A 288,358-nucleotide genomic window follows, 5' to 3' on the forward strand; every position below is an offset into this window, starting at 1 on the left:
CATTCATTCATTCATTCATATCATACTTAAATATTTACACTATAAAATTGGACATACATGATTTAAAATTATTAATAGAATTAAATTAAAAATAATTATAGCAAGGACTCTTTTTTTCTTGTGTTAGTTTGCGCACGATTTTGCCGCTAGGGTTTGTAACTAGACGCACTAGCAGATCTAGTTAAAATATAAAAATAATTGGCACAAATAATCGGTCCATATCATTTTCATAAACTAAAAACCCTCAATTATTATGTTCCAATATTAATCAAAATACGAGTAAATAGTATGTATATATCTAATAAATTAATTCATAAGTTTAATGGAATAGAAGCAAAATATTCCCACGAGAAATCCTAAACAACAAACAAAAACTTTTAAGCCAGAACCGGCATTATATTTTTGACCGTCGGATTGTCACTTTCTCTGGCTTATTCGTACACGTAAAAACAAAGGTTGTTATTTTGACGATTCAATGTTTGACATTGCGTTGCTACTATGCTGCTCTTTGTCAAACTGTTCAATTGTTATTTTAGTGTCAATACTTACTTTTTTTTGTGGATTTTTGTATTTTAGAGCCAGATTAGTGTAGGGTTACATGGTCAACCTACCGAGTACACCTAACCTAACGGTGATAAGCAGGTTTACTCGGGAATCCAGTAGAGAGTTAGGTCCAGGTCGCGAGAGGGGCCTGGCGTCAGCCTTTTTGCCAACATAGGTGACGATTATACCTCTTACGTTCGCTTCAAGGTCTGACAGAGGGATATGAGGGTCTCACGTGTGGACCATTAGAAGTAATCCTTGCTCATTGAAATCTGTTGGTAATTGAAGAAGCGTTGTCTTGTTAAATATATTTATTTATACTCATTATATACATGGTTAGGGCGCCTTATTCGTCTGTACCCAGGCTTCGTCCAAAACAGACGGGGGAATCAATCACACAGACACTAGGGTTTGCTATACCTCGGTTTTGTCGGCCGAACTTTTAGAGCTTAAATTAGGGTCCCTCTCACACACACACTCCTCCCTGTAAAAATAGAGGTTCACCTCTAGTTTTACACACATTAGAATAGGTGAATTTGAGATAGAGTTAGGGTAGAGTCATTATTTGGGTGTTAGGTTTATTTATTTTCTTTCACATTTAGTTTGGTTGTATACAATACTAAAATCATTAGAGCTTTGGCTGTTTTTAATTACAAAATAAGTTAAAATCTATTTTCAGTAGCATATGGATGGGTTACTGGGTCTCGTACATTAAATATGATTGAAGGTTTATACATTTTTACATTGGGTGAGATAGGGGAACAAAGTTATTTGAGGACATACTAAATAATTTTGTTATAGGGAGCTAGTGACAGGCGGAGCAGTTCACTAGTGACAATTGAGCTTTACTATAACTGGGGTATTAAAGGGTAAATAAAGTCATATTTAATAGACGATTGTTACCAGTATTCCATACATCAATAGTACATTCAGATGAGTTTCTTGGCGTTTCTTCTCGTCTGAAATTAGGTTACGAAACGTTGGTAGAGTAATATTACATAGTGCTTAGGAATACCTATTAAAAATAAAATACAATAAAATGGGTATTATTTAGCTTAGAGACCCGTCTTCATCCGGGCGTGACAGTAGATAAAGTATGTTTGTATAGTCGAGGAAATTGATTCTTTAGCAGTTAACGTGTCACGTTACAATGGACAGTTCTGACCATAAGTGTGTACAGCCAAATTTACTTGAACCGCAAGTTGCTAAAGAATAAATTTCCGCGACCGTACGTACTGTTCTTTACAATATTATGATTACAATGTTTACATATACATATTTTCCTTTAGCTAGCTAGGTTATAGAAGGGATATGTTAAAGGGAAAATATAAGATTTAAATTACAAACAAAAGGGCTTACTACTGTTCACGGTAACTGGTCACGGTAGGGCCCGGTAGGAGATAAATTCTAAAAAATATATATTATTTACTGTTTTTTTTTAATTGTCAAACAATAGTGTTAAAAATATATACAGTAGGAATATTTACAAATACATAGGATATTTAGGGATAGTTTTGAAAAATCCAGATCGTATCAGTTTTCACATAAAAGACGAAGGGTACTAAGGTTCACAACGTAAATACACTAGACGATCACATGGCCAAATTTATTTATTTTCCTATTTACATTTCTTCTGGTTGAATTTTAGTTAATTAGTTTAGTAGTAGTTAGAGTTAGGTACAGGTTCTTGGGGATATCCAGCACAAATCGTACCCCGCCTCGCAGGTTTCGAGAGCTGGAAACAAACGCACAATTATTGATAGCCAGCTTCTAGGATTTGCCACACTGGATGCGTGGAACTCTGTGATAAATCAACGGAAACTAATTGTGTCTGGGGTTTTTAGAATTGTCTCGATGAGTATTAGTTGCCCGTGGAAAGAAAAGTACAGTCAGCGATAAAAGCTTGTGCCAAAAATGTTTTTTGCCAAACACTTATTTAAACTTTTTTAAGAGTAAAAGTTTCTTCACTGGGAACTGTACTGAACTGGGAAAATCCCAACTCAGACGGGATTAATCCCGTTGCCTCTCGATATTTTTTGCTCAAACGAACAGCGATTGGTGCATCTACATGTCAAATGTCAACTGATATTTCGTATTCAAGCCGAGATTCGAAACCGCGGCCTCCGATTTGGAAGCGCACGTCTTACCTTATTGCGTTCTAATGCAATCCCTACATTGCAACCTAATAAGCCTGTGAGTGAATAATGCAGACAAAACTCGGGCATTGTAAAAACCCTACACTCGCGCTGAATAAACGACTATTGTTAATATTTTAAAGTTCGTTATATTTTACGGCGGCATAAAAACAAATGAAAGCCAGGCCAAGGGAAATACGAGCGGTCATCAGGGCGCACAAATACTGGCTGAAAATATTATTAACATGGCACTCCATTGGACCGTTATGAAAGGTTACATTATTTATTCCCAAGAGTTATACAGCTTTTCGGTCTGTACGCGGTGATGTCACTTATTACTAGTGTTGTTCAAGCTAGTGTTGTTTTTATATAATTAAAAAACGTTATTTGACAGCAAAATCTCATTACTACTAACCTAGAAGGCTGATAAATGTACCTAATTAATTTACTATTATTAATTAATAATAATTCGTCGTATATAAGTAACAAATTAAGTAAATTCTTAAAAAAAGGGTCGGCAACGCGCATGTAATACCTCTGGTGTTGCAGGCGTCCACAGGCTACGGTGACTGCTTACCATCAGGCGGGCCGTATGCTTGTTTGCCACCGTCGTGGTATATATATATAAAAAAATTGAGCTAGAAGTTGTAAATTGATACTCGGCAGAGGTGATTTTCAATATCTCTAATCTTTATACATACTTAAAACAGCACACCTTATAAAACCAAGTCTCCCGTAGCTTCTGTCTGTCAGTATGTTCGCGATAAACTCACTTCTGAATGGATTTTCATGCGGTTTTTACCTATGAATAGAGACTCTTGAGGAAGGTTAAATTGTACATATGATTTGTTAAGGTTTCGTGTAACCCGTAAGAAGCCAGGGCGGGTCGCAAGTAAAATATAATTTGCCACTAGGTAGTGAAAAGGCTTAAAGAACTCGCATCCAGGCCATAATTGTTTAAAAAAGATAAAATACGTAACAAACGGCGCAAAACATCAATCACAAGATATTCTCATAATCCAAAATCACAAAACGATATTAACTGCGCGCCACCTCCGCTCCGTCGGGCCGAATTCATCATTCGTATTAAATTAGACATTTCCTTATAAATTACCAGAATTTTAAGTACATCAAAAAACGAAGATAATCTTGACAAAATGAAAAGGGAAGGAAATTCAATTTATAATAGGAATACCTACTTAGTACTTATTTTTGTCGAAATACGGCCCGATTCGAAGAATGATGACACGTTTAAGATTTTGGAAAGATCTTTAAAAGATCGATAACTAAACGACATGTCAACTTTGACGTTTATTTCGAGTCCGCTGTTATCCCAATAAAATCTATCTACGATATTTCTATCGTCCAAGTGACATTGGTTGCTTGAATCGAATCGAGCTGCTTCTGTGAATTATACGACATACAAACGATATCTAAATGAGAACCTATCTAAACCAGAACTTATAGTTATCGTATCTCATTCTTCGAATCGGGCCGTAAGTTTTATTTACCTCCTGTCGCGAGATTGCAAGTCCACTCTAGATGAGAGAAGCGGCAAAACGAACTGCTTTGAGGAGGATTTGAGTTGTATGTCCAACAGTGGGCGCAGACTCGAAGAAGAAGAAAAAGTGTTATTTGCAAAAAACTCTATTAATTATAAATTATAATATACAAATTAGTTATTTTCATAAATGATATGATACATGTACTCATTTGTTATCAGGTTATCACAAATGTAATATTTGACCAAACGGATTTTGAAGCGTTAAATTTCATGTTTAATATAATTAACAACTCAATAGTACCTAGTGTATCGAATACACTGTAATTACGAGAGACATTTAACGACAGATACAGTGTCTTGGATTCACAGGGTAAAACAATATAGATATATGGTCAAACCATTAAGCACAGTCCTACAAGAAATTGTAGAAACTAAATAACATGGAGCTAAAGGCGAAATATGACAACATCAGTTAACTAGTCACACGTTTATTTATGGTAAAGGTTTTGAGTCAAAATATATCTAAAATCTCAAACAATTATGTGGTAGAAGGAGATAGATGTATGGATTTTTGCATAATGTATTTCTGTTCTTAATCTCAGTGTCGCCCTCAATAATGTCCTACTATTTCTTTTCTTACTGTAACTACAGTTCAGAAATTAGATTCCTGAGTTGTAGTATTTATTTAGAAACGTCTTTAAATTCAATATTTTTTTAAAGTATTTTTTTTTTAATATTAAACCCATTAGTGATTACGATGCAGATTTTTCGAGCTTATTTCATGATCATACATTTTTTGCTAGTGTATATTGTTATATTATTGTGGTAATCTCAGAATATTTTATTAATAAAGTGTGGTTTACAACTTTCTATTACAGTTATATGTATTGACGAGAACTGTAAAGCAGCGTTTTGTAGTCTAAAAGCGGTGTATTATTGTCTATTTATATCAACACCGTTTTCCCACGGTGCAAAATATAATATGTGTGTCATTCTTAATTAAAAGGTACCACATTGTCGCTTATGGATTCCGAGATATAGATGATTTTATAAATCAAGTCAAAATTGACTGAAAATTTTGTTTAGTAAGAAACAAAAACAGTATCTAGACACTTAAAATAATCATATGTATTGTACAAAAGTTGCAATTTTCAGCGGTAATTTGGAAAAAACACGTTTAAAGTTTAATTACTAGGGTACCTCGTTGTCGATCATCCGTATGATCGATAATCAAGTACCCTAGTCGTTAAACTTCTTATTTAGAAGGTACAACATAAATAAATGTGACGATACAAATTGATACTGCATGAGTATTACTGCTGCTGTTTTGCAGCGCGACATTACTGACGACTGCGTTACTGACGCAAATGTCAAAAACTCGTTTTGTCTCTTTGAATAGTTAATATCTCTTTGAATATTGACCCTAGTGAAAAAGTGTATAGAGACCCTTTTTGTAGAACATTTTATGTAAATTATTTATGTATAAAAATTGCAATGGGCCACCGTTTACGACTTATTTACGAAAAACTAAAAAAGGGACATGTGAGTTGATTGTAATGTAATTAACTTTTCCCCTTTAATATAGTTTTAAATATTGATCCTAGAGAAAATTAATAAAATGTTGTTTGTAGAAAATTTTATGTAAATTATTAATGTATTTTATAATTTTGTGCTATGGACCACTTTATATGAGTTATTTAAGAAAAAACTAAAAAGGGACTTCAAAAAATGATTAGATTAAACTTTATCGCTTTTATATCTTTTGAAATGTTTCTTGCAGAAAATTGTATGTAAATTATTTAAGGACAGATTATTTTTGCTATGGATTATACTTTTTATTTACGAAAAACAAAAGGAAAATAGAATTGATAAAAATTGAATCCTTGCGAAAAATGAACTTAAATCTTTTTTGTAAAAAAAATATGTTTAACAACATTTTTTGCTATTGTCCACCGTTTACGAGGTATTTCCGAAAACAATACCATGTAATTGATTTTAAATAAATTTCACGCTTTAATATGTTTTTGAATATTGATGATAGCGATAAAGTGTACGAAATCTTTCATGTAGGCAATTTTATGTAGATTATTTATGTGTAAGAATATTGCCTTAAGATTTAGTTAAACCACGTTAAATTTAACTCAAAATTATTAGTTAGTAACTGGCGAAGAGAATCGTTTCTTCTATTCAATTTGAATGTTTTTAGACACATTATGATATTTATAGCAGAAATAAGCAATTATAGCTTTCGGTTTGAGAAAAATATTCATGTGGAATTGTTATTTCTCTAAAGTTACGAATAGCGACAATGTGGTACCCTTAATCGCTTTTCATACAAAAATCGTATTCAAGGTACTAAACTTCAAAGCCACGTACGTTTTTAATACAAAACAACATTATTTTGTATTCTTTTTTCACTTTTTGGTAAATTTATGCATAAACTAACATGTACAATGCTTGTTAACAACTGAAATACGTTGATTTTATGTAAGATTTATAAGAACGATGTTGGTTTTTGTTTTGTTTAAAAAAATGTCTATTTGACATTGTAGCTGTGTTACTTTTTTATTAGTATCCTACATTATAGACGCGTAAGAGCAATATAAGTTAGCCGAGAAATTGTCCATTTTAAGTCATAAAAGTATTTTATTTATATTTCAAGTTTCGATACCCTACGTATAAAAAACAAAAACTACTACTACTACTACTACTACTAGAACTTGGTCTTTTAAACGTTCCAACTTTAAAATATAGTATCTCAAAACTACATTTCAGTGGTAAATTTTCAAAAAATCATAGAAAAATTAGTTCTAAACTTAGAGGCCTGATTCTTTTTGCATATAAAAGAACATGTTTGAAATATATGGTGGTAGTTATATACCGACAATAAGTTACCTTTTGATCGAGAATGACACATATAATACTTCAACCAAGCTTACGTTTAGGCATTATTACGGGCAGGTAGTATAGTCGTTGCAAGTTGAGTAGATATTTTTACCTTTTGATTGAGCATGACAAATATAATACTTCAACCAAGTTTATGTGTAGGTGTAGGCATTATTACGGGCAGGTATCCTAGTCGTTGCAAGTTTAGTATATATTTTTAGTTTGTATCATTAGGTAAATCTTTCACACGAATCTATTTGTTTTCTATTTATACTTTTATAATTAGGAATACAGCAAGCGTTGACATTGGAAATGGTATACAGTTTTAGAAGAGCGTTTTTCCGTGTATCTTGTAGGTATCCGACGGTGACGACGAATAATTTATTTCGCCGCGAGTGTTAATTTAATACTAACTTTAGAACACATTTTAGTATTTAAGTATTTAGCAGCGGAAAATATCTAGAGGATGCAAATACCTATCACTTTGCTCTGACAATCAACACTTACCTATCTATCTATAATACTTACATACCAAGTTGAATGTACACAAATCAATAATTCAAGAGTTCTTCTTGGCTCAAAATAAAATACCGATTTTCTACTTATCTAAACAATTATTTGTGTTTGATTAAATACATCGTACACTTGCGGTACCATTAGGACATCGTATTGCTAATCATAGGTACAACCATATTTTATGTTGATATTAATAATATTTTTATATAAATATTTTTATTTATTATTTATAAATATATATTTTTGCTTTGTCTGGTGAACTATTTTTATACGACTGCTCAGAAAGGAGTGTATTATTTTATTCAAATTGCGATCCTAGCGAAATAACGGGACTTTACTATGAAATTCCATTTCGAGAGAAAACGTACCCGGGTACGTCCTTAAACTACGTCCACAAGAGAGGTATGGGCATTGTGAATGTCATCTCGCTCTGTATGGTAGAGCACAGCACGGCGGATGTCATTCCAGATCTATAGCAGAGCCCAACTGGGGAAGTACCTCCACCTTACAGAAAATCGCAGCCAAATAACACTAGACCCTACTCATAGTGTTGTGTTCCTGCCGGTGAGTAAAGTTGCCAGAGCTCAACGAGGGGCGGGAGGGGGTTCGGGTCGGTAAGTCGCATGTAACTCCTCTGGAGTTTCAGGCGTACATAGGCTACGGATACTGCTTACCACGTAGTATAAAAAAAAAACTTTTTTCACGAACTAAATCTTAAGAGGCTGTCAACTGTCTATTTGTATCGGAGTAAATGAGATAGCACTGTCGCATGTTACTGGGCCTGGGCAAGGGAATAGTAAGAAAAATATTTAAATAAAAAAAAGTGGATTATTAGTGTAATATTTTACTCAACAGCGGTTTAGATATAAATGTTTTGAAATTGTGATTTTAATTGCAGACCCATATAAGTCAAAACAATAAAGACATAAAACCGTTTAAGTGTGATTTTAAGACCAATCTTTGCAATTATTTTCTATCGAGCCGATTTCGTTTAATCATGTATCGAGTACAACCACGGTCTTTGAAATATAATTAATATGAACATATATTTTTCTTAGTTGACTAAAACAAATAGTCTTTCTTAAAAAACTGTTTAAGTAACATCAATTTCAAGGACATTCGGTGTTGACAGCCTCTTAACAAATCACTTTGATTTTAAAATCGATCGCTTCAGCGTAATATATTCTGTTTATAGTTTTCGATTTTTTTTTGTATTACAAATTTTGAAAAAAGGAAAATCTATAAACCTAGTTTTTTATTGTGTCAATAACATACTAAAAAATCATGGAGAATGGAAATTATTTAGAAGTGGAAAAACGTTTTATATATATTATATATATTTATATATATTATATTATATATATTATACGATAACCAAATTAAAGCTTTACTACTCACATTACATACACAATACAATTACCATTTCTTATATATTATTCAACGAGTATTTTGTATGTTTTGTATTCAGTTCGCAAATTACACTTCTGTGCTGGAAGAACACAAACATAACAATACTAACGTTAAAGCTTGAGGATCTGAGACTGACCTTCGTTATAAATATTGTAATGTGTCCCGGTAATCCATACCAGAAATAATCTTGTTCGAAAGGTCGTCTATGCTTTTCCTTTACGAACAAACATACTACCCTTTTAACTTAAAGAATCCAGGTTTCTTTTTCACAAAGAGTACAGAACAGCTGCCTCAGGAGAAATGATGTATGTATTTTCCGCTGTACTCGTAGTTTCTATGGATGTTGAGGTCATATTTTGCTGTTTTGTTTTGACATCAGAACAAATGCTCAGTTGGTGTTGTTTTCACTCGAACTTTACCCGTGTTTGCTGACTTGCTAAAAGTTGAATTATTAATACCTACTGTGAAGGTTCTGCGATATTGTGACACAGATTTCAAACTTTTGATCTCAGAAGTAAAAACATTCTGCGGCAATGAATAATAAAATAACATTGTATTCATGACAACCAAGTAATTTCTTTACGAAATTTAGGGAGGTATCCTCACAAAGTTATTTTACCAATATTTAGATAAGTACCTATTAATCTATACCTTGTCAACAAATTCAGCCCCTAAGGAGGTAATTTTCTGTATAAAAAGTACATGTTGTACATAACACCTTTGGAGTTATAGGCGTCCATAGCCTACATTTATTGCTTACCATCAGGCGGGCCGCATGCTTGTTTGCCACCGACGTGGTATCATTTTTTTTTGTATTTGCCTAATTCCAACTACTTCAAAATGTCAGCTAATTCCGAAAATCACACAAAATGGTTGAAACTCCGAAGCTCACTCCTGCTTTAAGGGCCAGTAAGTTCATGTTCTTTTCTCACTCTTACTGAGTGTAAGCGTGTGCAAGAGCGTGCCCGGAGCCGCGATATCATGTTTTTTTTATTTTAATTTTTAGTAAGTTAAATAAAAAAAGTAATCAATGCGTTCCCTCAAACATGTGATTTTTTTTTGTATAAAACTAAAGTAAAAAACTCAGGATTCGAATTGATACTTCGAGAAAGGGTTAAAGATTGCTTTATTAAATTTGAGGCATTCGTATTTACTTGTACTTTTTTAAATTCCGTTTCTGAACCTACTGTACCTTAATTATAAAACAATATAAATCGTCCTGTGAACAGAGTTAGAGGATAAATATTTACTAAAATCAGCTCAACTGGGGGGGCGGGTTTAGGGTCGGCAACGCGCATGTAACTCCTCTGGAGTTGCAGGCGTACATGGGCTACGGAGACTGCTTACCATCAGGCGGGCCGTATGCTTGTTTGCCACCGACGTAGTATATATATATAAAATATGTAATAAAGCATCGAAACTTTTCATAATTCATACTTATAAATATTTTCGTCACAGTAAGAAAATATTAGAAAAATACAATGGCCATTCACGTATTTTATACTTGACAAATGCGTCGGATTTATTGATAGCCTAGCGGTAAGGGCGTGCGACTTTGAATCGGGAGGTCGCGGGTTCTAACCCCGGCTCGTTATACCAATGAGTGTTTTGAACTTATGTACGAAATCAGTTGATAATGACCAGTTGCTTTTCGGTGAAGGAAAACATTGTGCGGAAACCGGACTAATTCCAATAAGGCTTCCCCTTTTGGGTTGGAAGATCATATGGCAGTCGCTTTGGTAAAACCTAGTGCCTACATCAATTCTTGAGATTAGTTGCCAAGCGGACCATAAAGTCCTATGAGCCATGGCAAAAAGTCAAACAACGCCAGGAAGATTTTGAGAGGCGTCAAATCAAAGTTTTAGAACTAGGTACTTGCTGTAATTATGGACCAAATTGGCCTAAGTGGTTACTTGCGACTTGCTTATTAGGTATGTTCAGCGGTAGCAGCATGGTTCCATTTTTATCACCTTCACTATGCCTGTCACTTTCGCACTTAAATACTCGTTAGAACGTTAGACAGGCATGGTGACAAATGATAAAGAGCCGACCATCTTCGGCCTATAATAGTTCTAGTAAATAAATAACAACGGTTCACTCACGTGTTTTAAGTCGAAAATTGCGTCAATTGCGTTACGTGAGTGACCGAGTGTCTCACAGAATTCTGGCTATTAAAAATATTCAGTTGTGTTGCCATAAAGTACCTGTAGCTACATAACATATGAGCAGTTACATCTTTTGACTTTGTTAGGTAAAAATTAACTTCTATTAAGAAGTTTTTTCCCTCATGGTTACTAAAATATTTTTTGCTGATGGTGGCAATATACATAACCCAATTAGTGAAAAATTATTAGTTGCACCTTGCTTCCTAATGACGTCACACGTGAAGCATTAACATCTATAATTATATTGTATACAATAATTATCTCAGCAACAGTTACAATAATCAATTCCTACTGCTTGCCTTTTCTAAAACTCAATCAATTCAATATCAAAACCGTTAAATCCGTGCATGTTTTAGCCAGTTCACCTTATTAAAAACCTCAGCAGCTACAGACGGAATTAACCATCACTATTTAAAGGAGTACGCTCCAAGAAAACATTAGCCCTTATCGTCTCCCAGCCCACGTAGGGAACACCGTACCAAATTCTTAAAGCAGTTTATTCAGACGATTTTAGTGGTTCTATCAACTTTCCACCCCATAAACGTCTTTGGGGAGACATTGATTGCCGTCGCAGATTCAGGAGAATTTGCATTTTATAATTAAAGAATTAGATCCGGTCCTTAAGGTTCTAGAGTGGGGAAAGTTCGTCGAGATCGAGCTTAGTTTGGCAAGTTTGGTAAGAGCAGAGTGGTTATATTCCGAGTCAGTTTAGTAGTGAAATCAGTAGGTTTGGTTAATATTAAGGAGAAAGTGATTATACTTGGTTAGGAACTAAGTACTCAAATCACTAAAACGCTTTAGCCACATACCTAAATCAAGAATAACAGCTAAGTAAGAGTGTAACCTAATACCGGTTGATTGCAAAATAAATATTTTTGTCAGTCGAAAAGTTGGTTAAAACAATAATTATAAGAAAACGTCACACGGATAAGACGCCATTGCGACGCAGAATTTTACTATATTGCAAGCAGTGAACGTAAATAAAAAATGCAAGAGACGCCAAAGACGGAAGTTGATGGAGACAAATTATACAAACCTACAATCCGACAATTATTTAAAAAAATATTGAGGGTGCCATTGAGCTTCAACAGGCAACACATGATGCAAATATCCATACATCCATATCCTTCTGCCGCATAAGTGCGTCCTTTACCATTGTTGTTTGACCATTGACGTTTGCTGTTGACATTTAATTAGGTATAACGAATATTTTCAAGTACTCTCAAAACTTTACAATAGATAAATTAGACGAAATTACTACATATTTCATCAATAATTGTACGCGGTTGCTTTGATTTATCAATATATTAGTTATGTATTAAGTAGGTATTAGTAGTTATGTATTAAGAGATACATACCCGTTCTTTCAGCAGATAGTATTTTATACAATCGCGATTTAATAGAGAGCTTTTCAGTCGAGTACCGTGTTTCTCAGCAAGCTTCGTTGCCTAAGTAAGGTACGAGATTGAAAAGCTTGATTATATTACTATTGTATACAATACTTTCTCAAAGAGTCATCTAAAATAATGCCTTTTTTACTATAAAACCTAAATAATTAATGAAAATTGGTATCTCAGTAAGTAGGTAGACAAAAATGTAGTACAAAAGCCATAAACGCGGGATTAGTTTTACAATAATAGTACTTACTATCTACCTACTTACTTGTATGTGTACATATCTTGGAAGTGACGACGCCGACGACACTGCAAAGTATTTTTTAACTTCTAAACATGAAGTATATAATACTCTAAAAATACTAATTGGATACTTTGGTTGGTTACGCGCTACAAAAGCCCATTCAAAGGGCAGCATTTATTTACTTCGCGACAGTTTTACATTTTAATGACGCTCGGATCTAGTGCCACGATCATTCCGGCGATAATAGCATGATCGAGTCTCATTTCGAGAGTTCACTACATCATAAAGTAGGTATCTATAGTAGTTTATGTGACTGCTACCTAATGAAAAGCATAATCAAAATATGCCAAATGTTGGTTAGGTTGCCAAAATAAATCATTTTCAATAAAATTTCGGTGATAAGGTAGAACACCCAACCAAACAATTGAAAACGATGACATATCAATGTGATGTCGAACATCATTAGCTCGAGATTGTACTTGCGTTTAGTAGCAAATGTATGAACTCGTACTAAACACAAATAAATATGTATTCAGGCCCTAAAGGCAAGAGTAGGTACCCGCTCGTAAGGGCCTTATTAGATAAAATAATAAATTATTGATTATCTTCAAAGTGGTGTTAGTTAGAATACCGGTTTTTTGAGAAATTAACTTAATTTCAGCTTAGAATTGCACCCTTGAAATTAACTGAGTTTAATAGACTATGTATTAGAATTTTTTATTTTGCCCTTCTACATACAAAAATAAGAATAAGGGTGACTCTTTCATACTATGTAAAGTATGAACGATAATTAAAATTTCACCCTATATTATTCATATTAGTCCTAATTGAATATAGCACTAGCAAATTTCCATATGGGAATGCGCCGTGCGTGCACTTTAACCCCATTATTCATAAACGCGCAACGTCATATGTCAAAATATACAGAGACAAAGAAATGACATTACATTGGTTAAACGAAATATTGTATGGGAAGGGTCAGTCTACTGTCACTGGTATAAAAATACTAGAAGACTTCATAAACTTATTAAACTGTAAAAGTATGCTACAGTTGTAATATGAATATAAAAATAAGACTACCTTAAAATATATCTTAATCAAAACTACATAAAGCTAAAAAGTAAAGTTATAAATAAAAAACTGGCTCTAACTCGGTACCTTGTAGCAAGATGCCTAGAAGGCTGAATGCTCCATAAACTGTATTATTACAACGAAATATTTAACGAAACAGAAAAAATTGATTTTACAATAAAATAAAGAAATTTGGCAAGGTATCTATACTTGTCTAGACTTCATATATTTATACATCTTCTTATGCTTATAGTAAACTTTTCGTCAAACAACATAGAACACGCACAATTTATTGCAAAAATAAATCTAAGGAAAATATTTGTCTATTGAACTAAATCGTCCTTACTTCCGTCATTTTATTCACGGGCAATAAAACTCCCGCTCAGTTCCTTAAGGTTACATTCGGATGGTGACTGCAGCAGCGTTAACGAAGGTGATGTAACTGTCAATTTTCTATATAAAATGGTTGACGGATTGAACGTTTTGTATCGCGACAGCCATGCGACTACGATAAAAACGCAAGCTATCGAGGAATCATTTCCTGTAAGGCTGATAAAACTAAACGAATTTGACAGCCGGTCAACTGTAGACGATGATGGATCCATTATTTTGTTCGGAACTCAACAAACAAGTTAACAGTTGCCTTCGACATTAACTGAATAGTGACCATGCAAAATAGCTGGTTTGCTGTTGCACTACACCTTGCTCTTTATGACTATGCGCTGACACTTGGCATAGTTGATTATAAGGTGGTCTTGAGTGGATTAAGATCGAGAGCCAACGACAGCCAACTTGCATTTAGTGAAGGAGAAGGGAAATATCGACTCCGCCGCGCTTGCTTTGAAGATACACATATATTTTTAAAACCAAACATAATAAGGTCATGTTACTCAACCGACGACGTATATATTTTTCGGCTAAAAAGAATGCACTTTAGAACAAAAAACCCACCAAGCCCGAGTCGGAGTTGTGTTTCTTGGAAACTGAAATTAATTTTGAACAATTAGTCAAAACTATTTTTCACATAGACACTTTGCGAAAACTGCTATTAACCACAAAATAAAAAATAAACAGAAGGTCCGTTCTCGCCGTTCTTGATAATACATACCTAAACTTGCACGACTCAGTAGGGTTGCTTCTGTATTAATTTCGAATTTTAAAAAGGAGTAGGTAATACAAGTTTACAGACATATATACATCGATTCGTTTATACATACATCTTATCATGTTTACATTCCTTAGAGACTGCATTTTGACGTACATGACAGTAGGTACCTACGTAGCGGCGAGGACGTCAAGTGAGCAACGCGCGCACAGCCCGACTAAGCTCTGCCCGAGAGTGCCCGAGAACGCCTGTAAATGTAACGTCTGTGTGCGTAAATGTCACGTCTATGTGCGTGCGGCGAAAATGGCACTTTGTACTGAGCGGACTCTCTGAGTCTCTGCTCCGGCGCGCGCCGCCGCTGTTTACTTTGTGTATCAACTGAAAAATACCAGTTTTCACCTACGGTTAACTAGTTTTAACTAGTGAAACGCGTTTTTACCAAGTTATTACGGAAAAGTATGTAGTTTTAACGAGAGAAAACGCGTTTTCACTTAAAATGGGTTTATACGGTAGCATAAAAAAGACGCAGTAATTTTCCAGGAGCCCTTTTTGTCGTCAAGCCTGTCTTCAGGACCAGGTGTTCCGACTATATCGTTTTTCATTATATCGAGTTTTTGTATTTCCCACAGAAAAGGAAATTTGACGTCATTGTGTTCGGCAGATAATCACAGTGAAAAGTGATAAGTAAGCCATTTTTATTGAAAAACATAGTTTATAAAGCCTTGAGAATACTTAATTATGCTATGGAAATTACTTCGATGCTCTGTTTATTACACATACCGTGTTTTTTTTTTCGTTAATTTCAAGGGTGCATTTTTGAGCTTAAATTAAGTAACTTTCTCAAAGGTACCGGTATTCTAATTAACTCCATTTCGGAGATAATCAATAATTTATTTTTATCTAATAAGGCCCTCACGAGCGTATACACTTGCCTTAAGGCCTGTTTAATATTGATTAGTGTTTAGCACGAGTGTGTAGGTACATTTGCTACTAAACATAAATAATATCTCGGACGATTGATGTTCGGAATGACATTGATATATGCAATATTTAATTCCTTTTAATAAAAAAATATATAGAAACAAAATAATTTTTTTTTGAAAATTAGCTATGCCATATAGTTTCCTTAAAGGTAGAGAGGGATTTCCGCAAAGTAACGCCTGATTCTATTCGTTAGTTGTTAATACTCGTATTTATATCGAGTTCTCAAAAATGGGCTACTTTTCTAGCTAGCTCAACATGCAACAGATTCCAGAGAAACGCTATACAGAAAATACTTTTAAAAATACCCAGTATTTTCAAATGATATTCATATAGCTTTGGAGGTTTATTGCTTTGTAAAAGGTATTTTTTCCAGAATACTTGACGGGTTTCTGTTGAAATAATTGTAATGCGTGTTTATTGTTACTTTATTGATTTAGCAAGAGGTTGCTTAGAAAGTAAAAAATAGATTCGCATAAAATGATTAAAAATATACCTAAGCATAGATGTTTTATCTCATATCGACATTACTTTGGAAATAAAACTCGTAATTTGTTCTGGCAATCAAAACTATGTATAGGGTAGCAGTTCGAGATACGGATTTTTTTCAAAGTAGTGACGAAATGTTTTTTATCATTTTGTGCAAGTAATGCCATTATAAACCCCCGCAACGTCGTTTAGATAATAAAATTCAATATAATAATTTATTCATGCTATGGCTTGAAATTTGAATTGAATAATGCTGGCGCCACATTAACAACATATTGTGCTTTAGTCCATAACAAAGAATAATAAGAAAATGCGTTTATTTTATGTATTTTTATGTTTTAATACTAAATAAAAAATACGTTTGTTACGTTTCAGTAATGATAATAAGGTACAAAAAATAGGTTTTCAAACTGTTAACCGTTTGCCCAGGTTAAATCGAACGGACGCTCTTGTTGTTATTTCTTGTTTTCTTATCTTCAGCTTACCGTAGTGTAGGATATACATATACAAGTATTTTGTTGCATCGTTTGATGGTTTATTACACACTTTTATTTAGCTTCACCGCGTATATTTGTTTCTGTTTCTACATATTGTTGATTGTTCGTGTGTTGAATCTCCCTTCCCGATATCCGATCAAGCTAATATTTGGAGTATTTCCTTAATACGGAACTGATGTGATGATGCAGTCGGAAGGTACCAAAAAAATAGAGTTTATATACAATATATATATATCATTAGATAGGTCTCAAGAAGTACTTGATAGACCTAAAAGAAGATAATTTGTAATTTTTGGTGGTTTGTACACACAAATTCTTCAACTGACATTTCTTGATCTCACAAACTAAAAATATACTTACTAGAACTATGATTTCTTGATTTCACAAACTAAAAATATACTTACTAGAACTATGATTTAAACTAAAAATATACTTACTAGAACTATGATTTGAGTTTTGAATACTAACTATAGTTGACAGAAAACTCACGGTATCTTCATCTGTAATGAGTTTTTTCGTTGCTAACAATGGCGGTGCGTCATAAATATTCGTAGGGAACCCGGAGCTAATTTTGCTTTCCTTTTCTCCATGAATCGATCGTGAAAGTACTCAACGGGCTGAAGTTAGACAAGCCAGTGGGAATCGAGTTCTTTGAACGATCCGCCACTGGTTGCTAAGTATAATATAGTCACCAACTTGTATTTATTATAATTTATCATATCAAAATCTGAAATTAATTCAAATAAATGCCAAAGAAAACGGGATGTCATTAAGCCAAACATAGGAGCGGAAAATTGTTCTTTGGCAATGCGCGAGTGTGTATTCACCATTACGGCGCGATGCAAGGGCGTCAGCTTAGGGCGATAAACGCCGTGGGGGATCTTTAGATCATGGACTGCTATGATTTGACGTGGGGTGCGATGCGAGTCATAACTGCATAGAAATAAATTGGCACTCACTTACTTGTATTTTTACGGCACTTTATGCAAAGATTTATTGTTATTTGTATTTTGGTCAAACAAGCATATTGCCATCCTAACGAAATAACGGTACTTTTTCTATGAAATTTCCATTTCGGGACAAAAATGGTTTCCACTAACTAAATCATAACAAATCACTTTGATTTTGTTAATAGCTTCAGCACATACATTCAAGGATGATAGGTTTCGCTTAAAAAAAATGTATTGCAAATATTGGAAAAAAGGGAAAGCATTTTCTTTTTTTGTATGGACGAGTACGTGGTAAGTATACTTCCCACTTAAAATTTGAAACATTTGTCATCAGAATGTTGTATGGCCCCATTATAGTCCGAGCTTTGTAAGAATTGACTTTTGACAGTATGACCCTTATATATATGAAGCTAAGGCTATCTGTTAAACGGTATATAGTTCTTAGCTTTAAAACTGTCAAAAGTTAATTCTTGCAGAACTCCGAACACCAGACAGGATTCTTTGAAATAATACCCCAAGAGGGTTAATATTGGGTTAAAGTTTTAAGCGACTTCTTCGATATTCTACAACAGTAACGCGGTCTCTTTTAATAAATGTTCAGTGAATATTATACTCGTAGAAGAAAAGGAAATATTATATTACACATAGGTGTTAGTTATAGAACTAAGCTGTCACGCTTCCTTTCAACATTTATCACAATGGCATAGCATATGACCGCGACATCTTTGACCATGTATCTATTAGTTTAAAGAACTTTTATATCTTCCAGTAGGGCTAAGATGGTGGGCTCTTTATTGCTTGTCACCATGCCTGTCACGTTCTAACAAATATGTAAGTGCGAAAGTGACAGGCATGGTGACAAGCGATAAAAATGGAACCATGCTGCCACTGCAGAACGCACTGCGATTAATTTCTTGCAGTTTCAGAACCGTAAAAAGTGTAACGTACGGTACGCTTCATAAGTGCACCAAATACGTGAAAAACTGAAACCGCAAGAAATGACACTGAAACCGCAAGAAATTAATCACATTGCGTTCTTATCCATTAAAAGTACCTACAGTCAACGGCACAAGTGGCTAAGCGTTGTATTGATATGCACACGCCCTTATTTCCGGTTTACGTTTCCGAGTATCTAAATTGTAAAAAAATGCAATGTATAGTAAACAAATTAGGTATGTACAAAATAAGTATAAGTATAATTTAGTGATAAACATTATATTTCAGAGTGTGTAATAAATGTAATAACTAATATGAACAACTAGTATAATGAAGTAAATATTACCTTCTTTTTTTCACCCTCTTTTCATATTCTTTCACTGACTTCGGTCCAGCGGGTTAAGCGCGGTCACATTTTTATCGCTTGTCATCATGCCTGTCACGTTCTAACGAGTACGTAAGTGCGAAAGTGACATGCATAGTGACAGGTGATAAAAAGGCAACCACGCTGCCACCGCTAGGCAGCCTCTTCCCACCTCATCCCCAATGCACCCGACTCTTGGTCCACAGAACGGCGCCAAGTAAATACATAAATGTTATATTTAAGAAAAATGTGCCCATAATTTATTTTATCTTAACAACTTATGCAAACCGGCTATAACAGTTTCGCGTTTTAGACAGTTTTTGAGAAATGTATACAATAACTCTATAATATCATTATTTACACACACGCAATAGTTATTTGTACAACAATTCACGAGCGTAGCGAGTGAACTAATTTAGAATCTTGAGCATAGTAAGGGGCTCAAAAACGCACGAGATGTAAATAACTTTGATCTCGTGTAGTACACAAAAATTTTCACGTCGGCAGTGGGAGCATATTTGGAAGGTAAAAATACAACCTGAAAAAATTTAATCCGTCTTCATCACTATTCCACTCATGTTTTTGAAGGTATTCTAACAATTAATTTAATTACCGCAATAAAACAAAACGAAAGAAATTTCAATAAAATAATACGAAAATAATGAAATAACAAACATCAATTGACAGTTCAATTGACAACTTTTTTTTGTAAAAAAAAAACTTTGTAAGATACGGTACGAATTGCGGATACTACTTTTGTCAACTATAGGAGTGATCGTTAAAAGTAAAATTATTTATTACTTTGCGTAACAATTGCGTAAATTATTATAAGTTCAAGTTCATTGTTTTGATTGTTTAATAAAATACATAAAATATGGTGTTTTTATTTAATTTTTAACTTTTATTTCATTAATTAATTATTACGAATGTAGGGTGTCTTGGAACAATGCGGTCTGACTTATTTCGGGGGCCTATTATTAACCGTCAATATACCGTTGAATTACGTGTGAACTTTTTTGTCTCTCTCTTTTTGCTAATGACGTGAAAGGGACAAAGACAATAGAATCCAAATATTTCGAACTTGTATTAGGCCCCGAACGTTGAAATGACATTCGAATATAAAGGTCACTTGAATGTTATTTTGTCTCACTCAGTGAGCAAAGTGCGATTTTGCTCACTGTTTTTAAGCAGCAAATTACCCTTGTTCGTGCTGCTGACGTGAAAATATCATTGTGAGTAGAACCCATTTTTTCCGTATCATATTTGAAGTCAAACATTACAAGTAAATTTTCATGCCTACCCAAGATGAGATAACGTGAAATATTGGTTACATGTCATTTTCCATTTTTCATCGAACTTTCTAGAAATATGAGGGAGTTAGCACCACAGGCACGTTCGCCTGAGTCTAGCAATGTAGGATAGTTACTGGATCAGTGGTGAAATATATTTTATCTCAAAAGTTTCATACATAAAGCAAAAGCAAGCCTGCTTTAAAATAAAATCAGGCCATGGCCAAGGGAAAAATTGCCGCCGCAAACATAAAATACATATTAAAAAACCTTTATTAGTAGTAATTACAAATGTTATTTGAGTTTATGTTCCCTTTATCTTACATAATATCGGTAGTCCGAGTCGCAAATGGCATAATATGTTAATATGTATCGCAGAAACATTTCTATCCAAACAATACTGTATGAACATCATTTTTACCTGGGTAGGTTCTTAAGTTACCGTTTGTGCCTTAGAGCGGAAAATTAATACCTCTTACAAACAATAATAAATCTTACAAACTCTAATAATTTCAATCAATACTATGCTACAGTATTATTAACGAGATATGCGAAAACTAACTAGGTATCACGAAAGTATTATATAATACAACAGTTGTATACCTATACACTACGTGTATACTTTTACCTAAAAGAGGCAATAAAGGCGAGTAGCATGAGTAACGATTTGAGCCGTAGACAAAGTCGAAGACAAAAATGGTTAAGAAAAACGCCACGAAGGCAGCTCTCGATCATTATTAACCGACTTCAAAAAAAGGAATACGTTATCAATTCAACCGTATTTTAAAAAAATCAAGTATTTGCATTAAAGAACGTGCCATTTGGCGGATCTGTTGATGTAGACCAAAACGGAACTCTCCTACGACGCGTATTTCACGTTTGGCGATTTGTTTTCTTCGCTAAGTTTGGTACGCAAGTAAGTTCTGAGGATAATTTTTGTCAAGTTCTAGTTCTGATGATGAGTTTCATAAGTTTATTGAGGGAACTTCTCAAATCTTGACAGGTCCAGACGTGGAAATTTGAAATTTGCTCGAAGTGCGAAACTTTTAAGTAACAGTGAAAGGAACAAGTCCTGTAGAAGTCATAACAAAAACTTAAAGCTAACAATGAAAAAATAAAATTAACCTAAAAATACGAAAAACCGACTACAACGAAAGAAAAATATTATGTATACCTTATACATGCTAGCAGCTAATAGTTATACTTGTAATTACTGATTAATAAATAATAATATCTCCAAATAACTAACGGACAGCTTTCTTTTCTTTTTATCGAATCGTACCAAGGTCGGCATTCGGTTCGATAGTGTGTTGTCCTTTTCAAGATTTGGCTTGGTACCGGCTTGAAACATATCATACGCTAGCGCAATTAAAAGGGTGTTATTTTATCAATTAGAAGTCATATAATATCTGTTTTAATTTTTGTTAATTCACAAAATAGTATTATGAAATAAGGATTCCCTAACAAAGGACACAACGTGACAGGTTTTTTTATAATTCGCCTTTAGTTCATTTATATGCAATGAAGTCCTTAACTGCATTTCAGTGGCGCACGTCTTCAAGTCCACAATAATACTCATTGATAACACGAGCACGCCGCGAACTTCAACATGTGACAAACTTACTTCCTCAAATAAAAAGCGAATAAAAAAAACACTTATCCCAATCGCGTAAAATTCAAATTAGCGTAATTCTACAGTACTCAAAAGTTGATTGCAAGATGTTACGAGATCGTTCTCGGCAATGCTACGAAAGGGCTTGTGCGTGGTGAGGACGATAATGTAGTTATGCCTTTTGGGTTGTAGGACGGAGCTGATGCAGGGCGCATGCGCTGTTGATACTGCAGTTGGTCTGCTAACCTGAAGCAGGCTGTTCCGGCTGGCAGTCGATAGCCAGTTCCCGAACGGGGTTGTCGCGCCTCCCTTCTATCCCCTGTCGCGTAGTACGAGTACGATTTCGATTTGTTTGGACAATATTTCCTAGGCTATTATAGTTTCGTGGTACGAAGTGAAATCAGTCATCTCAAGCAGTTGAATGCAGAATGCAGGTAAGTTAATACCTAATGAACTCTTAGGTATTTAAAAGTTTCAGCTAGTTTTTAATCTGACTTCTGAAACTTCTCCATATTTTTTATATAATGGTTTTTGAAGTTTTGCGGTCAAGTCTGTAAGTTTATGAAAATTGTATTGAACCTTTGTTTGTTTACGTTTAGAGTAAAAACAAACTTGTTATTAAATATTTTACATTTATTTGCTGAAATTTATAGTACCTACATCCTTGCATCTCTCATGTTTATATCCTTGCAACTCTCATGTTTTAGGTATTTCGTGGAAATATTGATCAATTTGGATTCACATTTCTTTTTGCGTCTAGTCATGAAATTTATTCGGTAACTTTTAAGTATTTCATTATTTTACTATTTTTGTAAAATCATGCCTTGAAGTATAAAATAATATAAACTGAAAATAGTAATTAAATGAAATATGTACTGTTTATCAACCATTAATATAAAATATTGTAACTCATATAATAATTAAGTTGATAGATTTAAATAATTATTATGTAGTTACCAATTAGTGAGTTATTCATTTACAAACCATAATATACTTACCTAAACCCTAATACGCGCGTTTTTGGTATACGATTCATAAATTATAAAATTAAATTCTTCAAAAATCTTTGACCTAATTTTTACTACACATCGGTCATAATTAAACTATCGAAGTTCAGTCGATTTTATATAAATATCATTTTCGGAGTAACGTTTAAATATTTAAACAAACTTTCTTTAGCTTATTGTGGGACCTAGTCAATTTGGTTAATATGTCCTATAACTATTATTGTATATTTATTTATTTAATTAAAACATTACGCACGCACGACGCACTCAATTATGATATGTTAAATAAAATTTTCCTAAGCTACGAACTTTTGCACTAAACAGAAATGTTAGATATTTTTTTGTATATTAAAGAATATTCTAACACAGATTGCCCTGGTCACTCTACAAACTGAAAACGATGAAAAATAGAAATACTACTCCTAAAAATACGTGTACCTCATTGGATTTGGAATGATCTATAAAAAACGTTTTTGAAGCGTTTATTAGCACACAAAAAATTTCAAAAGTTGTAGAAGTAAAAAGGCGGAAGAAAGAAAACATTTCCTTTTTCGCCAATACCTCAAAAAGTATTTATACTTAAAAAATAAAACAAAAAATATTACTCTGCTAATCCGCGAAAAGTCTATCAATCTAATCAATCACTGCCAATTCGTATTAAATATTAATATCATTTGTTTTATTAAGTATGAATTTCCGCAAAGTAACGCCTGATTATATTCATTATTTGAATAAAATATTGTAAAAAAGGAGGAAATTGTCAATAAAAAAGTCTCCACTTGCAGAACTGTATCTCCATTATTTATACTTTTTATTCATCGCTGAACCTAGCCCTCCGCGTCTCATTTTCAGGATATGTGCGCAGCGTGAAAAAGCGAGTACGTAACATAAATATTATTTAAAAGTTATTAAATTTATTTAATGACGCGATGTGTACATTAACTCCGGAACAAATATTTGTACACACAAATAAACGCCCTGACCAGGGCTCGAACTCGGAACCACCTGCTTCGTAGGCGGTGTCACTAGCGACTAGGCTAAATAGCCGTTAAAATTAAATATTGAAACAGGAAGTGATGGAAAAAAAATCGTCAATTAGCTTAGCTGGTCAGAGCAATTTGTAGTTGTTCTAAAAAGTCGCAAGTTCGAATCTTGTTTGACGCGGTGAATTTTTAATTTCTCTTTTAATAATAAAAAAAAAATCTTCAGCCGTGAATGTTACATAAACACTATATTACATATATAAAACATGGTGCTACTAGTGGTGATCTGTACTAGAAGACGATAAATATTATAGATAGATATTGATAAACACTTAAATACATAGAAAATATCCATAACACGGGAACAAATATTTGTGATAAACACACAAATGCCCTGACCAGGATTCGAACCCGGGACCTCCTGCTTCTTAGGTAGGCTAACTGACTAGGCTAAGAAGCCGTTACAATATGTTAGAGGATTAAAATATGTTGTAACAAAAACCGTGATAAATACGTGTGAGGTAAATTTTAAGCAACCAAACCAACAAGTACACGGTACTGAAAATATATGAGGAATTATCGGAATAATTGTTAAATAAAAAAATTGAAAACCACCCCTACGCAAAAAACCTAATAATTCACCCCCCCCCCCATCCTTAAAAAGTAAAAAATATTCCTTATAAATTTTTAACCTTAGAAGTCTGGACGGGTTTAAGATCAGAATGGATATTTATTTTTGTTTGTTACTTAGCGATACTCCGCCGCGTATTTAAATCTCAACAAAAAATCTATACAATTAATTTTTTACTTTTATAGAGTTGTTTTTTCAAGCTTTTTTTATTAAAAAATCCATTTCATGCCAAAAATGCCTTACATCATTTTAGAAAAGAGCTGATAGTCTTCAAATTGCTGGACCGATTTTCTTCAAACATAGATAAAAATCACCACAAGGAATCTTGCTTTCACGAAAAAAAATCTGCATCGAAGTCGGTTAATCCGTTTAAGAGTTACAATATCAAAGACAGACAGACACTTTGGCATCAAACTCATAATACCCCTCTTTTTGCGTCGAGGGTTAAAAACAGCGGTACAGCGTGTTCTGTGTTTAATATGTTAAATGTTTAAAATTCAGGATACCTGAAATATTTTGTTAAATATTTCAAGGCAGAAAAAATAAAACAATAAACATGAAATAATTTTCTTGATGATAAATATTAACTACGTGATTTATGCTGTGTATATTCAATTGACCTGTTAAGGAATTCCTAAGGATCGTTACCTTGCAGAAATGCAGAAAGAAACTCGTTAACCTTACCTTAGACTGCCCTGAAATTTTATCTGGCTTATCGTTTCGAGTTCCATCCAAGACGTCGAACTCGACACACAACTCTGTTTCAACTTTCTATGGTTCTAACGCCGTCTTATCACGGATCCCTCACTTGTATAACACCGAATTCTGCTCTGCCGATCCTTTTGTAGGGTAGTATAAATTTAAAAAGATATATATGCCGTTTTGCTCAGGGATAACGAAAATTAATATAAAATCCGTTTTATATTATTTTTGCCACTTGTTCTAATTCGTTCGTAAAATAAGAAAATAAGTACTTATATATTATAATAATAATATCTAAGTAGGCATATTATCACTTCTTCAAGCTATGTCACAGAATAACTAATAGTACTACCGTACAGAAAGTTCACTCCTTCACAAAAGTCAGATTTAGGTATAAAATTATACCTATACTCGCCGCCTGCAAGCAAAATCGAAACTTATAACCGCGCACAAACCGTGAATCTTCTTTGCGCACCGCAGTTTTATGACCCAGCTGTGAGTGCCGGCACAGGGTTGTCACTTGACAAGTTTTTGTACCTATACCTACTAATTATTTTCAAGGTAAATAATTATGTAGGAATTACAAACGTTGATTCTGTAAACATAAAATTTTTATCCGGAGATAGTATGTCTGATTCTCATCTCACGGAAATATATGTCGGTCAGTTCCTAATATTGTTTCTGGGCAACCAATATTCAATAAATTTAGGATGTCTATTTTAACTTTTACTAAGTAAGGACTCCGGGAACTAAATTAGGAAATGCGAACCGATCGGGCGCCGCCGCATTTACGCTTGCTTCCAAGACGACGCGCCATAATCATAGTCTAAGAGCTGGCAACTTAATTATGTTAATTGTTAAGTTAGTTTATTGGACCGATGGGCGTTTAACTGAGTATTTGTAACGAAATAAAATACAAATAGGTACAAAAATCTAATGTGTTTATTACAACATTATCTTTGAATTGTTTTACTTTTAAGTATTATTTAATTGATTTATCCCAAATTTAAAAGTTCGATTATTACATCTCAGAGTTGTAAATATACAATCTTAATAAATAGTCTGCAGGGAAACACGAATATGGCAATTACCTACGTAAATGAATCTCTTGCAGTAATTGAAATATTTCACTTCGAGGATTTCCGTGTAAATAGTGCTTAACATTGTGTGTAAATGCAATCCCTAATTTTTGAACGTACTCATTTATTTCCTGAGAAGGCACTCGGCGGCAAAATTTGTTCAACCTCTCGTGCTTCGAGGCCCTCACACGCTCAAAATTCCACTATTGGAACCACTCGCTACGCTCGTGGATCAATTTTGAAATCTTTCGCTGCCTCGGGTCTGAATATAATAACAAGAAGTTAAACAACAACTTTGCCCCCTTGTATAATAAATAACTATTTAACCACACCTATGCGAGGAAACTACAATTTGTTTTAATTGCAACAATTTTTATTACATGTAATAAATATTAATTATATGTAATATTTATTATTCAAAATAATCGTTTAAGTATTATTAGTCTATCCAACAAGCTAATCAACGCGTGAACAACAAATCAAAATCTAATTACGTTAACTCTCTAGATGATAAAATGCAACTTTACTCACTGTTTTTAAAGGGTAAAATCAGCCTATACGAGCGGGTGTGGTGAAAAATATGTTTTGTTGTGTGAATGTCGAAATTGTTGAAAAGAAAGTACGATTCGCGAAAAGGTCACTAGCTCTTAGACTATATCAATCATCAACCTACTTGACGACGTAATTATAGGTACCTTCTTGTTTAACATTTTGTGATACATTGTTGTTGATATATGTGTGTACGAGTACCTATAAGTTATTCATAAGGAATAATTTAGTAGGTGCTTAATAGACCTTACCCCTATTGAAAAATTCTTAGAAGTAGGTATTTACCTAGTCTAAGCTTAGGAATGCATAATTCATTTTAATTTGGTCTAAAGCGCTTTAGTTTTATGCAAACAAAACAAATCAAAATGTTATCGAATTTGATTAATGAGTATTTATGTCATGGTTTAAAGTTTAAATTCATCAAAATGACTTAACTTTCAATATCGTCCAGAATTTAATAAAATGTTATACCTGCTTCCTTGTTCTTCCGTTTATTCAGACATCAGTAAACAGAACAATATCTTTTATACGAATTAGATCGAGATTTAGGTTTCAAATCCATTGCGTATTTTCAAATTTGCGCGTGCGCCACGTGACACGACTATCGTGATCGTGCGAGCCGAGCGGCAGCCCACTGCTATACGCCTGCCCGGGAGGCGCGCCGGCCAAATATACCTAAACTGCGTAGTGACACCCCCGTGGCTATGTGTTGATGGGTACTAGGGAAATGCAATGCAATTTGTTATAGCTTTTTTTAAGGAGGTTCTTTGTAAATGTTAAAGTTTTTATTTCTTACTAATTCTATTATTAATAAGACTTCAGTTCAAATACTATGTTCAGGTATTTATTTGGATATATTTTGTGAAATTCTTGTTGATGACTGACTTGTAACTAATGCAAATAATGGTCTTTTGCCAAAAGTAAATCAAACTCGATTATTAATTAAGTACATATTTTACGACAGGTATGTATTTTTAAGGTTTCGAGCATTTGTGTGTTGTATATTGCACATTTTCGTTGTTTTTAAATTTTTTGTTATTTTACTTTGTTACATATTTCAATTTAATGGATGACTGGCATTGGCCTTCTTTTATGTAAGCATTTATATGTTTAGTTATATTTACGGCTGTTGTTATCCTGAATACCAATAAAACCTTTCATTATGCACCGACCACGTGGCACGCGACGCTGCCCCTGCTCGCCTTGTGGAATTTTTTCGCACCTTACTAAGACGATGTGGAATCAAACCCAATGGAATGAACTTCGGAGATTTTTTTTGACAGCGGTTATACAACTCCAACAAAATATACTGAAATCGAATTATAATATACACCATGGGTCCATATAACCAGACAGATTTTAAAGGTGGATTCTTGACCGCATTTAGAGACCAAAATATCATGGAAAGTTTTCTGAAAGTGGTCTTGTTTTAGAGATAATGACAAATCTTGAAATCAACTTGAAGGATAAGTAAATCGAAAATCCCCTGAAGGAGTTCGTCGATTAAACAGTATTCTGTCGGTTATTTAGTTAGTCAAGGAGAGAGAATCCGACTATTCAATTTCCATCATTTGTGCAGTAGTACCATTAACAAGTATCTTATCTTACCGCCTACACCTGACTATTGAAAAAAAAACAGTGGCACTCCGGGAATGCCGACAGAAGTGAAAACTGGAACAATTACGTGTGTATTTTTTGAATCATTTCTTAGCTTTAGCTTCAGCTTTAATATTTGGCAGACCGAGCTTTGCTCGAAAAAATATTAAAACTCAAAAATGCGTGTGTTCCCAGAGATACGATCTGGCTAGATTGATTTTTCGCCCCCGAAAACCCCCATATAGCAAATTTAAATATATATACAAGAAGTGCTCGTTTAAAGGTACACAACACACAAATCTCAACGGAATACTCACATCGTTTACGAGTCTATGGAAGGCGGTCAGTAAGAGCTCCAAATTAACTATGTTGCATAAGAACACAGAATACGTATTTCATACAGAGCGGACACGCTCCACCCCGCTCTGAATGGTATTACTCGTACCTCACCCCGCGAAGGCAGATACCTACTTTATATTATAAATCGTCGGCTGGGAATGTGAGAATACGTTTGTCATAACGATTTTTGAGAAATGATTTACTCATCGATTTTTGAGAAAAATCGATGAGTAAATGATTTCTAAAGTAAAAAAAAATAGGTATGCTAAAATTGACACTAAGTAATCGGTCTATTTTCTTTCTAAAATGTTGTGCCATATCCGGATTAAGGATAATTACACTTTGTTAAAAAAAAAATATCACAAGAATTGTGACATATCCAAAATTTTGTGCTATACATTGTACGTCTAACATTTACTCATCAAAAACTGATACTCGCATGGCAATATTTGATGATGCTTTTATTTCATGATTACAACTATATTAAAAATATTCGTATGGTACTATAAATAGTAAATGTATGTGCCTAAATGATAAACGAGTTCAATATTTCCTAAATATAAAACTTTTCGAAAAAAAATTTTTTTTTGCTCTCCTGCAAACCAATGTAAGTGGCGTATGGCACTAAACGTATTCTCACCCGACGAAATGAGAAAGTAACTCTGTCTCTCTGTTACCTACCTCTTCGCGTTTACACTGCCGAATATGCCGAACAGATTAAATACTAAATCTTCTCTCCCTCTGATTTTTTTTAAATACAGTTGCTGAAAAAGTGCTACTGTACGTAGCTGTTAAGCGTGCGGAAAGTTGAATTTCGCGAACTAGTGCTTTTTACTTTTCCACTTGTTCCAATTCATTACTATTTATTGATGAGTGTTAATGTTAGTTTCCTTTAAAAGTCGTAATCAACATAAAAACCTACTGTTAATGTAAAAATAATAAATATAAGCATATTTCATATTTTATTACTTACCACTTCATCATTATAACACGTTTATTTTTTAATTTACAATTGTTTCTGTCTTAAGGTGGTTCGACTAGGTTACCCAAAGCTTAAACCTCAGTAGATGGCGCCACAATTGCAAATTTTGAGTTTTAATTTTTTTGTGGAGTAGTCTTTGGTATTTCTATACTGTAAATTATGTTTAGCGCACTCTTTAAATAAATATTGAACTATTAAAACAAACATTGAACACTTCATTGTACAAAAACTACCCCTTAATGTCGACGGAATGTTTATTGACTCTATTTCTAACTATCACTCACACATTCAAACAGTCGTACTGGGATCCTTGTAGTAGACAATTTGGCACAGCGTGAGTAGGCTTCAATAGCGTTGCGGTATGTACGTGGAAATACATGCAAGAGGATGTGGGTTCGAGACTCATTAATTTTTTTTTTATTATCAGTATTATCAAGTACCTATTATTAATAAATTATTTTATGAGAAATATGAGCGTTTTTCCATAAAAATATTAAAAATCTGATTCTCACACATCATGATATTTTTGGGTTCTTCCAACTCATAATCACTAGCATAATCAATCCTCGTGCTATAAAAACCCGAAAATTTGTATTGAAATTTTGGTTTTACACTGAAATTTCTTTCACACTAAAATGTGACGTAATGATATGGATATTTTAGGATATCTTTTTTTAATGCTAGGGTGGAGAAGATTCTAAGTAGAATGAACCTAAGAAAGTCCAAATTTGTAAGTCAGATTTTCCGGTATTTTTTTCAAAAAAAACGCTGTTTTCCCTTACTGCCCAGCCTTTAAAAAAGTAGGTACTATTTTACAGTAGAATTAAAACCTTTTTTTACGATACATTTAATTAAATTACAGTGAGTTACAAAATTGCATGGCCTTCTTTTTATAACTATTATAAAAAGAAATGAGATATTTACCATGTTTGTTTATATTATTGATTTCCCGATATTTTGACACAACTAGAAGTTTCACACAATGCCTAGGGATAGAAAATTATTTATTTATTTTATTTATTGTCAATTTCATTCAACGGATCACATCATATCCAATTTATGTGTTTATGTATTGCATTGTTTTCTACCTAGTTGGTTATTAAATTCTGTTACTGCAATAATCTTTATCTACATAAAATATACCAACGAAAGTTTAATAAAGTATATATTATAAAATAATAAGTAAAATGAATTACACAAAATCAGGAATCACATATGACAATATCATTCAAAATCGCCTCCTCTGGCTTTGACACAGGCCCTGAAACGACGAGGCCAGTCATCAATAGCGGCACGCACGATTGTCATGTCTAATTCCGTCACTGTCTTAACTATGGCCCGCTTGAGGGAGTTAAGATTTGTGTGGGGTTTAGCACAGGCTTTCTCCTCAATAACCTGCTATATGGCATAATCCAGGGGGTTAAGGTCCGGGCTGGAGGACGGCCAGTCTTCGTGGGCAATAAAGTCAATTTTGTTCCTTCGAAACCAGGCTTGAGTTGTTTTTGCCTTATGTGCAGGAGCTGAGTCTTGTTCAAAGATCCATGGCTGGTTTTGAAATAGGGTGTGGCTTAAGGGCTTCACTATTGGTTCGAGAACGGTTTCCAGTTTCCGGTTTTCACACCTTTTTCACAGAAATGAATCTGTGTTAGCCCTGAGTATGACACACCCAAAATCATGTTTGACGGGTGCCCACATTTGTGCAACGCAATAGGGTTGTTTCCATCTACAAATCTTAGGGCATAATTGTATCCCAATAAATTCTTTTGGATTATAAGAACACGTTAAACTACTTTTAGGGGACCTGTAATGACCATATTTTTGTAAATATTAAATTTAAAATATCTTTTGGCACACGTCACGTGACCAAACTCGAAACGTCATTGAAGATTCTGATGACGTCACAACTCTCGGATTGACACTGTTGACAGTTAGGCGATTAACAACAAATGACAAATATCAGTTGACAGTTCGTATCTTCTACGTGTGTATGTAGTTATGTGTCAAACCATAAACTGTGACGTCACACAATTTTCAAAGAGCGTTTTGGGCGTGAAAGCATATGTCAAAATATATTTTGTTAATTTAACATATTTAAAGCCGTTTTTAGTATAATAGCTGAATTTTAAGGCAACTTTTGGTTAATATAGAAAGTAATACAAGCGTTTCAAAAAATTGGATTACGATTCTCTTTTAGGCCCCAATTCATTATAGATACGACGAGATAAGCGTTATGTGTGGTATATAATTATAGCTCACAAATCCACCACATTATGCCATTTTTTTTATTTTTTCGGTAGCATTTGTTTTAACGGGAATAAAGAGGTTGCAAATCGAGTAACAGAACTTCAGAACAGATATCATTTGATATTTACCAGTCGCTTTTCGGTGAAGGAAAACATCGTGAGGAAACTGGACTAATCCCAACAAGGCTTAGTTTTACCCTCTGGGTTGGAAGGTCAGATGGCAGTGGCTTTCGTAAAAACTAGTGCCTACGCCAAATCTTGGGATTAGTTGTCAAAGCGGACCCCAGGCTCCATTCAGCCGTGGCAATATGCTGGGACAACGCTAGGAAGAAAGAAAGAAATCGAGTAACAGAACTTAGTAACCAACTAGGTATAATAGTTATGATGTAAATGTCCATATCATGTTGGAGTCATATATTAGCCAACTAATTATTCAAGATCAATACACTTAGCTCCCTTAGGTATTCGCCTAAGTACAATCTCGGGCAAAATTGAGTTTTATAAAAATGAACTAGTGTCTAGGTCATATTTTCTATGAATTGGTCATTTTTGTAGACTCCAATTACAGTTACACTTTTCCTGGTTTTTCGCGGACCAGAATATCGATGATTTTTGTAACTTGATTTAGACGTCGCTATCATTTTCAATCCAAAAACACATAAAATCACAATTCAGAACATGCGGCAGCGTTGTTTTCTATCAAGTACGTCAAGCACCAGCCCCGGCTACCGGGAAAATCGAAATTCGTCAATTTCGGGCATTTTTCTCTGTCACTCTAATTACGTCTTAGTGAGAGTAAAAGAAAAAGATTCCCGCAATTTGCGAATTTAGGTTTTCGCGGTAGGCCCCCAGGTCCTGTCAAGTTTCAGCAGTGTTACCAGGCGAGCGGAAGAGAATTATCGTACTTGAGTGTCAATATTATTGTACCGTTGAAAAAAATATCGTACGCCAATCAAAAAGGCAGCCCCTAAAAATGTCTAGCAAAATAAGCTTAAATTTCCAATTAATAATAAAAAAAAGACAATTTTCGTCTAAATTGCGCAAAAAATCTGTTTATGTTTGTGTATTTTTGGGATAGACTCAAACGGTATACAGGAAATTGAGACATTTTAAACTTTAAACTTACACCAAGGAGCCGAACACCCAAAATATACTAATTTTAGCCTATTTCTGAGAGAAAGTGTCATATTTTGCTTCAAATTACTAGACTTTTAAGGTGGCATCATCCAAGGGCTGAAATTATAGTACTTTAGTGTACGATAATGCTCTTTGGAACATTATGTCATACCGGGGCCCAAATTATCGTACATGTACGACAATTATCGTACGCCTGGTCACACTGAGTGTCAGTGTCGACAGAGTCAGCTAAAAACGCGTCAAACATCGCAACGTCGCGCCGATGGCCGTCCGAAGCATGGAGTGGCAATGCCGCAATGTATTTGTACACGACATTTGTCACACACACATGAGTAAAATTTATAAAAATATAACGTTGATTATTGCATGATTTCTGTATGAAACAAAGTTTTTCTATTAATTTAGCGCAAATGAATATTCGAAAGTAGATAGATGCGCAACTATTTATGTAATAATATTGTGTAATTAATTAATAAATAGCGATTGTTTTTTGTATGAAAATCGAACCACCTTAAAGAACATGTATTTTTTCGCAACTGTATTAAAAAACGTCGTTCGATACACGTGCGGAAATGACATTCTTCTGCAGAAGTAATGACATACTTTTCGCACTAGCATCGAAATGTACTATTTGTTACCTTACATAAACAGATAATACATAGGTATTGTGATTCCAAAGGTATTAGTGTGAGCATCGTACGGTAAGACGCCACGACCATTACGTTACGTACTTAGATATAAAAATAACATGTATAAATAAATATAATGGGGACATTCTTACACAAATTGACTAACAATAAGTCTAGAGATGGGTACTGAGTACTTACTCAATATACCCTTTTATTTTTTAGAATGCTGGAAGGGGTATATAAACTTATAAATTTTAACTTATAAATTTGAAATATAGGTGTGTAAGATAACACTACTTCCAATACGGAATGATTACCCGATTGCTCGCTAGATGGCGCTAGCGTCGAGTTAGATCGCGCTGGCGTTAGTCTTTCAGAGTTTCATGGCATGTATTTGACATTAGTATGCAAACCGTTCGCTAGATGGCGGTGGCGTCGAGATAAAACGCGCAAGCGTTTGTTTTTCATAGAATAGTTAAATTCCAAGTTATTTTTTCTAATGATACATTTAATAGATGACACGGTTATGTTATGCGAAGTATTCCCTTACTTTGTACTTTCTTATTGGAGACGCTTGGAGATTTGATCGTACTGAAGTTGTTTGCTCCTAAATACTCTTTGTATACCGCTAGCGGTATTTTGAGTACTTTCGCAAAATTGTAAGAAATATAATATATATTTAAGGGGGGCACTCTATACGTGTAACTAATTGTCACAAAAAAGGAATTCAGAAACCATCGACTTGTTTCCAGGGACCGGAAAACCCGTTCATTTGCCTTACCCGTTCGAATGGGTAACCCCTTCATATGATAAGCTAATCGTTTGGGTAACCCGTTCAACCGGTTACCCAACAATAATGATAACCCGTATTATTCAGATTAACCTAATCGTAACAAGTGGTTACCGCTTACAGGAGCTGATTCGGTTTGTGTTTTGCGTGTACTAACCGGTAACCTTTCGGTTTAGGGTAAGCCTTACCCCTCTCCCGCGCCTTTCCCCCACCGCTGCGGCATCGCGGCAGAGATGGGCATTACGTAATTGATTCGATAGCTATATTGTAACTACCGACGTAAAAGTACTTTTCGTTAATGTTGACTTACTATATAGATGCTTATTTGTATCCGGTTTATAACAGGTTTTAGTAAGATGGCGGCCACACACTTTGTCATAAAAATCATCATTTTTAGGTTTTAGGGAGTTTCGAAAATGATGACAATTTTGGAATCCAAGATGGCGGCCATGCAGTCAGTCATAAAAGTCGTCATGTAAATCGGTTTTTAGGTTTATGGGAGTGCAGATTTCGAAAAAGATGACCATTTTGGAGTCCAAGATGGTGACCATGTACTATGTCATAAAAATCGTCATGGATGTCGTTTTATAGGTTTTAGGGAGTGCGGATTTCGAAAATCATGACTATTTTGGAATCCAAGATGGCGGCCATGCAATTTGTCATAAAAGTCGTCATGGATGTCGTTTTATACGTTTTTGGGAGTGCGGATTTCGAAAATGTTGACCATTTTGGAGTCCAAGATGGCGGCCATGCAATTTGTCATAAAATTCTTCATGGATGTCGTTTTATAGGTTTTAGGGAGTGCGGATTTCGAAAATTATGACTATTTTGGAATCCAAGATGGCGGCCATGCAGTTTGTCATAAAAGTCGTCATGGATGTCGTTTTATACGTTTTAGGGAGTGCAGAATTCGAAAAAGATGACCATTTTGGAGTCCAAGATGGCGACCATGTACAATGTCATAAAAATCGTCATGGATGTCGATATGTAGGTTTTAGGGAGTGCAGATTTCGAAAATCATGATTATTTTGGAATCCAAGATGGCGGCCATGCAATTTGTCATAAAAGTCGTCATGGATGGAGTCCAAGATGGTGACTATGTACTATGTCATAAAAATCGTCATGGATGTCGTTTTATAGGTTTTAGGGAGTGCGGATTTCGAAAATGATGACTATTTTGGACTCCAAGATGGCGGCCATGCAATTTGTCATAAAAGTCTTCATGGATGTCGTTTTATAGGTTTTAGGGAGTGCGGATTTCGAAAATCATGGCTATTTTGGAATCCAAGATGGCGGCCATGAAATTTGTCATAAAAGTCGTCATGGATGTCGTTTTATACGTTTTAGGGAGTACAGATTTCGAAAAAGATGACCATTTTGGAGTCCAAGATGGGGACCATGAAATATGTCATAAAAATCGTCATGGATGGCGTTATATAGGTTTTGGTGAGTGCGGATTTCGAAATTCATGACTATTTTGGAATCCAAGATGGCGGCCATGCAATTTGTCATAAAAGTCGTCATGGATGGAGTCCAAGATGGTGACCATGTACTATGTCATAAAAATCGTCATGGATGTCGTTTTATAGGTTTTAGGGAGTGCGGATTTCGAAAATGATGACCATTTTGGAGTCCAAGATGGCGGCCATGCAATTTGTCATAAAAGTCTTCATGGATGTCGTTTTATAGGTTTTAGGGAGTGCGGATTTCGAAAATCATGGCTATTTTGGAATCCAAGATGGCGGCCATGAAATTTGTCATAAAAGTCGTCATGGATGTCGTTTTATACGTTTTAGGGAGTACAGATTTCGAAAAAGATGACCATTTTGGAGTCCAAGATGGGGACCATGAAATATGTCATAAAAATCGTCATGGATGGCGTTATATAGGTTTTAGTGAGTGCGGATTTCAAAATTCATGACTATTTTGGAATCCAAGATGGCGGCCATGCAATTTGTCATGAAAGTCGTCATGGATGGAGTCCAAGATGGTGACCATGTACTATGTCATAAAAATCGTCATGGATGTCGTTTTATAGGTTTTAGGGAGTGCGGATTTCGAAAATGATGACCATTTTGGAGTCCAAGATGGCGGCCATGCAATTTGTCATAAAAGTCTTCATGGATGTCGTTTTATAGGTTTTAGGGAGTGCGCATTTCGAAAATCATGACTATTTTGGAATCTAAGATGGCGGCCATGCAATTTGTCATAAAAGTCGTCATGGATGTCGTTTTATACGTTTTAGGGACTACAGATTTCAAAAATGATGACCATTTTGGAGTCCAAGATGGTGACCATGTACTATGTCATAAAAATCGTCATGGATGTCGTTATATAGGTTTTAGGGAGTGCAGATTTCAAAAATCATGACCATTTTGGAGTCCAAGATGGCGGCCATGCAATTTGTCATAAAATTCTTCATGGATGTCGTTTTATAGGTTTTAGGGAGTGCGGATTTCGAAAATCATGGCTATTTTGGAATCCAAGATGGCGGCCATGAAATTTGTCATAAAAGTCGTCATGGATGTCGTTTTATACGTTTTAGGGAGTACAGATTTCGAAAAAGATGACCAAGATGGGGACCATGAAATATGTCATAAAAATCGTCATGGATGGCGTTATATAGGTTTTAGGGAGTGCGGATTTCGAAATTCATGACTATTTTGGAATCCAAGATGGCGGCCATGCAATTTGTCATAAAAGTCGTCATGGATGGAGTCCAAGATGGTGACCATGTACTATGTCGTAAAAATCGTCATGGATGTCGTTTTATAGGTTTTAGGGAGTGCGGATTTCGAAAATGATGACCATTTTGGAGTCCAAGATGGCGGCCATGCAATTTGTCATAAAAGTCTTCATGGATGTCGTTTTATAGGTTTTAGGGAGTGCGGATTTCGAAAATCAGGACTATTTTGGAATCTAAGATGGCGGCCATGCAATTTGTCATAAAAGTCGTCATGGATGTCGTTTTATACGTTTTAGGGAGTACAGATTTCAAAAATGATGACCATTTTGGAGTCCAAGATGGTGACCATGTACAATGTCATAAAAATCGTCATGGATGTCGTTATATAGGTTTTAGGGAGTGCAGATTTCGAAAATCATGACTATTTTGGAATCCCAGATGGCGGCCATGCAATTTGTCATAAAAGTCGTCATGGATGTCGTTTTATACGTTTTAGGGAGTGCGGATTTCGAAAATGATGACCATTTTTGGAGTCAGAGATGGCGGCCATGCAATTTGTCATAAAAGTCTTCATGGATGTCGTTTTATAGGTTTTATAGTGCAGAGTTCGAAAATGATGATCATTTTGGATTTCATGATGCCGACCATGAAATATGTCATAAAAATCGTCATAAATGTCGTTTTATAGGTTTTAGGGAGTGCCAATTTCATAAATGATGACCATTTTGAAATCCAAGGTGGCGGCCACACACTTTGTCATATAAGTCATCATGGATATCGTTTTTAGGTTTTACCGAATGCGTATTACGAAAGTCATGACTATTTTGGAATCCAAGATGGCGGTTATGCAACTTGTCATAAAAGTTGTCATGGATGTCGTTTTATAGGTTTTAGGGAATGTGGTTTTCAAAAATGATGAACCTCAACCATATGTATCGTAAAGAACTCGTCAAGACATTTAAAATGAGCCTAAACTCGATAGCATTATCGGAAGTCATCGATGAGTTCCACTGACACCTTCCGATTCCACCATCAGACCCTCGCCACCATGTGTATCGTAAAGAACTCGTCAAGACCTATAAAATATGCCCTAATTCGATAGCATTATTGTGAGCCATCTATGAGTTCCGCTGACACCTTCCGATTCCACCATCAGACCCTCGTCATCATGTGTATCGTAAAGAACTCTTCAAGACATTTAAAATGAGCCCAAACTCGATAGCATTTCTAGTAGTTATCGATGAGTTCCATTAACACCTTCCGATTCCACCATCAGACCCTCGCCACCATGTGTATCGTAAAGAACTCGTCAAGACATTTAAAATGAGTCCAAACTCGATAGCATTACTAGTAGGTATCGATGAGTTTTATCGACACCTCCCCATTCCACCATCAGACCCTCGCCACCATGTGTATCGTAAAGAACTCGTCAAGACCTATAAAATGAGCCCAAACTCGATAGCATTACTAGTAGTTATCGATGAGTTCCATCAACACCTTCCGATTCTACCATCAGACCCTCGCCACCATGTGTATCGTAAAGAACTCGTCAAGACATTTAAAATGAGCCCAAACTCGATACCATTACTAGTAGGTATCGATGAGTTTTATCGACACATCCCCATTCCACCATCAGACCCTCGCCACCATGTGTATCGTAAAGAACTCGTCAAGACCTTTAAAATGAGCCCAAACTCGATAGCATTACTAGTAGTTATCAATGAGTTCCACTGACACCTTCCGATTCCACCATCAGACCCTCGCCACCATGTGTATCGTAAAGAACTCGTCAAGACCTTTAAAATGAGCCCAAACTCGATAGCATTACTAGTAGTTATCGATGAGTTCCATCGACACCTTCCGATTCCACCATCAGACCCTCGCCACTATGTGTATCATAAAGAACTCGTCAAGACATTTAAAATGAGACCAAACTCGATAGCATTACTAGTAGTTATCGATGAGTTCCATCGACACCTTCCGATTCCACCATCAGACCCTCTCCACCATGTGTATCGTAAAGAACTCGTCAAGACCTTTAAAATGAGCCCTAACTCGATAAAATTATTAGAAGCCATTGATGAGTTTCACTGACACAGGAGATGTGCACAGACAGCAAACGATAAAGAAAGTGACAATCATAGGAGTAATAGGTACTAAACAAAAATATACCAAAATCAATGCAACGCCTTCCCATATTAGGTAATAGCATGTGTTTTGAAATCTACGTTGTGCGCTACTTGACTTAACGTACATTTTTGTTTGAATTAGCAATATTAGGTCGGCAAATTACAAAGCCTTTGACAAATACCGACTGCCGCCGCGCACTCGCACGTGCACGTAGGGAATGGAACCGCTGTGTTTCGCGTCGAGCGCTACGTTAATAGACCATATGCTGTTTACGTAAAAGCTAAAACAGCTTGTTCGTATTTAATCAGCGCTTGAAGCGATAACCCTTTCCCGGGTTTTTAATATCGGTAAGCGCTAACCTGAATTAATTCAAATAAAAGGATTAGTTTCTTAACCGGTAAGCCAATCAAAAGCTTACCGAAATGAAGCGGTTTTTGGAACACAGCTTTACAATAACCCGGGTTTTTGAACGGGTTAGGGTAAGCGGGTCCGGTCCCTGCTTGTTTCACATCATTAAATTAGTCTTTAAAAATAACTTGAATGTTTAAATAAAAACCCTTTTCTAAAGACCGAAGTAATGTTTATCCCTCTTTAACTTTCGAAACAAAGTAAAATATATATATCAGGAGATTAGCCGTAGAATAGAGTAAAAAAAAATACTTTGAACATGATCAGTTAAGCCATTTGTGAGTTTTATTTAAAAAAAACCCTTAATAAGATCGTAAAGATCGTAAGTGCAGCGTAAAGAGGCACATTTGCGCGACATGCAGTTATCTAGAACATCGATAGAACTGTCCCTAAAGTAAGCAAAAGTAAATACCTTTAACAAAATTTCTTACTACACATTATCATAAACGTGTTAATGCTTTTTATGTATATATAGATTATAATAATTTTTCTCATGTTGGTAACAATTATCTAAGTTAAGAATCATTTTTTGAATAAAAATTGTAAAAATCTGTGGTGTTGACCGTAAATTATTGCTATGTCGCCAAATCGATACGATATGGTCATGAGTAACAGGAAGCATTTTCTAATAGGTTGATAAATTTTATTTTATGAAATTGTGCCTGATAAAAGTGCAAGATTATAAAAACATAATTCTAATCTATTCAAAACACAAAGCAGACCCTTACACGTAACTTCATAAATCAGACGAGAAAATATTATAAAGTGGAAAATTTCCAGGCATTATATAGAAAGTAAACAATTGTTCAGGTCGGGCATCTCCTTTGTGATGCGTGCTAATGCTTGTTATTGTTAGAGATTCCATTAAGTTAATCTACTTCTATCCGAGACATTGTGCTAGTTTCATAACAAACTGCCCTTGGAAATTTAAACATAGCCTATCCTATCATAACATAGATAGGGTACAGTCAGCATTAAATAGATGGTGGCCAAAGTGGCCAAATATATAGTAACACACTGATATATTTGTTGTTGTTCATACAAAAGAATATAATAGGTACAATACAAATATTATTTATTACTTAATAATTGCACAGTACCTAAATACATACTATTATTAAGGATATAACTATAGTAGACGACAGGCGGTCTTATCGCTAATGAGCGATGTCAAGAGATCTAAAGAGAGACAGTTGTGTAGAATAACTCTGTACATGAACATTTTTGAAAAGTTCCTCATCGTACGATACGGACTTTGCGGATGGGGGCTAGGCGAAAAAAACTGTAAGAGTTTTCCGTCACGACCCTTTCTTAACTTCATTCCAACTGAGTGTTCCATGAACATGAACATGAAAACAATTCCCTCATAATGTAATTGTGAAATGCAGTACCTACGTGCCAACTTCCTTTCTTAACTTCGTTCCAACCGAGTGTGAAGTTTTTTCATCTTGATTAGGTAATGCTATTATACCTAATAAATTAATAACGTTAAAAAATGTTTAGAGTAGATGGTATTCGGAGCAAGTATTTTCATATAAACTGTACGTTAATCATGTTTTTTCCACACTTTATCATTGAAAATTATGTGCATAGTTATCTTGTTCTCACTCTACTACTACTACAAAAAATAATAATGGACCAGAAAAAATTGCAGTTTCACAAATATAGCGTAAGATAAAAAAAAAAGCTCGGCACCTGTTGACATTTAGCTAGAACCTACAAAAGTATACTACTTTAAGGTAGGTGGGTAGTGCAATAAAGATATAGTATTGTATTGTATTCGGACCAAGTGTTCTGTAAAAAAACATCATATTTTCATAAAAATTTGACGTTAATCTTGATTTTTGCTGCTTGTTATCACTCTACGTACTACTTAATCTAAAAAAATAAGAATTAGACCAGAAAATTGTAGTTTCACAAATCTAGTTCCGATCAAAGCACAAAGGTCTATGCTGAGAGTGCTTCGTGCGCAATCCAGTTCAATAGAAGCGAAGTGGTATGAAAGAGCTGGGCTTTAAAAATCTACTAGCATGTTTTCGGATGATTTTCTAAACGGATTATAGGAGAATGCTATTTCTACTATAAACTTTATTTTCTAATATCCTAAAAGGAAAAGTTCAAACCAATACTTATTTTTCACAAAAAACCTTATCTATCTAATTTCGATTTCTGCTCAAATATAGCTTAAGCTTATACGCTTCGGTAGTGGTGGTATAGTTCGTGTCATCCACGATGACGCGCAGATTAGTCAAATCTAACCTATAATAAAATAACAATACGAGTCAAAACAGGCATCGTCATGAATTACACGATCTATATGTATACGATACAAACATACTGACACGACATATAATAACTTTAGTATTTTATATTAAGTTTAGTATTATTTATTTTTAGATTTAGGTTTTAAGTTTTATAGTTTAATTATGTTTTATCTGATGTAATCAATATTTATTTTTTCTCACACAATAAAGGGTGAAATTATAACTTATATGTACATACGTATACACATAAGTCATTGCATGTCGTGCGTTATTACACTGCTAAAATTTTAAATTCCTACTTGTACCTAATTGTGTACAATGACCTACAGGCCAATTCTATTATATTGGAAACATATATTATAGCTAAAACTTGAATTGGCTTGTAATTTCATACATAGACGGCCAAAATCATAACCCTTCATGTATTTGGATAAAAATAGCGTGAACGAATTGAATAATTTGATGCTCATAACACAGCTTTATTTTTAAATCGCTTTTAATATATTTTTACCCATTCACAGCATAAACTCCAAAAATAACTGAAATTGCCGTTCGGCTGTTTAGGTAATTGTTAGGGTTCCCTAACAATTACCTAAACGAGGGCAGGGTTGTCTCAGCCTTGTACGAATTACATGTTTACTTACCTTCGAATGGGGTCTGCTTTATCTTGTTGACTCAGTCAGTGCCAGCCCTGGGGTGGCTTACAATTGAAGCTGAAGTAAGCTCTGCTAGGGTTGAACATTTTGATAAACCCAGTCTTAGTTCAATGTACCCGGCCCTTCATTTACATTTCACGCGGTGAATGTTTGAAAAGTGCCCTCAATATTTTAACTACCTACATATTTGGTAACTCAGCTTTTCACGAATTGGAAAGCCAGATTAATAGAAGTTAGAAAAGTTTTGAAAGTTATCAATAGGCATATGATTTTTATATGTTTAATAAATTAATGTGTTACATTCAAAATAAATAAAGTTCTTATTCATAAAGCCTTCTTTCTCTTCTTCTTGTCCATATAAAGTAAGTAAACAATTATAACTGATTCGTAAAAAATGGAAAATTATAACGAGGCAGCAATAAAGCAACATGAAACGCACAATTTATTCTGTCAGAAATATCACAAAGAAGAAATTGAGAACCTCCATTTGTGAGCACGATAAAATAAACAAAAAAATCCACAAAGGGCCGAAGGTTCCCCAAAAAGCGTTTTGATCCAATTAAAAAAAGCTCTTAATTCATTTCCATTGCATTTCGTTGACAAAAGAACATGAATAACAATCGTGCCCTTATCGCTAATAAGACATCGTTAACCTTAAATGGACTCTTTCAGCACCCGAAACCGGGCCTGCAAAGAAAAAACAACCTAATTTTACGGACTAGGGGACTAAAGTCGGGCTTATTGTGTGGGTTCGTAAATAGTAATTGGAAAACGATTTAGAGCAGGGATTTTTTCTTCACTCTGTCTTCCATCTATTATATTATATTGTTTGCGGGTACATTCTTGAAGAATGTATATTAAAAAAGATACTAGCCAGTATTATTATTTTACAGTTTGCCACAAACACCAGTGTACAAAATTCATTATTTTCGTTAGTAAATAAATCACTCGTTACTTAATCTTAAGATTCATCCACTGCCCTAATTAATTCATGGACCTAACCGAGCGGGACAATTTATTTGCCCTGTATCCCTCGCTCATCAAACAAATCAGTAATCCAGTACATCTGAGATCTCCAGGACCGTAACAACTATGGGTGATTGGGGATCATACTTGCACTGGTTCTCGTGTGCTATGAGAATGTAAAGTACTTAAGCTTAAAGGGAGGCATTATCGTCATAAAGTCAGGTATTGTCGCCTTCATATTTGGCCATTTTAAATTGTCGTGGCGGAGATTACTAGGGTATCACACAATTTAAAGGCTTAAATATATTCAGGGATTAGAGCATTGTGGCTTGAAAAAACAGGTATCTTTCTAATCGTGATGAGAGGTAGTCTTTACGCCAGAGAACATTTTTAGGGCTGGTGTCCTAAAAACGTCTTTTACGGTAAATTATGAAAGCCCGGTTAACTCTACTAGGGCCACGAAAACATAATTATATATCAATTTGTTAGCCATTGTGTGGTACAAAGAGACATTAAGTGTGTCGCCGCGCCCCGACGTTATCGCCACGCCTGGCAAGATTGATTGATACAATATGTTACAAGTTCAGGCTATATCCCTGCCTTGGCGTTTCTTAAGCATGTCTACTCGATGTGATCTACTTATTATAAGACTGATCCCTAAATATACGTAGATGGCAATAATAATAAGTGCATATTTATTATGAATACCTAATCTGAAGCGGACTTTATTCTAGAACGTGCATTTGTTGATTAAAAGTTATGTACATTGCACCTATATGTACAATTGCCATGAATCGAGAAGACACGATAAGGAAATTATTGATACAAAGTTAAATAAATATTACATTCTATTGTCTCAACAGTCAATTAATTAGTTTATTTACTTATTTAAACTTTATTTTGTTATGCCTGACCATACTCTCTGAGTGGTGAATATGTAGGTCATATTGAACAACTTTTTTTCTATGGAACCAACCTTGAAAATGCGAAAAAATATCTAAAGTCTTATAAATTTCGGCGAATCATGTGTCAATATTTTTTATGGAAGAGCCGATTTTTTTCATGATTTCGGGTTTATGGTAATAAAGTACGAATTGGTGGGTTTAATGACTATAGGCAATCTAAATTGCTTCCTAAGACAGGACTGTACGAGAATGAAATGATCCGTGTCAAATTTATTTGTTATATTTATGGTTTTTCTACTATTGTGTACTTTTTATTTAAACAATGGTGCTAATTAACGTATCCTAACCTTAGTTACAGAACCTTATATTATCTACGCAAAGAGCACGCACGCAGCAACAAAACGTGACAAATTGCAGCGCTCCCTTGGCGAAACTATTCTATATAAATGTAGATAAAGTTTTCGTGCTGTTAAGTTAATTTATAGCCCGAGGCGGAGGGACCTTTCAGAGATCCCTGTCTGTGAATTGTTTTGTACTACTTTTTAGCAGTCACAACATACCGGGTGGGCTTTGTAACACGAGCAAATAATTAAAACATATATTGTACTCCTTTGTACGTTTATTTACTAACTTATAAAAATGATGAAGTCTTGACTTCCTATTATACACATGAATTATTATCTTCATTGTACGCATTCATCATTATAATTGACGTTGCTTATCTTATCACCCTTCAAACATAATTCGCAATACATCGCGTCTTAGAATAAACATTAAAGTGTAGGTACTAAAAATCAAAACCATAAGTTATTTTAAAAAGTCGCTGAACATAATGTTGGTGCGCTGGTGGTCTAACGGTAAGAAAATGCGACTTGCAATCCGGAGGTCGTGGGCTCGTGCCAATGAGTTTTTCGGAACTTATGTACGAAATATTATTTGATATTTACCAGTTGTTTTCCGGTGAAGGAAAACATCGTGAGGAAACCGGACTAATTCCAATAAGGCCTAGTTTACCCTCTGGGTTGGAAGGTCAGATGGTAGTCGCTTTCGTAAAAACTAGTGCCTACGCCAATGCCAATTTTTGGGATTAGTTACCAAGTGGACCCCAGGCTTCCATGAGCCGTGGCAAAATACAGGGAAAACGCGAGGAAGATGATAAAACAATTAAAAGCAATTCCTAGCTGAGCAACTTTTCAAATCTCGAATTTTTGAAGCTATGTTTCTGTCGCGCTGCGGTGGGCGGGAGCGGGAGCTATCTAAGTGTGAGTGCGCACACACAGACGCGAGACGTGAGCGCTCACTCATTGCGCGCCGTTGCGTCGACATGTCGACGTCGCCCGCGAGCCGGACGGAATTCATCCTGCGCTGCCCGAAGCAAGTTGTTTTTGGTCTCATATCACAGATCTCATATTTTGATCACATAATATTGTTTTTCATTTTTATATTATACTGTATCTATTAATTACCATATAGGTAAAAACTGCAAAAAAGAATGATGTCCCTGCTTCGGTCGTCGTCGTACAGTCAAGTGCAAAAATATGTATCGAAAGAATCTTCTCATAAATATGGTACTACGCTCTTATTACACTGGTATAAGATGCTATGAGACATATTTTTGAGTAAGATGTGTACACCCATATTTTTACACTTGACTGTACCTATCCGTGACAGTAAGTTGGGTGTGATCATGGTGTGTTGTGAAATTTTGTAAGTAGGTATAAATATATGGTTAAACTACAATCTATTTAACTTGTAGTACGATGGGGCTAAACTTGGGTCGCCTTATTGAAGAACGTATCGCAATGACAATCTGAGTAAAGTATGTTGGGGTAATGCCGGACAATTTTGGGACCAATTGAGAGAACTCGTGAAAAAACGTTTTTTCAAGATCTCAGCACATGATAAGATTCTTGAAGTACGGAGCAAATCGTTAAATAATAACCGTAGATTCGGCCTGAATTTTGGTAATCTTCAATATAGAACGGTTTCAGTTTTGTACCTGTGTAAAGATGAGACATACTTTTTTTAGGGTAACGAGTGTTTTGCCATCAAGGGAGAACATAGGATGGTGAAAAAAAGTTGCTTCTAATGGAAAGAGAATAAGATATCACAAAAAAATAGGTCCGGTTTCTACCCTTCTCGAATGTATATAAATTGCAGCCACCAATTACAAACTTAAAAGTTGTCATCGAAAGTTTTTAATTGGTATTTTTGAATCCGATCTTAACCCTGATACAAAAATTGGTAAAATTGTGGCTCTCAAACTTTGATACCTATGTCAGAAGGAAATTGTGGCTCTAAAACTTTGATACCTAATATAAGGCAATTAGATATGTAAGCAATGTGCTAAGAAACCTCTTATTGTAAGGTTTACCCGAAGTAATAAAATAAGAAAAACGACTAAAATAATAGATAGGTTTCGAAGTTTTGACAATTTAAGATCTCGTGAACTGTACAGGTTTAGTGAAAGTGTAAATGTATTGTTTATTGAAAGGAATGTACTGGAAGATATTACGTGCTTAAGTAGGAGGGAAAAAAATCGAAATAAAAAAATAATCGTGCCCAGTCATTTTTAATGAAGGTCGCCAAAAAAATAAGAATCAAACTTAGAAATCAAAAAGACTAAGTAGTTCTTTAAAAAGGTCAAAGTCACTGAGAGCCTAAAAAAAATAAAAAAAATAAGTAAAATTGCGATTTTATTGGTATAATTTTGAAATTATATATATTGTTGATATACAATCTTTTTTTTTATAAAATGTAAGGGTCGTATGTAAAGAGTAAAGTAAATATATAGGAAAAGGGAGCCCTCTTGAAGCATTTTAAGGAAACTAATTTCGAAGCCCTATCTCTATTTTGTATCCGAAACTAGTTATGTATGTATGCGTGCACATCTACATATGCATCTGTATGTGTAGGTACTTTATTGCAAAAAATTGCTCATTTGCTATCTATCATATTTTACTCGATTTTGTTATAAAATTCAACATGTATCATCATCCCTATACAATATAAATACTGTAAAGGGAAACATAAACAAACGACGAACAGTTGCGCCCCAACCACCACTACTAACGCCATCTAGCAGGGAGTAGCAGAAACAACCCTCCGACGAGGACCTAATACTGGCAGCCTCCAACGACGAATAGTGAACCTAGTAGTAACCGAATATCCCGGTAGATGTCGCTTATACGGCTCCGCGCTATTCGTAGATCGCGGTGTTAAGATTTTTCCTGATTTGGTTAGGTCCGCCGACCGAAAATAATTTTGTATCGAATCGTAGGCAAAGATTATTGCTACCTATAGCCCCCTGCTTCCCCGGTGGAACTACGCGCTATAGCTAGTTATCGTCTTTGATAAACGTGCTTCCGTTCCGGCCTCTTACTCCTTGCCGGTTGGGGAACGCGTCGTGTTCGTCATCGTTGTACTACGCTGAATATAAGTCTATTCATTACGACGCATCTGGTGTCCCTTCTCTCCCCGCATGCACCCCCGCTACATCTGGCGCCCAACGTTAGGCGTAGCGAGCTCACGCACTCATTGCTGGAGGTGCCGTCGTAACCTATGAAGGAAGAAGGAAATCCGGAGGTGTCCACACCGCCATCCAAGTCTGTCTCACCGAAGCGCAGATCTTCAGGGCCCAGACTAGTAACCAAACCAGCGCGGGCAGTACGGAAACCGAGGAAGCCCGCGAATATGGCAGTGTCACTGACGGAGGAACAGTTTGAACGTATGATGGCAGCCATGGCACCGAAGCCTGGGTCCCTGACACGCTGCACACTCACATACGACGGAACGAAGGAAACCGACGTCGTGGAGGCATTTTTGGCTGCCGTCAACACGTATAAACGAGCTGAGCGCATATCGGATGAAGACGCGCTCACAGGTCTTCCACTCCTCCTTAAGGGTGCCGCAGCGACATGGTGGCAGGGTATGCGAGACAAGATCGTCACATGGGACGACTTCCAAGAGCGCCTGCGTAGGACCTTCGCACCTAAGAAGCCGGCGTACCTCATATGCATGGAGATTACGAGCGTCAAACAAAAAACCGATGAGACAACAGAGGCTTTCGTGTCTAAAAAGCGGATGCTGTTTTCACTACTACCGCGTCCAGAATTACTAGAGACCCAGCAGCTGGACCTCATTTACGGTCTCCTAATGCCGTATATTCAAGAGAAGGTCCCGAGAACGTCGTTCACTACGTATGACAAGTTCCTGGAGGACGCGGTAGCTGCGGAGCGACTGCGGGACACTTGGAAAAATGCCAACCCCACCTCTGCCTCGACTGCTGCCTCGACTGCTGCTTCAGCATCATCTGCGTTGCCGGAGGCTGCGCACGTTCCAGTCTCTTCGCAAAGAAAACCCAGACAACGCTGCCGGTACTGCAAGCTACCCGGCCATTCACTGGAAGAATGCCGGAGGAAGCAAAAGGCGGATGAACATGCCAAGGCCACGTCCAACGCACCTGCTGGCACCGATAAGCAGACATCAGCACCACCGAGTTCCTCTTCCGCCGCTCTCGTAGCACCCAAGTTTTCTTGCTATGGGTGTGGCGCTCCCGGAGTCGTCCGAAGCAACTGCTCTACATGTCACAAGACGAGGGGAAGCGCCTCTATTGGAACCAGCTTTAGTGCACTCGGTGTGCAACTGGATACCCGTGAGAGGCCGCTAGTTTTCATCTCGACCAAAGGGAAAACAGAGGGAGCCCTAGTGGACACAGGTGCCAAGTCGAGCCTCGCGTCGCCAGAATTGTTCCGCCACCTACGGCAGGCAGGGTGTACCTTCGCTTCGCAACGAGCCATCGTCACACTGGGTGATGGGATACCCCAGTCGCGACCCGTCCTGACGACTGTCGTCGACGTCGAGCTGGGGGGCCGAACAATCCCGACTATGTTCCTAGCCCTACCAGAATCCAGATCACACCGAACACTCTTAGGAGTAGGCTTCATCCAGGATGGACTCATAGTCCTGGATCTGCCTCAATTCACCTGGCATTTTAAGGGTGAGGAAATGAATCCGAACGAACTGTACAGCGAAGACTTTGCTACTTTTGGACCAGCACCTGCATATCAACCTACCGTATGGGAGATTCCGGCAAAGCCCGAAGCAAGCCGAACGGGTCAAGACAACCAGATCTATGGACCTCTATACAGGATTGATCTTGCGCCAACTAAAAGGAAAACTTATGACGAAAGAAACGTCATAACCTTCGACGGGCATCGCCTGGTAGAAGAAACTCTCTTTGAGGATGCGTGCCGTCAAATAGAAGAACAAACAGTTACGTTGTCGCCTGATTCCGCGAACTTATTCCCAGACTCGTCGATCTGCGCATTCGACGCTGCTCCGGATTCCGCCTCCGAGGAGAAGGTGCAAGCACTCATCGAGGCCAATGCAAGCGTTTTTGTGCCAAACGGAAAACCGACGACTCAGACGGAACACATTATAGACACTGGCACCCATGGTCCCGTTGCGGTACCCCCGTATCGTCTTTCACCTACTAAGACTCAAGTCCTGCGGGAAGAGGTTACCAAGATGCTGGCCGAAGGAATAATATCGCCATGTACCTCACCCTGGTCGGCCCCGGTAGTACTTGTCCCCAAAAAAGATGGCACCACCAGAGTTTGTGTGGACTACCGACAGCTGAACTCCATTACCACTCCGGACAACTACCCTCTGCCACGCATTGACGACCTACTACACAATGCCAAGCGAACTCCGTTTATGTCCACACTCGACCTCAAGTCCGGCTACTGGCAGATCAAAGTAAGGGAAGAGGACCAGCCTAAAACTTGCTTCATCACTCCGTTCGGGACATACGCCTTCAATCGCATGCCATTCGGGTTACGAAACGCCCCGGCGACATTTCAGCGCCTCATGGACCGATTCCGCATCCAGCTAAGCAACATCAAGCTGATAGTTTATCTGGATGATCTCATCGTCTTGTCCCCGACCTTAGAGGCTCACTTATCTGACCTGCAGGAGGTTTTCTCCCTGCTAAAAGAATACAACCTTACAGTCAATAAAGAGAAGTGCCGGTTCTGCTGCGCCAAGGTCAAGTATCTAGGCCACTACATAACGCCCTCAGGTCTGGAAACTGACCCCGACAAAGTAAGCGCCATTACCAGCTTACCGCCACCACGCAGCATGAAGCACTTGCTCTCGTTCCTCCAAATGTGCTCCTGGTACAGGAGATTCATCCCGAACTTTGCCAAAATAGCCGAGCCACTAACTCGACTCACGAAGAAAAACATGAAGTGGGACTGGAAGGAAGCGCAAGACCACGCCTTCAATAAGCTACGGGAGCTCCTGGCGACAAGTCCTGTGCTCGCCCAAGCCGACGAAACCAGACCGTACCTAATCAAAACAGACGCCAGTAGCTATGCTATCGGAGCCGTCCTGGTGCAGGGGGAGCAAGAGGACGAGCACCCGGTGGAATACGCCAGCCGCCTATTGAAATCTGCAGAGCGAAACTACACCACCACAGAGCGGGAAGCCTTGGCGGTAGTATGGGCCGTGGGCAAATTCCGAGGGTACATAGACGGGTGCCATACCACCGTACTGACAGACCACCAAGCTCTTAGGTGGTTGATGTCCTTGAAATCCCCCACTGGTCGACTAGCAAGATGGGCTCTGCAGTTACAGGCTCAAGACCTCACTATTAAATATATAAAGGGAAGAACTCACGTAGTTGCAGACGCTTTGTCACGACCACACTGCGACCCGGGAGCCGCAGAAGAATGCGGAATATGCGCAGTGGCGGTCGACATACCAACAGTGCCCGCAGAGGAGATTCGGAGCAAGCAGGGGCATGACGAATCGCTTGCCAAAATAACCTCAGCGTTAGAGAGTGGTAACGAGGAAGATGCCAAGTATTGGTCTAAGAAGGGGTATTACCTAAGCAATGGGCTGCTATATCGTTACAACCCCTTTGCTGATAACGAAGATGGACAACTGGTCGTACCCGTAGCGGAACAGAAGAATATCATCGTTGTCTATCATGATCAGCCCACGGCCGGCCATTACGGGGCACAGAAAACGATTGACCGCATAACCAGACGTTATTACTGGAAAGGGATGCGTACGCAAATCGAAGCCTATGTCAAGAATTGCATACAATGCCAGCGATATAAACCCTCTAATGCTAAGCCTGCCGGTCTAGTCCAGACAACGGCGATCAATCAGCGCTTTGAGGTCATCGCCTTTGACCTCTTCGGACCATTACCAGAAACCAAGGAGGGCTACCACTGGATCCTTATAGTGGAAGACGTCGCAACCCGTTGGGTAGAGCTGTTCCCCCTAAAGCAAGCCAGCGCGGAAGAGTGCACGAATACCTTGCTAAACGAGGTAATTCTGAGATACGGCACGCCGCGCCGATTCATAAGCGACAACGGAACCCAGTTCGTTAGCCATGTCATGCAGTTAATGACTCACTGCCTGAAGATCCACCATGGTTTCACGCCGCTCTACCACCCAGAAGCCAATCCTGTGGAGAGAAGGAACAGGGATCTAAAGGTACAGCTAGCGATCCTAGTGGAAAACGATCATACCACCTGGGCAGCCATGCTTCCAAGCGTGAGGTTCGCTATGAACACCGCCACCTGCAATGCTACGGGTCATACACCTGCGTACCTGACGTTTGCGAGGGAACTACGTACGCCTGACGATGTGCAGCACGATTTTAAGCACATCATACAGAACGAAAGCTTTTTACCGGAAATAACCCCTAGACTGCTACTAATAGCTGACACTCTTGAAAAGGCTAGGGAAGTGCAGGAGATGACCGAGGAAAGGCGCAAAGAGCACTTGGACCAGAAACGGAGAGCGTGCCCAAAGTACCAGCCAGGCGATTTGGTGATGGTTGAACTACATCCGTTAAGCAAAGCTAGCTTAGGTTATAGCGCCAAGTTCGCTCCTCGACGAGATGGACCGTACGTGGTCAAACAGCGACACGGACCAAGTTCATTCCAGCTTACAAGCCCTAGGGACCAGAACCGCATCATCGGGGTATACCACGCCTCCGCCCTCCAACCCTATAAAGGAACTGACCCTGCGGAGCTACCAGAGCCGGTACGGCCGATTCGCAAAAGAGGAAGACCACGCAAAGAAAACGGAACGCGGTTCTCTTCGTCGGGTCGCCTTCAGGAACCGAGGGGGAGTCTGTAAAGGGAAACATAAACAAACGACGAACAGTTGCGCCCCAACCACCACTACTAACGCCATCTAGCAGGGAGTAGCAGAAACAACCCTCCGACGAGGACCTAATACTGGCAGCCTCCAACGACGAATAGTGAACCTAGTAGTAACCGAATATCCCGGTAGATGTCGCTTATACGGCTCCGCGCTATTCGTAGATCGCGGTGTTAAGATTTTTCCTGATTTGGTTAGGTCCGCCGACCGAAAATAATTTTGTATCGAATCGTAGGCAAAGATTATTGCTACCTATAGCCCCCTGCTTCCCCGGTGGAACTACGCGCTATAGCTAGTTATCGTCTTTGATAAACGTGCTTCCGTTCCGGCCTCTTACTCCTTGCCGGTTGGGGAACGCGTCGTGTTCGTCATCGTTGTACTACGCTGAATATAAGTCTATTCATTACGACGCATCTGGTGTCCCTTCTCTCCCCGCATGCACCCCCGCTACAATACTCTTTAATGCACACCTCAATAAAAGAAAACAATACAAAAGAAAACAGAAACATAAGCACAGGTAAACAACATGCGGTCTTATTGCTAAAAAGCGATCTCTTCCAGGCTACCTTTGAGTTGCGGAAATTAAAAAAATGACATTGTCCGTAAGTAGGTGTACATACACATACAATATACATACATACAAAATAGACTCCCAAAATCTCTTCCTTTTGATTTACCGTCGCGTTGGTAGTGGTACTGGATAAAAATAATGGTACGAAAGTGTGATCAAGAAAACAATAAATGTGATAATTAAGTAGGTCAGTAGGTAAATTGAAGAAAATTTAAAGTTTGACAATCACTGCTGTTTTTTAAATAGGTAAAGATCGGGTTGTTTCTCTCGGATCTTTACCTGGAAGGGTCAAGATCGGATATCGGTCTGCAGCAGTCCTAGATCTGTTTTGATTGGATAGTTATATAAAAAATATCGAAAAAGAAATTATACATTAAAACAAAAACAGTTTCGTCACAATACGCAAAATAAATTACAGGGCGAAGATCGGATAGAAGAAAAAAATTGCGAAAATATCTTGCTCCCTGTGATTGCGCATAGCACAAGCCCGACGCCCTGAGCGACGCGGGGACACTGGCAGTCGAGGCGCAATGAAATGGCATCTTATACAATGTTGCCAACATTAAAAAAATAAAGCCAAATTAGGGAGACATGAATGTCCTACGTTCTTCACCCGCATCCGGTATTTACCCAACACCTACCTTAATCGTTGAACCGCCGCATTTCAAAATGGCCCTTATTTTGATATCGGCTAGCCGTATTGTAATACGGTGGATTATACAATACGACTGCGATACTTATATATAAATCCCCTCGTTAATGTAATTTCATTTTTGCTATCTAGTGGCAAACATCAAAGTAGTTATCTTTTACTTGTGACGCACAAGTGTGAGCAATGTAAAATACTATAAGTATTTCTAAAAAAAATTGCCTTGTTTATTGTGATTATACGTAGTAAAAGAAATTGTGATTAATTGATTATTAAATTCGCAAAATGCTGTCGTTTTATTTAAAATAATGAAATAATTAGACCAGTTCCGAAAGTACCGGGAAATCCCTGTTCCTATTTCCACCAGTACCGAAAATCCCGGTTCTTTAAAACAGTACCGGTTCTGCAATCCCTAATAAGGATGTTATGCCCATCACTAATCCTTCTGTGTACGTATATTTATAAACTGTCTCCGCCTCCAATTCGTGCGATAAGGACAACTGCAGCTCGGACTAAAATTCACTCGCAAAAAACTCAAAAATCGAGGTTTCGCTCTCGACTGTGTCCTCCTCCAAAACGCAACCAATCATTATGAAATTTTGGAAATTGCAAGAGGAAGAAATAATCTATGCCGCTATGTTTTGATTTTTTGGATATTTATTGTCATATTTGTATACTGTGCCTTTTTTTACAGCCAATTCAATTGAGCCGTTTTTGCGATTTTTGAGGCGCTGTAAGTTTCTTCAAAATAAAATAATCCAAAAAAGCAAAACATAGCGGCACAGATATTGATGATATTGATCTTATTTGAAAAAATCATTGCTCTAGGTTCAAAATCCAGGGAGGAAATAGTCGAGAGCGTTTGTATGGAAAAATCACCACTAGGAATTCCTCTTAATTATATTATATTATTATTAGATTCTAAACAAATTAAAATACTCCTATCTTGGTTTAGGTGTGATAACTGATGACACATGTTGAATTTAATAACAGAAGGTGGTAAAATAGATAGCAAATGAGCAATTTATCAAAATAATGTAAATATGAAAATAATATATAGAAATGATAAAGAAAAGGACGTAAAAGTTGAAAGAATGTTATATTTAATAATTCAGTGTCAATTTGTCATATTTTTATAATGCGAATCATGTTTTTAAATGATACTTAATATTATTCTGAATAATGTTACTTTAACTTATAAATTTAAGTTGGCGAACAAGGAGTTAGTTAACATGCCATCCTGTTTGGTGTGGCACCTACCTTACGTCTGTAAATGGGTAATTAAAACGCTAAAATGACCATGCTTCTTATTGTGTGACGGAACCTTCAATTGCATCTCGACTCAAGTATCGGAAAATCGGATGAAAATCGCGTTACCGGAGGAAGGAATCGGTTCAGTCTCCGGCGCAACTGCTTTGAAATGAACCTTCCTCCGCAAAAACAGCACCTTTCCTAGATAAGTCGATAAGTATTATTTCGGTAAAAATTAAACTAAGGTAAAAAAAGGACTGTGGTAAAAAGTGTGCCTCCCTCCTAAAATAAATAGTGTTTCATACAAAATATACACGGTGCCCGCGAGGAAGTGGAAAGATTTTAACAGTATATTCCGGATCGTATTTACAGACAAAAATGTCATATAAACTTTTTTCAATTCGCCTAGTTTCAAAGTTAATATCAATTTAAAAAAAAGTTTTTTTTTTATTTCAATCCACAACGCCTTTTTGATGGCGATATCACCACTATGGGACGTCTAGTTTAGACGTCCGTATTGACAGATATCAAAGTGACAAGGAACACTTTGAATAGACTAGTTTTTACGAAAGAAAGTACGAATTTATATTAATCCATAAATTTTCCAAGAGCATGTACTTATTATGCATAAAAACGTACATAAAGTAAAAAAAATCAAAATTTTTTTTTGGGCGGAATTCACTTAAATTTGTATTATATATTTTCCTTCTTATGACCTCAGGAATTTTTTCCGTTTCCTCGCGGGCACCTTGTACATATATGAGGATAGAAATTGTAAAACAAGGCTAAACTAGGTAGGTAGGCTAGGTAGGTTGTAAACTAGGTAGTTGCTTTGTGACGTTGTAGAGTATATCTATATAGAACAACTGAAAAACCACCAGTTTTTACGAAAGCGACTGCCATTCAACTCAGAGGGGATACAAGGCCTTATTGGGATTAGTGCGGTTTCCTCACGATATGTTCCTTCATCGAAAAGCGACTGGTAAATGATATATCGTACATAGGTCGAAAAACTCATTGGTATGAGCCGGGGTTTGAACCCGCGACCTCCGGATTGAAAGTCGCACCGCTAAATAAAAAAAAAAATGCATACTACCTTTATCATAATAATATCATACACAGTCAAAGAGAATTGAGTATAGGGGCCTATTGACAAAGTAAATTTTGTAGTATTTACTGTCATCTTTCGTCACAGGAATAAAACTCTTAGAAGGACATACGGCTATTTGAACCATGTTCTTTCACTGATATGTGTTAAAAAAATATCAAACGGTGTCGCCATCTACTCGAGTATAGGCCAGAGTATATCGTCATCTATTCGAGTATAATTTTTTCTCGATTTTTCGTGGCACGTTTTATTCTTAGACTTTATTTGTCTTATACAAAGCTATACATATATTTGCTTTAGTGTATGACAGTTTTTTTTGTAATTACGTAAATCAAACATATACAAACTTAAAAAAAGAATAATATGTTTCTACAAGACTGGCAACAGCAAACCAGTTTTATTATTTGATATACGGTTATCGTAAAAAAGTCCTAACACCCGACCGCGACCCCGTTACGGGAACCTTGTCACAGTAAGGTATGCCACATTTTATTTCAGTTATATGGACCTCGTAATGGGTACCACATTGTAAGGGGTTCAGTGTTATCAGTTGTAAAAAAAGTTTGAAAGTTCTAGAAGTTGTAGAAGCTCTTTTTGTGACTTACAATGTAAGGGGAGTTAACTACATACGAGTAAAGGTTTTTAAATTCAATTGAATATTGTGCTACTGAAGAACCTCATCTTCTTCACTTACCTCTGCGAAGATCTATCGAATCTTAAAAAAACGTACTATATGAATAGTACCTGCACCCTGGAGGTGAGGCAAAATTATATAAACTTAGTCTCTATGTCCTAAAAACTAAGCAGTGACCCAGGGTTCGAGCTGCCCACCATGAGCCCCGTTAGGGCTGCAATAAAATGCTAAGGGATTTTATGTCTTATTATTAACCGTGTTATGATACAAACATCAGAAGATTATTTAAAATAATATGTATGTTTAAGGCCAATAAAACGTTAAACGAAAAGCGTTGTACGGCCACAGTTAATTGTCGAGCCATGTAGGGTTTAAAAACCAAATTAGCTTGAACTCTAAATGGCCCAACCATTAAAGTCCGCGACTGTCCTTACCCAGGTATACGCTCACCTATTGTTACGGGTAATACATATAAGTAGATATGTATGCAATCTAAAAACAAATCCAACATAAGAGCAGCCGATTTAAAGGAGCCACGCCGCTTTATCGCTTAAATAGTGTTTAGTTGTAATTTTATATAAAATGAATATTACCTGAATCAAATTTTAAATAATATAATAATAAATATGACTGAAAAACAAAGTGAACGTAAACATCACTCACTTGTCTGTCCGTCTGTTCCCTCGTCTTTCGTCTGTCACAATTCACAGTCCTATTTCTCAAACTCCGTTTGATGTACAGGTTTCATTCGTGTTGTACAAAATGTTACTGGCTCCGTAACCGTAAATAATGTTAGTACACTTATGTACATACATACATCTTATGTATTGGCGAACCTTTAATAAATTATGGCATTATGATTTGGTCAAATTATGTTTCTTGAAAAAATGAATTATATCCAAATTGAAACTTATGCAGAAGGATACCTTTGGGTATGGTGCTTTATGCATACTAGCAACCCCCCCCCCCCCCCCCCCTTTTCACATAAAAGATGTCTCGGTTGACAGATTTATTTTTTATTTTTAGGGTAATATATACATTTTATGAATAAAGTGTCAATAAAAGAAAAAATCCTTATTAAATTCGTAACAAAAAAGGTTATATTTTTTTTTATATGATGCCCCATTTTCATGTTACAGCTAGACGAACTAGAATATAACATAGTACTGAAAGAAATGGTATATGGAGAACCAGCTTGTTCAACGGCTAAATTTTGTCGAAGTATGGTGCATCATATCAAAAACATGAGAATAACCTTAATGGTATTTTTTTTATTAAGGATGATTTCTTACATTGACACTTATTCTTAACTCCAATGCTTTTCTCAAAAATGAAAATACACCTTCAGCCGCGACATATTTAATGCTAAAAGGGGGGAGGTTGCGTCAGGACAATTTAGCTAAAACTTAAATTCAGCTGACAGTAATCTCTGCCGTGCACTGAAAGAAATGTTTGCATAACTGTAACAAAATTTTGGTTACTGTTTACACAAAAATTGGGACTTGCGAACTATGTGTTATATGTTACAAAACCGATTTGGCTATCAGTGTTCAGGTACTGGGTATACACTACAAAATAAGTTTGTAAATTTATGCAAAGTTTATTTTCTTATAACCGTAGTTTAGTTATTTAGTAAAGTTACAAAACCAGTTCGGCTATCCATTTTTTTCAGTGTGTGGTGGAAGCATTGCCTAATACACTAGGAATATACTAGGAATACATTGCCTAATACACTCAAAAATGGAATCATCAAGGTTACATTACTGGAATTAATATGACTTTGTACACTTTATAATTATACTTTGTTGAATAAACTGCCTCTTATGTGCCGCTCTCATTCAACGGTTCCCGCGATCCTGATCAGCAGAGTATAAATAAATTCTTTTCCACTCTGCCTCTGCTGGTGGTCACCACTATTAAATATTACTTTCAAAATTAACAGCAGGAACGACCGTAGTTGATCATTCGCAAGGATGCTCAGTAGAATCTCTTTTGACTTTAATTCGTCTTATCGTAAGTAGATACATCTATAGTTATGTACAGCATCAACGTAGAATGATTTATCAAATGCCAACTTTTTAATTCCATAACCTATAAAACTTAGTAACAAATAATAGGGAGCGATACGTCAGAGCCGAATTAGTTCATTAGTTCTAACAATGGGAATGCTATTTCTGTTACAAGGGCCTAACAAGCCGAAAACATAATTGTACAGTAACAAACCTTTTTTTTAAAACTTAAAGTGAACTTTTATAAAAAACCAAAAACATATTGTTCTGTTATTATTTTGTATTTATGATCATAATCCCTTGTTGTTCGTAGATAACCACAAACCTTACCTCTCTACTCTATGGCTTTTGGAAAAAAATGAAAAAATAATCCTTTTCAATTGTTTTGTATACTTAAAACAAGGTTCCATTTTACCCACAGGATACCAGGCAGTTTTTTAATGAATATATCTTTTAACGCATTTACTACCCACGTTTTCGTAGCTTTCCAAAGCAGTTTCCAGCTTTGTGGAGGAAAGCGAATACGAACAGAGAACCCGCCGAGCGGGTTCCCGGTACTCAATCTGTCGTGTCACGCGCAACTCATGTAACTTTAAAACATGAGTTTCGAGATAATTATGTTTAATGTTTTAACGATTCAAATACTGTTATCGTTGACGATTCATTGTAATTAATTTTTATTTTAAGAATGTAGATAACAATATGGTTATAGAATAGGGGCTTTAATTTTTTTTCTCGTATACTTAATTGAATAGTTTTCGTTTTATTCGAGTTAAGGAGTTCCGCATGACCAAGTCTTCAACCAATATAGTATTATTCGTCACACAATGACATGTAAGTTAAGTTACATGACATACGCGTGACTTACGGCCCGATTCGAAGAATGATTAACATACGTTTAAGATCATGGAAAGAACTTTAAAAGATCGATAACTAAACGACATGTCATGTCATTTTGACTTCGAATAAAATATTATAACATAATGGCGACTCCGTGGAATCTAGAACCACCGCGAGCATCCAAAAGTCCCAAGTCTAATCATGCAACTCAGGTTAAGTAAGAGGCTGTCAACACCCAATGTCCTTGAAATTGATGTTACTTAAACAGTTTTTTAAGAAAGACTATTTGTTTTAGTCAAGTAAGAATAATATATGTTCATATTAATTATATTTCAAAGACCGTGGTTGTACTCGCTACATGACTGAACGAAATCGGCTCGATAGAATATAATTGCAAAGATTGGTCTTAAAATAAAATCACAATTGAACGGTTTTATGTCTTCATTGTTTTGACTTATGGGTCTGCAATTTAAATCACAATTTCAAAACATTTATATCTAAACCGCTGTTGAGTAAAATATTACACTAATAATCCACTTTTTTTTATTTATATATTTTTCTTATTATTCCCTTGCCCAGGCCCAGTAACATGCGACAGTGCTATCTCATTTACTCCGATACAAATAGACAGTGTGCGCGCTTTAGGTATTGACAGCCTCTTAAGGAGTTATGCTTGACGCCATCGGCTAAAAATGAAGTAATATGACTAAGTCATATAGTTTTCTCAGTAGTTTGTTTTCATAGTTAAGATTTTCAAAATTTTCTTTTAGTAGATACATTTTTAACCATTTTAAAGACGATTTAGACTGGTTATCCGTAACTCATGTAACTCAAGTTAACGGAGTTGTGCAAGACACGGAAGCAATGTGTTAATCCGCTTTTCGCTGTTTACTTTTAGCCATCGGTGTCGAGCGATGGCGGGGCATTAAGCGCAATGCAGTTGTTAATTTTTGCAGTGGCAATTTTAATTGCCTCTGCCCGCAATGCTATTTGGCCTGATTAGGTTTTTAATTATGAATCACTCATTCGTGTAAGCTTCGATTTCATTTTTGAGCGATGGGTTGGTTATTTTTCCATTAGGCTCTTTGTTTAACACATAGAGTGCCGGGAACCCGCTAGGCAGGCGCTCTGCTAGTCGCTTTCCTCTACAAAGCGGGAAAACCTTACAATCGGCTACGCGTGTAGCGCTACGAAAACGTAGGCAGTGAAAAGTTAAAGGTTTTTGGGGTTTGCTTCAGTATTTGTCGTTAGTTTTAAATTTCTGTGCGATGCGTCCAAAGGTAAATATTCGGTTTATTGTCTTTGTCCTATTTTTTCATTACTACGTCGGTGGCAAACAAACATACGGCCCGCCTAATGGTAAGCAGTCTCCGTAGCCTACGTACGCCTGCAACTCGAGAGGAGTTACATGCGCGTTGCAGACCCTATTCCAACGCTATTGGAATTTTCGCGTTCTTTCTGTGTATGTGTGTAAGCTATGATGATGAGAAACAAGAAGATCAAACGATATTTGACCTAAATCCACTTAAGAGCAATGATGGGAAGTTACTTTGTATGAAAATACCATAAAAAGTAACCTAATGTTGTTGACACCCCATTAACCAGAAAAGTTGACATCAGACGAGAATGAATGTTGCTATTGAATATATAATTCATTGTAACCTATTTTTACATCCCCAAAACGTATTATTTCATTGATTTGAAGCCCTCGTGAGTCATATTAACCCTTTACCAGGCCCCGAAGAACCAGCGTGTCTTAATACGTACTTTATATGCTGTTGCAACCGTATTAAACGCCTTGTAAAAAATGTATTTATAAACGTCGGAGATCTTCCTTTAAACCAGAAATAAAAATGTGGGTTAAGGTTATCCCATCGCCTGTCTAAGTAATGAACTGTCATACTAGATTTTGTCTTATTATATTCTTGATCAGGCCAAGGGATATATTCCACCCACATCTTATATCGGTTATAATAGTCAAGGTTTAACTCCAAATCTCCTACGAAACATTATATCAATCACTGAAAAAAAATCACTTACTTACGTGAGTTTTTATGACATGACAAGACAATTTACCGGGCCATGGGAAATATAGCTCCCACACAGTTAAACTCTAATAAGGCCATGGGATAATGTCAACCCACATCCTAATTCTGGTCATACACAATAATGCATGAATATTTAGCAATGTTTCCGATTACATTAGCTTTCAACACTCAGTATCTACAAAATATCAAAAAATTGTTCGACCTATGTACTTCTGTTTCATAGAAATTATGAAAAGTGTTCGAATTTCTCCGTAGTTTACTGAAATTAGCGTTCAAGTGAATTTAAACGGCTGCCAAAGATATATTACGCAATTTAGAAGCGTGTTGTGAATGAAGATCATAAAATAATATTTTCATGGATTGACAAAATATTTTGTAGGTGGTTTGGAGTTAAAACCTGACTACGGTAACCGATATAAGATGTGGGTGAAATATATCCCTTGGCCTGGTAAAGGGTTAATATTAAACTAATTTTGTGGTTTGACTCACGTGTTTTTAGTAATCGCGACATGTTTCGGAGACCCATAGAGAGACCCGCAGAGAGAGGGTCTCCATTATACAGTCCTAGAAACCCACAAGGTGTGTTTAATGTTCGAAAACGGAGACCTATTCGGCTACCACCAGTTTGACACTGACATATTCGCTAGCGTGTGCATAACTTAGGTACTTTACATGCATCTTGTTCGTACTTGTATATTTGTGCGAGCGAGATTTATAGAAAGACACTTCTAAGGCAGCCGTGGTAATTAAGGTTACTAGGCTATCCGAAGCATGTCGCGCGAGTGACTAAAACACGTGATTTTTTTACCCTTAAAATTAGTATAGTCTTTTTTCTTATTTAAAATAATAATATTTTGAGTGTCTTTTTTAGATTACTTTGTGGTTTGATGTTATTACATTTTATATTATAATCAATCTCCGAAACCCAAACACGTGTCAGGCAAATTACCACTCACAAAAGAAAGAATTATTTACTTATTTTTCAAGAAACTTCATTTGAAAGGTTTCTATTATTACTCAGACGACGCCATAACAACTGGCCTGGAGTTGGGCTTCTTTTGTTTTGTCTTTGCCAAAATAAACAGTCTTTTATTTCAAAGACTAAATTTATTAACGCCTACAGATTTTATAAGTATAGGGTAGGTATTTGACTGGCGAGTCAAATCGGTATCCTTTTTCAATTATAGAGTATATAATGAATCACAGCTGAATATGTCACGGTCAGGTTACCGACTTTGTAATCGTTCTTTCCAAATTATTCAATAGAGACTGAAGTCAATTGGGATCATGACACGTGTTGAATTTCATAAGAAATTCTAGTTAAATATAAAAAAAAATAACAATATATCACATTAAAAATGTGGAAATAAAAATAATACAAAACCTGAAAGTTCCAAATTTTTGGTGTTTTTTTCTCCAACATGAAATAGAAGGTTCCATTCGATTTCTTACATTTTATTGCAAAACAACTATATATATATTTTATTTCCATCCGTCGTCCCTATATTAAAGATACGGTCTGATTTGTCGAGTAAATCATGTTCAGTCATGAACTCAGGACTTAAAGGAAGAGCTCAAACATCGTATTGACTTCTTCACGATTAAGCCCTTAGGCTCAAGCACGGGAAAATGCTTTCAGCTTGTCGAACGCATGTCGAACTAACCAACCACCAACACCCAACCCAACACCAATGAGGGCCAACTTTGCGCGTTTCTCTGTCAAAGTTGTGTGCGATACCTAGCTGACTATTTAGACCAGACTAGAGCCGACGATTTAAATCTTGTAAGTACTGATGTTTCTATCGCTCTCGTTTGTTTCAGGTATACTTTGTTGGAATATCAGCACAAACGGATCATTTTGGTAAATGTATTTTTTAGATTTTTTTTTCATATCTAAGCGGTTCTAGATGTCATAGTATACTAAAGAAAAAGAATCCAAACCCTCTCCAGTGGTCGAAACCGGAATCGAACCGGTATCTTCAGATACATGCCTAACGCCATTACCTCCAGTACGGCTACCACGAATTTGACACTGACATATTCGCTAGCTTGAGCGTAACTTACTTTCTATGTATCTCGCTCGTACTGGCATATGAGTGCGAGCGAGATGTATACAAACGTTAGCAAATATGTCAGTTTCACACTGATATCAGATAGTGGTGGTAAGGCTACATGTCAACCTGGTCACGGCGGTACCCGTCGTAATGTCTCGAGAATATGCAATCTGTAAAAAGCAAGGCGCCTCTTACCTAGCTAAAGGGCGAGTTGAATTATGAAATAAATGAAATATACTTAACTTCGGTCATGTTACGAGCAGGGAAGACGGCGCCATGGAGAGGCTGGTTGTTCAGGGCAGAATGGATGGCACAAGACCCAGATTGCGGCCCTCAACCCGATGGACCGACCAAGTGAAAGCTCTCACCGGGTCATCTTTAAATCTGTGCGTGCGGCAGACAATAAATAGAGAAGCATGGCGGAAAACAATGAAAAAGGCTGTAATACGAGTACAACGACCGCAATGACCACGACTCTTCTGACAAAAAGATTCAGTCAGGTAAAATTTCGTTATTATTTAAGTAAAATAGGTAGTTATCGAAGTCCCAGATACAATTATGAACGCCTTGAACCGTCATCTAAGAATTTAAATAAGACTTGTCTGATAGTAACCACTTATCTCGAGCTCTACAAATCGATGTATGATCCTATTAGTTCTAAATAGACGACGATCAGAAAAAGCACATTGAAAATGAAAAAGATCACATTAAAAAGACGGCAGGGCCGACGTCGCATAGAACCGCCGTACACAGAATACATGGAAATCCATGAAAGAGGCATACCTATGCTCGACAGTGGATGCGAATATATTATGCAAGGCTTATATTGAATGAGCTGGCTCAGTAGTGTACGGTAAAGCGATTAATGTCTATTACGACTGTTAAGCGGTTATCACACTGATGCCGAACCGCACGCCGCTTCGGTGTGTGACACGGACTGTATAGATTCCAGGCTGAGTACTTGGACAAAACACTGTGACCGAAAGAGAAGTCAAAGTAGGAGATCGCATCTCGTTTTAATTAATGGAGCAATGACGTAATTTAGAAAATAATGCCAACATTACAATAACTCAATAATACAATACAACACAATACAATACAAATCCTCTTTATTGCACAACCTCAGAACAAATGTACCTACATGGAAACACATATAATAAATGAAGATAGAGGTAAACAACAGGCGGCCTTATCGCTACAGAGCGATCTCTTCCAGACAACCTTTAGATAATATTATGTCAATTTATGGCAAAACTGTAACTAGTGCGAGTTAGACACAGTCACTAATTTAATCTTCTCTTTCAGACCGTTTTCTCTAGTCTCCTACGGACAACGGTCTTGCTTGGTGGTCAGGGTCAATTTTGATTACTGCCTATGGGTTACTAGGCCACGATATACATATATTTTACATAATATATACATATATAATATACATAAGCCAGAAACAAAATATGCTATTCGTGAAGCATAAAAATAAATGCCCGTACCGGGATACGAACCTGGGACTTCGGGCTTTGTAGGCAGGATCACCACCGACTGGGCTAGGAGGTCGTCTGTAGGAGGTGTTTTAAGAGGAAATTATATTAGTTGAGCCCCCTTTTCAGATTTAAGTAATTTATAAATCAATGTTGCTGTCTCGCAGGTGTGGGTGTAGCTTCAAAAATGTGCGATAAGGACACATACACATACAGCTCCGGTCAATCAAACGTACGTTCAAACAAACTGTTGTTTTATTCAAACTGAAAACATAATAAATAATAAAATTAGAATAATAATATGCAGCCTCACATATAGTTTAAACTAGGTACTTTCTTATAACTAGAAAACTAGTAAAAACGAGATTTTAAACTTAACACAAATGGATAGTTATTTAAGTTTTTTGTTAACTAAGCAAGGGGAAGTGCGAGAGAAATATCTGTTTGAGCAACAATTTTCTCGTATTTTAGGCTGTTTCCCTCAATATTTCGCATTTATAAACTGATTATCGTGAAATTGACGACCGGTCTGGCTTAGTAGGTAGTGACCCTGCCTATGAAGCTGATGGTACTGGGTTTGAATACCGGTAAGGGCATTTATTTGTGTGATGAACACAGATATTTGTTCTTAAGTCGTGGGTGTTCTCTATGTACAACATAAGTATGTATATAATATATCTATATACGTATGTATATCGTCGCCTATTACCCATAGTACAAGCTTTGCTTAGTTTGGGGCTAGGTCGATCTGTGTAAGATTGTCCCCAAAAATTTATTTATTTTGTGAGCAGGTTTCATAGTAATATTATTAATTATTATGGATTATTATGTCAATTCAGGTTTCAGGCGAACCTAGGGTTTATGTTGATATACTTAATTTTCAAGCAACGAAATTCACTATTGCGTGCTAAAGTATAGAAGGTTGTATGAATAATATAAAGTAAGCGCCGCCGCACACGTGGCAGCTGTAAAATGGAGACGTGCGCGAGGACTGTAATCGCCCTAAACCGTGGTACGTGCGTCTGGTCTTATATAATATTATATACCTTATATAATATTTGCTAATAATGCGTAGTGATTTGGAAATGGCGTGATACTAACAACGTCGATGTTTGCTGCTGAAAATACATTATAGGTATGTGTTGGTAAAATAAACATAGTAAATCACCTATAATTCGTGTCATCCACGATGACGCGCAGTAGGGTGTCCCTTATTTTACGATTTTCAGAAAATAATAACGCATACGCATCGGTTACTTTTTCCCAAAACACTCTGAAAATAAATTTCAGGTCATTCCTGTAAATGCAACCTGTGACGTGCCGACTTTCATGTGATTGTCCCATACAATGTATGAAAATGAACAAGTTTTTGAAGTGAAAACTTCTTTAGCGGCGCTGTGCACTTTTTGTGACGGGGAAACAATGTTAAACAGGGCGTCAGGTGTCACGTGACCATCAGATTGAAAATTCGTAAGACGGACACGTGACATCATGGTGACGTGCCAATTGAATGTCATCGAAGCCTGGTTACTTTTGAAAAATCGTATCTCATTCTAGTGTGACATTTTATTTTCTTCATAATCAAAGTGTTGTCATAACGGTTAAAGAGGTTTAATCTTTGTTAATTGTGTTGTATTGTATCTTTGTTTTGTTGAATGTCCATGATTGTAGATACTCAAATTTTTCTTTACCAAAAAGTTAACTAACAGAAAAGAAGCGTGAGTGTTTTACTTAATATGATGGTGAACGATTCATTAACATTTACTGATTCGAATCGAATTAATCGCGTATAGTACTGCCATAAAATTATACGGCATTATTTAAAAAAATAAAACCGGCCAAGAGCATGTCGGGCCACGCTCAGTGTAGGGTTCCGTAGTTACTCTTCCGTCACAATAAGCTAAACTGGAGCTTAAAGTATAGTAAATTGTTAACCAAGGGATGAAACGGTACCTTCCACCCGAGTTAAACAAATAGGCAAATTTGCATAATCAGTACCTAATTAAAGTAAGTCTTTTTACTATGAAGGGAAAACTTTTTGCGATAACTCAAAAACAGCTAAACTGATCATGTCCGCTATAGTTTTCATTTAATGTCTTTCTTAAGCTCTACTTCCACGATTTTTATCATATTTTTTGGACCTATGATTCAAAAGTTAGAGGGGGGGGGACACATTTTTTTTTCATTCGGAGCGATTATCTCCGAATATATTCACTTTATCAAAAAATGTTTCTTGAAAACCCCCATTAGTTTTGAAAGACCTTTCCAACGATACCACACACTCTAGGGTTGAAGCGAAAAAAAAAAATTCACCCCCACTTTACGTGTAGGGGAGGTACCCTAAAAAAAATTAAATTTTTAGATTTTATTGTACGACTTTGTCGGCTTTATTGATTTATATATCCATGCCAAATTTCAGCTTTCTAACACTAATGACCGCGGAGCAAAGCCTCGGACAGACAGACAGACAGACAGACAGACAGACAGACAGACAGACAGACAGACGGACATGGCGAAACTATAAGGGTTCCGTTTTATGCCATTTGGCTACGGAACCCTAAAAAACTAGATGCTAACGGAAAACCAATAAAAAAAAAACAAATTACTGTCTGACCAAATTTCTCCATAGCATTTGTATGGGAATCTCAGTTGCAAGTCGGCACGGGTTTCTGTTGAATGTACTGATTTTTTAAAGGTGTGTTGGGGTATGGGATAGGATATATTTATAGTTGTTAAATTTTTTAATCTTAAAGTGAGGGACCCCAACGCGTAGATTTGTCAAATTTAACCTTTAACCTTTAACCTTTTTGATAATACGAAACCAGGCACGCGTCATCGCGAATGACACGATCTATATCATCACAATTAATAACTTGGTATTTCCCATTTATATCTTTGTTTGTGAGTTCCCTATATTTCTTTCGTACACGTGCCATCTTTACGGAGAAAATAACCAATTGTTAGTTATAGTGATAATAAAAATAACCAAGTTAGCTTGATACTTGATATCCAACTGTCTAATTAGCTGTCATGGCGTGTCGCGCAAAGTTTGATGTCTCCTTTATTAGGGATGCGTGTAAGTTGGTGTGAGTAATATTTCATTACCGTTAACCTTTCGGTTTTCTTTTTCTTTCTACATTTGTCACATTTTCAGAACCAGTATTGACCCATTAGATAATGGAAAAAACTATTTATGCTACAGGCGCGGCGGATTCGAGTGACCGCAAACACCAAATATTGATTCGGCTATTCGATTGTATTCCATTAGGGGCTAGATATCGATGTTTCGTTACGATGTGTACTAGTCAGCTGTCAACTTCATTTGTGATACTTCATCCGAACGTTACATTAGCCATAGAGAAATAAGAAGTAAACATAGAGTGCTCACTCCATACATCAGTTTTGGTACCAAACCTCTAGTTATTTTCGTAGTCGACATCTAGCATTGATAAGCGGAATTATCAGTACTGCTTCTTGACAATAGATTTGCGACGAACGAAATTACTACTGTTAAAAAAAATCAGCTAATATTATAACCGGATTAAATTATTTTTTTATCTCTTTCTGCTTTTTATATTACCTAGTTGTTAATTGTTGAGAATGACAATTTTCGTCAGTCGCAACACCCGAGACCTGTAGAGTCAAATAGCAGTACTGATAATTCCGCTACTCGATGCTAGATGTCGACTATGAAAATAACAAGCGTTTTGGTACCAAAACTGATGTATGGAGTGAGCACTCTATTCTTACTTTTTATTTCTCTATGCGTTAGGTTAGGTATTTTTGACATTTGCGGCAACACTACTATCGATAGGAATGTCTCGCACTACCTATACTGCGGCAGAAATGCTGCTGGTGTAGTCTGAATTCAAACTGTACCTTTACGCAGTTCCACTAATTACGTAACACCTGGAAACTTTTTTAAGCTTTCCAAAAAATAACGTAAATAATATCATACCAAACGACTACGTACTCGAGATTCGACAGTCGATTTTTATGGGTTTCGGTTTAGCACACCAGCCTATGTATTATTTCATTGTACCGCCGACTTTATGACGTCACAGTTACTATCCCCACAAATTTTGCGCTTGTCTTCTCATGTATTTGTATTCAGGATATCATACTCAGTCCATTGATACTATACATATCTACATCTGAGATGACTTGGACGGAAAGTAACCAGAAACCTTATTTGCCAATCTACTATTCAGGCAGTTCAAGCCTCCACGATTTTATTTTCTATAATTAATTTTCCTTATTCCGAAAAACAAAACAAGTTAAATTTGCCTTCTGTTAGTAACATTTTCCTGTTTTGAAAATATATGATGTTGTACCTAAAATGGGATTGGGCTGGTCACGTCTGCCGAATGCCGAATGAGTTTTGGGGCAAAGTCACTACAGAGTGGGAGCCCGAAAACTCGAATCGGGGATCTGGCAGACCTCACCGGCGATGGCGGGATGAACTGGACTCCTTCTTGAAGGAGTGGCCAGACATAGCACTGGACAGAGATCAGTGGAGAGATTGGGGGAGGCCTTTGCCCAGCAGTGGGACGCGACTGGCTCCAAAAAATAATAATATAATAATGATGTTGTACCTACATAATTAACTAAACTTTAACTGTAATTAACTAAAACTTAAACAACCGAGACGAACAAGTTTCTACGAAAGCCTACTTTAACATATCAGTCTTCAGGTTGTTTGTCCAATTTGTAGGTGAGGGTTTGAGCCAGAAAAACCAACTTAATTGGAGCTCCAAAATCCTCAAAATGCACTTAGGGACTTACCCGTGCGTTGCCTAGCTAGCGCTCGCTATAACACCTTTAAGCAAAGGTAAATCCGTAAGGGCGGAAACATACTAACTCACTTAGTGTGTTACTGCCTTTTTGAATTTACTTTTGTTGTTTTCGTATCTACTTGTGTTTTGTTTGGCGTAAAGCCAGGAAATTAGAAAGGAACAAAAGATAGGGCGCCCACACAAAACATGCGATGGAACATATGGGTGCGCAGGTTTTTTTTTTTACCTTTTATCTGGGGACGCGGCAGTTCCGCAGCTAAGATGAATATAAAATAGCAGGGCACCTACCTTTTCTCGAACCGTTTCACTTTATTTTCAAACCCTCATTACTTCGTCCCAGATAGCACCAGAGCTAAAATGCACAAGATAAGATTTAGTTAGGGAACATATAAAATATATCAAGTTTCATTAATTTAGCTTTAATACTTCATATATTAGTAATACCTAAAATACGACGCTTTGGCCACACACAAAACTCCAGGGTATTTCCCGATGTCCTACCCACGATTCCCACCCCTGTCGTGGCCAGTCAACCCACAAATCTGGGGGCTTACCGCGAAAAGCGAAATTCGCAAATTGCGGGGATCTTTCTCTTTTACTCTTACTAAGACGTAATTAGAGTGACAGAGAAAAATGCCCGCAATTGACGAACTTCGATTTTCCCGGTAGGAGCCCTGATAACTTTTTACAGTAAGAGCTAGCGAGTCTTGGCCGCCAATTTCACATGAAATGTTTTTGGTGGGATTCTCATTATTCTAAAAATATACTTCCGTTCAAAATTTTGCTATAGGTACCACTACTACTGTGCTATAGATATCACTAGTTATTTTATGCTAAAATTGTATGGAAATGTAATTTCTGAGAAATTACGGGGACAATTTCAAACGAGGACATGTCCCGGTGGACGGGGACGTATGGCAACCCTACTAGAGAGCTGTTAAGGCTTTCAGTTTTAACAAAATATTTGAAATACGATAATTAAAGTCAGACCAAGATGAGTTGACAGCGATTGTGATAGCCCAGACGGCAGGCCTATGGAACTCTCCGCGTGAGCTCGAATTTATGCCTACGAAACTCGTCCCGTCTACGGTACAAAAGTCAGCCAGTTGGTTGCCACGCGCGCTGACGGACGCACGTCACCGAGCGCTCTTATTGTGCGAAGGAAATGTCTTCGTCACGAACAAATAACACGGCTTGTGTGGATGAATGCAGAAACATAAAAATATCGCTTTTGTTCTTTCGACAGATGAGGAAAAATAAGTAGGTAAACATTCTCAATATACTTACTTATACCTACTGTTATTATTTTCAATAGTTAAAAAGTACGTATGTATTGAATTTTCTTTAAAGACGATATGTTTTTACAACACAATCATGTAGTTAGATTTGAAATAGTTACATACATAGGTACCTATACCTAACTAACGTTGTATATGTTTCTTTTAATGGCAGTATTTACTGACTGCCATTTAAAAATATTGTTTACGCTCTGGTTATCTTATAATTACCTGTATTCATGCTCTATTATTTTTATTTATTGGGTAACGTTAATCTCTATCTGGTTTTAAACTACAAGAAGTTTTAAAACAAATTCTTGCTAAGTTCATTGCGCGATTCATAAAACGGCGTAAACACTGCGGTTACTGCAGGGACATAAGACCTTTTACAATGTTTCGTCGGTATTAAACGAATAAACGAAATATTTTAAAGATTGCAACTTAACTTGCTTAAACCTATAGTTATTTTACGCTATGCTGTTATGTGTGTATACCTAACGGCAAGTTTTAATGTTAATTTAATCAGTAGATTTCAAGGCCAATTTTGACAATGAATTAAATATTACTTATATTTGTACTTAAAGTAGGTAGGCATCATCGATATACCTATAGCGGAACCTGCCAGCCAAGTGTGATACAAATAAGATATAGATTTTATTTTATTTCACTCCGCTGTTTAAATAGGTAATTACCTACTTATTTGTAAAATCATTTTTAAGCGTAGGCAACCCTAGCGTTGTGTCGCTTCGCGCGGTGCGGGGAGCGGCGCGGTGAAGGTCATTCCATTGTATTTTTGTGTAGATATCAAAACGGTAGGTATTTGAGTTTTCTTTGAGAGATAAATAAGTATCTATTCGTAAGAACTATTATATAATCTGTGCAGACGGTGCAAGTGTCAAGTAAACGTCATAATTTCATAGAAGTTAATAATAACCCGTGCACCGTCTGGGCTATGATAATCGCTGCCAACTTATCTTGGTTTGACTCTATCTGATACGTCAGAACAATAGTGCATGCACACAGATCTGATCTATTGTGTAGTGGCTGCTTTCCCGTTCCTTGCGTCTCAGTGCTTAGGAAATCGTATCTGACGTCTATTGTGAAATAGACGCCACCACATTAGTGCGACAGATTAATTGAAATTTAATATTTCCGGCCCTTTGACGACAATACGACACGACAGACAAGTACCTATAAATCCGGCTTTAGAGAAACGCGACGCGATAAAACGAGGCGAGACTCCGATGTGCACGCATATAAGATGATATTAGAAGCGGACCACGTGGTGAATTGTTGCACTGTTTTTTTTTTCGCTAGAAGCGACTCCAAGTTCAAGTTTTACTGGTACAGTCACGGTGTTTACATTGTTAAGCTAAGTTAAAAAAACCGGCCAAGAGCATGTCGGGCCACGCTCAGTGTAGGGTTCCGTAATTACTCTTCCGTCACAATAAGCTAAACTGGAGCTTAAAGTATAGTAAATTGTTAACCAAGGGATGAAACGGTACCTTTCACCTGAGTTAAACAAATAGGCAAATTTGCATAATCAGTACCTAATTAAAATAAATCTTTTTACTATGAAGGGAAAACTTTTTGCGATAACTCAAAAACAGCTAAACTGATCATGTCCGCTATAGTTTTCATTTAATACCTTTCTTAAACTCTACTTCCACGATTTTTTTCATATTTTTTGGACCTATGGTTCAAAAGTTAGAGGGGGGGGGACACATTTATTTTTTCTTTCGGAGCGATTATCTCCGAATATATTCACTTTATCAAAAAGTGTTTCTTGAAGGCCCCTATTAGTTTTGAAAGACCTTTCCAACGATACCCCACACTCTAGGGTTAAAGCGAAAAAAAAAATTCACCCCCACTTTACGTGTAGGGGAGGTACCCTAAAAAAAATTAAATTTTTAGATTTTATTGTACGACTTTGTCGGCTTTATTGATTTATATATCCAAGCCAAATTTCAGCTTTCTAGCACTAACGACCACGGAGCAAAGCCTCGGACAGACAGACAGACAGACAGACAGACAGACAGACAGACAGACAGACAGACAGACAGACGGACATGGCGAAACTATAAGGGTTCCGTTTTATGCCATTTGGCTACGGAACCCTAAAAAAACGGTATGAAATGTCCGTGACTATATACCTGAGAACTCTACTCGTTCGCATTCACACAATTAAAGTTTTAAGACCTTTACGAGTATATTTTAAGACACAACTTGTGAATAACAGCATAAAGCACCCCAACTAATTTGCAGATAATGTGGATTCATGGCATGTGAAAGGCGAAACTCTGTCTTCGGTACTCTCAGTCTAAAACGCGTATATATTTGATTGACGATGATATAACTTTGATGTATATTTTGACATTCACAGAGTTGCTTTTAGAATATTTGCCTAACATATGATTTCGAGGAATTGACAGAATACTAGTTGTTTTTGAAATCCGACATGATGTTTATCCTTGTACCTACTTACACGCTTCTCTGCATCTCTAATACTTAACAAATGTTTTGATTTAACCGTTTATAATTTAAATAATTTGCCCAGAGACATTAAAGTAAAATGAAAATAAACTTACTGTAACTTCCTTTCTATCTTTACACCTGTTACAACATTAATTACTTAAATAAATAAAAACGTAAATGTGTGATGGAATTCATAATTTTGTTCTGAGTAAAGGATATTCTTTGTGTCTGTGTGTGCTAGTAGCACATATTTTAAAACAAATTGAAAGAGGAGTCTGTTTTTGACGAAAAAAACCATACTTAGTCTGGTTAAGGTTTTCAATCGTTTTGTTTGTTTATCGTTTGAGTAAATTTCTTATTAATCAAGTGTTTTTTTTTTAATTCATTTGTAGTTTCCTGTTAGTTAGTTTGTTAGTTTGTTGTTATTTATTGGGTTATTATAATATGGTTACATAATATCCTTAAAACGATCTTTTATCTGTTTGATACTAAAGTGCGCTCGATTAATTTGTTTATAATTTACAATAACAATACATTATTATTCATAGTTCATCAATAATAAATAATACAACGAAGAAGTTATTTTATAAATTGTACCTACATTATAATTACAGACATTTGGTACAATTTAACTTAGTTAATTTCAAAAAATCCTGTATATATTTCTACAAATAGACCAAGATAAGTCTGCAACGATTTTAACAGCACACGCAGTTCAAGTGTTATTTATACGCCATAATTTCATAGAAGTTTGACGTTTGAAATGACACTTTCACTGCGTGTGCTATCAAAATCGTTGCAGACTTCTCTTAGTCTAACTGTATATACTTACTTATGTACGTAAAATAGTCCCAACAACGCCCTTAATAAACCCTTGATCAGATAAATCACGATGCCAAAGTCAATTTGCCACACTTTTTCCACTTTGACACTTACTGGTAATAATGCCTCCCAAGTCAATCTGAATTGCTAATGTTATTTTTCTTTAAATTACTTCGCTGCGTCGGGGACTAAAGCTCTATTATATTCAAAATCGCTGGCCTTATCGGCGCCATATTGGCCCATCAAAAGAATAATCTGTTTTAGAGGAGCTTGAATTTTGAATAGTAATTTAGATTGATTTAAGACATTTAATTATTAAAGCATTGGACTGGAATTAAGGCTTGTTTCAAAGCGGTGCAGAGCTTCTATTGATACACTACTCGAAATAAAACGACCTATGCTTTTTGCTATAAAATTAATTTAGTTCGTAGTTTTAGATTACACACTAGTACAATACACAGATATACTTACATTGCGTGCTGGGTCTCGGCAGATTGTGATCGACTTTGTTAGTATTTACACCACCACCTTTTGTACTCACTTTCATGCAATAAAAAATATAAATGATGTACGTATAGTTTAAGATTTATTATTTAGGAATTAGTTAATTTATCTTCTGTCACCTCAACTCTCAGTCATGATTTGTAACATATTACTTGGATTTGATTAAAATAAGGATGAGATCGAATTCGTAACCTGTTATTAATATCAGAATTTTCTTTAGCGGCAACGTGACGAGCCGGCCAATCTTTAGATCTGGGTCTGTCAGGTTAGGTACGCAGATCAGTATATGCGGCTATCACTATGATGATGCGGCTATGACTTGCCGCAAAACTGCGACTGAGATTACAATGCTATCTCCTTTACCCCTGTTAAGCCCAACCAAGAGTGAAAGAGATGGCATTATGACCTGACTCGCCACTTAATTTTGCGGCAAGTATAATCCGTACGCCGCTCCGGCGTGCGGGCGAGATAGCTCTCTGCATCAATATATATATAGCAATGCGGCCCAAGCGCCACTAGTACTTATCTCTCTCGCGGTTGCAGAGCTTAATGTGGTTAACTCGCATACTAACACAGATTTGCCGCTGCAGTCCCTTGCGGACTATGGTGTTTGAGAGAAATTATAGTGACGCCACTGCAATTAGTATTGCTGCCACAATTCGAATGGATATTAGTACCCGTACCACGAGTCATTGACAGTATCAACATTGACATATACGTTAACGTCTACGTAATTTACTTTCTATAGATCTCGCTTGCACTAATATGTACGAGCGAGACGCATAGAAGGTAAATTACGCAGACGTTAGCCTGTATGTCAGTGTTGAAACTGTCTGTGACTCGTGGTACGGGTATAGTACGCTTAGATACTGTTTGACCAAGTTGTAGGGTTGGCAAAGATAATTTGTAGCATTATTTTTTATCTCATTAAAAGAACTTAAAAAAAGCAGTTCTGTAAAAATTACTCAAAGTAATGAGGAAATAGATGCATGGAAAAGGGCAGACTGATACTGATTTTTTTATTATATTCAATGAGTGATTATTTTGACCTAACTGAATAATTAGTTTTTGCATATTTGACACTGTTTTTGTATCTTATCGATTTTATTTTCATTCTTATTTTATTTCTACTGTTCTATAAATTCTGGCTTAACGATCCTTTTCAGGTGACAATTTTCATTTTATAATTATTGCAATGAAGCTATCTGGATTATGATGTTATTATTAGAATGTATGTCATATAAATTGACATGAATGTAATTTGTAATGCAATCGTATGTTGTGTAATAATAAATCTGAATCTGAAGATATAGGCTCCAACTAAACTCGTAAACCCTTTAGAGGGCAGGGCGAGGGTTAAAAAGTAGTCGCCGTTAAAACGAAGGCCGAGTGATACTTGACACAAAAGCGCGCAGTGAAACTGCTTGTGAAACGTGGTACATTTATATACCCAGACTTATTAAAGGTTACAACAACAATATACATAATGGTTATATAAAGAGGTATTAGTATAAATAGCTTGAATCTAAAATAGGCCCTAAGCACTATAATTGTACTAAGGATGCTGGCGGAATTTCCTCATTGTATTGCAAAATTGTGCGAGGAAGCCGCCAGCTGTAAAGTTACGTCAACCAGACGCTTCGGGATTTCTGTGAAAAAAACTTGTGCGCACTGAGACCCCATGCCCCAATGGACCTAGAGTTTCAATTCAACGCCAAATGGTACTCTCTACCTGCGTCCCGTAGAGGAGAACATCCGGACATATGAAAGCATTTTTGCCCAAGCTGAACCGGCAACTTTCGCTAGCGCTCGGTCAATTAGGGGTGTTAATACATGTAATTTAACTATAGTTATACTTCTTCTTCATATTTAAGAGCTGTGCTCTTGTCGGTGGAGCAATTCCCAACTCGTCCGGTCCTCTGCCAACTCCTTAACCTTTAGTTATACATATTATATATATTCATAAGAGAAGATAAATTAAGGAATAATTTCCCTTTCAATGAGGGTTAAATTGCAATAACATTACGTTTGACATGAAACACTATTTCCTTTGCCGACTCTCAAGTCAAGGAACACAACGGTTGCTACATAAAGATTTACTTTCGATTTGCTAAGTCGTTAGACTTGCATATCGAGTGTGATCAAAGTGAAGACAGCCACGCAAACACCTCGTTCGTTAAAGCGGATCAACAAGTTGGCGCTGTAGACAGTGTAGACATGCATAGACGTCAACGCGGGTCCGGCCCGCTATCCCTTATAAGGGGTTTTGTAAGGGTTTTGCATAAGGCTTAACTCACCATACCCTTTGCCCGGCGAAACCCTTTCATTTTGCTTTTAAAGCCCTTATATTAAAGCTAACCCTTTTGAGGTATCGGTATCCTAATACCCTTACAAAACCCTTATCATCCGCTCACCAATACCTTGCATATCGCTTATAAGGGTTAGCCTTATAAAGGGCTTCCCTTTCAGCATATAAGCGTGCTAATTTAAATCATCTACCTTGTTCATAAAGCACACATTACTGTAAATCCAATAGTAAGCGATCGTTGTTGGCGGCGGTGTTCTTTGATGTTCGCGCGCTTCCGAATGATCGAAGCCGCTGTAGATTAAATACGGTTCAATTTTCAATGGCAAAGAGTTGTGATTGTCTGTTGCTTTGCGCGGATCGAGCGCATCGTCACGGCGCTATTTTCTTCAGCTCCCGTTGCAAATAATATACTTACTCGCAAGGCTCCGAAACCGGTTAAATTTACAAACCATTATCATGTACTTGTCGCGAAACCATAAAATTTCAGTTTGGTTCGAAAAACCGTTATTTTTAAACCGGTTATTTAGAGAACATTTTCATAAACTTATTGTCAGATTAACCGGTTAAGAACAATAAAATCCAGTTTATTCCATGCGCGGTGTCTTTGTTTACGGGCCGATCTCTAGTTTCGTACCGATTTATTGTTTTTTTCGTAGAACGTTTTTTGTGCTCTAAAGTTATTTGTGTTTATTTTGATATTTATGTATTTATTCATTATGTGCTTATAAATATGTGTTTATTCATTATATATGTATTGTTTTTTTAATACTATGGCGGCGACAAACACACAAACGGTCCGCCTAATGTTAAGCAGCCACGTAGCCTATGGACGCCTGCAACTCCAGAGGTGCTAGCTCTTGAACTGTGTAATGAAATATACTAGTACTACTATTACTTTTAAGGAACATGTAAGAAATGTAATGAAGGCATAGGCGGAAATGTAAAACCGAGGGAAGGTAATAAATCATGTATGAAAGGGAATGAAATTAGATTATATGTAAATGAACTTTATTGGATAGAAATTAAAGGGATGATATTTTAAAATATGGAACCATAAACTACTTGAATTAAACCAAGACACAAACAAGGGAGTATATCGACGTTTGTAAATACGAGGTGTAACAAAAACAGTGGGGATCCGTTCGACCAAGTTCTAATTCTCAGATCAGAAGTTCCGGGTTTTCGGCCTCGATTTTTACGATACTTGGGCATTGATTTTTGTCCGAGAATTGCTTCACTGAAGTTCAGCCTTTGACCTAGTGGCTTTGGCAGTGGTAGCTGACTTTTCGTTTATTATTTAAGCTTTATTCAATTATTCTCTATTATCGTCGACGATTCGTACGTACAGCGCGCCTTTGGACTGAGTCGAATGGTCCAAGCTAGCATGCAGGTACTCCTGCCCAAAGGTGACAGCAATACTCCATATGGGGACTGCAATTTATATAGCAGCAGTTGTAAAGTATCGTCTCGCTTTATTGAGCACACCGAGTTTTTTGGATGCCAGCGCAGTCTTTCCTTCCAGGTGGCTACGGAATTGGACATCACTGGAAATGTCGACACCGAGGATCCCAATACTCCCTGACATGGTAAGGGCTGAGCCTTGGAACTGTGGGACCACAGTAAATGGGGTTTTCTTAGCGGTAAACGCGCAAACTTGTGTCTTGGTGGGGTTAAATCGGACTAGATTGTCCCAACCCTACACCGAAACTGGATAGAGTGCTTTCAATGTCCGACACAAGCTTTTCACGACTCTCCAGCACCACAGAACGAGGGATGTTGGCACGGCCTGTGTAATAGGCATCCCCAGTACTGTCGTCTGCATTGCATAGCAATGAATGTCGTCGTTAGACAACATATGTCATTGATGTGCAGCAAAAACAGCGTTGGGGATAGCACAGAACCTTGCGGAACGCCAGCGTTAATGTCCATGCTATCGGAGCAACTTCCGTCTACTACGGCTCGTATGCGTCTGCCGGAAAAAAAAGCTAGCGATCCATTTGCATAGTCCCTGCAGCAGTCCATAAGATGGTAACTTCGATAGGAGACCCCTACGCCAGACCCTATCGAACGCCTTCGCTATATCTAGGCTAACTGCCAATGCCTCACCTTGACTCTCAATGGCCGAAGCCCAGCGGTGTGTGAGATACAATAGAAGATCACCAGTCCAGCGACTGTGACGGAAACCATACTGGCGGTCGCTGATCAGGTCGTGTTCTTCTAGGTATCTCAGCAGCTTTGCGTTAATTATACGCACCATGACCTTTGAGAGAAGAAAGGTAATAGCGATAGGCCTGTAACTCGATGGGTCCGATCTGTCGCCCTTTTTAAGCACAGGGTGCACAAGGGCCGTCTTCCACGAAGATGGAACATGCCGTTTCTTGCTAGAGAGTGTGAAAAGGCGCGCCATCACGGGACACAACTCAGGAGCACATTGCTTAAGCACAATCGCTGGTATGCCGTCTGGCCCGCTCGACTTATGAGCGTCGGCGATAGCAACTCCCGCCGAATATCCCTCTGCGTGAATGAGATCTCTGGCATGGAATATACGCACCGTGGGATGGTGGGCGGCACGGCGCAACCGTCGTCGGTTAGGGTCGAGTTTGAGGCAAAAATAGTAGCAAACCAAGAAGATTGGCTTTCTCCTTTGCACTGTGGGCCAGATGACCATCAGCTTTTCGCAGTGGTGGTAAGGACGACTGACAAAAATTTCCCTCGGCAACTTTGGCAAGCGACCAGAACGCGCGACTCCCAGTGGGGTAGCTCGCTAGTTTCTCACCAATTCTGTCGACGAAATCGTATTTAGCCCTGGCAATGGCCCTCTTATGACGATATACCTATGAGTACTTAACCGTGGCAAAGTGGATTTCCGATGAAGAAAAATTTATTTTGCCGTACTTAAACCAGGAGCGCGAAACCTTCTTCATTGACGTTTTACAGATACTTAGGCTCTCAGCATACGGAGCGTAAGCGTAAGAAACGCGTAAGCGTATCGTAATACGCGCGTAGAACGAGAGCGCTGCGAACGCGAACAACTTCAAACAAGTCTTTTCTGTCGTCATTACGACAGACGTAGCGTAATATGGGCGCAAAAAACAAAACTTCAGCCTTATCAAACAATAAAAAATCTTCTTCATCTGACGAGAAAGTAAGATCGTTGATACATCCGCCGAAGACATCTGACGCCAGCGACACCATGATTTCAGCTAGATTCCACTTATTACACGATTACGCTTACGCGTCTCGTACTCGTAACGTTTTTACGATACGTTTACGCGACGCTTACGCTCCGTGTGCTGAGGATCTAAGGCGGTGAAAAAAAAAAATACCTATTCTTAAACAATTGTGCGTTTAGACTTGGTATAAGTCAAAATTTTTCAGACGGAAAATGAAGTTGTACATGTGATAAAATTAAAATCTGCGTTCTCTCTAGGATAATTTTACTGTAACTGAGCTTGCTGTATTCTAATATAATATAAATTATGCACTTCTTTATAAAAATGCACTTATTCACAAATAGTAGTTTTTTTAATAACCTACTCAATGCCAAGCTATTTTAGGTAGGAGGGAAATGAGTTTTGACTTGTTTTTTTATTTAAGTTATATGGTTTAGTTTATCAAATTTTATTTTTTACGTAAACATACTTTAAAAAAATAACCACTTGTATAAAATAGTAATGTTATTAACTTGATTCGGGCTCGGACACCAAATCGGCACGAAACGAGAGAATGCTATGCCCTATGCGGCACACGGCCATCTCATCGCTCCCCCAATAAAACGGTTTATTAAGGTTACAATAAAGTTCTTAAAATGTTCGCGTTCTTCTGACGGAGTAAAACCGAAATAAACCGGTTTTAACCGGTATCTTATAAACCGTTTCCGAGTTTTCTTACTCGGACAGAAGTGACCCTAGTTGTTATTATTGTTGTTTACGCCGTTGCTACTACCTATTAGAAATATGCAGTCAAGCGTGAGTCGGACTTACTTGTGTACTATTCTGTTAAACTTTAGAGAAAAGTCATATTTAATTAAATATATATGACTTGTAGACCTTGTTTTATTTTAATCAGTTCACACTTGTCAGCCAGTAGGTACAATTAAGTTTAAAAAGTCGCCTAGTTTCGTAAGTGCAATCGGACTCATCACTCAGCTAATACGATGCACGGCAACGGCTACTATACTAGTAATTGTAGTCGTACTAGTATATAGTAGATGGTAAGTGAACAAAATTATTTAAAAAACCCTTCCCTAGGAACGTATTTTCTTTCCTTTTCATACACTAGCGTAGATATATACTAATTCTGCCTCTTTCACGCAACGCTCAACTACGACATTACTAAAGGGAAAGCTTTATAAAAAGCGCTTAATGATAAGGGTAACCCTTATTAAGGGATTGCAAGGCATATAGGATAGCAGTAAGCAATTGCAAAGGGCTAGCTTTATTTTTTGCTAAGTTTTTCGGTAAGGGCTAGTCAAATATATGGGCTTGCAGTTCAAACTGGACAGTCTTTCAATGTGTTAGCCATGTTTATGGGACGCCCATTGAAAGGCTTTTATCGCGGAAAGGGTTGTCGGGGCCCTGCGTCAACGTAGGTATGTATTTGTAGCTATACCAGCGTCTAGCAATATTGACGGCCCTACTTGAAGATACGGCATCCATTCATTCGTTCTTTTAAAATTATGGCTTTAGTCCAGTAGGACTATTTCGCCAGTATCAAGGTATTAGGAGCTTTAAATACGACTAAAATTATACGGTTAGTACAAGACAGTGTACGGTTACTTTATCAGCTCTTGTAAAGCGATAGCTGGACTTTACAAGTAGCACGTGGACTACCGGCCTTTGACTCCAAAATGGTGGTTAAACGCGTTTCAAAATTAATTCTCCATTCACTGCATACTACCAAATTAGTTTACTGTAAGTATAATAATTAAGCTATCGATATTATACTTCAAGCAATATTAATGAGCAAAACTCAAAAGAATTAATCACGAAGTGTGACTATCAAGATGGCGTGGCGCTCGAACCGGAAGACTGAAGACACGTCAAATATTAGGTCTAGAAGTCTAGATACGATATGGATCGGATATGTCACTTCTCCATACAAATGTAGTCCCCATTTTCCTCTCTGGAATTGACATTATGGAAAACATTTTTATATAATTTGATGTATATTATCAATAGCTATGCCCCTACGTTTGACTTTTTAGGGTTCCGTAGCCAAATGGCAAAAAACGGAACCCTTATAGATTCGTCATGTCCGTCTGTCTGTCCGATTATGTCACCGCCACTTTTTTAGATTTTATGATTATTGTAAAAATAAGGAGTGCAAAACAGTTTTCATACTCTAAATGGTCCTAATAGTTCTAACTAAATGATTTAAAAAATCGAAAAAAAAAATAAACGTATGGCAACAAATTATGTCAAAATAATTTCAATAATGTTAATATCTAGAGCGGAAAATGAGGACTACGTTTGTATGTAAAGGCGATTTAGCGCGGGTCCTCCACTTTCGTCTTAAGAAACTTAAAAATCATTTTAAGTTGTAAAAAAATGTGTTTAGGTCTCTTTGTACGACTTATCACCTTTCAAACGTAACAAGTTTTATTGTTTTCTACTCTAACTCCGCCGTACAAACTATTCAAAGATTACAGAGCGCTTAGTGTTTCCTTATCTCAAATACTTGTTCTGTGTACAGTTAAAGGTAAAGCAACAGTTTGCGACATGTGCTTACACTCCGCGTAATTAGTGCTAGCGACTTGTTTCGGCGTGAACGCGGTACAATGCAGCAGTTTCAATTGGGATCAGATTGTTGTATTCAACTTTCTGGAACACAGTTTGCATCTGTTCAGCTGTCGCTACTTGCGGAACGCTGTTAAATTAAATTGATTCAAATATTTGCATACTGCAAATAGGAATTGGGCATTCCGGGTACGGTTCTTGAAAAAGTGCTTGCGTCCGCTCCGCACCGTACTTTGCGATGTCAAATACAATTATACCATGACTACTCGCTGGATATCCATAAATAGACATGGAGAAGGCATTAGTACTTAGGTACACACGAGTTCGCAACAATGACAGGTTAACCACAATTTGATATGACAAGCAACTTCAGTAATGATATCCCCGATATCCCTGATCCCGGGCACGCAGAACTACCTCGCTCGCGCTTACACTCAGAGAGAGTGATGAGAATGAACGGCCATGGGACCATAAGAAATCATCCGAATCACCAAACAGGTGACTTTAATAATTCAGCAGGGTCTTGACGGACAGGCAGACGTACGGACAGACGGACAACAAAGTGATCTTATAAGGGTTCCGTTTTTCCTTTTGAGGTATGGAACCTTAAAAATAGCCACATACAAATACAGAACCTCCTCCCTTTAGGAATTGAAGTCGGTTAAAGAAAAGATGGCGATTGCGACTACTGAATTTCATTTTATTTTTCTTTCATAGCATAGAAGTGATTTCAAATATTTGATTATTTATGAAGGAATATAGGTACAAAATATGATTCGTTGGTGTCGACTTTTCATTAATATTAAATGTGTTTCTGCTAAATGATATGTTCGGTAATTGTCATACTTAGCCGCACAAACTGTGACATAAAGCCTATTTCATACACACACATACCTACTCAACACTGTTTTGAAATTTTCACTATTTGTAAACATTTCTATTTCCGAAAGTTTTAAATTACCTCCGAAATTTCGAGGACGGCATGTCCCCATGGTCTCGAACAAAGACTGGCTAAAGCTGACATCGACATATTCTATTAATAGATGCCCAGGTTATTTAAACTATTCGCGTCTGTGGAATAATTAGGAAGGTTGTTCACATCGGTATCTTATCTAAGAATTGTTAGATAGACATAAAACAAAAGAACACAAGGAAAATAAGCAGACCGTTATCCGTGGTGAAAATTTAATGAAATCGAATCATAGGGTTGTGATACCTATAATAGTAAACACATGTGTCATATTGGTATAAAAGATGAATCCCGGGTTAGGGGGATGGTGCAAGTGACGCTAAATAAAACAGATTATTAACCCGCGATAATTTAATAGAATACACGGAATGTAACGCAAGTTGTCAACTCGACTGAAAACAATATTGTAGATAATTTATAATCAGTACAAGTGGCCACTAATTTGTCTAGATAGACTAGGTTTATCTCAATTATATTAACCACTTTATAAATAAATAAATATTATAGGGGCATTCTTACACAAATTGACTAAGTCCCACAGTAAACCAAGAAGGTTTGTGTTGTGGGTACTCAGAAACGATATATTTAATATATAAATACTTAAATCCATAGAAAACATCCATGTCTCAGAAACAAATTACTGTGCTAACCACACAAATAAATGCCCTTAGCGGGTTTCGTACCCAGGACCATCGGCTTCATAGGCAGGGTCAGTACTCAGTAGGCCAGATCGGTCGTCAAACTTTATGCCAACAAGGTTCCATTTGTTTGAAATGACGTTTTATTAACATTTTCAGTAGTTCTGTTGTCACATACAATAATGTGCGATACAATTAACCTTTTTCCATACATTTTTTTTTAAATATACTAATTTTACGCATCATTTTCGCGTCGCATACGGTTTATTTCCAATTTCCAGCAGCTCCGTTTTAAAAAGAGAACATTCAGCAATATTATTCAGGAAATTCATACTTTAACTGTTTTTTTAATACAGTTGGTCAAAAAGTGCTACTTTACGTAGCTGTTTAGCGTGCGGAAAGTTGGATTTTGCGAACTAGTGCTTTTTACTTTTCCACTTGTTCCAATTCATGTCTACTTATTGATGAATGGTAATGTTAGTTTCCTTTAAAAGTCGTAATCAACATAAAACCTACTGTTAATGTAAAAATGATATATATAAGCATATTTCATTACTTACCTCTTTATCATTATAACACGTTTATTTTTTAATATTGCATATTGAAAAACCGTTCTTAATAAGTTGTCTGCCTAAACGCCTGTAGCAGAGGCGTTTTTTCTTACCGCAAGAATGTTTTAAGTTTCCAAAGGCAACATTCGATATTGTTTTCATACAATTTAAATATACGATACACAAATAATCGTAAATAACGATGTTTAGGTAATAATAGTATAATATTTTATATTTACAATTGTTTCTGTCTTATAGAACATGCATAAAAAAGTACTTGTTGTTTTTCTAATTTTTTCGCAACTGTATTAAAAAACGTCGTTCGATACACGTGCGGAAATGTCATTCTTCTCTCATCCCGAGTCTCTCGGTACTCGTGAAGTAATGACATACTTTCCGCACTAGAATCAAAATGTACTATTACATGACAACTTAGTACCTATGATGGAGTTTAAAAACCGTATAAATCCTCTTTTAGGGCCTCTTTCACAATGTCCAAGTAAGTCCTGAATAAGCTAGTTGCCACTTATCTGATAAGTCACTGTTGGCGTTTCACAATCTTCAAATAAGGTTAACTGGTAGATAATAAATACCTTTACAACTTAAGGTAATTTTATCTCGCAGTTTTATTTGTTAATTAGCTATCCAATACTTCACTCAGACTCTGTGAAACAGGCCGCGAAGACCGTTGTCTAATATGTAGCATTTAATAAAGTAAGTATATAGTTTACATCTAATATAGACAAATAAAATTATATGTTAAAAATATGAAATCTGCAGAGCCAACCCTAGCATTTATTAAATTTTCTTCACTGATGACGGGGTCTGAAAAGAAGTCACGCCTTCCTGTCTAATGATACAATTAAATATATTTATAGAAGTCGAAAATTAGTCGACAGAATAGAGAGCAAAATGAAATATTTACGACAAGGGCGTACGGTCGGTGTCCCAACTTAAATAACGAAATAGCCATACTAATTATATAGAAAAGTGAATACTTATGTTAGAAAACCGATTGGAACTGGACTGGAAATAATTTTGCTACCATGTGACACATACTGCTTTTCACACCATCTACTAGGAAATTATTATGTTTCAAAATATAATTTAAGCAAAAAAATGGATGCAAAATATGGTATCCTAGAACAGAAAAGTGCTAGTTTGATACCTCCTAGCAGGGAATAAAAGTACCACTTTTATCCCTCCTAGCAGGGAAGGAAAAGCTCTTTTCCAATTAGGTGATGAGAAAAATATATATCCCCTTTTAATGGTATTTTGTTTATTACAACACTAGTGGCTCTCGTAACTGTATGTACTTAAATAAATACGTTTGTACATTCAAATTTGATTAGTTAACATTTAATGTGCAATTAAAGCGCATTGCTGTGCAGTGGCGCTATTATTTACACACCTTTAATTTTGATTCGCTGTGATGTAAATACTTTTTCACGTCAGCAGCTCGAACAAGGGTAATTTGCTGCTTAAAAACAGTGAGCAAAATCGCATTTTGCTCACCGAGTGAGACAAAATCACATTCAAGTGACCTTTAGATTCGAATGTCATTTCAACTTGCGGGGCCTAATACAAGTTCGAAATATTTGGATTCTATTGTCTTCATCCCTTACACGTCATTAGCAAAGAGAAAGAGACAAAAAAAGTGCATACGTAATTCAACGGTATATTGACGTTTTATAATGGACCCCCGAAATAAGTCAGACCGCATCGTTCCAAAACACCCTACGAGTCTTCATTCGTAATAATTAATTAATGAAATAAAAGTTTAAAATTTAATAAAAACACCATATTTTACGTATTTTATTATACAATCAAAACAATGAACTTATACATATTTACGCAATTATTACGCAGTAAATAATTCTACTTAACTACTTTTAACGATCTCTACTATAGTTGACAAATAGTAGTATCCGCAATTCGGACCGGATCTTACTAAGTTTTTTTTTAAAAAAAATAAAGTTGTCGATCGAACTGTCAAATGATGTTCGTTAGTTCATTAATTTCATATTATTTTATTGAAAGTTCTTTCGATTTGTTTTATTGCGGTAATTAAAGTTAATTGTTAGAATACCTTCAGAAAACATGAGTGAAATACCTAGTGATCCGTCCGTCTGGATTACATTTTTCAAGGTTGTATTTTTTGATGGCTGACTGACGTGAAAAATTTTGTGTACTACACGAGATCAAAGTTATTTACATCTCGTGCACTTTTGAGTCCCTTACTACGCTCAAGATTCTAAATTAGATTCACTCGCTACGCTCGTGAATCTATTATAGAATCTTTCGCTTGCACGGGACTCAAAACAAGCATTCGAAGAAATATCAAACTTTGCTCTCTTGTTGTACAAATAACTATTGATTATGATAGAAACAACGCTATTTAGTTATTTGCTATTTAGCTTGTTGTGGTTATTTGGACTTTTCGCAACAAGAGATTAAGTACACGCAAAAATTAAAAACTAAATTGACTATGACGTCTAAATACCGAGTGTGGCCTGTAACATGAGCAAATAATTTAAACATTTTTTACTCTTCAAACGATGACATTTTTGTTCAATAACTTTTAAAAAATATGGAGTCTTAAGGCTTCCAGTTTTTCATAGAAATGAAATATTATCTTCAATGTACGCCGTTTTAAGTGCAACTGACGTTGCTTGTCACGCTTTAAACGTCATAAAATTTACAATATATTGCGTCTTGGAGTAAACTCCAAAGTGTGCTAAAAAATCAAACTACCAGTTATTTTTAAAAGTCGCTAAACAACTGTTGGTCAATTTGCAGTGCAGCTTAGAGTTAAAATTTTTGCTCGTGTTACAGGCCACACCCGGTATATGGACAGAAATATAAAATTGTTACACTAATTAGTGTTTTTAATTATATTTGAGCTGTGAGGTTCTACGGTCTTTAACCGTGAAGCTTGGTGAAGTCGGCTTAGAACTGAATATGAGCAAGTGTGAGCTCTACATAAGCTCCGACCATCCGGACAAATCTCGAATCTTGAGGGAGTTTGAAGTTGATTGTCCAGGAATTAAGTTGTTGTCCAAGAGCTCTCTTCATCTTCTTGGGGCCCCGGTTTTCGACGAGGCGATCCCGGACTTCGTTGATAGCCAAATGCATCGTTTCTCCGAACATTCTGACCGCCTTCTCAAAATTAACGCCCACATGGCCTTTTTTATTATTCGGTTTTGCCTTTTCGTCCCCAAACTCACTTATGCAATGAGGTGCAGTCCGTTCTTTAGGCATGCTCATTTGTGTCAGATGATCGACAGTACGTTACATGTCGAAATACAAAAAATATTTAATATTAGGTTCGATGATAGGCAATTTCTACAGGCAACTTTGCCAATCCGCTTTGGCGGTTTGGGTATAAGGAGGATTTCTGACGTTGCGTTGCCTGCGTTTCTGTCATCCGTGCATGGTACGCTATCCCTCGTTGGGAAGATACTCACTCCGTCAATACCTGACTTCGAGGTGGTGTGCCTGTCGGATGCGGTAGATGCTTGGCGATTGGCGTGCCCAAACGTGGACCTGCCTTCCGAGGCACACATTCAGAGGATGTGGGACGAACCCCTCTGTCGGCAGGTTCATGTTTCACTCCTTGAATCTGCTGCTTCGAGTGTCGAGAAAGCCCGCCTTCTAGCGTGTTCCAAAACGGAGTCGGGGTATTGGCTTCATGCGTATCCCTTCAGTAACTGCGCTACCCTTTTGGACAACAACTCCCTACGATTGGCTGTCGGCCTCCGCATAGGGGCTGAGTTAGTTGTCCCTCATCGCTGTCCCTGCGGAGTGGAGGTGGATAGTCGTGGCTGCCACGGCCTTTCTTGCCGGAAGAGCGCTGGTCGATTTTCCCGTCACGCCAGCCTTAATGATGTTATCCGCCGGGCCCTTGTCAGCGTGGGCGTGCCGTCCGTTTTGGAGCCACCCGGTCTTGTCCGCGACGACGGAAAGAGGCCCGACGGAATGACCCTTATTCCCTGGCGGATGGGACGGCCGCTCATTTGGGATGCCACTTGTGTGGATACTCTGGCGCCGTCCCATTTGGCCTCTACTTCATCACGGCCTGGCGGTGCGGCGGCAGCAGCTGAAGCTCTAAAGCGCCGCAAATATGCGGGTCTATCAAGCAACCACATATTTGCGGCGTTTGCAGTTGAGACTTTGGGACCTTGGTGTCAGGATGCCCATAGGTTATTTAATGAAATAAAAAAGATGCTCCTCGACACCACTCGAGACCCTAGGGCTGGCTCATTCCTTGGCCAAAGAATCGGCATTGCGATTCAACGGGGGAATGTAGCCAGCATTATGGGCACCCTTCCGCAGGGAACAGACTTGGGGGATTTTTTTTGTTAGTTTTAAGTTAGTTTCTTTTTTTTATTTGTAATTTATTATATAAGTCATTCTTTTTTTAGTTTCTGTATCTATTAATTACTATTTATTTTGAATTAAATACACATATTTTAGTTTTAATTTTGTAATAGTATATTTTAGTTTAGTTAGTCAATATAGATTGTTTAAGAGCCTTATTAGAATAAATACCCCAAACTTAAAAAAAAAACTAAATCTTAACACATCACTTTGATTTTGATGTCGATCGCTTAAGCATAATATATTCTAGGTTCATAAGTTAGATTAGGTAAAAAAAAACTTTGAGCTGTTATATTAAAATAAAAACGTAAAAAAAACTGATGACACATTATACAGGGTTATTCAGGAGACGTCAGCAGGATCAACTCTACGCGTTTACCCAGTATTAGATCTAAGTTCAAATTTCAAATATACATTATGCATCAAGATTATTACATATATATTATCTTAAGCTAATTATCAGAGCATTTTTTTAATCGTAATATTATTCCGTAATAATATTGAATACAAACCAAATTTAAAATTAAGAATTTCACCCAAAAATCTCGAAACATAAAAAAATTTATCAAAAAAACTAGTCTAGAATGTTTCTAGAATAAAATATACATGTCAAAAAAATCACAACAAAAGTACATCTTATTAGCTAACACAAACGGGACTTACTCGGGTATTAAGTTTTAAATTTACCTCCGACGTTTCGAGGACGGCGTCGTCCTCGTGGTCTCGGAGAGTACTGGCTAAAGTTGACATCAAAATATTCTAGCCGCGTCAGTTTGTCAGGAATATATTTTTTTTTTTTTTTTTTTTATTATTATTATAAACTGATCGGCGATTGGCTCTAGTCACACCTGATGGAAAGTGAAGACAGGGCCTAAGATGGAGCTCACCGATTCAGTAGTAGCCTATTCACTCTTGCTTTAAAGAGACCGAGGTCATATTTATCAGGGAATACAGAGGGCGGGAGCGCATTCCATTCTTTAGCCGTCCGTAACAAAAAAGAGGAGGCAAACCGTTTAGTGCGAACAAATGGAATGTGTACCACGAACGGTTGCATTCGCTCCCCACGCCTGGACGTCCGATGATGGAAAGAGGAAGGTGGGATCAGATCGTGCAGTTCCTGTGCACACTCCCCGAAATGTATCCGATAGAACACCGATAGGCTAGCGACTCGACGGCGATGCTCAAGGCTCTGTAATTTTGACTTGATTGATGGGTCATCGCCAAAAAGTCTATGAGCCCGGCGCTCTATCGAGTGGGTAGTGACCCTACCTACGAAGCTGATGGTCCCGGGTTCGTGTGATGAGCATGGATATTTGTTCCTGAGTCATGGGTGTTTTCTATGTATTTAAGTATTTATAAATATTTATATATTATATATATCGCTGTCTAAGTACCCTCAACACAAGCCTTATTGAGCTTACTGTGGGACTTAGTCAATTTGTGTAATAATGTCATATAATATTTATTTTTAAAAAATCACCTTAAACAGACGGATCATAATCCAGTACCATTTACCAATTTCAAGATTAGCTATGTACAGAAACGGCCCTTATTGTAGATGCGCAACCATAGCAAACAAGCTACCCCAACAACTTTTACAGGAAACAAATGACAAAGTATTTAAAAGTAATTTAAATAAATTGCTCCAAGAGAAATGTTATTAAACCATTGAAGAATATTTGAATGATGACACTTTGCAAAACTAAAATCAAAAGAACATCACAATTATTTAATTTTAAATTATATTTTTTATTTTATTTCTTTTTTCATTTTATCATTGACTATATTAAGCTTTTATGATAATTAATTATACAAATTAATAAAATACCTGAGAAATGCCGCATGAATCCAATTTAATTAAGATTTCTATTATTATAATGAATTTACAATGTATTCTAAAATTATGTAATGACAAGTTTAGTTTAGTTTATTATTTGTAAATAGTCACCACTAGTATTAAGATTATTGCCATGCCCTAACAGGGTGTCATGTACCGACTATGTAATGTTTTAATACCATCCTATGTACAAATGAACATGGACGCAATAAAATATATGAATATGAACTTATCTAAACCAGAACTTATCGTTATCGTATCTCATTCATCGAATCGGGCCGTTACTTAAATACGAAGGCGAACAATTCTTTAACATTTATTGAGGGTAAAGTTAATATATCAATACGTTTATAATACACATTTAATTTTTCCTTTTTTATTGTGGACGAGTTGGTTGACGTTGTAAAACTTAAAGTGCAGATGTCGCTAGTGAAGTTGTCAAAGTTACAATGGTAAAATTCGTAGTGAATGACGGATGGTTAGTTAGCAGTTATGCTTTGGACCGGCCATCCAAAGATTCGTTGGAGTCCCACGTTAGCTAGAGTTGATCACAGTAATTTTTGCACTGTGATTGAATCTCTGTATACCTATTTAATTTATTTACTATGTGTACGTGTAGGGTTGGTCCTGCTCGTGAGACGTGTCTCATGATCATCCTGTATTACAATACGTTTCTAAACAAACTATTCAAAATTCCATATCTAAACTCTAAAACGGAACCCCGATCCCATCTACATCTCTAAACCATTTCTCATGTAAACATCATCGAACGACTTACCGCTCGGACAATTGGAGCACTTTATAAATCAGAAAACGGCCGTTTCCCGGCCGCTCCGCGGTCGAGCCAAGTGGCCAGTGCGGCTGTAATCTCCCCATTTCCCGGCTCGTGCGCGCAAATTACCGAAGGGTGCAAACTACCGGCCGTAAGGGCTAGTTCACAAGTTTTTGGCAAATAATTCATTTTTGGCACAAGTTTTTATCGCTGGCTGTACTTTTCTTTCAACAGGCAACTAATACTCATCTAGACACTTCTAACAGCTCAAACACAATTAGTTTGCGTTGTTTTACAACAGAGTTTCCGTGGCCACCTCCTGTCTCCATCATCAGATCAGCTTCATGTCATCATAATATTGCATTGTCATCCGATTTACATATGTATGCAAAATTTCAGCTCAATCGGAAATCGGGAAGTGGGTCAAATTTAGCTTCCAAGATTTGACACAAACTAACAAAATAACATACAATACATACTAACAGGGCAAGTTAAACAAAAGCTTGTAAATATTGAGAAGCAAGAAGTTATTATGGTCATATATTTCCTGGTTGGTTTTAAATATATGAAATATGTGAATGACATGGACAACTATGTTTTATAAACTGATAAATGAATGAATGAATGAAGGCTTGGCTGGCTTAAAACTGATTTGTATTATAGAAAATAGTCAACATGTAATATTTAATAGTACATTTCGATGCTAGTGCGGAAAGTATGTCATTACTTCACGAGTACCGAGATATCTTGCCACGGGCCGTAGGCGAGTGACAAGACTCGGGACGAGTGAAGAATGACATTTCCGCACATGTATCGAACGACGTTATTTAATACAGTTGCGAAAAAATAAGAAAAACAACAAGTACTTTTTTATGCATGTTCTATAAGACAGAAACAATTGTAAATATAAAATATTATACTATTATTACCTAAGTATCATTATTTACGTGTATCGTATATTATTTTAAATTGTATAAAAACAATATCGAATGTTGCCTTTGGAAACTTAAAATATTCTTGCAGTAAGAAAAACGCCTCTGCTTTGACAGGCGTTTCGGCACCTATTCCGTTCCATTCAGACAACTTATTAAGAACGGTTTTTCAATATTCAATATTAAAAAATAAACGTGTTATAATAATGTAGAGGTAAGTAATAAAATATGAAATATGCTTATATTTATTATTTTTATATTAACAGTAGGTTTTTATGTTGATGATGACTTTTAAAGGAAACTAACATTAAAACTCATCAATAAGTAGTCATGAATTGGAACAAGTGGAAAAATAAAAAGCACTAGTTCGCGAAATGTAACTTTCTGCACGCTAAACAGCTACGTAAAATAACACTTTTTGAGCAACTGTATTAAAAAATAGTTTTATTCGCATAACATAACTCAGGTACCTTTTACTCGAAAACCACCAACTAATTCTTTGCCAACCGCCTGTCTCTTACCGTTTTAAACTAAGTACCTCGTCTTGTCCCTTAGTTCATCTTTTCCCATAACCCGAACTCCCTGAAAGTTAGTTTTTTATTTTATTTTTTCATATCTATTAATCAATTCGGTATATAAATGTCATTGATAAGTTAGTAGTTACCTATTTTTAACATGTTATATCTTTGCAATAGTTGTCCATAATTGCTAGTTTTTACGTTTTCCGAAACTTTTTCTCACTGCACCCACATTCGAGACTCTCTGTTTTGCCCTGTTATCCCGACTGATAGAGGATGCCTTTAGGCATTAAGGCCTCCTTTTGTACTTAATTTTATGATATGAAAGGAGGCCTTAATGCCTAAAGGCATCCTCTATCAGTCGGGATAACAGGGCAAAACAGAGAGTCTCGAATGTGGGTGCAGTGAGAAAAAGTTTCGGAAAACGTAAAAACTAGCAATTATGGACAACTATTGCAAAGATATAACATGTTAAAAATAGGTAACTACTAACTTATCAATGACATTTATATACCGAATTGATTAATAGATATGAAAAAATAAAATAAAAAACTAACTTTCAGGGAGTTCGGGTTATGGGAAAAGATGAACTAAGGGACAAGACGAGGTACTTAGTTTAAAACGGTAAGAGACAGGCGGTTGGCAAAGAATTAGTTGGTGGTTTTCGAGTAAAAGGTACCTGAGTTATGTTATGCGAATAAAACTATTTTTTAATACAGTTGCTCAAAAAGTGTTATTTTACGTAGCTGTTTAGCGTGCAGAAAGTTACATTTCGCGAACTAGTGCTTTTTATTTTTCCACTTGTTCCAATTCATGACTACTTATTGATGAGTTTTAATGTTAGTTTCCTTTAAAAGTCATCATCAACATAAAAACCTACTGTTAATATAAAAATAATAAATATAAGCATATTTCATATTTTATTACTTACCTCTTCATTATTATAACACGTTTATTTTTTAATATTGAATATTGAAAAACCGTTCTTAATAAGTTGTCTGAATGGAACGGAATAGGTGCCGAAACGCCTGTCAAAGCAGAGGCGTTTTTCTTACTGCAAGAATATTTTAAGTTTCCAAAGGCAACATTCGATATTGTTTTTATACAATTTAAAATAATATACGATACACGTAAATAATGATACTTAGGTAATAATAGTATAATATTTTATATTTACAATTGTTTCTGTCTTATAGAACATGCATAAAAAAGTACTTGTTGTTTTTCTTATTTTTTCGCAACTGTATTAAATAACGTCGTTCGATACATGTGCGGAAATGTCATTCTTCACTCGTCCCGAGTCTTGTCACTCGCCTACGGCCCGTGGCAAGATATCTCGGTACTCGTGAAGTAATGACATACTTTCCGCACTAGCATCGAAATGTACTATTAAATATTACATGTTGACTATTTTCTATAATACAAATCAGTTTTAAGCCAGCCAAGCCTTCATTCATTCATTCATTTATCAGTTTATAAAACATAGTTGTCCATGTCATTCACATATTTCATATATTTAAAACCAACCAGGAAATATATGACCATAATAACTTCTTGCTTCTCAATATTTACAAGCTTTTGTTTAACTTGCCCTGTTAGTATGTATTGTATGTTATTTTGTTAGTTTGTGTCAAATCTTGGAAGCTAAATTTGACCCACTTCCCGATTTCCGATTGAGCTGAAATTTTGCATACATATGTAAATCGGATGACAATGCAATATTATGATGACATGAAGCTGATCTGATGATGGAGACAGGAGGTGGCCACGGAAACTCTGTTGTAAAACAACGCAAACTAATTGTGTTTGAGCTGTTAGAAGTGTCTAGATGAGTATTAGTTGCCTGTTGAAAGAAAAGTACAGCCAGCGATAAAAACTTGTGCCAAAAATGAATTATTTGCCAAAAACTTGTGAACTAGCCCTTACGGCCGGTAGTTTGCACCCTTCGGTAATTTGCGCGCACGAGCCGGGAAATGGGGAGATTACAGCCGCACTGGCCACTTGGCTCGACCGCGGAGCGGCCGGGAAACGGCCGTTTTCTGATTTATAAAGTGCTCCAATTGTCCGAGCGGTAAGTCGTTCGATGATGTTTACATGAGAAATGGTTTAGAGATGTAGATGGGATCGGGGTTCCGTTTTAGAGTTTAGATATGGAATTTTGAATAGTTTGTTTAGAAACGTATTGTAATACAGGATGATCATGAGACACGTCTCACGAGCAGGACCAACCCTACACGTACACATAGTAAATAAATTAAATAGGTATACAGAGATTCAATCACAGTGCAAAAATTACTGTGATCAACTCTAGCTAACGTGGGACTCCAACGAATCTTTGGATGGCCGGTCCAAAGCATAACTGCTAACTAACCATCCGTCATTCACTACGAATTTTACCATTGTAACTTTGACAACTTCACTAGCGACATCTGCACTTTAAGTTTTACAACGTCAACCAACTCGTCCACAATAAAAAAGGAAAAATTAAATGTGTATTATAAACGTATTGATATATTAACTTTACCCTCAATAAATGTTAAAGAATTGTTCGCCTTCGTATTTAAGTAACGGCCCGATTCGATGAATGAGATACGATAACGATAAGTTCTGGTTTAGATAAGTTCATATTCATATATTTTATTGCGTCCATGTTCATTTGTACATAGGATGGTATTAAAACATTACATAGTCGGTACATGACACCCTGTTAGGGCATGGCAATAATCTTAATACTAGTGGTGACTATTTACAAATAATAAACTAAACTAAACTTGTCATTACATAATTTTAGAATACATTGTAAATTCATTATAATAATAGAAATCTTAATTAAATTGGATTCATGCGGCATTTCTCAGGTATTTTATTAATTTGTATAATTAATTATCATAAAAGCTTAATATAGTCAATGATAAAATGAAAAAAGAAATAAAATAAAAAATATAATTTAAAATTAAATAATTGTGATGTTCTTTTGATTTTAGTTTTGCAAAGTGTCATCATTCAAATATTCTTCAATGGTTTAATAACATTTCTCTTGGAGCAATTTATTTAAATTACTTTTAAATACTTTGTCATTTGTTTCCTGTAAAAGTTGTTGGGGTAGCTTGTTTGCTATGGTTGCGCATCTACAATAAGGGCCGTTTCTGTACATAGCTAATCTTGAAATTGGTAAATGGTACTGGATTATGATCCGTCTGTTTAAGGTGATTTTTTAAAAATAAATATTATATGACATTATTACACAAATTGACTAAGTCCCACAGTAAGCTCAATAAGGCTTGTGTTGAGGGTACTTAGACAGCGATATATATAATATATAAATATTTATAAATACTTAAATACATAGAAAACACCCATGACTCAGGAACAAATATCCATGCTCATCACACGAACCCGGGACCATCAGCTTCGTAGGTAGGGTCACTACCCACTCGATAGAGCGCCGGGCTCATAGACTTTTTGGCGATGACCCATCAATCAAGTCAAAATTACAGAGCCTTGAGCATCGCCGTCGAGTCGCTAGCCTATCGGTGTTCTATCGGATACATTTCGGGGAGTGTGCACAGGAACTGCACGATCTGATCCCACCTTCCTCTTTCCATCATCGGACGTCCAGGCGTGGGGAGCGAATGCAACCGTTCGTGGTACACATTCCATTTGTTCGCACTAAACGGTTTGCCTCCTCTTTTTTGTTACGGACGGCTAAAGAATGGAATGCGCTCCCGCCCTCTGTATTCCCTGATAAATATGACCTCGGTCTCTTTAAAGCAAGAGTGAATAGGCTACTACTGAATCGGTGAGCTCCATCTTAGGCCCTGTCTTCACTTTCCATCAGGTGTGACTAGAGCCAATCGCCGATCAGTTTATAATAATAATAAAAAAAAAAAAAAAAAAATATATTCCTGACAAACTGACGCGGCTAGAATATTTTGATGTCAACTTTAGCCAGTACTCTCCGAGACCACGAGGACGACGCCGTCCTCGAAACGTCGGAGGTAAATTTAAAACTTAATACCCGAGTAAGTCCCGTTTGTGTTAGCTAATAAGATGTACTTTTGTTGTGATTTTTTTGACATGTATATTTTATTCTAGAAACATTCTAGACTAGTTTTTTTGATACATTTTTTTATGTTTCGAGATTTTTGGGTGAAATTCTTAATTTTAAATTTGGTTTGTATTCAATATTATTACGGAATAATATTACGATTAAAAAAATGCTCTGATAATTAGCTTAAGATAATATATATGTAATAATCTTGATGCATAATGTATATTTGAAATTTGAACTTAGATCTAATACTGGGTAAACGCGTAGAGTTGATCCTGCTGACGTCTCCTGAATAACCCTGTATAATGTGTCATCAGTTTTTTTTACGTTTTTATTTTAATATAACAGCTCAAAGTTTTTTTTTACCTAATCTAACTTATGAACCTAGAATATATTATGCTTAAGCGATCGACATCAAAATCAAAGTGATGTGTTAAGATTTAGTTTTTTTTTTAAGTTTGGGGTATTTATTCTAATAAGGCTCTTAAACAATCTATATTGACTAACTAAACTAAAATATACTATTACAAAATTAAAACTAAAATATGTGTATTTAATTCAAAATAAATAGTAATTAATAGATACAGAAACTAAAAAAAGAATGACTTATATAATAAATTACAAATAAAAAAAAGAAACTAACTTAAAACTAACAAAAAAAATCCCCCAAGTCTGTTCCCTGCGGAAGGGTGCCCATAATGCTGGCTACATTCCCCCGTTGAATCGCAATGCCGATTCTTTGGCCAAGGAATGAGCCAGCCCTAGGGTCTCGAGTGGTGTCGAGGAGCATCTTTTTTATTTCATTAAATAACCTATGGGCATCCTGACACCAAGGTCCCAAAGTCTCAACTGCAAACGCCGCAAATATGTGGTTGCTTGATAGACCCGCATATTTGCGGCGCTTTAGAGCTTCAGCTGCTGCCGCCGCACCGCCAGGCCGTGATGAAGTAGAGGCCAAATGGGACGGCGCCAGAGTATCCACACAAGTGGCATCCCAAATGAGCGGCCGTCCCATCCGCCAGGGAATAAGGGTCATTCCGTCGGGCCTCTTTCCGTCGTCGCGGACAAGACCGGGTGGCTCCAAAACGGACGGCACGCCCACGCTGACAAGGGCCCGGCGGATAACATCATTAAGGCTGGCGTGACGGGAAAATCGACCAGCGCTCTTCCGGCAAGAAAGGCCGTGGCAGCCACGACTATCCACCTCCACTCCGCAGGGACAGCGATGAGGGACAACTAACTCAGCCCCTATGCGGAGGCCGACAGCCAATCGTAGGGAGTTGTTGTCCAAAAGGGTAGCGCAGTTACTGAAGGGATACGCATGAAGCCAATACCCCGACTCCGTTTTGGAACACGCTAGAAGGCGGGCTTTCTCGACACTCGAAGCAGCAGATTCAAGGAGTGAAACATGAACCTGCCGACAGAGGGGTTCGTCCCACATCCTCTGAATGTGTGCCTCGGAAGGCAGGTCCACGTTTGGGCACGCCAATCGCCAAGCATCTACCGCATCCGACAGGCACACCACCTCGAAGTCAGGTATTGACGGAGTGAGTATCTTCCCAACGAGGGATAGCGTACCATGCACGGATGACAGAAACGCAGGCAACGCAACGTCAGAAAAACTACTTGTGATTACTTAAAAAGCATGAGATTTAATTGAGGAGCTTAGTTTAGGGAAGATGTGATTTTGTATTACCTATTTGAAGTCATGTATATATATATATATATGGTCGGTAACGTCGTTTGTATGGGAGCAGCTTGTAGGTGGCGGGTTCGTGTGACGCTTAAGAGGTTAAATTTGTAATATGGTGTTGTTACCTAGTTCTTTATTGTGTACTTTATCTGTATTCTCTTTTCATTATGTGGTGCACAATAAATAAATTATTATTATTCATCTTTCATCTTAGGCTAGGTTTTTATAATATGGATATAAACGTAAAACACGAAAATAATATAAACATATTATTAAAAACCTAACCTAGAGTACCGCCAGCAGCGGGGCAGGGCCCAAGCTGCCGATGGTCAGGCCCGCAGAGAGAGGAACCGCTGGACTATCCGCACCGTGTCCAAGAATACCGCCCTCTGCATTTGACCCTTAATCCAGCCACCTAGCGAGATTCTCTGTAGGTGTTGGTCGAGACTCTTCGCTATAAGACCGTTCTCTGAAACGACTATCGGGACAATCATCGTCGAATCAACATCCCACATGGCGGTTATCTCGTGAGTCATGTACTTATTGGATTTGTTATTATTATATAAGTTTGTTGGAATATTAATATAAATATTTTTGAATTTAAAAAAAGAACGGTTACTTTAAATGGGACCCGTTTTCATTAGTTTTAAGTGTGTTTGTACTTCAAGCTCATTAAATCCGATATGCGTAGGTAAATCCGATATCGATTGCAGAGTGCTTATTTAAACCAGTATTATTACATTTATTACCTACACAATTCGATACATTACAGCATTTTATAGCAATATCAATTAAAACCGAATTACACCGACCAAGCTGTTTCAATTACTGAATAATGCCATCCATTATGAACGAGTATTGTCAGCTGACCTCAATCCCGCTGCCGAACGATTGGAAAACAGTGCGGTAAACATGACATTCCTGACCACTACTAGTGTTAGGTTTCGTTTGTGTTATTAATGTTATTAATTAATACATGTTAAATATGGTAAATTTTGATAAACTTATTTATTATATACAAAATAAAAATATTTATTTATTTATTTAAAGTTTATGATGGAATAAACTTTAAATAAATAAATAAATATTTTTATTTTGTATGAAATGTTGATCGTTGTAAACAATTCCTTATAGTATTAAACGATCAGGAACGTCGTTCTATCCACCCTGTTTTATAAATGCATGGTGAATGAATGTCTTTGTAACAATGCTCATGCAGTCGTTTTATTTTAGTAACTACCTTTAATGGCGATCTGTATTTAATACTCTTCTATGAAAATGTAACGATGTTAATCCCTTAATATGTAACAATGGAATTTAAAATGAATAATCAACATGAGTGGGATTATTATAACATGTGAATGTTAAAACGTTTTGACTTAAATATTTAAGTAATCATTGGTGAATTAATTACGTTATAAGTTTATCAAAATTTACCATATTTAACATGTATTAATTAATAACATTAATAACACAAACGAAACCTAACACTAGTAGTGGTCAGGAATGTCATGTTTACCGCACTGTTTTCCAATCGTTCGGCAGCGGGATTGAGGTCAGCTGACAATACTCGTTCATAATGGATGGCATTATTCAGTAATTGAAACAGCTTGGTCGGTGTAATTCGGTTTTAATTGATATTGCTATAAAATGCTGTAATGTATCGAATTGTGTAGGTAATAAATGTAATAATACTGGTTTAAATAAGCACTCTGCAATCGATATCGGATTTACCTACGCATATCGGATTTAATGAGCTTGAAGTACAAACACACTTAAAACTAATGAAAACGGGTCCCATTTAAAGTAACCGTTCTTTTTTTAAATTCAAAAATATTTATATTAATATTCCAACAAACTTATATAATAATAACAAATCCAATAAGTACATGACTCACGAGATAACCGCCATGTGGGATGTTGATTCGACGATGATTGTCCCGATAGTCGTTTCAGAGAACGGTCTTATAGCGAAGAGTCTCGACCAACACCTACAGAGAATCTCGCTAGGTGGCTGGATTAAGGGTCAAATGCAGAGGGCGGTATTCTTGGACACGGTGCGGATAGTCCAGCGGTTCCTCTCTCTGCGGGCCTGACCATCGGCAGCTTGGGCCCTGCCCCGCTGCTGGCGGTACTCTAGGTTAGGTTTTTAATAATATGTTTATATTATTTTCGTGTTTTACGTTTATATCCATATTATAAAAACCTAGCCTAAGATGAAAGATGAATAATAATAATTTATTTATTGTGCACCACATAATGAAAAGAGAATACAGATAAAGTACACAATAAAGAACTAGGTAACAACACCATATTACAAATTTAACCTCTTAAGCGTCACACGAACCCGCCACCTACAAGCTGCTCCCATACAAACGACGTTACCGACCATATATATATATATATACATGACTTCAAATAGGTAATACAAAATCACATCTTCCCTAAACTAAGCTCCTCAATTAAATCTCATGCTTTTTAAGTAATCACAAGTAGTTTTTTTTGTTTTAAATTATCCCATTTTATAGGCTTTACATTAGGTATTTAATGTGGGGTAACCACACTTCGGGTCATTAATTAGAAAATCAGCGAAAATTAAATACAGTAAATTTTAACAACGGAGTTAATTTAGTATACTATTTGGCGTTAACTGACCTACAATCAAGTGTTTTGTATTACGTGTTATTTGAATGTTCATATCAAATTTCATGTTGTTTCAGAATGTCGTTTTAAAATGAGAGCGTAACTACAATACAATACAAATACTCTTTATTGCACACCTCAATACAGAAACAGTACAAATAATACAACACATAATGAAGAGGTAAACAACAGGCGGTCTTATCGCTAAAAAGCGATCTCTTCCAGACAACCTTTAGGTAGAGGAATTAAAAAAAAAATTATGTTACTACGATTGTATGGTTCGTATTACTCTTAAATAAACAAAAATCTCCCAAAGAGTACTAAGCAGTACAAATGATTACACCTAATGTGTGAATTTCACGCCCTCGCAAGACAAAGAATGAAATACTTTGGACCAGAGAAGCCATGAGCTCCATCATCCGGCACATGGAGATGGTCAAAAAAATCCCTATGGGTCAAAGTGTATCCACAAGAGACCCCGAAAATCATAAGATAAGATAAGAAGATATTTATATATATATATATATATATATATATATATATATATATATTATTAAGAAGGAGATATAAGTTCAAATGATTATATCCCTCTGAAAGTTCATCTAGTGTTGAATAAAACTTGATCTACCGTACAAAACGTACACGTTAGTTAGGTACCTAGTTTTTCGCAATCCAATTAAACTCAGTTAGTGCCCTTGTTAATGACATTATCCTAACGAAACAAGTCGTGTAAACAGCCGAATGTAGCGATGATAAAATTACTCATTATCACGTTGGCTGGCTTCGGAGCACTCCACTACAGACCGTCTAACATGAGTTGCGTTTTCGCGCGCGAGTCAATACTTCGCGCGCAAGAACGCAATTCAGGCTGGCAGGTCTGAAGTAGTGCATAATTATTTTTCATCGTATTTTCATGGAAACTCACGAATGTGTCATGCTATTTCAGTAAGTTAGTAGTACAAAAAACACTGACATTTACTGAACTAGGATGACAAATACAAACGTTTCCGAGATAATTTTTAAGAAAAAAAAAAACCAACTTCAATGAGGGAGACCGGTGAAAGAACGATTATTGTTGATTTTAGATTTCATACAATGTAATTAAAAAGACAGCGTCCTACGCCTAAATATATAGAAAAGGAGGTAACATTTTTTTTTTGTCACTGCACCCACCTTGACACATTCCAGATTTGCCCTATGGTTGACTGGTAAGATTCGGAATAGGGTATTCGACTGTATCGATACCTCCTAAGTATACTGGTGCAAGTGACATTTTTGAGATTTTTTGTTTTTAACAGTTTTGTGATTAATATGTCTATATCTACCCACTACAAAAATTTGGTACGGATATTCCTAATAGTTTCAGAAATAAAGTGACGTATATCAACGCATCTAACACAGCTTTGCTAAATGGTACGACGTATACAGGTGTAAGGCACTTGGGTCACTTTATGCGGCACCGATATTGCGACGAGGTGGGGGAAGTCGAGTGTAACTGGCAGTTGCCTCAGTATGAACGCTAGCCGTCGCTGCGTGCGGACCGTTTAAACTGTATTATATAACGTGCCATACGTCCAATACGCGATCTTAATGATCTTTGTAAGACTGGTACAATACCTGCTAAATACCACGAATTTTATCACAAATTAGTGTAAGTTATAACACTATCCCATGAAAAAAAAATGTGATAAAGTACTGTATTTTCTATTGGGATTGAGTAAAACGGTGTTAAATCTTGTTTTATTAAATATGCAATGTTATCAATGTTTCTTTGTAGAAGGAGTTTATTTTGTTACTGCTTTTTTGCTGATTTTATATAAGATTGAGATATAAGATCTTTAATTATAATTATCGGTCGAAGTGATTTTAGTTGTGCCATGTTATTATTTAAAATAAATGACTGATTTGTCTGCCTACATATTTAAGTTAAAAAACTAAACTTTATGTTTGTTTAATTAAATAAGAAATATTAGCAATATTTAAATAGAGGAAGTGTTTTTAAAGAGACATTTAATGTTTTATTACTATATATTGTTTCAAAAAAGATTCAAGTGATCTCAGTTGTATTATGTTAATATTAAGTTCAATTACGTAGTTAAACAAATAAGGGGCCAAAGTTAAATGTAACTTATTGCGATCCTAGATCATACTTTTGTAATAGTATAGTAAGAATATGTTATTACAAAGCTCGCCTTAAAATGTGATGATTATATGTTTTTTATTTGCTTAAGTAACAATAGAGGTAAGAATCTTGACACAAGACTGATCGAGTGATCAAAAAGGCTGAAATTACTATTAAACTACCTTTGTAATCTTTTTTTATAATAAAAAATTTAATTAGATATACACGTGCATTTTTTTATATATTTTTTTCTATTTTATATATGGTACTGTTAAAACATTACTAGCGGTATAGTGATACAAGTGAAATATTAATTTTAGCGTATATTGATGCAAGTGCAAACAAAGTTCATAAATCGATATATTAAAGTAAATAAGAAGTAAAAGAACATCTACTTTATTTTTCATTGCAAACTAAAACAATATTTGATCGAACTATTTAGATACAGTATCAAAATATCGTTAAATCATCAATCCACATACTACGACGTATACTGTCACAAGTGGTAACTAGCTCAGTATACCACACAACTACAACATGTAAAATACGCGTATACTAGTGTATTTGCAATTTTCTCAAAAACTATTAGTAATTTCTAAATTCCATGAATACAGATAAAATCTAAATATATTTTTTGGAACCAATCCAAAATTTTGAAAAATTATATTTAAAAATCACAAAGTTACAGATGTTGCAACCTTTGAACGGCTCTCCTGTAAAATTATGATTCTGCACTTGTACCAGTATACGTAGGAGGTATCGGTATTTAAGATAAATTATTTCACACCATGCATGAAACAAAGCACCAGATTATTATTAAAAAAACTAAATAGGATAGAAATATAACAAATGTGCCTTCAAAACCTAACTGCTTGACAAACATGCAAAGAGAACAAATTGCCAAACGTGAACTATGCATCATTGAGGAGTTCCGTTTTGTTCATCATCAGCAGTTCCCCTTCATCAAATGTCACTTCTACAAATGTAAATACTTGATTTTTTGATAAAAATACTGAGATCACTATATATATGCCTTTAACATTTGAGGAGTTCCCTCGATTCCTCATGGACCCCATCGTCAGAAGTCGAACTTGACAAAAATTTGTCTTGAAAATCTAATTTGCTTCACAAACACAGCGAAGAGGACAAATCGCCAAACGTGTACTATGCGTCGTTGAAGAGTTTCATTCTGATCATCGTCAGCAGTTTTACTTCATCAAATGTCACTTTTTTAAATTTAAATGCTTGATTTGTTAAAGAAAATACAAAAATCACTATATGTATGCCTTTCATAATTGAAGAGTTCCCTCGATTCTTCATGGACCCCATCGTCAGAACTCGAACTTGATAATTTTTTTTCTTGAAAATCTAATTTACTTAACGAACACAGCGAAGAGGACAAATCGCCAAACGTGTACTATGCGTCGTTGAAGAGTTCCATTCTGATCATCATCAGCAGTTCCACTTCATCAAATGTCACTATTTAAATGTAAATGCTTGATTTGTTAAAGAAAATACAAAATCACTATATGTATGCCTTTCAGATTTGAAGAGTTCCCTCGATTTCTCACGGACCCCGTCGTCGGAACTCGAACTTGACAAAAGTATGTCTGGAAAATCTAATTTATTTAACAAACACAGCCAAGAGGACAAATCGCCAAACGTGTACTATGCGTCGTTGAAAAGTTCCATTCTGATTATCATCAGCAGTTCTACTTCATTAAATGTCACTTTTTTAAATGTAAATGCTTGATTTGTTAAAGAAAATACAAAAATCACTACATATATGCCTTTTACATTTGAGGAGTTCCCTCGATTCCTCATGGATCCCATCATCAGAACTGAGTTTTGACTAAAACGGGACCAATTTGTATATATATAAATCCAAACAAAAAATAATTTTCAAAATCGGTTCAGAAATGACGGAGTTATGGAGCGACAAACATTTAAAAAAAAAAAAAAAACAAAAAGAAACATACAACCGAATTGATAACCTCCTCCTTTTGAAATCTTGAAGTCGGTTAAAAATACGATGGAAAACAATTATGCGCTACATCTGTACCGTCGGTCGACGACAAAGATAAGTATAGATTTTTCGCCTTTTTACAAAATAATATTCTTTAACATACAAAACTACAGCAAACGTGCGAGTTTACTATTAAAAGTTTGACCAAACAGGCTACACAATGATCGACAAACTTTTTAAGGAATAAAAAACCCGGGTATGTCCTTAAACTACGTCCAAAAGAGAGGTATGGGCAATGTGAATGTCATCTCGCCTTGTGTGGTAGGGCACAGCACAGCAGATGTCATTCCAGATCTAGAGCAGAGCTTACAGAAAACCGCAGCCAAATAACACTTGATCCTACTCATAGTGTTGTGTTCCTGCCGGTGAGTAAGGTTGCCAGAGCTCAACGAGGGGGGTGGGGTTAGGGTCTCTGTCTAGGTGTCTCTGGAGTTGCAGGTGTACATAGGCTACGGAGACTGCTTACCATCAGGCAGGCCGTATGCTTTTTTGCCACCGACGTAGTATAAAAAAAAAATTACCTATACTAATATATAACTAATTGATACTCATACTCATTTATTTATAATATTATTACATATTAGACGTCACAATTTGATTAACATAAGATATGCAATAATCTGCAGTTATAATTACAGTTTATAGTTACAGATTAGATTACTTAATTATTACAGTTTCAGGTAGGAGGTATCAATGGATGTCAATTAATTTTTCAATAGTGAGCATATAGCATATAAATTAAATTTGATACATTAAATTATTTGTTTTGTTGAATGTCAATTCAAGTCAAAAAATCATAATAATATATTGTAGAATTCATTCAGGCTATAAAAAGCGTGGGAGAGTAGCCATTTTTTTAATTCCCGAGTTAATGAGTTGGACGATTCTATCGTGGTAATATCTTTGGGCAATTTGTTAAAAATGTTGGGGCGCAGTACCTGCATGGTCTTGGAGGACTTAGTCACGAATACGATATACTTACATACCGTGTATTAAAAATGACGAAGCCTGTTGCGGATAGCTTTATTGTTTGTGTGCAATGACGACGCCTGTTGCTGATAGTTGTACCCTCGATACGAAGCCTGCGTTGCGAATATGAATTTGTCATTATTTTATCAATGCTTGATTTTGATTAAATCAATAATTGATATATTCATTAACTAAGTAGTATTATGACTAAGAAGTTATAGCTCCTTAATTGTTTGTTTTTTTTTTTTTATTACGCGGATCTAATAAATATAATATGATGTGTATTCGGTTCTCAAAATTGAATTACAATTCAAGTACCTACGTTAGCGTTAAGTACAGTCGCGTTCAGATAAGTATACCGGAGCGGCCAAGTTTCTCACAAATATCTAAACACGCCTCTATTGTCAATTTGTTAGAGAACGTGTTCAGATATTTTTGAGCTTCTCGGCCGCTCCGATGCTTCTGATAGCGACTATACATAACTAGTATTGCACCCCAAACAGAGGCCTCGCGACACTAAACATTTTGATCCATCTAACTTCTTAACCTCCATGCCGATACTACTTATATTCAAGCTTAATAATAGTATTTATTATGAACTAAGTTCATGCAAAATTTCATGAACATCAGTTAAAGTTTAACAAGATTATCGTCTAACAACCATGGAACTTACAAACTGCGATGGTTTATCGTTAGATGGAGTTTATCTACATATTGATCTTAGATTTTTTTAAATTTAGTCTTAACTACCAGAGCAAAATTAATTTAACAAGCGGCAATGTATTTCGTACATCATGTACAGTTGTGACGTCGTGTTATTAAATTCAATGTTTTTATAATTTCTATTAATTTTTAACCGACTTCAAAAAAGGAAGAGATTCTCAATTCGACTGATTTTTTTTTGTATGTATGTTACTCGATATCTACGAGAATCGTGAACCGATTTTCAAATATTTTTTTTTAATCGAATGGGTATTACCCCGAGATGGTTCCGAGGGCACCAAGTCGGGGTCTGATGATGGGATCTTGCAGAAATCGAGGGAACTCTTCAAATGTTATAGGTACATGTATGGCGCTTTTCGTAATTTCTGAAGTCTGTTATATTTTTTTTTATTACTTCATTAAGTAAGACGTATAGCTTCATTCATATTCTTCAAACCAGATTACTTCATAAAAAATCAACAAGAGTCAACATTCCAACTGCGCCGTTAACGAAATTACTCATTATCGCGTTGGTTTGCTTGACAGAGGTGCGCTACTAATTGCCACATGTTCTCAGTGATTCCACCGTTCGACGAGCATAGTAGCCATCCACTTTAGCCTGAATAGTCTTATTTCTGATATTAAACAAATAAATTCTCGGGTCAGAGGTGTAGGGTTAGAGCCGGTGTAGCTTTCTTTGACGTTCATAAGCGCATTGTAATAAATATGCCTACTGGAATAATAAACTATCTTTATTTTTATCTATTTATCTCATTTTTTCGTATGTCCATCTGTTCTACCCTACAGGTCGGATTTCTAAACCGGTTTCCGTGATTTTTTTGAGTAGGTTTGATAATAGGATGGTTCAAAATATAAAGCTATAAAAACTCCTTTTCCACGCGGTTTTTTTTTAATTCCAATATACGTAAAAACCAACCAAAAAATTTAGAGCAATTAAACATAATTTAGAGGTCGCTATAAATAAAACAATTCTGCCATACAACATTGTATGAAAATAAATTGACGCATCAATAATTCGGCTTTGGAAATGTTTTTAAGGGCTCTTTATACATTTTAGCTATTCGTTATAAGTATTTTAACAATATGGCGGTCGTTTTGTTTTTACTATTAGGTTACTTTCCATTTATTATTTGTATGAGGATATCGCAAATCACAAAATCATGGTGACCACTATCATTAGCAAATGAATTCAAAGGCACTTAGATTACTATTCCATAGCATAGTAAAGAGAGCCTCGTGAAGATAAAATCTATTCCACTTTTTATTCTACATACAAAGTTGGACACCCTATTAGATAACTATGTTTTTTGGTCAATTTAGGTAGTTTTTATAAATTCTACTAAACAGTGGAACCATACATTTATTCAGTTTTAAGCTATGCTCGTGAGGTCTACAGCTCACAGAGCTACTAGTTATATTCCTAGACCTCGTTTCATTAATAATGCTTTTTTTTACTACCTCTTCATTTATTCGTCGAAAAAATCCTGATATTCATTTAATTAAAATCACCCTACTTTATCTCATCTTTACAGCAACGTTTAATCTCCTGTGAGCTTCCTTCCTTAAACCACCTTACTTCTAAACGGTCGTAAGTCGCTTAGTTTTTTAATAAAATAAAGTCCTTTCGCAAGAAAGGTACCAGAGCTGTACGATGGGAGAACTACCGCCATTTTTACGCCTTTTATGCCCGATAAATGGACGACGTTAACAGGGCATGTATTCGAGACAGGCAGGGCTAGTCGAGAGAAAACTCGAATTAACCACTGTAAGATGAGCTACAGATCCGTAACATCTATGCGAAATCAAGGAGCGGAGTCAAACTAGTTAGTTTGAATTTTCGTCTCGCCTGTCCATGGTAAGCAATCGGGATAATATCTCAGGGCTACCGACTATAGGGTGATTATAGCACTAAGGAATTTTATGACTTTTCTTGGGGTTTCATTATAAAAGAACTTAGCGCCATAAATTTTGTTTGAGCGAATCTGGATCTTGTGTTTTATGAGTTATGAAGCTTTCGTATTATTTACGTAGATATACAAAAAAAAACCTTAAGGATTGTCCTGTGATCCTTGTGTCATTGTCTTTAACTCCAACCATCCATTGAATTATTTGTAGTTATCAAAGCACCGTAAATAAGTACCTGTGTAATCGGGACATCTCTCTTAGTTATGGGCTAATCCATAAAAGGTCTACCTACAATCTATTTTTAAGTAAATTTTGACGTATTTAGTACATGTAAAATAAGAATAAATATGACAATTTGGCGGCAAAATATGTAGGTACATCAATGAAACTTTGTTTATAACCTTAGGTTGGCACTAGAAAGGAGGATCTGCCTATTCCTACCAAAATTTAGAGGTTCTACCCCCTTTCTGGGGAGTATAGGCAGGGGGTTACATAAATACTTACATAGAAAACACCCATGATTCGGGAACAAATATTTGTGCTCATTACACAAAAGAATGAGTTGTATAAGTATATTTCTTATTTTGTAATAACAACAATATGATGTTGCATCGCCTACAAATTAACTGCTTTGTTAAGTTTGAGAATGCTTTATTAAGTCCGCCTTTTGTACGATTATATTTTCTTTTGTGCAATAATTTTTTTTTTTGTCCGATTGATATTGTTGATTAAATTTACTTTTCACTGGAAATATTTTCTTTTTCTTATTTTGTTTCCAACAACAACTGTAAATACCTCGCAAAATATTGATTCTATAAGTATGGATATGGTTTCATTCGAGTCAGCGCAATAAATTACATAAAAAAGACACCTACCTCATTCGCCTAGTTTGTAAAATGTGATTTTTTTAAATGAACCCCCTCTCCATCCCCCCGAAAAGGGGGTAGGCCCCTAAATTTTTGTAGGATTCGGTAGATCCTCATTTCTAGTGCCATTTTACATTAAAAAAGTAGTTTGAGTTTCTAGAATCGCGAAATTACATACTTTTAATTAAATAACAACTAAAGTCTGAGCATCTAAACACAATTAAAAGCTGTTTGTTAGAAGTGTCATTTAGATCGGTCTTTACGCGCGATAGCGTGAAACTAGGATGCATCTGCCACGCCTTTGTGCTCTGGTACAATCAGTTGTCTCTTGTATGCCGTTTTCTTTATTTTCATCAGGGTTGCCACACAGCTATATGTCAAAAAATCGTACAAAATCAGATTTTTTTTAATAATTTTAATAGTACATTTTAATAAATCATTTCAGGTCTCATTAAAATCTAGATATCTGAGTTCATTAACATCACTGTAAAGATACCTAAAGGACCTTTTTAGGTAATATAGTTAATTTTTTTTTTATTCATAGGTACTATTTATGAATAACAATAGTCTAATAGGTACCGTTAGAAAAAAATAGTCGATGATTTTTTTAATTAGGTACCTATTTAAGTTAAATTCGTTATATGACCAAAAATGTTAAAGTAATTGTTCTCAAATAATCTTCGTTTCCATAAAGTATTTAAACCGTATACGTGTAAAGAACCTGAGCTTGAAATGTCGCTGCTGACAGCCCTAACCTCGGTATCGGAGAATTTATTGTATGTGCTCGTTGTTTTATTTGCTGCCGCCTCAATTTACCGAAGTGATAAACGTATTTACAACCAACTGAAACAATAGTATAGTGACATGTTTCTTCTTCAAAAGTTATAAAAAGGTGGAGCCCAGGACTCACAATAGTCACACGTCTCCGGACTTGTGAAATTTTTATTATCATTTGATTCATAAAAATAAGTGCCAGAATAAAAATATTTCTTCTTTGGCATGCAAGTTTCATGCCCGAAATACGTAAGTATCGTTTTAGAAAAATGGGTGGTATTGAAATGCTGATATTTTAAAATTGTTTTTCGCACTTATTTACATTATGCCAACTTTAGCCTGTCTTTCTTCGAAACCGCTAAAAATGCCGTCCACGGAACGTCAGAAGTAATTTTCAGAATAATTTACATGGTTTTAGTTAATGTCTGAAAATCGTGAAAGTTTAAATGTATGTTTTGTGATGGTGGTAATAGTACTTTTTTTCCATTTTAGTATTGTAAATGTTTTATTTTAAATCATTTATTATATATAAACCTGTGTAAACTTTGTTGTAAAAAATATAAAGTTACAAAACACGATATTCTCTACCAGTCAACCTTTAGGCTAAACAGAGAAGAATACTTGATGCGAGGTATGTAAAGGACGCCAATAACTAGATTTACATACCTAAAGTACTCCGTTAATATAAATAGGCATATTATTATACATATATAAAAACTTACATAATATGAAGATAATATGAAATAAACATGTCCAGCAATATTATATACGTACATGTATGTGTATTACTGATTTAATTAAATCTTAACATACAATATAATGGTTATTTACAGTACAAAAGGTGCTACTTTTTCGCACTAGTGCGTAAATTAGCACGTTTTGTGAACATGTTGAAAATTTGTCCCCTTCGGTCGTGTTTTAATTTATCGCCACTCGTTACGAATTTCCTATTTTTCGCACTTGTATCGTAAATAACTATTTAGGGAGTGTTTTAAATCGACACGAGTTGAGAATTACCTATTTGCACATGTATCGTTCAACGTTTTACAGTACATATGACCCTTTAAATTTTCGACATAGTTACATGAGTAGTGTAAATATGTATGTTCCATCTCAAAACTATTCCGCCAGAGGGCGCCACTTGGTAGTTCGGCAAAGATCCGTTAGATGGCGCCACTTGGTAGTTCGGCAAAGATCCGTTAGATGGCGCCACTTGGTAGTTCGGCAAAGATCCGTTAGATGGCGCCACTTGGTAGTTCGGCAAAGATCCGCCAGAGGGCGCCACTTGGTAGTTCGGCAAAGATCCGTTAGATGGCGCCACTTGGTAGTTGTTCATTGATCCCCGTCAGATGGCGTTACTTTGTACGTGTAAGTTAGTTAGTTATCGATGAATTTAAAAAGTTCGGCAAAGATCCGTTAGATGGCGTCACTTGTTCCTTCCGCAATGATCCGTCTTTGTAAGTAAGTTAGCTATGGATCTGTTTAAAAAATATATAGAGGGCGCCACTTGCCCCCTTCCCGCCGCCTCCCCGCCCTCCCCCGCCCCCTCCCCGCCGCTGCCCCTGGCCCTGCGCCCCTTGGTAGTTGTGCATATATCCTCGCCAGTTGGCGCTACTTTCTATGTTTAAGGTATTTATCTCCCGAGGGAAAACTTCGCTAAAATAGATGGCACCACTTTGTACGTGTACGACAAACAAAAAGTGACGAGGTGGCCTCCAGTGGCGAAGGTCGGATTCGAACCAGCGTCTTTAGCTGACCGGGGCGTCTTTAGCCAGTTAACGTCATGAACCCCTAGGCCACCCCGTCACGGTGAAACTGGTCCTAATTTCTCGTTACTGGCTCAATTTAGGTATTTATCTCCCGACGTGTTGCATCAGCCGCCACCGTGGCGCCGACGGCCACCTGCAAATTCCTACGTGGGCGTCGAGGTCGATCGAGATAAGAGAGAGAATAAGTTAGATTTAAAATATGCATATATATATTTATATGTTTATATATTGGCGCTACTTTGTATGTATCTGACGCCACAGAGCACGTGTACGCGTCAAGGTCCAGGTCGATGGCATCGGCTTGCTCCAGGTGCGGTTGGTTTTGGAGCTTGTGGTCAACAAATATATGGACTTTGTACTTTTCCAACTGCCCAATAAGTTTGTTTTAAAATATGCATACGGGCATATTTGCAAGAGCACATAATATAGAGTGGTTAAAACCGGATAGAAAAATGTATATTTTCTTGAATACCTGGGTATTCGATATTTATCCAGGTACTAGTCGTAATGTTAAACATACATGTTTTTACTTACATTACGGGATGTTTCATGTTAATCTAAAAGTTGTAACTATTTCTAGTTACATCTGGTAACATTTACATCACACTTTTTAGAAAAGGGAGTTTCTAAACCTAAGTATGTCGTTAACTAGCAAAGTCGAGTATATCTGTATGTGAATAATAAATAAATATCGAATATCCAGGTATTCAAGAAAAATACATTTTTATATCCGGTTGTAACCACTCTATATTATGTAATAGGTATTTTTTTAGCTGACCTAATTCCGATTCCTGGTACTGGTGAACTTATTTATACCACGTCGGTGGCAAATACTGTCCGCCTGATGATAAACTGTCACCGTAGCCTATGGATGCCTGCACCTTTAGAATTGTTACACGCGCATTGCCAACACTTTAAAAACCTATACACTGCTTTTTGAATTGGGAATGGGAAATTTCCTATAGCTCGTTGAACAATAATGTGGAGAAATGATCATGTATGCGCAGGTGTGTAGATAGATAGGTATACTGAAATAAAAAAAAAAGTTTAAAAGTGAATGAGTAATTATTTATTTACCAATAATTTAGCTATTTTACAATGTCCCCATGCAAGGGTTTTATTACCATTGTTCAAAATGAATCTCTTTTCATCTTTACCACAGAGAATTTTCTTTCTTCTAATTTGAGTGTACATATTGTGCTTATCACTAATCAAATTATACATGTTATCATAGAGAGTTTTACTCAAGTCTAAACAGGTATAGTATTTATTAAAATTTAACCTACGTACAGCAGCGGCGTTAACACCTTTGTTTTTTTTTATACATTTAATTTCGTTATTGTCATCCGAGTCTAATATATACGCATACATTTTTGCCCTTAACCCAACAAATTCTCGTATTATTCTTCCATTGTTTTCGTCCTTCATCATGCCCACAACCTTTTTATTGACTTGTGGTAAATTATATACGTTGTTTTGAGGCAAATCTGAAGTGTCAAATCTGCTTTGCAAGTCAGGTTTAATGTCTTCGTAAAAGTTATCTGTTTTGATATGATAAACAAAAGAGTCGGTGTCCGTGTATAAAAGGCTTACATTATCACCGTATTTATTTAACATGTAATCATAGTGGAAGTTGTACATGATTTGTTTACTCAAATCTAATACACTAAAACCTACATAAATAGGTTTGTCGTATACAATTATGGTTTTGTTCATTTGCACAGCTACCAGTTCTTCAGAGAAAATAGAGGCACTGTGGAAATTTGGTCTGGAAATGTAACGATCGAGACCATATGTAGGTTTTGTTCGTTGCTTATGTTCGCTGTGCAAAGTATCCCACTGTTTACACAACTTGACATCAACCCTTTTCTCGACATTTTCAATAGTTTTCCCGAATATGGAGTTATTCATGAGTTTAAAGAAATCTTTTTCAAAACTGTTTTTAGCTTGGACTCTCATTTGCGAATTTAAGTCAATATATGATTTTAGCCAAGATGATTGATTGAAAGTGAGAATTCTATGAATTTTCTTACAAATTAACCCTTTTTTAATATATAGTTTGAGGTTAGCATAGTGCACAACATAATTGGTTTTGTTATCGAACGTTAGCAATAACTTTTTAATTTTACCCTCAATTGGTAGTTTGGTTTCAGCACAGAAAGGGTAATCATTATGCAAGTCATGTAAGCTATGTGGATACTCCAAATCTACTTCCAATATATATCCAACATCAGAGTCTATCCGTTGTGTTGATATATCAAACAGTTTAACCTCGTCTTCACTCATCCACCTAAAGTTATCGATTGGAAGCGGGCGTCGCATGGCATCACCGTAAAGATTATTTATATCCAAATAGATGATAAAACTGCTGTCCTGATTCACGTCATAATCATGCATGAATATATTATTGGCCTTAGCATAGCGGTTTGACGCTTGACAGACACCACCTCTTATACCTTTCTTTATAAATTGAATCATTTCATAGTCCGTAAACAATTCTAGGCATACTTCGGTATGTTTCAACATGGCGTCCCAACTCAAACCGGGTGCAGTGACATATTGACACGGATCTAATTCATACGCACCTATACACACTTGTCTAAAGTTTTCAAACACTTCAGCCAATAATAGAACATCTGTCTTTAAATATAAGTCACAGTATTCACCCAGAGTTGTAATATTGAACGCATCCCAAACATCTTTTGCATGTTGGTAATCCTCATCGGAAATATTTAAGTCCGTGAGGCTGCTATAGAAGGCGGCCTGAGGGGGTAGCGCAGTTTCCTCAAGCCGCCTCCAGTCACTTACATACTCGTAAGGGAAAACTCCCTTACGCGTATGTAACTTCATATATTTCTCACGTTCGTAACAATTATCGGATGGTGGTAAGAAATTTGGTAGTATTTTGAATTGGTCCTGTGAAAGGTTTGAAACTAGTTTATCCAAGCTACTTGACATGAATTTATACGAGTCGACAAACCTTAGACTGTATTCGTCAATCCTTAAATCGAATGAAATATATTTTTCCTTGTTAATGGGAATGCAGGTTAACTTTCCCTTAATCTTGGCTAATTCCTTAATGAATAGATGACAATCGTAACCGCTCAAATTGTGAAAGACGACTGGTATAAACTTTGGTAATTGGTAATTCAAATTACATGAATTGTGTGTTTTGCCTCTAATATTACCCGTTAAATGACAATGATCAATTACATAAGCTTCATCATCTCCAATTTTTTTCTTGCAAATATGACATATATTGGAGGATGTGTTAGCACCGCTGCTGTCGCTGTAATTTTTTTTTGGTGGTACGACTTTTTGCAAGATTTTTATGATTCTATCAGCGTCTTCACGAATGCTCTGTATAAATTTCTCCACACAATCTTCACCGCGATAGATAACAAATTTGGATAAATTATTGTCATATTCACAATGAATATAATAGGAAAAACTACATGGCACATGTTTATGGGTGTTACAAGTAGCACTTGTAGTAGTAGACTTTTCATTATCTAACGGAACTAAAATCGATTCAAAGTCACCATAAATTACAAATGGCACTTTCATTTTATTTTTATAATTTTTGAAACGTAAGTATTTATTATTAGGCTTAGGTAGCTCTACAAGTGTCTCCCCACAACCAATTGCTCGGTGTCGATCTAGTTTATTTTTATTTGCAAAGGGGTGTAAACACCCATCACATATCCATGTTTTTTCTGTGTGTTTAGTAATTTGCGAACGCACCAAACGAGACAAATTTTTAATCCAACAATAATGTGAAACATCACCTCTCTCAAAATATAACAAATTTACATGATTTTCGCAAGACATTTTCGAAATACGTAGAGGTACAATAGTCAGACCCCTGTCATCCCTTTTCTTATCTGTATCAATACCATATACATTAACACTGATTTTATTAAATTTTTCAAACGTTTTAATGTCCGAGAGACAAACCGGATCTTTTATACCTGTCACGTTAAAAATGTCTGTATAATGTGGGTACGATGAGGGACGATCACTGTTTTTATCAACTGGATAGAGAGCACTAATGATGGCCCAAAAAAAGCACTTGTTATCTTGATTTTTCACGTTAACACATGCATTCTTCGATTGCACCTCGGGTGGCAGTGGTATATATGTAGATCCTTTGAGTGGTTGATATTTGTTAACGTTGACGTTGAGAAACTCAATCTTCTCGAGACCCCAACCGCTGTCCCTTTCGTTGAAATCTTCACATTTTTTGGAAATACACAAGGATATTTGTTCAAAATACGATGGAAAATCCATACAGTCTTTATGCAGAGCCACGTTTTTTGTGTTGAATGACTTTAGATCACGTATCACTTCACCTTCAGCATTGGTTTTCACAAAAGTACCAAAGAGTTCAACATTTATTTTTACATGTTTATGTGTTTTTAGTTCAATGGTAATCAGCTTTTCAAGCGTTTCTCCAATATTCAACAAATACATTTTAGGATCCAAAATGTCTGCACTCCCATTAATCCGGTATGTAATTATTCTGCACTTGAAGGCACTGTCAACAATGTAAACAGCACTGTCGGCAGACTTTTCTTGTGCACAAAGCAGGATGTGGCGGTCACTTTCCGAATGAGATATCAAACAGTTTGATAATACATCTTCGTTACAAAAGTTGCAATGATGTAACAACGCCATGGTGATGCTTCAATTCACTCGCTCAGACAACGGTACGGTCGTGCCGTGAGGCGGGCTGCGGGCAACTGACATCATGCCATGCGCTGGCGTCTGCGGTGCGCGGCGAAGCGGGGAAGGGGAGCCTAGCCGGCGCCGCGCCCACGCATGATTTGCACGTGTCAAGGTCGACCTCGACTCGTGCGCTGACGTCTGCGGTGCGCGGCGAAGCGGGGAAGGGGAGCCTGGCCGGCGACGCGCCATGCGACGCCCACACATGATTTGCACGTGTCGACACAGAGTGAGTCATTATTGCATCATCGGGCTTGACTGAGAATGGTTAGAGAAAACGGGGATTTCCCGTCGACCAAACACAAGTGAATGATTACATATCTTCAAGTATACTCTGGTGAACCCACTTTGTGAGTAGAAAAAAAAGACGTAATATTCAATTATTACTGCGCGTTATTACTGTACAGCCTACAATTGCATTGGTGTAGGGGAGGAAGAAAGATAAGGGTTCTATGTTAAAATAAATAATAAATAGGTTAGTTATTGTTTTTTATTTTTATTTTCATGAAACTTTAACCGTTTCAATTGAAAATATAGGTATTACACAAAATATCGGTGGCATAACACTTGATTTCAGAGTCGACAATATCGTTTACATTGCACAAACTACCTATAATATTGCGTGCATGTTGAACATTAGCGGGGTGATATATCTTGAAATGTTTCTTGAAGAAGTTGAGACGGTTTTCGTAGGTAGACTTTATTTTGTTCAAGTATCCGATACGTGCGTTAATACACTCCATAACACATTCGATATGACTCCATTCCATGTGGTTTATCACCAAGGGGTGTGTGTTCGTCACCGGTTCATTGTCACAGCTGAGTAAAAGTAACGGTACAGGAGAGATACACATCCGAAGACGATCGCACTGAATCAGCTCTGGTGAAACACACATTGGGCTATGAAAGAAGTTTCCAATGACGTCAACTTTTTCCGCAAACATTGCATTCCATTCTTCACAGGTGAGTTCATAATGGCCATTAAAACTGACACAGGTATGTAATCTGATTTTAGCTTGAATAAACTGCAACTTCAAGTATACATGGATATTTGCAATCGGAGCACTTGCACCAGCAGGACAGCGTTTGAGATTGTAGACACTCTTGCTCAGCTCACAGCAACCATCACCAGCACCGGAACAATCAATCGATGGTGTGTAAGAAGGTAAAAAAATGTTTGAATAATTCATTTTTTAAACGTATTTTCAAAGTTCCAAGACACGTTTACAATTGAGGGTGGTCAATGCTCTACTGAATGATTTTACGTGTGGCACTGGTGAGAGCGTTGTACTCAAACAGTGAATCATTGATAATGAGACAGTATGCCGTGGTGTTGGCAGGTACATTCTCTTTAAACTCCATTTCCAATTTAATATCAATAGCACCAGCTCCCGAGTTGAAGCTGTCACACTGTCTGGACGTGTCAATGACTATTAATGGAGAGTGTGTCTTGTAATGAGCATAATTTACTTGAGGGCTGGTATGATCACGGCTGTAGTACGATCGTTGGAAATTGGTAAATGCATCATATAAGAGCGCATAGTTGTTTGTTTTAAATTCAGCCGAAAAAGGATCGTATGGATAATACTGTGCATTCAAATACACCCTGCAATTGGTAAGATTACAATGGTCGAATATACTCATATCTTTGGTCTTGTCGTTCCTGCGTGCCGTTTGGAAACCAACAATGAGATAGCGAGGTTTCTCCAGCTGAGTACTAGTCTTGATGCACCAAATATGACGTTCTGAGGAAGGTAGTATGGGATATTCATACAGTTCCCACGTGCGGAATGCTATCTGAACTGGTATGCTGCCCTCAACATACGACATTAAGCGCAGTTTCTCCTTATCAGATACTTTTATGACTGGCATCCTCCATGTGACACGAGTGATTTCAATCTCACCATTTGGAGTCGGCGGTTTTGGTACCGTATTCGGATCAACGGGTGCTAAATCTAAACAGTTTACATCTATACTGGCGCGATTTAATATCAACTCGTGTTTCCCATTCATTATTACCTTCTTGTAATCCTCGGCGAAACCCAAGAAATGAGATAGTGGTATGGTTAATGTAAACTTGTCATGTATCTTTTTAGCACCAACTTCCCACCCCGCTGTCTGAAGACTATGGTCCATTTCCTTGGTGTATGAGATTAGTCCCTTAATGGTGGATGTGATGCCGCAGTTTCTCGCTCGATCAATCTCCACACCGTTCAATTCATAACGAATGTCTTGAAATAAAAAAGCAGCACCATTGTTGACCAGTAGACAGCCTTTCTCCACAGTGCCTTCCACTAATATTTGACTCTGACTCGGTAGTAGAATTAGATCTTGACGGTTGATACATATGTGGATGTTATCGTTGTTTTTGAAAGAGTCATTATACGGAGTGTATGGGTGAAATTCTATACTTTCTATACTGTCATCGAATAACACCTTCTCACCAATGTTTAAGATAGATGACGAGGACATACTTTGAAACCGATACTCTGTAAAAATGTACTGTTTTCTCTAGTCAATTTCCTTGGTTGTTGTTGTTTTTGTAGTGACTGCCGCTGTCTCTCGTTAATACGACGTGTTGTAGTAGTTCTCTCGACGAGAGCAAGATCTCGACTAGTTGTGAAGGTGTTGTTACCAAGGCTTTTATTGTTATGTATAATCATTTTTTTTTTTTACTTTTTACGAATATGCAAACGAAGTGCAATGCTTTCACCTCGGAAATTTACCGTATTACCGTGCTCGTTTACAATGCGCAATTCAATGTTTTGTATGCGATTGTTACTCTTCTTGACGGGTAGATATATAATATTGGTAGGTTGTTCAATAATTTGGTAGCCGGGCGGGACGTCAGGTGAAAACTCGTGTAAAACATGTGACGGCTTGTTGTTTACGAATGAGCCCTCCACAATATTGCACTCTATTCTTATAGTGTTTGTAATGATTATATTAATTGTTTTATCCGACCAATGTGATGTTTTTGCTTTAAGCTTTTTCGCTGAATAACCAAACAATGACCCTATGCTATTTGGTTTGTCAAAGCGAATATCATACTTTGGCGAGAATATCATACACTTGGAGGTATTGTTATTTACAAAGATATCCACCAATTTTTCACCATCACCTTTAGCCCTCTTTGTCATTTCCTCGTTCAAGAGGTGTATTATACTGGAGAGCTCGTATGAACCTTCAGGAATTGCGATTACATCATCCCCATAGTGAAACATATTATTGCTCTTATCAACATTAGGAATAGTGTTGAAAGTCTTAAAGTACACGAGAGCACACTCGTAAAAACCATCATTGTCCAATTCTAGAGCCGGTTGAAAGTCTACATTCAACACAGGCTCGTTACCGCTCAGACTTATTGTGAATGATGTCATAGACATGATACTGACGGGTAGACGATTAATGTAAGAATGAAACTACACATGTAATGCTCATGATATTTATTTAAAACAAACGCTTAGCATTGGTACACAGGAAGGCCAAACATAAGTGTCCACAATTTACAGTATTAAATTTCTGTAATCGATTGTAATTATACTCTACTCGCATGTTGCGCTGTTGTTTGGTACTAGCGGAATCATTTATATAATCAATAAACTCTCGAGGTGGTCTCAAATCACCAAAGCTATCAAAATATAGACAATAGTTACCCTTTTTCGCATAGGCACACCAATGTGTACCTTCACCCTGCTGAGAGTCTAAATTGATAATACCAGTTTCATAATAGTGAGGTTTCTTTGGGAGATTATCTCGCATGAAAACACCCCTAAAGTAGGGGATTTTCTCTCTACGTGCAAATCTCACAATGTCCACATCGGTGAGAGCTTGACCAATCGGAGGTAAATCTAATATCTTGTTTTTTTTTTTTTTCGCCACTTTTGCAGTTGCCGATACTGTTGCTGCTGCTGCTGCTGCTGCTGCTGCTGCGTTATTAGCCGGTGTAATGTAGAGTCCCATTCCACGTTTATAAGGTGCTAAATATAAACCTCTACCGACAATCTTGCTTTCATTATTATTATTATTATTTCTATTCCTGACCATTTCATAAATATTTTTAGCAGCAGTGGTAACACCGCCGGCCAAAGTTCCCGTGGCTGCTAAAGCACCCAGTAGCGGTATCAAAGCTGGTAGGAAACCGCCTTTCTTAGGTATTGGAATGACTCGCTGTTTCTGTTGTCCCTTAACAATTTTCCCTTTAACAAAATGTTTAGCAGCTTTTACACCCACTTTTAGTAGTGTATTAGTAGCTGTATCCTTCTTTTTCGCAATGTGTTTTTTTACAGCATCACGACTTGCTTTAATGACTTTAGATATGGGAATCATACCCATACCGTGTTTAACTTTATATTTCATAATCTTATCTACCGCTAACGCGGCAATACGTTCACCAATTGAATTGTTACCACGCCAACGATTTTCAGCAGCTTGGGCCAATCGCAAATCTGCTTGATGACGTCCCTCCAATGTTTTATCACGTGAGTAGGCAATATCGTGTAATTTACAAGCTTCGTCAAGCGGATTCACACCGGGATCGTTGCGAGCCAATCTCTCCTTCAATCTAGTACCGGGACCGCAATAATTGTAACCGGGTATGTGCGCTTCGAATGGTAGATTATTAATTAAATTATTTATAATACCCCCACCGCTACTATGAGATCGCAGTCGTCTAGGTCGTTTGGGATTATGCTTAACACTAACCCCGCCAATGTGTGTTATCATCTCAAGTATCTATACTTGACTGTGTACGTGAGTATAAAGTATGCCTATATATCTATATAATATTTAAACCTTTGAAATTTGATCATGTATGTGTGTATGTGTGAGTATAAAATACATGTCCTAACGATTTGATACATCACAGTGAAATGAAGCTTAAAAAACAAAACACGTCACTGGCTATTAAAGATTGGAGTGTTGTGCTAGATGATAATGTGAAACCAGCAATGACTCGTCGCTCCCTTAAACATGGCTCGTTGCTGGCGAATAACATTAGATGTCTCATCTGTGGACCTTCCAACTGTGGCAAGACAAATGTTCTGTTGTCTCTGCTCTTACATCCGAACGGTGTAAAGTTTCATAATGTTTATCTTTATTCGAAATCATTGAATCAACCTAAATACAAGTTTCTGAGTGACGTTTTAGAGCAAGCGGGTGACATACCGTTTCACACGTACAATGATAAGAGTCAAGTCGTCCCACCGGAGGAAGCTGCGGAGGACAGCGTCATTGTATTTGACGATGTGGCTTTGGAAGATCAAGATGCCATTCGTCAGTACTTTGCAATGGGACGTCATCGTTGGTTAGATTGTTTCTACTTATGCCAGACATATAGTAGGATACCTAAACAGTTGGTACGTGATAATGCCAATCTTATATTGCTATTCAAACAGGACGAGTTGAATTTAAAACATGCCTATGACGATCACGTGAACACCGATATGGGTTGGGAAAAATTTAAGGAAATTTGTCGCGAGTGTTGGCAGAAAAAGTACACTTTTTTAACAATCGACAAGGAGAGAGACATTAATAAGGGTCGATATCGTAAAGGATTTGACGTTTTCATTATTGTATAAAATTTAGTGTCATCTCCGGTTTATTATCAGTTTTATGTTGTCAGCTACTGAAGAACAACGTCGTTTAATTTATATCCTATCAACATATTAGCATCGGCCGTACCAAAAGCAGCAGCAGCAGCAAAAGCAGCATCAGCACATACACTATAAAATAAAATATGTTTGGTAATAAAAAGTTGAAACGGAAACTCGTAGATTCCATTGAGAGTGTAAAGAGAAAAGTAAAAGCGTTGCGAGCAGATAAAACTTTGCTTGACACTTCGCTAGCTCAAACCTTTGAACCAATTACAAAACCGCTCAATGTTTTAATGACTAAAGCTTTAGAATCTAAAGGTAATAATAATAATGATGACAATGCTAAACCAGCAGTAATGAATAACCCCCAGCTCCCTTTGATAAAGACCTCCACACCATTGTCAAAACATTCACGTAAAAGGAAATATCTGATTAAAACCGAAGAACCCAATAGTAAACTGATTAAGTGGAGTAATAATCTTTTTACAAAAACACAACAGTTTGATGATGCTGCTGATGATGATGATGATGAAGATGATTCTAATGATGATGCTGATAATGATGATGATGATGATGAAAGAAAAACAGAGGGAGATGAAGAGTTTAGCGATGCTGAAGATATGAAGTCGGCTCTTGAATTTGATGAAGGTGGTGGTGGTAGTGGTAATAGTAGTATTGATGATCTACAAAATAAATATATGAAACATCTTTTAAAAACATCAAAAATACCATTTGGTGTTTATCTCAAGGATAATAAAATGCATATTGGTAATAGTCGGGTTAAAATCATTGATGACGTGTTACATATTAAAGATTCACGATTCAACCTAACTCCTGGACTGTTGGAACTTATCTTTAAAAGAATACCAAACAAGAATATAGTTTTGAGAAAAGATGTAGAGGATTACAATAATATTTTAGACATTACAAACGCTCATCGTAGAGGATTCTCGCCAAACGGCCAATTGAGTGGAGATAGAAGTGTAAAATATCAATGTTACATTAAACAACCACAAGAATCAAAGAAACATAAAGAAGGTGGATGTTTGAACTCTGGTAGAAGAGATGTATTAACAACTAAAACTTTTTATCCTAAAACTGATTATATCTATTGGGATGATCCCAACGAACTGGTGAGCCGTTTACAGCTTTTGATAGCATCACAGAATGCTGGCAACACCTCTCATTCGAACGAGATCAATGCAATCGTTGAGGAACTGACTGAGAGCGGTATAATTTTAAAGTAAGAAAACAGACCCTCTTCTGTTAGCTGTTTTTAAACCTGTTCTGAGCTGTTATCTAATAAAACAGACATGTTTTGTAACTAAGCCTCTCCCCCCCCTTGCTACCTTGTTATAAATACCGATGAGGCCTCCCCCATCGTTCACTTTCACAATGCCTCTTAACAAGTTTGGACAATACTTGGGTAGCGAGTCTACAATCCGTGACGACTTGAAAGTGGAACGAGATTTAGTAAATTTTGAAAATAGACGGGTGGCAGGAATTCATAAATCTTTTCTTAAAACTGATGCTATTTGTAGGGCTGAATTGGATGAACAAGTAGTATTTTTAAACACAAAGCTAAAGGCAAATATTAAAGATATAAAAGATTTACGGGTAAAGGTTGAACAATTATCAGCTAGAATTACTACACAAACACACGCACCACAACCAGCCCAAACACCATCAGCAACGGCAATAGCTCCAGGAAAGCGATTGAAGAAAAATGAGTAAAGCTCAAGTGGTCAACGAGATACACAGGTATGCGAGAAAAACATTTCCACGTCGTCGATTCATTCAGAGGGGGCTCGATGACACATGGCAGATTGATCTAATTGATATGCAAAAGTACTCCAAGGATAATAACAACTACAAGTATATTCTAGTGTGTATCGATACCTTTTCCAAATACGCTTGGATGCAACCGCTAAAGTCTAAGAGCGCTGAAGATGTTGCAAAGGCAATGAGCAGAATTTTGAGTGAAAACGGGAGAAAGCCCAAGAATATTCAATCAGATGATGGAAAAGAGTTTTTCAATGTCAAATTTAAATCGCTCATGAAACATCATCATATCAATCACTACTCTACCTATAGTGTCATGAAAGCTTCCATAGTGGAAAGGCTAATTAGAACCTTAAAACATTGGATTTGGAAACAATTTAGCATGAATGGTTCCTACAAATGGATACAGCTGACAAGTGAAGTGGAACAATATTACAATAACAAACTGCATCGTACTATCGGTATGGCACCGGCGAGTGTGAATAAAAACAACTCTAAACAGTTGTTACATAAAGTCTACAATCACATTAAAGTCAAACCACGTGCCAAGTTCAAGGTCGGTCAACATGTGAGAATTAGTAAATATAAATCCACTTTCGCCAAAGGCTACACCGGCAATTGGACTACGGAAATATTTACAATAACTAAAGTGCAAACTACTAATCCAGTGACCTATTTACTTCAAGACGCTAATCACCAACCCATCTCTGGATGTTTTTATGAACAAGAGTTGCAGAAAACTAAACACAATGACATTTATCTAGTGGAAAAAGTTTTAAAGCGTCGTGGAAATAAAGTGTATGTAAAATGGCTTGGCTTAAATGAAAAAAGTTGGATAGAAAAAGATAACATTGTGTAACTATTTTACTCAATAAATATTCATTTACTCCAAATCAATGAGGTTTCACTCAATAAAACATTCCTATATTCAGTAATATGAATTTATTATTAATACTTGTACATTAAAACATTTACATTCGCAGCGAGCTAACAATTTAAAATTAAACAATGACAAGGAATAAATGCATCATCACCTTAATATGTACGAGCATTCTTACATTTAGGTTCACATTCATAATCACCGGCAGCTATTATGTTTGGACCTAGCACACAAAATATTACATTGATTAAATAATTAAAAGATTTAGTATTGAACACCACGCGTGAAAATAGTTCCGCTGTAACGCCACCTAATAACGCAATCCAGTCTTGATAGTTGATTTGAGCATCTCCCACTATCTCTTCTACGTCATCGTTTAAATCGTCCCACATTACAATTAACAGGTAAATATGACAATCGTCATGGTGACCTTCGATATACAATCGTTTTAACAATCTCGCTACTTCCGCTCTAAATGTGTGAAATGGCATGGGGAGGCGCCATCTATTAATCAGAGTATTGTTTTGGAACGCTTTTATCCACTTGCTTTTACATCCTTGATAAAAAGATTTCATTTCATCGCTCGTATCGCTCTCAGAAGCGCTCTCTAGGCAGTTTGTTTTTCCCTTGTCCCCATCGTCTTGTTTTAACAGTGCCTTTGCTGTTGCCATCGGTTGTGGTCCGGGTGACGATGGCGAAGTGGAGCTGCTACAGCCACCGTCACAGCCGCCGCCGCCGCTTGTGGTGGTGGACAACCAGCACTGGCAGCACCAAGTGGTGATGGTATTGTTGTCGGCTGGGGAAAATATAATAAAAATATTGTTATTATTTATATTAAAAGTAAGCAAGTATTCCTAATTGAGAACATAGGGGATAGGTCGAAAGTGATAGATTATTTAAACTACAAAGACAGAACAGAGGTGAAATACTCAAATGTTAATGTGAGTATAATACAACTATACTTACATTTGGTATGTGATGAAGCTTGCGGATCCATGATTTCAACGCAATATTCGTTGTGACACTGTAGTGGGAATATGGTTCAACATGCTCTTTTATAGCAGAAAAATTCAGTTGAGGGGTGGGGTGTAGACGGGCGGGCGGGGCGCATGTGGTAAAGAAACGTGTGAAACGGTTCTCATGAACTATATGAAAAGAGGAAAAGATTTGTTTGTTAAGTTATCGTACAGGAAACGAAACTACATTATTTTGTAATAATTAAAATATAAATATATGTACTTACCTCAACTTTCGGTGCAAACTGAACCATCTTTGTCGAGCGAGGTCAAATGTAGTCATTTACATTATTGCTCAACGAGCTATAGGAAATTGGCATCGATACATGCGAATTTCACATAACGCCTAGTCTCATTACGATTGCATATATAGTCGAGAAATTAGGACCAGTTTCACCGTGACGGGGTGGCCTAGGGGTTCATGACGTTAACTGGCTAAAGACGCCCCGGTTAGCTAAAGACGCTGGTTCGAATCCGACCTTCGCCACTGGAGGCCACCTCGTCACTTTTTGTTTGTCGTACACGTACAAAGTGGTGCCATCTATTTTAGCGAAGTTTTCCCTCGGGAGATAAATACCTTAAACATAGAAAGTAGCGCCAACTGGCGAGGATATATGCACAACTACCAAGGGGCGCAGGGCCATGGGCAGCGGCGGGGAGGGGGCGGGGGAGGGCGGGGAGGCGGCGGGAAGGGGGCAAGTGGCGCCCTCTATATATTTTTTAAACAGATCCATAGCTAACTTACTTACAAAGACGGATCATTGCGGAAGGAACAAGTGACGCCATCTAACGGATCTTTGCCGAACTTTTTAAATTCATCGATAACTAACTAACTTACACGTACAAAGTAACGCCATCTGACGGGGATCAATGAACAACTACCAAGTGGCGCCATCTAACGGATCTTTGCCGAACTACCAAGTGGCGCCCTCTGGCGGATCTTTGCCGAACTACCAAGTGGCGCCATCTAACGGATCTTTGCCGAACTACCAAGTGGCGCCATCTAACGGATCTTTGCCGAACTACCAAGTGGCGCCCTCTGGCGGAATAGTTTTGAGATGGAACATACATATTTACACTACTTACATGTGTGCACTAATTTACGCACTAGTGTGGAAAAGTAGCACCATAATATATGTACTGTAAACTATTTTGTTCATTTGTTATCATCTTCAGTATTTCACACACGAACGGGATCCATAAGGATTTACTCCGCGTCTATCTCACTCTCGCATTATATTTTAGTATTTTATTTCCTGAGGGGTTACACCCTTTAATTTCCGTTATTCCTAAAACCAGAGCCTTACATAGACGAAATGGGCTTTCGCTGCTTTATGCCATGAGGGGTACTTGTTTACTTGGCATAGTACAGCTGTCAATATACCCGAGATTTTCTAGAAAAACTATTTAAACAGGCAATGTTTCCGGAGGAATTTATAAACTCCGTCTACACGGGTCATGTGTGGACGTAACAATCAAATTCAAGGACTTATAATTTTTATAACTTTTGAAGAAGAAACAAATATCAAATCGTTTCGGTGAATTGAGTTTTGAACCGAATAAAATAACGACCATATACAGTACGATTGTCGCGAACGTATTGCGAACTGGCTAATATTTGCCAACGTCATGGAGTAGATGGCGCTAGTAGTCATGTTTAAGTTGAATAACCGCTTCTAGGTTATTGGGATTTTTTGGCTGAAGTTGAGAGGGTAAGAAAAAGGAGGTTGTGTGCGAACAAATCTACGGGGGAGTGATATTTGCTTTTAGATCAAGTCAAGGACGTTCTTATGGTGTTATTAGAATAATGATGTGTCTCTTGTAGATTGTGACCAACGTTATCAGTACTCAGAGTGAACAGTGATCCAGTGAGGCTAATATGAACATAAAGGTAAACTTTGTGTGAGGAATGGGGTCGCTATAAGGGGAGGTTTGGAGGCGACCATTAAGCTTAAGAAACCAGGTAGATAATCATGTGACACTCATGTTATATGTAGGTACTAAAGTCGGGCACCAGCACAACTCATATCGTCATCTCACTAACACCCAGGCCTCGTATAGGTATGTAGTACATTTACATATTGCTTTCCAGTATCCGTAAAAGCATTATCTCATTCGATAGATTAATAAGTATGGTGAGCTAGACGACAACGATAGAGAAAATATTTGTTATATTATATTTTTTATACCATTTTAAATATGTTAACAGATATATTTTATAACACGTTTTGTCGTATTGTTCCCATAATACTGATGAAAATTGCTATCATTGAAAATGTATTTTATGGGGAAAAAAAAGAGAAGGAGAAGTTATAAAAGAAATCTAATATAACATATTTTTAGTTTTTGCAAAAAATCTTTAACGTAAAATAAAATAGGTACGAGTATAACCAAAATACTATCACACAACGAAATCGGACCATCAATCACCCTAGACGAAAGCCGAGTAAATAACGCCTTAGCAGCAGCTAAGCCAGTGGTTAAACTTTTAACATACCGCACATTGTTGTATCGAGTGGACAGCCGCCATGAATTTAATTTAGCCGTCGGTTTATAGACGTGACGTGAGGCCCATACTGGACCGAAGGACCGCCCGTTTTTCTACGAGTAAGATAGCGTATCCGATTTTATTATGCAACTAGTCTAGCTAACTGAACTAGGTGCGGCATTCGGACATTTGAAATAAGTGATTTGGTGACCGAGTGAAGCGTGAAAGAAGCGTCGGCGCACTTATGCGTCAGCAAATCTGACGGTAAAGAAGTCTAATGAAGCACGTGCTCCCTTTAGAAGCAGGGATTGACACTGATGGAAAAGCAGAGCAAGGCGCGCAGGGCGCCTTGTAAGACACAGTCTGGTACCGCGGAACTGATTAAAAATCTGGTCTACACATAACGATACCGCTCTACGTCACGCCTGCATTATTTTTCCGTGGCTAGCAAAGTCGGTCAGCACGTCCGCCGAAAGGCTGGCTATATGTTAAAGGTACAGTTCAACTGTGTTCGCGCCACGCCACTACATACATTTTAGTTAGTTTGTGATGCGCGAGCCGCGGCGGCTGCTGAACAATATCGCAAGCGCGGACTTCTGGCCGGAGAGTGTCGTGTTTCGGCGGTTCCGGAGCAACCTGCCGAATCCTACGCCGGATCAGAGGGCCTACCGCGAACACCGAAATGCGCAATTTTACTGACATCTTTCTCTTTTATTCAAATTAAGGCGTAATTAGAGTGACAGAAAAAGATGCCCGCAATTTGCGAACTTCGGTGTTCGCAGTAGGCCCTCAGATACGCAGCTAGTTGTCTAAATCGAATTAGTGTTTTGTTTTCATATTTATTATATCCTTTGTATTTTCGTTTGTATTGTAGTTCCGCAGTGCCTTGGTAAAATATGTTTCACATAGTCATAAAATGTATAACCTTTAAACACAAAATCTCGCTAAATTGTATTGAGATGACGGTATCACCGTACACAAGGTATGTGATAAATACTACATATAGTACGAGAATACTAAATTGCTGTGTAACGGGTAACTAGTTAATTTGAAAATAATAAAAAAAATCCTATCGGTTGTGTTATCAAAACTATAGTTGCAAAATATTGTTGAAATTTTTATGAATATCAGATGCCAGGTTTTAGCAGAGGCTACTGTCGAAAATATTTGAAATACAGAGTAACCCGAAGCTCGGTTGGGCCTGTATAAATATGTTGTGAACGGCCGAGCGAGAGCGACTCGACATGTCTGGTGGGCTAATTAGTGCTCGTTTGACGACCGGTCTGGCCTAGTGGGTAGTCATCTTGCCTATGAAGCCGATGGTCCCGGGTTCAAATCCTGGTAAGGGAATTATTTATGTGATGAACACGAATATTTATTCCTGAGTCATGGGTGATTTCTATGTAAGTATTCAAGAATTTATCAATATTTACGTCCATTGTCTTGTCAAAGTACCTACAATCAAGCCTTATTGAGCTTACTGTGGGACTTAGTCAATTTGTGTAATTAATGTCTTATAATAACCGTCGACCGTCGCGCATAGACACCCGCAACACCACAGGGGTTGTAAGTGCGTTGCCGGCATTTAAGATTTCTCTTTTCTTGAAGGTTTGAAGGTAGGTCGGTCCGGAAATACCGCAGGCGCCAGTTCATGCCACAATTTAGCTGGGCGAGATAGGAAGTTTCTGGAGAAACGCACAGTCGAGGACTGCCAACCATCTAAGTGGTGAGGATGGAAATGTGTTGTGGAGCTTCAGGCAATATCGCTCAAACAACAGTTTTCTTATTAGTTTACCTAGATGCGGTGCACCGCGCTATTTTAAAGGTTTTTTATACCATTAAACTATTTATACTAACAAACGAAGATTTAGTAAAGTAACATATATAAATATAATATACGTACGTCACTAGTCAAGACAAATCCTGAACTTTAATTACATCCCAAGTGAACTAGAACTTGCCACCCATATAGATCTCAATTATTTTGCCGGCGAAGTAAACAACAACGCATATTCTCAATATTGAAATTGGCTCTCATTTCGGGGTTGTTGGCTCGGCAAAGCGCATGTAAGTGATGTCCTCTGGAGCTGCAGGCGTTCATAGGCTACGGAGACTGCTTACTATCAGGCGGGCCGTATGCTTGTTTGCCACCGGCGTAGTATAAAAAAAAAACTCGGAAAATAAATTTCGCAATAATCTCAACTCAAACAAGTGGGCGAACTAAAGTACTCGTGGTGCAAAATTCATGTGCTGCTTGAGCAAGCAAGTTCAGCAAAGAGTGCCAAGCGAGCACTTTCAAGTTGCACGGGTATGTAGTGTTGTCTAGTTGTTTCAGTTTCACGGGGCCTGTTCATACTAGCGTTTTAGAGGCGGTTTTAAGCGGATAACTAGTAGAACAAGAACGAGATGATCCCGTTTTTAAATAATCTTTATAGGACAAAAAACATCTTTAAATCTATATGAAAATAACTGAAATTAACAATAAAAATGATCCCTAAGGCTAAATGGCTAGTTTCGATTTAAAAATACTATTACAGTAAGTGCCAGAAAAGCATCAAGCAAGCATGTTTTTAGCATCTGGATTTAATATGCTAGTGATTTTGAGTAGAAAGAACCCAAAAATACCAGGATCTGTGAGAATCAGTCTATTTTTTTTTTAAAAAGCTCAACTTCCGAACGGAACCCTGAGCGTGGCCCCTTGTTAATAGATTAGAAAAGTCCGGCAGCCAGCCACTCAGTTATACATACACACCGTTCAATCTATCATGGAATTCTACAAGTTAAAAGTGATTGTGTTTGCCCTGTACGCTGTATTGTGTATTTACTATATCACGTGTAGTCTCTGAAACATTTATATTTACCAACTTTGACTGTATACAATACAGCCGCTCCCGAACACGAAGCTAGTACTTGATTAATTATTGCGGTCAGTAAATTTACACCAAAATTATTAAGTAGATCGGTTTTATAATTATTTATAGGTGGGTAATGATCATAGCTTGAACAGATCATGCTGTGGTGATGAAAGAGTAATGATTATAATTCGCTTGTCTTTTGCTTCTACAGCTATTCTACAGCTCCTCAACGGCGATAAGCTGTGTATTTTGGGGCCCATTTTTAACTTATAAGGGCTGTATAAGCGCTTATACAAACTTTGTATACAAATTTACTTAAACACAGCTTGAAATGCTACTTGGGAGCGAATTTAAAAAATCTTTGAATGCAGTTGTGTTTCTTTTTTCTTTTTAACTTAAGGCACTTTCCCTCCAGGGCCCATTATTTTTTATTCACATTGTACCTAGGTATATTAATTCAAGCGTTTTCTTTCAAAACTAGGTAGCTTCATATTAAAGTTGTGTTCGATGATATTTCAATTTAGTGAGTAGTTATTGAGTGGAATACAAGCTTCTCGAGAATGAAGGATATTTTCTAAGATGGCGGCGGTTCTGCGTAGTCACCCAAGATCAAATGATTATTAGGATTTGAAAACAGAAGCAGTAATTGGACAGGAACGACGGAAAGAGAAATAATATTGATGAAATATCAAATTCAATGAATTGTTCTCGACCTTTGAACCTTTGTTGATTTTATTGTCAATGGCTATGATTTATAATATACTAGTGTACTTTTAGGGTTCCGTACCAAAAAGGTACAAAAGGAACCCTTATGGTGAGACTCTGTCCTGTCCGTCCGTCTGTCTGTCTGTCACATCGCTAAATATCTCGAGAACCACTTAAGTAATAAACCAAGACAAGAAAGAAGAATAATAAAATGTTATCCCTTTTAAAAGAAAACATTAACCTTAGGCTGACATTAAGATACTGATCAATGTCACTCAGCAGTGAACTATGAAACTTGCTATACGATACAATTTTGCGAACGCTTTGACGGTGATAGACGGTTTGATACAACCGACCCTAGAGTCAGACCAAGCTAAGTTGGCAGCGATTTTGATAGCCCAGCCTGTGCAAGTGTTAAGTAAATGTCACAATTTCATAGATGTTTGACGTTTAGAATAACACTGGCACTATCTGGGCTATCAAAATGGCTGCCAACTTATCTTGGTTTGACTATAAATGTTTGCGGAAAAATAAATAAATTAGTTGTCACATGGTTGTAAAGCCTTTTTTGAACTCACAGTTTTACATGCGACAATAAACAATACCACGAAAGTCCATCATGCCAGCCAACTAATCTGAATAACTATTTTTCAATAACGCAGCAATACCACCGTTATGAATTTCCCGGCCTACGAGTGCTCGGGCGGGACGTGCTCGAAATATCAAATCTGGCATTCTGCTTTTGTACACTGAATTCTGTGGTTTTCTTCATATAAAATAATATTTACAATGTTCAGGCAAGATCTAAAATATCAATCTAACATAGCGTTATTAGTACATTATTGTAGAGGCGGGGAATGAGCTATTTCCAGGCTGCTTAGATGGGCTTAGGCTCGAATTTAGTACGAAGTTAGCAAATACCATTTCAGCCGGAGTGCTTTTCTCAAAAAGGAATTCTGAATAGGTAGGACCTATTTTTACATGCGCGTTTCAAACTTTTGTTTTAAATTTGGACCGTGACAATTAATGGAATTTGTACGCAACATTGCATTGTTGTCGCGTAAATTGAGACTGCATTTTTTATAACTTTTTAGGGTTCCGTACCAAGAAGGTACAAAAGGAACCCTTATGGTGCGACTCCATCCGTCTGTTTGTCACATCACTACTTAAATATCTCGAGAACCCCTTCTATTGATTTGAAATTTTTAGTAGTTATAGACAACGCTAACCCATACATATTGAAAGTATATTTTTACATTTTTTTTATTAACTATGGAAAATGCCCAATATGAAGAGGAGGCAAAATTTCAAAGTCTAGTGACTAGGTCAAGTGGGTTATCATTGGAAAGAGCTCAAATTGTTCATTCCAATTCATTTATTTTTCTTTATTTTAATAGTGAAGGAAAAAAAAAAATACCATTCCTCCTCCCTTAATTATGAAGTTTACCGAAGTAAAATTATGCAATTTTTACATAACAGTACTTACTATAAATTTTACAGTTAAAAATAGTCAGATCTCTATCTTTTTTTAATAACAAAAAACATTTCCGAATTCAATTTGCAATTTAACCAACTTTATGTCTGTTTATTTATTACACTTGAACGTTCTATGAGATTAAAGACACCTTTTTTTCAAAAAAGATCAATTTTTGAAGTCGGTTCGCATGATAAAAAATTATCTTTCAAAATCCAACGCAGCAGTACATCATGCTAATGCCGCAAATTAGTTAGAAAATGCGCCGATAGATGGCGCTGTATACAATTATACTTAGTATAGGTACTTCGGATTAAAAAGCTTTCGCCTTTATAGTTACTCGTACACGAGATAATCCAAAGTTTGTTCGGAACCCTCGGTGCGCGTAAAACGAACTCTGACTTGATCGGTTTTTATTATTAATTGAATAATTGACTGCTCATAAGCTCATAACCCATGTATTTTGCCTCCTATTGTTGAGAGATCTGTATTAAATTATATCTTTCTCTTGTTTCAGTAACTTAATGTGCAAGTTCAGAAATGTGAAACTCCAAATGCGAACAATGAAGATGAAGCGGCGGGCTCCGCCCGCGGTCCGCGAGGAGCGCCTGTGCTTCAACCGCGACCTGGTTATGTACGGCATTGTCACTGGCGCCGCCGTCCTCAGCTACATCAATAGCTTTAATGGCGAATTCGTGCATGACGACATCCCCGCGATCGTGATGAACCCAGACGTGATTGGAACGAATACGCTTCAACAAGTCTTCGACAATGACTTCTGGGGTATGCCGATGAGTGATGTCAACAGTCATAAGAGTTACCGGCCTCTGACTTCACTGTCTTTCAGGTAAGTTTAACTGCGATATTCTGTTTCTGATTTTTACCCACAGTGTAATCAAAAATGTAAAATATTTCTTGCTCTTGCATCCGTATTTGAGATGAGCGTTACGCAGAGATTGGTGCTTATTCAGGACAAAAATAATAGGATTGCCATTATTTCGGCCAAAATGTATCAAAATTGGAATAAGTTGATAAATATGCTACCGTAAAAATCAACTTTTAGTGAGACCCATTTTCCCTATAAACTAGTTTTCCGTACCGCCTCAGTGAAAAGTTTTAGTACCTATCTGTTTTGGGTTCATTTATTTGCTTATTTACGAAAGAAAATACAATCATACAAAAAGCGGACTTAATGCTATAAGGCATTCTCTACCAGAGAACCTTCGGGCAAAGCAGATAGTTTGTAGGCAGTGCAATGTCATGTTGTATTAACAAAACAAAGTAAGTTGTATAATTCTAACAGGGAGACTATTCCAAAGGTGTGCTACCTAAATGCAAAATCAATTGAACATGTAACCAGTTTGGTGAGATGGTTTAGAACTTTAGACAGAGAAAGGTTGCCAGAAGAGCGAAGTTGTACCATCAGCCGTAAAAGCGAATGGCGACGTTATCAATGAATTAATTCATAATTTCTCCATCCATTTCGCAGCTCACTGTACCTGTGAACATTCAAGGTCCCCAAACGGTTTCTACGTGTTGAATATATATCTGTACCCATGCTTTAATAATGACCCAAGAATTTTTAAAATCGAGTCATATAATATGTAATGTTTTGTTGGCCCTACATAAAAATCTTCTTGAAAATTGATCTCCTTAGCGATCGGCAATACGGCTTTCGCCGAAACCGGTCAACTGGGGACCTTCTGATTTATGCCACCCAGCTATGGGGCGAGGCCATCGAGAGACAGGGTGTGGCTATCGCCGTGTCCCTCGACATTTCCAAGGCCTTTGACAGAGTCTGGCATGACAGCCTAATAAGCTAGCTCTCCGCCTGCGCTCCTGGATCACTGATTTCATGAGGGACCGATCTATTCGAGTTGTCCTAGACGGATGTTTTTGTATTTTACTTTTATATTCATATTGTAAAAAGCCTAACATATGAAGATGAATAAATAAAGTCAAGTCTAGCCTGCGCTCCTGGATCACTGATTTCATGAGGGACCGATCTATTCGAGTTGTCCTAGACGGATGTTTTTGTATTTTACTTTTATATTCATATTGTAAAAAGCCTAACATATGAAGATGAATAAATAAAGGAAATAATAATAATAAAAATATCCTGCAGCCTTGGAAAAATCGACACTCTACCGCACTTTCCTATACTTAATCTATTTCTTTTCCAAACTACATTTTTCGTAAAGATGAGTTTCGAACACTTTTTGGTCTAGTTCGCAGGCTGTGCCATGTCTCACCAAAGTATTTGAACACTTTAAACCCACGCTTTGTCAATAGCCGAGCTATTTGTTCTCGTCTACCCTCAATATATTTAGAACTAATTGACAACAATATGTTTGTCTTTGTAGTGGTGTGGTCTGAAGACAGTATTTCGTTTTTGTTTTAGTCTTGTTCTCCGCTTTCGAAAAGATATTCATTACATACTTAAAGTTTGGATTAAATTTTAAGAAAGAAGAATATTCAAACTTAATGATCTATATTTTCATACAAAGATTAAATACTGTGGAATAAGGGACTACAAAAATAAAAAGGGACTACAACGCGCAGTTAAGGAGTTGTAGATTTACCATCACTCGGGCCGTGTGCTTGTTTGCCATCGATGTAGTATAATAAAACTATTTTTTTACGCGAGTGCCTCTTTCACCGCATTCTCAAACCTCAAACTGCATTTTGATTCTAACACTCAACACTGGGCGTAGTTGAATACACCGAGTTTCGACAACGACGAACGACGTGACGTGACGTCACAGGCTCGGGACAAGTTAACCCGTCCTTTTCCAACCTTTCGCAATAAAACACGTCCATCGCTTCTATATCTAGCCACTAGTTGAAGTCAAAAGTTGAAACGCATGTTGGATAATGAATAAAGCGGGATCATGTCACTCGCTCGAATGTCAACGCGGAATATCCGTTGCAGCTGCACCATATCTTTGGGACAATAGCGAATCAATTTGTCCGTTAAGGGGTGTGTACACTGTTTATATAACTAAAGTTTAATACCTATATTATGACCCTTCATGGTTAAAAAAACATAATTTGGGTGTTAACTCTTGCCAAAATACCACGGAACACTCCAAACAAATGGCGCGCATTACTTCTTCATGCCAAAAGACAACAATTCTTTTGATAAGTGTTTTTGCTCATATCAGACTTTTTATTTAAATAAATATGCTATGCTAACTAATTTTTTATTAAATATTTTATCTACCTAAGTATTCATATTCATATTCATATTCCTTTATTGATAAAATTGCAAATTTTACAAGTCAAAAGGTAATACAATATATAATTAGGTCTATGTCAATTAAGAGTACAATTAAGATAATAAATAATAATAATCAAATTCAATTACAGTAAAATAAAAACAGTATAAAAATAATCAAAACAATTCAAATATCCAATAAATTAAATAAAATTATTATTATAATATTCTGACATGTCAAAATTATCAAATTAAATAATATAAAATATAACAATATAAAATATTAATAATCAACACAATTCATACATCCAATAAATTAAATTAAATTAAAATTCAAATCATTATATTCTGACATGTCATAAAAGGCATTTGTAGTCAGCCATTTTTTTAATCGATTGTAAAATATCAGGTCATTTTCAATATTCTTTATGTTGCCGGGTAGTTTATTATAGATACCTGGCCCCGCAACATATACCGTTTTGTTGGATTTCGCAAGTCGACAACATGTCGAGTCCAACATATTTTTGTGTTTTTGTGTAATACGTGAACTTTTAAATGTCTTTATTGGAAATAGGTGTATGTTACTTCTAATATATTTAATTATGTAAAATAGGTATTGTGATGTGAGTGTCATTATGTTACTATTTACGAAGAGTTGCCTAGCGGGTGTTCCGTGTGGGGCATATGATATAATCCGTACTGCACGTTTCTGCAAAATGAATACACGCTGCCATTCCGCAGCCGTGCCCCAGAACTCTAGACCATAGCACATCACCGAATGGAACAGCGAGAAGTAGCTAGCCCTTAGTTGCTGGTGCGGCAATATACGCGCCAGCCTGCTCAGTGCGAAACAGGCACCAGATAATTTGCCACACACGACCTCAATATGGGCATTCCATTTCAAGGCCGTGTCTAACGTCACGCCAAGAAACTTAGTGCTATGTACCTGAGGAAGGACGTGGCCATCCACGTTAACACTTAGTGGGCGCGGGGGCCTACCCCCTAGGCTTATGTGCATCACTTGGGTTTTGTGTAGATTTAAAACTAAACCATTTGCAGAAAACCACCTCTGTAGCCTAAATATCTCTGAGGCTATAATGTTCTCTAGAGACGGAATTGCACTGGCGGTTATAATGTCACAGGCATCGTCCGCAAAGATATACATGTCCCCATTTACGATTTTAGGTAAATCGTTTACCTGGATCAGAAAACACAAATTTGCTAAAGACGAGCCTTGGGGCACGCCGATATCAATATTCCCGTTATCAGATTTAGTGCGGCCATTATTTATAGCAACGCATTGATGCCGCTGGCGCAGGAAGTCCAGCATTAACTTAAGACCAGGGCCGCGGATACCAATGTGCTCGAATTTTTTTTCAAGTACATTATGATTACAGAGGTCGAATGCCCGTGTCATATCACATAATATAATTGCGACATGACATTGGTTTTCCTTAGCTGTCAATATATTTTTTAGGGCTTGACGAATAACGTCTAAACATGATTTATTTTTCCTATAAGCATATTGTCTGTCACTTAATAAACTGAAATTTTCTAGGAACAATCTTAATCGGTTTGCTAAGCCGTATTCAAAAAGTTTAGCAATTGCTGGGATAATACTTATAGGCCTGTAACTTTGAAGGTCGTCTTTATTCCCTTTGCCTTTATATATAGGCACTACTTTTACATTTTTCAGAATACTAGGATATGTTCCAGTTTTTATTAAATAATTAAATATATAAACTAGTTGTGATAAAATTGTAGGTAGGCTTATCTTTAGCAATTTTATTGAAATGTCATATATGTCACACGTATTCTTACACGCTACTCCTTTGGTGACTATGTTATACAATTCCGCCTCTGAGAAGAACTTGAACCTCAAAGACACATAGCTTGGGTTGGTTGTCTTACATAAAAGTAGGTATGCAGCATTCGGGTCGGCGGTGGGGGCGCGCACCGTATCGGCTGCACTTAGAAAAAACTTGTTAATATCATTAGCCAGTCGATCGCTCGAGTTATATAATGCACCGGTGTCGTCTCGCAACGTACTTAGATTTTGTTGATATTTCGATGACTTCCTACCAGTGTGTCCATTAACGATTTGCCATAGTGTTTTCTGTGGATTAGAAGAACATTTTAATAGGTTTCCATAATACAACTTTTCTGCACTCGATAAAGATGTTTCGAGTTTCAATGACTGTTGTAAAATTATGGGACAGAGAACTTGTTTATCAAGTGCAGTATTGCAATTAAGTAGTTGTGTGAGTAACTGTTTATGTAAAAGAATTTCATCCGTGACCCAAGGACAAATCTGCTTAGTGCTTACATTCGTTTGCTTTTTGTATGGAAAACAAGTCGTGCTAGCGTTATTTAAAATGTTTATTATTGATGTTAAGTGTGATATAGGATCATGTTTGTATTTGTGAATAATGTGTGGCCAGTCCACTGACTCAACTGTGCTCTTAAAGATTTCAAGTTTGTGTTTTGGAAAACTCCGTGAGACAGTGCTACTATCAGGAAAAGAGTGTACATGAATAGTTATTTTTTGTGCATAATGATCAGACAAGTGCGTGGGTAAAATATATGTATCAATTTCGTGAAATTGTGTTAAGTTATTTGTGTACACGTGGTCGAGACATGTTGCCGACGAGCCTACTTGACGAGTTGGGTGAGTAATGAGTTGTGTAAATGAGTAGGAACTAATTAAATCCATAAGGGCTCGTCTCTGCGGAGAGTCAACCAGGTAATCTATATTAAAATCGCCCGTAACAATTACCAATTTGTCTTCATTGACTAGTTTTTGTAGTAAATTTTCGAATGAATTTAAAAATACTTGGTAGCTACTTAAATTGGAGTGGTATATACAAATAACAATAAGTATTTGGGAAGTTTAAAAACTTCACTTATTACAGTCAAAAATAGGCATGCAAGCCTGACTTAGGTGCATGACTGACTAATGTCAGTCATGCACCTAAGTCTCTTATCTTTTTATGTACTTGCAATAAAACAACAAATCACCTTCTACGTAATTGATAATTTTTCCTTAGTTTCCAAACATTAGTAGGTGTATATCACTGGTCCAATGATATCCGAGGATCGTAAAAGCCGCTTAATATGAATCTACCGGTTCACCAGGAGTTTATGTGCCCGTCTCGCCATCGTCTGAAATCCCGACATCCGCCCTACCAGACAGCACAGTTTCTGATGGAAAAGCCGTTCAACATAAAATCAATATGGAAAGACGAATGGAAAGCAAATCCACCTAGGGCTAATGTTTCAACCTATGACCCCACGCAAAAGCCATTTGGCTTCTCGGACTCTAGACGGGATTGGTGCCAGCTGAATAGACTCAGAACCGAACATGGACTCTGCGGGGACTACATGTTTAAGTGTGGCTGGAGAAATTCATCGGCGTGTGATTGCGGAGCTCCAGTGCAGTCTATTAAACACATCATCTATGACTGCCCCAAGAGAAAATTTACCGGAGTTTCCCTGGACCTGCTCTGCCCTGATGTGAACGCAGCCCGATGGGTGAAGAAACTAGATCTTAAATTATAGTACCTACTCAAAAAGCAATTAATTAATCATTACACTTCAACCAATATTATATAAGCGACCAGTTTGAAGCCATACGATTAAATAAAAATAAATATGAATCTGTGGGGAAAATTGAAAAAATAAATAAAACGGACGCCATCTTAAATTTCTTCATTTTTGGATTGATTAGGATGAATATTGATATCCGACGATCTTAAAGACCACTTATTTTTGAATCTGTAGTCAAATTTAAAACAGGTCACCATCTTAAATTTATTCATTTCTAGTATGATCATGCTGCAAACTGATATCCGAGGATCCGAAAGGCCCCTTAATATGAATACGATGTAAGAATAGCAAAAAAGGCCGTCTTCTTCAAATTATTCCATTTTGATCAGATAATGTTGAAAATTGATATATCTGAGGACCCGAACTTTGGCGACGTGCGAGTGCACAGTTCGGAGCGAAATATCGCGCAGTAGTACTTCTTGAAATGGTATAACATTATTATGAATAGGTCTATAGAAAACCAAATACTATTTTTAGGAGAACAGAAACAGATTGAAACACAGAAACAAACTCTTTCGATAATATAACACCTATACTCTCCTTTTAATATTACCTAATAAAAAAAAATCGAAACAAAAAACGACCCCTAGTGTAATTAAATTCGATTTCGAAACGTGACGTACGCGTTTGCGTTTAGTCTCATTTTGTATTGTATTTAGAAAGAGCGCGCCAAGCGGGACGTTTTGGAAACTCAAAATCCTATACAAAATGAGACTTAACGCAAACGCGTTCGTCACGTTATGATGTCGATTAAATTTACACTAGGGGTACTGGTATACATCACAGTATACATCAAGTTGTGTAAAATACTTTTTTTATTTAATGATAATATCCGGAGAGGAAAAGGGGGACTACGTTTTAATGTAGAAGCGATCGCGCGCGGTCGTCTACTTTCCTCTTTAATATCAAAATCATAAATAACTTATCTGAGTTGTGTTTGTTAAATGCAATTAGGTACCGTCAGAGTTTTTCATTAAGTGTGGGGTTTTCATATAACTTTATATTTACTCGTATTACATCTATCTGACAAATTGAAACTATCAGAGAAAGGTACAAAAATTGTTAACAATTACGCGTTGAAACTAAATAAATAGTTAACTTGTAACATGTATATACAGTACAGAAACTAAAATTAATCTAAATTAAAATACATTAAAAAAAGTAATACTGATGCGCTACGAGAGAAAGCTGCCAGCCCTTTGGTCTCCCGTGGCATTAATGAGCCTTTTAATTAACTCGCTATACCCCCGTATGTAATAACTTTAAACCGATACTAGCTGTTGCCCATGACTTCGTTCGTGTGGATTTATTTCCCGATACACATTTTCAACCCCTTTTGAACCCTAATAGGGGATTATTTTTCTAAAGCTCTGAAATTATTTTGTTTCTTCTTTCTCGCGTTGTCCCGGCATTTTACCATGGCTCATGGGAGCCTGGGGTCCGCTTGGCAACTAATCCCGAGATTTGGCGTAGGCACTAGTTTTACGAAAGCGACTGCTATCTGACTTTCCAACCCAGAGGGTAAACTAGGCCTTATTGGTATTAGTCCGGTTTCCTCACGATGTTTTTCTTCACCGAAAAGTACATAAGTTCCGAAAAACTCATTGGCTCGGAAAAAAAATCGTTCTTGGTAACTTTCAACCTCTTTTTGACCACCTGATGAGAAGAATTTTCAAAAACACTGACATTACTTTTCTTCTATGTTAATAAATTACCTTTTTACGAAGTTTCAAATTTCTAGCTTAAAATAAAACTTCAACCCCATACAAACTTTCATCCCCTTTTTAACCACTTTAAGGGTAGAATTTCTTTATTCTGTGTTCCCTTTCTCTTTGGCATCGTACACAATTTTATGGATCTTTTTCGCGGCAGTATTTGTTAAAAAATATATGTGAACTGCATTAAAGCTAGTTAATTACTAATAATTATGTATTAAATTTTTGGTATGTAGTTGAGTAGTTTCACAGTATATTGCTCGATACTTATTAACTCAATATCAATAACTAATACAGCTATTGTCTAATAACCATAATACACACGCAAACTGCGTCGACACTAATTACCTCCTAGTAATTGCAAGGCCAATATCACACGCCGCTGACTACCGCCCCGACGGGGAGTGAGTAACCGACCTTATCTACTGCCTGCGTCTATTGTGTGAACAGACCGATAAGTATCTATTCTAATTACTTGAGTGTTGGAGTTCAATTTTAACGTACTGTCGAGTGTCGACTAGTTGCCGGCAACTCGGTGGACGGCGACTGACTTTCTTCAGTTCATATAGGCGTTTAGTCGTCGGTCGTCCGGGCGACTCGGCGACTCGCTACGAAGTTCTATGATAATAGTTACTGTTATTTATTCTGTGGTATTGGCTTCGCATCCACGCACGCCCCCTGAATGTCTGGGATAGACTCGTGTGCGTAAAAATATACAAATCGGACCTCAGGTCTATCTTTGCAGGCTATTCTCTATATTTACTTGGATGTAATCCAAAATATAAAAAGTTACCTACTGCGTCCGTATAAATTATTAACAGTAGTTATTATCATTATATTGCAAGTTGCAACCGTAACTATAAACCATGTCAAGCTGTAAAGTATTACGGCTAGTTTACTGCAAAAACTATTACTTGTGACATTTTAGTACTATCAGGCTTATAAGCGGTTTAGTTTGTCTCGTGGAAATATTATTATAGCCCTCTCTTATAATAGAAAATGCATGTTTTTAAGAGGGATGTTGTTTTTAGTCATGATTACGAATTACGAGCACGAGCTTTTATTTTAAATTTGGTACGTTGATTGTCAAAACTAGTGCACTGAAATTATCGTTTTTGGAATATTACGAATATTAATGGTGATTTCACTCATGCCATAGAATAATACGAAATCCACATTTCAGGCTAGCAAAACCACATTTCAGGCTAGCATGCACCGTAGTTAAAATCTTTCGTGTTCCTCGTGTTACATCGTGTATATGTTATGTATATACAAGGTGTTACACGAGTAACTCGAAAGATTTTAACCACGCACTTGTATGTAGTGCGCAGCTACAGACACTAAAACAATTTCTGTACTATGGCGCATACGGGCAATGGTATATCATTCATTCAACGCTGTTCCCTAGCGGGCATACCATACAATACCTACTTGTGTTGCCACGTTTTATCTGAATAAACAGTACATCACGTGCCTCAATTTGGCATTCCCTGGGGTGCAATTATCAAGACGTTCGTAATTCGTCTCGCTCGAGCATCATGGAGTATTAAGTGACACAGATTAATATCAGCAATTTATACCGTCCGACGCTTAATTTGACCGCGGGAGGATCGTTTATCATTCGACTTCGTTGCAATAAAGTGTTTGCTGTACGCTCTGAAATGTACGTTTTAGAAAAACGAAGTTTCGGATGATTTTCACTAAATAGTTATCTTCTATATTTACAAAATTAGTATGTGAATTTGGGATATTTTTTTACATGTTTGTTTAACGACATCTGCTTTATTTTTATTTTGTTCTTCATATTTAGGTAACGGGCTCCTAGCCCAGTTGGTAGTTAGTGACCGTGCCTACGAAGCAGGAGGTCACGGATTCGAATCCTGGTAAGGGCGTTTATCGCTAACATTTGTTCCTGAGTTATTGATGTTATATACTCGTATGTATAAGTATTATTATACAAATATGTACCTATTATATATATCGTCGTCTAGCAAAACAAGCCCTGTTGAGCTTACTGTGTGGGACTAGGTATCTGTGTAAAATTGACGTATAAAAATTATTTATTTCTTATTTATATTTGCACTTTCGTTACATACTTACAATATTCTTGTTAATGAAAAAATACTCGTAGTAATACTTTCTCAAGTCTGTCATAAATTTCTATTACTTTCATTGAGAACTTACGTGTTAAGTAAAGCCTAATAATGACGCTGATAATAAGAATAGGCTGCTATAATAAATGTTGCTTCAGCTGTTAGATCTTTTAATTAAGATTGAATTAATAAATCTTGTTGCAAACTTTTATATTCTTGAAACATGGATCATACAAAAATTTTATTAAAATTTCTCTTTTTTGTTGTTAATTAAGGAGATTGGTAATATAAACGCACAACATTCTTATATTGGATGGATTTCAATGAAAATAATTATTTTTATTGGTTTTTATTTGGCGGCAATGTTATAAATATATCATTCGTGGTGTCTTAAGACCTAAAATGAATTGCCTAATGAGGGTTTCGTATTTTTACTTATATCTTTCGTATTTTTTATGCATATATGTATTAATCAAGTTATTCAACGCCATTATTTAGAGGTTTTCCGAATTTCCGAGGACCAATTTTCCATTAACTTTTAATCATAATGGATTTGATAATAACAAGATCTAGTTACAAAATTGGGTGGCATCAGAATTTGTCTAAAAACTGTGATTACGCTCCTAAGCTAATTTTGGGGGAATCTAATTTACATATCAAAGCTCAATTATTGCTAGTTATTATGTTCATAATAACCTACTGCGTAGAAGCGTGATATTTCAAAGAATATACACGGTGCTCACGAGGAACCCGAAAGATTTTACTTCTGGGGCCAAAAGAAGGAAAAAATGTTATATGAGTTTCAGTAAATTTCGCGAAAAAAAAATGTTTTTTTTTTTTTTTTTTTTTAATTTTGAACGTATTTGTACATAAAAAGTTAATGTTATGGTAAAACTGGCACTGAAAATAATTTTTTTGATTTTTTTGTAAAAAACTAGTTATGGCAAAGGTTACTTTTCACTTTTTGACATCTATCAATAAGGATATTGAGACTACGCCCCATAATGGCACCATCGCGATCAAAAAGACGTTTTGCACTAAGGTACGATAAGAAGATGTTTTTTTTTTACATTGGTATTAACTCTGAAACTAGGCGAAATCTAGAAAAGTTTATATGACATTTTAGTCTCTAAATGTGATCAGTAATACACTGTCAAAATCTTTCGGTTTCCTCATGTAGCACCGTGTATGTATAATACTTAATTTTATTAATAGCAGCATACAGATAGTTAGTGGAGGTAGATAATGAGTGTAAAGGCAGATCAGAACCCCTAGTGTAAATTTATTCGATAGCGTGACGTGACGTACGCGTTTGCGTTAAGTCTTATTTTGTGTGGGATTTAGAAACACCGCGCCAAGTCGGACGTCTTGTAAACTCAAAATCCCATACAAAATGACACTTAACGCGAACACGTACGTCACGTTTCGCTATCGAATAAATTTACACTAGGAGTACTGAAGCCACTAATAATCGAGAATACTTTGATGTCAACTCATGTTCAGCCTCTTTGAAATTGTATGTCTAGATCAGTCAATAAAGTCATCTTTATCAAAGTCATGTCGTCATAAAAATACGTTTTCTTTGCTACACATATAATAATTTACAAAAATATTGTAAACACGAAAAACTAACTAGATGGTTAAAATAAAAAGAACAGTGACCTAAAAAAGTATGTAATAATATATTCAAGTAGATACTTCGATCAAATTTTCATTGAACGAAATTTACATTAAACATGAATACCTAGAAACTTATACTCGTAGCACTTCAAATAAGTATAGAAATAACGGAAAAGATCCACGTTAGATACAGAAAAGTCTCCAACAGAAAGGCTTATGTTAGGGGACATACGAGGTCGTTTAGACACTTTGAAAAATAACTACAAAGAAAACGTATCTTTATTACAACATGAATATTGACGCTTGTTAAAACTTCATCAAATAAAACGAACTTAAAAGACGCTGAAGACACCGCCCACCAAAATACTTATTTTATAGTTATATAGGTTTTACTGTAGTCAATAAGAGAAACCTTATCTAATGAGGTGTTAAGTAATGTGAGGTGTTCAATAACAACATCACATTGTTAATATAAATGTTCAATATTGTTCATCAAACACAAATAAAGTAACTTACTCGTAAATAACAAACAATAATTTAGTCATTTATTTATTGCAACCATACTTTAGTACAGTACCCCTAGTGTAACTTTGATCGACATCATAACGTGACGAACGCGTTTGCGTTAAGTCTCATTTTGTATAGGATTTTGAGTTTCCAAAACGTCCCGCTTGGCGCGCTCTTTCTAAATCCAATACAAAATGAGACTAAATGCAAACGCGTACGTAACGTTTCGAAATCGAATTTATTTACACTAGGGGTACTGTACCTGTTGAAATTTATTTTGACGACCTGTCTGGCCTAGTGGGTAGTGACCCTGCCTATGAAGCCGATGGTCCTGTGTTCAAATCCTGGTAAGGGCATTTATTCGTGTGCTCATCACATGGATATTTTGGTCCTGAGTCATGGATGTTTTCTTGTTATGTATTATATATATATATATATATATCGTTGTCTAAGTACCCGCAACACAAGCCTAATAATAATATGATATTTATTCATTTATTTTGTTTTGAAACGGAGGTTACCAACGTTCGGATTTCTTCCGGAATCAAAAAATAAAATCTCGAGTCTTAAAAACCTTCAGTCATTCGGAAATCGGCCATCATATTATTCACATCACTACTACCTACAAAACATTTTTTTTCGTTTAAGTCATAAGTAACTTTTTTACAAATATTAGAACTCACAAACATTTGAAAAAGTCATGACAAAAGCAACAATACAAGATTCAGAGACATTTTATTGTATCTAAACCTTGCAATAATGTAAACGTTGCTCGGAAATATTTTTTATACTGTAGGTCCCTTTGCTTTCTAAGCGGGGCCCGGGGTTGGGATTACAATAAAAATATTATATACCTAAGTGTTTTGCGATCTTGGCCCATTTGTTGGTGGGCAATGTTAGAGAATGTCTACGATTTTGATAGTTTTATTATTTCATATTCGTTTTTGACCTTATAAGTACGTTCCACTGCTGCTACTAGTTTCTCGAGCTTTATTTGAGATCATCCGTTAAATATACATTCCAGAGCAATGAAAACGCGTCAATTTTTATTGAAACATCAATACAAAGCAAGTAAAGCGACCCTTTTGCACTGCTTACGAATTTTTCGAATCGTGAGTAAAAGTTAAATTTGATTTATTTTCTAGTCTGAGATTAATTAAAAAAACATATGGACTTACATTATTTACGTAACTTTGGTGAATATGTGCTTTTCTGCTATTAAACTAGTCTGATGATGGCGACTAATGGCGGAATTATACATGTTATAAATCAACATAACCTTGTCTAGTCGTTGAGCTCGTCTAGATTATAAGCGGTTAATCGAAGAAGCTACAAAAGTTTATGCCAAAAAGTTAATTTTTGACGAATACTTGTTTACTATTTGACAGCTAATTTTGTCCCAGCAATCGTGTTGCGAAGTTTGCATTTAAACATGGACATGACTGAAGTACGGATCTAGAATGTATCCGCTAAAGATACTAACTTGCGTCGCAAATCCCACAATAGCTACAGCTTTATCTCTTATGTTGGCCATACATTCGCGTCTCCCTTGGCTTTTACTACCAAGGTAAACCCTCTCTCTAATTTATGTAAGATGCAGCGGTTGTGCGTTCACTTTGTTTGTTGTATTTGTGTAAGTTAACAGTTTGAGGGGAAACTTCAACTGCTTGTTCCGACCGTTCGACTTACCTAAATTGTAACTGTGATTCTGTATGTTTTTATGTCAGTCTGTCTTTTATTTTCTAATGCCAAATTGTTAAATCGACTGTAGTTGAATTTGTGGCTACGTCTGAAACTGATATAGTGATTTTATAAATTTAGGCGTATAAGAAGCTTAAGATCTGTTAGATTGACTTCGAGAGCTACTTTGCCTTTGCGATAGGCTCAGGGTGGAAGGAGAAACGACATAGACCGCATTCCACACAGGCAGAGCCGTAAGTCAGATATAATAAAGAGCAATCGAGATAGATACGATTTTTGAATTTAGATGTTCGCTGTAGGTACTTTAAAACCATTGTTTTCCCTTAACAGTTTTCACCGTAGTGTTCTGTGGTTTATTATTAAGGTATTATTGCATTTCGTGGTTTTAACAGTCACCGCTAGTTAAATACAAATGTATGTTTTCATATCATTACTACCGTTTTAAATAATAATGAGAAGAGCAGTAAATATGAAAGTTAGAAATTTAAAACTAAAGGTAACTAAAGGTGACGTTCGGTTGGCAACTGCAGCTGCATTACTACCGACATTACGTTGCGACATTACCTCTACGGCCTTATCGCGGGAGCTGTCACTGTCAATTTCCTTGATAAAATGAGTGACGTTCGTAGCCGCACAACTGCCGCGGTTTGAACGTTCACTCAGTCAGTTTTTTTAATACTTTTTTTGGTTATTAGAAGAATTAGGAGCGAAAAACAAATATCATATAATTTTTTAAAAGCTTCTTACTCTAATAGTAATTAAAAAAAGAAACGAAGGTATTGTACAAATATTTACAAAACCTTCACTACCATTACTACTACTACTAGCACGTTATCTTTTCGCGGATTATCAAAGTAATATTTTTTGTTTAATTAATACATTTCCGCAAAGTGACGCATGATTCTATTCGTAAATTTTTTTCTGTTATGTCAATACCCTGGGAGGAAAATGGGGATTACGTTTGTTTGGAAATGTGTTTCTGCCGGTGAGTAAGGTTGCTAGAGCTCAACAAGGGTGTGGAGTATTAGGGTCGACAACGCGCATGTAACTCCTCGAGTTGCAGGCGTACATATGCTACGGAGACTGCTTACCATCAGGCGGGCCGTATGCTTAATAAAAACATATATAGGAAATTCCAGAATAATATTTGTTTCAGGCTTGACGACTGAAAAATCCTTATATTCTAATAATAAACAAAAAACGTTAAAAGCATTTTTTTTATAGGTTATATTATTAGATTTCATGGAAAAGTTATTGAACGAAGAAGCCAAACATTTGGAGTGATTCCTTTTCATTGCTCGCGAAATTACTTGGAAATAATTTATTTCACAAGTAACAGATTAAGGCCCTGTAGGTTCAGGTATTTCTCTCACTCGCACTGAGCGTAAACTGAGAGTGAGTGAGCGTTTCGGGATCGTGGTGATATAGGAATAGGATTTTTTAGTAAGTTTGAACAAAAAAGTAATCGATAAGTTAGATAGATAGAGTTTAGAGTTCCTTACCCAAAGGGTAAAGCGGGACCCTATTGTTAAGACTCCGCTGTCCGTCCATCTGTCAGTCTGTCACCAGGCTGTATCTCATGAAGCGTGATAGCTAGACAGTTGAAATTTGCACATATGGTGTATTTCTGTTGCCGCTATAACAATAAATACTAAAAAGTACGGAATCCTCGGAGGGTAGTCCGACTCGCACTTGTCCGGGTTTTGGAAGTAAGTTTCATGTTTTTAGCTACTGTGCAAAAATGGTTACGAATTTCTAAGATACGTGTTCTTTGTTCTGTACCCCTAGTGTACATTTATTCGATAGCCAGACGTAACGTTGTTTGCGTTAAGTGTCATTTTGTATGGGATTTTGAGTCTCCAAAACATCCCGCTTGGCGCGCTGTTTTAAATCCCATACAAAATGAGACATAACGCGAACGCGTACATCACGTCACGCTATTGTATAAATTTACACTAGGGGTTCTGATCTATTTTCGTAATTATTTTCTTTCGAGCGAAAATTAGGTTTCGTATCAATGAAGTTACTAGAGAAAGGTCTCAAGATGGCTAATTAAATTTTTGGCCACCGTATTGTGATCAAAAAAAGTGCTACAAGTTTTTTAAACCCTGGTGCCAGAACCCACTACACCTTAAGGCTGCACCCGAAGCCAACGACCTCGCGCGTGTCGGTGGAGCTTATACCTCTCACCGCACCACCCGCTGCAAAAGATCAAGTCCGCAAAACTTGCGTTTGGAATAGAATTTCGCTCGCTCGCACGCGCAACGCAGCACAGGTCCGTCTAGCAACACGACTCGCCCCGCACTGACTTTATGCACGAGAGTGGGGTAATGGTAGGAACCTAGGCGGGATTTAGGTTTATTTTTTTAGTAATTGAGGCATATTTTTATGAATTTGTAAAAAGCAAGAAAACCAATTCATTTTATAGCGTTTTGTGAGGAAGATTGTAAAGTTTCATATATTTTCGATAAAAGTTGCAGAAGTAATAACGATACAACTGAAAGAAATGGGGATGACTTTAAGATTTTTTTTCTTCACTTATTTAAATTAAAATAGATTTCCTAAAAAAACATATCATTGCTCATATCTTGTAGATTGATATATATTTTTTTCTGCTGAAAATGTGTCATATTTAATATAAAAAATGGTTCAGAGTCACTTAGTTTTACGGTGTTTTGCGTGAGGAGGCACCTAAAAGGTAGGTACTGTGTTTAAAATTGCGTAGCACAGATATTCATGGATCGTGTCTACAAAATGAGGTAGAGAACTTTGGAAACTTTGCACCTCATTTAAATTCAGGAACTTATATTTTACTGCTCTGTCGGTAACTGTCGTACCAATGTGACATCGTAAGAACTTGATTTGACTTGTTAATAGCATGAAATTAGAATAGAAAAACCAATAAATAAATTAGTATTATATTATATTTTAAGAGATGGTTATTTACACTAAAACTATTAACTTTGAATACAAATGAAGAAAACTTTTCATATCATTTGTTTTACGGAACAAAATAAATAAATAATGATTATATCTGAAAATAATAATCTCTTCTTCCTCGCGTTGTCCCGGCATTTGCCACGGCTCATGGGAGCCTGGGGTCCGCTTGACAACTAATCCCAAGATTTGGCGTAGGCACTAGTTTTTACGAAAGCGACTGCCATCAGACCTTCCAACCCAGAGGATAAACTAGGCCTTGTTGGGATTAGTCCGGTTTCCTCACGATGTTTTCCTTCACCGAAAAGCGACTGGTAAATATCAAATGATATTTCGTACATAAGTTCCGAAAAACTCATTGGTACGAGCCGGGGTTTGAGCCCGCGACCTCCGGATTGCAAGTCGCACGCTCTTACCGCTAGGCCACCAGTGCTCAATAATAATCATGAGCATTTAACTGACAAGATGTCTAAAACTTTCTGTCATGTCAAAAATTGTGACGTTGAAAATTTCAAGGTACCATTAGGTTGATTTAATTTCGAAGCTTTATGGAAATAGGGTCTTATTGACAACCGACAAAAAGTACCCGTTTGGTTGAAAACGCCACAGTTGTTTATTTTAAATGTCATTGTCAATGTGTCATTTGATTTATCGATGCGACGTCAAGTGACCAGTTAAGTGTTGTAAAAGAGGTTCTAGAATCTGTTCAATGAAGTTTTATTTAATTATTACATTAACAGGGTCTTTTTGCGTAGCAAATTTGTTTTCAAATTGCCTATAAATTCTCATACTTAAATATACTCCTGGAGACGAGTAGTATTAGCTGTTAAAATATCGGTAGCTAATTTGTTAGCACCTTATATTATAATCTTGTCTTAGACTCTGTCATCGTACCAAATGAGGTACAAGCTTCTTTGAGACTTAACCTTACCCATCCCTAAGGCATAATCCACCATTTATACTTAATATTTTATGTGCAATAAAGTATAAATAAAAAAAAAATCGCTTGTAATTCCTATCAAAGACTTACAAGCGGATGACCGTTTGAGGCCAGCGATTAACGTTTTTCCAATTAAGGCTGATCCGACCACTTAGCATTAATAAGTAATAGTGTTTTATACTGAATGGACATGCGGTAGCAGATTGTCTACAAATCGTCAGAATCGCAGTTTGATTAGCCAACCGATATCGGAAAGTTAAAAAAACTGTGTGTCATGTACGCCCTCCTTTGTCAATCTGAGTAAATAAAAACTTTTATTTTGCTACGTTGCTATCGTAACGCCAAAATATTTTCAACTGACTGCCCTAAGTATCTTCCCCACAATCTGGTGCGTATACAGACATACCGTGCGTACATTGACACTAATTCGATTTCCATACTACATAGTACATAGGAATGTCGTGTGTAATACGGGTACGATACGGGCACGGTAAGCTTCTGGAATTCCACCCTTGAGCGCAGCTCACTAGCGTGGCTGCGGCCAATTAGGTGTTCAGAATTTTGGCAGCTGAATAGACTTATTTATGCCTCGGCATGGTTGGAAGCGGTCGGAACGTATTCTAGACATAATATATTTTGTTAGTAAAGATATATGGTGTCATTTTATTTAAACATGCCGTTGATAATCGATTGTCCTTTTGACTTTTTTGTTTGTTAGAAAGAGACAATTAATTATAATTTTGTATTAGATTGAGTCTTAATAAGTGTCCATATCTTGCTTTTTTGTATTAGTTAAAAGTAATTGGATTATTCAGTAATCCGGCTTTGGCTTCGCTCACAATCATACTAACTCTAGTTAGCGCAATTTGCCCAAGCATTTTCTGCCAAAGCTTACGGTTTTTTAGTAAGCCTCCGTAGTCTGTTTTTCTTTTTTGACAATGAAACATAGCCCATAGAAAATAGCATGAAATACTAATTTGTTTTTTGCGTAGAATATGTATGGCGTAGTACCTACTTCACAGTTTCAATAAATGTTATTACCAAAGAGCTCCAAAAAGCATGTTAAATGTAGTAAGTAATTTTTAGTTTTATAGTTGCCCAATATTACAGTAGATAGCGCTGTTCTATAGGCTACTTTCCGCTTTTAAGAATTTGTTATATATAATTTATAAAGTAGTAAATTGTATTTCCGGATAAATGAATTGAATTAATAAAGAGTGAACAATGAAAAAGGGATATACTTAAGTTATAAAGACATTTTATTTATTTATTTAAACTTTGTTGCACAAAAGAAAAACTTTATGTCCAAAAGGCGAACTTAATGCCATGAGGCATTCTCTACCAGTCAACATTAGGGCAAAGCAGAAAAGATTTTAGGCGGTGCATTTAAAACTAAACGAATTTGTTATTGAAGGAATTAGAGACATTGATATTTTTGTTGATCCTTCTATAAATAGTTCCACTTAGTACACAAGTCTATATTCTTAGCGATATTGGATTTTTATAAACAAAAAAGGAGTTTTTATATCAACAAAAGAACACAAACAGTTGCTTAAAATAGAAACTTAAAAGATTTTGTATTGGGACCATTCCTGTTATTATTCCTCTTCTATTTTATTTACACAGTTTATGTTTCTTTTATTTAACTGTTTATATTATACAGTAGAAAATCGTTGTTGTTGTCATATTAAGTAGATAGTACAGCTATAGCTGCAATTGAACTTTACAAATACTAATAAATACTACTGTACATTTTTTTTATGAATTAGTTAAATAATTGCATTCGTTTCATTTTTCATTGTAGTTGAAAAACTTTACTACATACGCCTATGCTTAAAACTCTGACCAAAATACATATGAAGACAGTCTAATTATAATTATTTGTCGCGCCATAAGTATAAAATATATACTTAACCCTTCCAGCAACTAAGTTGCCAAGACATATTTGTGTTCAGAATATCCTGGCACACGCCGGTACCGAGTCTATTTAGTCATAATAATTACCTACCAAATAAATGTTGGCCTATAAAAGGAATGAGCTTGCGTGATATATGGTTCTTTAGAAATACGTAATATGTTTATTAAACCTCCAAATAAAGCAAATTAGTAATTTAGATCCCAATAAATAACGGGAATTGGGAAGTGTTTTTAGAAGCTCGATGGATTGTTTTTGTCCAAAAATCCGTAAAGGAGTCGCCTCCCTGATGCACATGGTATGGAACAGCACAAACAGTATCCTGAAAGCCATTGTCGGGAGATGGGACAATCCTATCTAATTTTTTGGGTGATAAAGCACACGCTGTCGAGTTTTATTACCCGGAAAATATTATTATAGGATTATTTTTGTTAATTTTTTTTTATTTTAAATTTATTTATATTCATCATTGTTTACTAACCATTTTTACATGTGTCACTAGTAACAAAAATATGGAGTTGAAAAAGCCTGAATTATTTTTTTTTCATTTCATTTTCATTTCATAACTAAATACTATAGAATAGGTGCAGGTACTCGTCCATAAGACACTTACCTTAAAATATGTAAAACTCATCGTTCAATTCGATCGCGATGTGGAAAATTATGTGACAGGGGCAATCATTTAAATATACATACTCGTACATATAAAGAAGACCTAAATAATTATAAATGGGTTAATAAAATATTTATTTGCACAACAAGCTGCAAAATTACATGGACACATTATGAATGAATTATTTTATATCGTACGTTCCGAAAAAACACATTCGTTCGAGCTTGGGTTTGATTGAACCCGCGACCTCCGGATTTGAAAGTCACACGCTTACACTTACATTATAATCTACTAAATAACCGGCCAAGAGCATGTCGGGCCACGCTCAGTGTAGGGTTCCGTAGTTACTCTTCCGTCACAATAAGCTAAACTGGAGCTTAAAGTGTAGTAAATGGTACCTTTCACCCGAGTTAAACAAATAGGCAAATTTGCATAATCAGTACCTAATTAAAGTAAGTCTTTTTACTATGAAGGGAAAACTTTTTGCGATAACTCAAAAACAGCTAAACTGATCATGTCCGCTATAGTTTTCATTTATTGTCTTTCTTAAGCTCTACTTCCACGATTTTTTTCATATTTTTTGGACCTATGGTTCAAAAGTTAGAGGGGGGGGGACACATTTTTTTTTTCTTTCGGAGCGATTATCTCCGAATATATTCACTTTATCAAAAAATGTTTCTTGAAAACCCCTATTAGTTTTGAAAGACCTTTCCAACGATACCCCACACTCTAGGGTTGAAGCGAAAAAAAAAATTCACCCCCTCTTTACGTGTAGGGGAGGTACCCTAAAAAAATTTAAATTTTTAGATTTTATTGTACGACTTTGTCGGCTTTATTGATTTTTATATCCATGCCAAATTTCAGCTTTCTAGCACTAACGACCACGGAGCAAAGCCTCGGACAGACAGACAGACAGACAGACAGACAGACAGACAGACAGACAGACAGACAGACAGACGGACATGGCGAAACTATAAGGGTTCCGTTTTATGCCATTTGGCTACGGAACCCTAAAAAAACGCATTTCATTCACACGAGCTTATTGCTTACTTCTTACTCAGTAAAAACTCGAGTAAAGAATGTGAATCATCAACTCACAACATTACCGTAAAAAGTGGGAAAAATACTGTCATGGCTGAGACTCGAACTCACGGCATTTGGATCGATACTCCAGCGCTCTGTCATCTGAGCCACCAAGACCTCATCCTTAGGCAGTAAATTTTTCCACCATATGGGTCTAGGGGATCCAAGCGACATCTACCGTAAGAACGTTACACTTCTTAGATGGCTACCGGAGTTCCAAGTCATATTGGAAATACACCAGTAACGATGTGCTACCCATACTAAATAAATTTTTAAATGTATTTTAAGCTTAGAGGAAACTGAATGAAATCTATGAACGTAAAAAGTTTCATTCAATGATTCGAAATTTAAGTTGGACAGTCACTTGACTTAGTCTAACTTAAATTTCGTGTTCACTGAATCAATGAAAGAAACTTTTAGATTCAGTTTATTCTTTTTTTTTCATGAAAGACAATTACATAGTAAATTTGCATATATGTAACAATCCTAATGGTACATTGTAGGTTGGTATTAGACTAAAGTATATACCTTAAAAAGCTAAAACCCGTTCTGAGCCATACCGGGTCCAAAGGTCCCCATCACACTAGCAGCGTTACCCCGCTGTATGGCGATGGAGACATGTTGAACAAGCCATGACTCAGAACGGGGTTCATGTTTATTCTTACAATGTTACAACAAGTTTATTATCGATGTAGACGTAATTATGAAACCTTTTCATTTACGAATAAACAACAAATATTACATCTTCAGAATACCCAATTAATCCCAATCTATATTATAACAAGAACAAACAACAAAGATTTATACATATTACTTTTCTAGTAAATAAAGACTTAAATATTACATTTCCAGTAATGTAAGGGTTCCGTATCCAAATGGCAAAAAAACGGAACCCTTATGGATTCGTCATGTCTGTCTGTCTGTTTATCCGTCCGTATGTCACAGCCACTTTTTTCCGGTTTTCACACAAAAATAGAAAAAAAAAAACAATTAATATTGAGGGTTCCACTTAGAACTGAAACTCAAAATTTTTTTTTTTACAAACCCGTGTGGGGTATATAGATAGGTCTTCAAAAATGATTTGAGGTTTCTAATATCATTTTTTTCTAAACCGAATAGATTGCGCGAGAGACTCTTCCAAAGTGGTAAAATGTGTGTCCTCCCCCCCACCCACCCTGTAAAACTAAAAAATAAATATGATATACATTACCATGCAAACTTCCACCGAAAATTGGTTTGAACGAAATCTAGTTCTTAAGTAGTTTTTTTTAATACGTCCGCTTTTTTTCTTTTATGGCGTCTCTCAGATGGCAAAGTAAATTTGCGTAATAATCAGCATTCACTGTCGTTTTTTAGGTTAATAATCTATTAGTAAAATCCCTCCCCTCCCCGAATCCTGAAACATTGTCGCCATAAGTTAGCTAGCCGATGGACGAACCTTGAACTTCCGAGGAGGCTTTTCGTCTTTGAATTTCCATTGTAGTGATTCTTGTTTACTTTCTGGGTCCCATTGTCTAATCCAAGTCTCATCACATGTCACAATCCTGGAAATAATTTCTTCCTCTTTGCCGCGACTTACGAGTATGTCTAAGTAAGGTAGGTTATTTTTCAGCCACCTCTCGTAAGTGTTTCGTAGGTAGAAGTAAGTACTACTCTAATATTTAGTAAATATTTAAAAATCGTGATTTTTGGCTTTAATGTCCTAATTGTTTATAATTATAACAGAAATAATCTAATTAAATCCATAACTTATATTTCTCCGGATTGGTTTTCTCAAAGGAAATTTGAGACTGCTATGGATTTAATGATGTGTTAAGGTTCTCATATTATATAGAAGATCGCTAACATGCGTAATCAAATGAGTCGTGTCGTGCCTGAGATGCGCACCGATCACAAAAAGATTGTCAATTTCATATCAAAACAAGATAAACGCCATAACAAATTGTTGAACCATAATCGGCTTCCAGGTCGACATGTGCGTGGAAACTCTGAAATTATTAAGTCGGTTTGCAAGCTCCGTACGTCGTCATCATTCATAACTGTACGCATCTCCTTTCACGCACAGAGTTAATGGAAGAAGACACGCAAACGGTTTTTATTTGAATTTCTTGATGTAAGCCATGAGCGGGTGACGGTTCACCAAACCTAACCTAATAAGGCTAGGTTCACACGCCGTAATTATTTCACGTATACAGTATACGCCATTTTATCGAATACCATAGAGACATGCGGGAAAGCCGTCTAGCCGTGTGAACAATTTTGAAAGTTGCCGTACAAATTTAAAATCTTCTCGGGTCTGAGGTGTAGGGAGCCGGTGTAGCTTTATTTGACGTTCATAAGCGCATTGTAATATACAGTATTCAATAAAATCCCGTGGTATACGAGAAAAAATTATGTCGTGTTAACCTTACAAAACAATGCTTAGCAATCAAAATCTACTACATAACAACCAAATGAGAAAGAAAACCGGATTTATACGCAATGTTGTTCATTTTCATCACACTTACGAATAAAAAAATAAATTTTAAGCGAAATGATTCTTAAATACGGGGACATTTTTTGACAGGTCCGTTCCATCAGACCAGGCATTCAGCTATGATTGAAAATTGTGTAAAACATTTTGAACGGCTATTAAATTAATCAAATTAAATATTTTTAAACGTACACAAAAATACTGAATTATAAATGTCAGTATTTTCTAAGTGAAACTCATTTATACTTACTTGGTTCGTATGAATTAGTGACATAATAAAAAAAAGCTAAAGTGAGATAGCTTTTTTTTACAATCCATAACTCCGGCAGGAACAATATAGACCTTTGTCCTTCAGTACATCACCTGCGTGAAATATCTTTTTCCAACATGTGTGATGAAAAACTAATAACTTCGGTGAAGTGATGGTTTAAAATACTCTGTAAAGCAGTCTTATAAAAATTATACTCCAAATCTAGACTGATGAGACTCGAGCCTCAACATCAACAAGACCAGTCAGTCCATCACTATTCGAGGCACGCCCTGCGTCCTAAAATAGCCGAAAGTGGCCGGTCACTGCAGTGCCGGGTGAGAGGAGTAACAGATAAATTTAGCACTGGGCTGGCAATGACATTTTTATAATATTGATTACCGGACCTTTTTGATTGACATAATTGCATGCATGCAGAAAAACTTCAATGATTTCTCCGAAGCTATTAATTTTCTATGAACTGCTATTAATTTTAGAACCCATTGCCCTTCATTTGATCCATATTGAACGGGGAACTCTTAATTAAATCACCTTAACCGCCATCCGGTTTTCTATTATCCCACATCTCGCAGGAGCAGATTTTGTGTCGTGCCAGCATTCCGTCCGTCGCGTGCCATCCTGTGACTGCCGTTGATATTTTTGTGAGCTCCTTTTGTTTAAAATTAATGCCTTCGTAATGAACCGAGACGTCTTTCAAATCCGAATGATATATTTCACGTTTATTACGATTACGTGAATGGCGGTATTGCGTTTCAAAGGAATTTAAGGCAAATTTTAGAGGTAACTGGTAAGTTCGTATACGAAATACGAATGTTGATGTTTTGTGCGGAAATTTAACTATTTTAGGAATTTGTGATTAAATGGCTCATATTAAAAAAAAAATGAATTTAAGAGGATAGTGGATGACCACTTCTCTATATAAATATAGTCCTCTTTTTCCTCTGTGGATATTAACATTATAGGAAATATTTTTACCCACTTGATGTCTGTTAACCACAGCAATACCCCTTTATTCGTTTTTTTTTTAATATGTGTGAAGATATTTTTTTAAATTCCATAATTTTCAATATCGAAAGAGGAAACTGGGATCTACTTTCTTAGTAATACATATTTATAATTCAATCCCAATGTATTATGACTGTCAAGTTTTGGTTTTCAATATCAATTCAACACAATTTGAAATATAAACAAGTTGACGTGCCATAAAATATAATTAGTTTTGATAAATATCTACAAGTGAAAGCGCACTTTTCATTTTGTTGACCTATGAGCATAACATCGTAGAATCCAGAAAATAAAACTCATTAGGATCGAAACAAATAGAATCTTCATAAGTGCACATCATTACTGCTAGAGAGAAACGTTCAAAAATAAAAGGATATCTTTCCTCTTTTATCTTTTTCTGTAGACGTAATATACAGCTATTATACAACCGTTTGTGCTCTGTGAGGCCATTATGCACGAACTAGAAGGACATCATTATGCACGGATTTATGACATCGTTGAATAATCACAGCTTTAATTACTTTTTCAAACGACATATTGTAAGGAAATGTATTTTTCTCCAATATGCTCGGAAGTATTCACCTTATTGTACCAAAAAGAGTCCGGGAAGTTCTTCGTTATGGTCAAACTCAAATTTAAAAAAATCAAACCATAATTGTCGTGTTTTAGCGGACAGAAAGTTGCTACTGTATTGTTTTTTTACTTTTTAAAGACATGTTTCCACTAAGAAAAACGCAAACAGCCAATTAATATAGCCGCGGGCTGCGTCTACATGACCCGGTCAGCATCATTTCAAGCTATATGATAGAGTCGTGTAAGACCGTCATGTATAATCGTGCGAGTGCTTGATAAATTCTAAGACTATATAACTTTTTTTTAAGGATTTAATACCGGCCAATACAGCTTATATTGTACAATTATATTGAATGAGCGAATATTGCATGGTACGAATGGCAAAATAGTTGTGCCTTTAACTTTTTAAAAATAATTGAAGAGGGAAATTGTTTTTGACGTTTTTGATGCGAAGGTTCGATTTGAGTGCTGTAATGATTCGTAATGTAATCTTAATGTTTCACTTTGTTTTGTTCGTTTAACTTTGTGTTTCACTCGGGAGCAAAGTTTGTATAACCGCAAATGCTAATGTTTATACCCGAGCAAGCAAAAGATTCTAAAATTGAACGACGAGCGTAGCGAAGTAGCAGAATAATCAAAAATAAATACCATGTTAGCAAAAATTTTACAAAAATGTGTGTGTTCTGGTAAGTTAACAAGACAAGTATTTAATTTCTAAATAATCTTGTAAGGACTGTGGTCCGTACCTATTACTGGGATATAAAAAGTAATAATAAGTATCGAGCTGAAAGCCATTGCCGGGAGATGGGACAATCCTATCTTATTTTTCTGGGTGAGAAAACACACGCAGTCGTGTTTTGTCACCCGGAAAACATTATTATAGGATTATTTTTGTTTATTAATTTTAAATTTATTCATATTCATCATTGTTTACTAACCATTTTTCTACATGTGTAACTACGAAAAAAAACATGGATTTGAAAATGTCTGAAAAAAAAATCATTTCATTCCATTCTTTAGTTTTCAAGTAAATAAAAAACCAAGTGTGGTTTGGTCGAAAATCTTGCGCAACTTATCGCACGTGACAGAGCGATGACCCGCTCGTACACCGGAGAGCGTGTCAACCCACATCCGCATGAAAAGACCGCCTTATCCAGTAAATTCTATATGTGTATAAGTATTTTTTTAAAGCTTTATTGCACAATAAAAAATGCACGAAAGGCGAACAGAAGGAAATGTTATGGGATAATTTAACAAAAATCAACGTAGTCCCACAATATACTTGGAAGCATCCAGAACTAAAAATAGTAGGTGTCTCACGAGGGAGCAAAATGACATAATAACGGCTCATGCCGCTTATGCGTGTATTTTTTTTATTAAGCACATAAACGCTACTTAATACAAATTATCGCTTGCTCGGGTATCAAGATTAGCTTGATTAGATTAGAAACGAGAACTTTATCCCCTTGTACAACAAATAACTATTTTTATGTCGTACTAATAAACATTTAGTATATTATGCTAAAATACTTGGATAAATATTACATATTTTAAACTGGTCTATTAGTCGATTTTTAACCTCTATGCGTGACTGACTTATAGCCTTTTCCTACATGTAAAGCAGGCTAATTTGGCGTATCATTCCGAACAAAAGTGTCACACGGTACCTGTCCGTGCCGACTTATTCCAACCCTACAGTTACATTCAAACTGGTACCTTTACTGTATGAGGGCACGCAACTCCTTACAAATATACATCTGCGTCTGAATTTACTGAAGTAATAGAATCTAAACCCTATGCCGTTAGCAAAAGATGCTAAGTTGTAAATTTAACGGTAAAGATGTGGTGTTTATTGACCTGATGCGTGGCTTTGACGTTTTTCAGTCTAGAATTATGTCATTACGGAAGAGTTCGATAAATAATAAAGGTAGAACTGTCCTGTCTTGTGGAGGTAGGATTTATTGCTACATTACTGTTTTATTGTTAGGAGTTGAAGTGCTCGCCATGGTCGAAACCAGCCGGAAGGACCATCATCATCATCATTGCTTTCAATTAAACCTTGGATTTTATCTCAAAACTTGCCAAGTTTAAATCTGCAGGCATATTAAGGAGGGCTTTATCCGCGTGTCCTCGATATGACTTCGATAAACTATAAATATATAAATAAATATTATATGGACATTATTACACAAATTCACTAAGTATTACTGTAAGTTCAAGAATGCTTGGAGTTTGGGTACTCAGACAAGACATCAACGGCAGCGTTCGGCGGCTCAATGTTCATTCACTAACCCGCACTGGCTTGCTTGTAGCTCATTCGACACCCTTTCACAAGGGTGTGAGGGGTCTCGTCCGCATTCCTGCTACGGAGACTGTCTCCATTCGTGCCCCATCCTCGTGGGGCTTTTCTTCATCGTTTTTGGGACGATTGAGCGTCAGGTGTAGGCCAGTTTTATCACTACCGACCGTTATCCAACCCCGCTATCCCTAGCCTGGTGACACCTTTTGAGCGGGGCCAGTTTTCTGGGCCGCAGTGAAGGCGATCGGCAGCTTAGGCTGGCGAAACCCGCACTGGACGAGCGTATGTGTGTAACGCAAACCAAAAATAGGCCTCTCGTCTCGTGCTCGGTCGCTTGAAGGGTGCTTGAATATTGCCATAGACCGAGATGCGTGGAAGAAAAAAAGGGAGACTTTGCCCAATAGGACGCATTAGGCTAACAAATAAAATAATTAATTGACATGATAAAATAAGTGTCACTATTTAACACCACGAGATTGAAAAAGACAAAACTGACGTAATTTAACATAAAGGGAATTTATTTATAACACTACAAATTGAGATAACTAATCTATGGATGCGTAGAAAAATAAATATTTGTTACTAAATATACACAGTTAACAATCAAAAATTGATGGCCGGTCTGGCCTAATGGGTAGTGACCCTGCCTATGAAGCCGATGGTCCTGGGTTCGAATCCCGCTAAAGGCATTTATTCGTGTGATTAGCACGGATATTTTTTCCTGAGTCATGGATGGTTTTGATTTATCTAAGTATTTATTTATCTATATATGTTTGTATATTATCGCCTAGTACCCATAGTACAAGCTTTGCTTAGATTGGGTCTAGGTCGATCTGTACAAAAAAAAAGTACAGTCAGCTGCAGTGAAAAGTGACCCCCCTACTGAATAGACGTTTGTATGCAAAGGTGCTAAGCGAATAAATAATTTGCTGACGGTACATGTTATTTCATAAACTAGCAATCTATTATTTTGATCAGTGACAGTACCAGATAAAAGTTAGACGGTCTGATTATTGCAAGTATCAATATTGGTTAACTAAAGAGGTTGACAAATGATTGATCATTACGAAAATACTAATTGGAATCATACTCTTTGCAGCGTGACCCCATTTTCCCGTCAACGGTATGACATGTAAGGGCCCTAGTCTATGAAGGGTAGAGGTAAGGAGAACAATTTATGTCTATGAAAAGTGTCCATCAAAAAACAACAACAAACAGCGAACAAATTTTTGACTTTGATAAAAAAATTCAAATCACTGATAGCGCACTTCACCCCGTCAATAACGTGTAAGTTCGTGTCATTCCTTGTGCTACCCTAGCACCACCGGAGAGATTTCGAACTATTATTTACTGCTGTCAGCTGAACACTAGCAACAGTTCTCCCATAAGAGATTGTTGTCCTTACCTCTACCCACCATACCTCGGTCATTGTCATGCTGTCACGTAGACGAATATAGTCGGACCAAGCTATCCAGTTAAATATCCAGTCCATCCGAAATTTGCAATAAGAAAGTGTGACAATGTCATCATTAATGTCACATTTCTAACTATGAAAATTTGACGTGTATAATGATACTCCCTCACTTTGTTCTATTTAATTCGGTGCAAAGTTAGCTTACACGGGCCCTACGAGCATCATATCCATGTTGGGAACCTCAAATTATATGTTTTAATACGAGCTTCCATGAAATGAACCCTTACAAGTACATAAGGGTTAAGTTACAATGCGAGTCTTCAGACATAAATGTTTAAGCGACAATCAGACCAATTCAAAAGTACACTGACATCAAAATGAAATCTAATGAAAGTTATCATGCTTCTGGCTCGTACCAATACATTTACGGACATGTACCAGCGAAATGAACAGTTACTCATATTCCTAAACATACACTGAAAGAAAATTTTGTAAACAATAACAAAATAGTTTTCACCACACCACTGATAAAGGCTTGATTGTTCAAAAACTGAAGAGAAAATTTTATCTACAAGTGGGGCAAAGTAATCTGATGCAAATTTTGAGTTGATTCCTTATGTTAGCTGGTAAAATTGTCTTTAAAATGTAGATTTTGAATGATAAATATTTAATGATTTTCATTTGGACTTAATTTGGTTTAATTTTGTTTGATATTTTACTGTTAATATTTTCTACGGGTTGTTGTGGTGAACATTTTTGTGTAATGTTTGACCTTAATGCCTTGAAAGCCTCGCAACGGTCAAGATTCCATTTTACGAACCACTCGCTAGTTATTCCATTTTGGAATATTTCGCTTGCACGAACGGTGAAACAACAACTTTGCCCCCTTGTAAAACAAATAACTATTGTTACTCCTTACACAAAAAATAGGACTTTTGTAGTTACAATGTGTCACCTGTTACAAAATCGGTTGTAGGCTAATGAGCAAAATTTTTTTCATCATTACTTAAGTTCAGTTATGTATTGGATTACTCAATGAGTTTGACTAATTATTTTTTCCGTGTATACGTAAAGAAAATTATGCATGGAATATATGTTCGATTAGTTTATCTTGTTATCCATTTTCCATTACTGTAGAAGTACTCATGGTTTAAAGTCTGTTTCGCTTCGTACTAGTAAGCCGTGCGAGTAAATAAAGGTGAAAGACAGAACGTGTGAACCGGGCGGTAAACCTTGGACGTATTTATTCGCGGATAACACGGTATTTCTTACTCGACACCGTTACCAAGATGACAATCATTTATCAACAACTGCTAATGGAAAACCAAGAACGCTGTAACAACAGCGCTGCTGTAATCGCCTTCCGAATGGATTTTTAAAGTAAATATAACATTTGCTCCTGTTTAACAATATGTTACTTAAAATCTCTTTTTTCCTCATTTATTTGTGTCAACATTCTTTTTGTTGTCTTTTTTTTGTCCCAAAAAAATGCGGCGGAGTGGAGCTTTATGTATCACATGAAGTCATTTTTAAATATTTCTAATTAAAAATATAATTAACAGCTATACTCTGTATCATTAGGTATTTAAATAAAAGTAAACAAACAATTTATAAATTTTCGGGTAGTTTTATTATTTATTGGTTAACCAACCAAATACAAAACCGCCTGGATCTGTCACTGAACGACCTAACTTTAACCTACATTATTTGATCATGTAATGTTTTCATCTACCCTCAACTGTCTTAAGGAGCTATTTGAGGGTAGATTTTGTTTACCTTTTTTTAAATACCTAAAGATACAGAGTATAGGTAGCGCTCGATTTTTTTTATTTGATTGAAGACGGAAATACAAGCGTGACAGAGTAGTCAGAAATAATCAGTGATCGGAACTATGGGAGTAAAACTTTAACAAAACTTATCAAGCGGACGTAAAAAGAGTGCTTATAGTCTTAAAAATATTCGAATATCTATGAATGTAAATATTTTTATGGCTGTAAGTACTATACTATTCCTATCCCTATGGACATGAATATTTTTAGGGCTGTATGCACTATTTTATGTCCGCTTAACAAGTTTTGTTAAAGTTTTACTCCTATAGTTCCAATCACTGGAAATAATACAACGAAAATAATTTATACCTACATAACGCTCAAGAGTTTTAACCTGAAAAGTCAAAGTATACACAAACATTTCATAAATTGTGCTAAATTATAAATATTCAATTTACACTTATTAAAGTTATTAATCTACTTGAAAAGACCTTTGAGCAGAATTTCCCCGAAGGAGAAGACAATGATAGCACCCGCGGCATTTACAAATATCTCACCCAAAAACAAAAGACAACCGGCATCTTTACACCGAACCCGTTTCCATTTCCGATCTTAAATGTTTGCCAGTAGATGCTAAAGTGGCTTAGCAGGTATGTAATCTGATGATCTTTGTTTCAGAGTGTCAAGCGAAGGTATTTAAATCAACTTGATTAAAGTAGTCCAGATAAGGCCCTAAAGAGTTAAAGCATAATAAGTTATATTATATAAACTTGATTTTATAAAAGGCAAACAGCTTCATAATTTAGGACATCGTATAATAAACGGTATAAGTTTAGAACAATAGGCTATTGTTAGTCCGGTTTTGCCGGTAGAAATTAGTTTGATCTTTGCCAATAAAGTTTTGAAACAAAGTATCGGACGTATCAGGCTGAACGCGGAACAATATGAAGTTTAAATAATATATTTAGAAAACCATGAGTAATGTTATGTAAATTAAAAATGTCAAAATACCTATTGAATGAGGAATCTCAGGGTATAACTTAAAAATCATATTCAGTTAGAAACAAAATTTAGTATAATAACATTAATGACTTTAAGAAAGGTCAAAATGCTTGTTTAAAATACCTATCGACATCTGTATGAAAACCGTATGGATGCTTAATATATCGTTCGAAATAGTTATTTGTGCTACAAGAGAGGAAAGTTAGTTTTTCTTGCGAGTGTTGATTTGGAGACTCAAAAACACGAGATGTAAAATAACTTTGCTCTCGTGTAACACATACAACTTTTCACCTCAGTAGTGAGAACATATTAAAGGTTAAAAAAATTCAACATCAAGTAAAGTTTTTATTCCTGGCCTTCACTAAATTAATAAAAAAAAACTAGTTTGTCTCACTCCCTGGAGTGAGGAAAGTCGCACTTTCGACACTCCCTGGAATGAGGAAAGTAGGTTTGTTCGAGCTGCTGAGGTAAAAATCGAATTACGTATGATGTGGCTCAACGATCCTAACACAAAACAATTAAGTTGTGATCATCCCTGTGTGTGTGTGATGTGCTAGCGACTAGTCCTAGCGAAATAAATAAATAAAATACTTTTCTCTCTTTGATCTTACATTTGTATATTATTATTATTATTAAGGTATTCATTTTTAACTTGATTAGAACAATATGGAAATGTGAATGTGACTTTTCACACCATCATCTGGTCTAGTTTCGGTATAGGTATGACGTATCAGCTGTCATATAGCGGTACATTTTTATGTATCGATTGGTATTGGTGTTCTACTAGCTGTTTTATATTTAATTCGAATAGTTATTATTTAACGTTTCGTGTACCTTATAAATCTCACAAACCATAACCATTTAATGTCATTGTTACAGGTATAGCTGAATTAACATACCTGGTAAATATATGTGAATAAGTATTTTTGTTTATTGAATTTTGGATAACGAATGCAAAAATATCATTGAAAAACAGCCAAGCTTTCACTTAATACAGGATTATGCGTCTTCATTCTATGCGGAAAAAGTCATAAAAAAGGCGTATCTTTGCGACCTTTGCATCTTTTTAATAAAAAGAACTGTTTATTGGAAAAAGCTTTTTTAATAGCTCAACCCATCATGTTAATTAAAAAAAAAATCAAAACTATTCTTAATTTTAATAATAGTCGTTATAAATTTTTGACAGTCGAAACAATTATTATCAGAACAATTTACTGAACCGAAAAAAACTTTTTTTTAAATAAAGTGTCTCAAAAAGTGCTACTTTACGTAGCTGTTTAGCGTGCGGAAAGTTGGATTTCGCGAAATAGTGCTTTTTACTTTTCCACCTGTTCCAATTCATGACTACTTATTGATGAGTGTTAATATTAGTTTACTTTAAAAGCCGCAATCAACATAAAAGCCAACTGCTAATTGTAAGAATAAATATATGCATATTTCATATTTTATTAAGTACTTACCTCTTCATCATTATAACACGTTTATTTTTTAATATTGTATATTGAAAAACTGTTCTTAATAAGTTGTCTGAATGGAACGGAATAGCTGCCGAAACGCCTGTCAATGCAGAGGCGTTTTTTCTTACTGCAAGAATGTTTTATGTTTTCAAAGGCAACATTCGTTTTTTTTTCAAACAATATAAATATACGACACACAAATAATCGTAAATAACGATACTTGGGTAATAATAGTATAATATTTTATATTTACAATTGTTTCTGTCTTATAGAACATGCATAAAAAACGTATTTGATTTTTTTTCGCAACTGTATTAAAAAACGTCGTTCGATACACGTGCGGAAATGTCATTCTTCACTCGTCCCAAGTCTTGCCACTCGCCTACGGCTCGTGGCAATATATCTTGGTACTCGTGAAGTAATGACATACTTTCCGCACTAGCACCGAAATGTACTAATTTAATCAAAGATTTATTTACGTTTTATTAAAGACCTATTGAATAATATGCCCATGGTGGTGATGGCGTCGCAATTCTCAACTTTTTGAGCAAGTTCAATAATTCAATAGTTTTTGTTTTTCAATTTCGATTTTGTTTTTTTTTTTTCAAAATGGCGGAACAATACCTTTATTCAGTTTTAGGCTATGTTCGCGAGGTCTACAGCGCATAGAGCCACTATTATTTTAATATAATACCTTTTAAAGAAGTTTCAAGTTTCTAGTTTAACAAAAAACTGGTATCACTACTTGTATCATAAATCGATTTTTTAGCTTTTGTAGTTTCGGCGGCGACTAAAACGCATTTATATATAAATTTACATTCACCATGTGAAGTAAGTATCATTACCTTAAAATAATTTACAGCTTTTCAGTTTGCTTTTAAAATGCAACATATTTTTTCATTTTTAATTAATATCTGCAAATAAAACTACCTGCAAGCATTTTTATTTGACGTTACAAGTACAACTGCTCACATATTGACCGTATACAATATTTACAAAAGTCGAAAAATAAAATTATTACAGGATACTCGTGAGGTAGGCGATGGTTTTTAACCACGCATTTCTGATTTCAAAGTAATGAAAATGATACCGTTCGACTTTATATTTACTCGGCCAAAAATATTTACCTGTTTTATTTTTTCTATTTAATCTTTTATTGATAAAAGCATCAATTATTATTTAATTTATTTATAATATTTTTTTTGGTAAGTTTCGTTAGGCATATTTAATGTTTCTTTGTTCTTTGACGTTTGCCAATGTGTGTTTAGTCTAGACCACACAACACAATAGCAATATTGCTAGCGATACCTAACCGAAAAATAATAAATAATAATGAAAAAAACTAAAACTATACATTCATAAAATTGAAATAGAATTTTATTCTCAAAAAAAATCAGGAACGGCTAAGATAAAGTTTATAAAAGTTCCTAACAACAATGTAACTGAGAAATATTTGTTTTTGACAAATGAAACAGGCTAATTCAAAAGTACACTGACATCAGAATGATAATTGAATCACGTTATTTAGTTATCATGCGTCTCGTCCACCCCAAAACATATATGGACAAATTGGACAAGCACGATCGAATTACATCAGTTAGATGTTCGTTTGATATCAGTGTACGTTCGAATTGGCCAGTTATTGTAAAAGTTTTGTGCTGAAAGACATTTGAAGACTAGCCGCGTCATTGTTTTCGAAGTAACGGTGAAATATAAGCCATAATAAATAAAAAGGAAATTGCGATGTCATTGCATCTCAACACGCTCGAGCAAGTTGTCACATCGCGTTGCTTCTGGTTAAATTAACACTACGTTTTCTGTAAGCTATTATTCAAATTGAAGTATATATCAGCTCAGTCAACACATTGATTCAGATCCGAAACCAAGAAAACGTTTGGAAAATGTTAAACCGACTATATTTTGCTTCTGGAAACACCAATAAAAATGTAAATTCTGCTTTGCCTTTAAAACAATATACATATTCGAGTTTTCTGACCAAAAACCATACGAAACTATTAATACCTGTGGAGTATATGAGGACAAATACCTGTTGACGTAGAAATCGCGACACGTAAATGGAGATGGAAAAGACATAGAATTCGAAAAATGGAAGCAAATAATGCAACCATCGCTTTCGGTTGGAAACCAATTGACGGAAGTCATGGTTCCGGGCGTTCTGTTTACTCTTGGCAGCGGTCCGTCGAGGACGAGCTACAAGCGGTCGGGTCGGACTGAACTGGAGCGAGGCCAGAAGAAGACGCTGAAGATGGCATGGCGCGAGCTTGGAACATCACACGCTAAGTCAAATTTCAGGACCGTTCTTGAGATCTTTGGCCTAGTTTGATTGTATTACTATATTTTGCATGAAGCGAGAGCTCAGAAGGCCGGTTTTTTTTTAAATAATTAAAGAGTTAAATCGTGTTTGATGTTTTGATGTGAAATTTCGATTTGAGTAATGCATAATGGTTGATGCTTAAATTATGATTATTATACCATATTTCCTCGCATGTTTGGAGAAAAGCACTATATACATATGCCTTGACAGGAACAGCAATTCATCCACGAATTGCTCTTTCCCGGCCTCTGCAATAATGTACTGTATCAATAAGTAAAAAAAAAGGTTTTATTTATAGTTAAGTTTATCGATAGTTTATTTGTTAGTCCTTAAGTATTTTTTAATAATTGTATTTTTTATATAAAATATTCATGAACCCATTATATATTCAGACCTAGTATATTTTAAATAAAAATTACATATAATAGTATATCAAGCAGACAACCTTTGGTTTAGTGAACAGATAAAAGTAAGAGATAACTAAAAAACCGACCAAGTGCGAGTCGGACTCACGCACCGAGGGTTCCGTACAAACCTGTAGGTAAATATTATTATATGATGTAACTATAAATTTATGGTTTTCCTTTATTTGTGCTATAAGACGTTGCTTCGTTCCACATTTCAAGATTCTGAGTTCATGGGAAGTACCCTGTAGGTTTTGATTCCCTTGCGAGTGTCGAAAATATGCGGCATAAACGGCTGTATCTTTTGATTGCGTTGGCTTAGAAGTTTGATTTTTTCACAGCTTCAAAGGAAAGTAGACTTGAGTATTGGATATAAATTCCAGCTTGATACCTTCACGCGTTCCTGAGAAAAAGGGTCTTGACAGACAGACAGACGCACGGAAAACAAAGTTATCCTATAAGGGCTCCGTTTTCTCCTTTCGAGGTACGGAACCCTAAAAACACACAAACTCTCAAACGCCTACAACATTTAATTAGAAATAGACCTTGTTCCCTATGTATCATACATATATCTTATGACAACTGTTACGCTGAACTACAATAGCATACTCACCTTGCTTTAATACCTCGATAAATCTTGTACCCACTATTTTCCCCGCGAAATCTATTGTTGCAATGAACTCGCGCACCTTCGCCATTGTATCACGTACCTTTCTCAAATTGTTCTAATTTTCTTCCTAGCTGCATCCATTTTCTTAGAGGCAATGCATTGTCAGCTTTAACCCTAACCAGCTCGAATCACGCTTTTCAATTCACACGAGTTTAAATTGTATCCGTTTGAAATAAGGTTGGTATTCAACTGTAGATTATAATGAGATAAGATCATGCGGATGAGTATTCCTTTGGATTGCTCGATACAATTTACCGGTCGGGTGGATTGAACGCTTTGAACTCATTGGACATGTGCCGCGGCTAAAAAAGCAGAAATAACGGGATGCTGCTCGAATTTAACATCGCTGTTCGTAACTTTAGAATGTATTTGTCGCTTGTCTAAAAAAAATGCTTGGATTTTGTAATTTGAAGTTGATTTAAGATTTAGCACTCGAATTAAGGACTTCTGATTACTTTTAATGTATCCTTGCTGTGTTGTCATATTTATTTAACATACCTAGTACTAATACCTACTAAAGAGTTGGTAATGCGCTTTCTTTACATGACTACTCAAAAAAGGGGTGTATCGTTTCCAGGGTTCATATTTGTATGTGAGATTCTTTATTTCGTAACTTCTGAATACCTTAATCGATTTATTTGTATGATGGGTCATTAGGATCCTTACATCATCTCAAGTGACATGAGCTATGCTACGTCATAATAAAAACAATATTTAATACACCACATTGCGCGACCTTTAGAAAATAAATCTTGCAAACCTATCGAGTGGGGCTTACCGCACACTTACTACCCTGATAGTTATATCAGAATGAAGAGCTTTCAAAGACGATTAAAACTATATACTTATATAACATACACGTTAAGAATTATATTGGTAGGGCAAGAATTTACAAAATATGATTAGAGCCATAAAATGTATTATTAATAAGGTTCACTCACGTATTTTAATTCGAATATTGCTCGACATGTTCGCTCCATAAAGAAGAGCTTCAACCGGAGCCACATGTGTTAGAGGACCGAAGCTGACCGCAAGCTGTAGCAGTCCGTGACAGGTCCTATATCCCATAAAAAACATTACCCTCCTTCTGGCGCAGTTGAGTAAAAACAAATCTTATATAATGGAATGTTAAAGGATGGGTATTGGCCACTGAATAGGGACAACGCCGCAATTATTTACGTGCAACAAGTCATGGCTACGCTGTACGCTTCAGGAGAACTGGGTTCGGTCACGAACCAATGGGCAAGTAAGTCCGGACCAGCTGGAGCGTCTAAGAAAGGCGTACTCTCTACGTCAGGCTGAAAGCAGAGCTGCAGGAGGTTACCTAGTGCTCCGAGAGGAAAGAGTTTTCACTTCGGCCTCGGGTAGGAAGCGCGCCTCTATAGATTGCTCGGGGCCAATAATGACAGTTCCTCAGGATTGGTACTTTATAGTTTTAATACGGTAGCAAAGTAATATTAAAGACTAGCAAACTAAACGTCTTAAGAGACTAGCCATAATACATTTCGCGGGTAAACAGAATTTGTATTTTATGCTCCATTCATATTTTCAAACATTCCTTTTGTGAAGAACAGAGTTAGCGGTGCGTAAAATTAAAACGAAAATAGGAGTTAGGCATGAGGTAGCGTGCTTGTTAGCGAATACTCGAGCTTGGATAACATATGAACGTATTAAATATTTGAGTTTACAGAAAATACCACGTGTTTTATTTTTTGGCGTCTTGTACTATTTATTTGGTATTTTACTACGTTATTATTATTCTCCACTAAACCAATAGTTAAAGCTTGCCTGCGAGCTAGATTATCCGTCCCTCTCTAATTAATACAACTAAAAAAAAGACGAGAAGTCTATCTCGCGGGCGAGATACTGTCGCGCCGCTCCTGTGCTAAGCCTATTACTGGCGCGGGATTAGTGCAGGATTTAATTTAAGTGGCACATTGCACAGCCATCTAGTTAGTCTAACTTTCAAAGTGTTATTGAATTTCGAATATCATACTTAGCTTGTCACGACAATTTAAATGTTACTATTAAAACGCCTTCCTTGGCCTTAAAGAGAGATTGCTTTTAGAAAGACGCATCAACGCGACATCTGCTTCCATTATCCGTAAACAAAGACCGCAAAAATATGCAGCAAAATATCGTAATAGTCAGGAGATTCTTTCTAAGATAAGCCATTAAAGAATGAAGAAACGGCTGCAATTTTCATCTTAAAGCGTTGCACAGCGCCATTTAACGGATAATACTATATTGTGAGTAAAGTTGCAACTCAAATGTCTGACAATAACAACCTTTTTACACCAAGTTGGTGGCAAACAAGCGTAGATAAAATTTAAAGTCCTTTATTATGGAGAGCCCTAACTTTACTATAAAACTATTTTGTAAGAAACTACTTTCTTAATGTCCTCAAAGAATCGGGCAAGTCGACTAGATTTTTTTATAATGATTAAATATATTTCGATATTATTTCGGCTAGTTTTTTTAATTTAGACTGGAGACCCCGAAACCTGGTCCCGCTCAAACGGTATCACCAGGCCAGGCTAAGGGTCGTGGGGTTGGGTAAAGATCGGTAGCGAAGAGCTCGCCAACACCAGCAGCACACATCGTCCTCAAAAAGACGAACATCAACCTCCCTACATCGGTGGGGAGCGACCCGCCACAGCCGAAAGGCGGAAGCTGCCTCTCATACCTCCCTTCCAGGGAGGTATCGAAGCGCAGTCCATTCGGGCGGCGCGCAGTGAACGGAGTGCAGCCGACGCGAGCACTCAAGCCTGAAGATGGACCACCGATGGGTTCGAAACATGTGGTATCTAAATATTTTAGAATATGTCTCACGAAAGTTTAATTTCGATTAGCTTCGTTATGCCGATTTGCCACATGTTTCGTTTAGTATGGAACAGTATGTATCTAACGTTCACTCTGAAATAATAGAAATAACGGCCCGATTTGAACTTAAAGATACATCAAACATTTGCTAAATATACAGTATGGATTAGATATATCAGTGTATACGCAAACGTTTCTTCAAACAAAAACGTCACTTTTGACTCTGACATATCCATCGAATCGGGCCGTAATACTCTAACTATTGAACTGAATGTAGTCCCTGCATTGCGATTGCGTAATTCAGTCGACAATACAGCTATTTACATTCAACCATTTATGTAGCATAATGCTTTTAGAGCCAATGATTCGAGAAATTGCAGGAAGCAAGAGGACACGTTACAAATCGCAGCATTAGCGCAATATACGCTGGCGTTTACAGAGCTGTTCGCTTGAGTACACGCCAGTAATAAACGCTTTATAGACTTGTCGCAGATTTTATGGAGGTTTTTGATAAAGCGAGAGTGAATCGTTTCCCTTTACAACTTGGAAAAATTTTTTGTCCGGCTGCTCTTTTCTTCTCCTAGTAGCATTTCTCAATCAATTCTCGTGAAATTTTGTTAGCATTCGCTTTGCTGGTTCTGGTCTTACCTTATACCTTTAAACAAGCAATTTTTGCATGTATATATATATATTTCGGGGATCTCGGACACGGTTCTAACTATTTCGATGAAATTTGCTATACGGGGGTTTTTGGGGGCGAAAATTTGATCGTACTTATCCCTGGAAGAACGCCCATTTTTTAATTTTTATATATTTTCCGAGCAAAGCTTGGTCTCTTGTATAGCATGAAGTGTTAAATAACAACTTTGCCCCCGTATAAAACAAATAACTATTCCATGAGCACCTGAGGGATTTATTTATTTAAGATGTTAGTGTTACCGTTAGGTTTGTGTCATTTTGAGAGTGTAATATTAATGTATTTAGCTGTCAGTTCCTTTCCTGCAAGGAAATATAAATCTAGTAAATTCAAATCATTAATACAATAAATACGGCAATTAAAACTATGACTACACCGCGCAATAGTTCCGGACAATGAACATTAGTTCGCATTTAGTATAAATCCTGCGGATCGGAAATTTCGGCTGCTAATGGTCTATGTTTAACGTAATATTTCAAATTGGGCCTATAGTGTAATAGCACTAGAGTCGTTTAATTGGACAGGACTTAGTATTTAATGACTATAGTAGCTCGTTGTTAGACGGCAAGGCATTGTTCTAAATAATACGACGTATCCCGAGGCCGCGGTGGCGACAAAGGAATACAGTATAATATATTTAAAAGAAAGTCACTGTCTCAATTTATTTTGTAACAACAAGTGGATTTGTGAGCTATAGATAATCGCGAGTCAATCTTTACTCTTTACATAGCTTTAAATTAAATGGAATTAAATAGCTCCACTATTCTGAAAAGAAATCCAAAAACTAAATCGAAAAAATATGAAATATGTAAAAAACATGGAGGAGTTTTTAGCCCATGATTGTCGTGGTTGCTACCAGTCATAAATAGTTACAACTATTGAAATTTATGGAAGCCAGAAAAACATTAACCTCCTGACGAGCGGGTTTCAAAATTTGCGAGCTTGTTAACTTTGTCAAATAGACAAAGAGTTAAAAGTAAATTGGGGCCTATTTATGTTCTGCTTGTAGGATACCGGTCGCGTAGTCAGAAGCTTAAGGGGAACATGAAAAAATATTCGTACGTGTCAAACCTATATTTAAATCAGTCGTTTTAAATGATACTTTGATAAAAATAATCATCAAACTAAAAATTAATCGTTATGATGAATTATAAAGTACTCATTAGCATATTATGAGATAAAGGATCTCTTCAACGGATCGTGTACTGTACACATTCAATAGTTTATATCATTTTATGGATCACTCACTCTAGACCGGCCCGGACCCGGGCCGAGGCGTCCGACTCGTCATTCTCTATTACAGCTGATCGGGGATCACGTGTTGCTTTAAAAAACTAAGCGCCGGAAGCTCCAGCCCGGCCCTTCCTTAATCCTTAAAGGATTAAACAGGTCTACTCGTACAGCGTGACCCGGGCGACAATTCCTTGGTAAAATGAGTGACATGTTGTCTTTTCGCTGCAAAAATGCGGCAACGAGAGCTACACAATTTATCAAAGCAATCCACATTTACGAGTATATCACTATACAACGATGCAACAGTAATATTGCTGCAAACGTCACGTTAACGTGTAATGATTTCGAAAAATTGTGGCCAGTTTTTGATCATAATATGGCCACCAAAAATATGAGTATTAATCTTGAAGTCTTTCTCCAGTACCTAACTTCATCGGTTCGAAACCTCATAAAGGCAAACTTTTGCTTGATAGACTAAAAATGAACATATATCTAAAACTCACCATAAAAAAATTTTATGAAGCTTTTCAGGAGTCCGTGTTTGCACTATGGGTTCATAATTGGGTTGGACGTGTGACTTTGCCATATCATTTGTATCCGGACAGTGAACGTGTTTAGTGCTTCTAAAGGTTTGTGAATTGATTCTTAAACGTATTCTTACGGCCTGAAGACCTACTATTGCATACCCGCATGTTATCTGATTCAGTACAAAATCGCTACCTGCGTCAGAACATTTTTCATCAGTCGAGCAACCCCGAAGTACATCGAACATTGCCGAGTATCGAACATCTAAACAAGCCACTTGATAAAGTACCCCCATACTGTGGGCCTTATTTCCAAACGCGAATGATATGTCAGAATGAGATCGAAATTTAGTTGATAGTGTGCGCTTGCTCGCTCACGAACTAGGCTATATACTATAATACCGATGTTAATGGCATATTTAATTGAAATTACACGGGTTATCTATTTCTTATCCGAATACACTCTCATAACTCACGTAAGTCACGGGAGATACTTTTCATTTCGGTAGGTAGGTTCGATAGGTAGGTTTAGGTAGGATTATATTTCAATGGGATTACCTCAAATGTAATTCGAAGAGGCAATAGTCACGCAGTTATATATTATATTAATTTGTGCATATACCTATTAGGGTGGTCCAAAAATAAAAAGTTATTAAAGTTCCTTTCCCACACGATTTTTTTTATTGCAATATACGTAAAAAGTATCCATAGCAAAATTAAATATCATTTAGATTAGAGGTTTTCCAGAAAATAGAAACAATCTAATGTCAGTTCCACGGTTAGATCTTCTGGAAGTAACAAACATACCAGAGCTTGGCGGCGTTGGTAATTGTGATCTTTTGCAATTATGGCGTATTTATTTCTAGTTACATTAACTGACTAACTGTGCAGCTGCACCACTTCTGATGAGATTTAGCACCTAAGTATTCTTTGCACCTTGCCATTTTGGCTTACAAGACGAAAGCATAAATGCAACACGAAATGAAGCTATCCATTCACAATCAGGCAAAACTACATAGGAAAAGCAAAAATATACTGAATGAGTATCAAGTCTTTAAACAACTACTCTTTATTGGCTGCCAACATGATCATAATACAGCGTTGTTTTTTAGGTTGTAAGTCCTGGTTTCTTGGCTTAACCGAACAGCAACAATTAAGCTTCAGGACAAGCCGTTCCGAATAACAATGCGAACTTTAATAGAATTTATTCTTGAAAATTATTTGCTCCTGTTGCACACTACACGTGATAGACATAGTAATCATCTACCTGATACTCACAAACACGTCACGATCTAACAACCTTGTTAAGTTGTCAGCGCCTCGACAAAGAACTCTCTGAGATTTATGTCGTACGTGACGCGTCGAACGGTCGTTAGGTGCCGTCGGCAGATAAATAACGGAAAACAACTTTCTGTGCTATATGCAGTTAAGAGGTAAGGTTAGCGGAATCCGTTTTTAGATTAGGTATTTTTACCCACACCAACGTTGGTAGGATTATGTGATAGTCCTGTAAGATACTGCACTCTATGAATAGTTTTACAACTTAAACGCGGACGAAGTGGCAGGCAGTCTAGTATAATTATAATAAAGTTTTACCTCACTTTTAGTAATTATTACCTTTTTGATACTCGACGGGATAAAAGCAGCGCACGGCCATATTTTTTTTTTTTTTTTATATATGATTTGTAATAAGCATAACATAAGCATAGCAAATCTTGTGAATTGATGAATAGAGTTATGGTTTAATTTATTACACCAATGGCTGCGCTTTGGTTTTAACTAATAACTTATATTTTTCATCATACAAAACGTCATACGTCACTACAAAAAGGGGCATAGCCGCAATTTTACTCCTTTCCGACAGAATCACGAGCAAAAGAACGGCAACAATCCGTGGCAAAGGAGCTGCAGCCTTGTAATGATTAAAAAACGACAAAGCGATTTTCCCTGCGGCTGATTGGGGCTCATTCGGACATTTTGAACATGGCGGAAAGATTCGGAAATTGTCTGGCTTGGTTTGTTCTTGTGAATTATTTGTGAAACCTTTATCATTTGCTTTCGTAAATAATTAATTTTATATTAAGCTGAAACTTTTGCAAATGTCTCGCGACTTCGGGATACCAGCTAGATCGCCGCTCTGACTACCGAGATTTCGAGTATGAGTTTAAATATGATAGATACCTTACAAACTAATATATATATATATATATACAATAATAAAAATCTTAAATCTAAAAATCATTTTGGTTACGCAGTTTTTTGTTCCGGTGCGAGATTCAGCAAATTCTCATTAAGCCGACGAAATATCACACACCGGCTTGAAGCCGGTGCTCGCGATGGTTTCGATTTGGTTGGTGGTGACGATGGTTTTGGTTTTACTTTGGTTTAATTAGCACATAACTATGTCGAAAATTTAAACGGCCATAATATGTACTGTAAAACGATGAACGATACATGTGCGAGGTAGCAACTCGTGTCGATTAAAAATAGTCACTTCGATCGTGTTTTATTTTATCGCCACTCGTTTTCTATTTCCTATTTTTCGCCACCACCAAACCAACATACATACAACTCGCGCAAATTAGCCGATTAACCGATAGATGGTAAGTATATAGTTTTTCTTAGTATACTTCTGTGCAAAAGTCTTTCGTGTTTATAGAGCTAACAAAATTTGTAATGTCTATTTACATTATTTTTAATTTCTTTATGCTTTTTTTTAAACAACATTCAAAAAGTTAAAACATTAAAATATACTTTATTTACAATAACAATATACATAATGGATATATACAGATGATTACTATCACTAGCTTATATCTAAAATAGGCCCTTGAGGCATTGTACCAAGGATGCTGGCGGCATTTCCTCGTTGTATCGCAATACTGATACGTTGTGCGAGGAAGCTGCCAGCTCTTCGGTCACCAGTTACATCAACCAGACGTTTCGCGATTTCTCCAAAAAACTTGTGCGCGCTGGGACCCCAAAAACGTTTAGATTCAAATGATCAGTGCAATAATATTAGAAATTGGTACCCAGGTCCAATAAAGGACTTGTTTCAATTAAATTTCTATGAATATTTTTACTCGTACATATACAATAATAACAATGCGATTCCAAACATCCGGTTCCAAACGACTTATAAATGTCAGGCAATTGGTAAATAATTTTTGTTCGCGTGAAATGTCCACGATACGAGTCAAGGTCGTATTAAAAGAAGACGAATTCCTTGTCTAATTGTTAACACAGAATCAGCCTCCTTGGTAACAGTGAGCTCCCGAAAATGTGTTTATCGAACCAACTGGAGGGTTAAAGTGCTCGACAAACGGACAGGTAGGGTGAATCTGGTTTCACCACTGTTTACTACTGAGTCAGTACATATACATATATAAGTAAAAAAAAAATATGTACAAAGTATATAAATATATACTTATATATTTATATATATCATGTAGTACTGACGCAAATTTCTATACTTTTTACTAAATACATACATACATACTAATACTTACATACTTATATGTTTTACCATATCGTTATTGATTGTAACAGAGAGGTAGTCTAAGGAAAAAACGCGCTCATTAGTTTTACAGCCAAACTATATTATGACATTTCATGTAGTACTAAGAAATGTCATGTCTTACATATGAAACGGCATTTAAGTCTACGGAATAAAAAACAGACCTTAGATAGTCCAGTACTGCGCCATATGTTTTGTGGTAATTGAATTGTCCAATATCAACTTTATGCAAAAAGACTTACTGCATATAGCCGTACAGCGCCATGTATATTACCTGTCAATTTCAAGGCACGAATTTATCTTACATAAATATATTACAAGAAATACATGTCATGGAACGAGAATTAGAAATAGAGAATCTTAATAGGGAATATTACGCAAAACTCTGCGTAGATCCATTACAATCTGAGGGACTACCGCAAAACAAGAAAATCTAAATATCGTTGTCTAACCTCTCTATCAGTCTTGCATATTCGAGCAATAAAGAGGCAGATAATTTAATTTCGACTTTTCCGTTTCCCGGTAGACCCTTTGTAAACAAACCGCCTTGATGCATCGATGTCATATTTTATTATCTGTGAAAACTTGTCAAAAACTGTTTAAGGTACAGTCAGCGTCAAATACTTTGTAGCAACCAAAGTAGCCAAATAGTTCAGTACACCATATATTTAGTATGGTGTACCGAACTATTTGGCCACTTTGACTGCTACGAAGTATTTGACGCTGACTGTACAGTATGTATAATTTACTCTATGGTTTACGATGCGCTATAGCGCTAGCTCTGTTGTGCTGTGCTGCTCTGGCGGCAGAACATTGCAGTAATATTCCAGCAGTAATATTATGGTGTATCTCAACTCAGTAATGAAGTTCTTCGAGCCGAATTTGACACTTAATGTTACACCTTTTACGTTTTTGTGACCTCCTCGTGCTCTTCCTAAACGCTTCACAATGCGGTGTCCTTTTAGTCTGTTCTGTGCTCTGAGGGCCTACCGCAATAATCAAAAATCCAAATTCCTGCATATCTATCGTCCTTGCATATTCGAACGAGGCAAATAGACGAACCAATAAAGTAACTCCCAGTAGGACCTCTAAAATACGTGGCCCGTTCGGCGTGTGAACCGTCTCCAGTCGGGCGCGTTCCATTTATCACGGATGTCGGAAAACACGACTCACCGGCATTGTCGCTTGATAGTCCGATGGCTGCGTTCCATTTTGGTGCGGCTTTATGCGATGTCATTAAATAAATGTAATGATATTAGGCGCTCATTTATTCTGCATAGTACTTGTAGTCTACTATTTTTAATCGACTTCAAAAAGGAGGGTTTCAATTTGTCGGAGTGTTTTTTTCCGTACTACATCAAAAAGTTTTTGAGCCCCAAAGAAGAGTTTATTTCACAAGTAGAGCGTACCTTAACCAGTACCCCTAGTGTAAATAAATTCGATTTCCAAACGTGACGTACGCGTTTGCGTTTAGTCTCATTTTGTATTGGATTTCGAAAGAGCGCGCCTAGCGGGACGTTTTGGAACCTCAAAATCCTATACGAAATGAGACTTAACGCAAACGCGTTCGTCACGTTATGATGTCGATCAAAGTTACACTAGGGGTACAGGAAAGGTTTAGGTACGCTCTACTTGTGAAACTTGTTACTGACTAAAAATTGAGTTTTTAATACCTTGCTGAACGCAGACAAGTAGAACACTTTGGAAAAGCCAATGTAGTGCTACTCGTAACTAATTATTTTCTGTAAATGCGGCAAAAAAGATGTAAATTGACAAAACGTTCAAAAACATTTATACGTATAATGTAAATTTCACATAATTATTATAATTTATACCAGCATCTATCATGCAAACATGTTTAGTTACAAATACAAAAGCCCTACAGTAGGGCTAATATGGTCGGCTTTTTATCATTTGTCACCATGCCTGTCACGTTCTAACAAGTATGCAAGCGCGAAAGTGACGGATATAGTGACATGTGACAAAAATGGAACCATGCTGCCACCGCTGGTCTTACTGCTGTGTTAAAGTAATGATAACATGGCCAGTACTGCAGTAAATTCCTACTACATTATAGACGAAGAAACCGTCAGTCAAAAGCCTTTACAATTCGAATCGAAGACGAATTCATCGTGTAAGCTTAGCTGATCGAGCAGCTGAATCAGTTTGCACGATTGGATTTCATTAAAATCTAAGCTCACTTATATTTCTTTTAGTTCGACAATCACAGCACTTAGATAGGTTCATCGCAGTTAAGGCCTTACCACTAACTGGAGTTATACTGCCTGGGTTCTTCAAAAAACACACTCCACAGGAATTTAAGGGTCGGCAACGTATATATAACACCCCTGGAGTTGCAGGAGTCTATAGTGACCGTGACAGGTTAGAATCAGGAGAACTGCTCTCAAACCACACTCACCAGTGTGAGATATATTTATTATGGCCCACTAGCACTAACATTTTATGATTAGACTTTTCGGATAAATTAATATAGCATAGTTCGTGTCATCCATGACGACGCACAGATTTGTTAAATCTAACCTTTATGGACATGACAATACGAGTCAAGGCACGCGTCTTCGTGAATGACACGACCTGTACACGTATGAGAAACATTGTATGCAATGTTTGATCGTCAGGGGGGGACAGCTTGTTCGACTTTTTTTTATAGCTTCGTTTGACTTTTTTCGAGTTAAGAGCGAAAAAATCATACAATTTTTTTGGAACTTAAAAAGGGTTGAAAAAACGCAGTGATGTATCTGTTCACAGTTTACTGCTAACCGCAGCCGCCAACTCAAACATTCGGCGCGTTCGGCAACTTTAACCGCGGGCGCTCGCGTGACCGGCGGTATTAATATTTCCCCGCACTGACAACCACTGCATTTGCGGCTCGCTGCTGTAAGGGCTTACGAACTTATCTACTTCTTCAATAAATATAGGCACTGGCACATATATAGTGATATCATCAGTTATCGGCACGGACGGTGCTACACCGTGGGATTCCGAGAAGAAATCATCGTAATATGGACATTAATGGACATGACTCAAATGTCGCAATCTTGTTCGAAAAAGTAATACTATTGAGTGTTATTTTAAATAAGATTTTATAATAGGTTTTGAATAGGATTTCTACTTGGAATCCCGCGGTGTGGCACCGTCCGTGCACATCATTGATTGTCATATGAGAGTTATCGGCACGGACGGTGCTACACCGTGGGATTCCGAGAAGAAATCATCGTAATATGGACATTAATGGACATGACTCAAATGTCGCAATCTTGGTCGAAAAAGTAATACTATTGAGTGTTATTTTAAATAAGATTTTATAATAGGTTTTGAATAGGATTTCTACTTGGAATCCCGCGGTGTGGCACCGTCCGTGCACATCATTGATTGTCATATGAGACTGAGAACGGACACGCATTAGGGCCCTGAATGAAATTATCTCACCCCGCGGTAACAGACTGCCAGTCTATTGAGAAAATATCATTTCAGTTAGGAACGCGAATACGGAAAGTTTAAAATTCCAGTGTATTATGCACACACGCTATACTCTGGAAATCGTGTGAGTATCTACGTGCGCAAGATATGTCTGTGTACTGTATACCTCTGTAATCAATGTTGGTGTAAGTTTTTTTAAGTTGTTTTTATTATCGTGCAAACTATATTGTCGCTATTCGAGGTTTCGATTCGCGGAACACTAAAACAAGCCCTAGTAAAGTCAAACAAATTTACTTGAAGAGGTTCTTTTGTCGCAGACAAACAGTTACAGACAGGAACAAGTAAAGTTAGCTTATAAGGAACGGAATCCATAGTGTACATATTGTGTTTTTTCCAAGATTCATAACTATATCTCGATTAGTATTACAATTCTCTTTTCTTACTACCGATATACCTTTAAATTAAATTTAATCAATTATAAATTTACATGCTATAGTTTAAACTAACGATTTGCGTTACACAAAACCCCAACAAATTATACACCTAAACCTTTCTCAAACATATTTATTTATTTATCGTATGGCACATGTATGTCACTGGATTAAGTACATAGATAAACTTATGATTAGAATTTCGCCCTTCCTAGGTACGCGACCGCTTCTTCAAACATATTGATAAGTGAAAACCGCATAAAAATCCGTTTAGGAGTTTTCGAGTTTATCGCGAACATAAATACACACAGACAGACGCAGTGGACTTAGTTTTGTAAGGAGTGATTTAAAAACTTGGACCACATCTATTTTATAAGTAGGTACTATCGAGTAGCGATTTACCAGATTATCAAACGATTGAACATACTATCACCATCGTTAATCACGTAAATCGGCTAAAGCACTAGCCTATCTTTTATCACAAAAGGACCATTAGTGGACAATAAAAAGCACACACAAAAGGACATTGTGCCGAGTTTATCATTATAAAACATTTAGGGGCACGCGACCCTGCATCACGCAACTGCATTTTAGCTGATATTTCTATGAATGGGGTGGGCACTGGGCATTGGACATACGAAACAGATGAAGGGTCATACGTAGAAAACCAAAAGATTTCTCCCTTGTTCCGAAATGCTATTCACGGTGGAACATTTCTAGAGACTGAAATGATAGTATAGTGTTATCTATTTTTATTTTATTAAGTTGGATTGAATAGTAAAACAAAATACTTATTATTATATCTGTTATTTCCATTTTAAATCGACACATATGTCATTAACTTTACATTCGATGCTCGAGAGTATGAAAGCACGTAGCCTTGTTTATTGCTTTTGAGATTGCATTGGCTTGTGCCCAATATTTAATAAAAATATTTTAATATTAATTGAAAGAAAAAATAACTTAAATCTGCAATGCTGAAAATTTTGTCATAGCCCGAGTAGGTCGGTAAATATAAGAATATTTTAGATATCACAGTTAAAAACCTCATCTAGTGGGCGGCAACGGCAAGTCACCGCCTGTCTCGATAACTAGTGAAATAGTACATTTCGATGCTAATGCGAAAGTGTGTCAAGCAAGACAAGACGCAAGTGCAAGACTCGGGACGAGTGAAGAATGACATTTCCGGACGTGTATCGAACGACGTTTTTTAATACAGTTGCGAAAAAATAAGAAAAACAACAAGTAATTTTTTATAAGACAGAAACAATTGTAAATATAAAACATTGTACTATTATTACCTCAGTATCGTTATTTACAATTATTTTTGTATCGTGTATTTAAATTGTATAAAAACAATACCGACTGTTGCCGTTGGAAACTTAAAACATACTTGCGGTAAGAAAAAACGCCTCTTCTTTGACAAGCGTTTCGGCAGCTATTCCGTTCCATTCAGACAACTTATTAAGAACGGTTTTTCAATATTAAAAAATAAACGTGTTATAATGATGAAGAGGTAAATAATAAAATATGAAATTTGTATATTTTTATTATTCCTACATTAAAAGTATGTTTTTATGTTGATTATGACTTTTAAAGGAAATTAATATTAACACTCATCAATAAGTAGTCATGAATTGGAACAAGTATAAATTAAAAAAAAAATTGGAAAAATAAAAAGCAACTATTCGCGAAAACCAACTTTCCACACGCTAAACAGCTACGTAAAGTAGCACTTTTTGAACAACTGTATTAAAAACATTGTTATGGCAGGTGTCCGAACGTCTTTGCAATAACCCAGTCTCATTGTCCATCCAAACTTCAATCCATAGATCGTTAAACTGTTCAGTTTTTCTACAATGCCTGCTGCGACCGGTTCATGGATGTCTATGTCGGGTAGCATGTGGCGCCTGTGAACGTGTTCCAGCAGGCGTCCTACATGACATTAAAGCTCTTCAAGGGGCTTCTACTAGATATATATGCGTGGGGACGCAAGCCTATCAAAAGGCGGGATTTATAGGCCGTGAAATCTAAGGAGAAAAAAAATAATAGAAGGGACGTACATCCAGGAAATTGGACAGGAACAAAAGATATGGTGCGCCACGCGAAACTTGCGACGGAAGATTGGGCGATGCCGCGGGGTTTATCGTTTTACCTCAATAACTCTAAAAGTATACTTCTGTTTAACATTTTGCTTTCAAATCACTCGGCTGCACCACTAGTAATTTTATACTAAAACTATATTGTTGTGGTATGTAGGGTAACGATATACCATTGAAATAAAATGAAAACAAAACATGTTTTTGTGATTATTTTCTATCGAGATAACTTTAATCTAGTAAGATTTTGCTTGGTGTTTGCCCTTGAAAATATTAATTTAGAGTGCGTGTGAGTTTTCCATAGCATTCCTCTTTTTTTAACATTTAAAATTTAAATATAAAATCTACTATTTTGCGTTGTCGTTAAACAATAAAATTTAAATAATAATATTTATCGTTAAACAATAAAATTTAAAAATGCGGCGGTTGCTTGCTTCCCGAAACCTGCACCAATACTTCGCGCGTAATGAATTTGCTTTTGCACTAGATTATTCTATAAGGTCGTATGCGGCTAAACACGTACTTACCGTTTTAAGTAAAAAAAAAATCACAACTATAGAATTGAAGTGTGTGTTTAATCTACATGGAAAATTTAGAGGTTTGAATCGGTCTCATTTGCTTTTACAATGAAAATATTTTTTTTAAGTTATGTTATGGTATAGTATAGTCAGCAAACGACCAGATGAGCCGCCTGATGGGAAGCGGTCATCGTTGCCCATGGACAGAAGCAACATCATAGGAGCCACTTAAGCGTTGCTGACCCTTGAAGAATCCCATGTCGTAGCGCAAAGAAAATACCTCAGGAAGCAACTCATTCCACATTCTGCACGTTCTAGGAAGAAACGAGCGAGAAAAGAGGCATTTCGGATACGATTTTCTCTGCTTTAAAAGCTACCCAATCGTGTAACGGCAACAACAGAAATAAAGTCGATGCCATACGACATATGCTATATGTATGTTCACTAAACAATACTTTCATGAGCTTTCTACGACGCCAAAATTTACAATGCGTCGTTATTAATTAAGAGGCTGTCAACACCCAATGTCCTTGAAATTGATGTTACTTAAACAGTTTTTTAAGAAAGACTATTTGTTTTAGTCAAGTAAGAAAAATATATGTTTATATTCATTATATTTCAAAGACCGTGGTTGTACTCGATACGTGATTGAACGAAATCGGCTCGATAGAAAATAATTGCAAAGATTGGTCTTAAAATCACAATTAAACGGTTCTATGTCTTTATTGTTTTGACTTATGGGTCTGCAATTAAAATCACAATTTCAAAACATTTATATCTAAACCGCTATTGAGTAAAATATTACACTAATAATCCACTTTTTTCATTTAAATATTTTTCTTATTATTCCCTTGCCCAGGCCCAGTAACATGCGACAGTGCTATCTCATTTACTCCGATACAAATAGACAGTGTGCGCGCTTTAGGTATTGATAGCCTCTTAAGTGAGTATAATGTCCACCAAGTGGCCTGCCTAGGGCCAAAATAACTAGCACGCTTGTGTCATTTGTCAACATAACAACAGGCCAACAAATACAATCATAAATAAATGCAATCACGATCGGACTTTGTTGTACAATTTCAGTTGAATGAACGTAAAAAATATATAGATCGTGTCATTCACGACGACGCGTGCCTTGATTCGTATTGTCATATTATTAAAGGTTAGATTTGACAAATCTGCGCGTCATCTTGTACATATAAATACAGCTCGAAATATAATTACGGATACAATAAATATTGCAAAAATTTTATTGCGAAATTCACTACTTCCATTTATTTATTTAAACCTTTGGGAAAGAAACAGGCAAAAACAACACACATCGTAAATCAGATTATACATTCACAAGCCGAACAATCTCCACTAATGAATAATAACAATTATGTTCCTCAAAAATTAAGATTAATATTAAAAACAAATAACTCATAACTCAAACAGCAAATAACTCTAACTGTTGAAAACAATATTAAAAAATTGGCAAGTATGCTGAAATATACAAACTAATCAAACCAAAGCCTTCCTCAAGAATCACTCTGTTGATAGATGAAAGTCGTATAAAAATCCGTTCAGTAGATTTTGGTTTTGGAGGAGTTTTATAAAATGTAGTGAATTGACATTTTCCTCTAGACTTGCGGACGCTAGGTTGCGTGACAGTCGTGCACATAGCGAATAACCGCAAACTTAAAATAGATGCTATAAAATAATTCTGTAAGGTTTTTCCCTGTTTACTCTTAACTACCAGTACCCCTAGTGTAAATATTTTCGACAGCGAAACGTGACGTACGCGTTTGCGTTAAGTGTCATTTTGTATGAGATTTTTGACTTTCCAAAACGTCCCGCTTGGCGCGCTGTTCAAAAACCCATACAATATGAGACTTAACGCAAACGCGTACGTCACGTTTCGCTATCGACTAAAATTACACTAGGGGTACAGAGCGTAATCCATTTTTTTTTCAAGCGGCAATGTAATTTAAACTTCATGGTCATTTATGACAGTTGTGACTTGTGACGTGAGCTTAAACTATCTACTCGTACCTTTTGATTATGCGTTCGTATCAAAAATAGCACTATGTACATTATAAAAATATACTACATTGTTTTCAGCTACGTTTTGAATCAATACTGTGTTGACTTAATGGGCTTTGGATTGGCTTATGCCCCAGGGAATTAATAATCTCCAACAGTTAAAACCGACTGCACCGTTTGATATGTCATTACAATTATTATAGATCGTGTCATTCACGACGACGCGTGCCTTGACTCGTATTGTCATGTTATTATAGGTTACATTTGACAAATTTGCGCGTCATCGTGGATGAGTTGAACTATAACGATGATCATCTTATAACATTTACAATTAGCCTAATGTACACTAATTATACTTGAATGAGGAGATCAATTCTGAGGGCCTACCGCGAACACGGAAGTTCGCAAATTGCGGGTATCTTTCTCTGACGCCTTAATTATAGTAAAAGAGAAAGTTGCCCGCAATTTACGAGCTTCGGTGTTTGTGGTAGGCCCTCTGGTCTTCATAAGCAGTTTTGTTTCACCATAAAGCACTGTTTAACGCAAATGCTTAATTTATAGATAAACATACAAAAAAAGTTTTAAGTATGGTCATAATATTATAGAAAATCCCTCAGTTCCTTATGGAACCCATCACTCATGTGAACCTTGACAAAAATGTTGCTTAAAACCTTATTTGCTTAACAAACAAACAAGAAGAAGAATTAATCCAGTAACTTTATACATTAGCGTTTGCATCAAATCCGGTAGTTCTGATTTGACGCAAAACACCTCATTATAAAAGCCGACAAAGTCACTGGATTAAATGAAATACCTGTCGCTAAAGACTTTTATAACATTATTAGTTAGTTACAAGTGAAGTTAATATTAAGTGTGTTTATTGAAAAGGTACGTGAAAATTGTAATGTGCTTCTAAACACGACATCAAAGCTTCTAAAGTCCACAGAGCTACATTATAATTAACGTAGGGGTAGGTAATTAGAATGTATCGGTTCGTTCCAAAACAAACTCCGACTGATCCGAACCTGGCCACTTAGAACAAATCAACGCCAGCGCCCAGGCGATATCGGGAGTGTCATTATAAACGCTTATCGAGTAGGGAGAAAACAGCCGAATAACACTAGATCATAGTATTGATGAGTTCCTGCCGGTGAGTAAGGTTGCCAGAGCTCGACGAGGGTGCGGAGTGTTAGGGTCGGCAACGCGCATGTAACTCCTCTGGAGTTGCAGGTGTTCATAGGCTACGGAGACTGCTTACCATCAAGCGGGCTGTATGCTTGTTTGCCACCGACGTAGTATATATATATATATATATATATATATAAAAGGGAGAGTCCGGAATACTTGCCCATGTGGAAGATTAAAACCATTTTATAAAACAAAATAAAAATATGTTTGTTTGGCATCTGAGTCATGCCCGAATACGAGTAGGTATCACTTAAGATACTTTTTGGTGGGTTGTTAAAATAAATATTTTGGTTATGTCCCCTTTTTAATGGTTCTAGTCAATCTTGTCTCCCACCTGAGTGATTCTCTCTGCCTGCTGGCAAATTAATATTAGTAAGAAATCGAATGAGTCTGAAGAAAAACTCGATTTCATGAATCTTTTGAATTTTGTACAAGCCATTTTTGCATTTTTTCTGTAGCGATTTTTTCGAAGGTTTTTGAAGCGGAACTCGAAACGGTTTGAGAAGGTTCTATAATAAAAACTTACGTAGTCGAAAATCTTCTTTTTCCTGTATTAGTACTTCTATATTTTATTTGAAAGTTCGATATGAATGATGAGTCACAAAAATTATGCTCTTAAAATATTTTTACATCTCAACCATGTTTTATTTGTGAAGACAAAATGTCATTTTAAGAAAAATCTAGTCTTTTTCTTGAAATTATTTGAGCTTCAACAGAAGGCTCGAGTTTAAAATAACTGAAATTTTGACGTTACGAACACAGGACTCTGTGTTGGGGACTCCAAAAGGTTAACAATCTTTACCAACACTATATTTAAATGCCATGTGTGTATTCTATACGATAAATAATAATATTTAAATGAGTTTATCGATAAAATATCTTATCTCATCCTACATATCTTGAGATCACGCTACACTGGTAGCTCTAAGAGCTCGCTTCGCCGATGCTCACGCAAGGAATAAGGATGTACGGCTTGGTCTATTAAAAAGCAATCGAGGGGTGAGTCCATGCAGTTTGCGCTCAGTGATATCCTTTCGCCGTAGTCGTTTTTGTAATTGTTGTCGTTTTTGTAAAGCCATCAGGCTTCGTGATTTGTAAAATCGAGCAAATAGTACTTGCCGATGTTTTTTATTACAAATGTAGGTTTAGCTACAAATGTACGATATTTTAGCTCAAACCGCACTTTACCATATTTGAAATCAAAAGGATTATTCTACGTGGCACGTATTAATGGAAAGAAAATAAGGATTTATTTTATCTGTAAAGACTTTTATACCTTTGTGCTCAGTATAACACAAAAAATAAATAGAGTCGGGATAATCATAAAAATATACCCTGCATAACCCGATATAGCCACTCTAAATACGATACGAAGCCGACATATGGATACCAATAAAAAATAAGTATCTTTTTCTAAAGATACAAGGAACCAATCAAACCTTATGGCCCCGAAGACATAAACTTGGTAAAATGGCGGTTGATTCCGTGACATAATCCCTGTTATTTCTAGATAACCTTAAAACGCGGTTCTATCAGCTTTTATGTAAAAAATCAAGTGCAGGGCTATAACCGCGAAAATCGAAGTTTCTCATTTTTCTCTGTCACTCTAATTACTTCTTAGAGATAGTGAAAGAGAAAAATCCCCGCAATTTGCGAATTTCGGTTTTCGCGGTAGGCCCCCAGATACCTAGTGTAGTGCGCCTGGTATAGGGTTCTGTACCATCACACGTTTTGTTACTATGTACCTACCTAACTACCAACTTATTATTTTAATGAAGGTCTTGTTTTTTCAGTTTTGTTATTTTACGCTGGACTACATTATTCGTTATTATATTGCTTGTATTTATATTTTAATCAAGCCAACTTAGATGTTTTAAGTTTTACAGTTCTTGTAGAACGTAAAATACAATTAATGTAATACATTTCAATTTTGCAATTTATTTTGAACACGCAATTACCTTAATCTTATTATAAAATCATTATTAAATATTGGCATGTTATAAAATATAAAATATATGGACCGGTATCATTTTCCCCTTACCTTTTAAAACTGAAACAGACAAATTTAATACTACACAACACTAAGGTGTTCCATTGACTCCTTTTGGACACGGAATACGGAACCCTGAAAAAAGTAATACGTTTCAAATAAGTCATAACCCGATATTGTTGCAATTTTGTGGTGTAACTTTTGATTAGAAGGTGTTCCAATTTGGTGGGCGTGTTGGCGACGGTCGTTTTTCTGAACATCGGGTCTACAAGTTTTATCTTTCGTTCAATTTTCCCGCACGGAACAATTTCGGGGTAATACGCGTGACAACGTTTTGTTAGACGACGCTTTTCATCAGAGTTCGTAGAAATAAATAAAATGATGGTGTATTATTGCCTACTAAGGAAAAAGTTTTTAATTAGTAGGTATGCATTGCGTAGTTGTGTAATTGTGTAGTAAATATTCATTTATTGAGATAAGCATAATTTTTTAAATCGCACTTTATCATATCACTGACTGAAGCGTAGCGAAGGACTCCGTTTTGACTCGGGCAAACTGCTTTCGTATGTTCGGAGGTTCTCCTATACAGGGCGCAATTCTTAACCGATACTCGTCAAATTTGGTGAGCAGGTTCAGTAGTTAAGTTTTTGGAAAATGTTTAAAATGGTGAAAATTGGCATAAAGGACTTAAGCGTGTATAGCACTTAAGACCATTGTGGGTATTTTTTGGTTTTTACATTTTTTAAGCTTATGAATCTTAACGCGAGGTCTGCAACTCACAGAGCCACAAGTATTAGGATTGTGTACTAAAATGGTACAAAAGGTTTATGGTGCGACTCTGTTCGTCCGTCTGTCTTTCACAACGCTAAATATCTCGAGAACCCCTTAGGCTATCGATTTGAAATTTGGATTAGTTATGAACAGCACTAACTGTGTGGGTTGGTTGGCATTGAAAGTATTTTTTTAATAACTATGGAAAATGCCCAATATGAAGAGGGGGCAAAATTTCAAAGTCTAGTGACTAAATCATGTGGGGTATAATGTGAAAGAGCTGAAATTGTACATTCCAAAACAACATATTCCTTTTTTTTTCGTTGTGAAAAAAAGTTGATTTATGGAGGAATAGGTGAAAAAAATACCATTCCTCCCCTTCTCTCCGAAGCTTACCGAAGAAAAATTATTACATTATATTAACATTACTATATTTACAGGAAAAATATAATCAGACCTCTATATTGGTAACTTTTTTTTTTAATTCAAAACTTTACGTGTAATTTTTTAACAAGTAGATACGTCTGCGAGCGATACTCCAAAATTTATATTAAAGGAAAAAATGGAAAAAGTTACGCTTCCGGCAGGACTTGAACTCGCAACCTCCGCAATCCGTGCTTTGCTTTTAACCAATTGGGCTACGGAAGCCTACCAGAATCTCGCAAATCTTTCCATTCCATCCCTTGTGTATACACGCCTTTGGGGTGGCGTAAAGCGACATCTACCGAAAGATGATTACATCTTATAACGACACCGGAGTCTCGGAAGCGTATCTTTTTCAATTTTTTCCTTTAATATAAAACTTTACGTGTGTTTATCACAATTGAAATTTCTATGAAATTACATTACAGACACCTTTTTTCAAAAAAAAGAACAATTTTTGAGATCCGTTAACATGATAGAAAATTATCATCGAAAAACCAACATACGTGCATTACATCGTGCAAATTAGTTAGACAATTTGCTGATAGAATTGATAGATGAAGCTGTACACAATTATGCTCAGTATAGATACTTCCGATCATAAGTCTTTTGCCTTTATAGTTACACGAGATAATTCAAAGTTTGTACGGAACCCTCGCCGCGCGAGTAAAACGAACTCGCACTTAACCGGTTTTTTATTAAAATTATTATTGCAATTCTTTGTAACCTAGCTGTTGTGTAAAATTGGGTTTTAAAACAAAGTAGTTAGCAAAACGTTGATCATTCAAAAATACCAGATAAAGACCTCCAACTAGACGGGAGGATTGTAGGCTCATTCTGGAGGAGAGAAGCAGCAAATCGGACTGCTTGGAGGAGATTTGGAGAGGCGTATACCCAACAGTGGGCGCATACTCGCTGAGGAAGAAGAGAGTTAGAGCATTTTCAAGAGGCTAGTGCGGTATATTTAGTAAGTAACATTTCTTCTATTAGAAATGTTACTGTTGACAGTTGACAGATCATTATTATCCATAACCGTTTGTTAACATCAAATTCCCAACTATGGTTAAAAAAAAAGCTGGCGGGTTGTGATTATTTTTGCAAAATGACTCAATGCTTTATCCCGTTAATTGTTGCAAATACCCAACAGCACAACCTTCACTGGTTTCCTTTTTGTAAAAAATCACAGTTCACCAGTGTCGGCCCAAGTTTTTTTTTATACAAAAAAAGTATTTCCTTTCCTATTAAGAATAAATAATTAGAAGCTTCTAAAGAAATAATTCGAGTGTAAATAATCCTCTTGTACCGAAATGGAATCACTTTTTTAAATGTTAGGTATATAATTTAACAACTATTATTTATGCATTTTAATCTCCTCCATTCGATATAAGTCCTACAATGTCCTACATCTATTGCTTTGCTGAGCCCACATGAGCACAAAGGACAGCTTCCACATTTATTTTGAACTCGCAGATAAATGGAAGCAACACGGTTCCTATACGGACGCGCTCGGCAATCTCAGTGAGTGACTACGTGAGAACCTTTTCCCCACAATTTACCTCAGAACGATGCTGTTAGTATAAATGACGCTTTTTGGTTGGCGGTTTTTGTGAGTTAAGATTTTTTCAATATTAGAATGATGCTTGTATGGTAGGAAGCGTGAAAAATATCCTTCTTCTTACAATAGGTGTGTACGTGTGTACCTACTGAATGCTCACTTTACAAGCGCCTGACAAAAACTATCGCGTGGAAATATTTAGAACTCCTAAAAGCACAGCGAGGATAGAAAGTTTTATTAACTATATTTTTATATATAATAGGACATTATTACACAAATTGACTATATCCCACAGTAAGCTCAATAAAGCTTGTGTTAAGGGTACTTAGACAACGATATATACAATATATAAATATTTATAAATACTTACATAGAAAACACCCATGACTCAGGAACAAATATCCATGCTCATCATACGAATAAATGCCCTTACCAGGATTTGAACCCAGGACCATCGGCTTCATATGCAGGGCTACTATCCACTAGGCCAGACAGTCGTCATCATCATCAATATTTATCATCATAATTATCATCAATATTTGAAAAAGTGTTGACAGGTAGTTTACAAACTTGAAAACATTCCAGAAATGAAACTAACTAACTAACTAACTATTGTGGCGCAGTGATCCAAAGAGGGTCTTGGCCTCCAAAACGAGAGAACGCCACCTGTCCCTGTCCCTATCCTCAAATCAATATTCTGGAACTATCTTCTAAAATTCAACATAATAGTCCCACTGGAGGTTTGGTAAAATGAGTGTTGTGCATAAAGTGCGACGATATAATATATAATACGTAATTATAATCAAATATAGGTATATATATACAAATAAGTACTATTACACAAATAAGTAAAACTATTTTGCAGCGATACATATGAACATAAAAACATTTCAATAATTCCAATGATAGCACGCGGCGTAATAATATATTGTTTATTTCTTTACTGTTCTGCTTGTAGTCCTGTACCGTATTGAACATTTACTTACAATGTAAACACACAACAGTAAGTTTTTCTGTGTGTAAATAGTCCTTGCTTTTAATGACACGAAACAAATGTGTAGGAACAACTAATAAATTAAAATGAATTTTTCGGCTATCGTTAAGTACATCGATTGGGAGGTCAAGGCTTTTTGTACTCACGTGTTATTTTATGACTATCTAGAAAGATAATTAAGGCCTCCATATTTTATTCAAAAGTCACTTAGGAATATTCCATTTTGCCTTAACCCTTGTACTAGTATATACAAAGGCAACATGTTACAACAGCGACTCATTTTAAATACGAGTACCTATGTAAACTGTAGTAAAACTTTTTAAAAATAAGTTTTCACTATAAGAGATGTCGGTTACGGTAACGGTAACAGTATCGCGAGTTCAATTGTTTTTTTCCCATCTCAAAAAATGCCCAACATGCCTGAAGAAGTTTCCACTTCAAGAGGTGTCGGTTACGGGAACGGTGACAGTGTGGCGAGTTAAATGGTTTATTATTTTATCTACACACATATCATAAACCCTCTATGATGCCTCCAAAATCCGTAAATAATGGCCAACATTACGATAAACTGTTTTGTTACAACAAATTTCTTATCTGTGATGATGTTGTAATCGCTTCATAACTACATTAAAAATCGATTTAATTATGACTTCAAATTTGGAACATCTCTAAAAAAAAGCAATTCCATTTGACCTCTATTCTAATATCAGTCGAGATGCCTGCCTTTTTGTTCGAAATGAAATGTCAATTGCATACAATTTTGACATATCTCGCATGTTAGTTTGTATCGAATGATACGGAAATAGGCCCCCGACTCTAGTTTGTCTCTGAATTTAAAAAATTACTACATGGGTAAAAAGTTTTCGTTTTTTAATTAGTTTTAAGTATAAAATGAATATATTTTGTTGTTTTTTCGTGTGTGTAAGTGATATTTCGTTGACGCCACCACATATCCGCGAGTTCCGCTAAGAGAGCAACGATTTGGCAACGATGCCCTAACGGAGGCTGTAATTTGGGTTAGTGAATATTTCATAGAAAGTTCATAATATGTGTGTTGATAAAATAGTGTATGTAACTGTACATAATTAGGCATTAAAACACTCGTGTATTTTAATGCTTCTTATTATGTAGCAGTCACCTAAACTACTATTCTCAAAAAAATGCACAACGTGACTAAAAAAGTTCAAAAATCAATTTTAGATTGATTTTAAACTAGTATCAGTGCATTTCGCTCACAGTTATATGGGTTGGATATGAAACAAGCAAAAAAAAATTTTTTTTTAAGTGAAGTGATCTTATATATATATTTATTATCATATCTCCATCAGTCGTATAATTTTGTAGGGATTTGAACATGATATAGAGTTTTCATTAATCGATTTCCATTCTGAATGACCATTTAGGATATATACCTGTATATTATATAATTTATCGCTGTCGGATTTATTTTATTTTATTAATTTTCTTTTTGTGTTGTTTCAGACTAAACCACGCGCTCTCCGGTCTCGAGCCTTGGTGGTACCACGCTTGTAACGTAGCGCTGCACGCGATCTGTTGCGCGTTAGTCACGCGCACTTGCCTCACAGTCGCGCGACTGCAGCGCCCGTTTGCGTTGCTTGCGGCACTGCTGTTCGCTGTCCATCCTGTGCATACTGAAGCGGTGAGAATATACGCCACTTGATCATTACTAGTTTTTGTATTTTTCGCAGGAATGTAAATAATAGTTGTACCTAAGATAATAACAAAAAATATATGACCTCTCGTTCAAATTATACGAGAAACTATTGTAATAGGTTTTAAGTTATATTTTTAGGTACGAATAAAATTGCGGTCACTAGTACGCTAGTAACTTCAAGAACTAAGCACTTGCTCTTGAGCAAACCATTTAACTAAGAGTTACTCTCGGAAAATGGTGTATGACTGTGGGAACAACGAAACTAAGTTAGTTTGCTATATTATCCTTATCACAAGTTTCGTGCGTATGGCAGCGGATCAACGGCGGCGGTCGGAGTGACAGGACAGCAAAACTTTACTGTTGGAAAAAGGAATGCCAAAGTACGTGAATAGTACTAATAGCCAATCCTATATGCTTTTATTAATAACAAAAATGTTGAACAATTTTCTAAAACAAAAACCTGCATTCTTTGATCTCCGCCAATGAACATTATAGCAAACTGTCTAGTTATGTTTGAGGGTGTCATTATACCATTTTTCGAAGCTGGCTCTCCGTTTATAAGTCCATAAACGACCTGAGATTCATTACAGCCATAAGAATGGCAATAACACGACTTTTAGAATAAACAAACGTCAGGAGGGAAATAAAATTTCATATTCATGGAAACAAAGAGCGTTTTTACATCTACCGTCCCCCTCGCTCATTTATCATTTAACAGAGACAGACCTTTAGCTATGGTCTGGTGTGTTATGAATTTCTTGTTTACGAAAGGTTAAACGCAACGTCCATTATACGAATTTGAATCGCACAATATGTAGCTAGTGTCATTTTATGTATTTATGTTTACATTTAAGATAGCAGTTAAATAATAATTATACTGTGGCAACATTATTATGTTACGCCGATTAATACTGGGGTAGTTGGGAATAGTACATTATTGCAGAGGCCGGGAAAGGGCAATTCGTGGATGAGTTTCCATTTTGTCGGACGACGCGAAGCGGAGTCCAAGCGCTGGTGGCCTAGCGGTAACAGCATGCGACTTGCAATCCAGAGGTTGCGGGTTCAAACCCCGGCTCGTACCAATGAGTTTTTCGGAACTTATGTGCGAAGTATCATTTGCCAGTCACTTTTCGGTGAAGGAAAACATTGTGAGGAAACCGCACTTATCCCAATAAGGCCTAGTTTACCCTCTGGGTTGGAAGGTAGGATGGCAGTCGCTTTTGTAAAAACTACGCCAATTCTCGGGATTAGTTGCTAAGGGGACCCCAGGCTCCCATGAGCCGTGGCAAAATACCGGGACAACGCGAGGAAGAAGAAGGACGCGAAGCGGAGTCCGACAAAGAAGACGAATCCACGAATTGCTGTTCCTGCCGAGGCATATATAGTGCTTTTCTCCAAACATGCCAGGAAATCAGGTAAAATAATCATAATTGAAGCATCAACCAGCACTCAAATAGAACCTTCACATCAAAAACGTCAAAAACAATTTCCCTCTTTAATTATTTTTTTAAAGTTAAAGGCACAACTATTCTGCTATTCAGTACCATTCAAATATTCGCTCATTCAATATAATTGTGCAATATAAGCTGTATGAGATCTTAAAAAAAAAAGTTATATAGTCTTTGATTTTATTAAGCAGTATTTGCACGATCATACACGACGGTCTTACACGACTCTATCCTATAGCTTGAAATTATGCTGATTGCGTCCGTCGTGTAGACGCAGCCCGCGGCTATATTAATTGGCTGTTTGCGTTTTTCTTAGTGATTATATGTTTCTAAAAAGTACAAAAACAATACAGTAATAACTTCCCGTCCGCTAAACCACGACAATAATGGTTTGAATTTTTTTTATTTGAGGTTGTCCATAACGAAGAACTCGCCGTACTTAATTTTGCTACAATAAGGTGAACATTTCCGAGCATATTGGAGAAAAATAACATTATATTTACTGTTGGCAACTCGGTAGTTTTAGTAAGTGGTGGGGACATGGAAAATGTAGGACAGGCTTGTACACTTGGGTTGGGTTGAGGCCGTCAAAGAGGACGCATCGTAAAGGACTGGTTTGATCAGAGCACCTGCAACTAGCTCGATTGTTGTAGTAGTCATAGTTTAGAGTAACCTTGCCAGAAGAAGCACCACAATAGCTACGGTAACCACTATTATCGTGAAACTAATATTTATTTGATATCATAATTTAAATAATAATTTTCTTAAACTATTTTAAAATAATCTGCGCAATTATCAAGACGGAGGCTCATCCACAGTGCCGTCACATATTTCTGCTCGCTACCTAATGATGAGCGTGAAGAATAACAGTTTGCTTGTACATTACTACAAGCGTAAATCAATAACAAATCACGATATAAATACACGAATAAAAAAAAAACACATTTAAAATACTGGGAATGACAATATCGAGCCCAGTATAATTGATAGGTATTGACCTATATGTATATCTGTCAGGTAGTAGTGATCGTTGCTAGGAATTATAATACACTCTCTTTGAAATAAAATACAAAAATATATGATACTCGTACTTGAATGTTCATGTAAAATTTTATGTTATTCTAGAATGTTGTTTTAAAATGAGAGCGTAACTTCGATGGTACTTATAAAGCAGCGGCCAGGTTCAAGTGACCTATAAACAAATTGTTTTGATTTTACCTAACAGTACTTACTCGTATAATATAACGTTTTACTCGTTATGTAGCTTGTTCAAGGCAAACAACCCTTATAAAAATGTTGTTGTTTGAAAACAAAAGCCAACTTTACCAATCAAGCAATTGTAAAAGGATCCGTGTAATATCATTTGACACACTTTATTTCTTAGTTATTTATATAACAAAACGGGTAGGGGCTGTTGGTTTATGTGTTCATTTACAATAATATGTAAATTTAATATACACATTTATTTGACTAAGCTTTTTTTATTTATTGATAATAACAATATACATAATGGATATATACAGATGATTACTATAACTAGCTTATATCTAAAATAGGCCCTTGAGGCATTGTACCAAAGATGCTGGCGGCATTTCCTCGTTGTATCGCAATACTAATGACTTGACTAAGCTAATTTGGTTCATTCCTAGGCAACTATCTCGTGAGAAAATGCCTCTCTTTCCTTACAACAGTAATACCCAATGTTTGATGATTCGGTGCTCTTCAATAAAGTAGACGGTTTTGAATATATACGGTATAATCCGCTTCCACAAATGAGTATATACATATAAAACATAATTTGGAATATTAAATATTTAAGTAGGCAACGCTTGATCGTGCCGTAGATGGCCATCCCTCTACGGCACGATATGCCAAAAGTCATATGTACTCCTCCTGCGCGTCTGACCCCTCTCTCATCCAGTAGCTAGGTAAGGGTGAGCATAGACATCTTTCCCCCTCGGAAACTATTAGTTCTTCACGCTCATCGTTAGGTAGCGGCCAGAGATTTGACGGCAAATGGCACGACGGATGAAACCCTTGGACGTGTTCGCGTCTGTGACGCGTGCGATTCCATCGGCTCCAGGATACGATGAATGCGGCTCATGCGCCTACCTATATGGAATAGATTGTTAACCAAGGGATGAAAGGCACTCACTTCTGTCTTGGCGCCCCAGACTGGACTTGACTATCACTTTCTGCACACTTCAGAGAACAACAATGACCCATTTTCAGAGCATGAGAAATAAAAATATTATTTCCATGGAGACAGGTCACACATGATAGAGACATAAAAAAATGGAAGGAGCGTTCACCCTTGTACTGGGTCCTTAAACAATCAGAATCAGAATGCATTTATTCGTTAAACATAGGTACATAGTATTGGTCTTAAAAAAATAAAGCATATTACAATCACTATGTTTTGCCGGTGGGTGTACGAGTTTGTTCATATATATACTTAATTACACGTGCATAGATCTAAAGTACATGCTTTATCATAGATCAAAAGCAAAATAATAAATTACAATAGAAGAATAATTCACAATAACAATTAAAATAAATATGTCATCATCATCTTGGTTATTGAAACAACGACATATTGGAAGTGTCTTTTATTTGTAAAGCGCCAACTCACTCTTACCTTATTGTTTATACATATGTCTATTCTTATTACTCTAATGGTGTTATTAAATATCGAATGAGACTACTATGATTCTACCTAATTATCGACTTTGCCCTTATAAATAAATATTAAATGATGTCAACAACGAAAATTTTAAAGAGAGCATGATACAAATAATGTCAATATAAGAAAATTAAGGTATAAATCATTATCATTCAAGAACTACTGTACACTATAATAACATTTTTGACTTAGCAGTGATTTCAATGTTTTCTTATAATGTGCAATATTAAGTTCTTTAATAGTGTTTGGAATTTTATTATATATTTGAGGTGCCATTCCTAGTACAGTTTTGCGCACCGTGGCTGTTTTGCACACTTTATGGCATAATTCATGTTTATATTAAGATCGTAGGGAGCTTTCGTGTGTCATCAAAAAGGTTTGGATTACATTTCACAAAAACAGCAATTTCCAAGATATTCAGTGATCTAAAATACGGGATATAACTATCCATGATTTTTAGGTTACACATCGCTCGTACACATCTTTTTTGGGCCTTAATTACTGCGTCTTTATCAGCTGCATTGCACTAAAAGATTACTCCATATCTTAGTATTGTTGCGACAAGTCCATGATAAGCAGCAATATTTTGGAAAGCTTACATAGAGCAAACGCTGACTTACTTATTTTTTTACAAACGTCATTTATGTGAAATTTCCAGGTAAGTTGGCTATTAATGAGCAATCCTAGAAATTTGGTCACTCCTACAGTCTCTATTATATTCCCATTATAATTAATATTCATATCCGTTGGTTTAATTCATTGATAAAAATGCATTAATAATGTATTTAATATTTCTTTATTAGGATACATTATTTTGTCTACAGGTGACTGGTGTAGTGGGCAGAGCTGACGTGTTAGCTTGCATACTCTTCCTTGGGTCGCTTCTACTCTATCACAGGTATTTATGTTCAATTCAGCTTCACGTATAACGAATAATTTTTTTCCCATTTACTGCCAGCACGAGCTTCACTACGCTACGAGTTTGTAGCGAGAAGCACCTACGAAATATCTGTGCTCATCACACAAACAAAAGCCCTTACCGGGATTCGAACCCTGGACCATCGGCTTAATAGGCAGGGACACTATCCACTAGGCCAGACCGGTCGTCAAAATTAAGACCTAGCCTCTCTAGGAATGACTAAAAGAATAATTTTATATCTAACGCCATCCCCTGTTTACAGACCATCGACAAACAAGAAATGCGTATGGCTAAGCATAATGCTTGGGGCGTTGAGTATGCTAGCCAAGGAAACCGGAGTCACCGTTCTCATGATTAACCTGGCGTTTGACATCTACAAGTGTTGGCCGTTTATGAAGAAGTAAGTACTTTACTCATACAGGTCAATTTAAACTTTCACGATTTTTACGTCATTATCATAGAATAAATAATAGTACTACCTACCCAAATTTTGCCTCTTGCACATATTATACACCGTGGGCTGATAAAACCCGACAGATTTTAAAGGTGTATTCTTGACCGCATTTAGAGACTAAAATGTGATACAAAATTTCCTGAAATCGGTCTTGTTTTAGAGATAATGTCAATTTTTGTAAAAAATTGTTTCTGTAATAACTTAGTGAAAACGCATTTTTGGCTGCGACGCTGCCACTATGTGAATTGGTTTAGATATACCTGTTGGCAGACATTTAAGTTTTATAAGAAACTCGCAATTTTTTGTGTAAATAAAAAAACTTTAGTTATTCGTTGTAACTAATTAGTTTTCTTTTCGCCAAGATGTAAGAAGAAATAACGTGTCGTATGAAGAAAAAGCAAAAAAAATTTTTTTTTGTCTGATAAAATTTTGTTTTTTTGCCGAATTTTCCCAAAACTTATATAAAATTTTTTGCTCCTCATGACCTCAGGAATGCGTGGTTAAAATCTGTCGAGTTTTACCAGCCCACGGTGTACTACGGTGTGTGTTATGTGATGTCAGCATTTTATAAATTGTTTCTGCAACCATCTGCGATGCAGTGTTTACTTGCTTTTAACATATTTATATGATACGACAGATCAGCGGCGGTATCGTGGTCGCATCATATTTATGATGACATTCCACACTTTGCCTTTGAAAATGTCCAGATTTAGCCTGATCCAACTCTAGCCAAACAAACCTGTTATTATAGGTACGTTTAAAATATGATAAATAAACAAATTTCTATGATACAGTCGCAATCAGATACATATCGGAACCGCCAAGGCGTTTATAGATATCTGAACACGCCTCTGTTGCCAAGGCGTTAAAGTGCTTGTTCAAATATTTTTGAGCACCTTGACCGCTCCAAGATTATCTGATAGCGACTGAACACTAGAAACACCCAGAGACTTAATATAAAATGATCTGACATGAAACTCCTTATTTTATTTATAGAATGAACGTAAAACAAGAACGTTTGGCAAACGGTTGCTTTTAAAGTATTAGTAAATATCCGAAGAGAACCTAGCATTCAAACTGCACCCTGAATTGATAAAGATGTTAGAATGTGAATAAATATTTTTATCGAGCAGTTTTATTGCAAAACGGACAGCTCTGCTGACCGCCGTTCCTTTTGTTTAATAATATATGGCTGTCTCTTTGAAGCTTTTACTGTTCAATGGGCATCAACGAAAATATAAGCTTTAAATTATACATGCGCTGCTGTAAATACGGTCGTTATAACGATTGTATAAAAATTTTCGACTCGTCGACTGTAATAGTTGAATTAAGATTTCGTATACCAAACTATAATTGCGTACTTTTCATGTATCGGCGCCCACTTAACTATTAGATTCATTTTGATACGCTGTAGTCAACTGAAAAAAAAAATCATTGACCAATCACGTGCCGCCGCGGTCCCATAGAAAAGACTAAACGAGCACGAGTCGCAGGGCGGGAGTCGCGCATTTATGTCTACTGAGATGCTTACCAAACTTCATTAATTATTTAGATTTTGTAGTAAAAAAGAATTATTTTAGATGACTCATAGAAAAAGTATTGTATACAATAGTGATATAATCAAGTTTTTAAATCTCGCACCTCACCTTTCTAGCATTCGATTATTAGCATGATAATTATTACCTTCGTCCGAGGTTGTATTTAAAATATCATTAATTCGGTATGAAATATGCCTACTGAAATAATAAAATATTTTTATCTTTAATAAAATAGCCAAATTGATAGCAAAATTTGATTTCACCAAGCTTCTTGGCGCGAATTTTTCAAACTGCTGGCACGGCGCCCACCTCTAAGTCACATGGTACAGTCAGCGTCAAATACTTTGTAGCAACCAAAGTAGCCATATAGTTCGGTACACCATATATTTAGTATGGTGTACCGAACTATTTGGCCACTTTGACTGCTACAAAGTATTTGACGCTGACTGTACATAAACTTTTCAAATAGTATTTTATACAATCGTGATATAATAGAGAGCTTTTCAGTCGAGTATCGTGCTTAGACAACGAAGCTGGCTGAGTTGCCTTAGTAAGGTACAGTCAGCGTCAAATACTTCTTAGCAGTCAAAGTGGCCAAATAGTTCGGTACACCATACTAAATATATGGTGTACCGAACTATTTGGCTACTTTGGTTGCTACAAAGTATTTGACGCTGACTGTACTAGATTGAAAAGCTTGATTATATCACTATTGTATACAATAGTTTTTCTACGAGTCATCTAAAATAATATTCTTTTACTAAAAAACCTAAATAATTAATGAAAATTGGTAAGTATCTCAGTAGAGTATTAAGTTTTTTTTATGAGAGCGCGGCGGCATGTGATTGGTCAATTTTTTTTATAGTTGACTACAGCGTATCGAAATGAATCTTATAGTAGAGTTTGGTATACGAAATCTTAATTCAGCCATTACAGTCGACGAATAGAATAAAAAAATCACAGTCAACGAAGCTACTTATATTACTATAATTCGTTTTGTCGACTGTAATTTTCATAAGATTTATATCTACCCCCATTTCGACGACTATAGACATCTGTCATTCTATAAACGGAATTGGATTTTCCTGTAGATCAATAAGTTCCCTGAAGATGGAGAGCAAGTGCACAAAGCTGACAATGCGAACGGTGAAGATGATTTTGGCCATGGCACTCCTGATTTCCTTTCGGCTGGCGTTGCTGCAGGGAACCCTACCGACTTTCTCCAATCAGGATAACCCGGCGGCGTTTCATCCTAACTTCTTTGCTAGGTAGGTACAATCTTATGTTTTTATGAAAACTATAGTAGCTCTAGCTAACTCTGTATGACATTTGTAATGCTCAAATGTGGCAATTTCATGGTAAATGTCAAAATTCACACACTTTGTTCTGTGAAAGTTGATACAGAGTTAGGTTAGACGAACTCTAATTTTCGTATAGACATTATAATAAGGTTAACAAAACACAGATACCTCAAAGGTTCTAGGAGTCAGGGACGCAAAAAGAGTCTATTTTATGGCTGCTCTACACGATGGGCCATCATACTGGCCCACTAAGATGGGCCAGCGTGTAGAGAGGGTAGTGGTGTCGGACGGCTTAGGGCGCGGCGGGATAGCGATGGGCTGGCCGCGGTGTCGGTTTATCGTCCGCACATCTAAGGTAGTTGGCCAGCGATGGTACGTATGCATCAACTCGTGGCCCATTCTATCGACTGAAATTTCTCAACTAACATCAACCATTTAATAGTACATAACTAACAAATTATTGTAACTTATTGCACGGTATTATAATTATAAATAGATGTGTTGGCGATAACTAATTACATCGATTAACTAATACTTATATATTTCAATTTTAAAATAGCATGTTTATACCTACAGGTTGGGCCACAAGGGCAGTTTGGAAATTGAATTAAAAAAAAACACCAAACGTACTACTACTACTTATAAAAACTACAAATAATGGGAATTTTATGACTTAAAAACAATATGTATATTGGCCACCCTGAGTTTCCTGGCACTTTTGAAGGCAAAGTCGCTTTAAAATTCTGTTTTTTTTTTAAACATTCGCCATATTCGGGGTATTGGTGATATTCCGAATAATTTTCATTTTGAGCAGCTCTAAACGGTTCGAATTATTATCATAGACTACAGATTTGAGGTAACCCTACACAAAAAAAATACACGGATAGAGATCGGGGCTGCGTGGTGGCCATTTGTTATCACTCCTTTTCGAAATGAGTTTAGAGCATCTGATTGGCAAAATGAAGTCGGTTGTTCGCATCATTTCATTTTAATTCATAAACATACTGAATCTTTTAAACCTTAAAATGCAAATTACGCTTCAAAACTTAATGAATAGAATCATTAAATAAAGTAGAAGATTAGTAAACAAAATATATTACTTTGCTACCCGCGAAAAGATAACTTGCTTATCAATCAGTGGTAACCCGTTATATTTACTTAATGCGTATTTTTACAAGCAATTAATGTTCCCATCCTCCCACCGTAAAAATAAATACGCAAATAAATATAACAACCCACCACCAAAAGTACAATACTCGACATGTGTTTCGCCTACGAGGCATCCTCAGGAGATGCTGAAGATGTTGAACGTTGGACGTCAGACTGTGTAATTCTGATGGCCAATCCTGATTTTTCGGTGCACCACCGTCGACGAACCACCACTACTAGTTCTAACATCAGGAATGTCGGTTTGAAGGCAAAGGAAATTAACTAGTATGTAAAAAGCTCTGTTCGGAGTAAAGTACTACTCGTATTTGTTCTTGTTTAGGCTCATGACATTCTGCTACCTGGCCGCTTTCAACTGGTGGCTGCTGCTGTGTCCCTGGACCCTGAGCCATGACTGGCAGATGAGTTCCGTGCCCATCATCACCAGCGCCTGGGACCCGCGCAACCTGCTCTCCTGCGCCGCCTTGGTAGCCATTCTGTTGTTGTGCTATCGGTGTGCAGCGGATATGCAGGTAGCATGCTACTTAAGACTATAATATACTGTGCAAGATATTACATAGTTCACTAGATAAGTTTTGTAATAGACCAATATGAAACATAGAGGTGGCCTACCCCATATACTTTTAAAACGATATGTCCATAGACATTGTTTGGTGAGAAAATTTTTTTTTAAACCTACTCAATAAAAAATAGATTTAAATTTGATTTGAAATGTAAATGTTAATTGTATGCGTGCATATAATTTTACCTTTTATTTATAAAAATGTTTACATGTAACTAAGTAAATATTTTTATATTACAATGATACATAAAATTATATTGATGTTGTATAAAATATTGACAATCATAATTATAAATTCGTGTAGATTGAAATAAATTTAATTGTATATAAATGAATTTAAATTAAATCATACACCAAAATAGATTTCATATATAAAATAAAAAGTAACGTGAGTGAAGTATAGGTCTAGCATAGAATTTTTCACATAGATTGGGTACCGAAACAGCTATCTGTGGGACACATTATTTTCGCATTTAGAAGCGGTCATTGTAAATAGTACTCACTTAATCAAAAAACTTTTTTTATGAAACCTTGACTTTGTTTTTAAAGACCTACCACGTTGATATTTTACTAAATACTTATTTCCACTTTTAGTCACATGTATAGAGTGCCCCTGTTAAAAATATATATATTTTTACCTTTAGGTTCTAAACTTCATATCGACTTACAAAATACACCTATGTTCCAGTCATTCAAATGTACCTTATAATTTTCTGAGTGACGGATAGACAGACAGACGGACATGCAGAAAGTAAAGTTTTTGCCATTTTGCCTACGGAACCCTAACAATCCTAAAGGATCGATTAAACTGAATTAAGGATTCCAACAACTTACAAATTAAGCCTGCTACCTAAAGAACTAAAACAAAAAAGTCGTGGAAATATCTAGAATATATACATAATTGCATGGTCCGTAATCACTCAATATACCTACCTAATAATTCTGATACTATTTTAATTATTTTTCTTATGTCCAGAAGCATACACCAGCCGTGATCGGACTGCTGGTTCTGGTGATATCTTTCGTGCCAGCCAGCAACATGCTCGTCACTGTCGGATTTGTTATTGCTGAGCGAGTTTTGTACATTCCAAGGTATGTTTTTTGTAGATATCGACATAAGAACACATTTTATCCAGAATCTCATCTCAAAATTCTTTGACAAGAACCTAGAACCAGTCTTTTGTCGGCATTCAGACCAATATAATTTCCCAGGAACATTTGTTTTTAACCAAATCCGGTTTGTAAGTCAGTGTCTTACGTGAGCGAATAACTCGCGAACGCAAAGCGGCGCGGCGCGGGTGAATTCAATCCTTTGATATCTATGGAAGTGTCCTACGTGGGCGATCTCCGAATGCCGTTGGGCCGTCGCGCCGCTTGTGCGTTGCTTATTGAGTAACGATTAAAAAGTTTTTTTTTGTCTCAGTGTTGGAAGCGTGATTATAACAGCCTACGGCGCGCAGCTCATTTGGACCTCGAAACCAGGAGCGAAGATGTTCCTCGTGGTGGGCTTGGCTGTGTTAGCTGCCAGCAGTGTGGCGAAAACTTACAGGCGAAACGCGGACTGGCGGGACCGAGCTACGCTGTTGAGGTTGGTTCAAGTTCAATGCCCCCGACATTGTTTATGTAAAGATTTCCACAGCTGATTAACTTAATAATTCTCAATGATTCGCTCCTGACTTTGAACATCCATGTATAAACAATTTTAAGCGCGACATTGATACACAATTTAAAAAAAAAATACACTTACAATTATATTTTTATTATTTTAAAAGCATTCAGGTATTACTAAAAATATTGAGTCTAAAGTTGGATCATGCTAACTCTTCATGAATAGATCTATTGACTTATACTACGTCGGTGGCAAACAAGCATACGACCGATGATGGTAAGCAGTCTCCGTAGCCTATGTACGCCTGCAACTCCAGTGGAATTACATGCGCGTTGCCTACCCTAAAAACCCGCCCCCCCTCGTTGAGCTCTGGCAACCTTACTCACCGGCAGGAACACAACACTATGAGTAGGGTTTAGTGTTATTTGGCTGCGGGTTAACCAGAGATGCTCAAAATCCCGCCGTTTCAATTTTAGATAAGGAGATCTATATGCAATCATTTCCAGTAAATAAATTCATTTTGAAATAAACACTCCATTCGGCTACCTGTCAGCTATCCTGACAACATGAGACCCTTTCAAATGAATGACACTAGATTATTTTACCAAATTGGGGATATAGGTATAAAGAGCTTAATACCAAATACTTATCAGCAGCTGACGGTGGATTAAAATAACAGATGACGAATCAAATTGCTGGTTTAATTTGGGTTCAGGCAGTTATGTTGTGAATATTTGTTACTAAATTATCAACGATTAACATTCTGACAAAAAAAACTAAGCAAAATATAATTACCATAAGATTTTTTTAGAAATATGACCACATAGTGTAAATTAATTACTGTTTCATTTTATTAAGATGTCCAATTGGGAAAGTTTGTTTTGTTATGTAAAATATAAGCAAAATGTTTGAAAAACTTTAATCAAGATTTTTTTCGTAAAATACTTTTTCCTTTTTGTCTCAAAAACAGAAGTGGAATACACGGCGGCGGCGCATACATACTCGTATTTACCCACATACATACATACCATACACAGAACACAGTATTCTTTATTCCTTAATGGTAATAAGTAATATAGAAGATAAATAACACACTTAATACATAGAAAAAAATTAAGAAAAAGAAGGTCTTATCTTTTAATAGCAATTTCTCCCAGACAACAACCATACTTACATACAAAACTTGTATTCCTTCTCGTAATGGCTAACTAACGGACTAAAATCTGATTATTTAATGTAAGGTTATAATAAAAATAGTTATCTTTGATGATTTTCATTTGTCGTAAAAAATGTAATTTATTGTATTAATAAATATGTATTTACAAAACTTTTATAAAAGTGGAGTCAATAATCCTCTTACCTTAATAATGTAATACAAATAATTCCATCTGTAGTATTCCCTATAAATTTCACGAAATTGAAAACATAACGTATTTACGGCTTCCACGTTGAACCTACGTTTTAGTGCCGATAAAAATAATATTGCTAATGCCGCCTATACACGTTCGTAAAGACGTTTCACGCATTTTACGAGGGAATTAAAGCCGGCCACAGACGTTCAATGAATTAAGGTTTAATGACTTATGAGCGTTGAAAACAGATGGGATTAGATTTAAAATGTATCGTTTCGTAATTCATCATAACATGACAAAAGTAACAGTGTGTTTTGTTTGCTTCAGGGCTGATTTGGTAACTTTGCCACAAAACGCCAAGCTACACTACAACTACGGCAACGTTCTCAGAGAGAATGAGCAGTATGAAGCGGCTATCCAACATTACAAAGAAGCTATCAGGTAAACTAGTTCGTCTTAATGTAATTGGTTCTACTGATCGTTTCAACGAACTAATTACTGTCTCCTTTTATTTTACTTAACTATTATTTTAACAGAGGAAAGTTAGTAAAGGAGACCATCGATTTTAGGCCTACTTAAAACGAATCACAATAAATACATATATTATTGCGCAAATGGACAAATTATATTGTGAAAAAGAAACTAAATACAAAATAATAATAAAAAGTCTGACTAAACTTGCAATTCATTTAGATTATGGAGATTAGAGAATAGTTTATGGACATAAACTAGGCTTACAACCTCATTAATACCTAAAACGTTTGCGATGACCGCTCTTTCACTTGACTATGGTGAAGAGGAGAAACAGATTGGTCCCATTGAAGTATGTGCATCAACTTTAATACAGTTTAAAGTTAAAAATATAAAGATATCTATATTCATACGGTTTTAACTACTTTTAACACCCCCTGGCACTGACTATTATAATTCGGTTTCACATTACATCTAAAAACTTTTTTGCAATAGAACTGCGATGCGAGACTTGCATGTAATGTTTTTGATGGGATCATATTATTTTAAACGGTCCTTTGTTTCTATATTTCTTATTTAGTAATATAAACCTTTAATTTCAAAATGAAATGTTCTACTTCTTACATTGTAGGCTTTGGCCATCGTACGCGAGCGCTCACAACAACATTGGCACGATATTGATCAACAGCGACAACGCTAAACAACACTTCCTTCAAGCGATCAAGTACAATTGGCGACACGTGAACGCACACTACAACCTTGCAAAGCTGCATAAGTAAGTACAGCTTAAAAACAAGTACATAGATATCTAATAATGCAGCCAGTAGAGTTGCAGCTAACATTCTCGAGACTTCATGATACATGTCCTTTAAGAGGGAAGTATACCGCCGTAGGTACTCGTCAATACAAAAAGAGAAAACGATTTTACACTTCTAAATATTTTCCATTCTCCATGATTCTTTAGTATATACAATGAAAAAAACTAGGTTTATAGGTTTTCCTTTTTTCAAAATTTGCAATATATTTTTTTTTTTATAAAAGCGAAACCTATAAACCTACAATATATTATTATGATGAAGCGATCGACATTAAAATCAAAGTGACTTATTAAGATTTAGTTAGTGGAAACCGTTTCCTTCTGAAATGGAATTTCATAGAAAAAGTACCGTTATTTCGTTAGGATCGCAAAGCTATTCTTCACTCTTAACCACTTTATGAGTTATCTGCCGTCATATGCCGCCGTATTTGGGGTGATGTATATAAGAAGCATATATTATATTTTAGTGGTCAAACAAAATAGAATATAACAAATATATTTATTGTTTTTCACAGGAAAAGCGGCCACACGGATTTGGCTATCACAATGCTCGAGAAGTGCATCTTGCTTCAGCCTAACTTTACCTTGGCCCACTTGGAACTCTTGACACTGAAGCCAGACGCAGAGTGCCCTGCTATAATGTATCGGGTCATCCAGTTGGAGCCAAAGAAATTGGAACATTACGTGATGTATGGACGATGGTTAAGGAACAAAGGTGGGTTAAGCTTAGATATAGATTATTTTGATGATTGATGATTATTTTGATTATGATTTATTTCATGTAAAAAATAATAATTACAAAAATAACCGGCAATAACGACTTATTGTAAGACAGCCAGTATAATGCAAAAAAATGAGTTGGTGTTTTTTATATATTTGACGTTACGCTGTGGGGATAACTGAAATGTAGCTTACTCTGGACAACTTTTACTAGGTGTGGGGCTAACCTCAATCAACCTGTGAATATACTATTTTGTATTAGCGAAAGACATATGCAGCCACAGCCTCTAGCCTCTCTTATATAGATGTTATTGTTATCGGAAGCCTACATTAATATGATGCTTTCAGGAATTCCTTTAGTGGCTTCTAAATTATTGATCGAGGCGGTGCGTCTTAGCTTCAAGCAACGCGCCGTCGCACGCGCAATGAAAACTGACCTCGTATTGGTGCGGCATGCAGCGCTTATGTTTCGCTCGTTGGGACAGAAGTGGAGGATCCTGCAGTTGTTGATAAGGTACCGTCACGCGTGAAACATGGCACATGCCATTTTCGGAACACCAAAACTACAACACAACACACACATACACACACACACAACACAGTAGGTACTCGTAATAACTCATTCAAAAAAGTCTTCTAGTAACTGGTTTTAAGTTTAATTAAATGGAATTAACGTATATAAGGCTGGGGTACAGTTTCAGCTAAAATTAAAGAAAAACATAATTTTCACATTTTGATAGTTGAAACATCACTTTAATAATAGTGCTATTCGAACTTTATAATATTGTTATGAAACGGTAATCCCTAAGCATACAGCCAAAATCATATTTTATTTGTGTGTGTAGTTATGGATATGATTAGTGTTATTTTGTCAACCAGAAACGTCACTGTCAACAGCTGACAGATCCATAACCGTTTTACGACAAGAAATAACTGGTTGTCGTTGAGATTCAAGATGGCGAAGACGTCTCGAGAATATTTTTTTTGTGTTTTGCTCATTCATGTAGTTTAAAGTGTAATATTAATAGCTTATTATGCAGTGAACTATCGTAGAAGTGTGCAGCTAATGAAAAACTAATCTTGAAACGCGTTTAACCATATTTTAATCAACACCCGGCAATCCATCGTGGCTTTTAGTAAAGTCCAGCTATCTCTTTACTAAAAGCACTAAAAGCAACTACCGAACAACGTCATGCTCTACGAGCACACTTAAAACTTACAACGTAACTTGACATTGGCAAAATCATCATAGATTTGATGGAAGCCATATTTTAAAAGAAGAAGAAGAACAAGAAATAACTAAAAGGCCAGTTCAAACTTACATTATGACATCAAGTTTGTGAGATGTATATGTTAATGTTTAAGACCTGTAACTAATCCTTTTTTTGCAAATCAAATCTGAGTCTGAATCTAGATCAGTCGCCCATGCGTCTCGTTTCGGACAAGTATCTACGAGATAAATGCACGTGCGGCTGACATCAATTAGATATTTGATGACACAATGTTAGTGTGAATAGACTACTTTTGCTTTTTATTATTTCAAGGTAAATAAAAAAAAAATGTTTATCTTTAGATGGCATACCTGGCGTCGTGGTTGGCATAACGCAGCAGCTACTCATATGTATCTGCGAGACTGGCGACTCAAGATGGAGCTACAAGCACGAATGAAAATGTATTCCCAAGCCGTTAAGCCTACTGTGAGTTTTTTAAACAGAATTAATTCTTTATTCAAATTAAAGCAACTGTAAAACCGAACACAAATAAACGCATCAAGAACTGGGCTTCATTATAAGAGAATATTCAAAGTCTGATATAAACTTGTAGACTTGGGCACATTGAAAGTCGTATAAAATTGTAGCACAACAAATTTTTCGAGTTAAGAAATAAACGGTCGACCTTAAATTTTAAAACTGCAAGCATACCTAAATAAATTGATAAACATTATATTTAAATAAATAAATAAATATTTGGGGACAATCTTACACAGATCGATCTAGCCCCAAACTTGTACTTTGTAACAAAGCTTGTACTATGGCTACTAAGCGACGGTACACGTACGTATATACATAAAAAATATATACTTATATACATAGAAAACATCTATGACTCAGGAGCAAAATGTCTGTGTTTATCACACAAATAATTGTCCTTACCGGGGTTCAAACCCGGCACCATCGGCTTCATGGACAGGGTCACTACCCACTAGGCCAGACTAGATTTTCAAACAATTAAAGTGTGCCTTTGTTTTTTTCACAGAAATCAACAACATGTTTCGACCACAAGCAGCTTTCCGTTAAAGGGACAAAAGCAAATGAAGATGGACAAAATGAGGATAAACTCGTGAAAAATAATGAAAACAAACAACCCAATCAAAACAGCGTAGTTAATGATAAGGAGATTGACAATAAGGAAAATAATATTGGTGTTTCCAAAACGCGTTGGACCAATAAAAATAATATTTCAATATCATCACAATTAAAGACTATCCATAACAAATCGGAAACAGGGCTCAAAGCTAAAACGTGTTCTAAGAATAAAAAAGCAAAAAAGGTTACTAAAAGTAATGTGATACGTGTAATGATAAAAACGGTTTAGATTTGAGATTGAAGAATTGCTTTCGAATGCAAGAAAAACAAGAGAATTGCGACTGTTTTATAAAAATAAGTGGCTCCCAATAGATATGCTATTGGGAAGTAAATAAAATGAATATTAAATTAATTATGTACCAGCTGCGCCGGCAACATAGTAACTTATCCCGATAAACATAATGTCTAAATTAAGTTATCACGTTTATTAAATGCTTAATTTGCTTTTTTTGCCAACAAATCGGAATGTCCTTGTTCTTATTTTTGACATAATTGTATGTTTTATTTGAGTTCCATACAGTATTACTTCATTATTATTACTGTAGAAAAGGCATTATCGTGATTCTAATTTTATTTAAGGTATTTAAACATTTTCTACCGTGTAAACATTATATGTGAAGACTCTCATCGTTGTTACCCTGACCGTTAATGTCTCTTACTCGTGTTTCCAAAGTTGGTATAACGACAATATGGATAAGGTAAATGTTAACGTTAAGTCATAAATTGATCTCAGAAATTTCATTATTATTATCATTGTCTGTAAACTAGATGCAAATGACTATTGTCTAATAAATTAAGATAAAAAAGGAATGTAATTGGTAACATCTATTCTTTTAACTTAATAAGTCTCAACTGATTGTTTTAAACGAAAATTGTTCGCAATCATTTAACTATTGAAATTTCTTAGATCCATTTTACTAGATAGGAAATTAATTAATTTAGGAACTGTAGTATTTAAGCAAATTAAGGGAAATATATTTTTGTGAAATTTGGGTGGGGCGTTTTTTATAATTATTCAGAGTCAAACTGGCTTAAGAATTGGCTATTGGTAGAAAACAAAATGAAAATTTTGGTCTGAATCACAGATAATTAAACTTTCTAGCAGAATAAGGACGAAGATAAGTAAGACTTTTTGTGAAGTACATATATTTAAATTTACTTGCAGCTACAGCTTACTATTTATTAAAAATACAATTACACACATAATCTATCAGCCAAAATTACGTGAAATTCCCCTAAAAAATAAATATTTCCTCAATAATTTTATCTTTGACAGCATTTGAATCGGAAAAAATCACATTATAATTTGCTCATAATTTAGCCCAATAAAATTCATTAGAATATTACATTTTAATATTGGAAAATTTTAGTCGCAACAAATCTGGGGGCACTAAGATAAGCAAAGCGAAGCGCAAGGGCACTACCTACCTTTTCTCGAAGCGCTTCGTCGTTTTTTTGAACCCTCACAACTTGGGTTTGGATTATACCAGATAAACAAAATTCTAAGGATATAATTTCAAGAATAGACTTATTAAGCATGAAACATTTCAATTGCATAGGTCTAATACTTTCGATTTTATTCATATCTAAAAAACCCCGATTTTGTAACTGACTCACTCACTCACTGATGATCATCAACACCCTTAGGGTCCTGAAGTCTTCTTGTTTTGCTTATCATTAAGTATTACAAGGGAAATTCAATTGTTTTCGTATTCTTTGATATTTTGTTAAATTCTTCTTTTACTATTAATATTATTTTATTGCATATAAATAGCCGGTCGATTCCGTTGAAAAATAAAGATATATACATCCGTTTCACTACTATATGTTATGCAAATATTTGACCCAATTGGATCTTATATGATATAAAGATCTTGTCAAATGCTATATATATCCGTTTGACTACTATATTATGTTATGCATATTTTTACACTATGCATACAATTATAAAATGTTAATTTTAATACATATACATAGGTATTTCTGAAAGCGTCAGGACTGCAGAATGTTGGGAATAATATTAGCGTGAAATGGAATGTCAACAGCAGGTATAGTGTTATCTAATAATTTAATAAGCATTATCGTAACCATAAAAATAGATGTACTTGTATCAATGTTTCTAGTTACACATATATTATCACCATATTTGGCATTGGAAGAGCTATTTATATAAATCTGAATGTCTGATTTCCACTGTCAGTCGATTTTGAAGTATTACATAATTATTACAGTCTGTAATCTGTCAACCTGGTCTATTTGAATCCTTATAAGTACATAAACCACCTCTGCTCAACTTGCATCTTAAAAAAAATTCAGCTACAAGACAAGTTACCAAGCAGACGAATTGATCCAAGCCAAGTTTTATAGGTGTTTTATATCATCTTGTCTTATTTGACCTACTCTTAATCGCCAAGTTTAATTTTCTTTTTGACCTGTTTGGTTTAGCTAGTGCTCAATTTAATAATTTATGAAAAACCTGATACCTAACTTCCTTCTTCTTGTTTCTTCAACTAAAAAGAACGCTGTAAATTTTGCCACAGTAGAAATCATAAACAAACACTTCTATTATGTTTAATATAGCAAACATCACAATACAATAAGATGTACATAATAAATAATATAATCAATTTATGTTAGACTAAAGGATGACTCACGCTACACCGGGCCGCGTCCGTTCCGGAGCTTCCGGGGCGATCTTTTCTATGGAAAGCGTCACGTGATCACCTGTCATCTGTCATAGTCGTCATAGAAAAGTAAGCGCTGGAAGCTCCGGCCCGGACACGGCCCGGTGTAGCGTGAGTCATCCTTTACAGGCACATAACTGGACTGCTTTGATTGTACTGAATGTGAACATTAAACATTTGAAAATTATTTTGTACTTTAATTTGACATCCTTAACTTTAATCTTATGTGGGACTCATGGGGTCGCTAGCATTCTTCCAAGGTGCTCCCCCGGTTGCTAAATTCGTTAGCACCCTTAAGGAGGAGGGGTTGGTAACGCTACAACCCTCCTATTGACCACTTCGGTCAATTTAGGTAAATTAAAACAAAGTATAACTTAAGCTCTATAGGTTTTAGTAATAACCAACAGGGGGTGCATTTGCATACAAGAGACGACGGGAAGTCATACAACATATCTCTCCTCAAATCAGTAAAACACTGCGTGGACTTCTTCGTCGACAGTCTCTTGTTTGCTGACGATGCAGCTTTTGTGGCAAACTCTGCAGCTGATTTGCAAAACATCATGGACAGGTTTTCCCGGGCATGCACTTTGTTCTCCATGTCCATCAATGCCAAAAAGACAGTTGTGTTAGTGCAGGGCAGTGCGGAAACACCCAGAATACTGGTGGATGGCACCGCTCTGGAAGTCGTCAATAAGTTTTGCTACCTTGGGTCGACTGTGTCAAACAATCTCTCGCTTGATGCAGAGATCGATATTCGTATTGGCAAAGCAGCGACCATGTTCGGGAGGCTACGTTCAAGGGTGTGGTGTAACAAACACCTCACTGTTAGAACCAAGATGATAGTATACCAGACTTGCGTTCTAAGTATACTCTTGCATGGAGCAGAAACCTGGACGACGTATGCAAAACAGGAGCGACGGCTCAACACTTTTCACATGCGCTGTCTACGCAACATTTTAGGCATAACTTGGCAGGACAAAGTGACAAATCAAAGGGTTCTTGAAGCGCAAAAAGCGCAGCTGCTCAGTCTTGCCGCTCTTCTCAAACAGAGACGCTTGCGGTGGCTGGGGCATGTGCATCGGATGGAATCCTCCAGAATACCTCGACGTGTTTTGCTTGGTCCAGTTGCCTATGCTAAAAGGAACGTTGGAAGACCGATGATGCGCTTTAAAGACTGTGTTAAGCGAGACATGTCAGCATTTGAAATCAACCACCATGCCTGAACTTTAGCTGAAGACCGTGGTGGATGGCGCAAGCGTGTTGTGGAGGGGAGAAAGCTATGCGACCAAGCCTGGTTTACTACGTTAGATAGCAGGAGGTGTCGCAGAAAGCAAATCGGGACTGGAACCTCAGGTGGCATGAGCTTTCTCTGCCATAAATGTGGGAGGTCGTGCCGCTCACGCATCGGCCTCCACAGTCACCAAACCCGTTGTCTAAACAGCAATGCTTAAGTCGTCTGCAATAGACGCAAAGGCCTGTGATGATGATGATAGGTTTACAGGTGATGCATGTGTAATTTTGGCTGTATAGGTACTATGTGTGTGTGTGTGTGTTGTTATCTACATCGAAGCCGCTTGGTACACAGGTACTTTAGACTTAAACTTTTAATTTTTCCGCTAGTTCTTAATAATCCCCCCCCCCATTGGGGGGAGTTATGACTTCATCAATTTTTGTATGGGATTGGATTTTTCTTCTTCTAAAACCTATCGTGTGAGGAATCAAATGAAAGGGCATGAAAAGACGTTTCTAAAAATATACTACACTATCAACTTTTAGCCACGTACTTCCCAGAAATTAAAAAAAAAACTCTTCAATCAACCAGCCTTGGCTGGATATGGGAAGCAGTAAAAGGCTTGACCGGTGTGGGTGTCAGTTCTCCATGCAGGACAAACCACTGCCTATGCAGACGGAACAGACTACCTTGCACGTCAGCCTGCAAGATTTGCCATGGAGTGCATCAGTGCAGTAATACAAAGTGAGCTTCCACTCTATTTTCTTTGCCTCGAGTAATTGCCTCAGTTAGTGTTATTTTGTATTGTTAACAACCCATTTTCATTTGCAACAACAAATACACAGAAAAAGAAGACGAGTAACAAAGACAATAAATTAAAAATCATTCAAAAAGTTTTTTTGTAAATAGGTTCCTTGTATGAGGATAGTCCTTAGAATTAAACTTGAAGAACTTGGTATGTTCCGAAAATACTTTTTATATATTTTGGGAACACGTGGCTAAAAGGTAGCATTGTAGTATATTTTTAGAAATTTCTCTTCAATCTCTTCATGCTCTTTCATTTGATTCCTCACGCGATAGGTTTTGGAAGAAGTAAAATCCAATCCCATACAAAAATTGATGAAGTCATAACTCCCCCCTATGGGGACCTTTGTCCCTACCTACCTGAGTCTGGGGGTACCTTTGTCTTTTTTCGGAACTAGCGGAAAAATTAAAAGTTGAAGTCTAAAGTATCTGTGTGCCAAACGGCTTCGATGTAGATATATATGCGGCAATTTTAGACAAAGGTCAAAAAAAAAAAAAAAAAAAAACAAAAAAGTTAAAAATCTTAAAAAAATAGTTTTAAGTAGTTATTATTTTACAAATTGCTTTATTTTACGTTTGATATGAGGATATGACAAGACGTTTGGAGAGTGTTTTGGAAAAAATCACCGAGTCACATCTCACCTGGGGGAGTCCAAATTTGGCATGTTTCGAAAATGTAGTTTAGATTTTTGGAAAACAGGTGGATAAAAGGTAAGAGTGTAGTATATTTCTAGAATTGTCTCATTATGCCCTTTCATTTGATACCCCATACGATAGTTTTTGAAAAAAGAAAATTTGAAATCCCATACAAAAATTTGATGACGTCATTATTCCCCCCCCCTAAGCCTTAGGGAAGGGAAGGATTTTTAGGAACTAGTGGAAAAAATAAAATATGTTTTGGTCTAAAGTACCTGTGTATCAAAAATTCTCGATATAGATATGTATGCGGCAAAGTAGCTTTTTTTCTGTTGTAGCACATCCACTACATTTTAAAAGTTGAATGTCGGTACGACACTTAAGTACATAAACCTTACGTATGTGGGAATACAAACAGCGCTGTTTTACGGATCTAATATATTTTTGACACATTGTAATGATTAATTGAAAATACCTATGGACTTGACCTTTTGAACCTTGAGCCTTTTTTAGCCTTTTTGCAGTAGAAAGTTCCGCCAAAACATTTAAAAATTTGTTTACAGTACATATGGGGCTACTTTATAGCACTAGTGCGAGAAGTAGCATATTACGTTACTGTGTCGAACATTTAAAGGGCCATATATACTGTAAAACGTTGTACGATCCATCTCTCCCTTCGGTCGTGTTTTAATTTATCGCCACTCGTTTCGAATTTCCTATTTTTCGCACTTGTATCGTAATGTACTATTTTGTTTTATTAAAGTCATAAGAATATAGTATGAAACTAAAGTGGAAATACAGAAAATTCGTGTATTGAATAAAGCCCATAATATTGAATAAAGGTTGCGCAGATATTGAACGCTAGTGGATGCATGTATTTTTGATGCACGGGCATACTCCGCTTACAAAGGTGCACCTAGGGTTAGGAAAATCAAATCAATATCTACACTCTTGCAAAATGTGGAACACACCAAAGTTGGCAACTGGAAAAATCTTTTTGAAATATCATAAAGACCATACAACACTGTTTTAATTTTACTTAGAAAAACCTAGGTACGGAAATAATTGAAATAAATTAGAAAATATTATTAGGGCCATCAGTCTATTATTTCTAATGGAAAGTAACTATAGAGTTTGACAAAATGAGACTAGTCTAGATGTATGTCTTTCCAAAAAAAGCTCTGCAAAATCAACAAAAGATAAAAAGAAAAATTGAATCAAATGAACCTACTTTTTTTAATTGATCCAAAAGAAATTTGATTGGGCCAATTCGTTGTAATTTCTCAGATACTTAATAAAAATCGCGCATGTAGATGTAGATGTAGTGTATCGCGCATGTAGGGTTCCGTACCATTACGCAAAAAATTACAAAAGAAATACATTAACTGTGAAAATTTCAACTGTCTAATTATCACGGTTCATGAGATACAGCCTGGTGACAGACAGGCAGACGGACAGTGGAGTCTTAGTAATAGGGTCCCGTTTTACCCTTTGGGACGGAACCCTAAAAAGGATCCATAAACAGTATATTTAACTTTCGGCAGGTCATTAAGACTTACGTCGTAGGATTTAAAAGATATCCCGCTCCATGGGGAAATGGAAATGCACTTAATGCATACGTAATCAAATTATCTCGGCGCGAGCCAAGCTTGTCCTGCTCCCAGCTGCCAGTCACACCGAACCCGAAGTAAAGTTACGCGTTTATCATATCACACTTATGTAACTCCACACGTCGCTCTGGTGTGTGACCACGTACAGTCGCCATAAGATATATCGGAGCGGCCCAGGCGTTCACAAATATCTGAACACGCCTCTATTGTCAAGCGTTAGAGAAGTGATCAGATATGTTTAAGCACCTCGGCCGCTCAAAAATATCTGATGGCTACTGTACCTACACGCTGCTCTAGACAACCGCACGCTGCAACAGCCTCAGAGTCGGCTGTCGCAAACCTTGTAACGCTTCTGGATTAATCACGAGCTCTTCAACTTTAGGTATTATTGACCAAAGTAGCAAATCTCTAACGTCCTGTAATGGAGTTACGAGGTTTGCGACTTTAGCCGAAGCTCAGTCGCTGCTGCAGTCGCTGCTGCAGTAGTGTCGCATCGGTAACCTCGCAACAATAGTGCAGCTGCAGTCTGAATCGGAAAGTCACCGTTACTCTCGCACACCGGAGCAGCGTGCTGATGACGGTGTATGAACAAGTGATATTAGACAAAAGTGTAAAAGAGAAAGTACCCAAAAACCCCATTACTAAGATTTTGAAGAGATCTAGACCACATAAATTTCTCAGGGGATGTATCCCCAGAGATTTATGTGACCTAGGTCCTCGATTAGCGACGTATCTCAAAACGCTAAGTCTATAGATTTAAGTCTTTTTATTACCTCAAAATCTGAAAGAAACTCCACTTTTATCCTTTTCTGGGAAGTGTCTGTTAATATATATCTTATCTACGAAGACTTTTACTTCGTATTTGGAATCTAATAAGGTACTGTCCACGGATAGATAGTCGTAGATCAATCGACACCATAGGATTAGAACACTTAGTCTTTTTCAGATTAAGCGAGTTGGGTAGGCTGGATCCCACCCCATTTCCTACCCACCCTTATTGTGAAAATAGAATCCATCATTGGACGTCGTAGTTGAGTTATTAGGAACATGAGGCTCGCTTATTAATTTTATATAGTAGTTACGCTTAAATCATTTTTACGTTTTGTAAAGAGTAGACTGACTAGGAGGCCGATTCTCATTCACCAAATTGTTAGATCAAGTTATAATACGATCTAGACGATCGATCGCTTTCGCTGATTGGTGCGCGCGAAATGCACATGAAGGCGTATTATTAGACATCTCGCTCGCACTTAAGTTGTGCGTGAGACGCACTATGAGTCGTTCAAGGTCAGACTTGTTAGGGCACGTTGTTGTTTGGGTGTGAGATAAGGCTTATCGCAGGCGCAGCGCGGCGCGCTGAAAACCTGTTAGATACTAATGAGCGCTTGAAAGCGCGAATACCTACTTCTATTTGCAGTTCAAAGGTTGCGCTAAGTCTGATCACGGTTACTATTTAGCGAAAGAACCTAGTCGTTGTAATAAAAAAAAAGACAACTTTGGGAACAAATCATATATTTTAAACAATATTTTGATTTTAGTTTATAAAGAAAAAAAGCGTAACATGTTTATATAAACAGACATACAACGTGTGTCCATTATTTTGGACATTGACCGAGATCTCGAGTAGAGTTTCTTCTCAAGAATGTTCTAATATGGTGAATTATTTGATTCAATAAACATTTAAAAAATATTTTTTAAAGTTAAATTTATTCAAATAAGTCATCAATAAACAGGAGAATACTGTATTAGTCGTTCACAATGACGATAATGTTAAAGTGACATGAGCTTATTAGATAAAAATAAGTTATTATCTCCGAAATGAAGTTAATTAGAATACCGGTGTCTTTGAGAAAGTAACTTAATTTAAGCTCAGGATTTCGCCTTTAAAATTAAAGGAGTTTAATAAAAACGCGGTGTACTACATAGATAGCAGGGATATTTATTTGTGATCTGATAAAAAGTAATCAATTCCAAACGAATGACGCCGGTGCTGCGTGATGTATTATACATGTGGAAAGATAATTCTAAACTCATATCACTTACTTTCTCTATCTCTACACAATAAAATACAAATGTATGTTTCCAATAAACACAAAATAAAGTTAACGCGAACATGTCGCGAAGCTGGGCGACCAAATAAACATTTGACACAAAACAAAATACCCTCGAGAAAATATTGCGAGTCATGTTTCTTCATTAAACCAGCGTTTAGTACAGTCAGGCGCTAAACTGGTAGGCAACATGGTTCACATATTTTACTTCACTTCTAACAAACTTTACTTCTACGTAAAAGTAACACGTGCAGTTTTACGCAATACAGTAAGTACATGCTAACTTTGCCACTGAGCGACTTCTTTCTTAGGGCTAAGCTGTACGTAGGTAGTTATAAGGTTCATATTCTTAAAAATAAAAAGGAATTGATTGATTTATTTTATTGTCTCTATTCCTATTTCTGAGGTTACTATCATTTTTGGTTGTTGCACACTGTGAATGCGTTGTACGAAGTGTAATAATTTCATCCCTAAGTTTTACCGCGTTTCAAACCAACTTAACATTGTTTGCAATGCCGTGTTTGGAAGTGAAATAGTTTATTCAATTCCATTTTTTTCATACACACTTCAAGAAACAAGAACAATATAGTGATGACGGGCCAATATCTAAAAAGGGTTCCGTACCCAAAGGGTAAAACAGAACCCTATTACTAAGACTCCGCTGTCCGTCTGTCACCAGGCTGTATCTCATGAACCGTGATAGTTAGATAGTTGAAATTTTCACAGATGATGTATTTCTGTTGGCGCCATAACAAAAAATACCAAAAAGTACGGAACCCTCGGCAGGCGAGGCCGGGTCGCACATTTCCGGTTTTTTTATTCTTAAAATATCCTTATTTCTTTGAAACATAACAACTAAAGTCTTATTTGAAGACAGATGACAAACATATCATCGGTTTTATCAGACACAGCACTATATCCTTACATTAAAAAGCTGGCCATATACACTAGGGTATACCTGCGCAGTTTTGCCTGTACAGTTCAACTGTACAGGCAAAGCTGTATGGGACACTGCACAGGCATTTGCCACACACGCTCCGTTTTACCTGTGCAGTTGATAAAACTGCACAGGCATGTGTGTATGGCCAGCTTTAGACAACCCGCATGCCGTCGTAATCGAGTTGGAAATTCAACTTAACTCGCTAAAATTACCAACAAAGCTCTGAAAATGAAAATCAGTTATTTAACTTGATAAAACGTGAAATCAGCATAATTTTCACTCGCAGATTTGCATTTTTGATTACATGAGAAAGTAGGGTCGGTTTTTTCGTACGTTCAGGAGAATTTGTTCTTTTTTTGAAAGTTTTTTTAAGTTTCGTCACCTTTGACGTCCAGCAGGCAATCAGCGCTTCTTAATTGAACGAGTGTTATTCAATAAAACCCTTTCTTTTTCCAGTCAAATGATTTCATTTTTATGCTCATTTTGTAGACGTTTCTTCTAAAGAAATAAAAGCTGCATTTTTTACTAGCTATAGCTATGAAACTGTCTTAGGTACGAGAGGAAAAATAACAATAAAAAACATTTGAATATGTCAAACAAAATCTTCATAATAACACTATGGCTACGATACTGATACACCTGTTTTACTCCATTCAATTGAATTTTATTCTTAATTTTTTTAACAAGAAACATAAAAACAAAATATTTCCTTTCAAATGAATTATTAAATGACGGTTCACATTTAAAACGCCTTGTCATTTCCCTAAATTGTCCAAATAGCCATCGGTTTTCGAACTAAAAGCGCTGTCGCTAAAACAAACATGAGATTAGGAGCCCTCGCTTCGCTCGCATCTGCATCACAAGCGCACGGACGATTTTTTCGCTGATGCGACGAATTTTCAAAACTAGTTGTCATAGTCAATAGAGAAACGTCGGCAATTTTTTCTTTTAAATGCAAGGTAATTAAATGAAGCAAAATGCAGCAATTAAATGGGTTTATAGTTCATTAAATAAATAAATATTATAGGGCATTACACAAATTGTCTAAGTCCCACCACAGTAAGCTCATGAAGGCTTGTGTTCTGGGTACTTAGACAACGATATATATAATATATAAATATTTATAAATACTTAAATACATAAAAAACACCCCTAGGAACAAATATCTGTGTTCATCACAAAAATAAATGCCCTTACCAGGATTTAAACCCGGAACCATAGGCTACATATCTATGGTCTAGTGACCATAGATATGTAGCCTATGGTTCCGGGTATGACACTAGTGTGTCACTACCCACTGGGCCAGACTGGTGGTCATTATGATTACATATTCAGATTACAACCGTAGAAACGTTAGGTATGTACTTATATTCAATTAGGTATTATTAAGATTCAATTAGGGCTTGTTTCACACTGTCCACGTAAAGTCCTCATTATGCTACTTGCCGCTTATCTGGAAAATTAAGTCATAGTTAGCGTTTTACAATCTTCAAATAAGCTTAAATGGTAGATAAAGTTCTGAGTTTTGCAGGAAGTTTTATCTGGCAGATAATTTATTTGTTAATTAGCTATTCAATACATTACTTGGACATTGTGAAAAAGGCCCTTAATCTATCATCAGCGTCCAGTAAATAGAAGACCTACAATCTCCAAACGACACCGCGTGACTCGTATGCCTTATCATTGTTGTAAATGGCGCTATCTGTTTTTGTATTTTTATACAGGTACATCATAATTATTTATATTAACATTAATAGATATTAGAATAGGGCCCGTGGTCAGCTTTTTGACGTTGTTTAGATAGTATTTTGTACGTATGTCACCTGTCACTTACTACTTCTAATCATTTATGGGCGCCATCTAGTTAGCTCTTAAAGAAGATCAAAAGTATTAACACTAGATGGCGGCACCGTTAAGTTAAACACTTTTGTGCCTTCAACGTTCAGGAAAGTCTGAATTTACGTATTTTACTTTTCAAAAATAAAATTGCTAAGATGGCAGATTTCTCTCAAGTTCTGCTACGACAAAAATATCAGCATTCAAATTTATTCATGCTTTAAACACATACTTACTTACTTAGTTAAAACAAGTTTCAGTAAAGCAATAAAATAACAACACACCTATACATATTTACTTGGCCTGCAACAAACTTAAACAGATACCGATCGATTGGACAAAATTACTGACAACTCATTTTAAAAAAGACTGCTGGATAATTTGGTCGCTAAATTACAGGATAGAAATCGTTCTACTGTGTTCTTTTAACTATGCCCAAACTGCATACATTTTCATGAAGGTTTGCATTTTTGATGAACTCCTAAAAAACAGCAAAAATCGCTGCTTATTTTTTGTTCGTAATGTTTTCGGTTTTAACAGATGCCAGTTTTGAGGCGTCAGCTTGAAATGTTTCTGCATAAAATGCGTGAAAACATTTATAGTAAAATATTAAATAGCTTTTAAAACTATGTTTATTTGTATATTTTTCAAACACGGTATACAGTTTTTTGTCAGGCAATGTTATTATCTTTGCCGTATAGGAAGTATATAAATAAAATATACTTGCCGGTATGTATAATATATATATATATATTCACGCATGTTTAAGAAAATATATTATTTTTTCTTGAACATGCTGAAAATATCATCATTAGGTACGTTCGTATTTTCGTAAGGTAATCCTTATTCTTATGTTTTTTTCGTGTTACCTGTAAAAATTGCATATATTTCTAAGACAATAAGTACTTAAACTTTATATCAATAGACTTTACAATTTACCTCCAGTTTTATGTCAAAGTTATGATGAAAGTTATTTATCCTTTGGCAAAACTGATATACCTGAAAATGGTTCACACTATACTAGCTATATTCTACAATACCAGGCGATATCAAACACAAGTATTATGGACAAGTTTGAGTAGACGTACATTACAATTCTAGGACTCCGATAACATACCATTTGTATGTAAGTAAGTCGGAAATCCCTCAAACTTTCCACAATGTCGGCTGATTGATAGTTTTTTGTGCTGTTTGAGTAGTTGAGGACTAATAAAAATTACTAAATCTTGTGTTCCGAAAATGGACACAAACGGTGTCCAAAGGTCTTACTCGAACTTTATATCTAAACAACGTCAAAAAGCTGACCACGGACCCTATTCTAATATCTATTAATGTTAATATAAATAATTATGATTGTCTTGTCATGTACCTGTATTGCCTAATAATAACAAAGTATCGTATAAAGTTTTATAAGTAATTTTTCACACATCTGAATTAATTCTCATTTTTAGGGTTCCGTAGCCAATGGCAAAAATGGAACCCTTATGGATTCGTCATGTCTGTCTGTCTGTCCGTCCGTATGACACAGCCTCTTTTTTCCGAAACTATAAGAACTATACTGTTGAAACTTGGTAAGTAGATGTATTCTGTGAACCGCATTAAGATTTTCACACAAATACCTATAGAAAAAAAAAGCGGCCAAGTGCGAGTCGGACTCGCCCATGAAGGGTTCCGTACCATTTATGACGTATTAAAAAAAACTACTTACTAGATCTCGTTCAAACCAATTTTCGGTAGAAGTTTGTATGGTAATGTATATCATATAATTTTTTTAGTTTTATCCTTCTGTTATTTTAGAAGTTACAGGGGGGGGGGGGGGGGGGGACACACACATTTTATCACCTTGGAAGTGTTTCTCGCGCAAACTATTTAGTTAAAAAAAAATTATATTAGAAACCTCAACATCATTTTTGAAGACCTATCCATAGATAACCCACACGTATGGGTTTGATAAAAAAAATATTTTATTTTATGACGTATTAAAAAAAAAACAACTTACTAGATCTCGTTCAAACCAATTTTCGGTGGAAGTTTGCATGGTAATGTACATCATATATTTTTTTAGTTTTATCATTCTCTTATTTTAGAAGTTATAGGGGGGGGGACACATTTTACCACTTTGGAAGTGTCTCTCGCGCAAACTATTCAGTTTAGAAAAAAATGATATTAGAAACCTCAATAACCTTTTTTGAAGACCTATCCTTAATTATACATATAATAAATTTTTGGGGTTCCCCATACTTAAAACTGAAACTCGAATTTTTTTTTTCTTCAACCCCATACGTGTGGGGTACCTATCTATGAATAGGTCTTCAAAAATTATATTGAGGTTCCTAATATCATTTTTTTTCTAACCTGAATAGTTTGCGCGAGAGACACTTCCGAATTGGTAAAATGTGTGCCCCCCCCCCCCCCCCCTGTAACTATGATGATATGCATTACGCATGGTTACGCATGGTGGAAGTTTGCATAAACTTCCACCAAAAATTGGTTTGAACGAGATCTAGTAAGTAGTTTTTTTTTTTATATGTCATAAATGGTACGGAACCCTTCATGGGCAAGTCCGACTCGCACTTGGGCGCTTTTTAGGGTTCCGTAGCCAAATGGCAAAAAACGGAACTCTTATAGATTCGTCATGTCCGTCTGTCTGTCCGATTATGTCACCGCCACTTTTTTCCGAAACTATAAGAGCTATACTGTTCAAACTTGTTTTTGTTATCACCCGTTATATACACCTGTTCGTGGCATTCTTAATTTTTTATTATTGATTTACAATCATATGCACTCTTTAGAAATGGTTTTATTATCTATAGATCATTTGTTATTATTGCCCGACTGCTAAAGCAGAAAAATGATTTTCACGTGTACGTATGTATGATGTGTATCCAATTATTTGTCACGCTCTTTATATTTTGACAGATTTCAACGTATGGGCTGTCATTACATTTTTCGTAGTCATGAGAGTGACTTAGGCTTTGTTAAAATTATTATATAAATCAAAATAGTGTAGTTGGCCGCCATAATACCGAAATGTCAAGACTGAAGGACACTTTGTCACAACCGTGATTATGTACTCATTTTATTTACCTTTCTTTGCTTAAATCAACATTTTAGGCATAATTCAGATACGACAAGCCGGTTAGTTGAATTTTTATTAAAGAGGTGTCGCTTCAAGGTTTCTTCCGGGAGCATTTTTGGGTCAATATCAATTAAGGTAAGTTTATTTTCTTATTTCAGGTGTTTTTAGGGTTCCGTACATCACAAGGAAAAAACAGAACCCTTATGGGATCACTTTGTTGTCTGTCCTTTCGTCTGTGTCTGTTAAGACCTTTTATCTCGGGTGCGTGTTACGCGTGGAGGTATCGAGTTGAAATTAAATCACATGTCAACGGTCCCCTGAAGCTGCGAAAAAACCAAACTTCTAAGTTAACGTAAAAAAAGATACGGCCGCTTAAGCTGTAAAACCAGTATAATATATTTCGTCACACTCAACGGAATCAAAATATAGGGTATACTTCCCATTGACCTATAGGTAGAACTATGAAATTTGACAATTAATATTGCCTTATACTACAAGTACAGGGAAAAATTTCAAAAATATAAATTTGTAAAAAATTTAATAAGTTAGATACAATTAAAAATAAGTTAAATCTAAAAACAAAATTCACACAAAGTTGATTTTCCACCGTCGATATAAAGTATGTAAGACTAGATGGCTGGCTAGAAGCCAGTTTGAGGCGTGACCAGACAAACTCTGGAACTTATCTGTGTTAATGTTGCGAAAGCCATTAAACAATTGGGTAAGTACAGTCCTGCAGAGAGAGGTGACCCCCCTGCATACAATCAGTCTACGCATTTAACAAATTTAATCATTCCTTTATGTTCTACCAGGTCCCTGTTTCACCACGGTGACGTGTGTCACCTATATCAAGTATATCAACCTATATACGGGGAATTAACAGTAACATTTCCCCGTATATTACTGGTCCAACTGGCGACCCGCCTTGGCTTCGCACGGGTACATAATATTTAAGAATGACACGAAAGTGAAGGACCTGCGTGAAATCACCTTTTCATACAAACTTAGTCCTCATTTTCCTGTCTAGATATTAATTTTATTGAAAATATTTTGACACAATTTGTTGTATATCAACCACAGCAGCTATGCCCCTTCGTTTAATTTTTTCGAATTTTTAATTATTATAAGAGTGAAAAGCATTTAAAAAATTGAATGTTATCGGTTTTTCGCTCCTAATTTTAAACGATAATTTTAAGCATTACAAATACTTACGTAGTGTGTATATAATAGAAGTATGCAAATACGTGAGACAAGATCTTGATCAGATCCCTCATAGCATAGCCACGCATAGCCAACTCCGAGGTAGCGTGACGCGCAAGCGTAATAAATAAAACTACTGGACCGATTGAATTGCAATTTGGCAAAAAGACTTTCAACAGTTTTCCTGTCCACAATATTAAATTTTAAAATCATTCAATGCCATTTTCGTAAATAACGTCCCAAAAAACCATAAAACGACACCCATATTGATATTTAGTCATTTCAACCCCATCGCACCCAACAGGGGATTTGTATTTCACGTCCACCTCATTAGATTTTACAATCGTTGTTATTTTCGTAATCAGCGATCCGATAAACCATACAAATAATACTCATGTTGATTTTTAGACCTTGTCACCGTATATTCCCCTTTTAGCGGTTGATTTCTCAAAAAACCTGAAACACGTGTTCACTGATTTATTGTTAGAAATACTCTTGTAAAGTTTCGAATAAAATAGTCTAACTAATCTTGTTTCCCCATACAAACTTTGGACCCCCATTTCACTTAGGGGGTCAATTTTGAAAAATCCTTTCTTAGTGCACCCCTAGACCTTGTAAAGAACCTACGTGCCAAATTTGGAATCTCTAGAACTAGCGGTTTAGGCTGTGCGTTGATATGTCAGTCAGTCAGTCAGTTTCTTCTTTTATATATTTAGATATAATAAAATCTTGTTATCGCAATATGTATTGTAATGCTATATGAGTCTTATATATGAGCTATATGAGTATAGTAAATAATCAAATAATGTAATAGACGTGCAATGTAAAATCTATGACAAGATAGTGGTATATATAATGATGTGTAAATGTAAATATTTACCAATAAATATCATATGATATTAATTATCACATCAAATTATGGGAATAGTTATTTGTACAACAAGAGAGCAAAGTTTGATATTTCTTCGAGTGCTTGTTTTGAGTCCCGTGCAAGCGAAAGATTCTATAATAGATTCACGAGCATAGCGAGTGAATCTAATTTAGAATCTTGAGCGTAGTAAGAGACTCAAAAGCGCACGAGATGTAAATAACTTTGATCTCGTGTAGTACACAAAATTTTTCACGTCAGTCAGCCATCAAAAAATACAACCTGAAAAAATGTTATCCAGACGGACGAATCACTATTTCAGTCATGTTTTCTGAAGGTATTCTAAAAATTTACATTAATTACCGCAATAAAACAAAACGAAAAAAAATTCAATAAAATAATACGAAAATAATGAATTAACGAACATCAATTGACAGTTCAATCGACAACTTTTTTTTTGTAAAAAAAAAACTTTGTAAGATACGGTCCGAATTGCGGATACTACTATTTGTCAACTATAGTAGAGATCGTTAAAAGTAATTAAGTAGAATTATTTACTGCGTAACAATTGCGTAAATTTGTATAAGTTCATTGTTTTGATTGTATAATAAAATACGTAAAATATGGTGTTTTTATTAAATTTTAAACTTTTATTTAATTAATTAATTATTACGAATGAAGACTCGTAGGGTGTTTTGGAACGATGCGGTCTGACATATTTCGGGGGTCTATTATAAACCGTCAATATACCGTTGAATTACGTATGCACTTTTTTTGTCTCTTTCTTTTTGCTAATGACGTGAAAGGGATAAAGACAATAGAATCCAAATATTTCGAACTTGTATTAGGCCCCGCACGTTGAAATGACATTCGAATCTAAAGGTCACTTGAATGTTATTTTGTCTCACTCGGTGAGCAAAATGCGATTTTCCTCACTGTTTTTAAGCAGGAAATTACCCTTGTTCGAGCTGCTGACGTGAAAAATAATTTCCATAATGTCAATATCCAGAGAGGAAAATGGGGACTTCGTTTGTATGGAGAAACGGCCGCCCTCTTTCCTCTTAATGCAATAACAATAATGGAGTAATTAGGGATAACGCAGCTCAATATAAAAAATAGAAAGAACTTCGCTAATTCATTCCGACATAAACATGATTTTGATTTGTTCAAAGTTCAAAGTTTTTTATTGTATGTCAGAATCAGGTTACATTGTAGGTCGAATATACAATTGCATATATTTAGTCACACCGAAACTTTTCCTTTTCATGTATGTATACCTACATTTACTAGACATATAATTATATTTACATATTTACTTATATACTAGTAACACTCATGAGAAACTTACATAATCATTAATACAGTAAAAACATTTTTCTATAAGTCATGTTTTTGTGTTCGACTTAAACAGCTTTAGATCCATTTCTTTAAAATGACCAGGTAATTTGTTGTAGATTGTGATGCACATGAATCACATGATAGATATAGGCTATTTGAAAGTAGACTAGAACTTCTTTGCTACTTTACACGGTAAATTGCCCTGCAATTGTTGCAGCAATTGTTGCAGGGCCTTTTACCTTTTTACTTTATTAAATTCGTAAAAATTAATTGACATTAATATCTCATAATAGGTAGCAGTAAATGTTAATTAAGTATAACTTACTAAAAGTATCATCCTTGATGTTTTACAGAATATTTAATAATCCTGCATCGCATATTTAAATTTGGTGTTTGATCATGAGATGTATGAAGCTGCCTACTGCTCACGCAGCTAATATTTACAAACAACGTTAGGGCTTTCAAATAAACTCACGTGGCAGTACCAAACTCAATTTTGTTGAGTAAATTACTTTGCCATTGAACAAACGTGAGGGAAACTGTAAAAAAACAAACTCCATGAGAAAAAAAAACGTGATCAAGCGCGAAACATTTCCAAACCGAGATTATAAAATTAAAGCAGAACCGATATTAATTAATAACCTTACCTATTATATCTTGCATTTCAGGACAGCGGCATAATTGATCGGTATCGGTTGCATTCGCAAAAGCAGTTTGACGTGCGTGAAGCATTTTTTCAAAGTCAACACTCACCATCATTTCAAGCAGATTATAAATGGACACATAGAAACAGCCCATAGTTTAACATTAAACGAAAAATGTTATAACCCCAGCGCTGTGTCTATTATTATGAAATATTTGTTTTAAGCTTGAACAGGAAATCGGCGAGTGGACCTACAAACGTGATTACGAATAAATTTAAACCAACAGAATATTTTTCATATCGATTGAATATGGTTTGGGTGGCCGTTGTTTAATGATACTGTACTTGGATAAAAAATAACGTGTAGGTAATAGGTATATTCCTGGCATGAAGAATAATATGAGACGATAGAACCAACAAGGATGAGTTCTACATTTTTACAAAACTATACGTACAGATAGCATCAAAAATAGCGTATCTGACTATGCGTCAAAAGTACCTGTCATTCTCGAGCAGCTTAACAAAAAGAGATATGTACTCGTATTCTATACCTATGTAGAACAATGAATGTGGTACTTAACTATTTACTTTTGAAGAGATATTGGAAACGTTCTAACTTCTAATACGTAGCAGATACTGTTGGTGAGTTGTTCATCCAGTTACTATTTATGCTGACTGTACCCATTTTAAGCTTTGTGCAACAATTTTTTTTTAATAATAGTACCTACATTACGATACAAGTGAAGTAGGAAATTCACAATGAGGGGCGATAAATTAAAACACGATTGAAGGGAGTGTTTTAAATCGACACGAGTTACGAATTACCTTTTCGCACATGTATTATACAAACGTTTTTACTTTACATATGGCCCCTTAAATTTTCGACATATCCGCACTAGGGCGTTAAAATAGCACCATATTTAATAGTAAATTTCGATGCTAGTGCGGAAAAGAATGACATTTCCGTACATGTATCGAACGACGTTTTTTTATACAGTTGCGAAAAAATAAGATAAACAACAAGTACTTTTTTATGCATGTTCTTTAGGACGGAAACAATTGTAAATATAAATTATTATACTATTATTACCTAAGTATCGTTATTTACGATTATTTGTGTATCGTATATTTAACCTGTATGAAAACAATATCGAAAACATTCTTTCAGTAAGAAAAAACGCCTCTGCTTTGACAAGCGTTTCGGCAGCTATTCCGTTCCATTCAGACAACTTATTAAGAACGGTTTTTCAATATTCAATATTAAAAAATAAACGTGTTGTAATGAAGAGGTAAGTAATAAAACATGAAATATGCTTATATTTATTATTTTTACATTAACAGTAGGTTTTTATGTTGATTACGACTTTTAAAGGAAACTAACATTAACACTCATCAATAAGTTGTCATGAATTGGAACAAGCGGAAAAGTAAAAAGCATTAGTTCGCGAAATCCAACTTTCCGCACGCTAAAAAGCTACGTAAAGTAGCACTTTTTGAGCAACTATTAAAAATTAAAATTTCTCTAACTTGCAATGAAATGTTGATAGATTTACTTCAAATTAGGTTCATAAATACTACATATCCGGTGCGATGAGTAAAGTTGATAATTATGTTAAGGAATTTCATACAGCCTTACACACCTAGACCTGTAAAGCAACCTTATTTTGTTCTTAAACGCCATATTGTTACACAACGTCTTGACATTCAACCATCAAATAGTAGTAGATTCGTAATTTATTTTTAGCTTTGTAAACGTACGAATAAAACAAATTGACAATTTTTTTTTCATTGCAAGTTTGAGAAAAGCACTATAGGTACGAATCTTGGCGAGAAACGGGGTTGCCTGCCGCCTAACCTTATCATATCCTAGTCTAAATCTACTTGGCCTGCAACCCTTTGTTTCCCGGCCTCTACAGTAATGTATTATGAATTAAAATTAAAATAAGTCACTGTGTAAAAAGGAGGTATGAACAAAATTATTAATGAGAGTCAATAGAAACGGAATAAATGCTAAGAGGAAACATTAGTGGTATTTTTTCCAAACAAACATTCCCGACTTGTTCCCCTCTGGATTTTGACCCTATATGAGTATTTTTAGGGTTCCGTAGCCAAATGGCAAAAAACGGAACCCTTATAGATTCGTCGTGTCCGTCTGTCTGTCCGATTCTGTCACAGCCACTTTTTTCCGAAACTATAAGAGCTGTACTGTTCAAACTTAGTAAGTCGATGTATTCTATGAACCGCATTAAGATTTTGACACAAAAATAGAAAAAAAACAATAAATTATGGGGGTTCCCCATACTTAGAACTGAAACTCAAAAAATCTTTTTTCATCAAACCCATACGTGTGGGGTATCTATGGATAGGTCTTCAAAAATGATATTAAGGTTTCTAATATCATTTTTTTTCTAAACTGAATAGTTTGCGGGAGAGAACCTTCCAAAGTGAAAAAAAGTGTCCCCCCCCCCCTGTAACTTCTAAAATAAAAGAATGAAAAATCTAAAAAAAATATATGATATACATTACGATGCAAACTTCCACCGAAAATTGGTTTGAACGAGATCTAGTAAGTAGTTTTTTTAATAAGTCATAAAATAAAATAATTTTTTTTTTCGTCAAACCCATACGTGTGGGGTATCTATGGATAGGTCTTCAAAAATAATATTTAGGTTTCTAATATCATTTTATTCTTAACTGAATAGTTTGCGCGAGAGACACTACCAAAGTGGTAAAATGTGTGTCCAAAGTGGTAAAATGTTGAACGAGATCTAGTAAGTATTTTTTTTTAATACGTCATAAAGGAACCCTTCATGGGCGAGTCCGACTCGCACTTGGCCGCTTTTTTTTATATGAGGTCACTTGTGTCTGTGCGTTTTGCTTTTTTGATATATTCTTGTTTTTATAAGAACTACTTATAGGTTACTTTAAACGGGTAAGTACATATCGATCGCTATATATTTTTTTTAATATATGAAATACACAAAAAAAAATATATCAAACATTAACATTACACACCCACTTTAAACAGCGCTAAAAATGGCGAAATAACTGCCGTAAACATACGCCTAGCATACAAAATTGGCAATAATATACGCAGAAACTAAAACGGTCGGACACAGATTCATGATAGATTTCTTTCTCATTCCGTTCCCAAAATTTCGTTACGATTGGTTAAGTTTTGACGGAGGAAAATGTCGAGAACAAAACCTCGATTTCTGTTTTTTTACGCCGGATTTTTCGCCTAAGCCGCAGTTGTCCTTATCGCACTAATTAGGAGCAGCCCCCGTCAGCGCAACGGAGTAGTTTACCTAAAATTTTCAAATCTGAGAAGGGGCTCGGCTAAAATTATAGTTATGTGCAGGCAAAGTTAACTCACGAGGCATCATTACACTTATAATAGTAGTTTATGAGACTGCTACATAATAAAAAGCATTAAAATACACGAGTGTGGGTTTCTTAAAAAGAACACACGAGTGTTTTAATGCCTAATTATGTACAGTTACATACACTATTTTATCTACACACATATTATAAACTTTCTATGAAATATTCACTAACCCAAATTACAGCCTCCGTTAGGGTTTCGTTGCCAAATCGTTGCTCTCTTGGCGGAACTCGCGGATATATGGTGGCGTTACCGAAATATTTTTATCGCTTATTTTACACGAATTTTTTTTATAGTTGCCTTAAAAACAACAAAACATATTCATTTTATACTTAAAACTATTAAAAGATAAACTGTACGTCAAATGGCGGTCAATGAAAACTTTTTTCACGTATGTACTTTTTTTTTAATTCAGAGACAAACTAGAGTCCGGGGCCTATTTCCGTATCATTTGATACAAACTAACATGCGAGATATGTCAAAATTGTATGCAATTGACATTTCATTTCGAATAAAAAGGCATCTCGACTGATATTAGAATAAAGGTCAAATCAAATTGTTTTTTTTTTTCAGAGATGTTCCAATTTTGAATGCATGACCAAATCGATTTTGATGTAGTTATGAAGCAATAACTACATTATCACAGATAAGAAATTTGTTGTGACAAAACAGTTTATCGTAATGTTGGCCATTATTTACGGACTTTGATGGCATCATAGAGGGTTTATGATATGTGTGTAGATAAAGACTTTTATTATACCTATAATGGTTCGCACAGAAGATACTTGTGAGATAACTAATAGAACAGACTAGATTTGATAACATAAATAGTTCTGTTCCAAAATATTTAAAAAACTAAGAGAGGGGTGACACTTGACCTTTCGGGCGCTCTCGGCTCAGAATTGCTACGAACAACTTGACAAAGGATAATTACTTGATGACAACCCTATATAGCCTAAAGGGATAGTGCCATGCATTAAAAAGGGACAACACGATTCGTCCCTGAATCGCTGTCAAACTTCGGTTTTGTACGAAGTATGGAAGATAGAGGTAACGAATAGAATCTCCATGTACCAAAAAGTATCCGTCAAAAAACCTTAAATAGGTGGAACACTTGAAAAAAAATCAAATCATAGACAGCGTCAATAACGCCTACGTTCTTAGCTACTCTAGCGCTACTCTGGAGAGATTTGAAACTATTATTTATAGCTATCAGCTGGACACTTTTGCAATAGTTCTATAGAGATTGTATTCCTTACCTCTACCTTCCATATTAGGAAGTATCATTTCTGTAGCGCAGTACTATTGTTTTATTCTGTAGTAGTAACAATAGACATTGTACTAGTTGCCGTTTCAGCTGAGTCGGTTGGTGAGATCTTGAGAAGTTATTATATAATATGGTCAACGACAGGCTGGTAGATAAGTAAATAAAGTAAATAAGAAAAATCCGAACTAATATTATAAATGAGAAAGTGTGTGTGTCTGTATGTTACCTCTTCACGCTTAAACCGCTGAATCGATTTAAGTAGTTGAAATTTAGTATAGGGATAGTTTGAATCCTGGAAAAGGACATAGACTACTTTTTATCCCAGAATGGGTTTTCATCCCTGGGGGGGGGGGGGGGGAAGTTTATAAAGGGAATCAATAATTTCTTAAAGTAAAGACTAAGACTTTTATCATTTAACTTTTCGTAAGAAATAAAGAATGTTTATGCTTATTCGACCAATTAGCTATCCCTTTAGGGGGTGCAAAGGGGTTGGAACGCCACAAGGAAGCCACGGGCGCCAGAAAATTCCCCGGTGGCGCCCGGCTACATATCAGGTCTATGGTTCTGCCGCAAAACCACAACTCGGCTGCGGAGATCGGGGATAACGGCACATCGTAACACCGACACTCCTCTTCCTCTGCAGCCCCACCAACGCCGCTACAGCGGAACGGCCCCGCCAAGTTCGCAGGGGATAGGGAGAGTGGCGCATCGTGATACCATCACGCCTCTTCCCCTGCGATCCCATCTCGGCCGCCGAAGATAGGGAGAACGGCTCACCGCAAAGACTACTCTTCTTCAACGGTCCACCTCCAGCGCGTCACAAGCAGGCTTAACAAGCCCACTTGGAGCGTCATCTGGTCCGTCATACTGACGTTGACAGATGTCATTGTGACAGTGATATTTCTTGGTAGATTTGATGTAATTTAATTATGAATTAGGGTATAACCCACTTTTGGCATCATTTTACTTCTTTATTTGGTAATATGTATATATTGTATGGTAATCATAGTGGTTTAAGTAGGTGAAAAAATTGCATTAATTTGCTCTTCAAGATTTGGTGACCATTAATTATATTTTGTGTTTGTATACAATTTGAAGCGCAGTTGTGACTAAAACTAGACTAGTGTAATTTTAGACATTATTTGTTTGGTGCTTAGTATATTTTTTTGGTAGGCGAGCTTAGGATATCAAAGTATTTTTGGTGTGGTTATTATTTTTAATGTCGATACAATGTATAAACTAATTTTGGTCTTAAACCCCAGAAACCTCTAGAAAATTTCCGCGCAACTTAGACACGTAGGAAACGACATTGAATGAAACGTTCCACTAATTAACATTTTTGTATAACGTCACTAGTTGCTGAATAATATCCCTAAAATAACTGTGAAGTCACCATTCTTCATTCGTTCTTACCTTATTACTAAGTGGATCGTTACCTATGACTAGATACTGTTTATAATTTAATCAGCTGTTACAATAACGCATACTTAATTAAGAGTTCCTGGCAAGCTCGGCCGAATTCCAACTTCTCATATCTACATATTTTCTATTCTTCATGATTTTTTAGTATGTTATTGACACAATGAAAAACTTGGTTTATAGGTTTTCCATTTTTTTTAATTGCAAAACAACATAAAAACTTTTTTTTCTTCAAAAAACTGAAACCTATAAACCTAGAATATTATCATTATGCAGAAACGATCGACATCAAAATCAAAGTGATCTGTTAAGATTTAGTTAGTAGAAACTGTTTTTTCCCAAAATGAAATTTCATAGAAAAAGTACCTACCGTTATTTCGTTAGGATCGCAAAACCATTCTTCCCTCCAGAATTATTAGTCCAAGTTTCCCTCTTAAGCATGTCAAATTGGCAAAGCATAAGTAAGGTTAGAAGTTCGCTTCTTGCCTTGGTTGGATTTTTTGGCATACGTCAAAATCATCGGTGAGACTTTAAACAAATTTGAATCGATTTATATCAAATCATTATCAAAGACTTTTTTTAGTAGTGTAAGTAATTACTAACAAAATATATTGCCTATTTTGAAATTAATGAATACAATTGAATTGAACATACCCCAACACAGACCCGCCTGTCAACCCATGTTCATAAAGGCAGTGGGACGAGCCTCTCTGTCGTCTAACAAGGAACAGCCTCCTAGGGACGGCACTACGCCCGACAGATCGAGCTCGTCTCATTGCGACAGCGGAGTGGGAGTCGGGTCTGTGGTTGCAGGCACTTCCATCACCAACAATAGGAACTTTGCTGGACAACTCAACTTTCCGGTTGGCCACTTGCCTTAGAATAGGAGCATCAACCAACATGCCTCACCGGTGCCAATGCGGAGTCATGGTAGACAACCTAGGCCACCAAGGCCTCTCATGCAGCTGGAGTGCTGGGAGGATACCTCGGCACGCCAGCATCAATGACGTCATCCGTAGGGCCTTTGTCAGTGCCAAGGTGCCGGCGGTCCTCGAGTCCAACGGCCTAGTCAGGGATGATGGCAAGAGGCCTGACAGAATGACGTTGGTGCCTTGGAGTATGGGGTGGCCCCTTGTCTGGGATGCTACTTGCGTAGATACCCTGGCACCGTCCCATATTCCAGGCACCAAAGTTGACGCTGGTGCGGCCGCATCCTCGGCTGAAAGCCTCAAGCGTCGCAAATATGTCAACCTCGGCAGTAGTTACATAATTGCGGCGTTTGGGGTTGAAACCCTAGGGCCGTGGGGGTCCAGCGCGCGCCGTCTCCATAAGGAGATAGCAAAGCGCCTTATAGAGGCTTCGGGCTGGCCTGTATTTTGCCCAGCGGATAAGCATTGATATCCAGAGGGGAAATGCAGCCAGCCTTCTGGGCACCTTACCAAACGGTCTCGACTTGGGACAATTTTTTTATTTATAAGTTTTCAATTTCGTGTTTCATTGTGTTTCCACCCATTTGTGTTAAATATATATATAAAATACCATTGAATAAATTGATTTTATAAAAACTTATGTTTTGTGACTCATTACAAGTTGGACTTTATTTAAAGTGCAACAAATATAAAATTTAGTTTATTGAAATGAATTGAAATTTATTCCAACGCACTTTCATGCACCGAGTGTAGTTTTCTTAAAAACTGGAGCAATCGCAGCGCGGGCGAAAACTAGTATGTTAATATATTCAACCCGCGACAATAACTGACTACATTATAATTAGTAACGGTATTGTATTAGACATTGGAATTAATTATTAATTTTACTTTAAACATACGAGTATTATTCATGTTCAAGGCATTCTTTAAAAGGTATTTCGACCGGAAGGTAGTGCATTACATTTAGTTAAAGTGTAAGTAATTTAAACGTTACACTTCGTCATGTACTGACGCCAGGATTTTGAAATTAATTGTGTTCTTTTTTCGCACCTTATCCTTAAGAGGGAAGAATAGCTTTGCGATCCTAGCCATATAACGGTACTTTTTCTATGAAATTTCATTTCGGTAGAAAACGTTTCCCACTAACTAAGTCTTAACAAAACACTTTGATTTTGATGTCGATCGCCTCAGCATAATATATTCTAGGTTTATACCAGTAGGTTTTGCTTAAAAAAAAATCAAATTCTGAAAACGAGGAAAACCTATACACCTAGTTTTTCATTGTGTCAATAACATAATAAAAAATCCTGGAGAGTGGAAAATATTTAGAAGTGGAAAAACGATTTTTCTTTTTGTATGGACGATCATGTGGTATACTTACTTCCCTCTTAACTTGATTCTAATTATATTGGCTAGGTAAAGGTTACAGGTAAGGAATTACCTCTAAGCGATTTTGACGTTTATTTTTCGTTTCAATAATATTAATATCTATACGGTGTGTAAATCCAATACGGGCGATAATAAAACCAGATATACAATGTGTTTGTACACGTATAGTGGAGCCGTTAACCACGTATAGAACGATTAATTTTTTCGGCAAATCACCCCCCATACCTATGTTTTTTTATCATCCATTTTAAAAATGCACCTTTCCAAAGTTTTATGGCGCCAAACACGACTGCACTTGGTTAATGTACCATTATCTGTCCATTTACCTGCTGCACATTTAAAAAATAATAATCATTCGATAGCTTATAAATTAGAACATACATTTCAAGTATAAATGTCACAGATAATTTTACACAATCACTCGAGAAATAATAACAAGGATAAAAATAGTCTTCAAAAATTAACTTTTTTTTACATTTTATCTCTTTTTTCGAAAACGAGGTCGTTAATGATAGTACAGGATATCAGCTATAAGTTTACATCAAAATGATAGCCCTAGTTAAAACGTTTCAGAAGTTACACGAGCCCAAATAAGACCTTCTTTAATGAGCGTCAACTTAGTTCTAAGGAATAATTGCCCGCCGCCCGAATTATCATTTGGAACTAATTCATAAGCTATCGAATGATTATTATTTTTAAATGTACGGCAGGTAAATGGACAGATAATGAAATAGGTTGATTAATTAATTTCGCATTTACAGCCTGTGTGTTAGGTTTAATACTCGTATTTCGTCTAAATGCGCGTGCGACTGCCAATGTGCTTGTTGCTGGGTTTGGTGTGGACGGTGGGGTGTGATGAGACACCATACATCATAAGTCCAGTGGAAGGTTTCCTGGAAGCTGTCAACAAGACGATGCCGGTGCTTATGGATATATTCAACAGCGTTTTGGGAAATGTGGTAAGTGCTTATAATTATATTATGTAAATAAATAAAAGACTTATAAGTACCAACAAATAATCGAAATCACTTACTGTGTAATGTAAGTCATACACGTGTCTTAAGTAAGTCGTACACGTTGCAATATGGTGGACATGCAATGCATTTCTGAATAATAATAAAACAAATGTTTGTAGATAAATACTCAATTGTAGATAGGTAGGAACCTAACCTAAAAATACATGTAGGTATGTAGTTCCTGAATCACTTATATTGATATATTGTTTGATATATCTTAATAATAACTTAAAATACTCCTAGAAATTTATTTTTCATTGTTTTGTCTACCTTTTATTACATCTTAATTTAATTTATACATATTTACGTATTACCCAAGCTCTTTTATGCGATAACTTTTTATTAAAAAAAAAGAAGGTAATTCCTTAAAATCTGAACCAAGTATCCTCTCTTCACTAAGTAGGTTTACTTATCAAAATACATTTTAAAATGTATACGTAGCCATGTATGTTCATGAGGCAATGTTCCAGGATGTACCTGCGTTTCGCTCTGCACTTAAGGATGCAGTAAGCCTGGTGGACGCGGCGTTCCCCTCTCAGCCCCCGCCCCATGTGCCAGAGCGCTGGTGGGGAGAGAACGATTCCCAATTCCAAGACACAAGCATTCGACCGTTTACTGTGCAGTTTTCTGATGAGGTGAAGACTTTTTGGATTTGCCAGTTTTTAGCTCTCTGGGTGCTCCGAACTGGCTGAGTTTGGTGCGCGCTGAGGGCCCAATCGACTCGGAGCAACGGTTGAAAAGTAGCTTTAGTATGTCAACCTTTCTTGTAAGTTTACCGGAAATCGACATTTGTTTTAGGTACGAGTATTTGTGTCTTAATTTACTTGCACGGTTGTGTAGATAAGTAAAATCACAAATAAGCACGAGTAAAAGTACCTACGTAGTAGCACGCCATATATCATTTATTTTTTTCCACTGATGTAAGTACAAAATTACCTAAATATGAATTTTACCGAGTGCACAAATATAAAACCTTGTACAAGGCAAACAGATTTTACAGAATCTGTTGAATATTGCAGATGATTGCGGACCTGCGTGCCCGTATTCATGGCCGACGCAAACTCACGCATTCGCTATGCGGCGCTGCGAATACCTTTGGTACAAATAGCGAATACCTTGGTCAGTTCCTTGACCAATGGGCGGACAAATACGACTTCAAAGCCAGAGAACGCTGGCTTAATAGTTTCCCACAGTTTATCACGAATATACAAGGTAAGACGTGGGTAAGATGATGTCGTTGTTTATTAATGGTAGCTGAATGATAAGGCGCGAAACTTTTGAAACTACTGAGACCATAATCGTGGGTAAATATTCCCCTATTTACCAAGAATTCTCTTTATAAAGGGAACATAAAAATCTCAAGTATCCCCCCAATATCCGAAATATCTTAGTAATTTAGTAAAAAAAATATTGGCAAAAATACAATTTTAGCAAAAAATCGTAAACAGGTTCACTAAAATAGTAAAATAAGCCTCACTATTTAACCTTTACAATCGTTCTGGAAAACAAATTGATGTTTTCGCAATCGGCTTTCGTAATTAAATTCGAGAAGTTTTATTTATTTATTAGGACATGAGCAACCTAATGTTAGATAACTAATTAAAACTTCAGGTCTAGACATCCACTTCATCCACATAAAGCCCCACAACCCCCATAACAAAAAAGTGCTGCCAATACTAATGTTGCACGGTTTCCCGGTCACCGCGTTCGAATTCGTCCACGTGATAAAGTACCTCATGGAAGAACGAGAAGACTGCAACTTCGTGTTCGAGATAGCCGCACCAGACTTGCCTGGGTATGCGTATTCACAGGTCAGTGACACGTGGCATTTTGCCTTTCATCTGTATAAAAACAACTTTGGTGAAACTATAATTGCATAATCTATTTTTAAACCTCCAGCGATGAACCGCTTCTAGATGCCCGTATCTAATAAGGATAGATTGGAAGGACCATTTTCTTTTCGAATACACGGTGGGATAGTAAATATGATTCCCACCCAGATAATTTGAATCTGGCATTGTTGAAAAAGAACGCTAGCTCCAATAGCTAAACCATTTTCCTGTATAGGCTACGTACAAGATCGGAATGGCTCCCTACCAAATGGGTATCATCATGAAGAATCTTATGCTGCGTCTCGGCAAGCCCCAGTTTTATATCCACTGCGGGGACATAGGACAAGGCGTCGGGTCCACTATGGCTGTCCTGTTCCCTGAAAGAGTGTTGGGATTGCACACAAACTTCCCTGTCAGGTAGGTACTTAAGATAATAAAATAGAGAAGACCTTAAGATCTTAATCATGTCAAATAAAAGAAGATAAGTTAAATTTTCGATTAAATAAAATATTTTTATAACTAAGTATACTCATAGTTGGACACTGCAGAAAATCTATGGTCGCCGAAAAATCTATTTATGAACATCATTGAGCTGACCTCTCAATAAAGTATATACATAGATTGATTTTTAGGCTTTTTTGATTCTAGTTTTCGACCACAAACAATAACAAAACTGATCCTGGGGCAGCTGCACCCGCCCACTGTAGTGGAGGCGAGATACGAAGACAGGATGTACCCGTTATCGGCTCACATGAAGTTCTATATGGACAACTTTGGCTACTTCGCTTTACAAGCTTCGAAGCCAGATAATATAGGTGATTTTTTTTAGTTATTTCCATCTAATAGTAAAAATCACCAATGAACATTTTTGAAGATTAGAAATACAATAGCTTGCAAGCATTGTTCTCTCAAGTGGATTTGTGATTTATATTCTGGAGTATTTCTGGATAAATGTAACTTTTCGACATATTTAAGGCTTCACCTCAGCATTCACTTCTTTCTTTATCATATCCTCTTCCACACAATCCATCCATTGTATTTAAAATTCTTTGCATTCATAAATTGAAAAACTCACATAATAAGTGTTGGCACATAAATTGGAAAGGGGTTAAGTTTTCATACTTATTGTGTACAAAATATGCCTGCCACGACTATGCGATTAAGAGTGTAACGTGAAAACAAAAAACCTTACGCCCTTTCTTGGTTCTCACAGGTCACGCTCTCGACGACTCCCCTGTTGCGCTAGCATCCTGGTTCCTCGCGAACTTTGCCGTGGGCACGGACCCTAAAGGCGAGTTTTTCAAAGACGGCAACCTGTCTGCTCAGTACGACATGAACGATTGGTTCGATACTTTTACTATCCACTGGGCATGTGAAAGTATGACTACTGCTGCGCGATCTTATAAGGAGTCCCAATCAGGAGATAAAAATTACATTTTAAAATCCATCGATATGTGAGTGATGTACATTTTATATTACTACTTAATCACAATAATATGTTACGATAAACATGTCTAATTGTTATGTTAGACATTTGCGTAATGTTATTTTACAATTCGATCAATTTGACAACATTTAAATTCGTGGGTTAAATTGAAAACCATTTCGGTAAAAATGCCAAAGTCAGACCAAGACAAGTCTGCAACGATTTTGATAGCCCCACGTGACACAGATGGGAATGATTTATATGTTGCGCCTATTCCCTGTGAATTCCCATCGGTGTATTTCCGGCGGGGACAGATGGGAATACAGAATATAAACCGGAACGTAATTACAATGTTTAAAAATTAAATCCTCATTGCTTTAAAACCTTCTTCATTTTAAAATCACTTCTAGTTGTCAATGTCATAAAGGGGCTGTGTATGTATTACGTAAGACGATTAGGAGAGGTACTTAATAATCAACCAACAGGGGTCGATTAAGAGTGTTAATAATAATCAACCAACAGGGCCCAATCACTCGTCCCTTACGCCGCAATCCGCTACCGACACGAGCTGGTCTACATGCCGGACGACTTTCTTCGCGACAAGTTCCCCAACCTCGTTCAATCGACCACGCTGGACTTCGGTGGGCACTTCGCTAGCTTTCAAACGCCCGCGGTCCTGGCTGAAAATATTTGGACCTCCGTGGACACGATGGAGCTGTATCATGAAAATGAAACTTCACAGTCTGACTAATAATTAACATTAGCTCGAATCGATTCCAACAGATATTCGTTTCACAACGTGTTAGATAGAGAATGTTTGGAAAGAGAAGAGTCGTGGAATGTATTGGGCCCTACACATTCCACGACTCTTCTACACAGACTATACTACTCGTACCTATATGTGTAAATTGTGTAACATAACAGTGTGCAATATACTCGTATGTATTCAAAATTCAAAATTCAAAAATTTATTCTGCAAGTAGGCCTCAAGGGCTCTTTTACAAGTCAATACAACATGTATAGTAACATCATATAGTGACATGAAAAATACATAACAACATTTTATAAATACAACAGCCAATACCTGGGTAAACATTACATTATAATAATCTTAAAATAAATAATTAATAGAATACAATAGAGATGTATAGTCTCTATGGTTAAAAACACATTAAATCTGGAGATGTAAAAGGTCCCCAATGTCAGAGTACTAATACTTATAAAATTTGGAGGTGTAAAGTCTGTCCAAGTGTCAAAATAAAATTTATACTAAATAAATAAACCGCGTCTGGACTGTTAAACTAGCAGTCTCATAAACTAATGCTACATTCTGTACATAACTAGTATGTACCAAGTCAAGTATATTATACAATATGACAGAGACGTATAGTCTCCACGGTTAATACATTAAGTTTGGAGATGTATAAGGTCCCCACGGTCTGAGAAAAATAATAATACACAATAATAAGATTTGGAGGTGTAAAGGTTCTCCAAATGTCAAAGAATAAAATAAAAAAAATGTATGAAATACATATTCCACGTCAAGAGACTGTTAAGCTAACAATCTTAAAACTAGTTCTACAGAATACATAACTACTATGTATTTAATATGTCAATGTCATCATCAAAATAACTAAAACATAACAAACATTAATACATAAGGTTGAACAGCTAGAAACAACACCGCCATATGCCTCTCCGGGACACTGCACGCAAAACTATTACAGCTTTTGAGACTGGATACTTGGCCATGATTCCGTGTCTCCCAAGTAGTCATCTATTTTATAGTATCCCTTTTTGAGAAGTGCATTTTTGACGTATTGCTTGAATGAAGTATAGGGCAGGTTCCATGCCTCTAAGGGTACTTTGTTATAAAATGTTACACAGTTTCCCATGAACGATTTTTTAACTTTCTGTAGACGAAACTTGGAGACTACTAACTTATGTTTATTTCGCGTATTATAACTATGGATATCAGACAGTTTCTTAAAGGACTTTATATTCTTATGCGTATACATTATCACATCTAGTATGTATTGTGAAGCTACTGTGAGAATATCTATTTCCTTGAATCGTTCTCTCAGTGAGTCACGAGAAGCCATGTTATAAATGGATCTGATTGCCCTCTTCTGAAGAACGAAGATGGTTTCTATGTCAGCTGCTTTGCCCCACGCCAGTATGCCATAAGACATAATACTGTGAAAGTAACTGAAGTAAACTAGGCGAGCTGTCTCCACGTCAGTAAACTGCCTGATTCTTCTTACTGCATACGCGGCAGAGCTCAACCTTTTCGCCAGGGCAGATATGTGAGGGGCCCATTGCAGTTTACTATCTAAAGTAAGGCCCAGAAAAACCGTATTCTCGACAAGGTCCAGCGTTTCGCTATTTAATGTGATGATAGTTTCAGATTTTCTTACATTCGGTAGCGAAAATTTGACACATTTCGTCTTTTTCGCATTAAGAAGTAAGTTATTTGCTGTGAACCATTCTAGTACCTTTTCCAAAGTTTCATTGACTTGGCTATAATCGCTCAGTTTCCTGTCAACTTTGAAAATTAGTGAGGTGTCATCAGCAAATAAGACTATCTCACATTTATGTTTTACAAGGTTCGGCAGATCATTTATATATACAAGGAAGAGAAAAGGACCCAAAATTGAACCCTGTGGAACTCCGAGCTTTACAGTCATTCCAGTAGACTCCGTTCCATTTACAACCACTTTCTGGGTTCTCTGGTTTAAGTAAGACTTAACAAGGCTTAGAGCTTCCGTTGACAGACCGTAGTGCTTCAGCTTGTGTAGATGTGTGTCATGCTCCACGCAATCAAATGCTTTGGACAGATCGCAGAAGACACCTATAGCATCTAGCGAGTGTTCCCAGGCGTCGTATATGTGCTTGATTAGTACAGAGGCGGCATCAGTCGTCGAACGACCTCTTGTAAAACCAAATTGCTGATCTTGAAGTAGTTCATTCGAGTTGAAATGTCGAAGCAATTGGTTTAATACAATTTTTTCAAACACTTTACTGAGAACAGGAAGTATTGAAATAGGTCTAAAATTTCCAAGGTCATCTTTGCTGCCCGCTTTAAATAGAGGAATGACCTTACTGTACTTCATCAGATCGGGAAATACACATTCTCTAACACAAGCATTAAATATATCGGCCAAATACGGTGCCACTACGTCGATTACAGATTGCATGACTTTCACAGAGATCCCCCAAAGGTCCTCAATATTGTTTAATTTCAAGGACTTGAACGTTTTAATGATTTCATGGGGGTCAGTATATTGGAAGTATAATTCCATGCTGCATTTCTTGACATTGTTTGTATCCAAGTAAACACCAGCCTTTGCTACAGAGGAGTTCAAGTTCCGTGTAGCATCTGTGGCTACGTTGGTGAAAAAGTGTTGAATGTGTGTTGTATGTAGAAGAGAGTCTCTATAATTACTTTCCGCTAACTAAATGTTGTTTTGAAGAGATCGTTTTTATCGCCAAGACCATTTGTTGTTTACTTTTATTTGTGTGACTGTATTTTCTGTATTATTTTCTTCTATTGAGGTGTGGAATAAAGAGTATTTTTAAAGTTATTGACTAAAAATGTTTGTTGATACTGTGACAAATTTCACATATGTTAGAGTCGGATAAAGATAAGCCTGCAACGATTTTGATAACACACGCAATGCTAGTGTTATTAATATGTCATTAAATTTCATAGAAGTTTTAAGTTTATCATAACATTTGCACTGTGTGTGCTATCGAAATCGTTGCAGACTTATCTTGGTCTGACCTTAACCCTTAATCAAACGGACTACTTATTATGAGATTTTTGAAAACTAAGAATGGTTTTTAGGTAATTTGGGTGCGTAGATTACGAAAAAATATATTTAAAAAAATTAAGTGGGGGAAAGGGGGGTTTTGCGGTGGGAAATAATTTCCCGTTATCCGTTACGGAATAGCAAAATTTTGAATGAAGTGGGAAATAATTTCCCATTGTCCGATATGGTTACAAATTTTTTACAAGTTAGTAGCTCCCCCCGGCTTTGCTTGGAATTCAAGTATGATTTTTAGTAACAGTAAAAAAAATTAACATGCAGGCCTAAAATGAAGGATTTATTATCTTATTACAAGAAGTTGGGAATACAAATGAAAGATTATTATTATTATTTATTTATTATCTTATAACAAGAAAATGAAACAAATAAAAAGAAAATCAAAGAAATAAATATAAAGAAAATCAAATTAATAAATAAAAGAAATAAGAAAAGAATAAGAAGGCACAGATTTTATTGTGTAACAGACAAACGGGCAATATTTTTATATATGGAAACAAATTAAAATGTAGGTGGAGAACAAACATTGGGAAATAATTTCCCACTTGATAAAACATACATTTTTTTTTTAAATCGTTAGTTCAGGAACAGACAATGGGAAATAATTTCCCACTTACTAAAACCTTAAAATCTTGGCTAAATCATATCGTTATCACAATTGTTTTAAAGCAAAACACAGGAAAAATAAGTTTAGTTTATGATAGTAGTCAGTGTATGCACTTACCAGATTTTTTTTTGCACTTAACCTCAAAACACTAAAAAAAACTGTTGTTATTGCAAAAAAATCACGACAACTGACATTGACTTTGACGTATGGTCACAAATGGCGGCCATTACAAAAGTGTTGCCATTTTTCAAATTCAAATTGTTACTAAGATTTTAAATCTGTATGGTTGGTATCGCTGAGTGCTGCCATTAAAAAGATAAAAAATATTTCGTAAATTAGAATGAAGTGGGAAATAATTTCCCGGTATTTGATTAAGGGTTAACTTCATTTTCGGGTGTAACTATGCGTTACCAGTTGACGACGGTTATTGTACAATTTTCGGCGGCCATATCCATATGGATCAGATAAAGCCCACATATTAAATAATGTTTGGGCATGTGGGTATATTGTGAATGTTTGAAGAAAAATCAACTTTTCAATTTATTTTTGTCAGAGGAGTCTTACATATAGTTACGTGATAGTTGTAATCCAATCAAAAAATATTAATGTGAATGTATAAATACAACATTTTTAGGGTTGTGAACCGTCAACCGATATTTACAACAGCAAAATATACGCGCGAATGATAACAAAATGACATACTTAATTCTGATATCGATAGTGTTAATCACCACGATGCGTGCCTTGTCTTGTCATAACATGTTATTAAAGGTTAGATTTGATAGATCTACGCGTTATCGTGGATACACGAACTATAAAAAATAATGATGTATTATGGAAGTTTGGATTGGCCTCCAGTTTTTATTATTTGGTATCAAGCAGATCGTCGTAGTCACACGTTTGCATTATCTACCATTGCAAATACAAAGAAAAACTGTTTGTTGGTGTTTTCTGTATTTATCTATAATGATAATAGAAGCTGACAACGAAAATGTGTACGCTAACGCAGATAATAGTGGCTTAGTTAGTAGGAACCCTATCAGTTACTCAGCCTCCCATTCTCCATCATCCTTCGGAAGCGGATTCCTAAGAAGGATACAGGATATCCCATTAATAACCGCACCAACAAAGTTTCACCGTGCCCAGAAACTCATAATTGACCGTTCTTACAATATTGCAGCATTTGCAGCCCTATAAAATTTATTCAAGCAAAACATCACCCTCCACTCACTCCAGTAATAAGGAATTCTTATTAAAACTAGAAAATAAGATTTTCTAGACAGAATTCTGACGTAAGTAAAGGAATAATTATTAAACGAATTTTGATTGAGTTACTTGGGCTAATTTAGGTATAACATTCATATATTTTTGGACCTTAGTAATTTGACAGACAAATATGGAAAGCGTGCTGCGAATATTAAATAAGCTGAAAAAATAAATAATATCGAAGGAATTTTGAGAATTCAATAGAATATTATATTACTTTGGAATTAGATTATGTAATGAAAAGCTTTTTAGGACTGATTGTATATGTAGAGGTAATTCGATAAGGCCGGTAAAAAAAATGTTTTGAAATATACTTGCAATTTGTGTCGTATTTTTGGTTTGAATAAAACTGTTAACTAGTCAATTTTCTGGCCGCCTGAGGCAAAGTGAAGCATAATCTTGTTACACGTCGCAAAAACTAGCCAGGTATTTGGCGCATGCAGGCGTTACATATTGTTGATATTGTCCAAAAAATTTAAAATTCATTTTTTTACTAACCACGTAACTGGAACAATATTAAATTCCTAAAGCCTGTGTTATTGAGCATGTGCACGAGCTAGATTTTTAAAGCACCGAAAACGTTAGGTTTAATTTCGCGCCGCTTTCGTGATATTTGCATCCCCAGAGCCAAAGTACTTGGTAGTTGGTACGCCAGTCAATGAGGCTTTAATGATAAAACTTAGCTTTTGATACAATTGGATACGAGATGTAAGAAGTATATAAAACCATATGAAGCGGCCGAAATTACTACAAATTGATGTACCCGATTTTTTTTTTTTATATTACGTCGGTGGCAAACAAGCATACGGCCCGCCTGATGGTAAGCAGTCTCCGTAGCCTATGTACGCCTGCAACTCCAGAGGAGTTACATGCGCGTTGCCGAACCTAAACCCGCCCCCCCCCCCCCCCCCCTCGTTGAGCTCTGGCAACCTTACTTACCGGCAGGAACACAACACTATGAGTAGGGTCTAGTGTTATTTGGCTGCGGTTTTCTGTAAGGTGGAGGTACTTCCCCAGTTGGGCTCTGCTCTAGATCTGGAATGACATCCACTGGCTGTGCCCTACCACACAAAGCGAGATGAAATTCACAGTGCCCATACCTCTCTTTTGGACGTAGTTTAAGGACGTACCCGGGTCCAGTACGACGTACCAGGGAATTAATATTAATTTAATCTCACTTTGACATAATTTGCCCGATTACACTTACTTACTCGCTCGTACCTACTTACATAATTGTGTGAGCGAGATATGCCAAGAGTAGGTAATAGAACATCAATAACGGAAAAGCCAGGGGGTAGAACGGATGACAACAATACGGTTGCCAAAAAAATTATTAGCAATATTGAGGACTTTCTATGGACTTCAGCGCACTTTTGAACATTATTTCTAAAAATAAGCAATATTATGCTTGAGGGAATTCAGCGATTACTCTTTTTGTTATTCAAAACACACACAAAATTAAAATTCAAAAACATGACATCCCGGTCCCGAGCACGCAGATCTCTTTTACGTGAGAATGAGAGAAAAATACGAATATACTGCCTAAAAAGTCAAATCCCTAACGCTCAGATCATTGGATATATCTGTGAGTATACCTACCATTTTAAAACACTGTTTAACTAATCGTAGATATTTGATTTGTAAGAAAACAAATAAATTTACTTTCCTTATGCACTTATTTCCTCCACGACCAATTTAATAATTTTTCCGCCAAGTCTTTTATATTACCTGCTTTCCAGAAATTGATCATCTATCTCTGTTTGATCTCCATATCACCAATCATTTTTTTAAGTACGGATATTTTAAATTGCATAGGACGATTAATAATAAAAATATTTTCAATAATTAAAAAAAAAAAAGATTCTTCCTCTAAGTTTGATTCATAGTAAACATCTTTGTTGACTAGCGTATATGTTTAAGGCCGAAAATGTCCGAAAATTCTGGCACACAGTTGTCTTGGGGAGAAGCGGGCAAAAGCGAGGAGATACTGTGATTGCACTTTGCAGTCGCTTGATGACTACCCCGGAAGTATTGTGTTTGGTCAATCCCATTTGCAATCCAGCTATGCATATTGCTAAAAGTTATCTGGGATGTCAGATACTTTTGGCGCGTTGTTTCATCCGCTACTATTGATGCTGACTGTACTCCCAATAATGAATCCTTGTAGGACCGGCAACGCGCGTGAAAAGATCGTGTCATTCACAAAGACGCATGCCTTTACTCGTAATGTCATATTTTTAAAGGTTAGATTTGACAAATCTGCGCGTCATCGTGGATTACACGAACTATAACTTCACTAGAGTTGCATTGGCTGCGGTGGCTGCTTAACTGATTACACATACGCTTGTCTATAATGTACGATACCCCTGATCATGAATTCGTTAGGGTGATGCTCCAAAAAGCGCGGGGCCAAGTACAATAAGTACATATTTAGTGCCGAAATAGTTAATTGTTTAACGAGGTAGAAAAGTTCGTTTTTACTCTTCGTGCTGACTCTATTTAAACCTGTGCGAAAAAAATAAAATTAACAGGAGCTTATATAAAGTGGTTCGAAACGTAGAATCTTGACTTTTCGAAGTTTCCGGGGCCCGAGAATAGAAAAAGATTTGCTACGTGTTAAGACGAAAGTAGGACCCGTGCGAAATCGCCTTTTTATACAAATGTAGTCCTCATTTTCCGCTCTGGACATTAACGTTAATGACAATATTTTGACACAATTTGTTGTATATCAACCACAGCTATGCCTTTACGATAGATTTTTTTCGAATTTTTAAATATTGTAAGAGTTAAGAGCATTTAAAATTTTGTATGAAACTATTTTTTGCTCCTATTTTTTACAATAATCAAAAAATCGAAAATATCAAACGTAGGGGCATAGTTATGGTTAATATACATAAAATTATGTAAAAATATTTTCCCTAATGTCAATATCCAGAGAGGAAAATGGGGATTACGTTTATATGGAGAAGCGGCCGTCCCCTTAAACACACTATTTTTCACCTAACTTACGTCAGGAAAATAATATTTGTAAACATTGTAAATCTTTACAGATACTATTTAGAATTTATGATTTCAAAACGTCGCAGAGAAATTCATCTTAAAAGCAGACGTGAAGAAGGAAGTCAAATATTTATATCAAATTATTATAGGAGTATACTCCACAGGATAAAACGCAACTTTGAACTTGACACTGGTTCCAAAGAATAAAGGAAACCTTTCTGAGCGAGTGTGGTGAAAATATTCGTATTTGCAAATAACAGGAATGTATTGAAGTCAAGTCAGAATCGATAGAATAGTTGAAACTATCCAGACACGGACAGGAATCGCTCGGTTAGGTTTGTGTCAAAGTTGAGCATTTGTTTCACAATTGAGTATGCAGGCGGTAGTTCAGGCTAATTGCAGCTCCTGGCTTCGTGCCAGGTTGTGACAGTCTCAGGGTTGCCAAATTCGAGGACCAGAACAAAATGACTTGCGCGAATAGTATTCGCCTAACGCGATTTTCACACTGATGCGGATCCGAACGCCGCTCCGGAGTGCGAGCGGGTCCGCGCCCAGCGTGTGCATTCGCAGCCAATGTGAAGGTTAATTAAATCGCATGAGAAAGAGCTGTCAACTATTACTTAAATTAATTAAGCTTGAAACATATAACACGTACTTACATAGATTTGTACCTAAATGTGCAGCTTGTCGGTGCACAATGCTAAAATGTTTGTTAAATGATAATGAATTAGGCTGCCTTACAACATGTATAAATTTTCTGATTCAAAAATGTTTCGGAAACCAGCATCTCTGTATGGATATATTATTTTATTTATTTAATTATAGTAAAAAGACAGGGTCTTTATTGACGAGACACAATACATATATAAATTATCTGTACATTAAAATTAACTTTAAAGTAAATTAAATTAAGTTTAAACTTATGAAACCCTAATTAACCCTATTATAATTTGGATATACTTTTAAGACTTACATCATAGTCATACAACATTACTTGTAAGAAGTAAAAAAAAAAATACCTTTAAGGAATAGTACATATTACTATACAGGCCGGGAAACGAAGGGTTGCAGGCCAAGAAGATATAGATACGCGGCCGGCAACCCCTTTTATCGCCGAGATTTGTACAGTGCCTTTTCTCAAACTTGTAGTCAAATTGTTTTTTCGTATAAAAGAAAAATTTGTAGTCAAATTGTTTTTTTTAGTAGGTACGAGTACACACAACTGAAAACAAATTACGAATCTATGTACTATTATTTGATGGTTGTATGCCAAAACGTTGTGTCACAATGTGGCGTTTAAAATCAAAAGAAGATTGCTGGGTGCTTTACAGGCGTGTGTATGTGTAAGACTCTATGAAATTCCTTTTCATATCATCTTCATTAATCGCACCATTAAGTCATGCCAACATTTCATTGCAAGTTTGAGTAAAAGTAAGGAAATCAGTCTTTCGTGTCATTTTATTTAACAATATCCACTGGAAAGGCGCATAATTTTAACTCACGCTCAAAAAGTTTTCACCCGTCTAGACGGCGGCGGCGGCACTGCGTGCTCTCAGAAATTATCAATCGTATATTATCTTGTCCCTTATCAAATCCAGATCAAATTTTTGAGGTTCGAATGCCGCTCCTACAATAATCTCGATGAGTGAATTTAAACCTCTTTGACGCTCAATCCGAATGATTTCCCTAATTATTGAGTTAATTCTGACTTTCATTGCATAATAAAGAGTTAACTTCTATAATTTATACACAAGTACACGTTTAATGCTAAAATCGAACCGACAAAAGATTGGTTCGGTGCGCCGAGGCCAAACTAGTCTTTCATAGATTGCATACTTATATTCGAGAAATTAGTGTATATTACCCTCTTGGAATTCAATGTCCTAATATTAGTATAAATTACCTCCAATGAAATTAGAATCTAAGACAAATGGAACAGAGTTGCTTTTGTTTTGCTTCGTTCGATTTTAAAACAAAACAAATTCAACTCTATTTTCTAGAACCATTGATTCAAATTTGATTACCATTTCTCCTTGTATGGTGGGCCGCTAGAGGATACATATTTATGAAATTGCGACGGGTATCTCCGTGACCGGGTGGTGGGTCGAAAGCTGAAGGCGCCGATTCAAGTCCGGCCTCGGTCACTTTTTGACCTTTTTTTAGGAAAAACGACCTGTCTTGCCTAGGTAGTGATCCTGTCGATGAAGCCTATGGTTCCGGGTTTAAATCCTGGTAAGGGCATTTTTTGGTGTGATATGTTAGGTGTGTGTGAACGGATATTTGTATCTGGGTCATGGGTGTTTTCTATGTATTTAAGTATTTGTAAATATTTATATAATAATGTTATATATCTTTGTCTAAGTACACACAACACAAGCCTTATTGAGCTGGCTGTGGGACTTAGCCAATTTGTGTAATAATGTCCTATAGTAAAAAAACAGATCAATTATATAAACTCACTTGAGATTTGGTTACCTCCGTACGAGACTACCTGCTCCTAGTGTAGCCAGATAGCGCAACAATAATTGTATATTTTAGTCAACCATTACTGTCAATTTGCTTTTAGTCAGCAAGATTTATTTCTTTATTAACTTTGTAATAATATCGTGTATAGTTGTGCCCGCTCGGTCTTTAAAAAGAGCGCTCCGATCTCGGTCAATCGGTCAAAGGAACTAGTTCGCTCTTTTAGTTCTTTTAGTTCATTTAGTTCAGGAGCAAATATCAATCAAATAAACAGAGCGAGAGCGTGAGCTAGCGACTTTCTTGACTTCGACTCATTCCGATCATTCGCTCCCGACCGATTTGTTACTGTACTGACGTACCGACTACTGAACTAAAGGACCGAGACCAATTAAGAGCGTTTAAGATGAACTAGTTCCTTTCGGTCTGTGGTGGGATTTAATTCCTTTTAGTTCTTCGGTCCTGACCGACTCAAGCCTAATATAGTGTAGCATTTTATTCAATTGCAGATGAAGAGTCTTGGAGGTTGCATAGTGTAAGCTGGGTGCTATTAAGCTCATAGTTTTGCTGACTGCACATACTTAACAATGACATTTGGATAATTTTATGAATTTACCTTTATACCTATTCACTATAAGTCGCTCAAACGATTTTAAAGCGCGAATTTTCCAATTCAAAAATAAATTGCCAACATTTCATGCTTTCCACTTGATTAAAACAGTTCCAAAATTGAAAAAACCCTGGCAACCGGCCAGTGTCCTGTAACTTGCGTATCACATGGCCCGTATTTTATCTGGACAAGCTTCTTTTTTACATTTTACGCGATTTACCAATTGTTTCAATGTAACGCTTTCACTTCTACATAATATTATCAGTAAAATAAAAACTAAATTAAGGAAATAAACGAAAGTTATCCAACGATTTCAGGTCAATTTCACAAAAAAAGTCTTGTTTAAATTTTTTAAATGTATTTTTACATAAAAAGCAAATGTTATTGGCAAAACTATCACTTCAAATTAATTGGTACTTTTTTTGCAAAACCTAATTTTATCAAAGTGTTATTTGTCACTTTTTAATATCTGCAACATCGCCATAAAAAAGGCGTTTTGCACTAAATAACAATAAAAAAAATATTGCTATCAACAATATTATGAATATCAAGTGTATATGACATTTTAGTCTTTAAATATGATTAGTAAAACTCTTGAGCACGTTGTATAAATTGGAGTTATATGCCTATTCAATATTTTTTGGCAGGTGAAGTTTCTTTGCAGCCTTAAATAAGTCATGTTACTTTTCTTTAAACAGCTTGTTTAGTAAAATTATAAATAATCTCACTCAGTCAAGGTCCAAAACAATCGCTACTGATTCTGTCAGATTAATCGAGTTTGCAAATAAATCTCCATACCCGAACCACTTTCATAAGAAACTATCAACTAAATACAAGCCCGAACACTACTCACAGACAAACAGACCAAAGGGTGCGAAAAAAGTGGTCACCGTCCCTCAATAAATTATCTCGTCGTTTCTTCGAAGAGGGTAACAAATATACCACTGACAACGAATTAAACTACATCTCTAAATTTCAAAAATGACCATAAGTATCAAGGGATAAAGGACAAAACGCATGCACAAGTAACGTTGTTCGAAACTAGCGTGACCGTTGAATTTTCTGCATACCTTATATTCCAAAATGGGTTTTACTTGGTCGTGATAAAGATCAGATTGTCATCTAGAGAGTTAAAGCTTTGTTCCGTTCAACGGATTCCTCTTGAAACAATTTATGTGTTTGCCTAAGTTGAAAGTTTTTGGGTCATTATTTTATATGCCGGCGTAATAGTCGAAGGCGCAAATCGCAGAAACCTATTCAATTAAGCTGTTGTGTGAAAAAAAAACAAAGCAAAATGGAAAATACATGACAGTACGAGTAGGATATAGGTTATAAGGAATATCAACCGTCATCTGTTATTTGTTTATGATAAGAAATAAATGATAGATAGGTAACAATCACATTGACACATTGCAAATAGGTTGCCTAGTAAAATTGCGTAGGGATAGTTTTTTTTTTCACTTTTTTGTTTTGTTATTTAATCGTATATTATAACAAATGAAACCTTTTTTTACATATAATCTAACTGTAATAGGTTGCCTTATTAAAAACCTGGTCCCGTCCATGGTTGCCTAGATTAGCCGATTTCTATCTAAAATCTGGGTAACCATAGACTGGATCAGCTTGTTAATAAGGCAACCTATTATAGTTAGACTATATATAAAATAAGCGTTAATTTGATATATTATACAATTAAATATCAAAACAAAAAAGAAAAAAAAATCGTACGCTATTTTACTAGGCAACCGGATCCAAAATGTATGAAATTATCTGGATCCGGATCCTCCTATACATTTCAGATCCGTCGTGCAACTTGTGCAAACCCAACTTGCAATGTGTCAATGTGAATATTAACTAGGTATTATTTAATTCTTATCACAGATGAGGGTAGACATTCCTTTACCTCATCTGTCATCAGTCCCAAGCAGGTGTTCTCCTACAGATGATAAATAAAAAGTTAATTAAATATACGTTTTTGTAAATTATACACAACTGCATGCATGAGGGGCATTAAAGACAAGTTCTGTTTGGTGTTCAGTTGGTAACGTAAAGATATGTTCCGAGCGTTTAGTAATAAGTATCTTGTAATGCATTTCTACCAACTATGAATTCAATAACATGTTTTTTGTGTACACTGTATGCTTAGACTTAGTTTTAACATGTGAATTTTCTCATGTAAGTGAATTATGTAATTCTTTATGAGAATAAAGTTCTTTAAACCTAAACCTAAAGAGAAGTTCAATAGAAATAGCAAATAATTTAAACAAACCAATTTACTTTCATTACTTCGTTATCTCGCAATTTTAAAGGATTAACATGATTTTATGATTCTAAACCAGAACTTATCGTTGTCGTATCTCATTATTCGAATCAGGCCGTTAAATATTTTATTAATAGCACTGTTTAAATATAAGTAAATTTTTAGTATTTCAGTAAAAACAACCTTCAAAACAATGTTAGGTGATATAATTATGTCAAATGCTAAAAGAATCTGTCATATTTGATTACATTATTTGCAATTCTTATTGAAAGTTAAGTTTATTATCTGTCGCGGTGGATATACAGAAAGGTGACTAGCATGAAATCATTGAGGTGGCGAATAAAAACCACAAATTCAGTCAATGCCTTATTTTATATAATTTTACAACATTGTGAGTCGTAATTTTTAATACAGGTAAAACATTACCTTGGATTACATTATATTTAATCATAACTTAACACAACCAAACGAACTATATTCAGTTACGGGGATTTTGACAAATGGCAGTCATAGATATCGAACTACATAGCGGAAACGTCATTCGTATGAGCTGTCCTGTGACAGCTGTACTGCGTAATGTCGATGTACCTAAATACGCAATTCTAAACAACTGATAAAACATTCACTAGGAACAACTGTCCAAATGTGCGATGGTTGAATGTAAAATTTTGACGCGCTTTTAACGCTATCCTAAGTTTTCCTTGGGAAAATGTAGAATTTCACAGATGGAAGGAACATTAAATGCCTATATTTTTCTGTTCTAGGTTTATGTAGGACAAGCTTTTGCTCATAATCTAATCTGTTTGTGATGGATACTAGAAGCATTAATTTAACATCTATGGCAGCACAAGAAACGTCCTATAGGTAGGTGTTTTTAACCGTATTTAAGAATTATTTCGGTTAAAATTTAGTTTTTTCTTCGCAAGTGTGGTGAAAAACATTGTGCGTAACTCCGGTGGTAAGAATATTGCAAATTACCACCCTCGCTTCCACAATTTTACTTATCGCCCTCGTTGCACAATGTACCTTCAATAGTTGTACCTGGCCGTGAGATGACAGATGAATTTTTAATTTCGAGGAGTCAAGTGAAAATTATAATACCAACATAAATTTAATTTGCACGATAATTCTGGTTGTCACTACCTATCCTTTTAGTGTATATTATGTTTCATACCAGGATAGTTTCGATTCGAGTTGTCGGCAATGTTTAAGAGAACTGCTTTTTGCTGCGGATAAATTCGCATTCTTTTTCTATGCGGAGTACTTATCATTTCATTCTCCGCGTTTTCTCCGATAACTTCAAGCATACCAATTGGCAACGCGTATATTTGCATAGGATAATATTATATTTTATCCTTTTCACACTTTTGTTTTTTTTATCTATAATTTTTCCATTTTTAGTTTATAATTGACGCGTGGCATAACGTGACGGTGTATAATTTTCCCAAATATTCAGGATTTTCCTCGACTCCGTCTGGGTAACCATTCCGGTCACTAAATCCTTCGCTCTACCGTTAACCCAACCCCTCAACCTCACAACCCCTGATCACTGAAACTCTCGACCCTGAACCCCCAACCTCTCGACCGCATCTCCGACCTTTCGACCCTAACCACCAATGCCTCAACCGCGTCTCCGAGTTGCGTACAGGGTCATCAAGAAAATAGGTACAGGAGATGTAACCACCAAAATTATGGCGGGGAACGGTGGGTTTTCCTCATACTTACATACAATCCATCGTGCGTCTCCGAACCAGAAGTACATGAATCATTGCTGCATTTTGTCATGCATTGTCCGCTTTTCGAATCAATATCAAAGCACTCCCTGTGCTTTGACCTGGAATAAAAAATAAAATATGTCATAAACACCAATAATAAAGCCACTATAATGGTGGATAAAGCACATTCCCACTACTATCTATATCTAAAATCATAATACATCCACTTACTTAGGAGAAGTTCCACGTATCGTCTGTGGTCCTCATCATCAAACCTACTCCGTCAAATTTGTGGATCTCAAGAGAAAATGCTTGAGTTACTTAAGAATACACACAAATCAACATCATACATATGCGTTTAAAAATTGAGAAGTTGCCTCAATTCCTCATATATCACATCATCAGATTATAACCAAATTAATATGGGATCACCTTATATGTAACGTAAAACAAAAAACTCGTTTCAAACAAAAAATATAATTACTCAAATCGAGCCTCGGATTAATTGGACGACGTTTGTGTTTGTGTGAAAAACACACGGGATACAATTGAAGTCTGTTAGTAAATATTCTACTTTTACAATTGGTAGAAATATCGCAATTCATATTAAATAAAATCGGTACAGTCAGTATCAAATATATAGTGATGATCAAAGTAGCCAAATACATCGGAACACACCCTTATTTTATACGGTAACAAAGCTGTGTTTCGATATATTTGGCCACTTTGGCCGTCACTATCTATTTCATGTTGATTGTACTAAAAGTAGAAATATTAGTAAGATTTCTGAACGTATGAGTTAAAATCCATCTAATTTAACTCTCACCGACTTCGCAGCGATAAAGTGTGGCAGCGCTACTATCCCAAAATGGGACCGTCTCCTCCGTGGGCCAAATCTTTTCAAAGCATTACATCTTATAATTAACATGCATAAAATAAAATAAAAATAGGTAGGTACGTTTTTTTTTTGCAGACATTTGATAAAAAAATAAATTACATAGTTTGTATCAGAGGAGGCCTGTGCCCAGCAGTGGGACGTATATAGGCTGAATTATTATTTTATTATTATTTGTATCAGAAAACATATCAAATCTTTACAAAAGGAAAATAAAATAATTATAATATAATAAATGAGTGCTGGTAGCGGTAAGAGCGTGCGACTTTCAATCCAGAGGTCACGGGTTCAAACCCCGGCTCGTACCAATGAGTTATTAGAAACTTACGAAAAAAAGCTTCTCATACACGCATTTAACCATCACACTTTAATAATTCTGTACATAAGCCACCATACGAGTATGTCACTAGAGCTATCAGTAGCTATTCTAATAGAGTCATTCTATGTCTCTTTGGTAATAAAATTGGTGCTAATTTCGCATGCATGTGGTAGCTGGATACCAAATTAATATTCAAATTTAGAGAGAGAGAGAGAGAGATTCAGGTAAATGCAACTCTGTCGAACTTTAAACTAAGCCTGCGAGACAGTAAACTATTTTCGGTTAGGATTTCACATAGACAGACGGTTACCAACGGAACTTTCTTGTATTGTCCAGGTACATACCACATATTGTCACTTGGATACCTACCTCTAGATGGAACACATTAGATGACTATGTTCGTTATTCAAAATAAATGATTTACTACATTGGGACATTTTTACACAGCTCGACTAATGGCTCAGTTTCTTTGATCGATAATTCGGTCGATATAAAGCATGCGGGGACTCCCCGGAGGCAGTATAACGACTAATAAATAAATAAATATTATAGGATATTATTACACAAATTGACTAAGTCCCACAGTAAGCTCAATAAGGCTTGTGTTGAGGGTACTTAGACAACGATACATATAATATATAAATATTTATAAATACTTAAATAAATAGAAACAACCCATGACTCAGGAACAAAAAATATCCATGCTCATCACACAAATACATGCCCTTACCAGGATTTGAACCCGCGACCAGCGATTGATAATAAACATAGATGTCAAACTAGCTCTGCAAAATGACCCCACACACATTGTGCCGATGCGGGCGGGGCGTCAACTTTGTGCCGCGGAGCTATTTAGTTCGCTAATGGCGGAGCGTTGCGACAGTCATAGTAAGAAGTATTCAAATTATATCTTTAGTGAAAGAAATATGCCTTATTGTGCGGATAAATGATGTGCTAGTCGTTCTAACAAACACTAGAAAAAATATGGATTACTTTTCACGTATAGTTTAGCTAGGATCATATTATTTTGATTTCTCTTAATCACAACAGGCTTTATATGGGGACGATGTTATGCATTTTAAACAACTATTGATATTAAGAAACTTTCATTTTTAATTTGTTCAGGTTGTTATTCTAATAATTTAAATTTGTGAAAGTAAATAGTAATCGCCGTTGTAGGTGGAGGTTTTTTATGTGTACTTTCTTACAAAGTCCCGGTATCTCGCTGCTATTTATAACTTTTCGTTAAGTTCGCGGACGGCTGGACCGAGAAGCTAATTTTGGTATTGGAATATTTCTAGGTCCAGGGAAGGTTTGAAAGGTGAAAAATTATGGAAAGAATGCGAGGAAAATAGTAAAAACAATAATGCTATTTTTCTCAAACTTGTAATAAAATGTTGACATGACTTACTTCAAATTAGGCCCGGAAAGACTACATATCAGGTGCGATGAGTGAAGATGATATGTAAAGGAATTTCATACAGTCTTACACACCTAGGCCTCTAAGGCAACCTTCTTTTTCCTTTATACGTCAAATTATGGCATGTCTTGGCATTCAACCACAAAAAACCTATAAGCAAAATTCTGCCATTATGTTTTTATTTTTATTTTTTTGTCTTTTTTGTGTTTTATTATTATTTTCTGTGTTTGTTAAATATTATTTCGGGAATTCAAAGGGGAACAACAATTTAATTATGTTTGCGCTACGACGCACGGTTTAGGAAATACAGCCCCATAAAGTTTTTTTTTCAGTCATGCAGAAATCGCTACGGTCGTTTCGCGTCCTCTATAGTAATGTACTATTCCCATACAAACTCCTATGATAAGAGCAAAATTGGAGATATTCAAGATGTGGGGCATTTCATTCAAAATGGAGCGCGCTTTCACCAAATATGAGTTCAGAATCATAATGAAGGGCCGCTCGGATCCTCAGATATGGATTTCACCTTGATCGGATGAAAAATTCTAAAATTCAACCCGCGGCATTTTTTTTATTTTGATCCTCAGATATCGGTTGTCATCTTGATCAGAGTAAAATCCAAAATTCCAAATGCCAGCTGTATTTTTCCAATTTTGACCTATATAATTTACATTAATTTACATCTGATATATTTCTGTGCCACCTAACTAAACGTCGCAGGTGCCCTATAAGATGAACGACACGATGTATTAATTGCTTCGAAGGTTTAATTGCCTTTAACACGTGCGATAAACGAACAAATAATAGGCCTTTAAAATAAAATAATAAATTATCATACAAAAATATTGCATTTAAAACTAGTCTATATTGTATGAAACCGTCTACCTAGAGCTGGTTCCCATTGACATGTATTTTCAAGTGACAACGCTACAGCCAATCACAGCACCTCATTTTATAATAGACCAATCGTAGTTCGGGTGGTTTAAATTGGCTAATCATGGTCAAACGAAGTTTCGTCGAAGAAAACAAGACCTGAACTTTGACGAGTTGCAATTGGTCCGTTATTAGTATGGCTTGTTTTAATAGTGGGGCCACTTTTACGCTGATACTTTGTTTGAAATGTCAAAATGAAGACTAATGAGTCTTCTATGTTTTTTTCGTTCGCTGCCAGGGACCATCAGCTTCGTAGGCAGGGTCACTACCCACTAGGCCAAACCGGTCGTCACGACTAATAAAATTTATAAGTCGATAGTTAGGTCGATATACAGCATGCGGGTGACTCCCCGCTGGCGGTAACGGTAAGGTGGTATAACGTTTAGTGTGTTGTTTAATACACGAGATCTACTGGAAGGAGATCCATGTTAATGTCTAAAACGGAGTCTCGGTAGGTACTAAAGTTTCACGGCAGCTCCACCAGGACTGATGGAGACAAAAATACACTAAAAAGAGACCATCCTTTTTGTGTGAAAAAAACCTAAAACTATTTGGTGTTAGAGTGCTAAAACGTGCGGCTTTTATGTCATACTTTTTTCTATACATGCGAAATGACTAACGCTTGCTTGAAGGAAAGAATAGAGTATACAGCGTGTATTTTTGCTACGAGACCGCATAATCAAAGGGTAGTTAGTTTAATGAAAACACTCTTTATTAAAAATTTACGACTTCAATTTTTCCATATAAAATAATTCAGCAAGCAATAAATCACTACCTTGTTTCAACTCAAAATATTGTATTTCATGATACAATATCACAACTGTCACAAGTGACCATAATGTACGAAATAAATTGCCGCTCGCATAAAATTACAAAAACTAATTACTCGTATGCTCTGGTAGTTAAGACTAAATAAATAAAAAAAACAGATTTTTTTTACAGCACTAAAACCAATATCTTGTTTAAGATTGCAGTTATATCAAAAATATATACTGTACAGTGATGGCCAAATATGTAAAACGCCTTTTTAATCATGAAACAAGGGCTTTTTTCGATATATTTGAACACTTTAGCACTATTTATTATTTGATGCTGACAAATAAAAACATATAGGAATTTTCGCCTTTTGTGGCTTCAACGAGACACGAGGCAGCTATTTATAAAATAATTTATGTGGGTGAATTAACTTTTTCTTGTCGCTCGTTGTTATGGCTACGTTCTCCTAAGTCTCTATTAAAATTGAACCATATTATTTGAATATTTACAAAGTGGAATTTATAGTTAGGTACTAATTCCATACCACAGATAGACGGGGGCAATTTAGGTTTGATAATACTGCAAAGGCAAATGAAAGTTGAAAAACAAACACGGGGCTGATTTTTAGGGTTCCATAGTCAACTAGGAACCCTTATAGTTTCGCCATGTCCGTCTGTCTGTTTGTCTGTCTGTCTGTCTGTCTGTCTGTCTGTCCGAGGCTTTGCTCCGTGGTCGTTAGTGGTAGAAAGCTGAACTTTGGCATGGATAAATCAATCAATAAAGCCGACAAAGTCGTACAATAAAATCTAAAAAATTTTTTTTTTTAGGGTACCTCCCCTACACGTAAATTGGGGGTGATTTTGTTTGCTTCAACCCTACAGTGTGGAGTATCGTTGGAAAGGTCTTTCAAAACTAATAGGGGTCTTCAACAAACATTTTTTGATAAAGTGAATATATTCGGAGATAATCGCTCCGAAAGAAAAAAAAATGCCCCCTCCCCCCTCTAATTTTTGAACAAAAAATATGAAAAAAATCGGGAAAGTAGAGCTTAAGAAATACATTAAATGAAAACTATAGCGGACATTTGCCTTTTTGTTTAACTCGGGTGAAAGGTACCGTTTCATCCCTTGGTTAACAATTTACTATACTTTAAGCTCCAGTTTAGCTTATTGTGACGGAAGAGTAACTACGGAACCCTACACTGAGCGTGGCTCGACATGCTCTTGGCCGGTTTTTATTGAATTTCGAATGCTCGATTTCGTGCAATTCCTTTCAATTTATCTTCACTACTAGGCATTTAAATTCTACTAATATAAGTGAAAACGAGTGGTCAATACCAATAGATTCCTAATTACTATTGCTCTCTAATTTGCCGTTTTCCACAGATTTTTGAGTGATGAAATGATGAATTTGAGCTCTTAAAAATTCAAAAATTAGCCCCCAGATTCTGCATTAATATTTAACTATTTGTATCCCCTTGGATTTCACGGGCCTATAAATCCCAGTCTTTTGACAGGCTTGCGCGGGGATATAGATCCAACACGTAGAGGACCCTTGAGGAGCTTTAATGTCATGTAGAACGCCTGCTGAAACCCGTTTATAGGCGCAACATTATTTCACTTATTATTATTTATTTAATTTGCAGACATATTTGTCATCTCAATCAAAATAATAATTCACAAAATCGGTTGAGAAATTACGAAGTTCTAAGGTAACAAAGGGAAGGGAAGGGAAGGGAGGGGTAGGCGAAGAAGGAGGTTCATCTGGCTTGACAATATTGAGAAATGGACGAACGTGAATAATGCAGCCATACTGGCAAGAATGGCCAAGAGCAGAAGAGAGATGGCAAAGGTGGTCGCCGACGTCCGTTAGGGCCTGGCAAATAAAGAAGAAGAAGGTAACAAATACACAACATAATTAAAAACCTAAAAAACAAAAATAGTTACGGAGTCGACGAGCTTCCAGCCTTCCACCTTCTCTATTAAGACAGTGTGCAGACCAATTAACAATACCTTTTAGCAGTTTAGTAAATCAGTCATTCGACGAAGGAACATTCCCAGATCTTTAAAAAAATCCCTAATCAGACCGATTCACAAAAAAAAAACAATAAATTGGACCCAACCAATTACCGTCCTATAGCCTTATTACCAACTACTTCGAAATTATTCGAAAAAGCTATGTGTAATCGTATCTACAATTTTTGCGAAAAATACAACATTTTCGATAACGCACAAAATGGATTCCGCAAAAAAAGATCTAAGACTTTGGCTATCTACCATTACACACAAGAGATCTTGAACATACTCGATAGGAAACAATATGCCGTCGGGATACTATTAGACATGACTAAAGCGTATGATAAAGTGCAATATAACATATTACTATCTAAACTATATGGTATTGGGATTCGTGGAACGGCGCATAAATGGCTCACAACGTATCTACGAGATAGAAAACAAGTAGTGGAACTAGAACACTTTGACTAACAATCTGGAGAAATTAAACACGTAAAATCAGACACTACAACTATCAACGTCTCAATCCCCCAGGGAAGCGTTATCGGCTGCTTATTATTCTTAATATACATTAACAATCTCCCCAAAATCATAAAAGAACCCTGCGTCTTATTTGCCGACACTATCTATCCTCACACAGTGTACCGATAATTTCAACCTTAACGCGGAGATAAATAATATATTATCAAAAGTGTCGGGATGGTTAAGTAACCACAACCTGGAAATAAATTATTCAAAGACAAAACTCATGACATTCCACCCACACCAAAAATCCCCGCTAAGTATCACATATAGCTATAATAATGTACACCTTGAAGTCGTTAACGAATTTAAATTGGTCGGAATAGTAATAGATAAAAATATTTGCTGAAAACCACATATACAAAGTATTCGAAACAAACTTTCACAATTCGCATACGCACTTAGAGAAATAAAAAAAACCCACCGACCTAAAAACAGCACTCCAGACCTACTACGCGTACGCATATAACTGGTTGAGCTATGGAATAATATTCTGGGCTAATAGCACAGACGCACTGAGCCTAATCATAGCGCAAAAGAAACTCATCAGAATCCTGGCAACTATTGAACTACCCGATAGCGCCGCACCTTATTTCCAAGAATTTAAAATACTTACACTTCCATGCATCTACATCTTGGAAATGTGTAAGTGTCCGTAAATACCCTGAATTTTACAACAAACGGGAAGACGCGGTAAAAAATCGTAACATGCGGTACACAAATAAATTACAATTGCCATCCTCACGGCTTAAGCTGCACTCGGCCGGACCTCTTGTATGTCCATAAAAATTTATAATTCATTACCATGAAGTTTTAAAGACGAAAAATCTGAGACTACCTTTATTAGAAAACTAAAAGAGCTACTGATTTCTAAAAATTACTACTCCTTAAATGTTTTTTTTTTTAATGATAAGTTTTAAAAATATAGTTAATGTACATAAAATAATATTAGATTACATAGTGCCTTTCTCCATATTTGCTGCGCCCAACAGGGTAAATAATGTGAGAACATAGAATTAAGATTACCACCTGTATTTAACCATTATGTGCAATAAATGTATTGAGTATTGAAAAAAAAACATTGCAATCAAGCAACAAACAAACCGAAATGTCAAAATTTTAAGTCAGTTAAAAAAACATACAACCGAATTAAGATTGAGACCTTCCTTTAGAAATCTTGAAGTCGGTTAAAAAGTAAGCATTGTTTTATTTGCCCCAGGCTATTTTATTAGCATTTAATTAGGCTATGCTGATATCATTAGGCATTTTGCACGCACTTATTAGTTGCGCGTGTATGATAAGGCGGGTTATTTTTACTTTATTGTATTTTATTACACACACACACACACACAGCACAGCACACACAGGGAGCACAGTTAAAAAAAAGGTGCCATTAGGTAATTTATTAATTATTGCCCGTATTTCTATTTTATTTATAGCTTTAATTTTACTGCCTCTGTGCTTTTTTTTTAATACCACTACGGTGGCAAACAAGCATACGGCCCGCCTGATGGTAAGCAGTCACCGCAGCCTATGGACGCCTGCAACTCCAGAGGTGTTACATGCGCGTTGCCGACCCTTTAAAAACCTGTACAGCTGTACTCCTTTTTTGAAGAACCCCATACTGTAGACCCTCGGGAAAACCTCTGCCTCTGCCTCTGTGCTTTAGATGAAGTTTTCGTAAAATGTATTGATATTGTGAAAACAAATGTTTTTTTGAGTTTTTTTCTATTTGTTGGCTCTGAACCTTTACCATAACATAGATATATGTACTTCGTAGACCATACAAAATGTAACAATATGGTATATGGTATGGTATATGGGAAGTGTGAAATGGATCCGTAGGCAGAAAATTAATTCCGATTGCAAAATAATTGGAAATACTGTTTATTGGCATTATTATATAACGTTTGATAACTATACCCGAAGGACAACAAATACTTTTTTCTTCACACATGAGTGACTTACCCTAGTGTACGACGCTTTTATCCCATGTTGGTGGCAAACAAACATACAGCCCGCCTAATGGTAAGCAGTATTCGTAGCCTATGGACGCCTGCAAGTCCAATCAGCAGCGTGAGCAATCAAAGTCGTATAATTGAGGTGCGCATGAGTTGCCTAATAATCACTCAAGGTTTTATTAAAACAAGATGAAACCCTAAAATCGGAATCGACCACATCAGTGGCAGCCATTTCGAATTCAAAGAAATGCGATATACAAATACTTCTCAAAGTCAAATAGGTAACAACGTTTTCCCGGCTGACGTATCTACAATGGCTGACAAGATAAACGAATATATACTTTATATCGGAATATAGAATTGTACGTACGACAAAGACTGTTCAGTACTGTCGCGTCTCATGGGAGAGACGTGAGCCTTTTGTATAGTAGTTTATAATGCTGTAAATAATATCTTATAGGTTACACGTTGCAAATTTTTACGTAGTGTTTCTTAAAATACCCTTTAAAATATTGAAAACGGATCATTTAGAATGAAAATTTACATACAAAATGAACCGTTTCATGTCATAAATACAAGCGTTCTTCTTGTCTAAATATAATTATAGAGCCAGCCTAGGATAAGTGTGGAAAAAAAACATGTTTTTTCACATTTAATCGTCTGGTACTGGGTAGGTATTTATGCTAGAATACTTTTAACATCGATCGCTAGGAAAAAAAAACAGAATTGTAACATATTTTATTAGCCTTTTGTTAGATTCGTGAGTTTGTAATGGGGTTCGCCACTCCCACCACTGTGGCTCATTCAGCGAATAAGTGTAGGTATAGCATAACCGCATGGCATAAGCATAACCTTGCCCGGTGGTCGTATGGCAGGGTTTGCAGAAGCAGTTTGTATCCAAACTGGATGCCAACTGCAAAATCCAGAGACAAGTGGTTCACCTTGTAGGAGGCCTTTACCTGCAGAGGGGTTCTTGCAGAATAACTCACAGGGAAAATAAACAAATAACGCTATCATAATATTTATTTATAATAATTTTTAGCTTACTTAAAAATTACTAACACAATTATTTCACGATAATTACCTACTAACAAATTGTGAGTAGGTCATTATCGTGTAATATCGTGTACATTTTTTTGTAACTAAATATAATATTACTGTAAATTTAACTGTGTAAGAAATAAAGGCTTTTTTATTTTATTATTATTTGTATTACATCGTTTGAAGTTATACTTATAAAATATAAACACCATCCTGGGTTTCCTTTGAACTGCAATCTAATTTCTGGTTGCCAGGATTCCGTGGAAATAAAAATTGCAAAACATTTTGAATAATAGTGACTTTTACGGAGTAAGTTTCTTGTAAGCTCTTTTTTAACGCTAATTTATCTCTTTTAAGAATAAATAAGCGAGTAAGCGTGAAAGAGATGTAAGTGCGTGTTCGGGATCGCGGATATCATGTTTTGTAATTTAATTTTCTTGTAGGTACGTTGAAATAAATATCAAAGCAGTCGATACGTTCCCTCAAACATGATATTGCCGATTTTAGAAGCAATTTTCATATTTTAAGCTTTTGTACATTATTTGCATTTAAGTGCATTTTAGACCTATTTTCGTGATTTTTTTCTCTCGAGCGAAAACACAGGACAAAACAAAACAAAAACTCAGGATTCGAATCGATACAGGGCCTTGAGAAAGGCCTCAAGATTGGTGATTAAATTTATGGCAGTGTTAAAAGCACTACGATTTTTTTTTAATTCCAGTGAGTCACAAAATGTTTCCCCTTATCAGTACGTGGGAACTTCTTACTCGATAACCAAGTATGGAGGGTGTAAAAGAATGCAATTTTCCCGCTGAATTTTAAGAAAATAGAGCCACATCGAGCAAGTTGAGTGAAATATGAACCATGAGCATGTCGGGTCCTGCTTACACTGAGCAGTTAGTATTTTGTCAAAATAGGCTTGTACAAAATCATCATTTAGAAGTCTACCAGCTAATATAAGGAAAGAACTCAACAAAATCTGATTACTTTGCCCCACATGTGGAAAATATGCCCCTTGGCATACTTAAATACGGTGACATTTCAAACATTCGACCGACATATTGTCTAACCTAACCTATCCGGCATTCAGCCACGATTGAAAATTATGTAAAAATATTTTAAGCGGCTATAAATTAATAAAAATAAATATTTATAAACATACACAAAAAAAAAGATAAACTTCAGTACCTATTTTAAACGTAAGCACAATTTATACCTACTTGAAAAAAACATTATGCCCAATATGCTAATGGGCGTAATGAAATGAAAAAAAAAAAACTATTACGCCCATGGGCATAATATAGCTCATTCCACCACAGTATACTAGCATAGAATTACACAGTTTACGAGCAAATGTGATGAAAAAACTTAATCTAGTGGACTCTAGCGAACCCATAACACATAAATAAAATTCTACCTTGACATACCAAGAAACGACATCAAACCCGTTACGAAAACTGCACCAAGTCTTTCTTTTCAAGCATTTTTATGTTCCATTTGCCTTTGAGTTGGCGGTTTCACTAATTAAGCACATGTGGATTTTAACTCCAGGCGCTATTAACGCGTGGAAGCTTGTTATTTCGAATGGGGGCTCGTGTGTTTAACTTTAAAGTTTGAATGCAGTGTAACTTGAGTTGACGTTTTTAACATTTCCTCACAGGTCACGTAATTTATAAAGCAAATAAAATATATAGAAATGTGTATTTGACACATAGCTAAAAAAATATAGTAACACGGGGCTGCATTCGCCTAACCGCGGAATGGGACGGATTAGAACAGAACATCGCCAAGCGAAGGAATTTTAAAACACATTTGAAAATGTCTGACAGTGTAAGTAGTAATTAGGAGACGTTAGGTCATTTAGTTGATCATCGTTGTTGTCCAGCAACTAAAATTTTAAGCTAAAATAAAAATAAATAGTCTTAGTTTCAAATTTAAAAAAAAAATACCGGTCAATTGTGAGTTCGTTTTACTCGCGCACCGAGGGTTCCGTACAAACGCGGGGGCGTGGCCTAGGAACAAACTTATATGACGGTGAACGCATATATGCGTCGGTGGCAGTGAATGCGTTAAAGGCGAAAGACTATTGATCAGAAGTACCTATACTAAGTATAATTGTTTACAACGCCATCAATCGGCATAATAAAAAAAAAAATCAAGTGTAATAAAAATACGTAAAGTTGGTTAAATTACAAACGGAATTCGGAAATATTTTTTGTTAGTTAAAAAATATAGATGAAGATAGAGGTCTGATTATATTTTTCCTGAAAATTTTATAGGAATTTTATTATGATGTAAAAATTTCATAATTTTTCTTCAGTAATAAAATAAAATCTATGTAAATTGTATAATTTTGTATGTGAGTAAATGTAAATGTATGTAATTGTATAATATCATTAAACTTTAAATATTAGTACTATTATCATAAGATGGACAAAATATTTATAACATAGGTATAAGTATAGAAATAAAAGATTGTAATTCAATAACTAACATATTTAAAAACTATTTTTAGGTTTTCAGTTCACTTTTAAGCAGTTGTGTTTTTAAATTTTCAATTCATTTATTTAATTTTCGTTTTTTAGGTAATTTTACAATTTTTTTTAAAAGAATACGACGTTTAAAAGATGACTGCATTTTTTTCCTTTGTTAATAAGATAAAGCTACACAATAGGACAAAACATAGCATTATAAACTTGAGTAGTACAAAGTCACGTAAAGGGAGGATATTTCCGTTTCTAGAGACAACGGCGGAAAATTAAAAAAAGATATACACTTCAAAGCAAAGCAACAACCGTGTAATACAATTGGACACTCAATTTACTTTTTCTCAAACTATCAATGAAATCTTAAACACCTAGGTCTGTAAAGCAACTTTCTTTTGTTTTTTAACGTCAAATTGTGACACAACGTCTTGGTATTCAACCATCAAATAGTAATAGATTCGTAATTTGTTTTTAGCTGTGTAAACCTACGAATAAAATAAACTGACTAATTTTTTTTCTTTATTTAATTGCAAATTTGAGAAAAGCACTATCCTATCAAAAATAATAAAGTTATCAGATCTCTTGTAGAGCCAAGCTTCTAACTCTACAAGCCCTAACTTGACAAACTCTACACCTTATTCCAAAATATGTGGCTTGGCCGTTACAGATACAAATCTCGGCGAGAAACGGGGCTGCCGGCCGCGTATCCCTAACCTACTTGGCCTGCAACCCTTCGTTTCCCGACCTCTATAGTAATGTACTATTAATGATGACAAGAATAATAATGTTATATTACTGAAAGTTGGTTTGGAAAAAATCACACTAATGTTGTTTTATAACTTTAGAATTTGCAGTATAATTAAAGATTCCTTAACTTATCTATTTCGTATTTTAAAATAATACGGATCTACTGGATCTATAATATGAATATCCCGGTGAAAAACAAAATATACTTGTTATTTAATAAAATAGAGGTACACCGATCGCTCTACCTAACTGAGCCACCGAAGCTTGCCAAAATATTATAATATCGCTCACAGATGTCCTTGTTTGGTAAAAACAAAATCAATACTAACCACCCTTTACTGGAAGCCTGAATTAGTCTCAATTACCTTGTTTAAAAAGTCGTCCGGCGAGTACCTAATGTCTTTCGGTCAAGTAGTGGATATGAATTTATAATAAATTGAATGCTAAGCCGGGCCCGGCGCCAAATTTATTCAGAAATACGAGGGGCTTGCCGCTACAACGATGCGAGTATACTACTGGATATGACGATTTAAAACCAATACGAGTATTACGTTGTTCTACAACTGTCTAATCATTTATGTGCTTAATCAAAGGGGATGTCTTATGAGTCGTTACAAAAACTTGCTTTAACCCGAGGCGCCATTATTGTTTTTTGATTCGTAAAGCTACGAAAACCATTCAACCCCATATTCACCACCGTTCGAAAAACCTTCCACAGTAGAACTATAATATTTCAAAAATATATTTTGCTATTTCAAGGTCCTATGACTTTAAAATACCTATCATCATTTAAAGCTGGCAACACAAAAACTACACGTTTAGAACTCTTAAGTCTTTTTAACGTTTTTTCAACAGATTTTTTTTAACTATCATCAAGCATATTTTATCAGCATATATTATTTATTTTAAGTAAAATCTATAATGGATATCGGGGTATAGTTTTGATATGTAAATCCTGGCTTTTTCTTTAGGGGAATGACGCCAGGAAGGTGACGACAATGAATGGTTTTTACTACTACGGTAAAACTATATTCATAAATAATGTATACACATGAAAATACATGGTAAATAAATAAACTGAAATAAAGTCGTTCAAGGTGCTTAAAGCCGATCAAGGTAATGACATTTTATGAGGACGCGAATACGTCATGTGAATGGTATATCAGACTTCATAAGTAGCTTCAAACTTTATAAATATACTTCCATTTATATTGCTCACTAAACGTAATTTATTTACTTAATCATAATGTCTCAAAAGTGGCATTACTATTTAGACTAATTAAATATTAACAGGTATTTGAGAGAAGTAGTATTCAGACTAAATGTGTGATAAGGACGTGATGGCCAACCAGCGTTTTAATAAAATAGTATTTGCACTATACAATGCATAATTTTAAGCGAAATTTAATTTTTTAATAATGTATAGACCTTTTAAAGAAGTTTTGGAGTAAACTGCGAGTGTGATGCATCTCACAGGCGGTATTTATATGTGTTACATGAATACAAAAATATGTGAAGTATTTTTGTGACCGGTTTATTAGTAGCACTCATGTGTGTCACCTAAAAATTGCACTTTGAAAATACACCTACCCAATGCATGATGTCCTAAGTATTGTTATCACGAAAAGCTCGCCATTTTTTTCAGCTAAAGCAATAATGTTGATCTCATTAAAAAAGAAATAGAATAGTCTTTATTGGCACACCTCCGTAAAATACATAGCTTAAAGAAAAACAATTGCTTAAAGATAGCGATAGAGAACAGGTGGTCTTATCGCTAAAGAGCTATCTCTTCCAGACAACCTCTGGGTAATCAAGTGACCTTTGGGTAAATAGTTTCGTCCGCGTGTAACTTCTCTGAAGTTGCAGGCGTACATAGGCTACGGAGACTGCCCACCAAGCGGGCTGTATCCTTGTTTACCTACGACGTAGTATAAAAAAGTCAATGTTGATTAAGTAGTAATCCTCGGCAGGAACTGAAAGAACTCGTGTAAACATAACTTGAGCCATATACTTGTGTATATAAAATATGTTTGATGATGAGAAGACCTTGATCCTAAATAATCCTAATTAAATAAATCATCCTTCGTGGATCGAATTGGAGAGTAACTTTTAAGAGATTTGGTAAAAATTCTACGATATATTGACACCTGTAGGTAAGCGAAATGAATACTTGTATAACCAATAAGTTTTTTGAGCGCGAATAATTTAAACTGGCAGTACTTCCAGCACGAAGATATTGCTTTAAATCGGATAATTCCGTAAAGCGAAAACAATACAGCCGCAGCCATAAAGTGGACCTTCAGCTGAAGCCATTTACCTTTTAAAAAGAGACTTGCAGGCTTTAAAGAAAATCGACTTTTATTAAGGCTGCGAGCGCTTGAAAAAACTTGTTTTATTCTTTGTTGTACCACTTGTAGCCGGTAGTCAGTAAGTTGATAGACGTGGCGATTGCATAACTTTTGATTAGGAATGAGGATAGCTGCTGATATTGCGCTAACTTTAGATTATTTTTAACCGACTTCAATTCCAAGAAAGAGGGTATTCTGAATTCAGTTGTGGTTTTTTCTATGTTCGTCAATTATCACGCGACCCGTGGTCCGATTTGAGTTTTTTATTCTTTAAAAGGTACGTTCAAGGTGTTTCCATATTGATTTGGTTCTGATCTGATGTTGGAATGGAGGGAATTTTGACGCAGTCCATACTATGTCCATCTGTTCGAAGATCAATTCGATAGTATGGAAGACAATCCATCGTACATACCGTGCATCGTCAATCTAAGTCATGTTGGGCTTCAAAATTTGGTCTGGCTTCGACTTCAAATATATCAGCTGGTAGGCACATACTTAAATAGCATTTTTTTTTTATATACTACGTCGGTGGCAAACAAGCATACGGCCCGCCTGATGGTAAGCAGTCTCCGTAGCCTATATGCGCCTGCAACTCCAGAGGAGTTACATGCGCGTTGCCGACCCTAAACCCGCCCCCCCCCCCCTCATTGAGCTCTGGCAACCTTACTTACCCGCAGGAACACAACACTATGAGTAGGATCTAGTGTTATTTGGCTGCTGTTTTCTGTAAGGTGGAGGTACTTCCCCAGTTGGGCTCTGCTCTAGATCTGGAATGACATCCACTGGCTGTGCCCTACCACACAAAGCGAGATGACATTCACAATGCCCATACCTCTCTTTTGGACGTAGTTTAAGGACGTACCCGGGTCCACACACCACTTAAATAGCATAATAAGTATTTTATTTAGGGTGGGCGTCGCGCGTTTATGTCTACATTTTTGTTGAGATATTTACTTTCTGTATTATATCATGATTGTATAAAATACTATTCTTGGTGAAATATATGTGTCTAATATGTAGGTATTTAGTTTTAAGTTTCGTGTTAGCAAAAGTTTGATTTATTTGCTTTTTAATATAGCCACTGGACAACAAAGTTAATTTGTATAATGAAAATAAGTAAAGTCAGATAGTGTATTGAAAAATAGAATTAATCAAAATGGAATTGATAACAATTGTGTACTATTTTCATATTAATTTATGATTTGTTTTTTATTTATTTTTATTCTATGTCGGTGCCAAACAAGCATACGGCCCGCCTGATGCTAAGCAGTCTCCGTAGCCTATGTATGCCTGCAACTCAAAAGGAGTTACAGAGTACCCTCGTTATGCTCTATTTGTAAATATGTATATGCAATAATTGGATGCATAAAAATAATATTCATAAAATTATCCTTGCAATTGTGAAGCTCGCCATACACACAATATTGCCAGCAAAATTTAATGACCTTGATCCACACGTCACATATAGCGCCGCGTCGCGTTATACATTGCATTTTTATGTTACAGTCATAATATTATCCATTTTTAGTCAAATTTCCGTAAAGTTTTTAGAAATAGCACTATCCTATTTTTTATTCCGTTTGAGTTGTAGGTATATTTTAATGTAAGTGTACATTAAGTTTCTGAATTGTTATTTTCAGAGTATGACATGATAGAATGCAACGTGGACTTTCAAACTACGCATTATGTAAAACTAATTGCTTAAAGCGTAAAGGAAGTTTGCAATGTTGACAATGACGGATCTTCACGTATAGAGCATGTCTGAATCTGCTGCTTTAAAAAAAAATTGTGCGTGGAGTCCCTCCGCGCGGAAGAAGTGAAACTTCGTAATGTGGAGATGAAGATGAAAATAATGCTCTAAAATACATATGGTTTATATTAAGAGGTAAGTGATACGAAGTTCACCGGGTTATCTAGTAATGAATATTATAAATTAAAATAGAATAACAATTTGAACAATAGATTTAATAATACATAAATTTAAATATATATATTCTAAAATTCCCAAATAATAGAAAATATAAAAAGAAAAAATACAAAAAGTTAGGTTTTTACCGAGATTTGAACTCGGATCGCTGGATTCCGAGTCCAGAGTGGTAACCATTACACCATGGAACCGGCTGAGCTAATCGACGAATTTACTCATCACAAACTCTTACTACTTTATGTTACCGATTATAGCGTTAAACGTTTAACGCAATCTTGTTGGAAGTCGCATAAGAAGTTTCACTTCAAAAGGAAATTAGAACACTTTCAAATATGTTTCCCATATATTTAATAACACCGTAAGAATTATATCTGGTGACAGGAGCGCCATATGCAACTTTATCTCGTTTCATATAAATTGTACGACAAGGGACATTTTTTTTGTTTCAAGTAATTTTAAGGAATTGTTCTGTATAGTATTTTGATTTGAGGCATATCTCTTAATCACAAAGGTAATCCTTGATTAATCAAACTGATGTTTTAACGTTAATATTTAATAAAGGTAAGTTATACCGATATAAGGTACTAAGATACTAACTTAGTTACCAATAATTTTACAGCTGGGGCCCATTTCTCGAACGATATTAGTCTAATATTATTAGTGTCTTGCCACGGTAACTCATACAACTTGACAGTTCGTGGACTAATTCGTAATATCTGTTGGCGTTGGCCTAGTGGGTAGTGACCCTGCCTACGAAGTCGATGGTCCCAGGTTCAAATCCTGGTAAGGGCATTTATTCATGTGATGAGCATGGATATTTGTTCCTGAGTCATGGGTGTTTTCTATGTATTTAAGTATTTATTTAAATATTTTTATATTACACTTATAAATATATATAAGTGTAATATAAAAATATTTTCTTAGTTACATGTTAACATGTAAACATTCTTATAAATAAAAGTAAAGTATTTATAAATATTTATATATTATATATATCGTTGTCTAAGTACCCTCAACACAAGCCTTATTGACCTTACTGTGGGACTTAGTCAATTTGTGTAATAATGTACTATAATAAAAAAAAAATTAAAAAAAATAAAAAAACATTTGATATTTGCCAGTCGCTTTTCGGTGAAGGAAAACATCGTGAGGAAACCGGACTAATCCCAACAAGGCCTAGTTTACCCTCTGGGTTGGAAGATCAGATGGCAGTCGCTTTCGTAAAAACTAGTGTCTACGGCAAATCTTGGGATTAGTTGTCAAGCGGACCCCAGGCTCCCATGAGCCGAGGCAAAATGCCGGGACAACGCGAGGAAGAAGAGATGAAAAATTATAGGTTTTATGATGATTATTTTTATAATTTATTTATTTTTTGTTCGATAAATGAAAATAAAAAATGTTCTGAAAAGGTTTCTTAATTTATACTTAAAGTTAATTATTTTAATGAAAAGTACCATTGGTAGCTAATATGTTAACACCTTATATATTTTAAGCGAATTTGAAATGATCCGTCAACTCACGTTTCGATTTAAATTAAGGCAAGCTTACTATTTTATTATATCACATTTTTTTCTGATCACTTTTCCGTTTTCAATATTCTACACGAACTTCCGATGATATCTGAGATGTTTTATTCATTCGGGGAGGTCAAGCGAAACTGGGATGCGGGAAAAAATATAATATGACAAACCAAAGATATTGTTGCTTTTTGTTATCGGAGTATGGAATGATTGAGGAATGATTTAAGAGAATAAAATACATAACGTGAGTCGGAACAAATGTATGTGCTCTAGAAAATACACTTCGCTATTACTTTACCTGAGTGAACTGTTTGCTCTCGGAAAGCAAAATTGATTTGATGAAATGAAACTTCTAATGATAGGATAAACCAAGTACTACTGGACTTGTTTGTAAAGTTTATTCTATCAAAGGTTAGTTTTCCAAAACTCCAACTGCAGTCGGCAATGAATTCAAATTTCTCAAACGCTTCAACCAGCTGGCAGTTTACCCTAGGTGCACCGCTACACACAGCTAACGTAGGTTCCATGTACTGGCTACATATACGCCCTGTCGCAGGAGAGATTTGAGGATAAATCCTTAATGGAGTTCTGAATAGTGATGGAAAGTTGGGGCGTTTTCCTAGATTGACCGTAAATTGGGTTAGCAAGACCTTCTTGGTTCCCTAGATCATACCTGTCGCCCTGGTAAGTTGCATTTTTTTAATTAGCCAAATTTAAAGTCCCGCTGCTGGGCAAAGGCCTACCCTCGTTTCTCCACTCAACCCTGTCGTTTTTAATTTCCCGCCAAAGTTAGTTGCTACTATATTATAACTCTACTACCTTACTTTACTTTCCTGCATGCATGACACTTTGAGGGCATGACAAAAATAGAGAACGACCTTTGCAGAGGCCGGCAACAGCAGAAATGTGTGTATAAATCTCGAATTTACTCTAACCGTTGCGCGCTCGATATCTTCCTTGGAGCAGGATGCTTATAATTCATTCATTCATTACCTACTTTCAGATTATGGCTTCTGTCCAGTGGGACTACTTCACGAGAATCAAGGTATTAAGTGCTTTAAATACGACTAAAATTGTACGGTTAGTACAAGACATTGTATGGTGATTTTATCAGCTCTTGTAAAGCGATAGCTGGACTTTACAAGCAGCACGTGCACTAGTATAACCATAATATAACCGGCCAGTAGTATAACCATCTGCGAGGATATTACCATATTTGTTGCGGTTCTTGAGATATTTTGATATTTTACTCCGGTTTTGATTTTTACTTAACTCAAATCGTCTGAAACTTATAACTTAGCATAAACACACTAAGCAAAACCAATCTCAATAAAAAAAATCTTAATTTTTTGAATTTGGTTTTTGTGCTTTTTCCATGGAATCAATTAATGATATTAAAATAAACCGGACAAGTGCGAGTCGGACTCGCACACCGAGGGTTCCGTACTTTTTAGAATTTGTTGTTATTATAGCGGCAACAGAAACACATCATCTGTGAAAATTTCAACTGTCTAGCTATCACGGCTCATGAGATACAGCCTGGTGACAGATGGACGGTCGGACGGACGGACGGACAGCGGAGTCTTAGTAATAGGGTCCCGTTTTGGTACGGAACCCTAAAAAAAACCGTACCCGTGACGGATATATGTAGTATGCCAAAAAATCACAAATAATTCGTAGTATAACCACCTGCGAGGATATTACGAGTTGTTAAGCAGTTCTTGAGTAATAATGATTTCTTGTTCCTGCTCCATACATTTTTTTTGATAAAAAATCGTAACTCGACATTTTTCATTCCAAATCGTCTAGGTAGGAAAATTTATCCATGGAACTAGATTGCGGTTCAGGAGTCTGCGTCATTTCAGACAGTTTGTATTATGAGATGTTTTCTGAGTACCAATTACAAAAATGTGACCTTAAAATGTGTTTTTATAGCGGCCATCAAATCTCGCCACTAGGCTGTTTCCAAATAGGAGCTACTTACAACAGTAGAACCGAGACAATTATTATATTTGTTGTCACTAACGGTGGCCCACCTTTGCTTGGTCGAGATTTTATGGCCGCCTTTGACTTGATTGTAACTACAAAAACGAACCTTAATAGTATTGGCAATGACAATGATGTACACCAATTGTTAGAACAATATCCTGATGTTTGGCGCGATGAGCTTGGTTCGTTCAACAAGTTCAAGGTAACTTTGCGTCTCAAGGAAAATTCATATCCAAAATTTTTTAAACCACGGTCGGTTCCCTTTGCCTTAAAAGCCAAGGTAGAGGAAGAACTGGATAGGTTAGTAAAGTTAGGTATTTTAGTTCCCGTGAATTACTCAAATTACGCGACCCCTATAGTGCCTGTACTTAAAGAAAATGGTAAAGTTAGGATAGCTGGCGACTTTTCCGTGACATTGAATAAGGATTTGGTAATTGACAAGTACCCGCTGCCACGAATAGAGGAGGTTTTCGCTAAGTTAGGCGGTGGCGAACATTATAGCAAAATAGACCTTAAAAATGCATATAATCAGTTTATATTGGATGACTCATCGCAGGAACTCACGACCATAAATACTTCGAGAGGATTATTTAAATATACACGATTAGTGTACGGCTTGGCTAATGCGCCAGCGATTTTCCAAAAATCTATGGAAACCCTTCTCATAGGTATTGAGGGCGTAAGTTGCTGGCTTGATGACATTTGTGTAACAGGGCCCAATAAAAAGGTGCATTTGGAAAGGTTAAATTTGGTTTTAAATAGATTAAATGATGCGGGGCTGCGTTTACAAAAAGAAAAATGCGAATTTTTCAAAACTAGTGTCACCTATTTAGGTTATGTTATTAATAAAGACGGCCTACAGACATGTCCCACGAAGGTTGAGGCCATTTTGAATGCACCAGAGCCAACAAATGTGACCGAGGTGCAGTCGTTTCTAGGCTTAGTTAATTATTATAGAAACTTTATTCCGAATGCTTCGGCGTTAATGAGTCCCTTACACGAGCTGTTACGTGCAGGAGCTGAATGGAAGTGGGGAGAGCGGCAGCGGGACGCCGTGCGCGCGGTGCGCCGCGAGCTGGCCTCGGAGCGCGTGCTGGCACACTTCGAGCCCAGCGCGCAGCTGGTTCTCAGCGCCGACGCTGGACCCGGGGGCCTGGGCGCACTTTTGGCACAACGCGCCGCCGACGGACAGGAGAGACCGCTGGCGTTTGCATCCCGCTCCCTCACCTCCAGCGAACGTAATTATAGTCAGATCCAGAAAGAGGCGGCAGCTTTGATCTTCGCTGAAAAGCGTTTTCATCAATACCTATACGGACGCAGTGAACCATTTATTCTAAAAACCGACCACAGACCGTTAGTTTCGATTTTCAATCCCCAAACCGGAATATCAGCTACGACAGCCTTACGTCTTCAAAGGTACGCTATTATATTGTCGGCATATAACTATACTGTGCAATATGTTTCTAGCAGCAATAACTTAGTAGCAGACTATTTTTCCCGCGCGCCCGTGGCACATACGTGCAGCGATAGTGATAAGGAATTCGACACGTTATGTGCACTAAATTTTTTAGATTCGGTTTCATCGGCGGTAACCGCGCATGACATTAAAAGGGCTACCGAGGTCGATTCAACTCTTCAAACGGTAATTAAATATATGAACAAGGGTTGGCCACGTAAAATCAATTGTAAATCGGTCCAACCTTATTATAATTGCAGAACCGATTTACAAATTGAAAATGGATCCTTATTGCGAGGGCATAAAGTCGTAATTCCAGTATCACTCAGGGGACGCATGTTAAGCGAACTGCATAGCACGCACTTAGGTATTGTTAAAATGAAATGCGCAGCGCGCAGTAGGATGTGGTGTCCGGGTATCGACCAGGATATCGAGCACTGCGCCGGCGCGTGCTAGGCTTGCGTGGCGCTGCGGCCGGCCCCGCCGCGGGAGCCGCCCGCGCCGTGGCCGCGCGCGCCCGGTCCCTGGCACCGTGTGCATATCGACTATATGACGATAGGGCAAAGGGTGTACTTAATTGTGGTCGATTCTTATAGTAAATGGGTGGAATGTCTACACATGCCAAATGGTACTAGCACACAATCATTAATAGCGAAATTAAAGTACATTTTCTCAGTATTCGGTATACCTAAAGTTTTAGTATCGGATAACGATGTAAAAATTCATTGCGCTGAATTTAGGGCATTTTGTTCTAACAATGGTATAAAATATATGAATTTGCCGGTGTATCATCCTAACAGTAACGGTCAAGCGGAAAATTCTGTTCGCACATGTAAAAAAATGTTAAAATATATTTTAAAACAAAATGTAATCTCACATGTAGTACATGAAAAATTGTTAAATTACTTGTTTGACTACAGAAACTCGGTGCACTGTACTACCGGGGAAACTCCTGCCAAACTTATGTTTGGAAGGGAGCTGAGAACTCGCCTTGATTTAATATTACCCTCAGACAGTACCGCGAGCGCGATTGATAACAACACAACAGCTGTTTGCACGCATAAGCGAATATTTCAAGTTGATGAAATAGTTTGGGCTCGGTGGTACAGTGCAAGAAAGGAAAGTTGGGAGTTAGGTAAAATTAAAGAAAAAATAGGGAATAAAATGTTTAAAATATATGTAAACAAATACGATACAATCTGTATAAGACATGTGGATCAACTTTTAAAATATAAAGGTCAAGATATTGACAATTTCATTGAAGGGAAAAATGATGTTTCAAACGACCCTATACCATTGCCCTCATTTCCTTCCCCGTCTATTTCAAGCAGTATGCCAATTTTACCTACCGATTCTGTGGTGGATAATGCACCTCCCGCTAGAATAGTTGTAGAGGAAAGGAGTGCAGAAGAAGCTGGGAATGAAGTGTGGGCAGAGTTCGAGGAAGAGACAGGTGAGCTCGGGCCGTCTGCGCACGACCCAGCTGCGACCGCGCCTCCGGCGTCGCCGGCGTCGTCGGTGCAGCTGCCGAGCGCAGCCGCTCCGCGCGAACATGGTACGTCTGTTTTAGACGAGTGCCCAATGCGTCACAATTTGCGCCCCAGAAAAAAGGTAGATTATAAGCTTTAGTTTGTTAAAATATATAATTATGTATAAATTTAGTTATACATATTTAGTTATTAATTTATTTAGTTTTAAATAGTGGTGAAGGGATGATGTGTATTTGTATATACCTATACGTAGTTATAGGGCGCTTGCGCCGATGGCGGAATTAGTAATAAACTAGCTTGCGAACTAGACGGTGGTTTCACTTAAATATATCTCACTAACCTGTCAAGAAATTACAAAATGGCGGACGAATGTTTGATATGTCACCGTATTTATATAAGAATTATATCGTTTAAAATTTACTTTTTTCTTCCCAAGTGTGATGAAAAACATTGTGTGTAACTCTGGGGGTAAAAATATTGCAAACTCGGGTCTTTAATTCCCTCCAGCCTGCGGCTGTCGGGAATTACCACCCTCGTGTCCAAGATTTCACTAACCCCCCTCGTTGCACAATGTACTATATTTATCTTGGTTAGGCCCCCGCTACCTGAAGGTTTTCAGAAATAAATCTTCCTACAACGATTTATGTCAATGATTGTACACTCATATTTTTCCGTGTATTTCATTTATATGGAAATCTTTAATGAATCGTAATATTACGTAACGTAAATGCCTGTGTATCCTTCAATGGACCGCATTCAGTGAAACAGTCTTAGCAGAAAACCGATTTCAAAGATACACTATCTTATTAAATTTACCTTTTATATTGAACGTTATAGAAACGATACGTTTATGCTTCTTAAGGAATTTATCTTGATTCAACATTTTGCAAATTAACTCTTAGAAATACGTTTAATTGAATGTGATATCTGACTAGGATAGTCTTTTTAAAATCGTTTACCTGAAAATACATTTAAAAACCTATTTTTGAACAGCCTTTGGCCAAAACTGTTTGAATCTGTAAAAAGTAATTCGGCAAAATAAAATAAAATAATCATTATGTTATTTTAGGTTAATATTAGGTAAGTTTAGTGTTTAGATATAAT

General features: G+C 36.3%; 3 protein-coding genes across 3 annotated transcripts; 2 read left to right on the top strand and 1 right to left on the bottom strand.

Moving 5' to 3' along the window:
• Window positions 1-21,797: 21,797 nt before the first annotated feature.
• LOC133517437 (protein O-mannosyl-transferase TMTC1-like) lies at window positions 21,798-218,972 on the top strand. The gene is made up of 15 exons (XM_061850755.1): window positions 21,798-22,525; window positions 135,692-136,021; window positions 198,502-198,679; window positions 203,650-203,723; window positions 204,007-204,144; window positions 206,828-207,004; window positions 208,527-208,716; window positions 209,743-209,858; window positions 210,190-210,354; window positions 212,055-212,168; window positions 212,830-212,973; window positions 213,531-213,730; window positions 214,084-214,249; window positions 215,309-215,432; window positions 215,992-218,972. The coding sequence occupies exons 2-15, from the start codon at window positions 135,699-135,701 to the stop codon at window positions 216,328-216,330; spliced, it is 2,448 nt and encodes an 815-aa protein (XP_061706739.1). The 5' UTR covers window positions 21,798-22,525; window positions 135,692-135,698; the 3' UTR covers window positions 216,331-218,972.
• On the bottom strand, window positions 126,792-128,299 carry LOC133517454 (uncharacterized). Its single transcript, XM_061850786.1, has 2 exons — window positions 127,603-128,299; window positions 126,792-127,432 (listed from the first exon to the last, which is right to left on the bottom strand). The coding sequence occupies exons 1-2, from the start codon at window positions 127,631-127,633 to the stop codon at window positions 126,792-126,794; spliced, it is 672 nt and encodes a 223-aa protein (XP_061706770.1). The 5' UTR covers window positions 127,634-128,299.
• Window positions 218,973-244,141: 25,169 nt separating the features above from the next.
• Window positions 244,142-248,624, top strand: LOC133517236 (juvenile hormone epoxide hydrolase-like). Its single transcript, XM_061850454.1, has 8 exons — window positions 244,142-244,369; window positions 244,897-245,061; window positions 245,446-245,638; window positions 246,038-246,237; window positions 246,494-246,675; window positions 246,907-247,073; window positions 247,472-247,712; window positions 248,207-248,624. Exons 1-8 carry the CDS (start codon window positions 244,208-244,210, stop codon window positions 248,433-248,435), a joined length of 1,539 nt encoding a protein of 512 aa, XP_061706438.1. The 5' UTR covers window positions 244,142-244,207; the 3' UTR covers window positions 248,436-248,624.
• Window positions 248,625-288,358: the final 39,734 nt, after the last annotated feature.

Source organism: Cydia pomonella, chromosome 4 (genome assembly GCF_033807575.1).
Source record: "Cydia pomonella isolate Wapato2018A chromosome 4, ilCydPomo1, whole genome shotgun sequence".
NCBI lineage: Eukaryota > Metazoa > Arthropoda > Insecta > Lepidoptera > Tortricidae > Cydia > Cydia pomonella.

Excerpts from the sequence above, each read along its gene's own strand:
- LOC133517454 (XM_061850786.1), bottom strand. The coding sequence starts at position 127,633 with ATGGATCCGCAAGCTTCATCACATACCAAAT. Across the intron at positions 127,433-127,602 it reads AGCTTCATCACATACCAAAT|CCGACAACAATACCATCACC; the intron begins GTAAGTATAGTT and ends TATTTTCCCCAG.
- LOC133517437 (XM_061850755.1), top strand. The coding sequence starts at position 135,699 with ATGTGCAAGTTCAGAAATGTGAAACTCCAAATGCGAACAATGAAGATG. Across the intron at positions 213,731-214,083 it reads ACGATGGTTAAGGAACAAAG|GAATTCCTTTAGTGGCTTCT; the intron begins GTGGGTTAAGCT and ends TGATGCTTTCAG. Across the intron at positions 215,433-215,991 it reads CCCAAGCCGTTAAGCCTACT|AAATCAACAACATGTTTCGA; the intron begins GTGAGTTTTTTA and ends TTTTTTTCACAG.
- LOC133517236 (XM_061850454.1), top strand. The coding sequence starts at position 244,208 with ATGCGCGTGCGACTGCCAATGTGCTTGTTGCTGGGTTTGGTGTGGACG. Across the intron at positions 245,062-245,445 it reads CTGTGCAGTTTTCTGATGAG|ATGATTGCGGACCTGCGTGC; the intron begins GTGAAGACTTTT and ends TGAATATTGCAG. Across the intron at positions 247,713-248,206 it reads ATTTTAAAATCCATCGATAT|GGCCCAATCACTCGTCCCTT; the intron begins GTGAGTGATGTA and ends ATCAACCAACAG.